Raw genomic sequence first — 221,121 nt, forward strand, 5'->3', positions numbered from 1 at the left:
TTGGCTGGATTTCAGTACCTATCCATTTTCCAGTCTTTATGCTAAGTTAAGATAAACTAACTGTTTAACTGCAATCAGACAGCAAAGAGTTGTATTGGGCCTCTGATCTATCTTTCTGCTACAAAGTGAGTAAGCATATTTGCCCACATTTTGGACCATCTCTTCAAGGGGAAACCTTTAAAAATGATTGGGAACCACTGATTTGGGATACATTTGGGATCACTGTTTTTTGCCATTTAAACAGATTTTGCAATCTACTTTTGAACGCTAATATTATTACCATAAACCAACAAGTCTGGTAGCTTTTGCTGGCCTCTGTCTAGATATACAATGTGGGCCACCAACAGAAAGAAAACAGAAAGAGAGCACAGAAATTCAAAAACAGTGTCATCATTTTCAAACAGCATGTGCAAGTTACCTAATTTCTTTCAAAATGTGAATGCAAATTACTTTTTTGGGATGCTGTTGGATGTTTTTTTGCAAGAATGGGTATCACTTTTATTGAAATGGGAGATAGGTAATAATGTTGTAAAAATGTTTTGTTATGCAGGTGAGCTCGGAGGCGTTGTGGCTGATTTTTTGTCACGCTGCAGTTCAGACAGGAGGAGGGAAGCAGATCTGGGGGAACAGCTGCTGTGTCCTCCCTCACCTGCAATTAGCAAGCTTTTTAGGTCACGGACAGTTAGGGGCTATGGAACAAGCCATGCTTAGAAAGACACACACACACACACACACACACACACACACAGACACACAAAGCAAGAGGGAGAGAGAGCAAGGTTGAGGTCAATTCCATCAAATTACTACATTAATATGAGTTAGCATAATTTACAATTATGGTATAATGGCATAATTTGGTCTTATCGCTATGGGGCACGACTGATTTAAACTGCAAAGGAACATGGGAAAAGGCATGCAGGGAGCCATTACTTAAAAACTAAAAGTGTAAAAGATCAGATACAAAACAAGAGAGAAAGTCACCAGACAGACAAAGAGCTGATCTGCAGGAAAAGTGTGTGTGTGTGTGTGTGTGTGTAGGTGTAAGATATGAGCTGGAACTCTTTACCCTGTGCTCAGGCTGTGTCATGAATACAAACCTCTGTGTTTGTTTGGGTGAGGAGCACTGCAGTGAAATATAGCTGAAATAAAACCCTGATGTCCCAGAGCAGACTCAGACCTTGCACAGATACGGTACGCTAAAGCTAATTGCAGTTGTCGATGTTCTAAAGAGCACAGCGAGCATCATTTGTAAAATCTGCACATATGGCTGCCTGACATTTTGAGGTAATCCGAGTATAAATAAATTAGATTTTATCCCAACATAGTAATTAGCGCTTGAGGTGTTTACTCGACTTTTGGCACTCGTAGCACACAAGATTTTCAATGCAGCAGCTCAGCCTCTGCTTTCAGTCCAATGTATTGAACCACTTTTAATTTATATTAATTGTCTATGAATGTCTACACTCATGAGAACCAGCCTGTCAATACCACATGAATTATAACTTAAGTTAAAAGGCTCTGCAGCTGGTGTCTCCAGATGTTTGCCTAGTCCACAGATGCATAGATGCACCACTCCCAAAATTTACTGCACAAATGGGGACGCAAAATCAAAATCATGTTTTATATTTTGAAGACCAACATTAAGGTGATTAAATCTTTGATTAAATGTTTTGTATTAAACATCAACTCAATCTTATGGAGTAGCCATTTTATGTTATTTTTTTAATGTTGCTAAGAGTTTTCTACATGCTAATCAAATATTTTTTTTAGTCACTTCCTGTTTTATTTTGGTATGTTTTCCCTTATGTGTCTTTGCTGTTTTTACTTCCTGTCTTTGTCTGTTTTCCCGCTCTTTTTGATCACTGATTATTTTCACCTGTTCTTGATTGCCTTTACCTGTTATCCTCCCCTCCCTATTGTATTGAAACCTGAGTGTGTTCGTCCTCATCGGTTTGTCAATATCTCAGTGTTTTCAAATGGATTTTTGCTGTTTTGTGTTTTTTCCCTGCATGGACTCTGCCATCACTTTAAGTTTTTTGTGTTTGGTTTTCTATTAAACCCTGCACTCTGCATTAGAGTCCTTTCTCCTGGTTCTGCTTGACAACTTGTCAAATTCTTAGCTTTGATTTAGAGGGGCTACAGAGTTGACATGTTACGGCTGTGACATGTCTGATAGCAATATTATTTGATGATTTTGTCAAAAAATAGAAAACTTATCCATGCTTGAGCAGCATTCTGTCTGTCAGGTTTTTAGATATACAAACCATGCCGAGTGCACTTCTAAACTTAGTATGTTTGCATTGATATTAAAGGGATATTTCTGTGTTTTAAAGTTAGTTTGAATTCACCAAAGTCACACAGTAACACAAACAAACAGATCCAAGCAGCGGTAGAACCGCAACTCCAATGTTCTGTGAGGTTAAATAGCTGATTTAACCAGTTTAACCAAAATACATTTTGCTGCTGACCCCGTCCACTGCATTATACTGCTCAGCTTCCATGCTGGTACTCCTGTAGGTAATACACCGGCTATCGATAACTACCTCATTCACCCCAACTTCAAATTAACTCCAAACCATCCCTTTAAGAATGCACAATCTTTTAGTTATTCCCTGCTTTAATCCTTTGAGAGCATGACAGCAATATAGTACAGCCTATGCATGATAAAATGCAAGCACTTACAAAATGCTTTAAATAAAAGTACCACCTAATGGTACATGTAAGCATGAATATGTAAGGATTGAACAGTTTTAAAATATTCACTAGTGGTTTGCTGAGTATTGCATAAAGAACATTAATTACTGTGTATCATGAGATAATCTTTAGTTTTACATGGGTGTAATCTGAGGTAACACTCTCCAGTATAAATTTAACTACACTGTGGAGAAAGAAGTGGTTGTGCTCTTTATCAGCAGTCTAAACAGGCATGAAAAGCATCTATTAATTTCACCCTGACCATTTCCTAATCATCCCACTGTATATTGCTATATACACTATATATATACACTATATATACACTATACACACTATATTGCTGTCATGCCAGAAACATCACAAAGCTGACCTGTACCATCTTCTGCAAACCTCTCAGCTTTGAAATGGGAGTGGCTGTGACCACTGCTGCCCTCTCTTGTGGCTGAAAGGTGAACAGCAGTTGTTCCCGCGGTGCTACAGGTCTGCGCCAAGGGAACAAACCTGTTTTGAATACTAATTATTGAGAGTGAATGACTGCGTTTAGCAGGGACAGATGACTGAGCACACTGGGAGTGTATAGAGCCCCTGAAAAACAGGCTTGTCTCAACATTTCTATGATTGCTGACCGACCGCTTCAATATCTGTGGAAATGAAGACGTCTCTCCCAAAGCAATAAGCAGCAGCCCACACTCTATCCTGAGATGTTATTAAATTAAACTCCCAAGACATGATGCTCCATTTTAAATGAATAGGAGACAGACTTTAGGATACTTTTGAAGTGCTTGGACGGACTTTTTTTAGGATGGTCAAGAGCTTGTCTTACAACTGTGTGTGTGTGTGTGTGTGTGTGTGTGTGTACAATGATGGCTCTCCTTTAAGTTAGAGCTCCAGGAAACTACTGCAGTTGCCACACACATTACACACACACACACATTCGTGGGCACAGAGAAAAGGAACAGGTGTATAATCTACATGCTGACACACAAAGCACCCTAATGTGACAGACTGCCGCAATTATTTGGATTTTGTACCCACATGCTTGAAAAAAAAAAAAAGAATAAGACACCAGAAAACACATGCAGACACCTTCATGCACACAAATAGAAATTACAGACAGAAAAACAATGAGGACAGAAAGAAAGAGAAGGAGAAAAATCTTAATTGCTATAATTATGATCACCCACTCAAGGAGTACCAAAACACTGTGCTGCAATAACAATTACAAGGTGTTAAACACGGATTCTGTAAAGAACCTCATTATAAATCAGTTTTAATTTTTTCCGGAAAAGGTTGCCCAGTAAACAGTGGTGGAAGAACTTTACTTTAAGGTACAGCAAGGAGTTTTTAAGTGGTTATGAAACAGTGTCAATTTGTTGCTGAGGCCTCTAGGTGACCTAAACAAGTAAAAAGGACCATCCGTGATAAGTTTGGCTATTTCTGTATCGTTTTTGTAGAGCGTTGAACCAAAAAGGCCTCAAACAATTGGCGTGTCTGTGTAACTGTAATGTTGGCTAAGGCTCGCAGTATGAAGATAAAATTTGGTGGCCACAGTGAGCTACCTGCATGGCATAGTTAGTGGCCACAGAGTAACTTTTTATGGCCATAGTTAATGTCGAACCCTGGAAACACTCCATCCTATTACAAACATTCAAATTCAAAATCACCAAATTTGCATATACATGTTTTTTTTATTATTATTATTATTGGACAGGAAGGGTATGAAAAAAATGTAATCTGAAAAGTAACTGATAACTAAAGCTGTCAGACAAATGTAGTGGAGTAGTGCTTCTGAGATGTAGTAGCTGCATAACATGGAAATACTAAAGTACCTTGAATTTGTAGTTTAGTCCAGTACTTGAGTGATTGTACTTGGTTACATTCCACCACTGTCAATAAGTGACTATAAACACACAATTTGTAAATTTAGCTGCTAGAGGGTCTTTCTTACAATAAAACAATCACAAATTATGTGATTTGGTGACACTGAAGTGGCACAGGATCATGGGAGTTGTTTTCTTCACTTTTAAACACAAAAGTTGATAAAAAAATCTATCTGACATGAATCAGGCAGAAACCATGTTCATGAATTAGGTATTGTATAGTAACGTATCCAATGTATCCAATTTTTCCCATAAGTTATGGCAACTAGCTACCAATGGCTAGCAGGAAATGTACAGGTACCTGGAATAAATTACATATTTGTGTGTGTTTGAACATCGTTGGAAACATTTGGGATAATGTAAGCATAAAAGCCAACAAAATATACAACATAAGTCTAACTTTTTTAGATATTTTAATGTGGAAATGTGACATATAGCTTTAATTATTAGAATAAGACTGTTGTGCTTTTCAAAATGGCTGACATTTCTCAACAAATATCAAAATACCGCTGAAGAGAGCTGAAAGAAAAACTAATCAAAAATCAAATTCAGTGACAGAAATTCTAAGAGGACAGAGGCCGTCTCATGATTATTACACGCTGCAGTCACTTTCGATGTAGCACGTAATGAGATAAAAACCATTGTGTCTGGCTTGAACCAATGCGCCCTCGTTTGAATGGTGGCAGCTGGTCTGAGAGGCAGGGAGAGAACAAGGACACGGCTTTGACCTGGTTTGAATGGGAGACCGCTAATTAGAACGGTGATTACTGGTTGTTAACGCCGCACCGGGGACATGCCTGAAATGATGTGAGAGGGCTGCAGCTGGGGAGTTAACACAACAAGAGAAAGAGGGATAGACAGGGCAGAGGATGAGAGGGCTCAGAAAAAGAAGAGATGGCAAGTAGGAAGGACGAGTTAAAAAAAAAACATAACATGGAAGAACTGATGAAGGCAGAGGGAAAGTGAGACAGACAGAGAAGGACAGAGATGAAGAAAGAAGGCAGATGAGAGAAAGATGAGGCTAAGAACAAAGTGACATTGAGATTATGAGAAAACATAAAAAATGGAAGGGTAGGAGGCAATAAATAAGCATGAGCTTGAACCTTTGTCCCTCCTAAAATCAGGAACAGACATCTCTGCAGATGAGAGGAGGAGAGAAGAGGAGGTACAGACTGCTCTTACCTCCACAATAAGCTGGAATCTTATTGCGGTTTTGATAATGACCCCACCATCTCTATGAAAAGTAAACCCCTCTCTGTGCATAGAACGAGGAGACAAGAGACGACACAGCTAACCCCTGATTATCACAGAAAAACAACTTTTATTCATAATCATATCAAAATATCATCCTCAGGAAGCCATTCTGTGGTACAAAAGAACACAAGGTTTCTTTGAAAAGCCTCACATCCTCACAGGTATTATCCATAAAGCTTATTAAATTCTCTCAATGGAAATCCTGCGTCTATTATCCTGTGAGTGAAAAGTCAGGGTGTGTGTGTGTGTGTGTGACTGGGGACCTGGTCTAGCCAGGACTCAGGTTCTGGATGTTCTCGCGACGTTCTTGGTAGAGAGAGTGGAAGGCCCGGGCTAAACTGAGGAGCGGCGCATCGCAGTTGTCCATCTCCTTCTGCATGAGGAGACAAACATGAACACACAGCGACAGGTGATGTTGTTCTCTGTTCACACATAGATACAACACAACCCAACTGGAGTTTCTTTACATGCAGAGCCAAACAAGAACACAATACAATGGTCATATTGAAATACACTTACAGCTGATGTCTCGTGGTACTCCAAACCCTGGCTCTGGGCCCATTCTTGTGCCACGGAGGCCTGGACCTCCCTTCTAGCTGACAAGTCTGACTTGTTGCCCACTAGGACACCTGAGACACACACAATTACACAAAAGAAAAGTGACACAAAAAGCACAGAATATCATACATGTACTATTTAATGATTGTGTGTAATTTATAAGGCGAGATTTTTCAAAGGCCAAATGTTTAAACATTGCTATTGCATTAATTTTTTTGAGTGATAAACCTTCACATAGCTGATGGTAATTTGATTATATTAATTTCCATCTATTCATCCATTATCTGATGTACAAGAAACAAAATAAACTAGAGAACTCAACTTTCTCTGTCAATATAGCACACACTGAGGAGTTTATCACTTCAATTGATCCTTCCTAAGTCCCACCCCATTTTTGCTATGTGCTTCAACGTTCTCCTTCCCATTTCCTACACCATGCTATGTGCTTGGCTCATCTTTGTTGAAAAGAAAAACAAATTTTTAAGATGGTTAAATGTTGTTACTGTAAAAGCGAGTTATAACTAATAACGCTAACTAGCTAGCTAGCCAATCTTCATCAATCGTTAGCCAGCAAATTAAATCTTAAAGCTTACGTTAACAAAATGCTAGCTAAGTAGCTAGCTAATCTACAACAACTGTTAGCTGCTAGTTAGCTAGTGTTTTGCTAAAATTAGCTGACTTGGGACAAATGAGAAAGGGAAAGTTTGCGGAACTGTTATCGGAACACAGAGCTAAAATTGGTGGCAGTTAGAAAGGGTTGACTACATTTACCATCACCACGAGATCACTATAAAATGTATTTATTCATGTTTAAAAAACAAATATTGGCTGATATTGCTATCTGATATATTTTTTTGCTTACATATCAATATCTTCATATGCAGGTCCAGTATCTGACACGCTCTAGTCTACTGCTATTCCACAGCTGCAGCTCTTTCAACATACCTTCACATAATGTCCCCCAGTGACAAGAATTCAGAGGACTTTCATAATTTAATAATTTTTCTGACAGTCTACCGGTGTTCCACAAATTCTTTAAATGTTCTTCAGATGTTGTTACCTGGAATGTGGAGACCCTGGCAGTGAGCGTGAACTCTCTCCATCCAGTGACTGCAGTTGGCAAACGACTGCTCACTGGTCAGGTCAAAAACTAGGCACAGCAACGAAGGCTCACCCCACTGTGGAAGGGAAGGTGACTGGTGATGATTAGGGCTGGGTATCGGTACTCAATACCTTTATCATTGCTGGGTAGTATCGTAATTTATCCAGTCAAATGATACCTGCGTTCAATCCATTTTGTACTCAGATCTCCAAAAAACGACTCAACTACACTCCTGTGGCATCTGATAAAAAAAATGCATGAAATACTGATACCAAAGGATTATTTATTTCATGAAAAACTGGAATGATGAGCAAAATGTTAAAGCACCCCATCAAGCACAGGGGAATCTTCACGTGGACAGCTGCACCATGTAAAAGTATATCAAACTAAATACTCTGTTGGTATAAGTGTAACTTTAAGGGTACTGGTACTGAAATTGTTTAAAAAATACCCAGCCCTTTTCAGCCCGGTTTCACGTGCAGGGAATGAGGGAGACAAGCAAGTGTCACATCATCTTACTCCTTTCTTCTTCTGTGACAAAATACATAATACTTCAGTAGCTCCCCTGTGTTTGTAGTCTTCGTGAGGATGTGCAGCCCTGGATGGTGACTTTCACTCGTTTCATGCAAATGATAAAAAAGCTAAAGAGAAGCAGTCTCACCATTTTTTCGCAGGCTTCCACTAATGTCTGCTTCCCTGCAGAGTCTATGATGTAGAGCTCCTGGAGGGGAAAGGCGAGAAGAGAAGGGAAGGGAAGAGGTGTTATACATGGAGATTTAGTCAAATTACATGGTTTTAAACTTCCTATTTTCTTTGGCGAGGGCATTAATGTTCTTCCTACAATGCTGCCCTATTGCTTACTGAATACAGATGAGAAACTAACAGTATTAAATGTCTAGGAGAACGTCTTCCACGCTGAGTGATAGATTCTAATTCTCACCACCCACCTGCAGTGATTTAGCGACTTTTAAGACCGAAACCTTACAAGCAAAAAATGAAGAGGAGACAATGGCTGGACTCACCACACTGTCATTGGTCTCTGGGATGTTCACACATTTCATTAGCAGCTCCACACCGGTTGTCTGCCAAACAAACACAACCAAGATGTTAGTTATAATGCCTTTTATATAATGTAAAGCTAAAAGACCTTCATGAAGCATGCAGGCCATGTTTCCCCCTCTGTGACCGTAAAAAAAACATATGCCATTTGATGTTTTTTATATGAAGCATCTTACTGTAGTGAGTGTTTTTTTTTGGTAGAGCTGGGCAATATATAATATATGGATATCCTTATATTGTGATATGGTCTTGTAAAAGTTGCATTAAAGTAAGCTGATGTCATTTTCTGAACTTCCCAGACTGTTCTATATTGCCCTTATCCACTTTAAATTATACTTGTATGAAGCACTTTGTGTTAAATTTGTTTCTATGAAATTGCTATACAAATAAAGTCTCATTGATTGATGTATTCACATTACTGAAAGCACCAACAGTCCCTACAATATTGATAAATATTGATATCGAGGTAATTAGTCAAAAATATTGTGACATTGTGATATTTTTTGGCTACACTTTTTGTGTACATTTTTGTTTTCTTAGCTGCAGTTAGTCAAATCAGATTGCCTCTGATTTTGTCAAAATTAAGGGTGGAAGAAAATATCGAAACAGTTGCATCATATATTATGTTTTGTGGTACTGTAAAAGATTTGTGACAGTGGTTCATTTTGTTCTGGGTTTGAACCCGTAGGCTAAACAGCAATGTTGTTATTTATCTTCACAGTTCTGATTGTATAAAAAAGCAAACTTTTTAAACTCAGATTCACTATTTTCCTAAAATCAGAGAGAAAAATATCACTTTGCTTACAGTGTCATAATATATCGCCATTCAGTGAATCATAACCCAGTATCGTGATACGTATCATATCACCAGATTCTTGTCAATAGAGAGACAAAGTCCCCCCTTCTGGTGGAGAAAAAATATGAACAGCAGTCAATAGCGAGAGACAAATAAAGTTTGTGATCCCATTTAAATTGTGACTACACACCCAGAAGTTGTGTGAATGACATGATGACTTTCTCCCTTCAAAAGCTAACATTAGCCACTGAAGCTACGTTGCCTGAGCGTTTCGTACCGGGACAAAGTCACACGAGCAACAGGTCTTGCTCATTCTTTCTCTTACTGGCTGATAAAAGGACCAGGAGTTGGCAAATAAAACATTTCAGGTAGGATAATATTACAAGGGATAGCGATGTTGGAGATGTATATTATGCGAGACGAGAGATATAGTTCACTGATCGGTTGCACACAAAAGAAAACTAAACTATGACAAACTAATGATAAACTGGATTTTTCCTGACTTATCTACTACTGTTCATATTTTTGCCAAAGTAGTGTCCCGTGGGGCCACTGTGGCTTTTATAGAGAAGAGAAGAGAAGAGAAGAGAAGAGAAGAGAAGAGAAGAGAAGAGAAGAGAAGAGAAGAGAAGAGAAGAGACATTTGGCTGTCACAGAGTTGACACCCATACACAGTAGCACAACAAACTGTCTGGTTTGATTTATTGTTAATGTCTAAACATAAGCAACACTAATTAGCAGCCTGGCTTGGCTTGAAAGCAGCTTCACCGTACTGATGCTCAAATCGTGACCAAACCTTGTCTCCCGTGTCTCCATTCACTCTGAATCTTATTATTCTTAATGTCTCAATAAAGAAAAAAGCCTTTAGGGAGGGGACGACCAGCTCTGTTTAAGTCTAAAAATGATAAAAGCTGGATTTGGGCCTCGCCGTGGCAACAATTAAGAAATAGTGAGAGTCTTAATGGTTAAGATCGAAGAGTGGATGTTTATATTTATACGGGATTGACAGTTACCACAAGCTGTTGGTTTGGCTGTGGTTTGTGAGTCTCCAGTCATTTTGACAGATCACTGGCACTGCATACAAGTTGTTTTCCCTCATATGATTTTGACTGGTAAAACAGTGCAGGCCAGTTGAGAAACAGGGTTTTTTTGACAAGAAAAACTACATAGGATAGACACATACATTGAGTGGTTGGTAATTTTTAGAAATGAATACAGGGCATTAGGAGGAGGGTGACACTGGAGGAAATAGAAAGCAGGTAGAAGAGAGACTTCCTGCAGGATTGTCTTTTCAAACAAGGATGAGTATTGGTTCAAACAATGGCTGAGTTTTAGTACTGATACCTTTTGGGATACATTACTTTAAAAAATATAAACCTGTTTTCTGCCAAACAGTTTCTTCAGGATGAATTGATCTTTTCGTGGCAGTGGAAATAACCTGTAAATACAACATTAGCATATCATCATCTTTTTACATTCATATGGCAAAGTTATCTATTTATGCATCCAGCAGACATGGACCAAAATCAGCATTCATTTGAAGTCGTGTTTGTGTTGACTTGATGAATATAGGTATAAATATTCAATTCTTCCATTTTGCTCTCCACCAGCTCCTGAGAGAAATACGTGGCTCTTTAGCTGCTGAATGTTCCGCTTCATTCACCTGCTAGTCACTACGTTTGTCTGCCATTTGGTGCTGGAAGGAAGCTTACAGCAAGATTTTAGAGTTTTGTTTTTTTCAATAAAAATACATCTATTTGTTGGAATGATATTGGGGCAAGAAAATCAAAACTGTGACTTGACAGACACTATGGTGATCTAAAGCGCAAGTTGAAAGTGCAATGGATTTAATTTATTCAAGGTGTGTTCAAAGCCACCTTTGCCATCTTTGCCAGCAGCGCGCAGCAGGATATCAGCTGTGCAAAACTGCCTCGATTAATTCATAGGTGTGTTTTAGGCTGAAGATGCAATAAACCAATCAGAAAGTCAGCTCTCATCACCTTTAAGAAGCAGGTGCGCCTGGAGCGTAAGCGTTGGCAGCATGACGGGCGGATTTACCAAGAGGAAACGAGAAAAGATTTTCAAGCAAGGAGACAGATCTCCTGGTTTGGGAAGTGAAAGCATGAGAGTGCAATATATGGTCATAGCAGTTTGTTTTACATTAACACCTCCAAAAAGTAATAAAATACATGAAGCGTAAATGTCATGCAGATATGTAACTTGTTATATTTTACACTGAAGCGCCTTGAAATTACATTGTATCTTATCTATTTTACTGTTGTCATCATTATTATGCAGCTCCGCCGGCTGAAGATCCTGAAAAAGGGGCCAGGAGCAGGAGTGAGGAGCAGGGGAGCCGACCCAGACTGCTGCACCTCAATCCAGCTGAACACCCACCTGTGCTGGCTAAAGTGCAACTTCACGGTCGCCCGTTCTCCATCTCCTGCTCCCATCCTCACTCCTCCATCCCGCTAACACCAGTGTGGGTGGAGGAAACAGAATCAGAAAGTGTTTTTGAAGTTTGATAACCAGCGCATAAACTTTGCGCCAACAGGTATATCAAACCAGCATCAGGCTCTGACAGAAGCATGCATACCTTTTTCACCCTGGGTCAGGCGGTCTCATGGTCAGATATAACGTCTTGTTCATTTTGTATGTTATGGATCACAATTGTTCAATCCTTAAACACGCAGACACAAACACTACAGCTGCTCCAGCTGTCATGTGACTGATCTGTTAAATATCTGACAGCTGTGATCCCATCCTGTGCGCATTTTGCAGGTCTACTGAGATATATTAGGCTTTGTAATTATAATAATAATTCCCAATTCATTATTAATGAGAATAATTTTAGACACACATGCAGTCTAACAGAAATGAAAGGTGTTTTGTGTGAGTGTAAAGACGTGTATTGTGTGCAGGTGGACCTACTGCGCCACAGACTTTGCCCAGTTTAAGCCAGTCTAAAGGGGCAAGTGGTTTCAACTCCAATGCACTGTGCACAAAATACCAAATCCGCCTTTTACCTTCACTTTTAGACCTTCCGCCCATCGCCGCACAGATTATGGGCAGGTTCATTTGCTATCTTGCATATGGAGCAAAAGTGGTAACTGCACCCGGTGTAAGTTAGGGCCCTAGTAGAGTTGATTCCTGCAAGGATTAGTCATTACAAGTGACCCCCTTTCTCATACAAGTAGTCATGTGATCCATACACTTTTCCATGGTGAACATATTGATATGAAATATTAAACAAAGGTGCTACAAAATAATACTAATTAATATCTTGTTCCATTTAGTGCAGCAGCACCTTTCCAATGAGCCAGCATGCACACGAGCAGCACAGCACACAGCAGTAGTGCCTACATAAAACGAAAAATAAAATTAGCAAAATTTGTAGGAAGTGTGTTATCAAAGGATAAGTAAAAAAAAAATCTGAATCTGACCAAATATTCAACACAATCTTGACAGTTGTGTGTCCGTTGTGTTGCAGACTTAAATGACCAGAAATGCTGTGTTCTCTTTCGCCTTTTTAAGAAAGAGTAGTTGTTTGAGCTTTGGTGCAGAGTCAGTAGTTGAGATTTTTTTTTTTAAATTAACACAGGGCAAACAGAGGAGGTAGATATAAAAGGAGACAGACTGCAGGCAGTAGAGGGTAAGAGGATATGATAAATATGGTCTTATCACAGATGCACGTTCTTCACAAGCTTGGAGATCTAATGAAGCCCTAAGTGGACTGGATGGTTGCAGGCTGCCTTTCGCCACTATAAATCCGCTGGTATGAGATCAGTGGTGACCTTGAAAAAGCAAGTCGAGGTTTCTTCACATCAGCACCAAACTCTAAATTGATCTGATCTCTTGAGCTCACACTTAACTGAGCGTGTCAAATGCCAGAGACTAAACCGCTGAAAACACACACACACTTTTCACACTCTCTGCCTCTGTGAAACACACACACATGCACAACAGCACTCAGACCGACATTTACCTGATTCATACACAGAAACGCTTCATAAAAAAGATCCGATAGTACACACACTCACACACGGACGAGGCAGCGGTCCCTCTTCGGAGCGGTCTAATGAGCTGGTGTGATGCATAGGAAGCCTCTCGCTGGAATGTCAATGAGGGCCTATTAGTAACAAATAAGCTTGGAATATTGCTAACGGGCCGTCTGACATTTTCAAAGGAGGACGTGAGCAGAATGGCCGACAGCCTCCGCTACCCTTCAAAATCAAAAGTTGAAGAACATGAGGGATGACTTAGGTGTCTGCACAAGGAATAACTCTTCACAGTGCCGGGTTCTTTTTCGCATTAGTCACAATGGAAAGGACACACTGTTCCCTGTTCCCATCTGCAGTGAAATCTCAAAGAGAAAATCCAACCTGATGCATTTATCACAGCTTCAAACTGACATTGGTAATGCATCTCTGAGTCATGAGTGTTAGGTGATGTGTTTATAATAGTTTAATCACTGTGCTGGAGTCCTTTCAGAGCCCCACTGATCTAAGTGAAGCCCGGGGATGAACTGATTATCAGTTTCATGATAAACAGCAACAAAATTCCAGATGAGTGTGATTACCGTGCTTTCAAAATTTCTGTCTCCAAGACGCAAGCACACCATGCAACATGGAGTTTGTTTTGTATTAGTGAAAACATTAACACTGAGATTGCAAAGGACATAATGCCACTTCAAATAGTTGAGAGGTTTTCAAATAAAATCTGCTGAAATTATTTCACTGTATGTATCATTACATTTTGAACATTTTCAGCACATTCTAATAATACCACGATAATACAAAAATGCCAACTGTGATAATTTTTGTCACTATAATCATGATATGAACTTTTCCTACTGTTTCATCTTCAATCTATCAATTGACCGGTATTATCGGCATGATATTGGACTATCACAGCTGTATTGGTCTATATTGATTTCAGCATGTTGCCCAAGACTTTTTTATTCATTAGGTTTATGAGTGGCATTTTATGTATATCTGATTATTTTTCTTAATTCAGGTTTTATATATATTTTGCTCTATTTGCATTTTTTTTTTACTTAAATTTGTTTAAAATTATTAAAAATACTGGTGAGAGCTTCCCATTCCAGTGACCTGATATAATTTTGGACATTAACATTTATTGTTAAACTGTAAAATATCCTGCCTCATTTACATATATTTGTCAGACGGAGGGCTCACTGCAAAATAATGTGTGGTTATGTATATATTTTATATTCTGAATATTTATGTTATATATAAAAAATATAAATAGATACATCAATATCGGATTTTTTCTAATTCCTAATATCAGCATCGGCCCCTAAAATGCAACAGCATTTGATCCCTAGTCCTAAGGGTGACAGTAGAGTAAAGTCAACATTAAAAGGTTTGTCTGTCTGTCTGTCTGGAGTGTTCTCAGTAAATTTCACATCCATTTGTCCAGTTAGACTGTGTTACATTTGGGAATGTAAGGGTTGTCAAACAAGAGATATTGTATCTCAACAGGACAGGAGTTTTGCTCCGGCATTAGAGTGGGACAAAAGGTCAAAAGAAAGATGAAAAGGACCTTGAAATTGTTATGAATATCCGTACTAAACTTCAATGTGAATCTGACAAGTAGGTGTCAAGATATTTTGAAAGCTTTCTAAATCCTCAGGTTGTAATTGAGACGGCAACTGAAGTTTAGAAGATTCAATTTCTTGCTTTTCTACTGGCCGTAGAGGTGTCTGCCTTCTCTTGAATATAACAGAAGTAAATGATACTTTGCTTGTGGTGCTTGAAGCACCTAAGACTACATTTGAAAAAGTCTACATCTCTTTTCATAAATCATGACCCGGTTACTCAAGATAATCCACAGACCTTTTTTTGACCTGTTCATGTAGTACCTTTTTCTAGCATACAAAAAAAGTAGAAGCTGAGCGCTTCCATTATATTCAAGAGAAGGCAGATATCTTCAAAACTCTGCAAGTCACACCAAAACGATCTAGATGGACAAACAGCACTACAAGCCAAAGGAAAAATATGTATTTTTGATTTAGGGGTGAACTGTCCCTTTAACTCCTGGACGAAGCATTCATAGTGAAAAGCTTCAAAATTCTGGAAAGCGGAGATCGTCTTACATGAAGCACTCGGCGCCAAGCGAGCAGTTAGGAGTTAAAAGTTAAAAATATTTCAACTAATACCAAGCAAGCGGCTGGCTTCAAATAGGTGTTTTAACAGTTGCATAGCAACAGCAGAGACCGTGACCAGCGCTCTCCCATGAGCATTTGTTTCAGTGCATCCAGCTAATAAAGTGGTGTCCGGTGGATGCAGGGCCTTGATCCACAGGTACACGCGCTAACCTGCATGCTGCTCCTCTTACTTTCAATGCAACACGATCCATTTTATGGATTTTTTTTTCTTTTTTGCAGTTTCATCTGTATGTTCTGTATTTATTTATTTGTTTGTATCTTTTCATATTATGCAGTAGTACAGATGTGTCATGGCTTGACTGGAGTCCAGCAAGCACTTACAGTATCCCAGGCCAGTGCAAATTAAAAATGCAGCACTATTGCAGAACCTTTCTACTTTTTTTAATAGTCTACCAGTCCAACATGAACACAGCATCATAAACAAGTGTGTATAGGTCTATGCAGTGTGGAGAAACTCAACACTGTTGTTGTACAGTGTGTGTGTGCTTGTTAAGTACCTGTTCTGGTGGCTTTCCAGAACCCTGCTGTATTAATTATCGACGTTCCTGTCACCTCAGAACCCCCAATACTGCTGACAAAGCAAGAGCTGAACAAACACACACACACACACAAGCACACACACATACTTGGCTCCTGTCCAGTATTTTACCCACCAACCTGTTCTGTACCCTAACCACGGACATGGCTTAATAAGAAACTCACAAATGAATAAGTATAGGTTGCGCTAGTGCATATATTCCCCATTATGTTCACAGATGCATGTACTGCGGCTGCATTCTCTTGCATGGGTCATTTAGCCAGTAGCCCTTGAAACTTTGACAGAGGGAATCAGGGAGCAGCCATGACCCCATACATCACAGAGTCAGGTTAATGACACAGTTCCCTCCCTCATGCAGATTAGCATAAATAATGCAGATTAGCCTTCTCTGCATCAGCATTAATTGGTACATTATGCTGTTTTGCACTTCAGTGATTCATGTAGTAGATTTAAGAGACCTCTGCAGGTCCTTGAAAACCTTGCAAGCAGTTCCACTGAAGAAACTACATATGTGACATGATCATGATTATCAGTGACCATAATTAGTATTGATGATTTGCAACTGATACATAATTACTCCTTGGATAAATGCAGTGACCACATGAAAAAATGAATTATACTAAACACTAAATACTAATACTTAACTTGCATTTGTAGATTAAGCAATGAACTGTGTTCACTAACAACTGTTTTCATAAGTGTTCCTGAGCCTATGTAGTAATATCCTTTATACAATCGTGGGTTTTTAATGCAGTGCTGTCGGAGAGATCAAAGGTCACAGGCATTCAATGTTGGTTTTCAGCCTTGCTCCTTATGTGGAGAGATTTCTTCAGATTCTCTGAATCTTATAATGATATTATATATAGCAGATGGTGAAATCCCTAAATTCCCTGCAGCTGTGTGTTAAGAGACATTCTTGAGTGTTGGACGCAGTTTGTCACAAAGTGGTAAACCTCACCCCACTTATGAATGACTGAGCCTTTTGCAGAGACCCCTTTCTAAATCATGATACTATCACCTGCTACAAAAGAACCTGCTTACCTGTGGAATGTTCCAAACAGGTGTTTTATGAGCATTCCACAACTTTCCCAGTCTTTTTTTTCCCCTGGCCCAACTTTGTTTTAATGTGTTGGAGGGATCAAATTCAGAATGAGTGTACATTTACAAAAAAAATGTTTGTCGTTTTGATAATTAAATATCTTGCTTTTCTATTTTATTTAATTGAATACAGGGCGAAAAGGATTTGAAAATCATTGGATGCTGTTTTTATTTATGTTTTACATGGCATCCTGACTTTTTGGGAATTTGGGTTGTACATAAATAAGTATGCAACCCTACTCTAAAGTCTTTTACTGCTACTCAACTGCACTTTCTATAAAGGAGCCTGCTAAGTACTCAGGTATGAGTACTCCTGAGGCTTCCTGTAAAGTTACTCTGAACAAAGACTAGATAAAAGTGTGCCAACCAATACATGCAGACTTTGCTGATTAACCTGCTGGTTAACTGTTGTCAAATCAAGTAGGACTGAACAACTGCATATTCGATAAATATTGCAGCACTTCATAGCACATGGATGAGGTTATTCCCAACATACTGTTGTCTGTTCTGGGCTGGCAATGAGCCAGAATTAAACTTCATGAGCTGCTCTTTCAAAACCTATTCAAAACTTCAGTTACCCTAGCTGAATGTAAAAATATAAGCCTGTGGCTAGTCTCTGACTCAGAGCACAGCCCGATCCCTAAATCCCTAAAACAATTGTTTTACAACTCAATTCCTCTGTTATGATTGTGTGATGTGAATATAATACAGTGGACCCTTATTATTATGAGGAGTGCTCTCCTCATACACTGCAGTGTATGAGGAACAGCATGCCCTTGCATTGGGAAATGTGGCAGTATTACACCAGGGATCAAACCAGCAACCTTTTAATTTCTTTTGTGTTATTCTCTCACCATGCTGTAGTTCTTCTGGAAGAGTGTACCATCACTGTGGAACATATGGCAAAGGGCACTTTTCCCCACTGCAGCATCTCCTGCACACAGACACAAAACGACAGACAGAGAGACAGGATTTCATGATCTGAGTGTGTTTATTGCAATTTCTCTGCTTTTCTGAGTTTATTAAGTAAGTACTATAGATATCTACATGCATCAGCTAATTAAATGTAAGACTTTTAGTTTTAATAAAGTATGTCTTCTTCTTTTTAAGATTTGTCACTGTTTAATAAAATTTATGGACAATTGTGCAATTAAACTAAACATCAAATGTGAAAACATATAGGCATACTTGAGTAAATACATACATTATAAGTTCAAAATTATAACTACAGCAAGATGACAATAACTGGTTGAGTTAACAGACAGTTGTCCAAATATGTTCATTACTGTGAAAAAAAGTATTTGTCATTAAGGATATAAATCACTTCATTTGTCACAACAATTCCCAATTTTTATACTGACAATCATTTAGATCCATGTATTACTATTGTGGTTTTTTCCAGGAAGATGTTAAAACCGAAAAGACTGCCAAAGATTTAATGTACAGGGATTTTGCATTTGGAGTGAATATTGGACAACGTTTACAGCATTCACCAAATAAATATTCAAGTCCTTCCCAAACAGAATTTAAGATTATTTAATGCTTTTAAGGCCTTTAATTAGTAAATATAAATTCAAGACATGTTAAAACTTATTCAGGACCCATACCTACCCTGTGTTATACAGTAAGTGTGTTTATTGAGTGCTTTGTCAATTAAAATAATCATAATCAGGTAGGTAGCCAGATTTACCTGCATTTGTTTGGTGTCAGATATGTACCACAAGAAGTGATTTTGCATGTGATGCAGTTGAATGTCACAACATGTGAGGTTTGTATCAGTGGTACAGCAGAGAGCAGAGCCAGCAAACTGCTGTGCTTTACTCACTTAATCTGATCAGCCCTCACGACACGTAATCAAACATAACTTTTGGAAAGTATAAGACAGAGGAGCATTTACTCATCTCTATTATTTTTAAGCCGAAGCTGAATTGACTACAGCAGATTCATTAGCAGACAGGTTTGCTTTAGCTTTCGTACCGCTAACCTTAAGAAGCAGAAGGACGGACTAAATGTTCAAAACCTTACCGACAAGCAGACATCTCGCCCTCAACTTCACCATCACAGTGGATAACTTTCAGACACTCTAAATAATATATTTTATTTAATTAACGATGCTATATAAACTCTTATTTTTGCTTTTAGCGTTAGCTGTATCAAAGTCTTCTTCCTTGTACCTCGGCAACATGGACACAACGCGTCTCTTAGCAACGGGCCACAGAGGCGTTCCATTGGTTCAGCCATCGAGCACGTACAGAGCGTGACTGGGCTGCCATTGGTTGCTCGTGTCTAGAAGGGACCCCCAGACCGGCGAAAGATATCGCGTGAGGGATCATTTTAATCTAAATCATGAGCTTCCTCTAACCCTAAACAGTTTTTTTTATTTGTCCGTAAACCTACCCATATCTTATCCACAGCGTTGACACCTGATAAAACACAATTTGTTCGTTCAACGTGTACAACGAAGAAAAATCTCGCGAGAGTTCAACAAATGTTGGGTTCCCTTCAAGACACGACCATTGTGTAGGGATATTTGTCCTCGCATAATGTAAATGCTCAAATGTAAAAGTAGTAGTAAATGTATGAATTTGTGTATTAATATAAGACATACACTGCTACTACTACTACTATTACCACTACTAATAGTAGTAATAAAATATATATATTTTAAAGTATTTTCTCTTTTTTATTGATAATATGATTTTCTTTTTATTTTCTTTTATTATTATTGTGTTGTTGTTGTTTTGTATAGTTTCTCTACTTAAGACCACAGTTAAATCCATTGTTCAACAAAGCATTAAAAAAAACTGAGGATGTCTGTCACGCAAGCTTCCTCAACCAGTGCTCAATTACAGCAAAAGTAGTAAACACTGTGTATCGAAGCTCCAACTACACTTTTAGTTGCCTGAAAGACTAATTTATGTTAGAGACTTCACATTTAAAGCAAAGTCCGGTTAAGACCACCAGAGGGCGGACTTTCTTGCCTCAGCAGCATCACAAATCACTTATTTTGATATAGACTTAAATGTTTGTGGCGTTTGTAACGTTATGGTATCTAATTTCTAATCAAATTGTATCAGTGGTTTTCAGAGAGAAATATGTGTCTTATAAGTTATTAACATACATCTAATCTGGGGGGTTTCTGTTATATACAGCTTTATTGAATATCGTTTTCTGGTTGATTAAACTTGCTGTCCTCGTCTCCTTCTCCTGTCTGCTATCTGATGGGGGGGGGGGAAGTCCCTTAAACAAACAGGGAAAGCGCGTGACTCCCTGTAGCGATCATGAGAGCGCAATCGCGCGCCCTCCACAACCACGTGCGCGTGCCCGCTGCCAGTAGATGAGGAGCGCTCGAGCTCCGTCCGAGGCGTGACAACGGAGGCGCGTTCACGTGTTCGCCACCGGCTCCTGCGCTGACAGAGAGGCAGAGCGCATCATCAAAACACACAGCTCCCTCCGCCCGGATATCGAGAGAGGACAACGGGAAATATAGAGGTTAAATTAAAGAACAACAACAAGAGGATAGGAAAAACACCGGGAGGCTGTGCGCCCGGGAGCCGAGGACAGACTAGCATCCATCCGTCCATCCCTGCAGCAGCGGCGGCGGCGGCAGCGGTGATAGTAGTAGCAGGAGCAGATTTGGGGATTTTCCGTGTCGGTCGCCCGGTGCTCCACCACACACCTTGTGCCTTTGAACCAGCAGCGGGGAGGAGGGGAGGACCAGCGAGGAGGCTGTGCAGAGAGGAGGAGGACCATGGAGGGGATGCAGGCATACGGAGCCGGGAAAGCCGGAGGAGCCTTCGACCCCGTCACCTTCTTCCAGCAGCCTCAGACTATTCTCCGCATAGTGTCTTGGGTGAGTGACCGCTCCATTCAAAGAAAGAAAAAATACATTTAAGTTTGTTGAGTGGCTGCACGGGCCACTTCAAAATAATCTTATATGTACAATTAAAACGTGCATTTGAATTACCTTCTTTTTTATTTGTTTATCTAAAAAGGGCCAAGGCAGGCTTCATATCAGTCAGAAATAATAACGATTCCAATAGCAGAGAAGGATGCAATAGAGATCACATCCTTTCTAAGAATTTTATTCTATTTTTTGTACCAAATTATTATTATTAAATACCAATATTAAGTCTACATGTCTTTAATAGTGCCATTGTGTGTTTATGGTACTCAGTATGTTGTTTATCAGACTGACGTAGGCCCAGAGTCCTCATCACTGTTTATAACATTAACTGACCTCTCCTCTTATAATATAGACTTATTAGTCAGCATCTAATGTTTTCTAATTAACATATTGAGAGCACACAGGCACCCTTAAAGGATTTCATAACATAATAATGTTCATATTAACTGCCCACCCTCCCTTCCCCAAGGAGGAGGAGCACTAATGAAAAGGGAAAGCACCAGTAGGAAGCACTTTTAGGAAGGATAGTAAACACATGGCAGCAAAACTTCCTAAAAGTCTCCAAAACTCCTGGTGGCAGCTCCATCCATGATAAGTGATATTTTGCAGGAGTGATAAGATACTGTTGCACAGAGTATGCTAATTATTTTTTTCAGTAATCTTTCGGTTTATGTTTGGATGAGAAATACAGAAATGTATCAAAACGCAGGAGAGACAGACAGAGTAAAAGGCACTAATGGAGAATTCTAACCTTTTTTTTCCATTAACAAGATAAAGCAGAATCTCTGCCACCCCTTTGACTTTCCGCTCTTTAATGTGCTGTACATCTATATTTCTTATGAAATAAATTACTTTGAAATGTCTTTGCCAAAGTATAGATGAAGTCCACCTTGATTTCAGATCTGCTTCTCATATAAAAGTGAGTTTATGGGTGCAAACGTAATCTGTGATGACGTTCATGCAGATGTTGTTCACTAACGTTTTTTGACATTTAGTATTTGTGGATGTGATGTGGAGAATTTTGAAGATATCAGCCATAGAAATGTCTGACTTCTCCCCAATATAGTGGGACTAAATGGCACCAAAACAATATTTGAAAAATTCAAAACCAGTGTCTCTTTCCAAAAACAGTAATCACACAGTCCACAGACCTTGTTGCGAGCAGTTTCATGTGTAAAAACTACTTTCTTTCTGTAGTAGAATCTACCACAACTAAAGTTTAAATAAGTACTAAAAATACCACTGCAGGACAGGGGTAGTATTTTTTATTTTGGGGTGAATACAGAAGTAAATAAAGAGTTTTTATATTTTGAACTGTTGGTTGGACAAAAGAAGCTATGTTCATAGTTTTCTTTGACATTTCATAGACTAAATGAGTAAATGATAAATCAATAATAAAATAGTTGTTAGTTGCAGCCTTAGACAAACAGTCTTTGTTTGTTTTTTTAAAGGTGATTAGATCAAGATTACTGATCATTAACTGTGAGTTGGGTTTCCTGTATCTGATTTCATCAGTTCATCACCTCGTTTACACTTCCTCAGGAGGAATGTGTAAATTTACTCTTTAAGGCAGCTGTTTTTTGTGAAATGCACACACAAAACAAAAAGTGTTACCTCTGCAGCTCTACAACCCTACTAAAAATGCCAAGTAGCACAGCAGTTTATTCTGTGAGGTAAACTGTAAAATATTAAGTGAAGGTAATTTTTCACAATGCCCCCACTTTGCAGCAGACAGTTGGGATAATTTCTTATTTATAGGACTTTGTCTGCACATCCTTAAAGAACGCCAAGAGCCTTTTCAAGTACACTGAAAGGATACAGAGGCAGGTGGAGTCATGTGGATGCACAAATTATGCTTTCCAGTAAAGTCTTGACGACATGCCGGCTGTTGGAAACATGGGGTCACAGAGGGCTGATCTTTATTTTAAAACAACGTGCTTCCTCTTTCAAGACTAATGAGCATTAAAGGGAACAATTGTTTTGGTTTAAATCTACAGAATAGGTCAAACTAAGTTTTTTGTGACCCTGTGTTGGAATGATGGATAGTAGTTTCACTTTGAAACTCTATTAGTCAAGTGTTTGTAGGCACAAAACATTAGAAACGGTGCAAAGGAAATAGATATTGAATGGACATACATGGAGTAGATCATTATGTGCAATATATGCATGTCTCTATACAGTTTCCCATTGACACGCTCTGGTCATATTTCAGCCCCTTGTGACTAAAGCTAGTGTGACTGATAGCAAACATAACGTTCACATAAAACATGATCTCTATCGTTCAAATTTAAATCATATGAACAAAGTGTGAAAATAGGTGTTAACCCTTTATCTCTACATGACTCGTGAAAACAAGTCATGTGTAACTGTTCAATGAACCGTGAAAGATTTCATGTAAGCATCTAGTCTAGTTTTCTTAGCGTCATGAGGTCAACTCACTGGTTGTAGAAAAATACATATACATATTATTATATTAATTAATTACATTAACAGAGTGCTGCAGCAATGTTGGATTTTGTCGATTGGATTTAGGATCAGTGCAGAAAATTAATTCTCTGACAGTAAACTAAATATTGTGGACAAAACAAGACATTTGAGGACGTCATCCTGGGCTTTGGGAAACACCGATCAACATTTTTCACCATTTTCTGACATTTCGTGGACCAAACAGCTAACTGATTAATCGAGAAAATAATCGACAGATTAATCAATGATGAAAATAATCATCAGTTGCAGCCCTGGTCCCTGAAAAACCCTGTCGCCTCATTCAGCCACCTGTTTGCAACCGCCATTTTTAAGACACATAAAACTTCAAACTTTACATACACAGAACAAAACGTGAAAATCTCTTGAGCATGTGGAAACCACACACCTTATTATTAAAATTTTTTTGTTTAATTTGTTTTTAATTTAGCATGAAAAGGCCAGTTGTTTGTAGATGTGTTCTACAGTGTGAACTGAATATCGGATATGAATAGTTTCAAAAACTAAGACAGACATTCTCTTATCATTAGAAGCACTGGTGTTGCAGCTTTTTTAAGAGTTGATTTTTCAAAGTAAAATATATAACTCACTATATGCTTTATTAAAGCTCCTTTAAGAGCCACAACTGCATATTACTGTTCTCTAGGCCAGGAGTTCCCAAACCTTTCACATGACCCCCAGTTTTGTCTTGAGAAATCCCCTCTTAGTTTATTTTATTTTTAGGTTTGACTAGTATAAAATCTTAATAGTCAATCAATGTTCAAACTAGGATCACTATAAATTATAATCAATCAAAACGGTCATCCCTATTTCTTCCCTTTTCGCTCCAACTTTCCCCTGCAGCCCACTCAGTAACCTGTTGTCCTCTGTTGATTCCAGTTTGAACACCACTGCTCTACGTCTACAATGAAATATTGTTTTCAATATTTCTGGATCAACCAAATTTTATGGTATAAAAAGGTGTAATTATTTGTTTTTTAACACCAGAAAATAGTTCACAGCTTTCCACACTACTTTAGACTTTGTGAAATACAGCGCGGTCAGGTGGTTAAAGGACGAACACGCGCACGATCAGGTATGGAATAACTGTACTTCATGGGTCCCCGTGAGACGTCTCGCCCTCTAGGCGTCACCAGCGCAACGGCGTGTATCCATAGTAACAGCCACAGCCTGAGTTGTGATGTTTTGTGTGATGGTGCTAAAACTCAGTTTGCTGTGGATTGTGGGGGAGGAAACTATCAGCACGTATAACATTTGGTGACGGGGGACATCAGATGTGTGTGTGTGTGTTAGAGAAGGTGAGACAAGTGGGAATGAATAGATTTGCGAGGCCAAACAGAGAGAGAGAGAGAGAGAGCAGTTTATGAATGGTGGTTGAGGGTTCTCTGTCCTCCCTCTTCTCTTTCTCCATCACCCACTTCCTCTGACATACGAGGGCTGCATGTGGAGGTGGTAGTAAGTGTTTTTTGTGTGTGATTCAGCTTCAGGGAGTCAGTCCAGTGTGTTTGTGATGATGCACGATGGATGGAGGAGAGAGGACGAGTGAACACAGTCGCAGATGGAGGGAGGGAGAGCACCTTGTGTGTGTGATCATTTTCTAAATGAAAAATAATTGAATTTATTTACTGAATTAAACTAAATGGGATCAACCTTTCTTGGAAAGTTGAGATGGCATCTCTTTGCCTATGGGTCTACTTCTGATCTGTATTTAAAAGAGATTACTCTTTAATCTTGGATCAGTGTTTCTTTTTCGCTTTGAGCATTTCGCAAGTTCTGCTGCTGTTTGAGGATTGGGGTTATCACCAGGGCAATTTGAAACATTTATCAAATCATTATGCACCTAAATACGGCGTTTGGTTATGCTTTGCACTTTATTCCGCTTAAAAAGCATGTTTCAGAAGTCGACATGCCCAAAGCAGAGTTTCTTTTGGCTCGCTGGGTGAATTTGCAGATCAAAGTTCACCATTTAACTCGACACTAATGCAAAAAAGAAAGCGGTATTTGCTGTATGTGTGTTGTTTTCTTATGAACAGAAAGAGGAAACATTTCCTCCCTTTTAGTCTTAAAAGGTTCACGCACATTTGTGATGATAGCAACATTCTCCTGCATCTTACGCTTCATCAAAGTTGCTTTCTCTTCCATGAGATTCTTGCTTTTTAACTGGAACATTTCAAAACGGACCTGAACTGTTATTTACAAGATGATTAACTGTGAGCTGCTGAAGAAAACTCCACTCCTCTTCCCTTTCACTGAAATGCTCCTACATAAATAACGTGGGTTAACATTATAAATTTAGCTATGATGATGACGATTAGCATTTCAGAGGTCAGGAGATTTGCTAATTGGTGAGTAACTATTTGATATTAGCGACACAAATACACAAACACACACACACAGCAGCGCAGCACATTCTGTCAACTCCATGTAAAAACAGGAACACACTCACACACAAACACTCACTGTTTGTTAGGGCCTACATGCCAGACAGTTTGGAAGCTGTTTTAATATGCAAGTTGCATATTTGCATTGTATAAATGGCATTATGTGCTCGCAGTCATCATGGGCGTGAACATGTGTTTGTCTGCAGATCTAAATAAGCCGATTTGTATTTTTGCATGAAACATTTACACATGAGCCCAGAGTAACATACAGCTGTTTGTCAGATAGGATTGTTAATACGTTTTGGTATTTGGCTGGTCAGTGTCAATAAGTCCCTAAACCCTCCACTGATTGGCCAGTCTGCAACAGGGATGGAGATTGCATTTTCTTTTGTGGTAAACCTCACCCAGACAATGCACTTATGTATATATTAAACAAAAGCTGTGATCACATCTGCTGTGGTTTTTCTTCGGCTTAAGTACAGTGGAAGAGGAAGAGACACATAAAATTTTGATTCTAGTAAAGCTGCAACAATTAAGTGATCAATCAGTTTGAATAATGTTTTGAGAAAAAAAAACATGTATATATATATATGTATATATATATATATGTATATATATATATATATATATATATATATATATATATATATATATATATATACATATTTATGATTTTAACCTCTTAAATGTGAATATTTCTGATTTCTTTGCTCCTTTTTGACTGTAAACCAAATATCTGAGTTGTAGGCAAAACAAGACATTTGAGGACATGATCTTGGGCTTTGGAAAACACTGATTGGTATTTTTCAACATATTCTGCCATTTTATAGAACAGATTCACAGAAGATGTATGCATGCAAAATATTAAAATGAGACACGTTACAGGCATCAGAATCTAAGTTTTCAACCACTAGCAGGTAAGGGAATACAGACAACACTGATGTGACTACACCAGTGTGTTTGCAAATTTTATTTCCTTATCTATCATGACCTTCCTGACTATTTTTTAAAAATTTTATTTACCTACCGTTCCAGTTAAGCCGGCGTCATGGTTTTGGGTTTTATGATTAGTCATTTCCTGCTTTATTTTGAAAGAGTCGGTCTTCTCATGTGTTTTCGTTGACTTTATTTTCTGCCTTTACTCTTCTCCTGCCTTTTTTGATCACTGATTAGTTTTATCTGGCCCTAATCAGTTCTTATAAATTTCCCCATTGTGGGACTAACAATGCCATACTTCAGAAGCCAAATAAAGGTCACAACCCCCAACTCAATCGTTAACAATGATAGGAGATGCAACTAATAAAAAAGGTAAGCGGTTATGGACAATGGATGGATGGATGGATAGTTTAGTTTTGTGTGAAACCTTGGATGGGAGGCGAAACGTCTTCAAGAACTCTACCAAGTCCTGTTGCTTACGACAACCTTTGCTACAGACACTTAGTGAACTGCATCAACACCAATCTTATTGTGCTTTGTAACATTACCTTACCTGATGTGTTTTATTCAGCTCCTGGTCCTTTTATCACCTAGAAAGAGAAAGAACAAGTAAGACCCACTGTTGTGTGACTGCATCCCAACATGATAACACACAGGCATTGTAGCTTTAGCAGCTAATGTTTTAAAGCTTTTGAAGGAAGGAAGTCATGTCGTCACTTATGTGACTTCTAGGTGTCTTTCTCATTATGCATCTTCACAGTCTAATATTTAAACAGTTTTATGACAAATTGCAACTTTCTTGACTTGCAGAATTATCTTTTAAATTAACAAACATCACATGTGTAGTTCATGGCACAGTTCAAACACGATCAAAAAAGTTTCCATGGTGGTCCACCAGTAGGGTTGGGACTTAGGCACTATATTGTCAGTTAGTTTCATTTCTATACGGCATGAATGAATTTAATTGCGACACCCAAACACTGAACAAAAGTCTGCATTAATCTTTGTGAAAGCCTCAGTCTTGTAGCAATGCAACTGAAGCAGTAATTGCTTAATCTGTGATAATTATAATGATTATGCAACTTTGACAAACATAGGCTCGATGTTGTGGAAGAAATCAGTCAAAATCCTTTGTGGATGTTTGCTGTAGTGGTCTTACTCACAGTTAGCTCACAGACACAAAGAGTGGGTCGTAGTGGGAAATCTATACCCAGAACAATGGCACAGTAGCACGCTTACACCGTGGGCCAAGAGGTAGTGATCAAACAGTGTGCAGTGCAGTTATAATCAGTGGGTGAGCCACTTCTGTATTCACACAATAGGACTGGCAGAGAGTTTGCAATGATGAAGAGTGATGAAATAAAGGAGTTAAAAGAGGGAAGGGCGGGATATTGTTCCCAGAGGATGTGTCATTATCAGTATGTAAAGAATTGGTTCACTGTGGTTCCAAACCTTTGATCAGCAGGATGTAACAAATAATAGTGTGCTTACTATCAAGTCTACATTGCAGAGATATCCGAGTCCCTGACCAATACCTAAGGATTCATAATGGAGCCTGTCTGGGAAAATTTAATGGATCGGTATCAACTAAAGTAAAGCGGATACTCTAATCCGCTGCATGTTGTCCAAAGGATTTGGACACACCGGTTCAAGCGACTCTTAATTGTGACACCGATGTCGGCAAAATACACAGATTATAATTTGATAAAGGGCCAAAATGAATCTTGTGCCTTTACTTGACTTCTTTTTTTTTTTAAAGATATCTTTTGGGCTTTTTGCCTTTATTGATAGCGAAAGCTGAAGGTATGACACGAAAGGGGGGCGAAGATAGAGGGGACAACACACAGCAAATGAGCCCCAGGCGGGACTCGAACCGGCAGCTGCTGCAGAGGACTAACGGCCTCAATACATGGTGCGCACGCCCTACCGACTGAGCTATAGGGGCACCCCTCTACTTGACTTCTTGAGAGAAGGAGTGTTGTTGTAGATCCAACAACTCCAACAGAATGATTCATCTTCTCAAAGCTGCTCACTTTTCACTTAAGACTTCAAGCTGGCAAAGCTGTTGGACTGTGTGTGCGTATTCTCGGTGATTAACGGTTAATCATTGACATCCCTAGCTAGCAAGTATGGTCCTTTAAGATTAATACAGTATCTAGTGAAATTATCTTAAAGTCAGAGTAAAGAATAAAGGGGAGTTTTTCTTCTAAATACATTATACATATCAGGTTGTTTTTGGGCCGTGGTGGTGTTTGACACACTGAGATAGCAGAGCAGAGCAGAGAACACTGCTCATTTTTTCATGATATTTAGACCTAATTTTATATGCTTAGCGATGTTTTTAGTAATTTAAATTTGGCTGGATGGTTTGTATGGAGTGACAAACTCAGAACACACATTTATTGTTGCTTTTCATGATTTTTCAAGCCTGATGGAGCTGTCATACTGGACACAATCACATGTAGAAGTAACTGAATGACCAGCGGTCCAGATTGCAGCTCTACTCTCCGTTGATTCTGTTACGCTCGGCTTTACGAGATTGAGGAACCGTCTGTTTCCTTGCACAGATACCGACGTGTTTTCTGGGATCATCTGATCACGTTCTCACTGATTGCCTCCCAAAACTCAAATGGTGAGGAGGGCAGTGACGCAACAAGAAAGAGACGGAGGCGTGTTGAGGAGGGCTGTGCGGGTGTGTGAATGACCGAGTGGGTAGAACAGAGTATAAATGTGGCGATATGAGTGTGTCGCCGTGTCCTGGACTTGTGATTATATCTGTCTGTCTCATTGTGTACCCTTGGTGCTGCAGTGGCTCTCCTTGAATTGTACTTTGACAAGGTCTCCTCTCTCCATCACTCTCTCTCTCTCTCTCTCTCATTACATGAGCAGCTGCTGCCATGGTGACAGCAGCAATCAGGTATGCCCAGTCCAGGCCAACACGCCGCAGCAGACAATAAGCCCACACACACACACACCCTCACACACATACTCAGTATAGAATATCCTCCAGCAGCGATCCTGTATTATTCAGCAGTCCAGCTAACTCACTGTTGACTTGTCATGAACATCACTTCTATCTCCTTTTACAAGAAAGTTTATCTAATCACTGCAGTCATTTTCTGGCATCATGTTGTTGTTTGCTTCCGACAGCAGCTCATATATAAACCTCAATTAATCACTACATTTCACTGTAACTCTGTCTTTCATGATGAATGTCTTGACATGGTGAACATTTTTGCATTTAGCCAATGTTTATATCTGGAGTGACGTATAGCGAAGGCAACAAACGTTTCAAATACTCATATCCACGAGTCCCTGACTTTTAAAGACTGAAAGATAACAAAATAATACAAAATAATACCATGCAACTGCATTTTTGTATTGAATAATTTTAATTTTACTCTTAATTATCTGGAAAGAATGCAGAATAATTTGTCCCTCTGGCGTGAACTTGTGTAAATCTCTGGCATAAACCAATATTCATCAGTTTCCTTTTGTTCGTTTAGTTTTTGCCCTTACCGTAGAAGAAAGAAAAAAGAATGAAAAAAAGTGGGAAAATTTGTTAGAAAGCTGGAGCAGTATAAAAGAACTATGATCTTGGGAAGTGTTGTTTTATTTGTATAGCTTGAAATTTCACACACTGTACAGATTGTAAAGCCCCCTGAGGCAAATTGTGATTTGTGATATCATGCTGCACAAATAAAAATTGACTTGACTTGACTAGAATAGAATTAAGAAAAGGTGTGAAGGTTGGCAGGCTAAATGCCACATACTTAATGTGTCAGAATTTTTTATATCTGTAAGGGAACCCTAGAGTTGTACTCTCTTATGACATTTGTACATGCCTTGTGTGGTGCTATAGGCACATTGCAAGTCTCTTACTGCACTAAACCATAAAAAATAGAATTTTTATGACTTATTTATTCATGTATTTATATAATTTTTGTTTGCTTAGTAGCATACTGGCACTACAGCTAACATTTCCTTTTACAACCCTGTATTTTAAAATGAAAAATGAATGAACCTTGTATTATATGACATTTATTCATCCAATTATTTAATTTTTGTTTTGTGAGCAGCATAAAGAGGTTACAACAAGCATTTCATAATATGACCCTGTGTTGTAAAATGATAAAAGCCTATGACTGCTTATGTTTGTCTTTATGAATAGTGTAAGACGATGTAAAGTATTTAGAGTACATGTGTAATGTACTTTAAAATGATTCAGACACAGGCGAAAACAATAAAATGAGTCTTGGCATTATCCTCGAGAGATTGCAATGTGCTTCTAACTCAGTGAGACAAGACAATTTAGAGGTTGCTGTCTCCCAGACCCGAAGAGTTGTGCGAATCTAGGTTCCCCTTCTAGACATGACTGTCAGAACTGAGCTCTGACCAGCAGTTTCTGTAACTTGCCAAACCTGTCAGTTCGACATAAATGCCCGCATTATGCAATGCCTGGACAGGTGTGTGGAGTTGCAAAAGTCAGCAAAGTTTGAACTTTTTGCTGAAGTTCTCTTTTGCATTCTTCACACAACTACTTCTGTCACTCTTTGTGGGTACAAATGAGTGCCACACCAGGCAAATATCTGCCAAAGGGTCAGATCTATACGTGTTGCTAATACCAATAACCAGGTGTGTATTTTTATATACAAATATAGCAGACTGCCTTATTCTGTCTATTGTCTACATACCGATGCTTGTGGGCAATCCCCCTGACAAATACAGCTTCATTAAGAACAAGTTAAATTATCTCTACACAGGACCTGTTCTCTTGTTTCAAAAAGTCTTGAAGGTTGAATCTGAGACTAAGTTCATTTTTGAGACTGATGTTTTCCAAGTGTCACCACAGTTTGGGCTCACGTTGTCAGTGAAAATCTGTGGATTGACTGACCAAGTCACCTTTTTAGTATTTTTTTCCATGGATGTTATTAATTTATTGTTCGATTGTTAACAGGCCGCAGTCACAAAGGCCTGGATAAAATGTAGTGGGGTCACGGTGTAGTGTGTCTCTCAGTGTGTGCATGTGTGTGTGTGTGTGTGTGTAGTTGGAACACAGGATTTTGTGTGAGGTACAGTGTGTGAATACCGGGGTGACATGAGGCCTGGCTCAATTGTCTGGTCTTTACAATGGATCCAAAAGGCCTTTCAGCCAGCACAACAGCAGCTTTAAATCATTCACAACCAGCCAGAGTGGAATGGTATGATTTAGACCTATCCAGTGGCTAAGATGGCTCTGTGGAGTGTGTGTCTGTGTGTGTCTGTGTGTGTTGAAATCTAGTCATCCAGACTTTAGATTTATTTAAATTAGTGCAAAAACAGGAAAAGTAGATAGAGTAGGTAAGGTAGACAGAGAAAGGCAGGATCTGGAGGAAGCACATTTATTCACGCATGCATGAATACAGTTTCACACACAGACACACACACACACACACACACACACACACACACACATTTCTGGCAATTGGCATCCTTAATGTGCAATTTGTAAGTGACCCTCTGATGGTCACAAGATCAGAAACCCACGTGGTGTCCTTCACAGTGCCTGCTTTCATCACCACCAGAAGCCTTGTGATCTGTCTACAGATCAGAGAGGCGAGGGAACCTCCACACACACCCACACACACACCCGCACACTCACACACACACACACACACGCACACACATAGACACACACACACTTAAAGAAGTCATATGCTGGGAGAATCACAGTGAAAAAAGAGTCGGGGGTGGGTGTGAAGGAGTCATATATGAAACCATATCACATGCTCCACTTTTCATGGTTCCTGCACTCTTTGAAAAAGGGTTCCAAAAGGGTTCTCCCCGAAGGGCTGATGTTCTACCCAAACCATTTGCTGGTAGGACCTTTTGTGAATTTTCCCACTGGAACCTTTTCAGGGAGTTCTCCCTAGAACCCAACATAAAAGGTCATACCAAGAACCATTTGTGAGGGGTTAGGGTTCACACAGAATCCTGTATGAGAGAGGTTCTACAGAGAATCCTACTATGATGTAATGGTTCCATCCAGAACCCTATCTAGGGATTCTATCCAGATCATGTCTAAGGGTTTAATCCAAAAATCACCCAGGGGTTCTACTGAGAACCCTTTTACATTTCAAGTATTACACCAAGTCGGGTTGTCTGAGAACTCTTTTGTATTCCAAGGGTTTCATCTAGAACCCAGCCTTTAAATATAAAAGGGTTCTTGATAGAACCCCTTGGGTGGGTTTTAGCTTATGCCCATGGAATATAAAAGGGTTCTCAGTAGAACCCCCTGCATGGGTCCTAGAAAAATCCTTGAAATATGTAAGGGTTTCTGGTTGAACCCCCTGGATGAGTTCTACATATTACCCTTGAACTGTAAAAGGTTTCTCACTAGAACCCCCACGGTGGGTTCTCGTTAGCACCCATAGAATGTGTAAAAATTCTGGATGCAATCCTCAGAGAGTGTTCTGGGTAAAATCATTACACCATAGGATGTTTCTCCTTGAGAACCTCTCTGGGTGAACCCTTTTGTAGATGCTTCGAGATATAACCCTTTATGTTGGATTCTAGGTAGAACCCCCTGAAATGGTGCAGTGGAACCTTTACAAAATGTTCTACCAGGAACCAAAATGGGCTCTCCAATGAGGACAACACGAAGAACCCTTTATGGTTCTAGTAAGCCCTTTATTTCTAAGAGTCTAAGCATGTGAAGAATGTTAAGGTGCAGCGAGTTCAAGTATTCGCCACATTCCATTTGTTTCACATTTTTGTGTGCAGATCAATGTGTTCATTTATGAGGTATACTGAGGTGCATGTATGTATCTTGGTGAAACATTCGCAATAGAAAAATGACCGTTACACCTTGCATTCTGCAGCTGATGTGCATGTGAAGGACGTGCTCCAGCCGGATTCCTCTCAGCAGCCGGGGAAAAAGCTCGGTAATTCAATCTGCCCCCTGCCATGTGACAAGCAAATATAATTGTGACCCTGAAGACGATGTGTGTTTTCAAACCCGTTGAACTAGGTCATGCCAAAACCAATCCTTATTTCGAGTAAGTGTGTTTGGTGTTTGTGTCACTGAAACAGCCAGAGAAAAAGAAAAAGAGCGAGGGAAAATAGAGGCACATAGAGGAAGATAATCCCCTGGTGGTGAGTTTATTTCCCACCGGAGTTTCTCAGGGGAGAATCATAAAACCAAACTGTGTCACACCGCTAAAAACTAGTGGCCCTGCAGGTCCTGCTGTCCTTGTTACAGAAACTGACAAACTCCCAAATAAAAAGCAGTGAGTGGACACAGACGAACATGTTCCGTAGTCACTGTACAGACTGTGAAGTCAGTTCACAATATGAAGCCATCACAATGAATGTGTTTTTTGGAGCCATTTTATGGCTTTATAGCAGCCATTGAGGAGAGATAGATTAACTGGGCATGCTGCAGTTCATGGTCACTGAAATAAAAATTCACTTGCCTCAACCCCTACGACAGACACCCATTTTTCACTGGGATATTTCAGCAAACAACTTTAATTAGTTCCATTCTTTGGAGGAAAGCTGTCCAACACATTCTCATCCCAGACACTGCTTTGTCACGCCCCTCAGTGTCTCATACTGATGCACAAGGTACCCTTTAGCGTCAGTTGTGCCAGAAAGTCTTTTTAACACACAGTTAACGCTGTGCAACGGTCACAATTCAGTTGTGATTCATGTGAGGTCACATGACATAAATAACTTTTGGTTTTACACAGGGCACAAACCCCCGGCCTGCTGGGTGACAGTCCTGTGATTGTCTGTGTTGACAACCTGGGAATGAGAACAGGCTGGGTTATCACATATATTTGCATGTTGTTAAAAAAAAGTACTAAATGAGTGAGTGACTTAAATATAGGTCTTTTTTGTTCGCCAAGTCAACAATGAACGTCCATGCTAAACAAATACAGGATATTTTCAGAATGGTAACTGATTTATAGAAACAAACATATTAAACTGCTGAAAGTTACCTCATCCTAGTGTTAGCAACTTCAAGTGTCTGCTGTGGGCCTCCTTAGCCACTTTTCATATGGATGCACAGTCGGTGTTGATGGTAAATATTGTCAACTGAAGCAATAATTTTCTTTGTGTGCTACATTGACCAAGAAAGTTGAGTTTTTGTGCTTGTGGAGCCATGTAGGCAGTTTCTACATTTATTTGATTTATAGCAGGACAGTGTGCAATGACATTGATCATGTACAAGAAATGAAAACATGGTTGCATCAGATTTAGCAAGATGCTAATTTCCATCTGTACTTTAGACCAGGATGCACTGCATGCAGGCCTTGGACCCCAGGCCCATGTTGCCATGTAACACCAACCTCACCTGTGGCTATTACTTCGTTGGCTAAAACAAAGTGTGACAGCAATACTCAACTAGCATGGCCCCTGGCTATCCAGAGGTGGAACAACCTGTGGTTCTTCCAGCTGCATCACTGTGAAATCAGCTGTAGGAAGAACAACAGATTTTGCAGCAGGAGAAGTCAGATGTTCTTCTGATGAGATCACCATGGACCCAGGATGTGAAGAACTGGAGGTGAACAGGTGGAGGAGGGTTGCAACGATTCCGCACTGAAATGACAGCTGACAACATCAGAGAGGAGAACAGATTTTAAAATTGATGGCAACGACATGATTGGCTGATGGAGGTAGCGGCAACATGTGGTTGGTTAACTGAAAAGTGAACACCCTTAATCAGCTGATTGAGAATGAGCAGGAAAGAGGGTAAAAGAGAGAGATATGAATGAGTGTCATGTAAAAATAGTCTTCCTGATTGAACTTACGCTAAGCTTTATTATTCTGCTATTCTGCTATTATTCTATTCTCTATTCTTAGAACCTCTTTATAATCATTATCATTTAAAATATTAATAATACAAAATAGAGCATCCAGCATTCAGTTTTAGGTAAACCATGTACTGTCATTCATCATTCTGACATGTGTGGGTTTAAACTGGTTTTCTGTGTCTGTTCTGCAAAAAAGAAAAAAAAAATCAGATAAACTGATTTGAAGCAATTTGCTGCTGCCAAATGAATCAATTCAATTGAGTTAGTTACTTGTTTCGTCGCTAAAAATAACAAGAAGGGCCACAAAATGACACATAATGAATAACTTTAAGTCAGCTGGAAGAGAGGGATAGAAAAACCCTGAAGGTCCTGAGACTGAAACATTTTGGGTAACTATGGGTTCTTCACAGGTTTGCATGTGTCTCTGAAATGATTTTGGGTGAGTTCATTATTCCCTATATTGGTTTAGTGACATCTAGAAAGTACCATGGAACTTATGTGGGGAACATCTAAATTATGACATTGTGAAAATATATATAATCCCAGTTACATAACCCTGGTTAGTACACCATGTTAGAAAATGATTTTTACCCAGGGCCACAAATCTGGAATATCTGCGTCTGTGGCAGGCAAGGAAATAAGATGAAGGGAAGAAATATAAGTATTTTCTGTAGAGACAAGAGAAGTAACTAAGTAAAATATATACACAGATCACTTCAGGGCTGTACAATGAACGGGGCAAGTAAAATGCCATGTCAGGCAAGGAAATCTGCTAACTCACTTGTCAGATGGGGCAAGTGTTAAAAAATAATCAAGCTATTAAAGGAGAAATCTGTATATATAAATTTTTGTTTGCTCGTTTCACATTAAATACAGATCAAATTAATGCCAGATGTTTGCAGAATGAGCAAGTGTCTGTTTATGAGTCGTAACAAATCTTTAGCCATCTTTTAAAAGGCGGTAGATCTGCAGCAAAATTGTAGGAGTCCAGCAGAGTAACCTGCCTGTTTTGTACAACAGTCAGGTGGTGAAGAAGGCAAATTCCATCCTGTCTGACTGCACCTATCCTCTTCACCAGGAGGTTCAGCTCCTGCCCTCTGGCACCTGCTTCAGATTCCCCTTGGTTAAGACAAACAGATAAAGGCACTCGTTCATCCCCACGGCCATTACCCTTCTTAATGCAGGAAACAGGAGATAGCTGGATAATCCTGTCCCAGTAGTCATACTGGTGTAATGATATTTGTTTTGCTGTTGCCGGTCTACTTCATTTGGTGATGTTGTGATGTATGCTGGACGTATTTTATACAGCGGGATGACAGCTCGGCCATGTTTTTAATTGTTGTTGCTCTTGACAGTTAAGCTGTTTGTTGATACAGTGCTGAGTCTGTGTTACCTCGTTTTTATTGTTATGTCTTAATTCATGTTTGTTTTCGATGTTGCTCTTATGCTGCAAAATCAATTGTCCATTGGGACAAATAAGGTTGAAATTGAAGATGTTTATAACGGTTAAATTGAGCAGTGAGTGTTTATTTTTAGAGCAGTGGGCTTTTGTTTTAGAATTTCGGGCTTAGCTGTGCATTGACAGACAAACAGCTGATCAAATTACAGTGTCGGACTTGTCCCCACTTGTTTTTGTTACTTACGATGTTGCACTCGTCTTGCGCTCCTGCAGTGTTCCTGCAGCCAGCCTGAGCTTCCTCGAGTCCAACTCTTTTCAAGCATACATCATATATTAAAGAGGATTTTACTCACTATTTGGACTGCAGCACTCATTTCTGCAAATGCAGTTGTTACATATCGCTCCTTTAAATGATTCTGATAATCAATTAATTGTTAAAGTTTGATCTTTCATGCAAAATGACAGAAAATGCTGTTCTCAGCCTCTCAAATGTTTAGATGTCCCAAATTTCTTCATTTATTATTATATTAAACTGAATATCTTTGTGTTTTTAGACGAAATAAGACATTCAAAGACTTCACCTTGGACTTTAAAACACTGGGATGGACATTTTTTGCTTTTTATTGACATTTTATAGACTTTGTAGCCCTAGATTAAACACGACTCGATAAAACAATTTGCACAGTGGCTTGTAAAAATTGGCTTCGGGGGAAAGTTGAACCCTGCACTTTCCTTCTTAGTGTATGTTTAGCATAGGTTTACTAGGTGACTATTCTGAGCAGAGCGTTCTCAACATCATGTGATTGACTGTGTGTGCATGATTCTGTGCTTTCTGACCTGAATCTTAAAGAAGGCCGGGCATGTGAAGCACTGGACAAACTGTGCGTGTGTTTGAGCTGTATATGGTTGTGTGTGTTAATGTGTGTGTTGGAGCACGTTCATTTTTCTCAAGAATGCTCGTGGGCAGAGGCAGGGCCAGTAACAAGGGGAGATGGGAGAAACGAGAAGGAGGGAGGGAGCGATGATGCAGCCTGTCTAAAAATAGCACCGCCTCCATACCCCTTCTGCCCCCAACGCTTCCCTTCGCTCGTCCCCATCTCCTTCCTCCTTCTACTCATCATCTCTCTCCTTAATGAAAAAAGGCTGCAGGTACACGGAGGGGGGGGTTTGAGGTGTTACTCTCCTCCCACACACATCCTTCGTTTCATGGAGGGAGGCGTGCATGAGGCTAAAGGCAGACCAGAGAGCAGAGGGGCAGAAAGGGTGATGGAGGGAGGGCGAGGGAAACAGAAAGGTTGTGCATGCTTGCTAACAAACTGCTCCAGTTTGACATCAAGACTCTAAATACCAGCTCAGGTTTCCTCCTTAGATGAAGTAGAAAGCTATAGATTTCCATTCAGTTTGTCTTTAAAATGGAGATGAGTGATGTTTTTAAAGCTTTGTACCACAGAATGACTGTATAGAGCACAATATGAGTCACTTTTGTTATTGCTGATTAATACAAGGGAGTCAGGCATTGCCTCATCTGATAGTAAGATGTACGGCTGTCATCTTGACACCAAACTCAAACTGGAGTTGCTCAAAAAAGAGACTGGACAGCTACAAAAAAAGCTGATTGCTTTTGGGAAGCATTTCAACCATGGAGGCTAAGAAGATTCAGTTTTTAAGCCAAACATGTAAATGAGAAAAACTGCTGAGGTAGCAGTTTTTTGCATTGTGATACATCATCATAACCTCAAAAGACTTGGAGAAGGTCATTTATTCCCCTGTATGTTTGAATATAAAGTTATTTTGAGGTCTATGTGACTTACTGGCTTGGTCTCCTAAAAATTAGAACTCTATTTTTAAATGCCAAATATTTTGTAGGACATTTGCCTAATTTACAAGAAGGTCTGAATATTGAAGAACATCTTTACCATCAATAAAACATTTTCCTCTTTAGTAGATTTGGTGTAAATGGTTTTCAAATAACTAGCTGCTAAATGTAACCAGGTAAGACACACTTCAAACACGAGTAGCCACCTATTACAACAAGCTGACACTGTTTTTTTTTTTTACAAGCAACGAAACAAGTGAATGTATTGCATTTGATGCCAGTTTAACAAGTAGGCCTTTGCTGTAGCTGTTTCGGAAAGTTTTATTAAGTTTCTCCTCACTAAACAACTCTCAAAATTGCCTAAAGAAGCCTAGGGGATATACTAGTTCAGACAAACAGTTTGTATCTGCTGCTTATCTCAGCACGTAAGGAAGTCCAAACATGCAATTTGCATTACAATGAACCAAATTTAAATCAGAAAGCATCTCTGTGTGTATTTGCAGGATGTCAGCTGAGCAGGCTGTGTCCCAGTGTGTCCCAGGGACGCATTGTGTACACGCTGCTGGAAGAATGTGGTCACCCACCTCCAAATGTGGTCGGAGCGACCGGAGCTCAATGTGTCCTCAATACTTGGATCACCCAAGACACATGTTAATGCCAGGTATAAACAGGGCATGATGCTCACAGCTCTGTGCAGCCGTCTTTAGGCAAAGCTCAACGCAAAGTACAGCAGAGTATGATGGGAACAGGATTAGTTTTGCTGATATTTAGTCATAAATCTAACTGAAATGTGGCCAAATTGAATATTCTTGTTATGATGCCGTTTGATGAAAAGCCAGGGGAGTATAGTTCTTATAATTCACTTTAGCTGAGTTGTTGAGTTACTTGAAAAATTACCTAAGTGTTGGACTGATGCACCAGCCAATATAACATAATAGTTTGTAGTTAGCGAATTGATCCAGATCATGTTGAACCAGGTTTTTCTGTCCTGATATACACAGTACAAATGCAGTAACACACATACTGGTGTTAACTGGGCCAACACTGGGAAAAAGCATGGCCTGGGCAGTAGGGAATTCCCTCAAAGGGTGATACAATATCAAAGCAAGGTGACTTGATCATCAGCTTTTTCTCCCCTCACAGTCAAATGGATTGAATCTCAGTCTCGAAATAATGAAGTCAGTGTCACATAACTTTAACAGACTTACTGTATGTTCTGCTTCAGCTGGCACTTCAGATGCTTAGCGCTCGGCGTCAGCGGTGAAAATGTGGGTCTCCGAGTGTGAAGCAGGCGGTGGAAAGTAAGGCTCGAAAGCAAATAAAGAGAGACAAAGTGAAAGATAGAAAAAACTGTGCTGTAATCCCCGTTGTGACTGACATCCCGGTTTCCTCTCCGGCCTGGTTGTTGGCCTTCATGGTCTGTGCTGTCAGTCTGTTGTGTGCGCTCCCTTTGTATCACTGTCATTTGTCACATAAACAGAGACACAACAGCTGGGTAAACTGTCCAAGCAGCTCACCAACCCAAGGTTCAATTATACACTCAGAAATAAGGGTTCAGAAACAGTTCTTCCTGAAGGACTGGGGTTCTACCCATAACCTTTGCCCCCCCCCATTTTTTTTTTTTTTATAAACAAGGTTTCATTAAGAATCCTTTGCATCCAAAGAACCCTTTTTCAAGTTCTCTTACTTGTGTTGTTGTGTCTTGTTGCTTTTTGCCTCACCTGTAGATGTAGAAGATAATCTTTGCAGAACCCTCAGAAGAGGGTTATTTTTGAAACCCTTATAGCGACAGAGCACCTTTAAGCCCCGCCCACAGTGGAGGGGAAACAATCCATGACTCTCCATTGACTCTTATCACTAAAATCTGCTATGTGCTGGGACCCAGAACTAAGTTTTTAGAGGCTGCTGAACCAAAAAAAACAAGTCTTAAAGACGACAAAAGTGGATACAGACGAGAGGCGTCAGCAGAATGAACGGGGAAACTGCGTGATCCTGACACTCAGTAACGTTTTAACTAGATTACAGTCTTCAATTTGACAAGACAAACTGTAGAACTTTAAGATAACTCAGCTATGAAATGCTTGATTTTGTTCTTTGTTAGGTTAAATGATGATCTTACCTGTTGATGCAATTAAATAGTTGTTCGTATTAAAGTATTTGAGTTTTGAATTTTGAGGATAAGAGCTTTTGAATTTAACTTTTCCTCCCTGGTAGACGCAGGGTGCTAAAACTATGCAGGGACGTGCTGAAATCTAGCAAGTTACAGTCACTTTGTTAGTGTTTCAGCACTGTAACTCTGTTTGTTGGCTTCCAGGTAGAAGCCTCTAAGTGGAATTATAAAGGGTTCTGCCAGGAAACAAATGAGTTCTTCTACGGGACAAGCCCTAGAACCCTACATGATTCTAGTGTGCACCTTTATTTCTAAGAGTGTAGCTTTCTGTCTCTCTTTTACTCTCTCGATCACACACACACACACACACACACAGACACACATTGAGAATCCATCAGTCACCACAGCAGACTCCACACGCAGACTGCAGACAAACATAAACACACTGAGCCTCGGCCTCATCCAGACAGAACTCGCTCCCCGGAGGTTCGGTCTGAGGGTTTGTCAGTTGGATGGAGTTGTCTGATCTGCTGTTATCAACCGAAGTACAAAGTGGACCGCTACACTGCACTGCCGGGTGGAACACTGACGCTGTGGGTGTTTGTGTGTGTGTGTGTGGTCTTATATTTATGGCCTCAGAAAAGGTGTTCCTGTAATGCTGTACTGATTGGAGGAAGAGGAGGAGGAGGAGGAGAGGAGAAGAGAGAGGGATTAGATGGTATCTTAGTAACCTGCTCCTGTTATTGACTCCATTTTGTAGCCCTTTGTGTCTCCGCTCCTCGAGGCAAAGGCAGACAGGAGAAGAGAAGAAAATAAAGAAAAGAGAAAGAGGAGAGAGGCGGAAAGAAGAGGGATGCAGAGGAGCGTAAAGGAGGGAGGGATCAGATTATGTTATAGTAACCTCCTCCCACAGTATGATTGACTCCATTTTGTCGCTATCCTCTTTCTTCGACCACCTCGAACATCGCTGTCGCTATAAAACTTCACCAGCACGTTCTTGCAATTAAGAAAAGCAGCATTACTTTTCCACTTGCCCCCATGCATTTTTTTTAAACTAGACACTCGGTTTTAAAAGGATTTCATGCAGCCAAGAGTCACAAGAGGATCGTGAAATCAACCAGTTGAATGAAACACCGAAACAATAATCGCTAAAATCACATTCACAAGATTTGTTTTGTCAAAAACAATACACAATACCGTGTCTTTGAAATAGTTAATTTTCAAGTGCAGTATGACTTTTCAGCACACGGTAATGCATTAGTGTCACATACAGCAGTGTGTTAACATACGCACACACAGCATGAATACACACCAGGGTTATGTAAAGTCCCTATCTGCTGTATTTAGGTGCATATTTATGATTCTCTTTCATGTTTTTTCCAAGAGGAAATAGACAATCCTGCAAAGAAGAAAGTAAGTTAAGTACAGGAGGTTGAAAATTAGTATTGTGATTCTAATTTTCTGATTTAAATGATTCCTGAATTAATTTTTAAATTCTGGAATCGATAATTATACCTTATTTATATGCTAACACATAATGGGAATTTCCATTAACACAATTATGGTAATGTTACAAACAAAATCTTACTTCACATGCTTAACATAAAACAACATGTGCGCTCATGTGTTCATGCATGTATTTCCTCTGCTCTGTGGAAGTGAACTAATAGTTGCTGACTTAACTCAATCTTCTTCTCTGGTTTCTACAGTCCACACTGACCGGCGACAACATTTTCAGAGGGTCGAAACTCAAACTCAAACTTCCCAAAGGCTCTGATATTTTCTATTTTAGTCTAAGATCTTATTTTATTTATTATCTTAATATAGCGCTGGCATGATGAGTAGGAACAGCTAAGAGTAGCAGTTTGCTTAAAAAACATATTACTTAATACGTTTAAATGCCGTATAGCAATGATGCTGCTAAAATAAAACTCAGAATGGCTTACTGACTGACGTGTGTGTTGTGAATTGTTTTTGGAAACATCAGTCAAGATATTCAGTCTCTACAAGTGTATGATTCAACTTCAACCGATTAGCTAATGTTGAAAAAGCTAACAGAATTTGCAGTAAATCTTAATACTGAATCACAGTGCTTAAAAGAGCTATACATATCAAGTATTGTGATAGTATTGAATTGAATTTAATGCTACAATTAGTGAAATGTTGCTGCACACAAGAGCTTTAAAGCAACCACAGTTGATATTTTTATTATAATAATAATAATGATGCCTCAAATGACAATTTATGAACAATGTAAAAGGGCTCACTTGTAGTGAAGAACCTACAGAGATTTATAGTGTGTTTCAGCTTTTTGTTTACATGTAGCTGCATTCAGCCTCCAACTTTACTGTTGACACAGGCGTCATTTTTGGCCACAAACAGGCAGCTGTTTTCAGCAAAGAGCAACTAAAAACCCACGGTGGACTGCCTGCTGACAGACAGACACTTTTAGTAACCTAGTGGAGCACTTAGTAGCTTAAGAGTCAGACATTTTGCCAAAGAGTTGGTAGAGACCAAAAACAGAGCTAAAAGAGTGAATATTGGACTAACGTGCCAGGTTTGCCAGAAATATGATTCTAAATGAAGAATAATGTTGCTCTGTAAGTGCTGGATGTGTAAACAAGCAACTGTTTGCCAACCTGTTCTCCATATCAATTTACAGTAAAAGTGATGATATCTCGATGTTGTGTTCAGAACTTGTGTCTACTGCCCCCAAGTGGTAAAAAAAAAAACAGTTATTTCAGATTTAAAGTAACTTAACTCAAAGCTTATCCATGAATTTACAGGATCACTTGGTAAAGTGTTTCAGATAAATTCCTTTTCATAAGAAACACACCCACTGTATATCTCTGTCCCCACTGCTCCGAATAGATAATCTGACCCAGGCGTCAGATGCAGGAATTAAAGAAATGATTTAACATTTTTGGAAATACACTTACAAGGTATAACAACAAGTCTGGCTCAGACTAAAGGTGCCTACCAGCGCCTTTAAATATCACTAATTGAGACATTATATCTAATTTGGTGATACATCTGAGAACTGAGGTGTAAAAGAGGATTTTATTACCTGTGAACAGAGCAAAGCTAACCATTCCCTCCTTTCCAGTCTTAATGATACTAAAGCTTAATGCTAAACTAACCCGCTGCTGGCTGTAGCCTTTTCTTGAGTTGACAGTTCAGAGAATGGTATTCATCATTTTCATAGCTCCTGGCAAGGAAGTAAATACACGTATTTCCCAAAATATCAAACAAACAAAACAAGACAAGTTGTTCATGAAGATTGATTTCCACCTGAAGTGCAATTTTGCTTTCAAAGATTCAGGTGAAGTGGAGGAGAAATGCTTGTGTGTTCTTTGCTGTGTTAATTTAACTTCATGTAGACAACCAAGCTTATCTCTTATGATTGCATGCATTTAGCGATATAATAATGTTGCTATGGAAAGCACCTATAGCGTTGTTTAGAGCAAAGAAAACTCAAACAGTGGCATTATTAAAGCTGGCGGTCCTGATGCTCCCTCTAATGGTGCACTGAGGAATTTTAATAATTAATAGTAAATTAATTTAAAACCATGTAAACAAAATACTACAAAATTTCTAATGAAAATGCTTAAATTAAAAGATCAGTGGGATGTAATTTAAAAAAGTTTTGTGAGATTTTTGTTTCAATATAAGCCTACAATCTAGTCATATTTCTGCACTTTTAGCGCATGCGTACGTCATCCATGATTAATTAAAAAAAGCTACTGCTTTACTGTGAATACATTTATTTATTTGTTCATTAAACAGGGACAATAGACAGTCATTGATTGTGCCAGAGTAAGCTTGACAGCCAAATTTCATCAACAGTCCTTGGGCAGGAAAACATTATAAAACATTCATTCATTCATTCATTCATTTTCTGTGACCACTTATTCCGGAAGGGTTGCGGGCGGCTGGAGCCTATCCCAGCTGGCATTGGGTGAGAGGCGGGGTTCACCCTGGACAAGTCACCAGTTCATCGCAGGATGATAAAACATAAAATTAAAAAAAAATTAAAAATCTTCTTATTAGGAATAAACCTGCCCTCCAGTATTTTCTTTTTAGAGCATTAAATGATGCTAAAACATTTTGTGATAACACAAAATGAAAAAGTTGGTGAATTTCTACACAAAAAAAATACCAAAAGGTAACTTAATTTGTCTGAACTGATTGTTTATTTAAGAGAGAGATTTAAGAGAGACCGTGCGCAATTAAAATAATTACTCCACAGTTAGGTAATTTGCATGTACAGTCCCTGGACAGAAATGACAGTCAGTAAGTTCAAGGCAATAATACAACAGAATGTGATCAACTGTAATTTTACAGACATTTGTTCAAACATAATCTGAACAAATGTAGTTATTTGTTACCAAATATGATTAAATCCTATTTTCACACAGCTGATTATTTTCCACATTGTATACAGCCAATGTGTCCTCGTCATGTAACATCTCCCATGAGCAATATATAAGTATTATATTATTCATATCACTGTATGTTCTGTTCTGTAGCTGTCAAACTAAATTGCACACAAGCAGAGAAAGGCTAATTTTTCTCCAGTCAAACTCATATTTGAAGAAAGAAAACCCAGAGGCACTATGAGCGAAACTGTTTGAAAAAGACATGAGGGATTATTCATAAAAACTCCCCTGCAGGGTTGTCGTGACATTATGGGCTGAGAGCGTCACGCTGAACCATTTTCTTATTCATAAATTACCCGGTCATGCTAAATATACCGTCTGAATACAGCAGGTGGTATTCTTTTTGGGGTGTGGAGGGCTTTTGTGAATTGTTACAAAACATGTGACTGGAGAACGGGTTGAGGAGAAGCGATGGTTTGCAAATACAACACTGAGTGGCGAGTTCAGATCAGTGAACGAAAATAAACACCCGTCAGTTCTCTTATCATGTTCAGGAGCAAACAGTGGGATCACAGCAAGCAGATTTCAAACACAGTCTTTGCAAAGGCAAATTAAAACAAGACCAACATTTACTCACTTAAATTGTTGTAAAATATCCTGCTGCCGTAAAGCCAATAAAACTGTAATTAAAATTAAAAACAGGATGAATTCTCAGATAATGTAATAACTTGTATTATAACACATACATAATAGAACTGTTTTGAACTGAAGACATTTTTTTTCAAGTGGTTTTCATCAGAATTTAAATGACAAGTTGACAGTTATTTTTGTTATTTTGCTGCTTCCGGTTAAATTGAATGTCTGCAGGTTTTGCACTTGTTGCTCAGACAAAACAGAGCAATTTGATGATTGGTGTTCAAGAAAATAATCTGTGGATTATTAGATAATAGAAAAAATTGTCAGGCACAGCCCTATTTTATTTTAAGTTAATGCCTTTGTGTATTTTCCAGTGTGACCACATGCCTCAGTCGCCTAAGAATTATTGTTTCATAGATTCAGGTTTACCATAAAACACTCCATGTTCTGTAATTTTGTGTCAATCATCAGGCATGAGTTGACATTGAGAGCACACACTAGATGTGCTGAACAAATTGAGGAAATAGTTAAAGCACAGTAGTCAGTTTGTGCCAAACGGGAAACATGATGCTGAGACATGGGACAGAGGAGTATCCTGACATGTGCGAGGACACCGTTGGTATGTGGGCCATTTTCCCATGTTTCTGTGTCTAAGTCACTAATGGGGACAACGTTTTTTTAAATTGGTCCAGTATTGAGGGAGACTGCTGCAGGTGGATGAAGCGAAACTGAGCTACAACGTAGTCCCTACGGGAAACTGCACAACTACGTCCACTAAAAGTGCTTGTTTTGCCGCTTGCTCAGATCTCTATTCTGACAACAGGGAGAGATTCTGTTCAACAGTTGTGTTATTGCTCTTTCCAGACTAACCAGACTGCCTTTGCAAATCATTTTCTTCTTTCAAACAAAAAAGGAACAAAATAAAACTCACCAGAAACGACTTAGCTTGTCTTTCCACTGCTCCAACAATCACCAACTCTACTTTGGTTAAAATAAACCCTTTAATTCACAGTTTTAGACGTGAATAAAGGGAGGTCAGAGAAGCAGACAAGAGAAACTGTGTACAGCCACAATATTTTCACGTGTAACGCAGTGAATTAAAGGTTTATTTTGATCCAACCGGAGCAGTTTTGCAAAGGGAGTCTGGTTAGCTTGACGACAACAATAAAATAGCTGTTTCTGGTTAAACAAAACTTATTTTACGCTTTAAAAAAAAGGTGTATCTCTGTAGTGACCCTTTCCTGAGCAAAACAAGCACGTTTAATGGATTTACTATGATGGTGCACGTTACTGGCTGCAGCACTCTCCCTCTATACTGGACAAATTTCAAAAATTCTTGTACTCATGAGTCACTTAGACACAAAAACATAGAAAAATAGGGTCTTGGTTGAAAAATGCTAATGTTATCAAGAGGTCTTTTGGCTCACCGTACATCTCCAGTGTGTGCTGCCCTTAAAAATAATGATGTTTATTGATGGTACTTTATCCAAAGGCCCCGACAGCACCATGTGCTTCAAAGGGCTGCCTTTCGTCTTTTCTCACGGTCCCTCACCTTCTTCTCTTCTCCTCTGCAGCTCTTCTCCATCGTGATCTTCGGCTGCATCGCCAACGAGGGCTACATCAACCGTCCCAGCGAAGTGGAGGAGTACTGCATCTTCAACCGCAACCAGAACGCCTGTAATTATGGCGTCTTTATGGGCTCCATGGCCTTCCTGTGCTGCATGGCCTTCCTGGCTCTGGATGTCTACTTCCCTCAGATCAGCAGCGTCAAAGACCGTAAGAAGGCAGTGCTGGCTGATATCGGATTGTCAGGTAAAGTCACTATCTACGCAGACTTCATATACGTCATGTCTTGACAATAAAGATACAACGTAGTGGATAGTTTCTGTGAAGCATCTTGTTTTCCTTTGTTTTTTTTAACACACATTTTTAGACATTTAAAGACTCACACATTTATCCCTGAACCAGTCTACACAAACACAGACTGGGCTGTATTATAACAGCCATGTAAACATCAGCCAAGCACTACAATAAAAGGAATGCCATTTTTTTCTTTTTTCAAAATCCATTTTTAACATATTTTAAATTAAATCTGAACTAATTGAGTGCAACCAAGGGCTGCAATAACGTTTTGTTGCTAAATTTTCCTTCCCACAGACGATTGGTGCTTCTTAAGAGGCAATGTTGACGCAATGGTTTTAACACAGAGACAGATGCATGAACAGGGGTATAAAGACGCCCTGTGCTGCAGAATTGACACAAATGAACCTGGGACAAATAAGTTGCAGTTGAATAGCCCTTTCAAAACAGATTCATAAAGCACTGACAGCTTGTAAGGCAGTAACATTTAAAAGCTAATAAAATAAATTACCACAAAGCAATTACAGAGCACATGTCCCACCAAATGCAGTTTTCTAGCTTGCTGCACTACCCAAAAATTATTACCGCCATGAGTTACAAAAATAGATTTCATGATCGCCAGTGTACCCCAAACCAACCTAATCTGATCAGTCGTTCAATGGCCCAAGGATTTCACATTTTATGGAAATTTGCTCATAAAGTTTTGAGATATACGCCCACCTCCTGGGATACTGCAGTACTATTAGGTTATTAAGTTATTATGGAAAGCATTACAGCACATTCAGGCAGGCACAAAAGAGACTACAAGAGGCTAAAAGTTGTGCAGCACACACTGTGCAGTAGTTGGTTGCTGATTTTCAGTGGATTTGGCACTGCGAGCAACCCTTTTCATATCACACACAGTCATTTGATGCAATGCTAATGGATGGATGAGACAGATAATCTGTGTGAAAATTGTTCCTCAGGAGTTTGAAATTAAAAAAGTCTAAGTGGATTTTGTAACAATAACAACACGATACTGAAAGTAGATCTGGTAAAATTAGGAAGGAACAGATATGTTTCTGCTCAAAATTTGAATCTTATTACTAGGGTTGCATAACATTTAGATTTAATGATTCTGATTCTGCTCATTACAAACGACGAGTTTATAATCGTCATTTGTCATGCAAAAACATTTCATGTTTCCAGGTTCAAAAATATGAGAATTTGCTGTGCTTCCTTTGAATTACTTTAAAAAATATTTGTGTTTAATAGTCTTGAAGTTTGTACTAAGGTTGGGACAATGGTTGATATCATCGTCACTCACCGATGGCTGATAAACATCGACCAGTGAGCTCTCTACCATCGTAACATCGTAATTTAAAAGCCTTCTGTATTTGAGGGCTGGCAGGAGTTTTGTTCTATTTTTGACTTGTAGGAGAAACAGTTGTTGTTGGTTGTTGCGCTAACATTATGTCTCCATGTCCCATTTATAGGGGTGGAAGTAACTAATTAAAAATACTCAAATTCTTGTAATTAAGTAGTTTTTTTTGGGTACTTGTACTTTTCTGAGTAGATTTTTAAAGTCTGTACTTTTATTTGTACTTAAGTATGCATTACACTATGTAATCTACTCAGTCACTTTTAAAATCATAACTGAGTACAATTTGAATACATAACCAAATCTTCCATCTGCACTTTTGTAGCCAATCAGGTGATCTGATACATATACTGTACTGTTACTTTATATTTTTCTAACATCAGTACTTTAATTTGTAACTAAGCAAAGTTTCAATAATGTAACTGTACTTGTACTTGAGTACAGATTTTCAGCACTCTTTTCATCACTGCCCATTTATTATTTTCTTAATAAACCTGCACAGTTAGGTCTGAACAGTGGTAGCAACAGAATTTTTTTTCTGTGTTAGTGTGCGTCTTTCAATGATGCCACTGTTGTTTTCATAGCCTAGCATCCTCACATAGATAGCCGCTTAACTTTAGGGATGTATTTTGGACACTCGCCTGGCAGGAATGTGAGAATTGATCTGTTTGTGTGAGACAGCTGGAGGTTGCCGTCAGAGCGATGGTGAGAATCGATGGTGACTACAGCGGTGAGCTGGGGAGCAAGTTGGCTCTTCTGTTACGGAGCAGCCAACCCTACACTCCCCTACTAAAAAATAATGTCATCATTCTTTGGCGATATTTCATTGTGGACATTGTCATCACCCAACTCTAGTTTGTACTATTGGTTGGAAAAAACAAGCACTGTGAAGGTGTCGGTTTAAATTCTGGTGGTTCTCACTCTTTTCACAATTTTTACATCCCTTCATTTGAAAACAGCACCAGTGAAAGTTGAACAGGAATCAATAAGCAGAACTGAATTAAAAATTTCTTAATGATTCCTTTTGGATTGTAATTTTGGAAGTGGTTCTCGATTTCCAACCTTACTAATTACTGCTGATGACTTACAATAAATAAGAATAATTTGTCAGCAACTGTTTCCAGTGTTAAATCCACTCCAAAGAAACAGTCTAGTTGCCATCTATAGAAATCTGATGCAGAAAAGGTCTACATATTGTGTGTCAGCATTGCTCTCTTGCCGGCTCAGTCATTTCTACTCTTTCACACCAGTTTTGCAGATTGCAATGTATTGGGCTAGGGGGTCAAGGTCTTTTCTTGCAGTTTTATCAGGTTATAAGGATCGGAGAACATTTTTTGTTCTCCTTTCCTTAGACAGATTTTCCAGTGGATCAAAAGCCCCAAAACACCCCACCCTCAGGGAAAATATGAAAACTCCTCTCGGTCGATAAAAAAAATAACATTTCATAGACTGCAGAGATTGGTGGTTAGGTTATCATCACAACAAAAGGAGAGAAGGTGTGAGAGGGATAATAAGTAGCGAAGTACTCTTCTGGCAATAACAAGCCGCTGAGACATTATGCTTTGGTGTCTCGGCCAGTGGCTTCCTCTCCGTCTCTGCTGCACTGCAGTGAACTGAGACATGATGACAAGATAGTCAAGTGTTGAGTCGGTTAATGAGGCCGCTCCTGTCACATACAAGATTCTCCTTCCCCATTCTCATCACTCATACACTTGCTGTCTTCTTCTCTCTGTGATGTAATATAAAATGCTTGGTACCTTACTGAGACAAGGGAACATCTTGTGCATGTGTCCTGATCAGACATGAATGTTTCTGATTGTCTCCCTCACTGCCACACTTTCAGCTGCAGAAAAACGTGTGATAGGAACTAGCCAGCAGGAAAGAACTATATCTCTTCTGAGGGATAATTCCTGACGTTTCTCTTCCAGTTTTACATGTGGTGTTCCACAAGGGTCAGTCCTTGGTCCCTTGTTGTTTTCAATTAACCCATAACGGTTTTCTCATAGACATTTTCCAACCAAAAAAAATGGCAGGTTTTCCTTGGGAACCAAGGTGGGCATGTCATTTTTCACAGGTTGTTGTGCATTGTGTGACATCCTTGATTACAGTGGTTTCACTCAAAACTGATGGAAATACGGGCTGGTTCACATAACAGCACCAAGGCTCCAAGGGTGTCAAACAGAACGAACCAGGGCTAATTTGGTGGAAAAGGGCAGACAGTTTCCTTGATTGTTACGTTGATGATATACAATTTTATTTTGCACTGTATACCTGTGGCCTTTTTCACCTGTCCTTCCCATGTCAGTGTTAAAGAAAAATATTTTATTCATATAGTCCAAAATAAAAATAGAATTGCCACAGAGGGTTTTACAATCTATACAGAGTTCAGCACCATCTATTCTTTGAATGTCAAGTCGCTTAAGGGGAAAACCAAAAAAAAAACAAAATCTCTTTAAAAATCATCCGTTGCTGATTGTCCCTCAAACTAGTAGTTAAAATTTGGATTGGAAACATGCTAATTTACTTTCTTGTCGAGTCTGACTGAGACTGCCGAGATTAGAAAACCGATTCCACTCTTGTGTCTCTACTATAAATATGAAGCAAGAACAAGCAGGCAGTTTACCTAGCTTAGCATTAAGACTGGAAGCAGGTAGAAACAAACAGTCTGGGTTTTACAACTGCTTTCAGTTTTAATGCTAAGCTAAGCTAACCACCTCCTGGCTCAAGCTTAATATGTAGTGTACAGACGTGAGGTATTAATGTTCTCATGTAAGTCTTGGCAAGAAAGCCAACAGGGATATTTCTCAAAAAGTGTAAGTATTCCTTTCCCTTACATCTCTAAAATAATGTCACCCAGTTATAATCTAAGCAGAGATATACATGCTTTCATAAATTTGTCGTTAGTCTGCTTTAACTCCAAAAGGTCAAGACAAAATGTTGTATCTCGGAAGGTTTCATGTCACATTTAACACTCTCTGTGCTTGTGGTTCTTTCCAGCGTTCTGGTCCTTCATGTGGTTTGTGGGTTTCTGTTTCTTGGCGAACCAGTGGCAGGTGACCAAGTTTGACGACAACCCACTGAGAGAGGGAGGGGACGCTGCCCGGGCAGCCATCACCTTCTCCTTCTTCTCCATCTTCACCTGGGTAAGGACCTGCACACATCACTGCTGCACTGTTTAACACAACATGGCACAACACCTGCCATTAGGTGGCGATAGATGGGGTTATTAAGAAGGTTGAATGTACGTATGCCTTGACTACTGTTCCTCCATCTTCTTCTTGGTTTGTGCTTGGAATTAATTGGAGTTATTTTGTATATGCGTGCATGTGAACTGATAAGTGTGTGGATGTTGTTCCAACAGGGTGCTCAGACTCTCTTCTCTATGGAGAAGCTAAAGAATGTGTCGTTTGAAGAGGAATACACCAAGCTGTTCCCCCCTCAGCCCAATCAACCTTTTGTCTGACTCTGCTCTGTCTTCTCCTCATGCTGCCTTTAACCCTCTACAGCTGGTCCCACACACTCCCGTTACTTGACTGTGGCTGCGCTTGTTTAAGGGCGCCTGTTCACATCAAATACTGCTGAAACTGAGTGTTTTTTTGTAATCCAGCAGCAAGAGGAATAATTGTCGCCAGTAAGATGTTGCTTAATGTTTTTTTTGCCAGCCAAAGTTAACTTATTTCCTGATCCAAGCACATTATAATGATAATGTATGTGCAGGTGGGTTGATTCAATTGTTCAATCAATACGTGTGACTCAACAGTTACACCGCCAAATGCTGAGATTTCTGGCCTCAAATGCCCACTTAAACTCCTGTGATCTGTTTTGGAATGAGAGCTCCCTGCCCACTGAAATTTTTAAAAACGCTTCTAACCGAAAAATAATATTACATATTCGTGTAATCTTTTGAAAACTTTGATAGAAAAAGAAGTCAAAAGATAAGAAACACCTGCAAAATGTTTCTTTGGATATTTTGGGTCATTGGTTAATTTTTATGTTTTGGTTTTCAGCAGTTTGATGTGTGACAGCTACTCACAAACCTGGAGCCCTTGAACAAATGCATTCTCGATTTACAGAACAGGCCGCCACTTCTTCTTGCAGTTAACGTAAAGGTTTACAGAGTGTTTGGTGCTTTGTCTTTTCACTAGAGGGTTCAGAATTGTAAAGGTGACAGTTTTATATTAAAGAGTTTTGTTTAAAGTGTGATTTCTCCGATCTTTGTAATGAGTTTTTACACATTTATCAGAGTGCATTACTTTAAACTATAAACATTTTGTATTTCTTTTGTTGTTGTTTTTTTTTTTTTTTTTTCATTAGTCTTCAGACTCCATAACCTAGAAGAATAGTTTAATTTTTGGAAATTCACTTAAAGGGATAGTTCACCCAAAAATGAAAATTCAGTCATTAACTACTCACCCTCATGCCAATTGAGGGTTGAGTTTAGTTTTTTTTTTTTACTTTTGGGAATTGGTCACCATTCACTTCCATTGTTTGGGGGATTCTGCAACTCTGTTTTCCTGTAGCAGTATTTTGTGGACAAAAAAAATTAAACCTGACCTTTAATCAGCATGAGGGTGAGTAGATGATGATTTATTTTTTTTATTTTTGGGTGAACTATCCCTTTAATTGCTTTCTGGACAAGATTTAGATGAGAGGATTGGTAACACTCACACAGCGTAATAAGACACTTGAGCCAGCAGTTGGTAATCTCTTTGTTAAATACTCAATTCTGATTGGTCGATTACAGCGTTCAGTCCGTTCAGCCCAGTTTAGACCAAAGATTCATGACAAGACCAACCGCTTTAGAAAGTTGCAGGGAGACGTTGCAGCATTGTGAACTGAACCATCTCAGCTCGAGGCGACAGCAGGCAGCAGTCTGATATCTGTTTCAACAGCCAATCAGCTCATAGCAAAGTCAGCCAGTCAAGTCAATTGCAAACTGTCAGTCTGTCAAGTTTTGGAAGGACGACTGAGACGATGTGTCTGTCAGCTGTGTCTGTATGACACAAGGTTTTAGGTAACCATCGTGAAACAATCACATATGTTTTATTTCTCTGACCACCGGCTTTCTTGTTACCGGTGCTCTCTCACTATATTCAGTCTGTGCTTTGATTGCCCCACAGCTGTGAGCTCTCTCCCTTCACTTAACCACACTCCCTACGTGCACACATTTTATGTTTTTTCCATTTAATCAATACCAGAAATGCAACTGTAACAAACAACTCACTATGATTGTGTTCATGTGTATTTTAAGATGATACAAATTATATCCAGCTACTTAAAAAAGACCAGTAATTAGAATAAAGGTACATGGAGTCATTGTGATGGAGCCTATACTGTCTCATCTGGTTGCATCAGTATAAAATGGAAAGTTTTAGGAATGTAGCGCATTGTCAGTAGTTGCAAGTTTCAACCCATCTTGTCACAAATCTTTGGTCTGAACTGGGCTTTATGTCTGAGCAGCAGACAATTGCTATGAATGTAGAATCATAGACTCTGGGGGAGCCATAAAATCATTTTTAGATCAATAAAATTGCTTTAAAAACTATATTTTGCGTCAAATTATTGATTCTTTAAAGTAAGTAGCCATGTAATATTCAGGATAATGTACAGTGAGCAGGTCATTATTTCGAAATAAACCCCTTAAGGGTGAATCAAGACCTGCACCGCTCTGTCAGGGTTTATTTTGCATAAAGACTGAAAACAGAGGGAAAAAACCTGCCTGGCTCTATTTGGAGGTAACAAAATCTATCCACCAGCATATCTAAAGCTCACTTGTTAACAAGTTATATCTCATTTGTTTAATTTGTGCAAAAAGCTGTGTGAAAGCATCGTGTTGCAGTGTTGTGGGGGAATATGTGCCAGACAATTTTGTGGCCACGAGCAGTGATATATCCTGTAGTGACAGGACTTCAGGGTCAAGCAAGCAAAGAAATATAACATGTTAATTAATAAGCCTCAGAGGTGCTGCAAGGTGGATTTTGTTGCCATCAGACAGAGCCAGGCTAGATGGTTCCCCTGTTTTTGCTCTTTATCCTTAAGCTAAGCTAATGAGCTGCAGGCTCCAGGTTCATATTGACAGGCATTAAAGTGGTATATATCTTCTCATCTTATCTAAGACTCCCAAAGTGTCAGTCTATTCCTTTAATTTGTCGTGTTTTGTATTTCAAAGTTTTTCCCTGTTAATCTCTATGCATCTTCATACTTTACCCTGTTCAACTTTTTTATTAAGTTTAGTAGGCAGATTAGTTGTTTTGTTTTTTTTTATAGCTTTTTGAGATTGACTTCACAGTTTAAGCAGACAGTTTTAAGACAATTTAATTTAAACTGCTTTATTGCATATTCATAGAATTTTTATGGTGTGTAACTGTGCATGTTATTGGGTCATAAATATTTTTTATTACAGGAATACCATACTAAAATGTGCCATGAGAACAAAAAAATTAAAATTATTCAGGATTCAGTCTGTAAATTGAGTTATTATTTTATCAAAAAGGACTACAATACCTCTTTTTTTTATGAAAATGCATTAACTTGTTTTTCATATTTTGCAATCAACCAGCCCCATTAAATATTTGATGGAGACAGAGTGCTGTATCAGACTGAAAGGTTGGAAATGGACAGATTCGATCTGTCTCCAACGTCTGATCGAGCTGAAATGCATCAGTAAATAAACCCCTCATGAAGCTCCCCAGCACTGAAGGCTTGACTGCGGTTTCCTCTTTCTCTCTGAACGTCTGTGTTTGCTCCATGTGCTCATGGTACCTTTGGCTTTTGTCCACTGTTTTCTTGAAACATCTAATCATCAACAAAAACGAGATTTGTGGTGTTTCACAGTGCAGAGTCTCAGCTGTTTAATAATGCACACACCCACACAGTTTAATTGCTTGGTCTGTATCCCACTGTGGACTGGGGTGGCCTTTTTGCACTGCTGCCTGTAGAACTAACTTGCTCTGACTGACTAAATGACTCACTCATAGTATCTAATAAGCTTCACAAGCTTTCCAAGCCAGCTAATCAATGTTTGCTTCTCTCTCTTTGTTCTCTCCCTTCTCCCGAAACCTCCGCTCTAACACCGCTGCCTCTCTGCTTCCACCCCTGCCCATTTCTCCTCACCTTTCGCCCATCCGTTTGTCCTCCTCTTTGCCTCCCCGTCATCCTCTGCCTGTGATCCCTCTGTCCCCCAAGGCGGGTCAGTCCTTCCTGGCCTTCCAGAGGTACAAGCTGGGGGCCGACTCAGCCCTCTTCTCCCAGGACTACACGGACCCCAGCCAGGACGCAGCCGGAGCCCCTTACACCTCCTTCGGTGGGGACGACCTGGAGAGCCCAGGGGGAGGAGGGGGCCAGGCCAACAGTGACGGGGCCTTTGACGGTACCGGCGGCTACCAGCGTCAGGACTACTGAGATATTAGTGGGAAATAGAGGGGGAGAATCTGAGTGAAGTTGTCCATATTTCCATATATGTAGGCGCCGCGTTTTCCTCTTTGGCCCATTGCTGCAGTACATCAACATCACCACCATATTGGACTGGGCAAGACTGACCTGTGAAGAAGTACATGTTTTTTTGGATAAAAAGCACTATAATGTAACTTTTCTCAACTAATTTCATGTTACACTCAATTGTTTGTGATCTAGACGGAGTAAGAAAAAAGAGGAACATAAAAATGACTACTTGAAATCAGTTGAGGAATGTAAACGTTACAGTTCTTTTTATCCAAAAAGAAAAAAAATAAATAAATAAAAGCCACTCCCACGCTTACTTATATCAGTCTACAGGCCAGTCTTAACTTGTCCAATTTGATGTTGACATTGATGTGCGATCCAAAGGTCAATGCAGCATCTATGGATATATGTTCTATGGTTTCTATCGCACTAAAAATCACTGGGTCAAAATCGAGACAGTTTGGGACACCAAAGCACTGATGCAATACCAGTACCAATAGATAATTTTCACCCAGTTTTAGACACATTAAGCCTAAGTTTTACCTTAAAACTGACACAAACTATTGTTAAGTATGCAAAACAATGTACATATGACATCCAAAATGGCAAAAGATAGCTGGAGTAGATTATAGCCGTTTGCAACCATACCATAATTTAATTTGGGTAAATAACTCAACAATAATATTAAAGGTAACAATAACAGTGTGTTCGAATGACCTTTTTTTTCTGTGCTTTTCTACCAATGAAGACCAGACAACGTTGACACAGTGTTGCATTGGGGCTATGTAATTTTGACCTGGTGATTATTAGTGTGTACATGCAACAATTAATGCATTTAGTTGCGGGGGAGAAGATGGTGGATTTCATACCAGTGACATTTCAGTTACTGGGCTGTTTTCCATCTGTTTACATCGGATAAAAAGCTGAATTTTTCTCTTGGTCAGAAATTGTGGCAACGTTCTAGATTTTGCGAGGCACAGGTAACCTCTAGGGGGCAGGGCAACATGTTAATTGGCTGTTCATAAGCCCTGCCCCTTTCACCCTGTGCTCCAATAACAGTTGAGCGTGTGTGGTACCCAGCAGAACCTCAGCCTGTTTTTTTTCTTTCCTGTTTCCTGTATTCAGACATGCTGTGTTCTACAGTTCGTCTATGTTGAAAAGGGGAAAGCTAGAGAATGTAGAATGTTAGCTAACTAGCCACCTAGTTAGTTAGCGTTTTGCTGACATTAGTTACAATAGCTAACTTTAGATGTGACCATATGGGCCTTTTTGTTTTTCTTTTCAACATAGATAAGCCTAGCAAATGGCATATTTAATTTCGGGAGAGTAGGAAACAAAACAAAACAAAAAAAAATTACAAGAAACAGGGTAGGAAAAAGTTGACCCAGGATCCACCAGCTGTTACTGGAACACAGAGTAAAAAACAACGTAAGGAAGGGTCAATTAAGTGTGAAGGCCCGGTCACACATGCGCAAATTTGTATCCTTTCTTGGCATTGAGTTTAAGTTTGGTGAGAGGGCGGAGTCACAGCCTCAACCTGGCCTGAGTCTGCAGCAGAACAAAATCAAGGGGTTCAGGATATCCATGGGAAGGGGTTTCGGGATGCAGAGAGACACTGGGGTCAGGTGAAGATGTCAGGTACAACTTTGGGGGGGAAGAATTTAGAGGTTAATCTTTTTTTCAGAAACGGTCACCTCGTAGCAGATCAGTGCTTGTGACCACATTGCCTTCATCTTCTGAGGTCTGCTGTCAGCAAAATGACTGCGATCAGTGTTAATTGAAACACACACGCCCACACACAGCAAACACACATACACGCAGCACACATTCACAGCGCATCGATGTTGGGCAGACAACACAAGTTTCTGCTGACGAACCTCCTCAGAGGTGCATTACAGGATCTCAGCATAGACAAACAAGCAACAGTGGCATAACTGGCAACTAATCCCCTCAACTGTAACACGGGAGTGTGTTTGTGTGTGTGCTGAAAGGTCTCTTTTGGGTTTTAATGATGTGCGGATGTGGGACAGTGTGTGTTTTCTTGTTTCCCCTGAAGAACCCGCCTTTTTCTTTCTTCAACTGTTGCCTTAGTGCTGACTGCCAAGCAAAATCCAACGAACACAGGGCAACATACACCCCACACGCACAATATCACACTTCTTTTTTCAGCATCTTTAGAAGGACAGCATAGCTAATTGAATTCCTTAAGTGCGTAAAAACCCAGAACAAAACAACCATTTGTCATTGTAGAGCATCCCAAATGACACCGAAATGACAACTCTTGTTAAAAACTGCAGGTTGTTTATTGTTTTCCACTTCATTTCAACAAATCTACAGATGAGGCAACCATGAACATCCTGAGTATTTATGAACATGCATTGCTCCATTTTCTTAAAGAATAAAGTATATCTATCTCTCTATAAATATATGTAAATCTATAATTCAGTATATTAGAGTGTTTGAAAAAAGATTATGCTTTATTTTAGGGCATTATGCTAGTTCTGTATAAAAAAAGAAAAGACTAAAGAAAGATCTATGTTCTGTTGAGTGTTATTGTGATGATGAGATATATGGTGAGGTCATCCACGCCTCATCCTTTATGTTGCTTTCAGGGTAAGGAGATGTTTTTATTTTGGGATAATAATACTAACTATAAAAATACAGCGACAAAAAATGTGACCAAATTATCAAAGTATATATGCACATATATACTTTATACTATAGAACCGTGTAGACGTAGACATGTGTGATGTTCCTTTGTGAAATCTGTTCAAAAGCAAAGTAAGATTTAAGAAAAAAGATTGTGTACAAATGTATGTTTTTGATGTGTTCGATTTTAACCAATAAAAATAAAGAAAATACTGATAAAGATATGAATGACTGGTCTGGATTTTTTTTTAATTTTAGATGGATTTTCAGTGTTTTTTTTTTTATTATTATTTTTATAACCTGCACAGGGAACATGTTAAAAAAAAGTTTTACCAATAAATCTACTTAACTTTTGAGTTAAGTGAGTGTTAAGTTGAGTGTCTGGATCGCTTTTTACAGGAAATGTGTATGAATGTTTTTCCAAGTGTCCCCCACGCTTTCAAACATAAACTCATTTTAAGTTTTTAGTCCATCAGTGAACAGCTGCAGTGAGACAAAATTTAAGCAAACATCTCCCTCCACTGGCAAGAATTTCACCTGTAGTCACATTCAAGTACAGATTTACAAGGAGAGTTGTTGATTTGGTGAAATAATACTTGTATTTATAAGGGATGCATGTGTGGATTTTTTCAATTTTTCCAGTAACAATAATAATTTAAAAAAAAATTGGTATAATCTGTACTTCAAACACACCTGAGGATAAGACTAAGATGCTGTGAGGGAAAGTAGCTGATTTAAATATTCCATAATGAGGACTGAATCAATCATACACCCCATTTACAATCGGTATTAAAATGTGAAATTATCAATATTGTTGTCTGGATTGTGATAACACCTAAGATCTGAAATAAATAATAATAATATTACTTTCACATTATCAGCTCATAATTTATTGGCCTTAATATTTATTGTGCATCCTTAATATTTGCACGGTAACTCTTAATTATTTTTTCCTACCCTGTTGATCAAAAGTGTGGAGAGTGAAGCTGCTCAGTAGCATCTTTAAAATAATTTAGTTTAGCAGTAGATTAGTAGAATAAGCTACAAAAACAGATCTTTAAATGTTCCTAACATTTATTTGGGTGCATCATCCAAAAATGCACTTGCTAACGAAAATCAATTTAGATTTAGAAGTAAGATTATCGCATACGTTTGACCTGTTATTATTGTACCAAAATATAGACAGTGAGAACTCAAACACAAATTATTACTGGCGGATAAAACTGAAAAAATTGCACCTCTTTGTAGCACTGAATAAACTTCAAATGTCAGGGAGACAAAATAACGTCAGATATGCCATCAAGAACATGTAGTTGCAGGTTGCAATTGTAGTTCATTACATACCCACGAGGTGGCGATGTTGTCAAAGAAATCCAGCAGCGCAATAAGACGGAAGTGGTGTTTATTAGTTTTATCCTCTCCTTTTAATTAATTAATTAAAATAAGAGTTTCACTGTAAACATTTTAGATAGCAACCATACATATATATTATCGAAATAATAAAAAATATCGCAAGTTCCTCAAAATAGCAAGAATGTTGGCTTCAAGTGCTGTCGGAAATTTGGAGGAGCATTATTGATTTGCAAATCTGAATATAAAACACCACACGACATGACGAGGAAAGATATGTACAGGAGAACACAAACACATATGAGTTCCGATGAATTATTATAGTAGCCACGATAAAATTTGACTTTTGCTGTGTTTTAATTTCATTTTATGATAAATTATTCCCTAACTGAATGCAATGACAGGTGGGTTTACCACATCGACACTGGGTTTTCTGACTTTGTGATGAAGCCTGAACGCAACGTTACCGTCCAACATGGCGGCTCAGCGGAGGAATTTGATGCAGAGCGTGAGTGAAAACACGTCTATTTATCACTCTCATTAACCTGTAATGTCAGTGTTGCACTACTCTAAAGCGGGGCTTTGGTCTCATTTTTCTCCCCCGGTGGTCGTCTGTGTTTGTTTTGTGTTTGTGTTTTGTTTCGTGTCGTTCTGTGATGCTACTGCTAGCTACTTTAACTAGAAGAGCTTATTTAGTGGTTTGCTAACAGTTAGCCAGTTTAGCTGAACCAACTTTAATCTCAGAATAATGGGATTTATTAGTGTCTGATTAGCAAGGGCAGTTGAGATTACTAAAAGAGGGAGAGTGTTTATTTTGCAGCGCCCTTCATATCTTTAACACACCTTTAGTGAAGTAGCTGAGGCTCAGAATTGATTAACTGACCTAGCTAACTTGTAGTTAGCAATGATCGTTTAAAGTAACCCTTTACTAATTTTTGCATTTGTAAAAATCGTGCCAAACGTTAACGCCTGTTAGGTTCCTGATGTTACTGACAGCCGCATATCGTTTTATCCTGGACCCTGTGGTCCCAATGACCCCATGCAGAGACGATGTCCGTCTCCAGAGTAGGCGTGGAGAGTTAAAAGTTAATATCGTCATCAGAATCGGCTTTAGTTTGTTCAAATTTTGACACACAGTTCCCAGAGCAATTTACAGGAAGATATAGGTAAACATACAGCAGAAAACAAACAAACAAAGCCTATGCATAAACAAGTAGGTGGGAAACCAGGCGAATAAATATATAACAAGCAGCAATGAATAACAACATTCAATGTGTATTGTAAAGACAACTGTTTACTGTATAGCCTAAACAATCCAAATAGTTTAGCATAATATTTAATGGATTCACATTAAGTTAGCTTATGTATAGTATAAGCATGTATACATGTCTACATAGTCATTTTGGCAATTATTTGAAACTTTCCTGATAATAAATGTTATTACCAGGGCTGCAACTAGCAATTATATTCATTTTTGATTATTGCATCGATTGAGCCATTAGTTGTTTTGTCTCTAAAATTTCAGAAAATAGTGAAAAAATGTCAATCACTGGTTCCCAAAGCCCAAAATGACGTCCATAAATGTCATGCATTTTCAGTTTACTGCCATAAAGGAATAAAGAAACCGGGAAAATGCACATTTAAGAAGAGAATTTTGACTTTTTGTTTCAAAACAACGCTGAGACCAATCAAAATAGTTGATGATTAATAATCGTGTTATATACTATAACACATAATGCCGAAGAACCCTTGAGTTTCCCCTGCTACCCTGTTTGAAGGCTAGTAGTGTCAACCTGTTACACTGGTTCCAGCTACGTAAATGTAAGGATTTGCTGCTTTTTCCTAATCAGTGATGATAGTAGATGAAGGGTCTTTCAGGTAGTTTAACGTATTCATATTCTAGAAAGAGTGAGACATAGACTTTTACTCTCCAGAGTGGTGAATTGATTAAAAGTCTCACTTCTAAAGTTGTTTCTTTTAAAGCAAAATCTGAGATTTTAATGTAAACAAGAGGGGAGCCCCACTTCTAAAATTTAAAACAAGCATATATTTTCAGTTATGATCAAATGAGAAATACTAAAAATGCTGATTTGACATCGCAGCCTCTTCCATTAGGAGTGTTGAGGGTTATTTATGAATGCCCTCCAGGGGAGACTGAAAATGTGTGCTGTTATTCCCCTACTTAAACAATAACCACGCCTCATTTGAAACACCTGCAAATTGTTTTTCCTTCAGAGATAATCGGGCACAAGTGCAAAGGAGATGTTTTCAAGCATAGAGTAAATTAAATTTTAATAATGGATTAATAGCTTCACTCATTTTCCAAGTGAAAATGTCAGTAATTTGCCATTTTCAGCTTCTTAAACATGAGGATTTGCTGCTTGTCATTTATGACAATAGATTTTAGGGTTTTGGACTGTTGGTTGGAATTTGAAGATGTCATTTTGGGCTCTGGTAAATTATGATGAACTTTTTTGACATTTTTTGACATTTTATAGACTTAAGGAATAATGGATTAATTGTAAAAAATAATCGATGATGAAAATAGCATGTAATTGCAGCCCGCTTTAATGTAAAAGAGAACACTCACTCGCCAAATGACAGCAGGTAATCCCTAGAAAAGTTTTCAGTTTTATCATTTCTTTTTTCCCTTCCTGTGGGAATTAATTTCTAGACTGAGATTATTACTTGTTTTGCAAACAAAACTACTTCTCAAATGGTATCTGTGGCATAATTAGGAGTTTTTATTTAGGAGAAATGAAACTCAAAGCAGATTTAAGCAAACAGAACTTTCATGTACCAGGCTAATCTATACTAACACATGCAGCTCACTACTTATGCCTTTTTTTTAAAAAAAAATTTCACTTCTTCTTTTTAACTTGACAGCATCAGAGCTGGACAGATGACCTGCCACTGTGTCAGATGTGCGGGGTCGGCACTGCACCCAACTGCGTGTACGGCCCCGATGGTAAAGGAACTCAGAGCCACACCAACGAGGATGGACACCTCGGGTTCAGGTGAGACACTCTGGAAATGCTGAAACCCTTAAAAAGATCAGGGAATTAAGTAAAAAAGGAAAAACAAACAGAGACAAAAAGCAGTAGTGTCACACTTGCCTGCATCTCAGATGCCACGTTGACTTTTCTCAGGGTCACCTATGCGAATGTCATATAGTAAATAAATACCTCTCACATGTAATATTATAAAACTACCCGCTGTTCAACCGGCTGATGTGTCACGATATTGTCCTGACCTCTGAACCTTTCAATTTACTGAGAATGCATGACAGTCCTTTTTTTTTCAGTTTTTAGGAGTTTCAGATGAAAGATGTTTTGGTTTTCAAAGTCCCGCTGTCTTCCCATACTGAAGTGAAAAGGAAGCCACACGTTTGTTGTCTTTTTTTTCCTCCACCAATCAGAACGGAGGACGGCTGTTTCCTGTATGGGGTTTTTAACGGTTATGATGGCAGCAGAGTGGCCAGTTTTGCCTCCCAGTGTCTGACAGCTGAACTGCTGCTGGGACAGCTCAACTCCAGTCACACAGACAACGACATCCGCAGGATCCTCACACAGGTCTGTGTGTTTATATTACACGTTTATCTGTTAATGATTACTAAACAAGTAGTGTAATGTATTTATTAAGACTGCACCTAACTATTATTTTTAAATGATTAATCTATTGATTATTTTTTTGATTATTCTACATGTTTTTTATTATACTTATTGTTTCCCTAAATTATTATCAAAAACCTGTCTAATTAATATTTTGATATTTTATACTACCTAATCTATTTTTGATGGATGCCTAGTGGAGTTGGATTTTAAAGTTAACAGCAGCAGTGCAGACATCACTTTAAACATGGTGATGAAGAAATGTCTAGAAAATCTCTACTTACAGAAACAAACTTCAAAGTACTGTCACTCCAGAATTAATGGACAGGTCTTTAAATGGACAGAGTAACTGCAGGTAACAACTAAATTCGTGTTACTTAATATTTTCTGAAGCTGTTAGACTTAGTTTCATCAATAATGCATGTAAACACAGAGTTAAAACAAGCATATATTTTCAGTTATGATCAAATGAGAAACACTCAAATGCTAATTTGGCATCTGTATCTCAGAACCTTCAGTTCTGAGTGTTCAGGGCTGTTTATGCTAGAAAAGATTTACTTTCTGTTGTCTGGCCACTTCTGAACGCAGAAGTGTTCACAAATGTTTCAAATGAGTCTTGATAATTGTTTAAGTATGTGAATAATAGTGTGCAGTGTGTATCTTTCCTGGAAGGCAGAAAGAGTGTTGGACACGAGTAAACATAGGAAAAGCTCTGCTTACTTTCTCTCCTCTGCAAATCTACACTATCACTGCATGAAGTTGGCACAAATGTTGGACTGTCAGTTTTAGAGAATTACAGAAGTTGTCAAACAATAAACTGAACATATTTCATTAAAGCAATGAAAGCAGAAGGGTATTACTGTAAATATTTTTTAAAGGGTTATGAAAACAAGCTGAAAGTCTTGTTTCCGCTAACGTCAGTTGAAATTTTCACACCTCATATGGGACATAACATCACACTATGCTGCAGCATGCCGCCTGCACATCTTCTGTGATCTGTATTTGCAGGCCTTGTAGCTTCAGCAGTATGGAGCCAAATTCTGCCTCCAATGTGACGTTACAGTTGGACGGGCCAGGGAGGCCACTTAGTTTATTGTGTTCTCATGGTAGCAGGGGATCATCTCAGAAATCTGTTTCAAACACGGCAGTGAAATTGGCCGAGGACACGTGAAAGCATTTGGGATGTTAACCTTGGACAGAGCATAAGAATCACTGTGTGAGGACCTAATGAGTGTTTGAAATGAAGACAGATTATAAAACTAATCATACTAAGCACAAAGCCTGTTTCATATTTGTTAGCCTCTGCTCAAAATCCTCTGCATTTGGCAGGAGTTGATTTGTCATGCTGGTTCCATAGTTTTGTAAAGTGCTATAAACACAGGAACATGTTCTGAATCAGGGATCACTTCAGAAACCTTTGTCCTTGTCTATAAAGTGCCTCTTACAAAGGTCAGATGTTATATATAATTTGAAGTAGTTGGTTAGAAAGCATATATTTACATATTTTACATATACATGCACAGAGTACGAGCTGCAACGACTGGTTGCCAATTTTTTGGTCATCTGTAAATCATTTTTCAAGCAAATTTAAGGTTTCTGCTTCTTTAAAAAGGAAGTTTTTCCTCACCACTGTCACCTTAGTGTTTGCCTTTGGTGGGAACTACTGGGTCTTTGTAAATAATATTATAAAGAGTACAGTCTTGAGCTGCTCTATATGAAAAGAGCTTGAGATAACTTCTGTGATGATTTGGGGCCATATAAATAAATTTGACTTTACTTAAATGATTTATCAGGAATATAATTGGCAGAGTAATTAATGAAATACTGAAAATAACCATCAGTTGCAGCTTGAGCCTGATTGATATATTGGTAGCCAGTGACAAGTAAGGGGAGACGGCCGTTGTCAAGGATACAAACATTGTTTTGTGCATTCTAAAAACAGTTTGACAGGATGAATGCCAATTTGAAGAATCAAGTAGGATTTCCTAAATTAAGATAAGAGGGCTGGGGATAGGATACAACACAGCCGTGAGTTTAGGAACTGCTCTTATAATGAGAAGATCAGTTTTCCAATCTTTGAAACTAGGGCTGCACAATTAATTGCAAAATTATTGAACTCACAGTCTACCCAAGTGCTGTATCCAAATCGCAGAACCCAAAGCAAATCGCAGTTTTTTGAAAATGTGTGAGAAGACAGCATTATAATGAGGCACTGTAGTGTTGCAGAGGTGCCTTAGCCTAGAAGTGTTGTTCTCTAAATGAAAGAAAACATGCTTGTTTGGTACAAACAACAAATGTCACTTCATCATGATTTTAATAGTTTATTTTTTCAGTCAAAATGAAAATTGTAATGCCAAAATGGTCATTCTCACTAATTTTAGTGCTTATCATAATTGCAATTTCAGGCAAATAATAGCAATATGACTTAGCCTTATTTGAAACTTAAGTGTAGATAAGACAAGCATTTAGGATCATTTTCTGTAATGAGGCCCTGAACACAAGTGCCTTGGAGGCTAACATTGTCCTCATTCAATATATGATATTGTTGTCCTTGGCATTCGTGTACTGCACAACTGACCTGGATAATAGGCAGCATTGTGTCATCCATGTTGTTGTTGTCGCAGGCCTTTGATGTGGTGGAGAAGAGCTACTTCGAGACGATAGACGATGCTCTGGCTGAGAAAGCTCACCTGTCCAACTACCTCGTACCACACAACGAGGTACACACACACACACACACACACACACATGTTCGCACTCTGGAAAGCATATTGACAGATTAAGCTGAAAATTGAGAAGAGGAGTTCTTGGTTGGTTGCCATGGCGACTGCAGATTTGGGCATTAGTGTGAGCTAATGCCCAGCCATTGGAGAATGAGCTTGTTATGTTCTAATTGGGCTCATCAGCCTGTTTCATTAGATAAGCTGGTCTCAGTTTTCCTTCTCTGGATCCAGCTCTCCTCGCTCCTCTGCCTCCGCTTCTCCTCCTCAGTCCATCTTTCTCTCCTCCTGCCACACAGTATCTTTTTTTTTTCAATCTCTACTTTACAAAGTGTTATATTCAGTTCTAATATTGTTGCTGGTGTGGGCGTTTTTGTAAGATGTTAGTCACTTTTTGTTGCTTGAGGTGGTTAATTAAGAACTTTAAGTCATAATCTCCTTTTCTCCATTTTCACACTTTGTCATGTTTGCATATCTGTCACTATCACTCACTATTTTGTGTATTCTTACTCATCTTATCCGTTTTCATCTCACCTCCTGCCTGTTTTCTTTTTTCCTCCTCCATCACTCCTCCCCGTCCTCTTGTTTCCACTTGCCTCTCATCTTGTCTTGTCTTTCTCTTGCTCAATGCTCTTTTATTTCTCACATCCCCTTTTATCATTTGTCTCATTTTCTCTTTTTCTCCTTCAATCTGCCTACTCTTGCTGATTCCTCTTCTTCCCTCCCTCCTCCTCCTCCCACCACATCTTCCTCACTGCTCCCCTCTCCTCCTCTCCTTCTTTGTCTTTACTTCTCGGCTGGTCAGAATGTGTCATTCCACCATTCTTCTCAGAATCAGAAGGTGCAGGAGCGTCTGAAGGAGCTGGAGCAGGAGGTGTCAGGAGGAGCTACGGCCGTGGTGGCACTGATCCTCAACAACAAGCTCTACATCGCCAATGTTGGTATGGACACACACACATGCTCAGGTTTTCTTGATAACAAAACTCTGACTGTGTTTTTTGTTTGACTTAAATTTTCATCATTATGGTAGTGTTTAATAATATGGTTTGTACCACAGACCACAGGAGATGGTCACTTAAGAATCTGCTTTACACCAGTAGATGTCAGGCTTAAACAGGTTTTGGCTTAGGTCTTGCCACTCTTTGAATATCCCAGTCAGAGACTGCCTTGTTGGACTGGTTGTGAATTTATATTGGCCAAGGGTTTTCAAAGTCTGGGACTGTGGGCCTCCCCTCAGACAAAGCTTGGAAAAAGGCACCCTGCCTTTATTTTTGTATTTACCTAGTTTTGCTCAATCCCTGCATATCTATAGAGTCATCAACTTCAGACTGCACCAAATACACGAAAAGGGTCTGTTTAAAGACATTTATTAATTTCTGACTCTGGTAAAGTGGGAAAACAAGTAAAATACCTCAACACTGTATTACACACACATTACACATTAAGGCTGTTCTATGTGGCTATTCTTCCTGTCATTGAGCCTCCCCTGAAGCTGTTTGTACTCTATTAATAATAACACAAGGGTCTGACATTTCCTGATGTTTATTAATGTTAAAAGCAAAGTTATGTTTTATTGCTGCCCTCCCAATTGTGAAACAGAGTGTGTGCAATGATTAGTACTTACATTTTCTATACAATATGGAAAAGTAGGGAATTTGATTTCAGTCATTTCCAGGTCTGGATAAGTTTAGAAAAAAAGAAGAGATAGTATGGAAAAATGTGTGCTTTTCCAAACTATTGCCCCTATTCTTTATTCTTGAATATAAATGAGTTAATAACATAAAATGAGTTACGCAATGTTGTTACAAGAGTAAACATATTATGTTTTCTGCAGAAGGAAACCATATCCTTATGGCAGTGAATAAAGGTTGCACAGACGCTGTGAAAAATTTTGTAATTTAACTTTTTTCAACTAACTTTCATCTCTTATTTGTAAAAGGGAGAATAAAAAAGGAGGGCAGTAATTTAATATTTAGCAAATATGTTTAAAGAAAATATTAATCCAAGTAGCCTATAGGTAGTGCTCTGTCTTTGGGCAGAGATGTTTTTGTCCAACTTTCTGCGTAGGTCCAAACAGCCACATTGGGTAAATGCAGGTTTTCCAGTGACTGGCTCAACAATCCCGAAGATGTGATCTGGTTGGGTGAGGATTCCAAATGGGAAAAGGAAGCAAGGTTTCAAACATGATCTGAAAAATCTATCAAGTAGTGTGGAAATTTGAGTCTTGAAAAGTCTGAAATTTAGAAATGGAAAATGTGTAGGAACCCTAAGGTGATAGCTTCATTGCGGTTACGCTCTGCCATTGGTGGCTTTTCCCTCGTGCGCAAAAGCTCAATCCGTGAGACGCAGACCTCTCTGCATTTGGGACAGGTGAAGCCATGGGCTGGTGATGTCTGAAGGGCAGTACGCTCCTTCCATCTTTTTCTGTTGTCCTCATCGGCTGCTCATATGTCAGCTTCAAACTTACTTAACTGGCTGCATTCATGCAGAGGTGAAGATCGGGGCTCCTTGTTTCATTGCAGTTACGCTTTAATCAAAACAAATTATCACCAAACAGTCAGCAAATAGGGGTGTTCTGTAAGTTTCAGTCTCAGTTTCCACCTCTTTCTTTTTCCTTTTCATTAATTCATTCATCAAATACAATTCGATCAGTGTCACGCAATGCTAAACATGAGCAACAGAATCATTCTACTAAAGAAATTTGTTTGTAGTTAAGAGACCAAACAGTTGCTTAATAAAACAGAAAAAAGTAGCTCTAGAAAAACTCTCAGCAGGCACTAACATTGTGGAAACATACATATAATGCCAGGTCAGCTACCTCAGGACGAGATATGTCATTCTAACTGGCGCTGAAAAGCTCTTAAATCTCCAAATCTCTATATTTTATTTTCTGATACTTGCAGATATAGTGTTTGCCCATTACCTCTAAAGCTACCAACTGGTACATGACATCATCTTGTTCTCATAACAGAGGTGCTGTCAACCCCCAGTTTAAGCCAGGAAAGCCCATGTATGAAGTCATCTATCTCTCTCATGCTCCTCTGCTTCTCTACAAGTGCTATTTTTAGCAGCATGTAAGTTAATGCTGGATGCACAGCATCAGCTACAGGCAGAGTGTGGAAGGGCTGGATTTGGTATCAGCCATCCATAAATCATTTTGTCTTATTTGTTTATTTAATAACGAAATATGGCCAAGTGCAATATCCCAAATCATTCAGCCCAAATTCCTGTACTAACTAAAAGGGCACTAGGAGAAAGCAGACCTCTCTGGCCAAATGTCCGATCATTGTTAACAAAAGTGAAAAATAATTTGTGTATCTGCCCCGTGATTTGGATCCGCTCCAAAATGTAATGGGTTCTTCCATGGCCCATGCTACACTCCTCCAAGTTTAATGAAAATTGCGTCAGTAGTTTGTTCATAATCTGGCCAACGGACAGGCAAACACAAACAGTTGCACCTATAGGTACAGACCTTATCATCCACACAAAGAGCTGAATAATTGACATAACTCATATTAGAGATGCACCAATCCACTTTTTTTTTTTTAGTTCTGGTCCAATTACAATATCTGAATTTGGATATCTGCCGATACAGATAATATCCTGACACCAGCGCTCTTTTTTCTTGATGTTTATCATTATTATTATTATTATAATTATTGTTATTATGATTGCTATTAGTAAGATTACATGAGACTGAAACTTCAGTCTGAAAAGCTTGTGTCATGGCGTCCTTCAACCTTTGGCACTGTAGGATTATGTGCAGCTGATAGGCTGAGAGAAGGCCCTAATTTACATTAATTTCCCATGATGCATTGTGGAGAGTTCAGGTTTGCTATTTTCTGTTCCAAAATGCAAATGTCACTGTTCGTTAGTGTTTGTAATTTACATTGCTACTACCTGTTAGTGTTAATAATGTATATGTCAAGTGTTTATGATGACTTTGTTGTTGGTAATTGTCATTTTTCTGCCGTTTATTGTTTCACCATAAGTGAGGTGGCTAATGCATTTCTTCACTACAACTGTCTTGCCTTGTAGTAATGAGGAATGTTTGTCCTTTACATTACACTCAAATAGGAGTGAAATTATCATTTGCTATCATAGTGTATGAACGTGCTGTTTAGTTTCTAAGTTCATCAGATAGATGGTTAATGTGTCAGGAGTGTCAGAAAATGATGGTAAATGTTCAAAAATGATTGGAGTTTCTTGAAGTTCATGTTAACATCCACAGATGTCTTGTTTTTTCCCAAAGATATTCAGTTTACTTTCAGAGAGGAGTAAAGAAACCGGAAAATATTCATATTTAAAAAGCTGAAATCAGAGAATTTGCACATTTTTTAATTGAAAAAAGACTCAAAATGATCAGTCATTTATCAGAATAGTTGTTGATTAATCCAGTACTGGATTAATAATTGATTAATTGTTGCAGCTCCACAAATGTGGAATAGAAGTAAAAAGCAGTAACCATCTCTGAATTCACACTGCTTTATCATAGTATTTACATGTAGAAAATGTGGTGTTGTGGAATTTGGATCTGAATGCAGATTGTTGTTGCAAGTCTGATACCGATATTGGAGCCAAATTGGTCTCATCTCTAATCAACATTATTTTCATAGAAATTACAAAAATAAATGCTAATTTACCTTAAACCAAAATCAGTAAGCCTCACATAGACGAGATGAAAATGCCCGGCGAGCAAACATGTGCTTAACACACTGTGTTTATTTCTACAAAGATTGTTCCCACAGGTTCTGTTTTCTTTGGCCTTCAGACAGATGTTGGAATCGTATCGACTCTTTTTATTCAAAACACAGCTAAAATGTCGGTGGTCATTGTTTTTGGAATCCCAGGCTCTCGCAGACAACAGCTATAGCAGCAGTAGCATGGTAGTGTGTGTGTGTGTGTGTGTGTGTGTGTGTGTGTGTGTGTGTGTGTGTGTGTGTGTGTGTGTGTGTGTGTGTGTGTGTGTGTGTGTGTACAGATTCCCACCTGACTCCTTAAGCCACAGAACAGAAGAGAAACATTTGTCATTATTATTTTACTACACCAACCAGCAGGCCGTTTTAGATCTTTAACTGTGAGGAAATTCAAATGAGACTGTGGGAGACATTCACACACGGACACACACACACACACACACACACACACACACTCCCCAACCCCGAGGAGCCACAGCCATTCCTTAGAAGTATTTCTCTTTTAGAATCAAAGTTAATCATAAAGTATGAGACCCCAGCTGCTATATATTGTGCTTGTTTCATGTAACCGAACGCTGTGAAAAGTCTTACTTCTGCCTGATTTAATCATTAATCAAGTGTATGAATCTTATTGTAAGGCTACACTAATTCAAAGTAACTCTTTACACTCTATGGGTGTAAATCATTTAAATGTAGCGTTTTAGATATTTCCGTCTTCTGATTCTGCACCAAGCGATGGAAAAGAGCCCCTCACCCTCTCTCTGGGACTTCATTTTCTTTTGTTCCTCAAGGACGTGGCACAGAGCAGAAAATGGTTGGGGCGTAGTAATTAGCAGCGAGTAGGAAGGAGGACCGTCTCCCCACTGGCCCGTTGCGTGAGGGTCAGGAGTTCAAAGTTGACAGAACATGAATCCCAGGGAGGTTTTAACATACGAGTAAGTGTGCTCTAAAAAGCACTTCCAGCTGTGTATTGATGTGAAATATAGTTGACAGTTAAGGTCGTATGACCCATAATTTGATATGCTGAGAGTGGGAGTGTGTGTGGGAGGGCAGTCAAGGGTATATGAACATACAACAGGCTTTGTTGGCCATTGTTTTTCAGATAAGCACCAGTTACTTTGCACATATGAACATGAGGATGATCAAAGAGTATATAGAGTATTTTGTGACCTGCGGACTGTTACACGCTACAAAAGCAGTTTGTCCTGTCAGAGCTACCTGATTAACACACGGGGTTACAGGGGCTGAAGCCCAGGGCCCTACAAAGAGGACAGAGACAGGCACATGAGACTCCAATTTCAGTGGCTGAAATGGATGGCCTTGTCTGCAGGTTAGAGCAGCAGCCACAGCAGGCATTTTCAGAGGCTGAAGGGCTGGTTTGTTTTTTTCTTTTCTTTTTTTTTAAGTGGGGTTGTATGAGGTATTCCTCCATAGTCAGTGTATTACCTACAGCAGATGGTGGTTGGCACAGCCCTCAGTTTAGAGAAGTAGCATTAGTGCCGGTGTAGGAAGGTAAGCAATGTACTGCTGTTGACAGGGTCCTTAAGGTTGAGTGATATGCGATTGGTAATGTCTTTCCTGCCCCACCCATCCCTGACTTACAGACTGAAGCAGCAGTAGACCAATATAACTCCTTATTGTGCAAAGATTACTGCCCAATCTGTGGCACACTCCTTTCAAGCAACTCAAAACATACTCAGACTTCGTGACAGTATCTTGTTTTTCTTCTCATGTTTTTAAAAGGAGAATATCAACTTCTGCTCTCCAGAAGGCCAGTCGGAGTTCAGAGTCCCTCCATTCAAATGCAACAGGCTGAAAATTTCTGTTATACATCAGTCCATCCTGTTGCTAATCCAAAACCCGTATGCTGCCAGTTGAGATCTGTATCCAAATGGTACAATGTGATATGTGCTGCATTTTTTTTATAACTGTTTGTTGTGTTTTTTGTACATTCTGGAAAATTTCTGACAATAATATCATCAGAAAAGTCTGTCTGACTGGGAGGTAAAGCATTGAAGATATTATAGGGTACATTTAAACTGATACTGATTTTCCTTTCTATAGTATCTCATACAGCCTCACTTCAAAAACTCCAAAATATCCCTTTAAAATTTGGGTAGAGGTGATTGCACTACATTAAGCTACTGCTCAGTGGCCCAAAAATGTTGATCTAAAAATTCATTAATGATTGAGCTGTCCCTGGCCAGCTTATGTGTCAGCAACTGGCTTCATCATCCAGTGATTAATATTTAGCTTTGTAAAAGTACCACAGTGTCTTCTTCACTGATTCACTGACGTGGGTTTGGATCTGTGAGTCACCTCAGAGTATCGGCACCGCATTTTTGTCTCCGCATCATTAATGTGTGGAAATATTACAAGGCCAAATGTCTCATCCTCAGATACGGTAGATTGAAATCCTCTTTGTGAATCCTTGTGTCTCTGTCTGGGATTGCAGGTACAAACCGGGCGCTGCTGTGCAAGTCCAGCAGCGATGGCCAGAACCAAGTTCTCCAGATCGGACGACCACACAGCACAGACAATGAAGACGAGCTGCAGAGACTGGCTGTGCTGGGTGAGACACACAGACAGACAGTGACGCACAAAGACGACAGGATACAACACAGTTATATACATACGCTGTTTGATCACGTCTTCATTTGTGGAGTTTTATTTTCCATACTTTCATTATTATTCTGTTCTAATTAGTTAAAAATTATAATTAGTTTAGTTTTTAATTATTTTTTCTGCACTATTGACCTTTCATTTGGTCGTATTTTTTTTGACTCATCACAAATTCTTTTATTTTTTAAATTCTCTTTATTTTATCTTCTTCTTTTTAGACACTGATTTCACTCAAGTTTTAATTAGAGCTCAGTTTGGAAAAAAAAAAAAAAAGTAATTCTGAATTTTGAGTCAGTCACGTCCCAGTACCTACTGAGAAGGATATTTCACATAGTCTGATTAACATCCTGTGTCACCATCGTTATTAGCAATGGTGCTTCCTCCCTTCTGTACCCTGCTCACTTTGCTGTTTCCTTTTTTTTTTTTTTGGTATTAACAAGAATTAATTTCAAAAAAGAAATTAATCTTAACCAAGCCAGAAGTGGTCACTGAATAGTCTGTCAGATAGTTTTGAATTACTTAATTTAATGACAGATTTGTTTTAGCTGTGGGAAAAAAAAAAATCAGTTTTTGTTTACTTAAATATAGATAAATAGACAGTGTTTTGGTTGCGTTGGTGTATAGAAAAATAATATTAGCAGAGTAGCATGTGTACATTCAGACAAATACATTTGGGCTGCCCCCTACTAAAGATTTTCCCAATTGCTTGTTATGCTATTAATGAAATTATTTACATATATATATTTTTGGGGCACAAAGTGAGCCTCCTGTTAAAGCTGGCTTGTGGTGTGTTTCCTGTAGAACAGGCAGCTAGGGAGGGACTTGTTGAAGACACTGATTGCCGTTTACAGTAGCCAGTACAGTGAATAAGTGAATTAACAAAGTCGCTTCTCAGCTGGTGCATCCTGCCTGTCCCCGCCCGAACCTGCTGTGTCTTCATCATTCCCTGAGTTGGTGTCCTGGTTGTTGCCTTTGTCAATAAGTTCAGTACTGTATTCCTGATCGTCACACTGGCCTCCGTTGATCTCGGAAACTGTTTCCAAATCTAATAGGACAGCTGATGGAGCTACTTGGTGCTACACAGCACATAGTGATATAATATGAACTAGACAGGACATTGCTGCTCCACCTTGCTGCCAATTTTCCCTCGTCACCTTTTGTGGTATTGCAGCAGAAAATTCTCCAATAGCCCAGAAAGCACTGACCCCCCTAAACCACCGTAATATAAGAGCCGTAATATAAAATGACACTTTCTACGATGAAATTTTGATCCATTGAAGATTCATACTAATTCAGTAGAGTCGAAAAAAAGCTATTTTAAAATCTGAAGTCATCATGATGCAAAGTCTGTGGTCCAAGTGTGAACTTGCAGGCGAGAGCCAGTGGGGAAAACACAACCAGGAAGTAAACCTGGAAGCTAGAAAGCTTTTTTGGCTCTTGTGCCAGGTGAGCAGCTCACATTGGACTAAATGTGAGCCATCTTTGCAAACCCTATCTAGTTCACTGTAACACATCTATGACTTAGCATCAGTGTGTCAGTGAGTTCAGTGTTACAAGGAAAGAAAATGTTTGTGTTGCAACACTCCCCTAATGTTTTTGCTCCAGGCCTGATGGCAAGGCATCGCTCCCGAATGGAGTTTGAGGTGTTTCTTTTCTGCAGTTAACGGATAAATGAAAACTTGGTCCAGTAAGCCCCTTCTCACTGACTAATGGTGTAGCAGACTATTAAGGGGCAGCCCTACTTTACATTAAATTCATTGCATTCTGTGGCAGACAGAGAGGCAGCCATTAGTGTAGACCAGCTGGCATTGAGGCACACTTGGAGCCACCTATCCATGGTGGACAGCCAAGCTAATGGTGCAGTAATGAGGGTTGTGTATGTAACAGCAAATACATACATTGTGATTATCTTTGCGGAAGAAGCATTAGGTGCAGCCTGGCACCTGTAATGAATATAATGCTGCTTTGTTTCTCAGCATTTCATGCCACAGTATTAGCAGAGGAGGCAGAGCTCTCCGTCTCCTTCTCCCCGTCTCCACTTGGGAGTCACATAATTATTCTGTTGTTGGGGCCCTTCTCTGAATGATTTAAATGAAATGGCAGTCATTCCATTAACCCAGCTGAAGGTGACCTCTCCCCTCATATTTTCATCCACTTCCAAACACACAACCCCCCCTTCCCTCTTCCTCCCACCACCGTCTCCTGCTTCTACTCATTGCTCTTGTCTTATTGCTTTATGCTCTCCTCCGCCGTACAAAATCTCACGCTGCTCTCCCCCGTTCCCTCTGTCTGTCGTTATACTGCAGTCCTTGATCTGATTTCGTCTGTCTTCCCTCACTTTCCTCCTCTCCCGGTTTTTAATGTTTTTTTTTCCTCTCCTCCCTTTTCTACACAGGTGTGGATTCGGCTCGTGTAAGACAGGCTGGGCAGATTGCCGGTCAGAGCAGCACCAGGAGGCTCGGAGACTACAGAGTCAAGTTCAACTACAATGAAATCGACTTGCTCAGGTGAAGTCAGAATACCCAGTCAACATCATGTGCACATATTGTTTACACCATTCATTTTGTTTTCTGTTTATTAGAGATGCACCAGTCATTGTTGCCAAGATGTAAGCATTCTTTGACAAAAAATTGGAGTTGTTGTAACAAGTTATGTTCATTCAGGCAAAGTGGGCAGTTTTTAGTGCCACAGCTTTCCCTGACCTCTTGCTACCTTATGTAAAAATGACTCCAGTGAGTTCCATGCAGTCAGTTTTAATAAGATTTATAATTTAGGGGAAAAAAGAGCACATGAGCCAGATCAGTGCTTGGTATCAGCATATACACTGTGCTGAGGTATTGGAATTGATATCAGAGGAGAATAAGATGAGTAGGTGCATCCCTACCATATAAGTGTGAGTGTAAAAAGAAAAAAGAAAGAAAACCCCCCTGAAGGTCACAGTTTCTTATCACCTAGAATTCTTTTACAAATCAGTGCAAATCTACTTTCCTAAATGTTCCTCTCTCTCTCCGTTTTACCATGAAATGCATGAAAGTTCTGAACAGTAATTCAAAGATGGCGAGACAGTCACGCTCAAAATTCAGCAGTAACAAGGTTAGGTTATAAATTGCAACTTTAATGAAAAACATAGAGAACATTGCTACACCTTTGTGTTTTGATGGGACAGTAAATTCACCTTCAAATCACAATCAAATCATCAATTTATCCTTTTATCTTGCGCTTTTTTTAAGCCTCTGTGCCAGTGACAGCAGTGGCCAGAGGCATTATGATTCTGGGTTGTCTGCCTGTCTGTCCATCTGTCCCATTCTAGTGAATTTGTGTGTGTATCTCAAGAACACCTTTAGGGAATTTCTTCAAACTTGGAACAAATGTCCACGTATGTAGAGTTTGGTGGATAAAGGTTAAAGGTCACTGTGAATTCACAAAACACATATAAGGCCATAACTCAAGAATTCAAGCTCTAATCATGACAACATTTCAGACAAATGTCTAACAGGATAAATTAATGAAGTAATGATTTTTTATATCCCAAAAAGGTCAAAGGTCAACTTCACTGTGACATAATAATGTTCTCTAAAAACACTTGAAGCTCTCTATAGTCAGTGCAGCATGTTTCTTATTAAATTATTCACTGGAATCATGTCAATATAGTGATAACTTCCATTTTACAAAAAAATACACTTAATACCTTAAATTCATTCAGCATCTGGACAGACATGGATATAAAATGAAGGCATACAACCAGGCGGTGGTAATTTTAGTTTAATTTGTGGTTGTTTTTGATAAACTTACATTTGGTGTTTTGCCATTAGGTGAGAAAATCGAGACCACTCTCATATTGAGGTGATAATTATGCTTTAGCATGGAGACAATTAGCTTGGCTTCCCAAAAAGACTGGAAGCAGGGGGTAACAGCTAGCCTGGCATAGTTACATGCTGGAACCATTTCTTGGTCCAGGATGGTGAATTCCTGGAGTCTTGTTGTTACCACAATGCAACAAGCCCAGACTCGTACGTGTTTTTGGATTTCTGTTGGTATACTGATTAGCCTAAACAAACTTGACATAACTTAGACTTTAGAGGTGCTTGTAGGTAGATTTTCTAAACTTTGGACTTGTTTCTAGTCAAATGCACAATATGTAATTTCTCTCAATTAATGCAAAAACAGAGATGTTTATGAGATTGTGAAGTAACATGGCATCATGGCTAGTTGTTGTCTTCATCGTTAGATATCCATCTTTGCAGATATTTTAACAACACTGGTCAAATGATTGATTAGTGGCACATCTCTCTTTTTACCTTTCTTCTTGTCCCATAATCTCATCCCATGAGCGCTGGGTGGTTTGGTTCAACCTTATGTTTACACTTTACAGAGGCAACTTTGGAGACAGAACGTGCATTAAAGAACGTGCATAGAACAGCATTTAATAATGGTGCTTCATCACAAGTGAACAATTCAAACAGTTTAAACAATAGACTGGCTAGCTTGCTAGCTCACCGACTTCCTTCCTCACTCTTTGACAAATCATGTGGTGTTTTCCTGGAAGTTAAAGTAACTACAGGAGCAAAAGGATTCAAATCAGATGATGCACAAATTAAACTTAACGTTTCCTTGTTGGAAATTTGGGATGATGTAAGTAAGTGTAACACATTGAAATTTATAAGACAGTACTGTGCAAAAGTTTTAGGCAGGTGTGAAGAAATGCTGTAAAGTAAGAATGCTTTCAAAAATATAAAATGGAATTGTTTATTTTTATCAATTTACAAAATGCAAAGTGAGCCAACAGAAGAAAAGTCTAAATCAAATCAATATTTGGTGTGACCACCCTTTGCCTTCAAAACAACAGCAATTCTTCTAGGTACACTTAAACTGCCTTCTGTTACAGCCAGATATTTCACATTTCATTTGACTCATCAGTCCAGAGCACCTGCTGCCATTTTTCTGCACCCCAGTTCCTCTGTTTTCATGCATAGTTTAGTCGCTTGTCAGAGGTATGGCTTTTTGGATGCAATTCTTCCATGAAGACCACTTCTGGTCAGACTTCTCCAGACAGTAGATGGGTGTACCTGAGTCCCACTGGTTTCTGCTAGTTCTGAGCTGATGGCGCTGCTGGACATCTTCTGATCTCGATGGGAAGTGAGCATAATGTGTCTTTCATCTGCTGCAAGTTTCCTTGGCCGACCTCTGTGTCTACGGTCCTCGACGTTGCCCGTTTCTTTGTGCTTCTTCAAAAGAGCTTGAGCAGCACATCGTGAAACCCCAGTCTGCCTTGAAATCTTTTCCTGGGAGAGACCTTGCTGATGCAGTATAACTACCTGTCTGGCCTGTGACATGAAACATTGTCTTCCACAACCTCACCTTGGTAGCAGAGTTTAGCTGCTCCTCACCCAGTTTTAAGCCTCCTACACAGCTGTTTCTGTTTCAGTTAATGACTGAGTTTCAACCTACATATGAAATTGATGATCATTAGCACCTGTTTGGTATAATTGGTTAATCAAACACCTGAATATGATCCTCCCTGATTTTGTGCAAGTGTACCTGGAAGAATTGATGCTATTTTGAAGGTAAAGGGTGGTCAAACCAAATATTGATTTGATTTAGATTTTTCTTCTGTTTGCTCACTTTGCAATTTGTAAATCAATAAAAATAAAGTTTTATATTTTTGAAAGCATTCTTACTTTACAGCATTTCTTCACCCCTGCCTAAAACTTGTAGGTCGAGTCATTTTTAGACATTTGAATGCAGAAATGTTACGTAGTAAGGCTTTAAGTTAAGCTAAGCTATTTGTCTGTTAGATCTAGCTTCATATTTTGTATAAGATCCTTTTATTTACCTCCCAGCAAGAATCCTTTGTCAAACTTTTCTATTAAAATGTTTCATCAGCTGCCAGAGTTCCACTCGACTCACAGTTCTTTAAGTAGATTCGATTTCTGGCTTTGCAGCGGTGAGTGTGTGTGAGTGTGTGTGTGTGTGTATATGCTCAGCACTACCTGGACAGTGGAGGCTCTGTCTCCATATTATGGTCTGTATTATCAGATCTGACTCCGTTCCAGCTTCTCTTTTACCCCAGCTGAGCCTCTTGAAATTCCATGATCCAGGGCCCCCTCTCTCACACTTCTCATTTCCTGTTCCTGTCTGCAGTCCAGGCCAGGCAAATCAGGCTCAGATATCTACGACTCATTGCAATTATGATCCTCAATAAAACATACAATAGAATCTCTATAGAATTTTCTTCTTAGAAGAAAGAGAGTGCAGGAAATTTGATGTGGACAAAAGTATAAGTGATTCTTTAGATCTGTGAGATTAGCTGAGGTTATTATATTTAGGTCAGATGCACTTATGTCTCTCTTTTTGTCTCGGTTCCTCCCTCTTTCTCTCTCCCTCCGCTTCCCTCTCCTTGATTGTAATTTGTCTAATAGCGTATCTTATCTGTCCTCCTCCACCATCAGCGCGGCCAAGACGAGGCCAATCATTGCAGAACCAGAGATTCACGGCAGCCAGTCTTTGGACAGTGTGACAGGCTTCTTGCTGCTAATGTCAGAAGGTCTCATCAATGCTCTTGAGTCCGCCCACGGCCCCGAACAGGCCAATCAGGTTAGCAGATTCACCCTGACAGTTTCTTACCACCTCAACCACTTTCTCTCTGTTTCTTTTTCTGGTGTCTTTTTCTTAACCTCTGCATTAATGTTTGTCTTATTCTTTTGCAGACCACCTACTCAAACCCTCTTTTTTTTTATCTAAATCTCTTTATCCTTCCTGTCCTGTTCCGTCCTTCTTCCTTATTCCTCCTCTTTGATTGATGTCATCTCTCTGTTTCTACTTATTGTTATTTCTGTTTCTATTCCTTTTGCCTTCTTGCACTCAAAATCCTGTTTTCTTGACTACTTCTGGGTATCAATTGCTGTTTTCATTCTCTCGCCTACTATACTTTATTGCTTTTTTGTTAGTGGCCTCTTGTTCTCAAGGCTCCTGTGCAGTATGGAAATGTATGAAAAATATGGAATTTCATTTTAGTAAATTCCAGGTTTGGATAAGTATGGAAAAAGAGGAGAGAATGGAAAATATTGTAGTTTTTTACAGCCTATTGTACCTATTCTGTTTTCTAAACTATAAAATTCAGAATTTCTTAACAAAAAAAAGATCATACAATAATAATGTTTTTCATGGTGCAGGAATAAAATTACAACGATAACACAATTAAATGAAAGTCAGTAGAATTAAGTAAAAGGAACACTGAGACACAGAATAATACAAAAGGCTTAAAAGACCAAGGTTATTTAGGTTACTTCCAATTAACAATTAAAGGGTCTTTACTTTCCTCTTAAAAATACCAACAGCTTGCCTTTCTAATGTCCAGAGGAAATAAGTTCTGTAGTTTAGGGGCATAAAAAGAGAAGGCTCTCTCACCAGGACGTTTACTTAAAAGAAAAGAGGTGGAGAACCTCAGTGATCTGCCCGGAACATAAAATGAATGAAGATCCCCTGTGTATGAAGGAGCAACATCATTTGAAGCTTTATAAACAAGTCAAAGAACTTTAAAATCAATTCTAAAAGACACAGGTCACAGGCCAGTGTAGTGTTTTAAGCATTCGGGTCATGTGACTCCCTTTCTTGGTTTTGGTTAAAACTCTGGCCGCTAGCTGTAGTTTCGTTTTCGACTTTTTGGGTAAACCAGTAAAAAGGGAATTGCAGTACTCTAGATGGCTAGTAATTAAAGCATGAGTGAGTATGTCTGCATCTCTCAGAGTTAACAAGGGTCTAACTTTGGCAATACTCTTTAAATTAAAAAAAGGAAGTTTTAATAATGTTAAAATAAGAATTGGAATCTAAAATCAGTCCTAAGTCTGTGATGCTGGTTTTAATCTGTCTGCTCCTTCTGTGTTTGATCCTGTTAAAAGAAGCTCAGTTTTCTCCTTTTTTAGCTTTAAAAAGTTCTTGCTCATCCAAACATTAATGCCAGTGAGACAGACAGTAAGAATGTGCAGTGCTATAAGATCAGCACAGAAATAGTAATGGACATGGTGGTGATTAATGTTTTCAAGTGGGAGTATAGATAGTGAGAACAAAATTGGGCAGAGAATGCTTCCTTGAGGAATACCATATTTGATACCATGAGTCTGGGATACATGCATCAACAGTAATTCAAAGTCATGTACACCTTTCAGTAGAGCTGTCTCTGTGCTGTGGTTTGCCTGATAACCAGATTGGAGCTTTTCTAAAATGCCCTTGTTGGTTAAATGAATAAGAAGTTGATTAAAAACTATTTTCTGTAAAAGTTTTCCATTAGAAATAGAGCTGTAATTGCGTAGCTCTCAGTAATTTAGGTTGGATTTCTTGAGGAAAGGTTTAACTGTTGAATTCTTGAAAGCTGTGCTTGAATTAAGAGAGGAGTTTATTATGCTTGTTGTTACTAGGGAGAGGCTATGGAAGCAGGATTAGCAGTGTAGGTGGGAATTGTGACTGAAAGGTTTGGAAATGTGAGTCGGGAAAATGGAATTTTGAAATGGAAACTGGGTAGGAACACCGCGTTCTTCTGCTGTCTTCTTTTCTCACTTCCTGCTCTTTCTCTTCAACCTCATTGTGTTTTTTTTAGTTCTTAAACTCTAACAACAATCCTTCTGTCTCTGACCTCCCCTCCCCATCCTCTCTGCTGTCCATTGTAGGAAATTGTTGCCATGGTAGCAGCAGAGCTGGCCCAGCAGACCAGTCTGGAGGCAGCGGCTCAGTCGGTGGTGGACCGCGTCAAACGGCTGCACCACGACGTCTACGTGTCCGGCCGTCAGAGGGCGACCTACTGTTCTCGGCACGAGGACATGACCCTGCTCATCCGCACGCTCAACTACCCGCTGGCTGATGGAGCGCTCACGCCCACACAGGGTAGGAAAGGGCATTCTGACTTCCACACTGCCCAAATCGCCAGTGAACACTGGCTTGATGAACAAGAACAGCTAGTTTACTTCAATTCATTTAATTTACTACTTTTATATTTAGTATACAAATGATGTGGCTGAAATGAAACTAACTGAAATATTAACTCATGATACACAGTCACAGAGTACGATTCATCTTTTTCCCATGTTCTAGTGCTCAAAAAGCAAACAAAAATCACAATGAATCAGAATATTGAATCATAATACTTATGAATCATAATGCATATTGATGTAGATGTCAAACTACTCAGTATTTTATAAGGAAATAGAAAAGATGAATCTCCTAAAAATTTAATTTTATAGAGCAGAAATACATTTTTTGGTTTACTTCATTCATTCATCTTAAATGGTCCCAACCCCAAAGTTGGAAATCATTGCTTTATAGATTTAGTTTAAGCTTTTTGTATTTAAATCTTTAGAACTTTTATAGTATTGGACCATATTAGACATTATAATAAAAGAATCATTCTAATTTAAGATCAATCTAAGGAATCAATATTATATAAATAATTTAAGCTTGTCAGTTTTATAGTGTTGAAACAGGACCTTCAGTATTTGGATGAAGTAGCCCAGAAAATAAAATAAGGTGTGCCAGGTTTAGCAGCTCTTATTAAATGTGTCAGATGCACATTTAATCAACGTTTAGGAAAATATAAGTATCAGACTGGAACCAGTGTTAAAGATTAGATTAGATTGGACTTTGTTGTCTGCCTTTAGGAGAAATTTGTCTTGAGCATTCTAGAGAACACAAACAACATAGCAGAGCTCAATCAAACAACAGTTAAAATACAAAATATTGCACAAGACAACACAAAACAGACTTGTTTGAGGGGTAGAAGCTGATAAAGGACTCACATCAGGGCCAAACAACTTGACAGGGGAATCCTTACTTCTCACATTTTAAGACTAATTAAATTATAGCCATACTGGAAAATTTCAAAAGTGTAAAAAGTCTCGTTGGATTTGGATTATATTGAATTTCTAGGGTTGGTTTCTCAGGCAAGGATTAAAACCAGTCCCACACTGAAAACTTATCACCAGTGGAGAGCTTACGCTTCAAAAGAGAAATAATACCAGGTTTATCCACATTTGAGCAGCCAGTCTTTACAAAAAAAAAAATCAAAAGATCTTGAGGGGTGCAGCCAAGAATACCACAAAGAGTCCAAATAACAAAGTCCAGGCAGAAGAAAATCCAATTTAGTCCAGGTTCCCAAGGTGCCCATTTTGTGCTGAGGCTGCACACAAGTTTTACTGTGTTTTTCTTGATAATAGTTCTTGTGAAAAGTGTGAAATACAACACTGGTGTACCTCAGACATTTTCACTCCAAAACAATTGAGCTTAAACTTGTTGCTGGCCTGAGATGAACAGGCCTTAACAATATAATGTGATTTTTAAACTTTTATTCTTTTAAAACCGTGTTTACCTTCTGTTCTTTATTAAGGCGGACGTATCTACCCAGTGTCAGTGCCCTACAACAACAGCCAGAGCACCAGTAAAACCAGCGTCACCCTCTCACTGGTCATGCCCTCCCAGAGTACCCTCACCAATGGAACCAACACTGCCTCCACCCTGGAGGAAGGCACCCCCACACCAGGGTAAGCTTGGTTTGTCTTTTGTCCCTGCTTGCTTTTCACTCCTGGTTCCCTCCTACTCCTTCGTTTGATCTGGGTAAGCTTGATTTTTACTTTGTGTGTTTTTCCCGCTGTGCATGCTCCAAATTAGCTTGATATTTTTTTTGCTTTATGTCACACAGCTGTTTTTTGCTTCATAAACTTTTTTCTCCTTTTCACACCCTCGTAGGGCTGCAACTAACGATTATTTCCGTTATCAATTCATCTGATGGTTATTAGCTGTTTGGTAAATAAAATGGTGAAAATTTCTGTTTTTTATTTTACTGTCATAGAGGACTAAAGAAACCAGAAAATATTCACACTGCAGAAGCTAAAATAAGAAAACATGGATGTTTTCAAGACTCAAAACAAAATCGATTATCAAAATAATTGGCAATTCATTTAATACCCAATTAATAATCGATTGATCGTTGCAGCTCAGTGCTCTACATCCCACTGCTCTTGTCCTCACTCAGTGTGAGCTTCATTCTGACTTCACTCTTCCCTCCCTCCTGTCAAGTTTATTTTTGGGTGTATTTTTAGACAAAGTTTTTAACTCCCTCGTCCTTCGCCTGCTATATTTACTTTAGGTGAGCTTGATTTTCACTCCCCTGCGTCCCTCCACTGCTACGCTTATTTATGTGTAAGCATGGTTTTCACCTCCCCATTGTGCCACCACCAGGTGTTCTGTTGATCGTGCCAGGGCCCCTTTCGCACACTAGAAAGGGAAGACTGATCAAGTGCAGCTGGAAAAGTAGTTTAATATTTGGTCTTTCCCACAAGCAAACCGCGTATGTTATACCTACACTGTAGGGGTAATAAACTTAATTTGTCCAAGTGCCAGAATTTTTCTTACCAGTCACTGTGGGGGGCAGGCTTTCAAATATCAACGTGAATAGACCTAAAAAAACACAGGAAATCCATAAGGTTAACTAAGGAGGCAGTTCACTGAAGACTGATGGTTAAAATCTGTAACTCTGGAAACTTAATTACAAAATACAGTCCGAATTGTCAGGAAATATAAATCAACTTTAACCAGTTTTGCTGCTATTATGCAGTTGTGACATCTGTAATTACTGGTGTTAACAGCAAATATGTGTTAAAACTGCAGGTCACAGAATTCTAGAGGCAACAAAACAAACTCATCTCATCATTTTAATAAAGAATTCAGGCAATAATTTGCCCTTTTCCACCATTCTGTGAGCAACTTCTCTCTATTTATGCTGCACAAGGCATGAATCTGAACAGTGAAGGTGAACGGTTTGGAGTTGGTTACTGGTCTGAGAAGTTGGAGGTGTGCAGCTGGTCGTCTGCAGCTCCTGGCTGCTCCTCACTCTTCCATTACTCCCTGCAATATTTCAAACTGATCCCCTGATGACCCATGCTGAAAATGACCATTGTTCATGCATTTTTGATGAACCGTGGCCAGTTAAGTGCTTTAAATGTGAAGTGCAGCAGTAGGGAATGTTAAGTTTGCATTACCAGCAACTTAATACAGCATTTTTTCGCAGGAATGTCTCCATAGACACATGGTTCAAAATTTGCAATACTTACATCGGTAGCCATTCTGCAAGCTGGATGGGAAGCGTTGGCAGGCTGTATATGCCACTGATATCACAAGAAAAACTTGACACAACATTGACCCTCATGCAAGAACCACTCGTATGAACAGATTTGTTCTTAAGTGGCGCGTACGAGTGATCGAAAAGAACTTATGGCGTTCACCAGTTTTCTCGTATTTTTAATTTTCTTTCAGATACGAACACAATTTGGGCTCGTACGAACGTGGTGTGATACAAAAATGTTCTTTCATGAGGCCCAGTGATGGCATAACATTTTTAATTTTTATAGTCAATAAAACAGTTTTGGACAACACTAAAGACTGTTGACTGACTTGAAGAATCTCAGTCGATGGAGGTTTCTCCGACTGATAATTGGACTATTCAACATTCAGAGACATTCATAACAAACATGGTTCACTGACTGTTTCCATCAGTATGTTTGGAATGAGCCTTTAGTAGTGAGGTTACCTGCTTGAAACCACCTGATTGAGTGAACATGAGTAACAATCACATGGCTGCTGCTTTGGTTTTGCTGGACGTGCGCACTTTCCCTTCTCCGTTTTTGCCTTTTGCTCACCCGTCCACAGGGATTGCTTCTTTTTCTCCCTGTCACTCACCGTCTGACTCACATCTATATTTCTCTTCCTCATTGGCTCCCGACTTGCCGATATCCATCCTGTGTCCTACACTCTGTCCTTGCCTGTCCTTTTTCCGCTCCCTTAGCACGTTCCACCCCGCTACCTGCCAAACTTCCGTCGACATCCTGCAGCCCATTATTGAACTCCCTCTTTCCCCTCTTTACCCCCTCTCTCCTCTCCCTCCTCTCCCACTCTCCACCTCGCTCTTCTCTTTTTCCACCACCCCTCCTCCTCCCCGTCCTCTCCCTCTCTCCACCTCCCTCCTTTGTCTCTCCTCCCCTGACACGGACCCTTTCCTCTCCTCTGTCACCCCCACTTCTTCCTCCTCTGTTCCCACCCTCATACCTGTCTCCTCCTCTTCCTCCACCCTACCCAACCGACCACCTTTCTCCTCCTCCCTCTTCTATTCCTCCGCTCTCCCCAGCAGTCAGAGCCCCACGGCCACCCTCCAGTCCACCAACACCCAGACGCAGAGCTCCAGCTCCAGCTCGGGAGACGGGAGCCTGTTCCGCCAGAGGGGAAGCCAGGCGGCTCAGCCCGACGAGACGGGCAGGGTCCCACCTTACGTGGACTTCAGTCAGTTTTACCGCCTGTGGGGAAGTGACCACAGTGACAGCCAGAGCACCCAGGGAGGGCTGGGACCCCAGTGAGGAGGACAAGGAGGGGTGCTGGGTGGCAGCTGGATAAAGACGGACTGAGGCACACGGATTGAGAAGGGACAAATATTTTATGAGGTGGATGGGATGACAGATGAAATGCTATTAATGTATCATATCTAAAAATAAGTGACCTAAAGGTGCATGGAGACGCATGGAGGACGGACTGGGTTTTTCACAGTCTTGCTATCAAACAGCGGGTGAAGCCAGCGGGCAAAAAAATAACCCCGAAACAGTGAGAAAATGGTGTCAATACACACCGCAAAATCATGTTTGCTCTAATGTAATAGATGCTGGTCATGAGTGATTGTGAATATAACGTAATCTAGACTGTAGCCCTTACTGTCAGATGTTAAAACATGTATCTGCAAACAGGAATCTCACAGACTTGTGGAGTTGAGAATGATGATAAACTGTAAGGCCTTAAAATGGAATGAATGGATGTGTTTGAAATAACTTTTTTTTATTTCTAATGAAAGTATCTTAAAATGAATCAATCTCTGGGCTTCTCTTCATAATAACACTTGCAACACTTTCAGTTCATTTGGCTTGATTTACATCACACAAGACCTGAAGATTGGCTCATTTGTCAGGTGTTGCAACACATAAGATGTATTTTTAGACATATGAATATATATCCAGAGTGTCGTTCTGTGATACAGGTATTTGTGCCTCTGGAAACCTGCCAGCGATTCATCAGAAGAAGAGGAACTCGTCTGTACAGCGCCACTCAGAAACAAACTCGAATGGTTAAAACTTGAAGCACTTCAGTTTTATTTAGAGGATGATTAAGCATTGAGACTCCCTACAAATTTGTGAAAGTTTCAGCTCCCAGTTGGGGGGCTGAGGGGCAAAGTACATGCAAACTAGACAAAATAACACAGGCTTACTATGTGAGGTCAGTTTATTCACCTTGTAAGCCTGATATCAGAAAACTGACCCCACATGTCAGTACATTTTTGGTGGTAGACATATTTTAGTCCATCTTGTCAATTTATTTTAGTACTATTTAGCTTAGGTGAGTAGACATTAATCAAAATATGCTTATTTTCCTTTTCTGACACGTTCTGACAGACGTAACATTCCCACAGAAACGCACCCCCTCAGTCGGACTGAGGGGCAACAAGCCTGCCTAACTAAAACAAATTGTTATCCTAAAAGGTAATTTGACAACAGTGATCCTTAAAACTAACAAAAAAAAAAACAGTGGCAGAGTTTTGCTCAGAGCTTCAGGGAAGTCAGGCCCGGATTTGTCCCCTCCACTGCTCCTCTGGGCAGAATGGGGAGAGTCCGCGGGAGGAGCTGGGTGATTGTTGGAATAAATGAAGCAATCCATCAAAGTCAAACAGACTCATCAGTGATCACTCTTTTCTGTCTTGTGTGCCACCATGATTTCAGAATCAGCTTTGAAATAACCAAAAGCTTTGTACATCCCTGATTCCAAAAAAGTTTGAACACTGTAAGACATAAATAAAAACAGAATACAGTGGTTTGCAAATCCTTTATGGCCTTAAGTAAATCAAATACAGTTCAAAAGCTGATAAAAAGAAATACTGTTTTTTGTAATTATACACTCATTTTGAATTTAATGTCTGCAGCACTTTCCAAAAAAATGGACAGGAGCTTGTTTACCACCGTGATACATCACCTTTTCTTAGTAAGGGTTTGGGAACCGAGGACTCTGATTGTTAACGTTTTGAAAGCAAAAATATTTTCCATTCTTACTAAACACAAAACTTATGTTGCTCAACAGTGCAAGCCCATCTAGTACCTGCACTCTATGAAGCCACATTATTGTAACACATGGAGGATGTGTCTTGGCGTTGTCTTTCTGAAATAAGCAGGGATGCATTCTATGCATTCTATGTGCCTTTTAGCATGGATGGTGTCTTCACAGATGTGCATGTTACTCAGGCCGTGGGCACTAATACACCCCCGTACCATCGCAGATGGTCTGGATGGTACTTTTCCTCTTTAAACCAGAAGACATAACATCCATGACTTCCACTTTCCGTCAGTCCATCTCAGATGAGATGTTGATATATCGATTTTGGCTTTCCATGGTAGAGACAACAGATTTCTGACCTTTTGACTCTTTTTTGCTTGTATTAACTACTTGAAATTTTCAGTCCCCCTAAACAACACCCTCTGTTTATCCTCCACGATCGGACCAGCACTATCAGTTTTTGACGTTTATGAAGTTTTTCACTGTTTCAGAATGACTTTTTTGAAGGAAGAAGAAGAGGGTTTTCCAGTTGAGAAAACACGAGCTTTGACAAGCTGCATGGTGCTCTGGTGTACTGAGGTAACTCTTGGTGAAGATCTGTATTTCTGCCTCTTCAACCATGAAAGGCAGGCAGACATACCAGAGATGTTTCTCCTTATATATGTGATTTGATTGGCCAGCAGGGTGTGCTTTATCCATACTGATCTCTTATCAGGAACATAACCTCCTCTGGAGCAGGTTAGGCACTCAGCGTAAGTTACCCGGATAAGAAGTGAACCGCCGTCGTAGTGCTGAAAGCCCAGAGTTAATCCTGAAAGTTACCTCGATAACCACACATCCTGCTTCTTAGTGTAGGCCCCCGGTACCACCAAAACACCTCTGACCCGACCGCAGCAGATCCTTTTAGTCCTGTAAGTTCTGTGGTGGGGCCTCCTGGATTTGACTTGATCCAGCACATCCCACAGACGCTCGGTCAGATTGAGATCTGGGGAATTTGGAGGCCAGGTCAACACCATTCCACCTTCTTCCATTGCTTCATGGTCCAGTTCTGATGTGCCCTTTGTAGGTACTTTCGTTGCCCATCGGACCAGATGGGCAAGCCTTCATTCCCCATGAGCATCAATGAGCCTTGGGCTCCCATGACCCTATCGCCAGCTCACCAGTGATCCTTCCTTGGACCACTTTTGATTGGTGCTAACCAGTGCAAACCAGTTACAGCCCAGAAGATCTGCATCTCTGTCCTTGCCTTGTGGCTGGCCGTAGTCTGAGTCACTCACATCTTTACGCTCACCTATTTTTCCTGCCTCCAACACATCAACTTTAAGAACAGACTGTTCACTGACTGCCTAATATATCGCACCCCTTGACAGCTGCCATTGCAACAATATGATCAGTGTTATTCACCTGGCAGTGCTTTTTATGTTGTGGCCGAAGGGTGTATTTTAATTTTTGCAGTGATAGGAGGCAACACTACCAGTTCCCAGTGCTATTTCTATACTCTCTCTCTCTTGGAAGTCAGGAGTTAATCTCATTCCCTAAATTAACTTCATACTGTTATGAAACCCTAATTGGCTTAATCAGGGAAGTGATTAGAAACACACATTAAAAAAGTAATAAATGGGAGAGCCCTCAAATCACCAAGTTGGTGCTTCACTGTAATACGGAGTTGTTTAGTATCAAAGCAGACACCGTGTGTGTTACTAATTGCTTATTTTAGGGGTAATTGGTGTTTTCCTCCTGCTCAGGCCATGACCCAATTCTTGAAAAATGGCTTCAATTAACTTTATTGCTCCTTATACACAATGAAGGGAAATGGAACATCAGGTGAATGATGGGAGGCTGTCACCATAACTGCACTCTACTTGTAGTCTGTCTGTCTGTCCGGCTCATAAAATGCGACTCCTGTGTTTGTGAAGGAAATGATTGATCTAGCATCTTGTGTTCTCTGTGTTTGTTCTGTTTGATCTTCACGCTGAGTGATATTAATCAGCTGTGTGGGACGGACACAGTGATGCCTCGCTGATGTATAGTGTATTCTAGAAACACTCTGTGTACATGTGTTGTTGTGATGGATGGCCTCAGAGGGAGCTCGACACAAGCACCGTGGCCCTGGATGTTGACAATCCCGGGCTCCGTTCCAGGGCTGACATATTTAACACTTTATTTTTACATGAATAACAAAACCTCAGTCTGAAGCTGCCAAACAAAGTGACACAAAGAAAAAGGTTATGTATAGCCTCTTATTTCACGTAATACAGGCTCCGTCCAAGTCCAACGTAGAAGAAAACTGATTTGTCTGCCAATTGACAGCAGTCAGTAAGAAAATAGGGATCAAATTAAATGTTGAGAGTTGCATCTATATTTATTCATTTGTCAGATGCTTTTGTCCAAAGCAACATAAGTTGAGGAGGTCAGTATCATTGTTAAGGGCCCAGATTCACAGGGACCTAACAGCAGAATATGGCAGAAATGGAATATAACATAACATATTTTTTCATTACCATATAATCACCTGAAAATTAGAATCATTGTGTTTTCGTTATACGTTACCAAGCCATTTATATGTACAGATGAGGGTGTGGGTCCTCCTCCATGGAGCCCACCATGTTGCACCACCACTTTTCTTAGTAGAACAGACAAAACAAACACTGGCTCAAGATGTGACCTTTCACGATTTGCACAAGTTCCACGGCCACTGTAGGTTCTCCTACACCTGTGGTTCCCAAAGCCCCTTTCAGAAGACGGAAAAAGTTTGCAACCCCCATCCTACAATTTTTATCAGTCATTAACAATAACTGGGGATGGAACTGATAAAAAAAAAATGAAGGTTTTGTTTAAATGAAAGTTGGCAGGAGAGAATCACCAAAATCCTGTTTCCCCTTTGTGGATCATATTCATCTAACTTTGTTTCATTGTTTATTTCTCCCCTGGTCTTCTAATGCTCATCAAAATACACATTTTTTAAAACCATAATTTTTCTGAAGCTTTGATTTAGAAGGGCTACAGAGTTAATATTTTATTGTTTAGACACATCTGATAGCAATATCATTTAATGAATTTGTTGAAAAATAGAAAGTTTGTCACTGCCTGAGCAGTGTTCCTGACTTATTTAAACCAGGAAGTGAGACAGGAGAGCTTAGGGTATAGCAAACCCATTTTATGCCTGATTAAATCATGTTTCTGTGAAAAATCTGAAAGAGCTGATGGAAATCTACAACTGAAAATATTAAATTATTAACCATTATTCAGTTTGACTTTTTTTTTTAAAAAACTTTATATATTTAGGGTAATTTCACTTCTTTTTCAGGAACATCCTGATCACTTTCACACAGTTACACATTCGCACCTCCAGAGCAGCTCCACCAGACCGGTTGGGATTAAGGGCCTCCCTCAAGTGCACCTTAGTGGTGCTGATGTGGGAGGGGCAAGTGCTGCTCTTTCACCTCCCCCACCCAGATTTATCCTGAGAGAAGTCAACTCCAGATGCACCAAATGTTCTTAACCCTCCAAATCTGCAAATTCAGGAGAGCTGAATGATGAATCCCTTTTGATCATAAACCCGAGGGCTGACTGTTTGTTATTAGCATAGCGTAGCATAGCATCTCTTTAACACTGTATAAGGGCGGGTGTTGTGCCGTGTGCAAATACTCTGGCACATACCCAAGAACTGCACAGACACCATGATTAAAGGCTGCAAGAAGAAAAACTATAACAGTAGTAAGATTAATGCATTTAGGTCAGGGGTGTCGACTGTATACTATACTATATATGACTATATAATCACATTATATTGGAGAGAAGGCAGACATCTCTACGGCTGACATCTCCAAAACTCTGCAGCTTGCACCAAATTATCTACATGGATAAATATTTGGGGTGAACTGTCCCTTTAAGAATTTGAGTTGGACTCGATACTCAAATTTGTATTGAAGTAAGTTGCTTTGAAATTTTGCATTTACTCATCTTTTTTTGTTTTTACAGTGAATATATCAGTCAGAGGAACCAAAACTGTTTTATTTTAAAACTTAAACTACATTTTGCTGTTAATAATTATGTACTTTTATGCAGGACTTTCACTTCTAATGAAGTAATTTTAGTACTTAATTTTGTCTAGTAGTATCTTTTTAGCATCTTAGTTTTAGATTTTTTTTTAATTATTATTTCAAAATAATTCCTCTTTGCTTAATTCTGACAGAGAAGCATACACATTGAGCCTGCAGTTTGCTGCCATCCTATCCATTGTTTTGCTGTTTGTCTCAGCCAGCCCATCAGATGGCAATGTGGAGCTAAATTCCCACATCTGTCACAGACCACATTGACAAAGACTATCTTCAAGCAGAAACCTATGCATTAATTTGATTTTGGGCACCCGAGGTTAAATAACAAACCATGCTGTAACCTGAAGCTTGGAGGTTTATTCACCATGACGCCGAGCAGGGCACCGAATGCTTTACATATCACCAGATATGTATTTTTAAAAAAGAGCAAGGAAGACAAGCAAGTTACCATCACTGATTGTGTTTTGACTCCTTTTTTTGGGGATTTTACTTGGCAGCTACTAAATGGACACGCAAATCTGTGGGTGTGTTTACATCCTAAACACATCCAATGAGCATAATCCTGTGTAATTTGTCACCAAGGGGAGTGTGGATTGCTGTGTCTGTTCAGCCCACACTCACCTGATTCTTCTCACCTTAAATGACAGAGCTTGTTAGTGTCACCTGGAAGCAGGAGTGGAGGACACAGCAGGCAGGAGGGTGTGGTGAACCTGGAGCTGGACTGCAGAGGAAAACATGGCCAGAAGAGCATTTGAAAGGTAAACATGCCAGACTTTATCATTTATACTCCCTACTAACTGGAATATCTGCGTGGGCGAGGAGATAGAGCTGTGTGTGTGTATGTGTGTGTGTTTGTGTGCAAACAGATGCAGGCGTGACAGCGTGTCTGCCACTATTCTGTTAGTGAAGAAGAAATCCTATGATCTTTATTCCGTCAAGTGTCTGTAAATTCTCACTGTGAGCGTAATGAACACTGACACACTGTTTCTTAAAGTAAACACTGGCGCTGAAGTTAAAGTTTTTTTCATGAAGCTTGCGTGTTTGGAACTGTCATCGGATTTGTGACTTGGTTTAAAGGCAGTGATGGACATTTGGTTCCTGAGAAGTACTTTTAGGAAGAAATAATCACAGTTTCTTGTGATATTTTGCAGTTACATCAAAAAGAAGATGTTATAAATGCAATTGAGTACCTATCTCTGAATGTACCTGCATGGAAACAGTTTATAAATCAGGGCATTCCTTAGAAAATGTCTTGAAACTTGGTGGTGTTTTGTTTTAACGAATAGTTTACAAAAGAGTATTAGGGCCAGGCATGAGGAAAATTACTGAGCCGAGGCAGCTTTTTTCTTTTAATTTAGCATTTTAAGAATGAAGTCAAAGTGTCTAAAATAAAGTTGAAACATTTAGATTTAAGTGAAAATGTCATGAATAAAGTTAAAAGCTTGGGAACAAATTCGAAATGTTGAGCATAAATTCAAAGTTAAGAAAAAAATCAAAATGTTGAGAATAAAGTGAAAGTTAAGAAAAAAGTCAATGTTGAGAATAAAGATGAAATTTTGAGAAAAATGTTCAGCTGAGTTGTTAAACTGGATGCAGACGAAGCAGATCAACAGTTGAAAGACATTTTATTCACAACAGACAGCTAACATATTCTGATATTAACATGTCATTATATTTTGCCTCTGCTTCTTGGTATTTAGCCCAGCCAGTTAATTCACTTTTAAATTCAATATTTAATCAATAATCAATGTCAGTCCATTGCTATCAGTCTTGCATCAGTCCAGAGTTTTGATCAGTGATGAAATATAACTGAGTATATGTACAATAAGTGCTGTACTTTTTGAGGAACTTGAACGCTACTTGAGAATTTCTGTTTTGTTGAATTTCAGCATCACTACATCCCAGAGCCAAATACTGTGTTTTACTCCACTGTATTTGTTTTAATTGTTGATGTTGGTCATAAAGCTTTCACTTTTTGTGTGTCAGCGCTATATACGGGACACTGTATGTCCACATATTGTCTGTCTGTGCCGTTTGTCTCAGAGAATTAAACCACAGATGCTGCGCCCTTCCTCGACACACACCTCCACGTCTCACTGACCTCGCCTTGAGTTCAGTCAGATGGTCTCAGTCCAACTCCAGATTTCTGTCCCGTCACGCTGGAATTTTATCTGAGGGGAAGTTTGGTGGTCGCAGAGGTGAAATCTGTAGCCAACAGTTTGTCTGGACTCGGATGAAAGTCCTCCATAACCTTCGTATCTCCGGTGTCATCTGAGACGGCTCTCTGCTGAATATTTTACATTCTGCTTTTGGAGGTCTGTGTGTGCAGTGCACACTTATACGTCTAGGAAAATGAGATCCATGTTGAAAATTGGCGGAGTTTCCCATTTTCTCCTAATCTTGGGCTTTTTGAGCAGTTACGGTTTCATATGTGGAAATGGAGGCTGGCCGATTTGATCCAGTCTTACATAACAGTTTCAAGTCTGACTTTTAATTGTAGCATTAAGTTTTCATAGGTTGAATTTTCTTCTGTCAGTGTTTACTCTTGCCAGGGTGGCGTTCTTTTGTTGAGTAGGGATACGCCCGAATCTGTTATTCGGGAAAGCATAAATAATGTGATGAAAACATCTGGATTAGCCCATTGTTGTTTGGAAAAAGTCAGTGCCGTGATTATCTCTGCATAGTTAAAAATGCTTGCCTCTACCTTAATCAATCACTGATTAAAAGCACCAAAACTATTTCCTGTTCCCCAAAGCTAAAAATATAAAGAGAGCAAGAGAAAGATAAAAAAAAAAAAAAAGGATGTGGAACTTGCATAGAGGTTTGTGTGTTTGCTTGTCCCACCAATCCTCCAGTCCCCTCCAAACCTGCCGCAATAATGTTCAGGGGGGCCGCTCTTTGCTTATACGACAGCGTGTATGTTTGTTATCTGGGTTATTTACAGGGGCAGTTTTAGTGCTTTGGAGGCCCCAGGCAAAAACCAGTATGAGGCCCCTCTCTGTTTTGCTTCACGCAGTCTCAGGTACTGAACAAAAGCAGGTAACTCTTTTCATTTAACAAAGCCGCAGAACTAAAGGGCCCAAACTTTGAGCTGCTGTCTGATCTCATCTACTAAACTATTTAACTCATTAGTGTTCACCAGTGGAGTAATGTAAATAAGTATATTTACTGAAAAACAACGAGGTACTTGTACTTGGCTATTTTTCAGTTTCTGCTACGTTATACTTCTTTATACATATCATCAGGGACTCTGGAAGTCAGTTACAGTTGAGACAGATGTCATCCTAAAAAATACTTACCTATCACAAAATAATGATTTAGTATCTCTAATTATTTGAGTGTTTCAAAATCATAATTTAGTGTCTTAAAATAATTATTTACTATCTCAAAATAACTTAGTGTTTTGAAATAGTGATTTAGTGTTTTAAAATTTCGAGTTAGTATCTCAAAATAGTGTTTTTACATTTGAATATAATGAATTATTTCTTCCTGTAAGTCATTATAATGTGAATCTTTGTCAAAATAATGATTTAGTATCTCAAAATAGTGACTTATATTAATAAGTTATTATTGTGAGAAAATGTTTTTTAGTGTTTTGAGATATTAACTCAATATTTTTAAATACTTAATCATTATTATGAGATGATAAGTCCTTATGTAGGATTTAGGATCTTCTTTTTTTCCCATCACATTGTCAGAAATGGTCCTCTGTAGTTCAGATGTAAGGAGACGAGATGAGAGCGCAGCTCTGTCTGTTTGTTTCTAACAGAGACTCCTGCAGTGAAGTTTATACACTTCTCTGATACACCACAGAATAATAGATAATCATCAGACTTTATCATCAAAGAAAGTCTCTCTCTCTCTCTGCTGTGAAAAGTAAATTCCTGCGTCCATGAATCTGTTTTGGTGTCTCCTCCAGACGCACAGCGCGTGATGTGTGTGTTTGTAGCAACAGATTCACGAGGCCCCAGGCTATTGCCTACCTTTGCCATGTTGTAAATCCGCCTATGGTTATTTATCATTCATTCATTTTTAATGTTAAATAAATAATCTGCAGTTTTACTTTTTACTTTCTGATGCTTTATTTTGGAAACCAGATATTTATTCTGAAATCCAGAACTACTGGGAATCAGGGAACTATTTTCTTTTTCCACTGTACCACAATCAGAAGAAATAGCTACACTTTAATTTGCACCACACAAGCTTAATCTTCTTGAACATTATATTGTTCCAGACACAAACAGTAATTTGACCTCGCACATGTCGGTATCGATTTATGTGTACGCTATATTTTGAATATTTTTGCCACTTTTCTTTGCCTTCAGACAGCTTCATCCAGGCGCCGTCTGTGCCAGTTCACCATCTGTAACTCAAACGTAGGGGTATAGTGTCCAAACACTTTTAATTGGTCTTTTATAGACTGGAGCCCATTTCGAGAAAGTTACTCAAAATTACAGATGCCAGAAAAATTCATGTAAACAAATAAAGGCTTCATTTACTTCATGATTTTTTTTGTAATCATTTGGTAAAATCAGTATTCGATTTCTGATGAGCAGAGAAACATCCAAAATGCCAGATTTCTTGTGTTGCTCTTCTTCAGTCTTGTAACGGCTCCTTGGCTGAGAAAAAAATCAAGAACCTCAGGTTTAAATGATGCTGATGTATAAACTTGGTGACTTTGCTTGGTATCTTGGCTCGTGTTACTTTATCTAACACAGCAGGTTAGAGCAGAGATACAGCTGAAAGAATTTACACAGAAGCACACGAGTTAATGATTGTAGTGTTCACTGAAGGTTATACAGCCTGTGTGTCTCATGAAGCAGGATTATTGTGTTATCTTTGTGATTTTGGACATTGTTCTAGCCAGGTTATATTTGATTTTGGTAAAGTTCCGTATTTAACATGTATAGATTCAACAATTTGATATATTTTGTGAAAATTTTATTTTCCCCAGACTTAAGTGTCACAGCCATAGCTTTTATTTATACATTTCTCATGGCCAAATTTAAGTAGTGAGTATTAAAAAATGTTGGAATAAATCTGTAAAATATAGAGCTGCAATGATTATTCAATTAGACGATCGAAAGGAAGTTAGTTGGCAACTATTTTGATAACTGAGTAATGGTTTCAGTCATTTTTTCAGCAAAATTGGATTCACTTTATCATGTTTTGTCCACTGGAGGGGCACTTTATCATTTGTCTTGGACACTGGGTCACTCTAGAGGGCAGTTTATCATGTTTTAATCACTTTTTTTATACTTTTGTTACATTGGTAAAAGAAAAGTCTTTGGGTTTAGGACTGCTGGTTGAACAAAAGAGGCAACATGAAGCCCCTGCTTTTGGCTCTTGGCGGTCGTAATGAGCATTTTTCACAATTCTTTTAACATTTTATAGACTAAACACTAAGAGGTCAGGTTAGGAATGATTAGTGGATACAAATTAAACACCCCCAAGGTTGCTAAAAACTTTCAACTTTCCAGACAGAAATGCAGAGTAAAACCTGAAAGAGGCTTTTCATCTCAAACCGTGTTCCAGATTTGCTGCGTCTCCAGGTATTACTCCACTAAAGTCTTAACCCCGCTTTATGAAACAGTCCCCCTCTGTCATGCTGGATGTGCTTGACAGGCTGATCAATATTTGATAAAAAGGCAGAGGCGGCCTGATATGTGGGTCTGTGAGCCTCCCTGCAGCGGCTGCACGCTGCTCAGAGGGAGAACAAATGGAGGCTGCGAGGTCGAAGAGCTCGGGCTGATACGAGGGATGTTGCTCTCCTGGAGGCCGAACATCCAGCTGTATTTACTGTATGTCTAACAAGCTATGGTGCCTGTGACTTTGCTGACTTACTGCAAGAACACAGACACTCGTTAAAAAGGAAGTATAGTCACAGGCCGTTGTGTGTCTGAACTGTACTGCTGCCAAATAATGAGCACCTGGATGTCTTGTTCACGTAAGTGAGCAGCTGCTTCCAGGCCCGAGTCTGACGAAAAGTGACCAAACTGTAACCTTGTACTAGGCCTGACACGGTTAGTCACAAGAAATGAGAGCAATATTTGCCAAAAAATCCTAGTTTTGACAATCGGGTAACAAAATTGTACACCACAGAAAGTCAGTAGGCCAAACTCCTCATGATCATCACCTGATACTCCACTGAAAGAAGAACAAGATAAATAGAAAAAGGTCGAGTTTATTTGCAGAATGAGTCACGTTGTGAAACAAATGAAAGGTAGCAATTACAGCTAGAATCAATACTGCACAAATTATAACAAACATACACTGGGAGACATTGGCAAACATGAGTTTGTCTCCTCAAACTGTCAAAACCTGGAAAACTTCCCAGACGTGTGCATCTGAGTCTCCAAGGCCTCCTATAATGATCCGGCTCACAGACGAGGCTGTGAGCTAAAACTGAACATATTCATGCAATGGCTCAGTAAACGTGTTTTTTTTCTTTTTTGGTGCCTGATTTTTAAGTTTCTGTTGGTTCTGAGCGTTTTATCTGCGCTCAGGGGGCTCGTCTCTGTGGATGGCAGTGTCAGTCGGTCAGTTCGGCGCTTGGATTCAGACTGAAGTAGCTCAGCTAATACTGGATGGCTTACCATGAAATTTTGTACTGACATTCCTGTTCCACAGAGGATGAATTCAACCGACTCTGATCTTCTTACTTTTCCTCTACTGTAAACAACAATATCTTTTTTATTCTCCTTATTATTGCATTGGCACAAAAATTTTAGTACAGATATTCATAGTTCCCAGAGGATGACATCTCCTGACTTTGGTAATCCCCTGACTTTACCTCTAGTGCCATCAACTTGGCATTTGTGGTTTTGAGTGAAATACCTCTCTAAGACTGTATGATGAAACAGACATTTATGTTCCCCTCGAGATGAATTGCATCAGCCTGACTTGACTTTTTACTGAGCACCATCAGTAAAAAATTCTTCACAAATATGTTGGTTTGACCAAATATCTGCAAAGTAATGACATTTCCATCAGTGCTGTACTTTACTTCAAAAAATGTCTTTATTATTTTAAGCAGTATAGAAAAAACACAATAACAATGCCAAAAACATGGACGTTATAATCGTGTCCTTTATAATCCCCATCCACCCTTCTTTGTGTGACAGTATACTGTATAGAATCCACAAAGAAAATAATAATAATAGACATGATGTAAAAAAAAAGTTACATTAGAGTTAAATTAGATTATCAACTACATAGATTGCACATGCATTGAGATTGCATAGGTGGCATAAAGTCCTTGGGTGACAATTGTAGAGAGGACAATATACTTGTATGCATACACATTTATTCATATCACAGCCAAATAGGCAAAATAGTGATTAAAGACATGCAAAGGTATTGTAGGTTAAAGAGCTGAGTAGGTGATTACAGGTTTAAAGAAAAAAATATGTATGTAAAAGAAATAAAATGTATATAAACATTTAAAAATGGAAAAGCAAAGATTAAAAGGAAGGAGGAAAGAAAAAAGAATATAAAAAAGAAAAGATTGCTAACCTGCTGTATCATGCATTTATGAATCATGAAACTGTCCTGCATGTTGAAACCAGCGATAAAATAATCAGGTTACTGTGAGAATGAAATATCAACAAGTGCCAATACAAAGAGTAGCTGCGTTTCCAAAAACTTCTTTTTTTTTTTTTTTCAAAAGGCGGTGCACTCCGAACCAAAAGTATAGTATGAAAGTGGAATTAATCACTTGAGTAGTTTAAAATAACTTGTTTCTTGAGGCTTTAGCTCTGCTGAAATCAAACAGTTAGACACTGCTGTATTGATGTTTGTAATATTTCAAACACTTGAAATGTTCCAATAATTGTGCCAATACAGTGCCAGAGTTTCAATAACAACACCAAAATGATACTTTCTGCGATAACATGCTTTTTTACAAATCACCTTTTTATGTAATAAAAGAACTTGTATACAATACAGAATTATGCAGCCTAAATCAGGAACTATCTAATCAATGAGTTAGTAAAATTAAATTAATTTGATCGGACCGTGAAGCTTGTTATCAGCACTTGAAAGTTTTTGATCTGGAGATGTGGGTTGGGAGTGGAAAGTTTGAACACCAAGCCCAAGTTGCAACATGCAAACAGACTGTCAAAGCACAATTTACTTAAGCAATCATTTTAAGGTGTGTGTGTGTGTGTGTGTGTGTGTGTGTGTGTGTGTGTGTGTGTGTGTGTGTGTGTGTGTGTGTGTGTGTGTGTGTGTGTGTGTGTGTGTGTGTTTGTCCGTAACAGCTCATTCCAAGTGTGTATTGCATGTGTTTTTGTGATAACCTGAGGGTATAATGTGTGTTGGTCATTTGAGCTCTGATGCTTGATTTAAAAAGAAACCATTAGAGGTTAAACTATTCACTGTGGGGGATGGGAACAATTTGACTTCCAAAGAAATTTCCATTACAGCAAATGCAATTAGTAATGCAGTTTATTCTTGCAAAATTTGATGGATATCTGTGATTGATCTGTAGTTGTTGTCACTGCTTGACCGGTAATGTCCCTGAGAACATACCAGTGTTGAATTACACAAATCAACAAAGTTCTTACAGAGTAATGGATCAACCATTAAAGGAAATATTCTGATCCTGAGTTTACTTTTGATACTTTCACCACCAAACCTTTGATCATGCAGGACTTTTACTGCAGTAATTATACTTAAAGGCATACAATGCAATATTTTCCCTAAAAAAAAAAAATCACTGTATAGATGTATACAGAGACCCCCTAGAAGTTTGTGGTGGAGTTTGTATCTGCAGAGACTCTATCATCTGCCTGTTCTTTCTCATATTTTGCTGTGTTCATTGCGTTTCTGGGTTTCAGTCTGGCACTGGTGTGTCATCCCAGCACACAGGTTTTGAGGTCGGGACTTTAGAAAACGTAGCGACCAGTGGTTTCTCTGCTCTCTGTCTGTGAGAGCTGCATAAGGAGTTTTACACACATGAACAGGCAGAACAGACTGTGGATTGCTTTGGCTTTATTGACACATAATTAAGTTTCATGTGGACGTGTTTATTTGTCAGAAAATGACAGATGAGCGGCCTGGGCTCTTTGAGTGGTGCATTTATAAACAGTACTGCATATTCTACCTGTTAAATATTTGAGTATTTCCACCACTGACATGGCAGTTGAGCTGACGTGTCAGTGGTGCAGGCAGGGGTGCATCCGGCAAGTCTGTCATTTCTGGAGTGAGTAAACTCAACAGTTGAGGTTGAACCCAGTTTGGTTTTGAGCTGGACTCTGTACTTACCACTGTGTTAGACTCGGTTTCCCCCTCTCTAATCATCTGTAATGGAAAATGAAAGCAACAAACAACGTATTATCCACTTAACCAGTGTCAGACTTTCCTTTTCATTTTACGTAGACCACGATTACATTGCTTATCTTCTGGTTTTGTTTTGTTTTACTGACTACTGTGTAACTTAAGGACCTGCATACATGGCACAGAATGATGAAACGGTTGCCACAATATTCTGTTTTTTTCTTTTTTTGTTTGTTTGTTTTTTGTAGTAGTATTTCTTTGAAGTTGAGTTGGTAGATTCTACTGCAGACAGACAGTAGTTACTACATGAAGCTGCTCATAAGAGGGTTGTGATTTTTGGAAAGAGACACTGGTTTTGAATTTTTCAAATACATTTTTAGGGCTTTGAGCACCACAAGCTGAGTGCCCTTTAGTCCTATTATATTGGAGAGAAGGCAGACATCTCAATGGCTGATATCTCTAAAACTCTGTTACTCACACCAACAAAAATCTAGATGGATAAACAGCACTACAGGCCAGGAGGAAATGTGTATTTTTAATTTTGGGGTGAACTGTCCCTTTAAAAGTTGTAAGCTACACAACATTATGTGTGTCACGTGAGTTTTGTCTTGCGAGTCGTTTCAGCAACGTCATGTGACATACGTACAGATAAGGGCGAAATTCTGAGCTCCCCTATGAAATTTTCTTTTTTTTTGGTAAGTATTTCCCAAGTACTGTTAAACAGAGCAAGGAATTTTTTAACACAGCTTTTCCAGACATCCTTCTTTTATTCTGGATGCTTACATTTTTTTACTTTGCACACAGAAACAAAACCAAAAACTACCAGGGTCAAAATTATTAGCTCCCCTGATGCTAATAGTCAATTGTGTATCCTTTTTGCTGGATAACAGCCTGCAGTTGTTTGTTGTCATTTTCGACAAGTCTCAGACACGTCTCCTGAGGAATCCCGGACCGTTCTTCTTTGGCAAATCTCTCAAGCTCCTCCATATTTGATGCTCTTCTGGCATGGACCTTGGTCTTCAGTTCACCCCGCAGATTTTCAATGCAATTCAAGTCGGGGCTTTGTGCAGGCCAGTCAGTAACATTCACTTTGGTCTTCTGGAGGTAGTTCTTTACCAGGAGCGACGTATGTTTTGGGTCGTTGTCGTGTTGGAAGACAAAGCGATTCCCAGTTCCAGACTCACTGAAGCATCCCTACAACATAATACGCCCACCACTGTGTTTCACTGTGGGGACGGTTTTCTTTGGGTTATACGCCTCTCCCTTCTTTCTCCAAACGTAAGCAGCATCTCTTTGGCCAAAGAGCTCTAGTTTCGTCTCATCTGACTGAAGGATATGTTTCCAGTATGCACAATCTTTCTCCAGGTTGTCCTTGGCATACTTCAGTCTGGCTTGAAGGTGTTTCTTCTACAGAAGTGGAGTTTTTCTTGGTCTGTGCAGGGCTCTAGTGATTGTCTTCGAGACTACAATTCCCGACTTGGCTAAGTCATTCACTAGTGTCTTGGCAGTTGTCCTGCGGTCTTTAGACACATCTCTCACTAGTTTTCTTTCCGGAGTCTTTGAACTGTTTCGCTTCCTACCTCTGCCAGGCTTGTTCTGTACCGCGTGGTTCTCTTTGAATTTCTTGATGATATGTCTCACTTCGGTTCTTGACACTTTGAAATGATGTGATAACTTTGTATATCCTTCTCCTGCGTTGTGAGCATCAGCAGTTCTTTATAATCAAGTCTAAACTGATTTCTTTTGTTTTTGTCATGATGCTTTCTCAAGTGACAGCTCAAACCCTTGCTGAAGTTTTTATACTGTGTGTAAATTGGAAGATAACCCTGAGTTTTCACTTGATTTTACAAGCTTTGAGCATTACAAAGTTAAAGCACATCATTGCACAACAGTGGTTTGTGCTGTGGCTCAATAAAAAGGTCAGTTCTTAAGGGGGCTACTAATATCGACCCTGATAATTTTTTTTTTTTCTGAAATAATTCTGTTATTGACAAATTATCAGTATGTGATCAGGTGGGATGTGACCAGGTTTGCATTAACTGATTTTGGTAGCCTCAACCATTAGTGTCAATATTTGACAACCTGAGAATGAGACTGAACATCAGCTCTCTTTCTGACCTGTGATTGGTCAAAGACCTCTTGAATTACAATATGCTGAAATGTCATTAAATATTTTTTGCCCTATAACTCTTTAATTATTTAAGTTCCTACATGAGTGTTTCTCTGGCACCACTCTCAGTCCAAACTTCACACTCTGTGACCAAATAGGGTCGTCTCCAAATAGCATTGTTGTAATGGTGACCACTTCAAAACCTTACCATGCTGTCCAGCATCAACCAAGTTAGCAACAGACTCCCAGACTAAGGTGACCAATTTTCTGAAATGAAAACTGGGAGCATTTCCAGTTTAGCAGTCAATATATCATTAAAATATTATCTATGACGCAAAAAGGGGGTGCAAGCCGACTGATAGACTTGGACACTAACTAACTTTATCAATCAGTGTGCGAAGAAAAGAGGAGAACCATGTAGTTTGACCCTTTTCTTTTTCCTCTTTCTTCCTCTTTCTCTTTATTTCTACATCACTTTTACACTCTCTTGCTTTAACGTTTAGTTTTTCCTTCTCTCTCTTTTCCCTCCTCTTCAGTCCTTATAATAAACAGCACACTATTAGATAAAATACTGTGAACAGATCGGTATTGCTTGCCACTTTTTGGAATTTTTATCAAAAAACTTATTTGCAGCAATAAATTTGCAGCTCTGTAGTCATCTTTACTCTTTCTCCTCTATCTGGCTTGAAAAGACATTTGTGGTGATGTTGGTGATTCACTTGTCACTTTCTAGCTTCTTGAAGAGTTTTCCAGCAGTTTTGTCTTAAACTGGCGTGAGCAAGTACAACGTTAGCTGAAAGAGGAAGAGTGACATAAGGATGCAATGGTGAACTCCTCCTTCAGTTCAAAAAATAACACAAAGCGATTAAGATGTCAACCGGTTGGCTCTTCTGCCTGGTCTTTCTTGCCACATGGCACATTATTTCACTTTGATGTCTGTTTTTAACCGGGACTGTCCACAGAAAACAGGGACATCCAGTCACCCTATCCCAGACACAGGCACAGCACCAACACGGGTTTGTTTTGCATTAAAGAAAACATCAGGAAGAACATGATGTTATTTATGATCACTGACTTTTTCCGCATACACTTGGTGAAATTAATTCAGTGTGTAGCAGTGCTTTTTGAACATTTTTATCAATAAAGAGTTAATACTGATAACTGATGATATTGGTCACTATAATGGCCAGGGGTGGCTGTCGGTGGGGTCCCTGGCCACCCCTGAAATCTGACTGATAGTTGGATGTCCAGTGAGAGCCGAGCTGTCTTTTGTATGTAGCCCACTTTTTATTTTTCACAAAGTTAATTTACTTTAATAACAAATCATAAAAATAAAAGTATTTTTCATGATGGATTGTGGAGGATGAATTTAGGAGGCTCACAGTTTGTGGAAAGATGTACAACAGAGGTACAATTTCTTTTTGAGGAGTTAAAGAATTGAGTTGCGAAGCTTTCCATTTGTGCTGCGTCACTCTGTTCTGTTGTGATTAGAGAGACTACTTATTTTTTAAATAACAGGAATGTAAGAAATTGTAAGATACCAATTAAAGTAGATATGTGCATGCTTACATGCATACATGCCACCCCTGTGGAAGTCAGTGCCACACTTGAGCCACCTTTAGTCAAAAGATTCTTTAAATGTCCCTGATATTCTTGACATGACATTTCATATAGTTTACTTTCTAGTCGTGTCTCCATATTTTATCCATGCAATATAAATTTTCTGATATGTAATGTGCATTGCAGCCTCATGGGGGCTCTGGTGTGATCACACTTTCAGTCATGTTTTTCAGTTCTGCAGAACTTGTATTGGGTTGGATAAATTTAGGATACAGGAGACTCCAAGTATCACAGCACAAGTGGCAGCAGCAATAATAATAACAGCAGTTCTGCTTCTGCAGACGCTCACTAGCCCGTCTCCTATCCTCCTCCTCCGCGTACACCCCCCACCACACCTCTGCGCACCCCCCTCTCATATTTCCTCCGTTATATCTCCCTCCTCTCCTACATGATGGGCCCCCCCCCTCGTCCTCCGCTGATAAGCAGCATAACGGGGAGGAGCTCTCTTCTCGCGGGGCTCCTCCTTCGCTGCCTTCGTTTTCTTTCACTTGCCCCCCACACACACACACACTCGTCTCCACCTCCCCCTCCTTCTTGCAGCCTGTCTGATCGAGAGGGAGAGAGGGCAGATGATGAAAAAGAAGTAAAAGAGAAGAGAGCGGGTGGGGATCTTATTTTCCTACGAGCGGAAAACGCGTCACAGCGAGCGCAGAGCGCAGCGCGGAGGACGGAAGAGAGGGAGACGCATCACGGAGGGGGAGATAGAAAAGACGGAGGGAGGGAGGAGGCGACAGCGGCTCGTAAACACGACAGAAAACGGCGAATAGGACGGCAGACAGCGGCGATCACCCCCCACCGCCAACCCCGTGTCCCTCCTCATCTCTTCATCTCCATCCTCTTCTGCACCGTGCGGCTCATCCCTTGGCGCACCAGAGGCTGCAGCTCGGTTTTCTGCCTTTTATTTTAATTTGCTCCGGAAAAACCGCTCGTTTATTAAACATCAGAGACAGGAGAGGAGGCTGTGCCATCACTACGACCGACAGGATCCATTGGAAGTCCTGCTCGGGACAATCATCAGCGCCACCGATCCGGTAGATCAAACCGGAGGAGGGGGGGTGCACACACTGCGAGATGACTGAAGAGTAACCCGGCTGCAGCACAGAGAGAGACCCCGGTCATCACCACCGAGACTCCAGCATCACCAATGCGATGGCATAGCGGCTCCTGCAGCAAAACTACCAGACTCGAATCAGATCAGCAGGGCTCTCATCCACCATGAACCTCTGAAAGACATCCGACACTGGCACAGATGGGTAAGACGAGATGCTCTGCTTTTATTTTTATTCTGTTTTATTTTATTATTTATTTTATTCTGGGATATGGAGGTTGGGCAGTGGGGGGTGGTGGTGGTGGAAGGGGAGCATGGGAGTACTTGTGACGTGAAGACCCCTGTCACTGCACGTACAGTAGACCTGTAATGTAGAGGAGGGTGTGTATTTGTGCGTGAGTGTGTGTGTGTGTGTGTGAGGTTGGTGAAGTTGCTTCATGACGAAATTAGGAAGTGGATGGGTGGAAATGAACAGATGGCCTTGCTACTGGTTAGACTGGAGTAGCGCTGATGCCAGCTCATTTGGTTCTATTGTGTTATGGTCTGGGGGGGGGGGGGCGGGGGGTCCTGGATATGAGAGATTTAGTTGTAATGAAGGAGGACCAACGGGTGGATCAGCAGACAGGCCTACAGGACACAGGCCCAGGAGCCAGAGGGGTCAAGGGATGAAATCTCACTGTAAGAGACACAAAATGATCACTTAGGCTGCGTTCACACTGCAAGCCTCAAGGCTCATTTATGCCCCCTTTACATCTGTTTCAAGTCAACTGCCAACACACTTTCACGTGTCCTTTACATGCAGCGTTTATGGTTTTGATTTTAGTTGGTGCAGTGGAACTCAGCCACTTAGGGAGCAGATGATAACAAGGATGAGGATGATGGCTTTCTTTGGAGCAGCCACTGCTAATTTTGTGCAGAGTTGTGTTTTGATGCATAATAAGACTCGTTTATGTCCTTTACGTACAAATCGGTGTCACTGCCCACATACTTCCATGCATCCTTTATGTTGGTGTGGATGTTTAGTTATACAGATGGCGCTGCCTGGAGTCAAAAGTAACCTCGAAGAAGAAGAAAAGTCAAAAGTTTGACAACAACAAACATGGCAACACCAGAGGAGGTTGAAATAATGTCCATCTTGAGAAAAGTGGAGGTTATGGACGGTGGTGGTCTGTGCAGCCATTAAATGCTTTGTGTTATGTGGATGGAGAATTATTAACACTAACTAATTAACAGCCTTTCCAATACTTTGGGATTTTTAAAACATCTTCGTCGTGTCCTGCGGTCCCGTCTCGGTTGAAATATAGGTTACGCTGCTCCATTTCATCCTCATCTGTAAGCTTTCAGATGACCTGCACAAATACAGACAAGCTGAAACTTGAAATATTTTATTCAGATTTCTCATTGTATACAATGAAGACTTTGCACAATAACAAGACAAAGACACACAATCTTAATGACAAAACAAAACATAAGTCATCAGATTCCAGTGTGTACAGGTCACGGTCCTGAACTGACCCGCACACACAAAAGAACAATAACAAAGACCTGAAGACACTGAAGTCAGCATTTATGGTTTGATTTTTAAATTAATGCGCAGTTGAAGCCAACAGATTTTTTTTTAGCAGATGATGATGAGGATGAGGAGACAGAGCCAATTTTTAATTACGGGTTTTTGTGGAATAATGGCTGCTACTTCTCTACAGAGGTGTGTGTGTGTGTGTGTGTGTGTGTGTGTGTGTGTGTGTGTGTGTGTGTGTGTGTGAGAGAGACTGCAGAATCGGAGTCAGGAGTGGTGGGATTGTGATGTGAGTGGCTTTACAGAGGCAGGCTTCATCCATAATTTCAAGATGTTAAGGGCGACATTTACCCACATCTGTCAGCGCCTCTCCTCATGTTCACGTTACAGGCAAAAGCCAAATAGTCACAGAAAACAACTACAACAACTTCCGTCCAGCCAGGTGGGAAATAATTTTGAGCCAGGTTGAGAGAGGTGGTGCGAACCTTTGATAATCCATTTAATAGGAAAATAACTACATGAACGCTTATTCAGATTGTTTCTCTCTAGTTGGAATAAATATTTTCTTTCTGCGCATGTTTGGCCTTGGGGAGGGGGGGGCAAAACAGGACCGGTCAGCAGAGGATCCACCCTATAGAAACCTTAACAGATTTAAAGATGCTAATATTGTTCCCAGGATACGATGTGGGGCCATCTTAGAAATCCAACACCAGTTCTTCTTCTTTTCTTTTATTTTTGTCAGATTAGATCACAGCTGGCAGTTTGTGTGTGTCAAAAGTTATGTGTCGTTCTATTTGGCGTCCATGTAAAGTTTTTTTTTTCCAGTCAGAATGATTTCACTTGCACTGAAGTAATACTGTCCATGTAAACAGAGCTAATGACACACAAAGCGACTACAAAAAGGAGACAAAATTATATTTTTGCAAAGATGAAAAATGACCACTAATAGATGCAAAACAACTATGTGGGTGTAGGAGGACTGGGGGCCTTTTACATGTCTGTGTCCATTGTCTCATAATTCATCCACTTCAGGCCAAGCTTCTAACATTCAAAACACTTTTGTGTTAAAGTTTTCAAATCACTGTCAGTCCTTAGTGGCTCAGTGGATTAATGTTGCGGTAACGCTGCCAGGATTTATGTTTTGAATCCTATTTTGGCTGCCCATCCTTGAACAACTCCATGCTCTTATATGGTACTTTAATGTAGCCATGTTCCACGGGTCCATTCTTCATTTTCACACCGTCACACAAACACCTGAACTGATGGCGGCGCTCAGACTTGTCGCAGCTACATCTTCCAGCCCAGAGGAAATCCCTGCTATACGTCACCCCGCCACTTCTGAATCACCCTGCCCCAGGCGGTTGTCTTCTGCATGCAGCACCGACTGCGAGCCTCGCTGACAGAAACCATTTTCATCTCCTATCCAGTCAAACCAAAACCCACCATCGCCATCGCATCACCTGCTGAATCCATTTCTAATTTCCCACGAGAGCGGGCCTAGCTCCCTGGTCGCCACTTAGAGGTCAGGTATTGATTCGGGGTCTCAGATGGGTTTGAGTATATGAGTGCTTTAGTAAGCTGATCCCTGATTGGCAGTTAAGTGCAAATTTAGTGCAAGTGAATGAGGGGAGGTGGAGGCAGCCTGGAGGTTATAGTGAAGCAGATGAAGATTGCGAATGTGGAGAAACGCTGGAAAAACTCTGGTTTGTAAACATGAACCGTGATGTTGATAGGTGTGCGTCCTCTGTCTCTGGTGCATTAAAATCTGAAAGGACACAGTAAAACCTCCACTAATGCTTCCAGGGGATGCACCCTGTTCTTTACTTGATAATGGCTCAGCAGTAAAGATTGCAAACTTGCCTGAGGCAAGTAAAATGCCATTTTGGGCCAGTAAATCTAGCAACTTGCTTGCGTGACCTGGGAATTGAGCTATTTTGATCAAGCTTTTAAGTAATTTTTCATGCAAAATTGTCAAAATTGCTGTTTTCAGCCTCTCAAATATGGACATTTCCCACTTTTCTTAATTTAGTGTCATATTAAATTGAATATCTTTGGATTGGACTGTAAAAATGAGACATTTTGAAGACATCAGCTTAAACTTTTTAGCCCTATATTAAACATACCTTTTCATTTTAGCCTTTGCTATTAAATAACCACTAATAAAACAATGCATACAGGGGGAAGCAAAAGACTTTGGGCAAATACATTTGTGACCCACTTACCCAATCGGGCAAGTGCAAAAAAACATGAATGCTGACTCTTGTTTGGTGATACAGCAGATGACCGTATCGTCATATTCAAGTTTTCAGTGTTTTACCTGGTTGCTGCTTAGGGGTATTTACAGTAAAACCAGGCAAACTCCAGAATGCTCAGTTAAAATGTTATTTTGCTCAGCCATAAAGTATGTAGATTAGCTCTGGTTGCATATCAAAACTGTGTTATGTTTGCTGCCACAGAAAAGAAATAAAAAGTCTCTTTATGTAGCATTACAACAGCGTCTCTGTGTACTCTTCACAGCAGAGCTGGTCCAGTTACCGTGAAAAGCTAATGTGAGTAGCTAGTTAGCCGCTATGAGTCAAGCTAAAGACAGTTAAAGTGTCCTAAACCCAAAGGTCTCCTTGGTGAGTTGTGGAGCTTTAACCCAGATGATTGATCATTTCTGCTTGTTTTTATTTTTTTTCCCTGCCATGGCAAAAAAAAAATCACACTGAAATCTTACTAAGGTGAAATTATGAAAAGGTACTTAAAGTGTCAGAATTAAGTGTAGCATTACTCACTGTGCAGTAAAACTTTCCCTGTCAGAGTTTTACTATTATACTGGATGTTTTTGGATTAATATTACGGCTGTGTTAATGTGTGCGCTGCATTTTACTGCTGTTGATTAAGATTTTTAAATGCACAAATATAACCATATAAGATGAAACACAGTCTTACTACAGTTTGTCAAAAAACACATTTTATTGGGGACCTGCCTATCAAAAACATCACTGCATGAACTTCTTTCTTTTTCCCTGGAGATGTTGACCTTGAGTGAGGCAATTCATCAGCAGTGATTCTATTAGAGCGGCTCAGTGGTGCAACAGTCACAGGCTGTAGTTGTACCTGGCTGCTCCCAGGTGTGAGTGTGCGATGCTCAGTGTGTTCCCTCAAGATGAGTCCAGGTTTTTAAAGATGCACGTCACGTAGAGGTAATTATTTGAGAATCTAAGGATGTTCCGAGGGAGATTCGTCTACGTCTGTTTTGCGTAGAAGACGTACCACTCTTGATTTGGTCCGGTTGATGCCAGAAGCGGCTTTTTGACGAAATGGCGGCCTGATTTGTTTTGACTTGTTTGGACAGCGAATTGGTCCTGGATCTGTACCTGCCAGGCTGTAAAGAGAGCAGAGCAGGAAAGAATTTTGAGCCTGTGGAAAGCACGAAGTATATACTTCTATGTTTTCAGCAGCATTAGCAGAGGCAGAGGCCTGCGACTACCACTGCCAGTGTGCTTCTCTGTGGTTATCTCACCGCGGCTTCAAATGGCCGACAGTGCCCCAACCAACATCCCAGATCCCCACGTTTCAAAACAACAACATCAACAAAGACCACGTCTCACGGGGATGCTGGCCTTTTCACTTCACAGTGATGCTGATGCTGACAGACAGGGCAGAGTGTGTGTGTGTCTGTGTCTGTGTATTTGTGTGTCTGTGTAGGGAAGGTGTGGAGTTGCAAAAAAGGAGAGGGGAGTGAGAAGAATAGGAACGGTTTCTAAGGGATCTGTGGGGTTTTGGATGCCACAGCTGAGGACTGAACACAGTGTTCATACCTGAGTATGGTGTGTGTGTACGGGCAGAAATATGTGTGCATCAGATTCAAAATGGTCATCTAAAAGGAGTGAATGGATGATGTATAGAAGGACTGAGGAGTAAAAAAAGGAAAGCATAGCAGAGGGAGTGAGCGGGCTGGAGGGAACGATGGGCGGATGTTAATCCAGTCGTGCGTCTGAAAGAGTGTGTGTGTGGACTCCGGAGATCCACCTGAGCCCCACAGCTGAAGCCCGCTTCTTTTGCCAGATTTGATTAAGAACACACCCCTGTGATTTCTCCCTCTCCCTCGTTCACACTCGCTCAGTTTCACTTTCAATCTGCTGTACTGGTGTGATGCGATGTAAATTTGTGTATCCGTACAGTAAGAACATATAAATAGAGTGGATTGAGGAGGCAAAAACAAGAAAAGGTGCTGATAATAAAAAAAAAAATGGTCATAACAAAAGGATTATGAGCAGTGAACATTAAAGAAATTCATAGTATACAGCTCCATATAAGCTTCTTCATCACACATATTTTTGTGTGCAGCACATCTGGGCACTTTGCCCTTGCATAGCGCCCCTGCCCCCTTTTTGGGTGAAAGCAGCCCCTCTAATTTGACTGGTGGTAAATTCAAATTCTGATGTTTTTCATAATTTAATACCACAAAATAACTATTGCTTTTTAGCTATCAGGAGCTCAAATCCTGTGGCTAGTCAGGCAAACAATGAAGTAATGTTGGTGTTGATGAATGACCAGCATTATATGGATAAAACATAAAGAAATAGGGATGTGCCTCCATCACAGTAGACGAGCCTGACATGTACTACTACCTTACTGAATCTCCACTTGATGTGTTTCAGACATCTGTCACTTTTTCTGTCATTTATACACTTTATCTGTTTTGGTGACCTGTCCATTGGAAACTAATTATATCTGTGCCAAAGTAGAACCACTGTCTCTATTCTAATAGACGTTTGTGCTTATTACAGCAACCTCTTATTGCAACCTCTTATTACACTGTTAATTATTAAAAGGTAGGCCAGCTCAATTTATGTGAATTATTAACGATAAAATACCCTGTATTCTTGGTGGTCTTTTGAGTGTACATGCTGTTAGACCAAACTCCATTCTAAAAGCAGGTGTTTTATGGTAGGTGCATACTTTTTCACAGTAAAAACTTTAGTTAAACTATCACTCAGACTCTTTCCTGGTTCATTTTGATCTTCAAGCACAATCGGCACACGTGTTATTTGCTCAGGACCATCATTAATTAACTTGCGATGAAGCGTTTGCCACAGATGTACAGGTAGTGACTGGCCCGGTCACACAGTTTCATTTTCATCCTTTCTGCAGATGGACTGAAACCACTGATCTCTTCTTTTACAGTCAAAGTAAAGAAAATCATAAACTGTTTTTTTTTTTGTTTTTTTTTAACTGCTTGATGTGCAAAACATGAACCAGCATCTTTATGGTGACACCACTTTTTTCCAGTTGCCACTGGCACTCTTATAACATTTGGGGGGGGGGGGTCGTTTTGAAGACAGGGACGTGACGTACAGCTGCTCTCATGATTATATGTCATTTAAAGAAATAGTTTAGCATTTTGAAAAACATGCTTATGGGCGTCTTGATGCCAGTTGTATGTCTGTGCAGTTAATACAAATATGTTCAATAGCAAAAAGACTAAACAGGGGGGACACTGTGTTAGCTTGCCACATCCTAAAGCTCACTTATTAACATGCTATATTGCATTTCTTCAATCTGTTCAAAAACCAGTGAAAAAGTGACAGTTTGGCATTAATTGGAGGGTTATGTGGTGGACAGTTTCTTGGCTGGGACCATTAACTTCCTGGAGTCTCAGCCAAGACATTAATCCAGTAAGTCCCCCTCCTAAAATGGTGAATTGTTGTTTTTACGCTTCAGTCTCAATAACTTTTGGCAAGCAAGCAAACAACCGCGCTTCCCAAAATGTCGAACTATTCCTTTAAGGCAGTTGGAGAGATGACAAATAATCTGTCAAGCTGCATCTGTCTTGCTTTTGCTGCAACAGATAACAAACTCGGCTTCTGGCCCCGCAGGGTTTCTGTCTTTCCCCAAAAAGAGAAAAGAAAGCTTTGGTCTGGAATAGCGAGGCTCTTTGAAAACTCTGATCATATTTAGCTCAAATATTTGTATGTTTTGGACGTGTGCAGGGGGAAATTCGGATGCCTAAGTAGCAGCGGTTACTCTCTGGCTCTCACCTTTTCAAGCACAGTGAGATGACAGATACCTTTACGCACCAACGCCGTTGTCAACACATCTAACGATAATACGAATTCATGTTTAAAAAAAGAAAAAACGATTAGTGGTAAAATGGTCAATATATTTCTCCATACCTTACTTTTTGTCTCATTAAACTGTCATATGCAGTTTTACACCTTTTTCTATTTGTTTTATCACATCTCATCCATCCTTTTTTCCTTGGTTTCTCTCATGCGGCAATTTCATTACGCTGCTCCCCCCTTTTTGCTGCCTGCGACTTAAGTTGCAAGGCCGAAACAAATGGCTTTGCTGGCGCGCAGAGAGGCTGTCCGATAATGTTGCGAGAGGTGATGTGGGTACACAGAGATCAGCAACCTCTTCCTCTTTCACAGCATCCTGTTTTGCAGGCTTTCTCAATAAGAAATCAGATGTTAGCTGTGAGTCAACCAGAAGTCTCGGATCGAGATTGTTTCTAATGTTTAAAACTGTTACTGGAGAGTTTGTCTTTTACTCTGGTTTAGGTGAAAATAGTGCTGTTTGAAATCCAAACTGACGCCTCGGTCTTTTCCAAGTTAAACGTATTGCATTTTGTGAGAAGTGAGAATGGAAGTCTGCAGGAAATGACCACAAACCAGGCTTGTTGTTGTTAGCAGATGGATGCAGACATCTGATATCCTGCAGTGTGTGAACACCAGTGAAGGACAGCAAAGAGCAGCGAAAACAGCGTCGCATAGGAAGAGTAGATTTGTGCTCAAATGAAGGAAACTACCTGTAAATTGATGACTTTTGTTTACAAACCTCTGTTTGTTGGGGCAGAGTGGATGTAAATTGGCCAAATGCAAAATGTAAATGGTTCCTTCATGGTTAAATGGCATCATTTAGATTAACTTCCTTCCTTTGCTTATTGTTACTCCACTTGGATGGTTGAGCTCGACTGTGCAGGATAATGTCTGTGCAGAGTTTGACACTGAGGCTGTTTTCACATTCAGCTGCTGAAGGATGAAATTTTCTCAGTGCTCACCTTAAATCTCAGTTTAATATGTATAAGTACGAGCAGGATTTTGTGCCATCACAGCTAATTTGGAAGACGATCATGGTTCAGTGTGCATCATGTACAAGTGTGATGAAGATTGGTGGATTGGATCTTGTCAGACCACTATTTCATACAGAGAAAAGCGCTTCTTAATCTCTTATTTTCAGAGGCGGGAGGGTCATATGTAGGCCTAATGCATTTTATCTTTGAAAGTGTTTACTAGGTTTGAACAAAACCCATTACATATTTAACAAATATTTGTGATTATGTTATGGGTCACTATTTTAGTGGGTTTTTGCATTTCATTTTTACTCAGAGTAAAACTTAAAAATGATGTGATTTTTGCTGGGATCTGTACCAAACTTGCATGTTTGATTTGGATATCGCACAAGGAGGTGTTGTGGTTTTGATAATATTTTGATTAATTGCTCAGCCCCACCATTTACTGAGCATTTACTTGGCTCTCGACTAATTGGCACCGTTCCCCAGCCTCAGAGGTCAGAAGAAAGTGGATAAAAAATTTTTATGACATCATGTGTGTGAATTTTTACTCTGTCGAACTTCTTTCTTAATGTTGGAATGTTCCTAATATGACTGGGGCAATGTTGGACTAATGTTTTAATGAATTCTGGTTACTGTTTTTCATGTGTTGTTTTTTTTTTTTGTGAAAGTTAGAACTGCAGTGTGGTTTTGTTTTGTGATCCTCGCCTGTGTGTGCAAATTTGTGTTGCTGTTGTGTTGTTAATGTGCTTGATCGACACATCCTGAAGATAACAATATATCTACTTTAGAAAAGAAATGGTCAAACTGCAGCAATAAATTTGCTTGACAATGTTGTGTAACTTTGATTAGCATTTAAAGTTAAGTTCATCTAGAAATGACGTGGATTTTTTTCCCCCTGTGGACAAATTGATTGGTCGCAGAGCAGATAGAATTTCAGTTAACCAATATTTTGTTTGGTTGACTAACAGCTTGCATGTGGAAACTTGACACCTCTGGAGCACAGACACTGGACTTTCTGGGGAAATAGGAAATATTTTAGTCCAGAAAAAATATTTGCATATTAGATTCTGTATTTTTCAGTGAGGTAGAAGACATGGGTGTAGTCTACTTTTTTGTTTAGATGTTTTAACTAAGTAATTGAACTTTGTGGAAAAAAAAGAAAATGTAGGGCTGCACAATTAATTGAGATATTATTGAAACTGCAATATAGTCGGGTGCAATATCCAAATCATAGAAGCTGAAGTTCTTTAATGAAAAAGAGACCCTTTCACAATGTCTGTTAAAATAATTGCAATATGGGTTTATAACCAAATCGTACATAATTATTAATTATATTTTATCATTATTCAGATTTATCCTGTTATGTTAAAAGATAGTGGCCTCAAGCAGCAGCTGTAGATGAACATACTTTTTTAGATGTCATTGTTCTGCTTTAAACTGAAGCAGCAGAACAACATTCAAGTAAATGTAAGGTTTGGACGAGTCGCAGTCACCTTTATTCTAGATATCTCCGTAATAAAAAGTGCTGGGTAGAGAAATTAGAGCAAAGGTTGAGTAACACTGAATGATGCAGGAGGCCATATTTGTCCCAGCAGCTAGTGTTGCTTCCTGCCCAGGGAGGTCTTCGGCATTAATATGCTTTTTATTCCACTAGAAGTCAGTGGAACAAAGGGATGTTTTTAGCTCTGAGACACAGAGGCGAAAACCCCGGTGAGCGCTAAAGTCATTACCAGACATAGCTCAGTGGAGAGTGAAAAAAGGAACATGCAATGACATGAGCGTTGGCTGTTGTCCTTCCGTTGACCTGGATCATACAGTAGAACGGTCTTTGTGTGCATCATTACCACTGCATGTGTGTGTGTGTGTGTGTGTGTGTGTGTGTGTGTGTGTGTGTGTGTGTGTGTGTGTGTATAATCTCTGCGGGTCCGGTGGGGTCGTCCCAGGCTCCAGGATGTCCAAACGGCGCCATGTTAACCCAACCAACAGGTTACGTACGGCCGAGCACAGCCTGCTGCTGCTGCTGCTGGGGGAATTAAGCTGTGTCCCACCTCTGATCTGGCATCTGTAGACACACACACACACACACACACACACACACACACACACACACACACACACACACACACACAGTGGTATAGGCTCCTGGCTGTGCTCACACTATTCCTGGAGAGAGAATCAGACACAGACATAGATCCTTCCTTTTTTTGACATCTCTTTCTGCACACTTCTACACACCCATGCAGAGTGTTGTAGAATTTCATTTGAGTCAGGCTTCCAGTAAAGTTCACCATCTCTCTTTGTTTCTGCCTACACACCTCGTATACACACATACATTGTACGCATACCTGCATTGTGACCACCGCTCTGCCCACGCGTGCTAATCCTGTGTTGTGTTTTAAAGACAGAAAGAGGAGGATGGAGGCGAAAAAAAAAAAGGGAGGAAAACAATACTGTATAAAAGACGTGAACGTAGCCTCCAGGCCTGAAAAGCGAAGCCAAGGTTGCAGTGACTAATGGGGCGTTCAATTTACCTCTGAGGTTGGAAGTCAGAGCTGGGAGTGTCGTCACACCCAAGTTGACCATGTTCCAGAACAAAAACTCAGAGAAAAAACTTTTTGTGCCTGAAGACATCTTAATATGTTGTTTTTTGTGCACACAGACACCATAGCAACATGTCCATAGATGGAACTAATACTGTTTTTACACCAAAATTAGCATTAAGTGTGGCTAAACCTGCTTAAAATAGGCCCTTTTCTCATTGCAAGTAGATGAGTTTGCTTTTTTTTCTGATGTGAGCTGGAAAGCAGAGACTTGTGACATGTCAACATGTGCATGCAGGAGAGCAGAGAGAGAAAGACCTTTTGAAAAGTCTGTGTGTTGAGCTCTTAAACTTTGTAGCTTCTAACTGAATCTCTGTGGTTCGAAGTGTAGTTTCTATACTGCATCGCTGTTTTTACTTAATGTTTCGTGTTTCAGCTGATTGGAGTTGTTTCCTGATCGCGCTTCTTCATGATAACAGCTTTTAGATAACAAAATAATGGAGAACATTTAATGTGTAGAATTTAGAGGAAATTAGATGTTTATCCACCATTCAGAGGCTTGATTAAAGATGAGATTGTATCAGTTAAATACACACCTTCAAGCAGGTCCAAACTCCTCTCCTGGGCTGACGCACAAAGTCAAGCTGAGTCAAGCCAAGCAGTACATGTGTATGAAAAGAGTCTCAATAGTTACAGAGGCAACCAGCTTTCATTGCTCTCCCCTTTAAGACAAAAACCAGATGTTAGTGGGGTTTTTGTCCACTGTAAAAGTGCACTGTGTGTACGACTGATTTAATGAGACACAAAAGACAGAAGTGCTAATAAACAGATGTTGTTGCTGTTGATGCACGGGGCAGCCATCTTGAATTTTGAGGTCGGGGTTGGTGAGGTCCCGCTGACTTTCCGAGTTGGAAATCCGACTCCAGGTGGCGTTCCAGTTCCCAGTTCATATGGACCACACCATTAAACCTGCATTCTTTCTATTGGCTTGAGGCGATAACTGCACTGGTTGCACAAAGAAGTCAGACTGTATTGAAGTCTTTGAGAAAATGACCCTTTCCTCTTCTCTAACTCCACCCTCTTGTCCAAATAGGGTCACTTCTGGCTCAAAATAACCAAGATGGCGACAACCAAACTGCCAAACGTGAGGCTTCAAATCAAACCAATGGGTGATGTCACCATGGCTACATCCACTTCTTTTATACAGTCGATGAGGGGAAAAAAAGGTGGAAAATGCACATTTCCTGTTTTGCCACCCCCTGCTGCCTTTAGATTCAGCGTTCAGAGCCCTCACCAGTCAGTTGGAGGGGGTTTGATGGCTTGACGCACGAACGGCTCAAAGTTTTCCCCGTCACTAACCTCCTGTCATCCAACAAACTACAGAGGAAAAAATATCATCCCGGCGTTCGGCACATGAAAGGCAGCACTCCGGTGTTCTACTTTGACTCTGAAAGCTCACGTTTCTGCACACTGTGAAGCTGGTATTTCGGGTGCACAAGCAGCCAACGGTTTTCTATCCAAGGTGTTCCCTTTGGCGATGGATTTAATGCAGACAATGTAAGAAGTGTCAGAAGTGTGTCTTGACAGTCATAAATGGTGACAACACTTCCAGTGGTTTGGCAGCAGCACTTTATTTAGTCAAACCAGATTCTGAAGAAGGAAATGCAAATCATTAATTTCACTTTTGGATGATGACATGACGGCAGGCTGAGCTGATGAAAGAGATTTTGATGCATGATGACACACTGAGCCTCTGCAGCTGTGATGGAACAGGGCAGTGTATTGATATTTATAGGCTGTCATCTATTATTGTAAGAAGTTAAGATAAATTGGTGTCTAAATCAATAATAAAATGCAAAAAAAACTGATTTCTTTCTCAAAAATTTCTAAAATAAATAGACAGGTCCACTTTATATCAGTTGTGTGAGTGTAAAAGTTCATTCTTGATGAAAAAGGTCTTACTGCCTTCTTCTTTTAGACACTGCTACTAGACAAACTATATTTAAACTCAAGGTCCACTAACTAGATTGTTTTTTCAGAACTACATCTATCAGTCTTACTTTAATAAGCAGACCTAAATGGAGTGATGTATAGTACACTGATTATTGGAACGCTTGAAAAATCATGCAGGAATTTAATGTTCTATTTAAAAAAAAATAAATAAATAAAAATATATATATGATGATAACGGTGTATTTGTGAATATTACATCTCAACTTGTATTTTGAAATTCCGTCAACTTAAAATTTTAAGGCAGGCCAGATGGAAACTAGCTTTTCCCAAAGCTTTCAACAGCATCTATGCATGTTGAACTACTATTTCCGAGCCCAATATGAGCCTTCACGCTCAATATTTAAGTCTTTTCACACAGAATTAATTTGCATCTGTCAGTCATTATTATTCTAATATTATAACTTATGTCAAGCTGAGAAGATTCGGTGTGGTCGTGTGGCCTCTGATTGTGTTGACTCACACTGTCAGTTGGCATATCGTAGCTCGTTCTATTAAGAATTCTGTGCTATTTCATAAATGTTTTGTATTTTCCTTTTCTGTCAGATTTCTTAGCCCCAAATGACAGGGTTCTCTCAGAGTGCTTTGCAAGCTGCACAGCGTATGACAACCTGTATCCTTACACCCTAATTATCATAATAATGAGGCTTTCATCATAAGAAGCGATTCCTTCGTTGGATTCGTCTGACATTTGTGTCTGTCAGGAGTTGTTCGGCTGGGTCAACCCCTGTCACGGTGTGTGCTCTTCACTCTATTTTCATGTTTTTACAGCAGCATTTGGCATTCAGTGTCCTAACCGTCACCTTGCTTAAGTGTCATCTTCCAGCCTGTAAAGATTACTATCAGAGAAAGGTTTAACAGTGATCCCTTAAAGGACCTCTGCAGACACCTCTAGGCCTCATCATATCTCTCGTTTAATGTGCTTGAAAAAAACAATATCGCAACAGCAGCCAGCGGTCGTATACTGCAGCATACAGACCCTATTGCACACTGTTAAAGGTGTAGTCTTATTTCAGTGCATCAGTTAGGTTTCTCTCAGTATTCTGTCTGATGTCATGACATCCACGTCTTTTCCAGATGTTCCCCCTTGCAGTTGAGCTGCCATTTTCTCTTGGTGACTCAGAGAAATAAGGTTAAATAAAATGCAAAAATTAACATGTGTTAGGGACTTTAAGTCAGGATAACATTAGCAATTATATGAGTAATTTTTAGCAAACTGAAATAACACACTAAGGTTACTGTAGAGACTAAATTTCCTGAAACTATTAGAGCCGTATTTTACTTGTGAGTAAAGCAAAGAATTGAGTTGTAAATTGGAAACTTTTAAGTTGGCCTGCCTTAAATCTCTAGACCCCTGAGCGCCTGTTTATTTCTTTTTTTTCAATTTGATTTAAAATCATCCCCAGTGTGTTAAAATATGGGGAAAAAAGTCCTGAGCTTTGTGATGTAGATACTTTAAGTTGCCATCAATAACCGTGACATAGAGTCGGTAGGGAGAACTGACCTGGTCACGACTTTTTCCACATATAAATTGAGCAATATTTCTTCATGTACATGATGAAACACACAGCCTACTGCCACATTTCTCATGTTTGTTCTCCTAACATAGTTTTGTGAGGTAATTCAGTGACTTTCATTTTTCTTTATTTGCTAAAAATACTACCTACAACACCATCACCGAAACCAACAAGGATATTGTGAGGGTTTTTTTTGTTTGAGCTCATCACATAATCACCATAAGTGAACAGCAGGACCTGCTCGACTCTACTTGCCGAGACCGAGGCTGTTTACCAGGGGTGAGGGCGACGAAGAGTCAGTAGGGAGAACTCACCGGCTCGTGACTTTTCCACGTATACATTTAGAAATATTTCTCATATAAACGGCCAAAAACACGACACAATGCCATGTTACTGTTGTTTATTCTTATAACGTAGTCGTGTGGGGTAAAGTGTAGGACATTTGCCTTTTATTTTGATAGCCCAGCGTTATCCAGCGAAGGATCTGCTGTTGTCAGACTCTGAATGTTGACCCAGAAAGGTCAAGTTTTAGCCTCAAGTTTCAGGCAGACTGAGATTCATTCCATCGCGGTTATTTACGGCAGTTTTAGTGCTACTTGTTGTTTTTTCTGTTTTTCTTTAGAAATATGTTGAATCAAATTTAGTCTAAAAAGCTACAAATGCTACTTATTTGGTATATTTGTCAATTTCTTCTTGGTTTTGTGATAGAGGTTGAGTAGGACAATTCTCATTTAAGTGAGTATTCTTAGAGAACTGCAGCAACACTTGAAATTCTGCTGAGGTCTAGGGGATTAAATTTAGGTTGCAATCAGATTATTAAGTACATCTGACTTAAAGCAGATGTGTTCATCTGACTTGCTATATTGATTTGAAAAAATGTAATTCATTTGTGTGTTACCAATTCTCTTTTTTCAGTTGAGTCTACATAAAGCACCGACTTACAACGCTGTTAGTCCCACTCAATAACCCCTTCATAGTCTCACACACATCCACAAACACGCACGGTTTCTCAGGCAGGGTCTTGAGGGGCCAGCGGTTGTGATGATGAAGTATGGATTTCTGCTCTGGCGGGTCAAACTGAGCATGGCTGGGCTTTATGTGGGGGTGGACGGAGAGCTCTCCACGCACCACTGTTGTTTGTCAAAGACGGGGCCGTCGGTGCAGTAGCGGCATCGCAAGCTTTTCCTTCCCTCACCCGTTCCCCTCTCTCGTTTCTCTCCCCCTCCTCTCGCTGTTTGGAGGGTGCTCCCCTTTTCTAAATAAGGCAGTTTCTCCCGCCGTGACCTCAGCCCCCCCCTCCCTCCCCCTCCGCTCTCACACGCCGCCACTGTGTCGTGCTCTTGTCAGACAGCCAAGCCGAGTTTACCACCGGGCCAAAATAGAAGTTGTCTGTCCTTGAGGATGTCTCTCTTTCCCTTTCTCTCCATGCCCTGCTTTCCCTCTTTTTTTTTTTTTTTTTCCTTCCCCCTCTTGGTCACCTCAGTGTCACCTTACACTCGTGTCCCGTCATGCAGACCTCAGGAGACCCACCTAGCGGGGAAAGAAAATGGTGCTGACCTGTGCTCGACCCAGCGTGTGTGTTTATTGAGGCTACACTGCTGGAGGAGCATACAGTTGCTGCATTATTTATGTGGGGGGGGCTGCCAGTTGGAAATGAAGCACAAGTCATGGTTGGGTCAAAGATGAATATGCAGATATTTCTTTGTGTGTTTGGTTGGTGTTGGAAACCAGATGGTTTGGGTTTGTGTAACACTGGACAAAACACTTAAAGAAAAGAAAGTTGAAAGATTGAGTGTATGTTAAATACAGTTTTGCTGATTTGCAGGTCAAAAAATGTTTGGACATCAAGGTCAAAAATGGGCATAATTTAGCTGAAATTTACACTTTACTGGGTACTTTACATGCAGGAATGTTTCACAGTATTTATAGGTTACAAACCAGTATACAGACATCATACACATACCAGTGAAATCAATGAACATCGAAGAAACTGTTACTACAAGAAAAAAGATGATCTACTAAGGACAAATGTGCATATAAAAGTGCAGGTACTGCCTGATAGAATCCAAATTTTTCTGCACCTGTGTTGTTACTGTGGCTGAAACAATTCCTCGAAACCTTCCTTGAGTAAGTCGATTACTAAAAGTCACTGATGCGTGTGGTTTCCATCAAAGCTTTGTTTAATCCATAAAACTATATACAGCACACTGTGTTTCGAATGGATGACTAAAAAATTGCAAAATGGAGGAAGAGAGAGAAAATAGTGAGAGGCTAAAATGAAAAATTGTCCAAAGTTTGGGATCATTTCAAACTGAAATAAAGCAAAAAAAAAAAATTGATACAGTTAGCGTCTCTTGTAAAACTGGAGTAGCCTTCCACAATAACAAATGTCAAAAAGCATCGGCCTACAGATTAGCCCACGTAGCATTTAACATAAATCAATATGATTGCTAATTGGGATGAAGACTAGTGAAGAATTATGCTACTTATGGCTGTAGATGCACCCCAAACCCCGTTTGTGCACCCCAAACAGCCAATGTACCAACTTTACTGTTAGCTGTAAGATAGCTAGCAAGATATGCAAAGGCTGAGTGCACCTGCATATGTTTTGTGTTCTTTCTGTGACTCTTCTCCAGTCTCACTCATTTTTCCTACATTCATAAATCCCTGAGAGAAACACAATTGTTTTTTTTTTTTCTCTCAATCTGAAACAGTTTCAGCTCTCACGGATCTCTTTTTTTGTTAGTTTGGCTAAAAATCTTGCATATTTTGGCATCTATTTCTCTTTCCATTGCTTTTATCTGCAGTTTGCTTTGTGTTTTAACATGTTATGACAGTAAGTCCTATCAGAAAGGTTTGTATAGACACTGATATTCTCTTCTGTCTATTCATATTGATATTTTGATATAGGCTATGCTATGTAATGAAAACCTTTAGACATACAAACAAAGCCTACAGATTGCAAACAAATTGTTTTGCATAAAACTGTCTCAGGACATGCATACAATATTTCTGAGCATCCTAACTTCTGAAAATACTAATGCAGCACACAGCTAACACATCTTTGACGCTAAAATGTCTTTTGACCTGAAAATACTGACTGGATGTGATGACAACCTTGGTAACACTATCTGTCCTCGTGCTGCAAATCTAAACCTTCAAGTGGGTTTCAGCAAACACTGAGAATAATTTTCAAATGCCGCTCAAGTCCAATCTGATTATGCTGTTAAGTGAATTTATAGACCAAACAAGAAAAGAAAAGACAGTGGGGGAGAGGGCAACCGCTGAGAAGGTCATTTCCCTTTGTGCTGCGTTTTTAAATGTGAACCGTTGTTGGCTTGAAGGTCATCTCTGTGCACTTTTGACACACTTGTGTTTTATTGCCTCCTGTGAGCCTGCAGCGAATCCTTAAACGACTCTGAAAAAGTGCCTTAAAATAGCAGACGATGGCTGCACCTTTTCCCATAGCACAAAAATGAAGATTCACTGTTTTTAACTCGTCGAATCCCGCTGTGTTAAGAACAATAAAGCCTTTTTTTTTTTTTTTTTTCTAGAAAGCACTAGCATATGGCGTCAGTGCTGGACAGGGGGAGGGTTTGTTAGAGGGATTCTTGTCATTTCAGCAGCATTAAGTCGTTCATAACAAGCGCTCGAGTGTGTGCTAGAGAAGGAGGGGTGAATAGAAAAAAGAGAAAAAGAAACATCAATGGTGACCAAGGTAAAAGCTACAGACAGCAGACTGAAGGAGGAGGCTGGGGGCGTCAGTGCTTATGATTCATTTTAAACAACAGCAAAAGCCTCTCAGCCTTTTGAAAAATGACAATGACGCAGTCATCGCATTACTTTTCTTTGTGGCAGAGAGATACCAACGTCAATTGAGAGTCTGTCACTCGTAGTGCGAGGGAGGTGAGATGTGGGAGAGGAAGAGAGAGGGCGACCAGCCAACTGCTTGTCTGTGGATGGCCGGTCGGTCTGATGGACGGATGGACGGATGGAGAGAGCGAGAGAGAGGGGAAGAGGAAAGACACTTTCATCAGGATTATCCTGCAGCAGAGAATCTCATCTGGGAAAGTGGCCCAGTGCTTACTGAACGCACACATACACACAAACACACACACACACACACACACACACACACACACACACACACACACACACACACACACACACACACACACATACACACTGCCTCAGGAGGCTGCAAAAACTGGAAAAGCTGTGCTTCACCTCAGTTTGCCCAGGAAAGCCCCTCTTTTAGGCTTCGTGCTACACTGTGGTCCCTGCAGAAAGCCTCTGCCGCTGGATCTTAATATATACAATTCTGTGAATTCGTGTGTCTGCGTGTGTGTGGTCCATCCGTCTGTTCTCCTTGTTGAATCTCCGTGGAGTTCCACCCACTTGATTACACTTTTATTCGCCGTGCGTCCCCCAAACTCCTGCCCACCAGCCAGCAGGCTGCAGCCAGGAGGAAAGCCTTGATGGCAGCGAGGTGCTTTGTATTCAAGTGCTGTTTTTTACACATGGAGACGTCAGGCCAGATGCAGAAAACTCTGTGATGGTTCGACATGAACACAATACGCGCAATGGACGAAGAAAGGACTGTGATTCACCCATTCCTCAGACAACCAATCCGCTAATTGATTCTTTATTTGGCAAAAATGCCAAACAGTTTTTTTCTTTCTTTTTTGGCCTCATTTGTTCAGGAGAGATTCAATGTTCTCTTTTTCAGGTACAGCCTGATCACGTTCACAGTTACACTCATTTGCTGTGCAGTAAACCACAGTCTCATCTGATAATGAAGGAGGGGCAAGCGCTGTTTTTCAATTTTATCCTGTGGGTCTGGGGGATTGAACTGGCAGCCTACCAGTAACAAACTCACTTCTTTAGTCTTTAGGCCATCACTGTCCCCAAATGTGAGGTTTTACTTTGTATTATATTTGGGGGAGGTGGGACAGTGTACAGTAGCGTATTGGTTCTCAACCTTTTTGAGACACAAACCCCCCCATCCCCCCAGATTAAGAGCTGCTGCAGTAACCAGAGAAGTATATTAGGACAGTCCCAGAGGAAAATTTTGTTTCTCACAATCATCTTTTTTTTCCAGATCTTTTTCTGAGCTCATAGTTGTCTCAGTGGTTTCTCCTCAGCGACCGTATGAAGCAACAAGACATAAATTTGACCACTATGACAAATTTAAGGACTCATTTAAGACCACAAAGTTTCCTTTTATATCTCACTGTTACATCAAGAGCTGATTATTAAAGACGTTTAAAATGAGCGCAGTGAGACAAAAAAAATAGAACATTTTAAGATCTTCAATTGGGCACAAATTAGTCTCGGGCTGAGACGAGACAAGGGCTCATTCTCAAGAGCCGGATTTCACAAGTATGAGAAAACGGTCAAAGTTTCATACTGGTCTTAAGTTGAGCTCATTTTGTGTCGAGGAGGCACAGGCTAGACAAAGACGAAATCTTATTTCCTTTCCTCTGGGGTGTCTTAGCCACTACGACGCCCCATCATAGACTGTAAATCAGACTTGGAGCTTGTCAGCAGCTAATCTATCATGTTACTGGACCGAGCAGCCTAGAAGTTTTTGTGCACATTTATGATTGTGTGCTCAAGGATCTTACATGGTTGCAGTGATTCAGAATTTTTGAATAACCTGTATAAAACCTATGCTGACTCCTCCTCCTGGTGGTGATCTACACTCTGCTGCTACACTGAGTGACCCCTCTAATTGTGCCAGATTTTTAAATCCATATGTAGTCATACTGTTCTCATAACATCCCCGAATCAGCCACAAAGGAATGCAGGCACACCCAACTGTGTGTGCGTATGAATACCTCCCATCACTATCCTTTCTACCTGTCAGTGAAAAGGATAGCAAAGAGGAAGCGATGTCCTCACATGACCATTATGCACAGCTGACGCTGTATTTATAGCACCAGCAGTGTCATTACCTTACAATCACACATGCTGCTGTAAATGATCTCAGCCGTCATAAAGGTAATCAGCAGAGATCGTTTCTCTCAGCTGGGTCTCTGTGTATCTGTACGCAGCCAGTGATCTGACACAAAGCCTTTTTCGATACAATCTGATTCTGCTGCAGTCAGGGTTTTCACTTGCTAATAAAAGTGTGACAAAAATAAATCACTTTTCTTAATTTTTAATTGCAAACACTGAATCAGACATGCTTTCAAAAAATCTCTTTCCTGCCAAAACAGACTAGTCCCTAAGGAGGCTGAACGTTTTAATGAAATGTTGCTGACTGACTGTTGTTTACCTCAGTTCTTGTGTCAAAGTCATCCTTCTGAATTTAGTATTTCCAGTAACGCCGTACAGATTCATTTTAACGTAAATTAAACGGCACGTGACAGTTGGAAGAACGCTAGAGTTACTCGCCGTTTGTCGCCTGCTACTTTTGGGCTTGTTCCTAAAGTCTCCACTATCTCCACTAATAAGTTATTTACAGCATGGTAGTTGGGCCTGTTGCAGTGTCTGTCCACAACCCCGTTCCCTCCGTCCCTCCTCCGTTCGGCAGTTAGACATTTCAAATAAAAATCCAGCTTTTGATAGAGCGTCTTACGCTACTTCATTAACAACGCCAGGGACTAACTTGGCGAAATACAGAAGAAAATTCAACAAAGATTGGGAGCGAATTAAAAAAACTGGATTCAACTTCAAGTGGGGGCGATTCAAAGGCAGCGTGCAGATTCCTTAAGTGTGAAATATGTGCACATCATGCCAGCACTGATAAACATAAAAGAAACACAGCACCATTCTCATCAATGAGGCGTACGGCCAACAAGATATCTTTGTTTTGGCTTCAGTGATAGAATTAATTGGCTAGCATTATGTGCAACTTCTTTACTTTCACTTTCATTCATTCATTTTTTCCTTTTTTTTTTGGCCAGTTGGTTCTGCTCAACTTCTTTAGAGTTTTTTTTGAGAGAGAGAGAAGGAGATATTTTTAACTATTGTTTTTTCCAAATTTCATGCAGAATTTCAGTCAGGTTTGTGTATTTAATTTCGTACTCGTGTGTATCTGTTAATCTTTGCAGTACAGATGAAACAAGATTAAGATGACCAATCAAAATGTTTGATTTGAACATTGAAATGCAGGGGTGTCATAACAGACATGGAGAACGTACTGTGCTGTTGCTAACTAACTAATGAACCTTAGCTCTGTGCCGCCAAAAGTTGAAGATTGACTGGTGGGCGGATGTTGGTTCAAGCCTATGCAAGCACACATCATCTTATTTTACAGGATGAAAAGATGAATGGATTTTGATATAAGAATACAAAGATTTTTTGGGAATATATTGTTGATTAAATGGACAACAAGACCTAGGATGTGATCTGAAAGTGTTAAAAAAATTGCCTTTTTTCATTTCTTCTCAACGTTAAGGAGCAGGGATACGCAATTAATCAGAAATATTATCAAAAGTGTGATGCGTTTGTTTGGTAAAGACCCCGATGAGTGACTCATCATGATTTTTTCGGCAAAAAAGAGAATTGTGATGCAAAAAAGATCATTCCAATCGATCATGAAGCATATTAATTGCAATATCTTTCAAAATTAGGGCCGCAAGTAACAACTATTTTCATTCTCGATTAATGTGCTCATTATTTTCACGATTAATTGATTAATTCTTGTTTATAATATGTCCAGAAATGCTCATCATGCCTTTTAAATTGCTTGTTTTGTCCAACTTACAATCCAAAACCCTTCAGACTCTTCATTTACTTTCCTAAATGACAAAGAAAAGCAATAAATCCTCACATTTAAGAAACTGGAACCAGCAGATGTTTGACGTTTTCACTTGGCTGAAATTGATGATCAGTTATCAACTTTAGCCGACACGACTACAGCAGGATTTGTTTCTTACCATGTCGCGCGGCCCTACTCATGAGTTTATCATTAGATTAACGCTCGGAACCAGTGAGACGAGCTCATCATGTAGGCAGACTCGAGCTGAGACCCACTGTTGTTGTGATTCACACTCTTCCCCACACGTTAATGCTCTTATTTCGAGTGACCTATAGCTGTAGGATAGTGGGTTAATCTGAAATTCTTTCATCGGCGGTCGTACAAGCAGCCAGCAGCAGTAAAGATTAAAACCCACTGAGCCTGTGGTTTTCCTGGAGTCGAGTATGAGTCGTCAAGGGCGACACGACGCTCTGACGGCACGATGAGTCAGTTGACATTGAGCCGCCTTTAAAAATCTGTTTTGCGTTTTTTTTTTTTTTTTGTAAAGGTTGAGTTTCAGTGCCACATTCAGCTGCCTCCACTTAGAAACGCCGAGACTGTGCAGAGAGACTTTGTTAACACATTAACACTTCTCCTGTGGCATGCTGGGAAGGGGTTGAGTGTTGTCTGTTACGGTCGAACTGGAGGACTGGTATCGATTCAGACATTATTCATACTTGTTCTGTTATAGATTTTTAATTTGTAGCATTAGTAATGTTATTAAATGTTTTATGTCTTCTTCAGTGGCTGATTTCTATCACATGGTCCATAATTACGGTTAAATGCACTGCGAGTGTTAAACCCTGCGGTGGCTGAAAGATTATGATGCTTTTTTTTCAAACTATTTGTTCTTCCTATTAAAATGAAACATCTCTTAAAGGTGCAGAATTTCATTTAGTGCTTGATCCATAAAGATTTTGCCCAAAACCACGAATTGATTTTGTGATATTTTAGTGCTCGTATTATTTCACATTATCACCTGAGCTTGTGAAAGTGTTACATTTTGGTCCCCTCCTCCCATTTGTTGTAATCACCTGAGGCTTGGATTTGATTTAGTGTATAAGCCAAGAGCGTGTGTGTGTGTGTGTGTGTGTGTGTGTGTGTGTGTGTGTGTGTGTGTGTGTGAGAGAAAGAGAGAGAGAGATTGAGAGAGAGAGGAGGGAGTGAATGAATGATGCATTTTAATGAGGATGGTGGGATGTGGGAATATTCATCATATCACACCTCTCTGTCTCCTCATGGCATCATCCCGTTTCCAACATACTTTCATATCATTAGTTGTTGGTGTGTCTGCTTGTGTGAGAGAGTGCGTTACACTGCCGAGGTGTGTGTTAAACGAATAGCGTTATGGTGGTTTAACATAACGTCCTGCTCCTGATGGGATTAGACCCGCTGCAGTGAAGCAACTTGTCTGTGACTTTTGACCTCAGCTGAAACATGTGCGTCTGAATCTCAGAGTGATAACAACATCTCAACATCACATCAATAAAAATATTTATTTAATTATTATTTATTTTATTTTATAAGAGTATTGCAACAAACTGCTGCATCATTTTTGTTATATTTGTATATTTTAAAATGGACCCTGACCGATACTGACCAGCTGATATCATCAGCCCAGTGTTGACCTGTCACAGCTACATCAATCTGTATTGGTATCGATGTATATATCATCCGATATCTGCCAATATGAAAACTTTTTTTGACAGAAAGTAATGCAGATTATTTTTATTCATTAACTTTATTGGGAGCATGTTTTGTGCGGTTGGAGCAGTCACCTGATTATCTGTCAGTAACCTAATCCTAAGTATCACAATATTAATGTAATGTAACTTGATCACTTTTAGTTTGAATGACCTCAAAACCAAAAAGTGAATTTTTCTATGATCATTGATACATTTATTGTTTCTCCAGATATTCCTACCTTTGTTATGCACAAATTCAGACATTAAGGCATCTGTTTTTACCCACGTGCCATCCCGGTCACCAGCATTACCGCCTGCAGTCCCAAAACTGTGTTTCAGTAGTAGCAGCACTAATAGTTGATGTGTCAGCTGTAATTGCTTTGTTAGCGGTCGATCCTTCCTGTAAATGTTCCTTTAAATTAGATGTTGAGTTCTTCAGTTGTTTCACAGCTGAAGGCTGAACTGTCACTGCACCGTGTACTATGTTCTATGTTGTTCCTCTTTCTGATCCAGTGACAAGACAGTTTTGAAATTTCCACCAAGTGATGCTTTTTTTTTTTTTTTTTCATCAGGGGCCCTGAGAATGACTTGACTTGAACATTAGCTGGTTTCACTCAGACCACAGACCACAGTGTTGTGAGACTCATGAAGTGTTGTAATGTGCGCGCACTGGCAGCATATCGTCCTTTATTTTAAAATGTATTTTACAATTGTAAGCCTGTCAAATAATCCCCATTCTTTCTAAACGTATTTGTAATCAGTTTATAATGGATTTCAGTTACCCTTTTTGGTTTATTATTGAACTGCCTCTATTACATATTTTTGTCAACATCATTGGACCAAAAAAATCAAGTATCAGTCAGGCTGTAATTCAAACAATCTTCAGACAGGTCATGCCAATTTTTTGCATGTTTTGGTCACGACTGGCGAGCTTTATTTTCTTAAAGAAGGAAAGCAGAATCCTTTTTTTTTAAATACTGCAATAAATATCATATTAGACTTTTATCTGGATATTATTGTACCTTGGGTTCTTAGTGTTGTTACATCCCTACAAAGTGATATACAAAAAGACAAATTGCTAAATCTCACTGCGTAAAAATGAAAGTTAAAATACTCTCAAATTTGGGTCAGCATTGCCTCTTTGTTGTTTACTTGACAAGACTCCACTTATTACTACTGTTTTTATTTATTTATTTATTTTTCTTAGAGCTTTAAGCCACATTTAATTGTTTTCTCACTGGAAGACAGTAACTCTGTGTTTGTTCTAAGATAGTTTGTTTCTTGCATTTCAGAGAAACCTGAAAATGGTTAAATGTGAAATTGATTCTTTGCATGCTTATGTTCTTAGGAAAAGAAATTAAGTTGAAAGAAGATAAATATGATACAGTGTTCTGGGATCAATATCACAATATACTTGAATTTGTTTGGGATCTGGAACTTTATACCTAATAGACATAAATCCTCTTAGTAACATGATATATTTCCTCCAAATGTACTTACATTTTCTAACGCTCTGTGACTCATGTGGTAATGAAACCTACGACTCTCTCTGCCATTAAACTCCCTCGCAAGTTCATGAATGCTTCTTACATTCTGGTTTTCTTAAGAAATGCAAAAAAAAAGAGGAGACTCAGGAAATTCAGATTCAGTAAAATGTGCAGAACTCCTGTTGCGTTCTTTGGCATAAGATTTATTGACTTAAAATTAAGGCGTACAGCTCGATTTTATCATATCCAAACATATCCAAGGAATTTGGACAAATTTGGACCCGATTCTGTAGTCGGTTAACCTGTGATTTCACTAAGTAAATAAGTCTGTCAGTGAAATGAGGTCTATATAAGAGCAGCAAACCTTCCTGCCCTCCCTGCCTCACAGTGAAATACTGAACTCAGTGTTTCTGCTTGGCGTTTCACTCCACTGATGCTTTATTGTTCTCTAAAGGTTCTTGTAAAGGTTGTGTAAGCAGACACCTCTCCCATTGGCCCTGTATCTCTGGCGTAGATACCTGGTAGACAATGGAGAGGTGAATAGGTGTGACTGAGCCACGGGTATTATCTGGAAGAGGACAGATTGTAAGGAAAGGTCATGTGAGAGATCAGGTGTGTTTGGGAATTTGTGCGTTTCTGTAGGATCTGGGTCACACACTACGTACACGAGCCAGCTCACATTGAACAGATGTGTGAGATAACAGGTCAGAGTTACACACCTTCATTATGCATTTTCTGTAACCTAAGATACTCTTTCAGACTATAAACAATGTGTGCAGGTCATATTGTATGAGCTTTAACAAAGACTTTGATGTGGGTGACTATTGTTTGTCCGTCTTACTTCACCGACAAGTATTTAAGGCGCCAATCAAATTGCTAGATTATGTCACATGGGACATGTCATTTGATTCTTTTTTGTGGATATTAAAATGTGTCACTGGGTCATTTCATGAATACGTGAAAAATAAAATACATGGAACAGTCAAAAAGTAAGCATACCTGTATGATTTTTATTTTACAGTATATTTTCCAAAGGCTGCATGGAGGGAACCTGAAGAAATTACATAAGAAGAGCTTCACTTAAATGGGTAGTACAACCGAGTACTAATAGATCAATCTGCACCAAATTTTGGTAGCTGCAAGAACATCTGGTGGAGAGAGTAACCCGCCATTTCCAACAGGTGCGGCTGCGTTGCGTTATGGCCGTGCCGCAGCACCAGAGTAATCCACGGCACGAGAGGGAGGGAGAATCTGGTTAATTTTCAAAATAATAGACCCTGTGCAGACTCATAAAGACAGACAGAAAAGAAACTATTTAATCATGTATCTTGCTTATCTATGGTAGAAGCACAAAGAGCAAGGAAAGAGGACGAACTCAACAAAGTCTGAGCAAGTGAACATAATCAAGAAAACTGCTGAAACGCTTCTAAAACGCTGTTGGTGGGGCCTGCAGCCAGGCGAAGGACGAATCATAACTGCGGCGCAGACATGCCGTGCTCGGTGGAATCGACCGGTAATAGAGAGAACAGAGAAAAAGAGAGAGAGAGCACGAGACTGATGTTACTCCTGCATCTTGCTAATATCTCCCTCCTGAGAAGCAATGGAGTGGAAGCATAAAGTAAATGGAAGTAATCAGTGAAGTATTTTTCAAGTACATGGCCTTCAAATAAATGTAGTATTTATTTTCCATTTTTTACACTGCATTCTCACAATCTAACCCTGATTAGACAATTCTTCCCCCCCCCCCCCCCCGGTACAATTGTGCATGAATGCTGCACTTTAATCTAGATTACCACACACTGCATTGAAAGGCAGTAATAAACACAATAATGCCAAGAAATCTAAGTGGGTGCGAGCAAATCCATTTGAGTGGGCTGCCAAAATATAGTCAGTATATTAAAAAAAAAAGCTGCCTACTCTGACAATTGACAAGTACTTATTATATCCTACAGCTCAATCTTGAAATAAGTATGTTGGCTTTTTGGGTTTCAACCTTTTGTAAACTCCTGTTTCCTTGTGATTATCAGTCAAGTGTTGAGTGGTGTGTTGACTTAACCTTTTCGTCATGAAAGCCTTCTTTATGAAAAGCCTGGCTCTACTTGTCACCTTACAGCACATCCAACATGTAACATTATACTAGAAAATAATGTAGCCATATATCATGTTGTCACAGGGGATTACAGCTATAACGCTGCAGCTCGACATGTTTTCATATCTATATATTGCATTTTTAATAAATGAAATTGTGTATTTATGTATTGTTATCCATCACTGATGAGCTTTAAGGAGCATTAGGTTGCCCTGCGTGAGTTTTATGTGATGAAAGCATGTCGCGCTGCACTGGCGTTGCATGATAAAAGTCTGCAGTTATTATAATTCACAGGCTGACATGCCATCCCGACGTCACATTTACTCGTGATGGTATTACATCAACGTGATGACAATTCAAAGATGGATTTATTGGGGATTATGTGAGTGTTGACGTGTGTGTGTGTGTGTGTGTGTGTGTGTGTGTGTGTGTGTGCGTGTGTGTGCGCGTGTGTGTGCGCGTGTGTGTGCGTGTGTGTGTGCGTGTGTGTGTGCGTGCGTGTGTGCGTGCGTGTGTGCGTGTGTGCGTGTGTGTGCGTGTGTGTGCGTGTGTGTGTGTGTGTGTGCGTGTGTGTGTGTTAGACTCTTAGACACCGACACACATGCCCCACTCCCCATCAGGAGCTGTGATACAGCACTATTCCAGAGACAGGAGGTGGCTCCAGAGTTGAATGGGCTTCATTGTGTTCCAACAGGACTATCTTGGAGACAGAGTGGCTAGCCAACACACACACACACACACAAACACACGGACACGCACGGACACACACACAGACACATATACAATATTCTGTGCCCGGGCCTATGCTTGACCCCACAATGCTCTCTCTCATTTCTCTCCTCTCTCTCTCTCACACACACACACATAATGAGAAGCACTGTACTGGAATCAACAGCAGTCTTGTTCTCTAATAAGCGCTGCATATTAACACACATTCATTTGAGCTCTTCTCCAAAACTCCACATACATCTGACTCATTTAAACATACGATGGACTCCGGTCGTTATATCTTTTGTTGCAGCCGTATTGGGAAATTCTGGCATATAGACAACGCTTCTACAGTTTCCATATGAGTATCTTATATCGTCCGCACCATTTCCAGAGCAAATTCTTAATCATGTGAGAAAAGAAGCCCACAAATAACCCCTATGAACAGATATCCACATTAGAGGAGTCAATTTCACTATTCCTCATGGGACTGGGATGGGACAGGAAAAAAATGTCAGTGAATCATAATAATAAGTCAGTTTTTTTTCTATCTAAATACATGTTTGGGCAGATGTTTGACGGGAATGGGATGGGACGGGATTCTTCCAGGATCAACACAGGACAGGAAATTTTTTTACTCTGTCATGGGATTGGGATGGGAGTATTTTTGTGGGCGTGGGACGAGACAAGAGTGACAATGCACTCCTATGTCACCCTGTAAGTCACATGTGAATTTGGAATCTGGAGGCAAGGCACAATAGTACGGTGCTGGAAGTGTTTTGGTTGCTATTTGTAGTCTGAGTAGTATTGACCAATTATGTCTAAGCAGGCTTTGGTTGCACGCAGCTAAGCAGTCCGTGTGAAAAGCAAAATGGGTGGAGCCCTTGGCCAAAAAGGCAACAATTTTGCCTTTTATTAGCTTTTAAAATGTATCCACATTCATATGGAGATATCTAAGAGAGTAGCCAAGATCAACTCCAACGCTATTCTCGTAACATGGATTCTCGGATTTCAAGTTGCTAATTGGACTGTGAACAATGGCCAGTGCACAGAAGAGGAAGTCTTGGCCCAGATGTCATTTATCCAGATGTCCACTGGCTATATTGGAAGCCCCGAAACATCAGCTGTTGCCCCCAGAGGCTAAATTGTCCTCAGACAATAGCCATTTGGTTCTGAGATTGGCCCACACGCCTCTTGCCATGCTGGCTTCATCCCTTGCCATCATTGTTCCAGGGTTTGCAGTTCCTCTTCCCTTGGCTGTCTGAAACTTTACAGCTTCAGTTCCGTCCTGGAATAGTCTCCTCAGCTCTAGAGAGGATCTTCTTAGTTTCTGATTGATGCGGATGTGGTCTATCTTGGTCTCTGTTGTGGTCAGGTAACATAAATATGGCATTGTGCAGTCTCTTTTGAAACACTCCTGCCAATGACAAGGCGATTAAGGGCACTGAAGGTACTGAACTGCTTTCTGTTCTCGTTCATAGCTCCCAGACCTTGCTTTCCCATCACATGTTTCTTGCTGATGTTGTCAGAACCAGCCTTGGCACTGAAATTTTATGTCAAGATGTCTCTCAGTGTTTAAGGTTTTCATAGAAACTGTCCTTCACCTTTTGCTTTGCCTCGCTTGTTGGTGCATAGCAGTGAATGACTGCTACCTTTTGGTATTTTATGTAGCATCATGATTCTGTCGCTGACTCCTGACTGCTTTCCCATTCCATCAGAGACCTAGCTGCCTTTTTTTTTGGAGAGCATACTCCTACTTTATGGGGGCCATCCTAATGGATGTGGCCAGAATACAGTACAGTTTCCATGCTTGCAAGTTGTTTTCCCTGCTAGTGTTCACCTTGTTTCATTAAGCCCTTGGACTGGCAGTGTGTAGTTTTCCATCTCCACTGCTATCTGTGTGACTTTCCCAATCTTGTACATTGTTCTAACATCCCAGTTCTTATACTGGGGGGAACTTGGGTGTGAAAAAGGGCATTAGACCTCAGGCCCTGGCATTGTCGTATTTAGCAGGGGATTGGCCCACCCAGCTTCACCAGAGCCTCGTTAGTCAGTGTGTTCCGCGGTTGTTCCGTAACAGGCCCTCATGGCAACTGTAGTCGTCATAAATACATTGTCCTTATACGGAGTTGAGAGTCACACATTTGAGGAATTGAAACCTGTCTGACAACGACTGATAAAAGACTTCACTTTTATTAAGCTGAATATCTGCATTTTGCTAGGCAGCCCAATAGACCCAAAGCACAGGACATCTATCGTGGAGGGGCTAGTCCAAAAATAATCTAATTTTAATTCAAGGATTATGTTGTCAATATGTAAGAAGAGAACAGCAGTATGCAGAGTTATATAAGAAGCACCTTAAACGGATGTGTTAATAGGCTATGAGAAATGGTGTGATCCTCCTGAAGGGGAGTCGGGGCAAAAAGCTTGCTTGATTTTCACCTCTGTAACTTGGAATTTGCTTGAGACGTCAAGGTTAAGACTTAAGACATGCTTGTGACTTGCATATTGATGACTTACTCCCACCTGTGCTGCTGAGTCCAACTAGGGTTTGGGCTTTGGGAGACTCAGCTTTAGGCCTACTAGCTATAAAATGGCTTTGCACACGTGAGCCAACAGAAACAGACAATTATTGATGTGATGCAAGGTTGCAACTTCAATTTGGTTGATGTGTAGGTGTGCAGGTTGTCATAGTATAGCATACTCTTATGCTATAACGATGTTGGTCAGTCGTTTGGTTGGTCCTTCAAGTCTCAAGCAAGTTCCAAGTTACAGTGGTTCGGATCAAGCAAGTCAAGTCGAGTCCCTGCTATAAATCAAATTAGTCAAGTCAGTGCTCAGGTCAAGCAAGTCAAAAGTTGTTGTGGCAATCAATAACAAACCTCACAAATGATCAACAATGGAGAGTGGAGCTCTGAAATAATATAGATTCTAATACAGCCCTAAAGTGAAAACAGAAGTACGACACACATCTTAAACGATGGTTTAGCCTCCTGACCTTGCTCCCCTTCAGGATGGATACGCCCTTTCTCCTTGGCCTAGTTTTACTCAAGCAAGTCCTCAAAGTTGGGTCTTAAATGTGACTTAAAGTCCCCCACCTCCGCTGCCTTTAGCTCAAAGTTTTGCACATATGTTGTTATTGAATGGTTAATCAGTAGTCATACATCTTCTTGTTTTTGCTGGTTAGCTTGGTCTTATCTCTTCTGTTTTATCAGCTGTGTTTGGAATTAACCTGCAGTCATGGGCTACTGTTATGTTTATGTATTTAGTAGCCTACATGTCATAGTCATTTGGTACAGGGTGTTTGGTTTGGTATCCTATGAACAAAAATTACTGCCAGCACAGCCATTTTTGCATATGTAGAATATAGCGTCAGCTCTACCTGCAAGTCTTTGGCAGTGTGATAGTTGAGGATTGTAGCCACGGTGTAGCCTAGCTTGTATCATAGCGAATGCATACAAGACGGCAGCACTTTAAACACCCTTCTATGTCATTGAAATCTTGTGTTTGGGAGTATCATGGTTTCTTCTTTTTGCAGTTGACCATGTTCAAGCTAAAGGATGACTGACATTTTGTCTCCAGAAAGAGCTACGTAAGACTTGCTGACTTCAGTTAAAACAGACTGAGGTGAATTCTTGGAACAGATTTAGATAGCAAGCAAAAGCAAAAACGAAAGCCATGGGACCGTTGGTCCCCGCATATCTGCAACCACACAAGAGTTTAGCACGCTATAATGTTCTTTGCATACAGATGGTTTTAAGATTTATTTACCACATGCAAATGTTTGACAGCCTTAATTGTGTTTCTTTATTTTTGAAAAATTTGTGTAATTAAAAGGAAAGGAATATTGTAAAGCCGTGACCCCAAAACTGAGCTCTGAATTTAGACTGTTACAACCTTATTGCTAACATAAAGATCAGTTTATTATGTTAAATTCAACAGAGCGAAGCTGATCTTAGTTCTCAGATTTAACAACAAGTGAAAACATAAAGCTGACGTTTAATGATCATGAGCAGGAGCGACAGGCGTATCGAGCTTTTCAGAGGTGCTCTGATGGCAAAAGAGGAAGTAGAGATGTGATAAAAATCACACTGAGAGCTGGGACGTGCACACACATGCACACACTCTTTTGGCTGTCTCTCGTGTACACACATGCTGTTAGATCTGTCTTCTCTCTCACACGCACATATGCTCTGACACTTCTATATCTGTGTCGCACAAAAACACAAGCTCCTCTCTTTGCTCTCGTTCTGCTCTCACACTGTACGGCACAATCAGTGGGTAGGTGACACACAGCAAAACCCGACTTGAATATAGATCAGCCAGCAGGCGGTAAAGGCCTGCAGACAGGTAGACGTGTTCATGCAGACTATAGAAACACAAATAAATGACACATAATCATCCTGCGCACAGTGGGGTTTATGTGGGAGATGCAGCCATTGAACATCACAGAAACCAGGCAACAGAAAAATATATTGCATGATAAGTTTTAACTATTTTTAATAAAGTGCTCTCGTCCTTCTTCCTTGCAACACTTCTGCCCAACTTTTCCTCAGAAGACATTTCTTCAAATCCTTGTTTAATAACCATCACCCAAATGTCAGACTGAGCATGCAGAATCAAAGCAAGATGCTTCTGTGTATATCAGGGATGAGAAAAAAAAGCAATTCTTTTAAGTATCGTGATTAATGCATAATCCATAATGCATTTGCACTGAATTCACAAACATGATAATGGAAATTAGCATTGCAATCCAAACAGATCCATTTTACTTCACGTGCTGAACATAAAACTATTTGCGGGCATATATTTCCTCTGCTCCGTGGAAACAAACTAATAACTTCTGACTTCACATTGCTAATTCAATCTGCTACTCTGGTTTCAACACTCCACACTAACCATCTACAGCAACCTCAAAAATATGTTTTAAAAGTAAAATACAGCCAGTTGCTCTATTAACTGTGGCCTAAAATCTTGTTTTATTCATTATTTTCATTACTTATGGTGCCAGCTGGAAAAGCAAAAGCAGTTTAATTAAAGGAGCAATATGTGGCAATTGTTGAGTTGGAGCCATATATCATATATTAATAGGCTGAATCCCAATTTAATATACAGTCGAGTTGGAGCGAGTTGTTTGCCCTCATCCCCCCCAGATGTGAGGAAGCTTAGGCAGGCTGCAGGAACACCGCAGGAGTGCAAGACGAGTCCAACTTTGTAAACTGACACTAACATGTGACGACGAGTCCTACATTGTAAGTCCATCAGCTGTTTCTAACTGTCAGGCATCTGTCAGTGAAACGCTAAGCCTGTTATTCTGAAAACAAAAGCTCACTGCTCTGAAAATACACAGTGGAGTTGAGTGACTGTTTTACTGCATTAACATATTGTTCAGTATAGCCGTTATAAACATCTACTCCTTTTACACGATAGCTAATGATTTCTTAATAAACAGATAAACAGACACTTACTCAGTTGGTGAACATTCAGCTTTAATATGAGCTGTAATTAATGTGAAATGGAAAAACACTCCAGGCCAGGTTAGCCATTTCAGCATGTTTAATTAATTTCTGATGGCTTATCATGGTCATTTTATGATAAATTATAGAAAATTAATTACAGAGAGAATCACAGTGTTTATCGAATTGGCACCCAAGTATCAAAATAATATGGAACTGGGACATAAGCTTTAGTCCCAGCCTCAAATAACCTTTGGATAATGCACAAAATGGAGCTGCAAGAAAGACGGGTAGATCATCTGAGCTTGCCCAATTTTAATGCGGCTGTCAGGTTGTAGACACTGGTGGGTTAGCGACTCATGCAAAATTTGAAATTCTTTTGTCATTTTCATTTAAAAAATTGTTTTACAACTCCCAACTGTGGATTCACACGATTAAAGAGATTCAGCCTTGCTCCAGTTTCTTTTTTTTTTTTTTTGTTGGCCAGCAAAACTTCACTCCGAAAATCTAAAGCGAAATACTTCCCAGTACTACACACACAGTGCAGTATGATTGATGGGAAATAACTGGGAATTGTATTTCAAAAACACCACAGCAAGATGTCGCCCTAAAAGAATATCACAGGCAAGCTGTTTAAACTTTGAACGCCTACCTCTTGTTTGGGGCCACTAACACGCACAAGTTTGTCGTGATGTTTTAATTTTTATGCAGTTTTACACATGAAAGCGTCCCAGTGTGACCACAAGCATCAGCTGGTCGACACAGAGACGCTTATGCTGTTAAGTGCCTTGCTCAGGGGCAACTTGATTGTGGCTACAAAAGGGGATAAACTATTTTCCCCCCTTCCTAAGTTGGCAAGGTGGTTATCATCACAAGGTCACTTGTCAGATGTGTAGTTTATTGTCTTATTATAACACACACACACACACACAGTTTCCTCCATCCGCTCTTATGTTCTCATTTCATGTCACCCCCTGCCTTCCTCTACCTATTTTTGTCTCCTCCTCCTCCTCCTCCTCGTCCTCCTCCTCCTCCTCTCAGACTGACTCTGGGACTGTGTCACGCTGCCTCTCTGCAGGTCTCCTGCCATTACTGCTGATCTGCCATCACTGTGTTTTTCATCGCAGTGTTGGATTTTGATGGAAGGCTGTTGAAAGAAAGTTCTATTATTATACAAGTGAGAAAATCAGGTTCTGTCAAGATTTTAGATGACAGTGGGCAATAAACATGTAATGTGCTTTTATTGTGTTGTGTGTCAAAATGGCAAAATCTGAAGTTGTTTTTTTTTTTACTTAATTTAAATGGAAGAAAGGTTAAAGCATGTAAATATATTTCTGGATGGTAATGCAAATGTCCTCCCTTATTTTTCCCTCAGTGCCACAGTGAAACCAAGAGAAATGTCAAACCTCTATCATCAAATTATCTTAAAATGTACAGAATATATTCCCACATCCCACATGAGGGTTCTTATTAGGGCTGCAACTATTTTTCATCAACGATTAATCGCTTTCTCTGTAAATGGTAAAAAAAAAACAAAAAAATGTTCCCGAAGCCTATAGGTGACGTCCTCAAATTGTTTTGTCCACAACCAAAAGATACTCAGTTTACTGTCAAAAAAGATGCTGAAAATTCTGATGCTGAAATTACTAATCGATTGATCAACTAATGATTGCTGCTCTAGAATCCTGGAGCTTTCCCTCTATCTAACCGCAACCTTAAGCTTTAACAAACGCTTAACATTTCTGTTATATTAAGAGGACTGTAAAGAAAAGCACAGGCACCAGTGTGTCATTCATTGCATCGATCACTGTCATATTGTGGGGTGTAATGAACATTGCAGCCTCAACAAGCCTCAAGTGGTGCTACAGACTTTTAGCCTTGTTTTCCCAGCAAGAACAACAAATGCACTTAATTGCAGTTGTTGTTTCTGTCATTTCACTAAAAGCAGCATTTCTGTCATTGCTTCTGTTACAAAAAACAACTTGAGAGCTTGCTAGAAAAAATATGGATTTGTGTTCCATGTGTTCTATCTGTCAAATTATCACTGTGTGAATTATTATAAACATATTTCATAGTCATAATCAAAATCTTATTTGCCATGCCCATCTTTCTATTTGCCTTCTGGCCAAAACATCATTCATCATGTCATAAGGTTTGCTCACAAAAAAAAGAAAAGACCTGATGAGCAGACTAACAGCCCAGCTGACAAAAGCTCGACATCTGAGGAACGCCTGGCCAGGGAAAATGTGCAAGCATGTTGCAGCATAAAATATGATCTGCACCCTAAATGTCTTCTCTTCCCTCCTCTTTTTAGCATCACTTGAAACAAAAGCACCCTACATACTGCATAGGCCAAAAATCCTGTCAACTTTTCAAAGACACGCTAAGGCTGTTTGGGGGTCCTTAGCAGTTTAGGAACCTCTGTTCTATACAAAAGTTTAGGGTTTATGGTTAGCCTGAAATGAACCACATCAGCTAACATAATTTTTTTTTAAAAGTTGAACTTTATTGTCCTAAATAAAGCAGCCTCCAGGGGAGAAGACACACCGAGTCCTGCAGCCGTGCATTTAGAGTATGGCTGATGTTTAGGCCATTAAATTTATCACAGGATCGGTGCATCGGGATCTGTGTGGCTTACCACCTCTGCTAAACAATTTTCAGGGGAAAGAAAATCTTGTTAACAATCCCTAAAGAAGATTTACATAAAATTAAGCGTTTCAATTTATTTGTTCTCTCTCAAAAAGCACAGGCCGCCAGTGTCTTTGATGCTGTTGTTTTGGTAGAAGGATTTAGAGACGTGTTTTTAGTAGCTTTGGCTTGAAATGAGCTGCATGGTGATACAGACGGGCTGTATGAATGAATGAATGAACAATGCTTGGTTTCAATTCACTTTCGAGAAGCAAGACTTGGTGTGAAGCAGGAAATGCATGTGTTTGTTTGTTCATGCTGATGGGTGTGCACATTTGAGTGTCCATATTTCGCTCCTAAAGACTCATTGACAAGGCGAGCGGTTAGAGAAAAGCCCCCCCCTCCCTCCCCCGACTGTTCTGTGCCCCTCACTGTTTCGGGGACATAATGCAGCATTTTCTCAGAAAATAGAGGGGCTGTTTGTGCGTCTAAATGATCCAATTTATCTGTTTGAGCATACAGCTCCGTTTGTGTTCAAATCGCACCACAGCTTAACCAGAGGGGCCGCGTCACCATCGTCAGCTTAATTCTGGAATTTGTTTTTCTGTTGTGGGTTCAGGCTTTCTTTGTCCTTAATGGGAAACTTAATTTACGGCAAGTCAGAGAATACAATGCACACTGGCACAAGAACTTACACATGAATGGGACACATTAGAATTAACAATGGTGTGAGGATGACCTCCTCACCTGTTTCAGAGTGAGAGTCTCAGTTAGCTGGAAACTCATCAGGTTAAGAATAACCTCACGTCGCCCCACTGAATCACATCCTGTCTCCTACATCGTCCCCCTCTGCTCGCACTAATTACTCTCATTAAAAAAGTCTACCCTCTTCCTCTCTCCTTACTTCTAAGTCCTCCTCTCCGCCATGATCCTTTTCTAAGGCCAGAAGAATTTTGTTTTCCTTTTCTGTCGCTGAAGAGCAAGATCCTTTCCTGTCTGCTTTTTCTTTTCCTTTTTTTTTGGTTTTGTTTTTTTGCAGCTGGTTGATTGAAATAGAGGTGATCCAGGAAATTAAGCTTATTCTCCTCCTGGTGCCAAAAAATGTAAAATGTAAGCAATGCAAAGAGCAGGAAATTGAATGAGTGGTGAAGTGGTGGGGCTGCTGGAGCATTTTAGTGGTGAAACTTTATAGCGAGGTTGGTGTCTGTCAGGAGAGTCTCTGTGGGTTAGAGGCGCCACTCACAGCCCTTCTTGTTTTTTTACTCTTTGTCAGAGGTTTCAGTCCCTGACTAAGAGCAGAGCAACGACAGAAGGTATTTCCTTTTTTCTGGCTAATTACTTGGTAGGACTGGGCAATGTGGCTTATAGATAATATCTTGATTTTTTGGCTGTTTTGCGATATGCAGTATCAATGTAAGCTACACATTTTCTTTATACTAACATACCGTAAATTTTCAAACAATTCAAAGATATGATGATTTTATAGAATATGACACATTGCTGTTGATGAACGTTCTAGGGCTGGGCGATATGGACTGAATCAAATAACACTATCTTTGACCAAATACCTCTATCGATATTGTGACTACTGGTGCTTTCAGAAAATATTAACATGATGAGACTTTTGGTAAACAGTCATCAGTAATGTTGGTTGTTAAATGCAAATTATAGAATCTAATATATCTAGTCTCATATCACAGTATTGATATGCTCAGCTGTACTAGTTAGCTAACAATTGATGTAGATTAGCTAGCTAGTTAGCCAACATTTTGCTAACACTAGCTATCAGATGTAACTGGGTAGCTAATGATTGATGCAGATTAGCTAGCTAGTTAGCTTATGTTTTGCTAACATCATCTGTCTTTAGATGTGAGTATTTATGTTGGTTTTACTGGTCCCCCAGCAACATATTTTAGCATATTCAAACTTTGTATTTTTTTTTCTCTACAGCTTAGCACATATCTAATGTTGGAATTTCTGAGTTCCCATTTGGAAATTTCAGCCGAAACGCTCCCTGAAGTCGAATGTCCGACTCAGGAAGTCTAAGTGAAAGCTGTACTAATATGCAGTTTATTATCACTTTTTGTCTCGTTAAATCGGTCATACACATAGAACTTTCCAACTTCTGGACGTGTTTTTTCCGACTAGTACACAAACATGAGAGGAAAGTGGTGCGACTTAGGAAAGGACAGTTGTTGGTCAGATTTATGCATGCATTTCCTCCTTTCTCACAACCTTTCCGTTGATCTTTTGACACCTTCCCAATGTTTGGAGCTGCTGGGTCAGGGCCCAGTTTTCCAGGAAGTTTTTATTTTAGTTTTTCTGGCTTCATGCTCTGTTTTTATTTTATACTGAAGATGCTGAAAGTAGCCTCTCTTTGTGAGGAAAAACCTCCAGGCATATAAAGTAGCTTTGAAACAGATGGGATACAGATGGCAAAGGAAAAAAGAGAGAAATATATCTCAATATTAAAATGTCTAAGAATAGTTCTAGACTCAGAAGCAGGTGTTTGATTCGTAGAGAACAGGTAGCTCAAGCTAATGGTTGGCTTCTCTGTATAAAAAACCAACAGAATTCAAATCCAGGAGCACATTCACCTAAAACATCGATTTTTAAGTTTTAATCAGAATTCACTTCATTGCCCAGGACAACAAATGTGCTGAAAATTGTTTTGGCGGCGTCGGTGCAGAGACACTTTACCCACGGCATTGATTTAGACCGTGCAATATGATTTTTAAATGTCTGCACTGAGAGGAAAGGTTGAAAAATCCCCTCTCTGCAGCGCGCATTGACACCTGAATTATGAATTGCATCTAACTGAACTTTACTGTTCACTCTGTCCAAAACTGCATGTCACTGTGGTTGAACAGAAACCCCTGCCCCCAAAAAAGTTAAGTTTTTTTCATTTTTAGACAGATTTCAGTGTGTGAGCTGATGATTTCACCCAATATCCAGCACTGTTTCTTAAAGTTTTCTGTTTTGATAGCAAAATATTAAAACTACCCCTAGATATCTTTTATTTACAGGATGGAATAAGGGTTTGAAGCAGTTTTTCAAGCATCTTTAAAGTATCTTTTGAAATCTACCAACACTAACGTAATTGCTTCAGGGTTATCAGCATTTAAATAGCAGGTTTACTATCTGAACCTGATCTGTTGTGGAGTAAATAACAGATTTACATTACTTTTAAATGAATTATACACTGTAAAAGCACCAGAGCTTTTGCAGAAATTCTCAGTTCTCTGAAAACAATACGAATCTTCGTGGTCCGGTCCCAGCTGCACACCCATATGCAAAACAGCACTCGGAGGTAGGGCAACGCATGCAAATCTACCACTGCATTTTAGTCATCTCATCCTGCCATCACGAGAAGGAAGGCTCAACCTCGCTAATAGGCCCTCTGTAATTGTGGTGTGTGTGTGTGTGTGTGTGTTCGGCTGATTGAAAGCTGAAGAGTCAAGATGAGGAGGAGCAGACAGATGTTGCAGAATTGCTAGGAACTCAATTGGATCATGTTGCAGAAAGGGGATTTATGCAGTGTTGTGTAAGTATGCCTGAACCTATGGGCGCATATATAAGGTTATGAGTTTTCTATAGTCTAAAGAAGCCGGGCTGTGTCTGTATTTGTGTATATTTTTGCTGCTTGTTTGTCTTTGTGTATGCTGTATGTCCCTGTGCCTGTGCCTGTGTGTGTGTGTGTGTGTGTGTGTGTCTTTCTGTCATGCTGTAACATCTAATAGCAGGGGTGAGGTGCTAGCTGAGTGTCGCACTCGCCCACCGCTCGCATCATTAACAAGGTTGTCTTCCAGGGTTTAATGAGCTGCCAGTCCTGCCTCTCCCTCCTCTCACATTCCCCTCCAGAAACAGCCGGAGCGTCCTGATGGGACAGGTGCTCATTTTCTAATTTTTCGATTTTTGCTTAGAGGGGAGAAAAAAAAAAGTCTTATTTGTCTAGGTGCCAGTCAGGTTAATGCCCATGTGACTAGGTGCACGTTCCAGGCGAGGCCTTTATTTACCTCAACAAAAAGATGGCAGGTATTCATTACAGATGGGTCATTATTTGTACTAGCAGGTCTGCAGAGGAATGTGGTGCTTAAAATGAATTCAGTTCAGTGGCAGCCTGAAGTGTGTAGATTTATAGAAAACTTGATTTTCTTTAGGTAACTTATAATGGATAGTGATGCCAAGAATGATTTAACACAGAGCTCTTGGTTGAATTATCCATGACCACTCTTTTTTTTGATTTTGTTCAAAGTCTGTTGAACAGTGCAGGACGGCTCTTGAGTTGAGGTGTTTCCTGTTTTTTTTTTTTTCACATTTTTTGCGGCAGTTACATTTTGGTACATTTCAGAGGCCAGCATCTGTGTTGAGACCCAGTTGCATCAAAAAAGTGTCAACATTAACGAACTTCATCCATGCGTCTTGTGACAAACGTGGTTCAAGAACCTTGGTGACGTAGTGACTATTTGCAGGGATAGTTGGTGAACCACTGAGGCTCACAAGCTACATGTTAGCTAGCTGGCAACATGCTAGTGCTAGTCCCAATAGCTCCAAGAGCCTCTTTTTTTCTGTACTGGGATGTTTGTTGGCTTTAAGTTGAGCTTATAAGCTTATGGTTATGACATGGGAAGTTTGAATGTGGTTTGATGGGTGTTTAAGTGGTTAAGTTGTGAGAACAGTGTTGCTTAGCAGTGGCAACATGGATGCCAAAACTGTCAGCATCACAAGGTCAGTGTGGCTGTAGCATAATGCAGGAAATGCAAAGGCATGAGGAAGAGATGAGGCTGTCAGGAAAACCAACAAACCAACCAACTCACCATCCACTGAAAAATGAACTTAACTTTAGCAGTAAAATTTCACCATTTTAAAAGATGTTGTAACTGGGCCTTTATATAAGTAAAGGTATATGTTGCTGAGAAACCTTCTAAAGTTCAGGCAAAGGCTATTTGTAACTCTCCTATTAATGCTATAACTTGGATCAAAAAGTAAAATAGTTAATGTTATTGTTTTCAAAAGTGACTTCCTATGTGAACATAATGGTGAGAAAAGTTCAAATTAGATCAAACATTTTAGTCTTATTGAAGGTTATCAATAGTCAACAGAAAATTAGAAAATTAGGCCTGAATATCTTTTGGTTTGTACGCTTCTTCTTCCCTAACAATTTATCAGTTATTTGGCATGATTAATTCAATTAAATAACCATAATAAAAATAAGAATAGTTCTGGAGACGATTAATACGCAGTTCAGTAACTGCTGACTGAAGTTTTTACAGTCACGTGCATCCTCTCTCTCTCTTTGCATTTGCATGCAAAGTTGGGGGACGTCCCGTTGTGACCCGGGCTGTTTGGATAGATATTCGCTGTGGTTCTGCACCATTAGCGGATGAAACGACCAACTAACGATGAAGCATTTTCATGCTGGGCTGGAGCTGTATCAGCAGCATTTGCCTGTGGTGTCGCTTTCACAAGTGGCACATGCAAAGTTAAAGTTTGGTGGTGCAGGTGAATATAAACAAACAGTTGGAGCACATCTGTATATTCCCCCGAGCCACATATAGGTCACTGCATGATTTTAAAACCCCTGTAGTTTGCCTATATTAGCAGGGTTTCATTTTCAAGCGGCTGTTTTCACTGAGAAGCGTCGACTCTCTGAGCGAGGTTGTGCACATTAGTGAATTTAACTGCTGTGTAATGTGACTGTAATGAAAACCTGCATATTTACATGTCACAGTGTTGAAACAGTGTTGAAACAAATAACACGAAATTCAATATTACAAACAATCGCGTACAATGTCCTTAGTTGGCAGATCTAATTTGTGGGTGTCTATTTGTCTTTCCCCAATACTAACATTTACATTTCCCCTGAGAGGACATTAATAGGGGATGCTTTTGCAGCTACTTTCTGTGCTGCAGTTTGGGGGAGAAGCTTTAGAGAAGACATTTAAGTGTCTGTGGTTTCATCCAAAGATGCATCATGTTTGTTTGGATGAACACCCCTCCACCCCCCACCTCTCTGCTCTTCCAATCACTCCATTAAAGCAGAAAATGCAATGGGAATGAAGTCATTATTTACATTTTTCAAATGTTCCATTTGCCTCCAATCAACCAAAGTGCAGGAGAAGCCTCAAGTGGCTCATCAAACCGCTGTGACCCATCTGCTGGAGTTTAATTTTGGAGAATCAACAAAAAAAAAAACTTGCAGCAGAGATGATATATCGCTCTGTGTATTTTTTTTTTTTTTTTTTTTTTTTTTTATCAAGAAAGGGGCTCTGTGAAATGTGCCATAATGAGGAAAAGTCAAATATGCAAAAAAAGAAATCTGAAAAGGCCTTGCAGGTAATGCAGATGGGATAACAGTTTCATTCACCACATTCTGCCAGTAGTGGATCAAGCTTGATGCAAACCCTCTGGGGAGGAGGTCAGGTGAGAGTCTTGATCATGCAAAGCGTGTGACTTTGACATTAACAGTGACTGTTTAGGGCGAGGGTCATAAACAGTGTTTTCAGTTTCTTTTAACCATGAAGTTGAGTAGTATTTGGAACTACCCCAGTGTCTCCAGACTAATTTGCAATACAAACTAGCCTGGAACCTCTCGGTTCATTTTCATTTTCCAAGCATGCAGCTGGATGGAACTACAACCACTCAGAGCGACAGAACGTGCAGTGTGGCGTTTTGTGGTCCATTTCCAAGCGGGGCACAAAATGGCAGCAGACTGGTTGCTATCTTTGTCATATTACAGCTAAACAGTACAATAAGATACATTTCTGAAAACATTTCAGGTAAAAAATAGGCAAAGTAGTTACAGAATCTTGATCCACATTTGATCTGCTCTGCCTAGCTCCACAGTTCGGCACAACTGGACAGACATCAAGGATCAAGGATTTTTATTGTCATTTTCACTGTGCATTTACATACACAAGAGAACAAAATTTTGTTTCTCGATCAGTGACTGCAGTGCAATGATAAAATAGTAAATATAATAAAGTATAGCATCATAATAGACAATAAATAAGAATAAAATCAGATAAAAACAGTCCATGCAACCAATCAGAGCAACCAAACGCTCCTCTTTTAATAATCGTATGAAAGCTGGAATTGGTCGATACACTTATCTTCCAATGCAATACTTTGATGATACACTATTGTGATTCTTCAAGTATTAAGAGAACTGATTTTTTTTCTCCCACCTAGAAACTGCTCCATATTAAATCAACATTTGTAAATGGACCAATCAAATCCAAGGCTGGTGGAATAAATGGACATTGCTACTAAATGTACTAAATGTGTCTCAAAATCTTGTTGTTCCAAGATCACAAATAGCACTTAAAATCCAGCATTAGAGTCAACATGGATGGAAAGTCCTTGAAATGCTCAGAAAAAAAACAACTTTTAAGATCAACAATCCCTTGTCAACTGGGCAAACTCAGTCTATTCATGAAAATAATGTGATAGAATTATAAACTCTAGAGGAGCTACTAATGGAACTTTGTTTGTTGTTTTTTTCTCATGCAATTTTATTATTTTGGTTTGAAGAAATATCCAAATCACAGAATCCTGCTGTTTGATAAAGGAAAAATATGTGACAAACAGCATCATAATGAAGTTTTGTAGTGCTGCAGAGATGCCCTGGCCTGAAAATCATGTCCTCCAGATAGAAAAAACACAAACAAACAAATGTTACATCATCATGATTTTAATTATTTTTTCAGTAAAAATGAAAATTGTAATCCAAAAATGATCATATCCCAGTTTTAGTCAGAACAACCACAATATGATTTTTTTTTTTTACCATCTCATGCAGCCCTGTCTTGGCATGAGGACCTGTAAGTCCTCCACACAGCAAAACTGCTGCTGTAAGTCGGGGCTAGTTAAGAAGAGCACAACAAATTTATTTCGGATCGTCATGGCACTTTTTATAGACTGCTGTGTAAACTCATACCATGAATAGCAGATGCCCCGAGGCTCCACGGCTGCTTGTTTACCCACGGGCTGAACTCAGCTGCTGATGCACAGCTTGGATTTACATTTGACAGAAACCAGTTTGTCTGACCAGAATTTGTCTGCTGTTGATGACTAAACTAGTCTGTGTTAAGTTTTTTTTTCCCTCTTATAAATATTCAGGTACTTCCAGGTTCATTTCGAGGTCTTGTAAAATTAGAGTAAAAGTGGAAAGGTAACAAATGGATCTCTGCAGGGACTGATTTATAACTCTGTAGCTACTTGCTCATTTGACACAGCAAACCGATCTGTTGCACGGTGTCAAGTTCATTACTGAACTATGTGAATATAATTTAGTTCCCTCATTTAATCATTAGTCTGTGTCACTGTGTTAATACAAACAATGCAGTAGTGGTAATCATACCTTCGAGCTACTCCAAACTGCCTAAATGAATCCCTATCATGCTTTACTGCCTGAAACCATTTGTAGTTTCTTATCATGTTGTCCTCTGGTGATTTCTCATAATAATAATAATAATGAATAATGCGTCATGTTGATGTGTTATAATGCTTTGCAAGGAGCTCTTGCAGTTGCCCATGCAGAAAGGGAGCACCTTGTGCAATCTGAATTAGTGAGAGCTTTAATGTCAGCAAACTTTCTGACTTTCTCTCTTTTTTTTTTTTTAGGCCCAAGATGACAAGGGGAAAAAAGTAGTCAAATCTTATTTTCTGTTTTTAAAAGCCCAGAGCAGAGAGGAAGACGGAGACAGAGAGACAGGAGTAAGGAATGACAATGAGGTGTCAGCGAGGGGAAGGTTGCAAATGTTGACAATAGATGTTATGTGAGTGTACGTGCGCACCTGAGCGTGCACGTCTGTGTGAAGATTAGCATGAGCGCTAGCAGAGAGAGGAAGCGCAGCAAACAGCCCAGGGTTATTTACCCAGCTCTCGCAGGGATCGGACATGCTAGCATGTCGCCTCTTCTCTCTAACACGCTTCCTGCTGACAAGTAGCTCAGGGTGCCTGACATTTTCCTTTTTGCACCCCCACCCCCTCCACCACCACCACCCTGTTCTCTCTTTCCTCTACATTCTCGACCTTTCCAGTAGGGCCCCGAGTGCAGGTGAGGCCTGCGCTGTCGAAAGGGAAAGAAGGGTCAGTGGAGATAAGGGCACTTGAGATGCTAGTCGGTCAGCTGGGCTGCCAAACGTTTAAGGTGGACACTAGTGGCAGAGAGACATGAGCTGAATGTGGAGCTACGGTGATTGTTGTCATGCTTGAGCAGCCACTGACAAATCATCCAAACACAAACACAAGTGATTCACACATATTGTACACTATTTGGTTATTACAAGCTCTGTTCACCCAGCTGTGGCACACCTATTGCAGTCTCTAGTCTCTGGTGTTTGGCCACAATTTGTTTTGATTTCATTTGCACAGGCTTTGAGATATTTGTTTGAGATTACTGCCTCCATTCAAATACAATGGAAACAGAAAGAGGTGGTGAACAGTAGTACAACATTTGTGGTGCTCGCGTAACACCAACACGGGCTGTGAACCGTCAGGATTTTGTTCCTAGAGAGCTTTTTCATCTTTTAAAGCTGCACCAATTAACACTTTTGCATTAGCAATGGATCAAAACACTGTATAGTGCGAAAGGGGTGGCTTGTATTTAGCCGCTAAAGAGGCGGATTTTTCCCTCGAGAATTGGTAGAGACCAAAATAGAGCAAAAAGAATGAATTTGGAACTCAACAGTTTGCCATAAAGAACATGACTTTAGGTAAATGCTAATGTTTCAAATAAGAGTTAGCTGGATGTTCAAATTAGCAATGCTGTGACAACTTTTTTTGCAACATGTTGTGTTAAGTGCAGCTTTAAATGTAATCTTTAAAGGTGCAGAAGCCCGTTCTGGAGAAAGATAGTTGATTGTTGAGTTTCAAATACTGATGTTTTGGCAGTGAGACTTAATTAATTATTGTATTGACTTGTGATTGGCCAAAAGGTCCCATTACAGGCTAGATTTTCTAAAGCCTTAAAAGGGAGCCAAGAGGAGGAGCAGAAGTTTCATTTTATCTCAGGCTACTTAAATTACATTATGCTTTAAGGTTATTATGGAATGTTTGCCAAAATAAATTCCCTACCCTCGCTTTAATTCAAATTTCTATTGCGTTGACGTAGCAGCAGACATCTTAAAGATGGACGTCTCAAAACATGGTCAAAAAGAACCCAAAAGGACAGTATTTGCATGTGTAGATACGACTAGATACCGCAGCAAGAGAGAAAATCCTTTTTTTTATGTGACTTGGGCGAACCTTTGACATGAGGGATGGCGGAGGGTCGGGAATAGAGGAAATCTCCCTGATACTCTAATTGAAGCATTTCCAGACTGCAGTCTCTGAGCTGGCAGCTGAAAACCTTTAAAAAGTGTATCAGTCAAGTCTGTCTCTTCCACTCTCCTTCAGTGGTCTTATTGCTCTAATGTCACTATCTCAGACTGAAGGAGCTCCGGCTCTGACAGTGACTGGTGCCGACGCGGCAGACTGCAGCCACCGTGACCTCTCTGTCGGCCGAGAGAATAATAGACTTTCTCTGGTCGTTTCTGAGATGTGTAGCTCTCTGCCTGCCTGCAGTGCGCCATGTTTTATATTTTTTATCTCCATCTTTCTGTGCCTTAACACATTTTTTATATACGCTCAATAAAAAATAATACTTTTGCTTTTGCTCCCGTTTTTCATGAGTTAAAGTAAAAGATCGACTATTTCTGTGAACACAAAAGGTGTATTTCACTCAAAATATGTTCACTAATTTGTTAAAATCCATCTTAGTGAGTGCTTAGTAATAAAGGTGCTAACTAGAACCACAAAGGGTTCTTCACCTTGCCCCCCATACAAGAAACCCTTTTGGTTCCTGGTAGAATATTTTTGTAAAGGTTTCACTTCGAACCCTTTCAGAGAGGTCTACCTAGAACCCGGCATAAAGGGGTACACCTTCTATACAACAATTTGTGACAGCTTTCACCCAGAACCTCCTATGATGGGTTCTACAGAGAACCCTTCTATCATGTAATGGTTCCTCCCAGAACCCACCAAGGGGATTCTACCAATAACCCTTTTATATTTTGTTATCTATGCTGTTGCCTGTCTTGACCAGGACGCTCTTGAAAAAGAGACCTTCTGAGAGGGTACTACTGAGAACCCTTTTATATTATGACACAAAAGGACGCTTGACGAAAGAGTTGTTGAAATCTTTAAAGAACTTTTCTTCCAAAAAGAGTTCTTAATGTCAGTATTACAAACAAACCCTATCTTCAAAAAAGTCTTCTTCAGAGGCAAATGGTTCTAGGTAGAACCTCAGCCCCTTTGGAACTCTTATTTCTAAGAGTGCAACCCCACCCAAGCACTCCTCATCCTTAACCAATCCAGCAAAGGCAATGAATATCAGCCAATCATAGGCAGAGGAGGGCAGTTCATGACTTTGCCTTCCTGAGAAAACAATTTATTTGTAGCTCAATGTAGTTCAGTGCTTAATAAATATATTCTTTCAAGAACAAACTGCACATTTTAGAGTTGTCTTATATTCCGTGCAGCCTGAGGAACCACACCTGTCAGGTGGATGGATTATCTTGGCCAAAAAGCGCTCATAAACAGATTTTAAGAAATTTGTGAACAAAATGTGTAAGAAATGAACCTTTAGTGAGAGCAGACTTTCTTTACTTCAGCTCGTGAAAAATGGACACGTTCATAGCTTTGTTGAGCCCCTGTCATCTCGTCTTGCTTTACATATTTTTGCGCCTTTTGCTCATTTATCATCCTGTTTTTTTTCAGTACAGAATCAGTTTAAGCAAAGCAGTGCACAAAATGTACAGTTTTATCTCTGTGCTTGGAGAAAAGCAGCCCATTTAAAGCACTGACAGCGTATTCAACTGATTATTTAGTCTAAAAGAGCTTGTACTATTCAGTTACAGTAATTATCCGCCTCCCTCTATCACACCCCCTCTCTCTGCAGCATTTTGGGTTATTATATAACAGCGCTGAGGTCAAGGACAGCAGCATTCATTTTTTTTCCTCAGTGCACTTTTGCAATTAACAAGCTCTTCACGCAGAGTAGCCCCATCCGGCAGTGACTGTAAAACACTGAACCGGTCATTTAGAGCTCGGCACAGCTCTTCACCAGGACCGGCTGTTCTCCACCAGGTGAGATTGAGTGAAACCTGCGAAGCCCAGATTTGACTAAATGGAAGTACGTCACTGGCTTTTTTTTTTTTTTTTTTTTTGAATGTGAAGCTTCTATGGCAACACTGCGGGAAGCAGATCTGAAACATCATCATAAGCACCACTTGAATTGCACCAGCGCCGTGGGAAATGTTGCAAGATCTTTTTCAGTGTTTCACAAACTCTTCTGTGCTCTTGGACGTAAAAATCCTTTTGTCACACACAGGATTACTGGGTGCTGTGGATTTATGTTCTTATAGTTATCATATCTGTATATAACTTATAACAGAATCTATTTTTTCTTTATGTCTCATGCAGACCATCTAATCTGACATTTGCGTATTAATTACCAGAGGTGCACGGATCCAGTCTCCTAAATGTGAATATTTTCTGGTTTCTTTACTCTTTTATGTCAGTAAACTTAACATTTTTGTGTTTTCGGGCAAAACAAGACATTTGAGGATGTCACCTTAGGCTTTGGGAAACACTGGTTAACATTTTATAGACCAAACAAATAATTGATTAATTGGGAAAATAATCAACAGATTAATCAAACAATGAAAGCCAGACAGCTGCTTATGTGTTAGAGGGCTGCAACTGTGTCAATAATAAAATATCCCCAAACTAAGGAGGACATGTTGAGGACTGTTGCTGCCTCACTCTTTCTCACACTTTCTGCTCCGTTTAAAACTCTTAGAGACACAAAAAAGGGTGGGAAAAGGGGATATTGGACAACTTTATATCTTTGTATAACCATTTAATTACATTTGTGGAAAGGTATGTGGATCAGTGAAGTCACTCCAATACATTAATTACGTCAGCACCCAATATTGATGTTAGATTGGATTGGTCCCAACTCTTTTGAATGAATATAAAGTCATGAAACTGAGTGCTTTGCTATTTTTCCCCTGATAACGGCCCGCTCAAAGGAGCGTTAAGTGACCGAGCTTCAACCACAGGTGTTTTCCCCATGCACATTCGTTTTCTGTCTCCACTGTTTCAGTCACGAGGCAGCCTGAGGAACACCGAGCTTCGCTGCTGCATCTCATCTTGTTGGCTCGTTTTTGGCAGTTTGTCATAAGCTTTGAGGACGCTACATTGTTCATTGAGAGAAAATTCCTCTTTTTTTTCTCTAGTCATTATTTCTGTTCCTCAGTGAGGAAGAGAGAGGAGGCTGGCCTGTGTGGGCACTGCAGCGGCACGTGTCCACTCGCTGTCCGAGACAAGAGACATGGAGTACAGTGCAGAAAAAGGATTACTGAAAGGATTTCAACTATTCACTATCGATATTGATCAGTATATCGATATTGTTGACAATGCTACTGTATATTTCCACATGTTGTCATGTATGAAAACACACAAATTGAACCCTGTATGCAAACTACTTTATTATAAGCAAATTATTTAAACAGCATTTGTATAGGAATGATTCTGTCAAGGGTCACAAACCGTGCATTTTCTGTAATTATCTATTAATAATTAATGAGATACAAAACGCAAATCTTCATCTCATTTTATGTTTTATTTAAACAATTTTAGTGGCACATTAGTGGTGTGAAACCATTTATGAAGCACAAACGAACAAAATATTAAAACGATAAGGCTTTTCTAGATTAACCCAACCATGAGACGATGTATAAGCTCTGGACGAATGTTACTCAAAACATTATTGGTTAATGCATTTTTAATTAGTTTAATTCTTAACAGGGACTAATTGATAAATGATTAATCATTAACATCCTTAATTCTGTCCGAAGCTTTTTGCAGGGTTTGTACGCATGCTGGAAATCCTTGAAAATCTTTGAGTTTTAAGGTTGCGTTTTCAAGGTTTGAAAAGTATTTAACATCACTCTCTGATTGATATTAATCTGGTTTAGCCAAGTTGTAGAGGTCTTACAAAAAAGTGTCACATTTTGACACATGAAACTTTCTTGTGCTTTCCTTTAATTGAGCCCCGTTACGTATAATGCTACCAGGAAACACAAATTTGATTGTTTACAGCACAAAAACATCTGATTTCATGTAATAAAGTAGTAAAATAAACTTTTCCAGGATCTTGGTGGTAAATTACATATTTATAAATGTGCATATATTGAAAAAGATTGACTTTGGAAAAGGTGCAGGAACCTTGTTTTAGATGCACATAAGCAGTTGATTACTGTAAATGATCTATATAAGCGGTTTCCACCACCTACACATCTTGGACATACTGATTAAAAGCACTCAGGAAGTTTATTTGACTCAAAATAGGCCAGCGGTCAGCGCGCATCCAGGAACCTGGCAAATCTTTTTAGATCCACTGTTGATTCTCCAAAATTAAGAACAGAGCAGACGCCTCGTAGTGTTTCGTGTTGCTGTTGGAAGAAAAACAAATTTATGTTCCCAAGCAGATGTCTTTAAAACGACACATCCTTTTTTTATTCTCAGGCGGGTCAGTCAGAGGTTAGAGGAGAATGTGAAGCCACAGGGGAGTCGTGGATCATGGAAAAGGGAGTGAAGCTCGGTTTTAAGAAGTTATATTTCCTGGCATTTTTATTCTGGGGATGTATAACTTTATTTGCGGACTTGCTTTCCATTTGCTCTGCCCCCCCCCCCCCCTTCTGTTCCGTTGCTAAAATTAACTTTCAAAATGTCAAGTCTGAACGTGAGAGAGGTTGTGGTGTGGAGGCTTACTGTGTTGTGGTGATAACAGCAACACACACAAAGAGTCCGTTTCAACAGACATGTATTCACTTGAATATAAAGGCACATGCACTATTCTCTTTTCAAACACACACACACTTGCTACTTCAGAAATACACACAGCCAGAGCCAGCAACTCTGAATTCCCAGCGTGCACGGCGCCTCCTGAACTGTGCCTGAAACAGATAAAGTGAGCCGTGGAGTGCAGAGACAGGCCTTGTGATCGCACTTGGCACCGGACTCGTCACAAGTCTGGACAACACCGCGGCCGCAGAAATCTGCCAAACCCGATCGGACACCGTCGCTCTCACACGTGCAACAGCAACTGCTGATCAATCTGTCACACGGCTTGAAAAGTCTTGCTCAGACGGGAAAAGAGCCGTGAGCAGCATGAGGGGCGGGAAACAGAGGAAGTTTTTGTGACTGTGTGTGTGTATGTGTGCATGTGTTTGTGTGTGTCACTAATGCAGGTCTGAACGTGCTTTTCGGGGTTGTGTGAGGAGAGAGGTTCGTGGTTGTGGTATGAGTCAACAAATGGGTCTTGGAGTCAGCTGGCACAGTGCAGCCTGTACAGTATGAATGCAGCCTTACAGCTGAAACTAACCGCTCGTATTTCAGTAATGTGTGTCGCATACGTGAGTCGACAACTTAATAGGAACATCGCAAGAAAATAGGCCTTAACTTTAAAGTAATTAATCACAATTACAAAGGCACTTTAATTGGAAACTTATTAAGATTATGTAGATGAACGCTAATTGGCAGCATGTGTCAACCTTTTGAAGAGGGTCCTTTAATAAATACTTTTATATGAGTTTTCAAAGCTGCAACAACTAAAAAGCTTTCAAAGAAATCAGCAGCTAAATTACAGGTGCCGTGCAGAGCCAAAAAGGGAAAATAAGTTGAAAATCATTAGAAAACGTGGCTGAAAGGAAAAAAAATTAGACACTAACAGGACTGTTTCTTAACACTGCAAACTTATTGAAACTGAGTTTAAGCTCTCCGGCAGTTAGGGCCCGACTGATACTGGATTTTGGGGGGGCCGATAATGATACTTAAAAAATCAGATATCAGTCAATATCACAGTCACAGGATCAAATTAACGCTAAACAATTTTGACAAAAATTGCAATTTTTTTATCGATATTGCAATAGCAGTATGATTTGCTATGTTAGAGGGAATGATAATTTTTATGTCATTATGCTTAATATGATGTGTAGGCCAGGACATGAAGACAGTATGACAATATTTAGTTTAAAATGGTACTTTGAAACGTACTTTGCCTTTAACAAATGCTGCAATTTGAAAATTGCACTGAACCATATTCAGTCTTGGATCAAGTATACATAAAATGCTGCCTATAAAACTAAAAGATAATAATCTGCATTATTGTTTAAACATAAAAAGTTTTAATACTGGCACATATCTGACCACATATACCACCATAGGCCGATACAGCAGTGATGGGCCAATATCGGTTGACATACACATCTGTCTGGCTCCAGTGGAAAAGGTTTACAGATACAGCATGTAGAAAGAACCTGAAGAAAAATGTGTAAAAAGACGGACAGATTCTCCCCTTTTCGACACACTGATAGATCTGCAGCGGTTTGTTCAGCAATCTTATGACCAGTCTTCACTCCATTCATTGCAAGTCCGACTCATCCGAGTTATGCCACTTATCAGATGTTTTCCAGCTCACAGTACAGAGGAGACGTCTTTTCTTTAACACACCATGAACTGCAGCTCCATCTTTACGCTTTATTTTCAGACTTGCTTACAATAAATCATAGCAGCATAACTCGTTCCCTGATTTCATCCTTCCGTCTGTTGCTGAGTTTTGTTTCTTTGCATTTTATTGGTACAGATCAGTATCTGTTGTCTAAGCAGTTTTCACCTTTGACCTCTAAGGTTGCCGGTGCTGTTGCTGATTGTAATAATTGAGATTACAAGCCAAATATGACACTGTCCAAACAAACCAGAATTTTCCTTGGCAGAACACAGGATTTTCTAATCCACCACTGCCTCAATTGGTTCATTTGTATTGTTGCACGACTGCTTCCAGCTTCCTACGTCGGTACTGTTGCTGCTTCTCCAAACTGGGGGCATCTTGACCACCATCTACTATGGATAAATACTGCACACAACTTTATGCAAATAATCTGAATTAGCCCTTTATGCCTTTTCCTCTGTCGCAGATATCCCAGATTGTGATGCAGACAGAGCTGGAGCTAAAAGCTAAAATGCACATGCAGTATGTACATATTTGCATGTAAACAAACACACTGACTCCTGCCAGCCAAGTCAAGCAACACATATTGAAAACTTCACACCTTTCACTTCCGTCAGCAAACTCGGTTTCCCTCGGTTGACACCCAGCTGCACTTCTTGTTTCCTCTTTAATAGAACTGAAACACTTCAGTGTTTATCTGCCACTGAGACCCGGCCATCTGCAAATTACTAATTAAACAAAATAAGCCTTCAGAGAAGACAGAGAAGTAAAATATGGTATGGTGGTGATGCAGTGAAATACATGCTAGTCCAGACTCAGTTTGCAAATATTCAGCTTTTCTTTTTTTTTTTTTTTTTTTTTTTTAAGAGACTACCTTTGATGTTGTCAGGATTTCTTGGTGACTGTAAATGAGAGATCCTTCTGTTTTGTGTTCATAAGACATTCTGGCTTTATTTCTACACACCCAGAGGTGATGTGTTATGGCATATATTCTAAAATGGAGCCTTAAGCTTTAAGATAATTCAAATCTGTGACTCTTTCATTACCGTTTATATCCTCTGGTGCTAAACACTCGGTACGTTCGGCCTCTCTGTCAATGAACGTTGAGGTGTTTGTTCCATAATGGCTGTTGTTGGTGCCCATGCTGCTTCTGTTTATTTCAAATAAGCCTTAGACAAAGAAGAAAATCTACCAAACTCCAAAACTTTGCATGAAGTCAAAATTAGTTTTTTATTACACACATGTTGTGATATGTCACTTATTCACCAATATCTGTCCCAGTAGTTTTGTGGATATTTGTGGGTGTTTGGTGGTATTTCAGAGTTTGGATTTTCCTGGAAAATGATTAAAAACAGCTGATGATTCATCCAGCACTCAGGGACCTTACTGAATTTGCATCCAATAAAATGCTTTCTCGCTTAAAATTCACTGGAACAAGGAGAGGACATTCATTCACTGGAACTGTGTGGAGTGTTTCAGGGGGATCACTGTGCAAAAGCACAATTTTATAACTTTTTTTCACTGATTTGGGTTAAACTTGATCGTATTTTACAGAGAGAAGACTTATGATGTTTTGTGAAGGATGTATTCTTCTTGCTAAAGTAGCTAACCGTGACTGTTAGCTGCCTTTAGCGGGCAACAGAAGCAGGCTCGGCAGCCTCCCAACAAATGCACCCTTCGTGACTGACGGGGAAGATGGTGCCGAGGTTCTTTACAGAGTTTCCTGATAGCTTAACTTGTTGCTAAAATAAGTAAGCTTGCTGCTAACTGATGTTAGCTAGGTTAGCCATGAGTCAGCCAAGCCAAACCTGCCAAGAAAAAAAAAAACACCTCAGCAGTGTATCCTGTTCCCTGGCATCAAACTGGCCTCTGCTGGTCTCCGAGGCTGTTTTGGTCCACATTCACTGGGAGCTCTCAGTCCAGGAAGAGACAGCTTATATCACCACTGTCCTTCAACCCTGGACAGCCTTAGCTGCATAAAGGGGGGTTAACAGACATTCAGCACTATTCGCTATTATGAACAATCAACGTCTGCAATAAATTAATCCCCAGCTGCCTGTTTTTACAGGAAACATAAGCAGTATGCACTCAACTAGACGTTTCATGGAAAAAGCTAGTGGAGCAGAAATCTGTAAATATGTTTACTGTAATAAATCAGAAAATTATCACTTTATACCTTCAGAGATTAAGGAAACATGCTACGTTGAAATACAACAATGCCACACTGTCCACTTTTTGAAATTTCTGCTCTGGCTTGTAACTTATGTTTTTGTTTGCCCGTTTTCACTTTAATTAGAATTCACATTAATGCTGAATGGTCGCCAAGTCAGTGTCTGTTTATGAGTTGTAAGAAATCATTAAGAATCTTGTAGAAGGAGTTGACGTCTATAACGGGAAAATTGAGCAATTTGTTAATGGCATCTGGCTGGCAGAAGGCAGGCGGTCACCGAACTTAAACTCCAGAGTGTGTATTTTCAGAAAAGTGGGATTTCGTTTTCAGGATAGCGGGTTTACAAACATTTGACGGTTATGAAAAAGTTATAGAAAAAAAGTTACGGTGTAGGGCTTGTCCTCACTTGTTGGACGTTGTGCTCGTCTTGCACCCCTGCAGTGTTCCTGCAGCAGGCCTGAGCCTGATTCAACCCATTTAATATACTGTCTATAGCTCCAATTCACTATTTGGACTGCTGTACTAAATTTTCGATGTGCAGTTGTTTCATACTTCTCCTTTAAGAAAAGGAGTTTCCAAATAGAAAGTTACAAAAAATGTTGCAGATTGTTACCTTCTCTGTTGCACCATTTATCTCACTTTTCTCACACTCCTTGTCTTTCTTTTTTTTTAAGAAAGCACAGATCCAGTGAACTTTTTGTCTGGAGCGGTCATCTGAGGCAAAGGAAGGGACTAGCGGTGTGTGCCAAGTGCTTTCAGGCTTTCCTCTGGTCGTCTTTTCAGTAAGTGAAGAGCAGATGACAGCAGAGGCAGGAAGCGCAGGGCTGATAGCAGTTTTACACCGGCTCTCTCAGCTTTTTCAAGATCACACGGCTGACAGGAATCACCCGATTCTTTCATCTTGCTTTGTGGGCATCCGTTTCTCTCTCTTTCTACTTTCACTTTCCAAATGTGCCTCTCTGCCTCCTCCACCCTTCCCCTCACCACCCTCCGTCTTTTTTATTCTCTGTCGCTCACTGTGTTTACATGAACTCTAATAATTTGATTAGAGCCAGTAGGGTAATATTGCAACTGTCAGATAAACCCCTTTAGAGTTATCTTACTCGCATTAAGGTTGTAATCGCAGAAGCAGAACTCGATTAACCCAGCTGGATTACTCAAATTCCTCTTGGCACCAATACAGCTTAGTGATTTTTCTTCTCTGAAAAAAGAAAAAATAACATCGCTCGGAGCCGTGTCAAAGAAGTGGCAGATTTTTTGGTGGGTGACAGCAAAACAGCTTTAATGTTAGAACTTAACACGGTAAGTAAGCAGGAGCTTCTGCTGAGGTTCTATTTCATGAACAAGAAAGAACAGCACAATATCATTCATTCATTCAACCTTAATTTATACTCAAAAGAACATTAATTGGTGACCCTCATTTACAATGACATCGCAAACACAGAAAAGGAAAAAAAACGTGCTAATAGAAAAAAGACAGTACCACAGTAAGCTGATGAAACACTAAAACTTTCTGTATAGGGAAGATAATTTGATAAGGTAATTAAATAATTATGTTATGTAGATAATTTGATAGATAGATGAAAATGATTAAAATGCTGTAAAACAATTTCATGTAGAGGATGGGAGGTTTAAGATCAACTTTCCAAAATGTTCAAAAGGTATAAGAGCATTATGTTTAAGGGGCTGCTGACTCCAGGAGTCATGATGCACAGAGACCACCACCCAACCTTTCGTATAATATACAGGGATGTCTGATAATACAAGGGAAGGGAAAAAAAAAAAAGGGAAAAAGGGAAATACTAGTCTTGTGCATCAATACAAATATTTGGTAAGGAGAATGTACAATGAGGTCATAATGGTCAATGGCAGGGGGGATTCAGGACCCTGATGAAAAGCAGGACCATCAATAATTTGACACAGGATAAAAAAGATTTTAAAAATGACTTTATTGCCTTTGTTAAGTCCTCCAGAATCTATCATCAGAGCTGCATCCACAGCAGTGATTTGTTATTCATAGCAGCGGCCTCTTATTCAGAAATAACCGACCGTAAAATGCTGCGGTAGCTGCTTTCAGAATCTGAATTTGATTTTGAAGGTGATGCCTTCAAATGTCTTTCTTTTTGTTGTTGTTGCTGTTGTTTTCTCGGCCCAATGCCACTAAATCCTCACATCTGAACAACTAAAATGATCACATTTAACATATTTAGCTTAAAAAATGACTTTCAGCTGTACTTAGGGGCTATTTTGCTTCATGCTCAACTCCACCCACTGCATTATTTAGAAAAATGCAAAAAGGAAAGTGGGACACGGGCTGAGAGGAGGTGGTATTTAAAACGGTAAATGGCGTGTTGAGTCATTTTTCAACCTATGAAATGCTGATTTTTATGCATTTGGTAAGAAATGTTAATATTAACACCGGCGATAATGTGTCTCATGACGGCACAGTTTACAGTTCAAAGAACACGTTTAAATGTGCAGTGCCTCTTTAATGAAAAATTTATGAGACCTTTATAATACAGGCCTACATACATCACACACTACTTGGTTATATTTACTCTAGATCTGTATCACAGGCAGGTATCACACCTTCATTTATATGTTTGTGTCGTATTTCTCTCGTCTTAACTAGAGCTGTCATGATACAGGGATTTTAAACTTTGATACAATCCTACTATAAAAATACAATACATATTTCGCTACCACTGCAAGGAGAAAAAATTAAAGATTTATGTTTTTATTTATTTATTTTTTTTTATTAATCTGCACACAATGCTGGTACAGAAGAAGTTGCTGAACTCTGGCTGTTTGGTTTTGCTGCACGCTTCAGTACATTCAGTACTGCAATTAACGGATACGGTATCGTTTTAATCAGGTGGTATCGAAAAAGTATTGAAGTATCACTACATTTGACAACCTTAGTCTCTACTTAAATGCTTTAGTTGTGTCTGTCAGGTTGCTGTGAATCCTGATGTTTCCTTAATCAAACTATCATCTTCTATCTGTGAATCTGCAGGAGTGAAGTTGTTTATGTGCATTTGAACGCATCAAATGTTTCATCTCTCCCTGTTGAACTTGCTGTTGTACATCCTCTCCCTTTCCAGCTCTCCTCCACACTGTGATCTCGTCTACAGTCTTGATCACACACACACACACACACACACACACACACACACAGCTTCTGGCTCTTTCTTTATTTGGAGCTTCCACTGCATCCCTCCCCCACATCTCTCTCTTTCTCAACTTCTATTTCTCTCTCTCCCTCCTTCCTACCCTCACTCACGACCACAGCCACATCCTCCTGTTGCACCAACCCTCTGCTTTCCTCACACTCGAGCTTCCCCTTTAAGACTGCCCTGTCGTACCCCCTTTTTCTCCCTCAAGCCATTTCTTTTTTTTTTTGATTTTGGCTCCCTACGTTCCTCTCTCTAATCACTGTCTCTTCACTCACCCGCTCCGCTCTCTCTGATCACGCTCTCTCCTCGAGTGCCTCAATCGACCTGTAATTAAAAACAGTTGCCGAGGCCGAACGAGCTGCGTTCAGGTGTAACCCCTGACTCCCGTCCTCCTCTTGTTTCTCGGTGTGGAGCCGAGTTTCTGCTGCTGCAGAGCACATTACATTAGCAGCAGCAAAATGCATGCTTACTTTGTCGCGTGAGAGAAGACTTAAACTGAGGGAGAATTCGATATATGGTTCACTGTGAAAATAAACCTTTTTTTAAACATTAAGTTGGCTTCCAGGCTGCCTTAAATTTTAAGTAAGCTGAATTTGAGAAGACCAGTTTAGCTAATTTTGCTATGTTTCAAAACAAATAAACTCTTCTCGTCAAATAAATAGGGCCTTACCGATACTGGATTGTTGAGTAAAAAATTCCTATATCAATATATTGTCCAATATTCCTTACAGAGAATAAAATATACAGAATGTGTACAGGAACACACAATTTTTGCAACGTTCACTCAAATGTGGTATCAAACACTTGTGATAAATGTGTGAAATGGATGCAGGATATTTTTACACTTAAACAATCAACTTTAATGTCTAAAATGGACTTAATTAAATGAGTTACTTCAACTTTCTGCATCGCTTTCATTAAACTCATCATTTCAAGTTAAAAGTCTTCAGGTCAAAATAACTATTGACCGATAAAGCTGAGTTATCCTACAGCAAAATCTGTTGTCACCTAACGCCACGTTTTGAGCAACAAATGTAGCATTAGTCTAGGCTAGTGTTTATACAGCAGTGGGAGTCACAAGCTTGCCCACAATGCATCCTGGTACATGTAGGCACTGCTGCACAGCTGTGAGATGGAAAACTCAGCGTTTTGGTCAACATGGCTTCATTTGACTACATTTACTATCAGCGCTGACATCCACATGGAAAAAGTGCTGAAATTTCCCTTTAGCTTGAATTAGTAAAACTTAACTTTACATAAAAATGCAATAAAATGACAAAACAGTTGAGTCCATTAAATGCCTGCATCATCTTTTACAATGCTGTCGATGTCATGACTGTGGGTTGCTTTAAACTGGCGTGGCCACTTCTCAGCCTTCAGTATTGTGTTATGCATAACACAGCAACAATACTGGACACAAAGACGCCATTCTCTGGGTCCATCAGGCCAGATTCTGTTCGTTCAGCAATTACTGGCTGGACGGTAGACTAATGCAAAGTCCATAAGGCTTAACCAGAGCCAAAATGGAACCTTTCTAATAGCTTCCATCTTCCTGTTTCCGTAATAACAATGGTAGCCACACAGACAATAGAAGTGTGTCAGCAAATCCTGCAGCCCACTGTTTTTTGGGTGTTGACCTACTTAAACTAATCCCAGGCTTGTGTGTGTTTGCCTGCATGTTGTTAAATCAGGCACAATTTACAAGTAAGCTGTGTTGATTGCAGTGTCAATGACAGCAGCGGACTGGTGTCTTGACCTTGCCGATTGAGCAGCTCGTTAGCCGGAACGCCTGATTTCATGAAACGTGACGCAGACTGCTTTCAACTCAAAAAGAATACGGCGGATTGAAGGGGGCAACAAAAACAGATGAAAGGATGCCACGAGTACAAGCAGGTGCGCTTTGCACAAAGGCTGGCTCACGCTGGCATTCGTGTTCACATGGGTAAACAAATGCACGCGGAGAATCGGTGGTAAAAACTCTCTGGTGTCCACTGCCATCTCATTTTCTCCACCACGGATGCACACAGCGAGGCCTGTATGTTCAACACTGGGAAATATAAGGGTTCCAAAAGTGTTCGTCCTGAAGGACTAAGGCACTCGGAACCATTTGCCTCTGAAGAACTCTTTTTTTGATGAAAGGGTTTGTCAAGGGTCCTTTGTAAGATTAGGGGACCCTTTTTGGAAGAACGACAGATCTCTTTAATCAAGGCATCTTTGTACCACAATATAAAAGGTTACTCGGTAGAACCCCCTGGGTGGGTTCCAAATAAAAACCCTTAGTATATAAAAAGGTTCTTGGCAGAACCTTCTGAGTGGGTTCTAGATTAAACCCTTGGAATATAAAAGGATTTGCGGTAGAACTACCTGAGCGGGTTCTTGTTAGCACCCTTAGAAGATGGAAAGATTCTATATAGAATCCCTAGAGAGGAGGGTTCTGAGTGGAACCATTGCTCCAGAAGGGGTTCTCCTTAAGAGGAACCCATATGAGGACTCAGAGTGAAATCCTTCAACAGATGGTTTTGGGTACAGCCCCTTGTCTTGGGTTCTAGTTAGAGCCCTCTAAGGGCCCTTTTCCATCAAATAAGCTCTAGTTCTTGGACCTGTTCCATTCCAGATCTTTGGAACCTTGGAGCTATGTAGCAAACCACCACTTATTTCCACCAGTTTTAAGTGGAACCATTGTAACTGAGGATGTCACCAACAGATGGCGCTGCACAGTGCACAACAACCAGCAGAATATGACACGCCCACTTTGGTTCCACAGGAAAACCTGGTATTTTTTTGTTTCTAGCTGGGAACCAGTATTGCAGTTCATTTTTAGGTGGAAATGCTCAGAATGATTTAGAATTGGGTTCTTGAACTGGATCAGAGCTGTGAAAAGGGTCCTGAAAGGCTTCCAAGTGGAACAGTTATAAACATTTTTACTATGGCAAAGCTGAAGAACCCTTTATGGTTCTAGTTAGCACCTTTAATTCTATGAGTGTGGCGCTCACACCTGTATAGATCCATCACAGGGGCCACTGTCCCACTTCTTACTCTCTCTTATACTCACATACACAAGCAAAACTAATGACGTCAATACTTCTGGCACAAATTGTAGCGGTAGTCCTCGCAGCAAACAATCCTCAGTTCAGCTGGCCTCTGAGAGGAAGAGAAGGAGGACAGGAAGGTGGAGGAGAAAACGAGAGAGAATTGGTGTTTTCATCCTGTCTCGAAAATAATGACACACCTGGGGAAAGCGTTGCAACACGGAGAGCATGTTTGTTTACTGTCGAGATGATCCGCACAGCCCTGTCATTACCGCTCATGTTACACAAACGCTAGCGTGAGTCAGCTAAGTCGGCCGCACAATCACAATGCAGAGTGGCAACGAGCTAACGGTAGCCGGGGTGTAGCAGTTGGCCTTTTAGCTCCTAATCGAGTAGAAGTGGGTGGGCGTGGCAAAGAGATCAGGATGGATGCTGCGGATGACTGAAGGAGTGAATCACTGCAGCGAAGATTGCTTTTTAAGAGAGCTGTGTTCATTAGCAGAGCTGCGCGGTGATGTACGACGGTGCAGGGGATTGTAGGAAACTGGGAAGATGGACGTTAAAGGCTTTGAGTGGAGGCGAGTTTTCCCGTAGGCCACAGATGTATAATTGGCTCACCTTTTTAATTTGGTGTTCAGTCAACAGGACTGGAGACTGTGGCAGCTGAACCGTCATTAGGGGGCTGCAGGGAGCTTTTTCATACCCCACTCTTGGAACTAAAAGTCCTAACTGGAACCATAAGGAGTTCTTCAACTTTTCCCCATAGGAGAAACCTTTTTTAGATCTTTGTAGAATCTTTTATAATAGTTCTACTTGGGACTCTTTTAGAGAGTTCTATCCAGAACTCAACATAAAGGCTCACACTTAAAAACCATCTGTGAAAGGTTTCAGCCAGAACCCCCTATCAGACATTCTAAAGGAGAACCCCTCTGTGGTGTAATGGTTCCACCCAAAACCCTCTCTGGGAGTTCTGTCCAGAAATATTCCACCGTCTAAGAGTGATAACATGACACCATCCAGTGCGTTCAACCAAGAACTGTTAAATGCTCCATTAATGCTCAGGATTATATGGAGAACCTTTTTATACTCCAAGGGTTCTATCTAGAACCCACCCAGGGGGTTCTACTGTGAACTTTTTTATACTATGGTAAAAAGAACCCTTCACCAAATAGTTATTTAAAGATTTCAACAATCCTCTTCTTCCTCTTCCTTCCAAAAATGGTTCTAAATGCAACCTCTAGTCTTAAAAAGAAAGACAAAGCCTTTCTTTAAAAGGGGTTCTTCAGTAGCAAATGAGTCTGGGCCATTCAAGAAGAACGCTTTTGGAACCCTTCATTCTATCTAGAGAATTTTATGGAGATTGAAGGAGGGAAACTAATGTTGAATACATACCTACATATGCGTGGTGCAGCTTACAATAATGCTCAGGGTTGTTCAGTGAGACTCAGACTTCGTTGCTGTTTTATCTTCACAAGGTCTTTTGCTGACGCTCTTTATCCCGGAAAAATAACATTCCAGGGCTCGGCTTTTCAATCACGGCCGCCTTCATCAAAAATGTAACACATCTTATATAAGACATCCAACGTTAGCTGACAAGGCTGCACAAGTGAATAACTGCATGGGAAGAGCTGTACAATGTTACTCTCCATTTCAAATTCATAACAGAGAAACTGAGCCTTTTTTTTAAACTTTAGAAATGATGGAGAAGTCTCATTGAAGTCATTCAAGTTTTTGAAACCTTTGATCGTGAATTGGTAGTTTGAGAAAGTAATTTTCACACAAGGTCCAGCTTTCAACTGCATCTCACAGTCCTCACAAGCAGATAGTGTTCTGTCTAAGCTGAAAAGCAGGAGGTTGTTGATGTTAAGTTAAGGTTATTGAAGTCATAAAAATTGTGGCTGTGTAGGTTTGTGTAAATCTATAGGTATGAACAAAATAAGTTATATTTCCTGGCTGTTTTAGTCCTCTGTGACAGTAAAGTAAATATCTTTTCATTGTGGGTAAATCAAGAGATTTGAGGAGGTCATCTTGGGCTTTGAGAAACATGTTTTGACATTTTTCTGACATTTTATGGACCAAACAACCAAATAATTAATGAAGAAAATATTCAACAGACTTTGTTCAGACTTTGTACATTTCTGAGCACCTCCAGGACTTCTCACTTGTGTTGACTTAGGGTGTACACTAAGTACACTAAGTTATCATTAAGCACAGTACCACAAAACAAACACTAACACAAAAAGGAGAAAGGAGGACACAGAATGTTAAACTGACATTTGGTTCGCTGACTTTATAAAGACTCAGCTGGAAAAAAAAAACTGACGCTTTTCAATTATTTTCCACTAGGATGAGAGAGGAATTGACCCGAACTGACAGCATGCTGACATCAGACGCACGCCCTTCTACAAACCAATCAATTGCAAGAATAGGGAGACGCAGCTCATGAATGTGATCTGATGACGACAAGATGTAGGTATGTAATGTATAGTTTTTTTAGTTCACTCGCACCCTAAAGAAAAGCACGCTTAAAGCTGAACAATGCACCAAATCCTGCATGGACCCACATACTGAAACATCACCTGGACAACACAGCATCAACACTGCCTGAAGTGCAATTAGTAGCACAGTTACAGAACTACCATTACTGTTGTTAAAATAGCAGGGATAATAATAAATCATATAATTGACAGCTTTGAGAAGACCGCATGACGCTTCAGTGAGCATCAGTGAAATTATAGCTGTCTACGGGAACATGTGACATTTAAATTGAAGCGACTGAGGGGAAGACGGGAGGACAGTGTGCCGTTACGTTCAGAGCCTCCTTTTCTAGAACGAGACACTGCAGAGACAGAGGGGGACAAAAAAAAAAGACAAAACTAATAACAGAGGAAATGGTACAGTGTTGCTGAGGCAGGATCAGGAACCGAACATGTCTTCACTGCCTCTGTAAAGTGCTGGTGTCAGAGCATAAGAGAAAGTTGGAATGAAAGGAAGGAAGGAAGTGAAGAAAGGGAACGGCTGAATAAGCCCCGATAGAGGAAAAGAGAGGGAGTTCAGCTGAGCGAGGCTTTATTGTCCCTGAGGTACAATGACTGTGCAGCTTTTACAGTTACAAACTAAAATTATACAAGTACATAAAAACCAAAACACAGAGCATTACAACTCCTGCAGCAGAGTCTACTTCAGGTACTATTAAAACTGCTTGACATTCTTCTACCAATAGTGCTGTTGCTGCTGTTACTATTATTAGCAATTTGCTGTTGATGAGAACATATTTAATAGTTATTATATTTGTGTTGTAGTAATGTTGTAGTAGTGAGTAGGGATTTTTTCTTGTGAAAGGAGCAGTCTACCTATTTTGCATGTCAAAGTCAATTAACTACTCGTTGTAGTCAACCTGTGAAAACTGCTGTTTTGCATTTTTTGTTGCATAGATTTGTATTTGTTTTGCTGTTGTATCTTCTAGGGTAGGGCTGTAATTAAGGCTCCAATGATTATATTCAGTTTCATTGATTATTCTATTATTTTCTCCATGAACTGATTAGTTGTTTGGTCTGTAAAATGTCAGAAAATGGTGAAAAGTGTTGATCAGCCGTCTTCAAACATCTTGTTTTGCCCACTGCTCCTAATTCTAGAAACAAGACGTGTTGAATGCAGAGAATCTCACTGTACGTTGTACTCTGTATAATTGTACATGTTCACAATAGAAGATTATGCTTACCTTTAACTTTATTATGGCTTCTGCAGCTTTGGAGATAAACCTCAGGTTTTGGGTTGGGTACCATTTATATTTGAACATGGAATTTGAGTGATAACAGAGTTTAAAAAGTTTTAAACAACTCATCAAATTAGCTAATTAATTGCCTGAAGATATCAATGAAGTTGTCGTTAACTCGCTTAAAGTTTCATCATCTGCGTCTCGCTGGCTGCAGGCGTGCTAACATTAGCCGCAGCTCATTTTCATGCTATCACTCTAACATTTGGTGCACTCTTAATCTTTTTGGCCATTTTTCTTTGTGGTGTGTAAAATGCTGTAAATAGATAATAAAATATTCAGAATAACTAATGATGTAGACACTGAGGTGTTTTGGTTATTATATGATGATAAGGTATGGAGAAAAGGTACCTTTGGTTACTCACTTCTGGGTATCGGTGCCATACCAGTTAAAATGTAAACAGTACCTTAGCCTAAGTATACTCTCATGCCAGTACGCTCTCAGGTGCCAAAATTGGGCGCAGAATGATTTAACATTAAACGGTGCTCAGTAATACTGATATAATTCAATTACTACGCTTAAAAGTACCAAGTTCGGTACCCAAACATACTCAGGTTGGACCTGAGACTATAATTTCTAATAAAAACATGTATTATAAACTAGGGGCAAAGAGCTTGAAAGATGTGAGCATTTTCAGGCAGCAAGAGTCTTAAAAACAGATGCTATGGAATTGCATTATGGGAGTAAGGATCCTTGGTTTTTGGAGCTTGACTGTATTCTAGGGACTAAAAGCTTTAATATCTCTGCCTCTGTTTTGGCTTTTATTCCATCTGAGCCCCCCACATTTATGTATATATGTTGCTTATGTCTGTTATCTATGTATAAAATGTGCATTATTTGCTTTTGGTAAAATCCAATCAATGTTTTGTGTGATAGAGGGATGAATGGAGGAAAAGATCCTGGTTGGGCAAGAATCGAAGCTTAGTCATCATGGCAAGGCAAGTGGAGCTTAATTATATAACAGATTTTCATACACAAACACTTTACATAACACATGAGAAATGCAGCAAACTGTAAGATAGTTAAACACAAATGAAGGTATAGACATTTTGAAAGATTTGAAAAAGAAAAACTGAAGGTGCTTCACAATATAAGCTCAATGATGGTGGATAAGGATGATTGCTGTAGGCTTAGTCGAGCACAATGGAGAACATGTAACTACATGTCTAACCTGCAGTACATCTTATATCTCCCCTCTGAGAACATTTCTGTATGTTCAGAACATCTTCATTCAGTGAGATTCGCTGGGTTGCTGCTCACAGCTGCTCGGGCCTCTGGAGAGGTAGCGGTAGATGGGGATGGATAGATGGGGAGAGACGGTGAAATGTACCGTGGAACACTTGTCTCCACCTTCAGTACAGAGAGCGAATGAGGGGGGGGACGAGAGAAAGACCTCACGGACCGCTACAGAGCTGAATTATAGATGAGGTCGGAGGAATGGAGGCACTCCACCGGCTTTTCCCATCCTCCCACCTCAATCCACACACACACACACACACATACACACACACACACACACACACACACACACACACACACACACACACACACACACACACACACACACACTAAATCAAACCCGCTACACCCAAACAATATTCTTCACACGCACCGAGTCTCTCAGAAGCAGCACACATTCACGCTGCAGCTCCAGCCCTCCACTTCCAAATATTCATGTACACCTAAACCCTGGTTCTATCTTAGCTTACACACAGTCTCACACATGCACACACACATGCACACACACACACACTTTGTGAGGCCCTCACCGTGCCTGCATTATTGAAACCCACTTAGCACGCTGGCTTTCTCTTGACATCTGACTCACAGAACCGGTGACCCATAAGCCCAGAGAAGAAGAGCTGAATTTCCTGATTCTGCTGCAAAAGAGACGAGAGAAGAATATACTCTGATATTCTAGTGTTAGAGCAGGACAAGACAGGAAGAGCTGGTCTCTCTGTGGTGCTTCGGTTAGAAAGAAAAGAGCGGAGGAACTGCTTTTCATGTTCAGGAATAAGAGCTAGTATTCAAATCTATTATTTGTGTTTTAAGGCCTTACAAACAACACAATGCCAAATTACTTGACTTTTTACATTTGACATTTATGCTCACTTTTGTTTGTTGAATCAAGACGAGGTCAAACGCAGCTTGTAGGATTTAGTGGCGCCTAGTGCCTCGCTTCAACCTACGAGAACCTACAGTAGCTGCAAAACTTGGCTCCTCGTAGTGCAAAATGATGGCCTCCATGGATGAGGACCTCTGTAGATATAAACAGTTCAATCTAAAGCATCCTACAGACTGTGAGACTTAAGTAAACTTATGAACTGACCCAAAAATAATCAGAGGATTTTGTTAAAAAATAAGCACACACAATAAAAGTTACCCCAAGCAGGGCTGAAAGAAATATTACGTTGATTTTAGAAACTTTAAATTTGAATTGTTTGTCCCATCACCAATGGTTTAAAACAAAATTTGAACAGTTGTTGAGAAAAGAAACCGCATAAAATGTGTGACATGTACTTAAACCATGCGTACGTGCATTTTAAGCACAAATCTGCAAACAAATTTAGACCCACTTTAGATGCATACGGACAAATGATGACAGCCCAGCCCACACACTTTTTAAATAAATGCACAGCATCTCAAAACCACATTAATTAAAAAAAGACTTGAGGCTAAGAGAAGTCTTGGAAATGTTAGTCATGTTTTCAGGAGTCTGTCATAAATGTCATGATTTTGTTTTTATGATATTTATTGATAATAATAATAAAATGTGGTAGATAATAATAATCTAGCACAGTAAATTCATAAAATGCAACACAAAGTGCTTATTATTGTTATTACTGGGTGGAAATCCTTGCTGGATGAGATCACTTTCACCTTCATTTCTTATCACACTGATGGATATTTTAGAATAAGTGTACTGAATCTCTTATCTTAGGCTGACAGATCAGGTGCTTCCTTGTTTTTCTTCTAGGCTGTTCGTCTGGGGCATCCCAAACATGCACAGTGTGTACCCTGCTTAAGGTAACAAAAACACAGTTCCTATTATACAGTAATGAAAACTTCTGAATATTGTATTACACTCTACAAATCTTGCACACTGGACCTTTTAAAAGGCACAAATCAAGCATATAGCCAGTCAGCTAAGTGGATTTAGGGAACGACACTAATGCACTGGTATTATGAGCATTAAAGTAGGAAGTGATAAAAACCTTTTTTGGCATATGTGCTAAGTGAATATTGGCATGAATAGGCTGCCATATTTGAATACCTTATTCTGTATAAGAACACCCATGGGAACAGCTTCATAATGAAAAATGCTAAAATGCATACTAAAGTCAGTTTATGGTTGTGATATTCATGGATGCTGTTATCCAACAAATCAATCACAGCAGAGAGAAAAAAAAGGTGCTAACAGGCATCTAGTTAGTGTGGTGGCCAAAGCCTTTTTAGGCATGTGATGCACTCAGGCCCAGAAACAGTGCGTGGCATTTATCCAAAAGCATCACATATATTCAAAAACAGCTTAACACAACTAGAACCAACAGGTCCGGCATGACTCAAAAGCCACAAATCAAGCATGGCAATCAGCCAGACAGATCCAGGAAAAGACTCTAATGAACGTGCATTACGGGCACAGAACCCAAACAGTCTTTTTTGTCAGCATACAGGATACACCGAGCGAACAGCTATTGTACCACACAGGAGCTAAAAGAATAACTTTATATCATTGCTAGCTCTCTGTGAGGTTACTCTGAAATACCCAGAAGCTACCCAGACCAGCAGTTTGATTAGCGTCTGTCATTGTGCACATGAATCATAACCTGTTGGCAGTTTTTCAACATGCATTTTTTTTTTTGGTGGGACTATTACAGTGCACTGTTTAACGTCCGCGTGCAAAGTTCCTCTTTTAGTGAAATTTAGCTTAACTTGAGGGACAAAACAGTAACAGAGCACCAGTGATGTCTCTCCTTAGAGCCAGCAAGTGTACAAGACAGAGTGAAGAGTACTTTTGGTTTATTAATGTAAATATGCATTGTAAAAAAAATCAAGCAAGAAGCTGGTTGAATCAACTAATCTTTTCTCATTAAAATAAACATAAATATACAGTTTTTATTCAGTCAAATTATTTAAACTTAAACTGAAATTAAATTTCAAGTATTTATTTTGAAATGCTTCAGAACTTAAAAACAGGAGTTCTTCTAACTTGAGGTCTTTTATTTTGAAATGATGAGTTGAATGACTGTGCTGTACACAGTCCAATCAACTCATCAAACTGAGTTTCTACAGAAAAATGATCAGCATGTTAGCAGACTTCCCAGCAGTTATCGGTTTAACTTAATATCTTAACCCATCAGTGACTATATTTTGTGTGTTAAGGAAAAACCCCACAGTATTTTTTTTCTGTTAGAGGAGGAAAACACAAAATTTGCTGTGGAAACTCTCAAGACATGTTGCTACACGTGACAAAATCAACATGTTTGATTTCACATATTTATCATGCTTTAATTCTCTCAAAAATTCTCAAAAAGTTCACAATCATTCATTCGATAGGCTTAATATCAAATTTACACTGGATCTAAGTTGTTTTAAATTCACTGGTAACATTTTATAAGCATTTTATATAAGTCTTTATACTGTAGTTTTTGAGATATGGGCATTTCTTTATCCTACATTTATACTATATTCAGTTGTTGCTCTCATGAGGCTACTCATCTTATAATTCTCATTGCAAAAGCCCTAGTGCAAGTTCCCATGTTCCCCTGCTTACAAAAAAAGCCTCATAATTTGACCAATTTTAAACATTTCAATGGATTTGTACTTAGCTCAGCTAGGACCTGAAGTGCTGTAAAAGAAATGATAAGATTAAACCATGGACATTAATGGGTCAAGCTTATTGAAAATCCTTTCTTTAGTACAACTGAATTAATATTGAATCATTTCAAAATTACCTCAACCTGTCTTTTCAGATTCAATCAGCTTAAGATATGAAGGCAGCTAACTTTTAAAATAAATACTTGACAGACAAGACTTGACAGGAAACTTCAGACGAGTTTCCTGAACTAATGAGCAACGTATAAAGTACGCTTATGTGTCACGTTTAGGGGAGGAAAGGGGGGAAACGTGACTGAGGAAATGCAGTAAATCTACTCAGAGTGCGAGTGGTGAAGTGACGAATAATTTGCTCCAAATCATTCCAGTGACCCATGCTTGTTTGCTAATGGAGGAAACCACCTATAAGACAGCTGGGCATTAAGAGCAGAACAAGAGTGGGAAGCTGCAGTCAGCGGTGCATGATGAGAGATTTACTCTTAACACTCTGGCAGTGGAAGGCTCGGGCCAATAAAACTTAATGGCTGAAGCATTTTCCTGTGAAACTCATCCATCTTGGGATGGCCTGACGCTCAAGATTTAATGTAAGGAAAGTAACTTTTTTCTTCCATTTTCAGTTCAATTTCATGCCGGTGCTTGTTTATCAGATTGGGAAATTACACTTTAAATAGATTTTGTAACAAAACAACGTCTGTATGAAAGGGATTTTTGGTTTTAGCCTGTGTGAAATTAAATACTTATGGCTGCAGCTGATGATTATCTTGTTTATGGATGAAACAATTATTTCTCTAATTAACTGATTAGTCTTCTTGCAAAGTCAAAAATAAAGACAAATGCCCCCAAATGTATTATTTTGACTGAGTAAGAGTCAAGAGGACTAAAGCATGTTTACCTCTCAGAAATGATCTGGGTGCAGGACTGAGAAATGCTGCATTACTGATATTAGATGAATACATACTGAGATGCTTCCATAATGGCTACCATTATATGCATGTATGCATTATCTGCTCAGCAGCAGAGTTTTCCATTTATTATACCTAATCGGTTTTTCCTGAGATCAGCTGGAGGAGATGGACATTAAATTGTGTTAAACTGTGGGCTCATCTGCCCGACACCTGACACCTTATATACCGTCCGTTTTTGATTACAGAGCGTGCTATTCTGTTTCTGACCTTCAACATGCAAAGGGGTATGACATTACAGGCTGTGGGTGTGAATGTATACTCCCCCTTTTGTGTCCACATCAATGCACGTATCATCCCACAAGCTCCCACCTGACGCTGATACTCTTCTGTTGTCTTTGTTAACAAAAAAACCCACTAAGACAATGGGTTTTTATGCCCCCGCGTCAGTGACAGCTGTTGCTAGAGGCAACGGGTTGCCCGTTCATCTCAGGGACGCTTGGAGAGAATTCCTTAAAATTTGGGATAAATTACCTAGATTAAAGTCGGTGCAACCTCATGTCTGTCCCGTTCTTGTGAACTTGATATCTCAGGAAGGCTTTGAGGGAATTTCCTCAAACTTAAGGCACAAATTTCCACTTGGACTCCACGATGATTAGATTCTGGAGGCCAAAATTAGAGGTCACAGTCAGCTCACGAGACATGTTTTTGGCCGTAACTCAAGCAATTATGAGGTCAAAGGTCACGCTGGAAGTTATTGACTCAATATTGTGATAACTTCCATTGCACCAAAAAGTCTTTACTACATATAAACCTTTCTTGGTCCAACTTAAAGATTACGGGTGTTGGCTGGAGACGAGCTGCAGAGTAGTAGTTCTCCTAACCAAGCTAAAATCATCTTTGTCTCAGCTGGCTCAGAATTGAAGTTTTATCATGAACCAGCTGCTACTGCCAATGTCGAGAAAAATGAAGACAACTATGATTAAACTGGATACAGCAAAATAAACTCACAAAATGTCAAAGGGAATACTGTCACACACATTTCCAGAAAAATACAACTGATCATCTTCTGAATTCAAGTGCCTCTCTTTTACTAAACTAAGCTGAGCTTTAATTGCCTCGTTAACTTTGTAAAACACACTTAAACTCTCACTTGTCCTCCTGGCTCAGCGCACCGTAGGCCGGCCAACAGTATTGTCTAAAGCCGGAGCAGCGCATGTCGCTCTGCAGACTATAACATGAGCAAAATGCCTCCACCTAAGCTCTGCATACATAAAAACATCATTGTGTTTACCAACAGAAAAGCGGCCTATATATGTGACTGGACAGGCATAGGTTGGCAGATATAACCCTGCCCTTCTGCATTTTAAAATTAGTTGATGTCTCACTGTCTCTCACAAACAAAAGGTGGTCTGGTAAAGTTGGTGTCTCATTTTAAGTTAGAGTCGTCTGGTTGAACACAGTGCAATTATGGGTTTGTTTCTTTTGTTTCTGGGCCCCAACTAAGGGCACTTTGATTGGGCCGTGTGATGGTCTGGTTGGATGTCGGCCTCACTAAATGCTGCACCCAAGGTGCTTTGTTTTGTTTCGATATCCCCCCTGGGTGCTTGTTAGGTGAGGTCAACAGACTGGTCAGAGGCTGTGGGTGGTGCTGAATAAGCCGAGAGGCGCTTTGTAGTTCAGATGAGACGATACCAAAGGCTTTCCCATGTGGAAAGATGTTTGTGAGTTTTCTTTGTGCTGAAAAAGAAGAAAAAGGGGATTTAGTCGAGACGGCTTCGCTTCTCATGGAGCATCGTCACACACACACACACACATGCACCCACAAAAACACACTCGCAGAGCACAGCTTTACTGCCTTGAGTTCTTATAAAACAAAGGCCTTTAAGCACTTTGGAGAACCAGTGCATCGTTTGTCATTCCACCTATGAAAGAGTTTAGCTGACGTGGCAAAATTTTTAAAGCCACCGACCGCCAAGTGTGAGATTGTGTGTGCTGAAGTGTGTCTGCCTCTGTGTGTGTGTAAACGCTTGTGTATCTGCACTTACTGTTGTTGTGCACTTTTGCTGTAGTCGGGTCCAGCACTGAATATTGAATCAGTCCCATCCGCTGCCTTCTGACGGTTATATTTATGTAATGGGGTGCGGATCGTGTGTGATTCCACCTGCCATGTGTCCACTGGTGTAGGTTTAGCGGCTCCTCACCCAGCAGGTAAATGCTGCCGGGAGCTAAATTGGCCAGTTCACAAGAGAAATGCCTGAGGTAACGGTGAACATGTCCTCAGCTTGAACATGTGACTCATTGAAATGTTACTACAAATGAATATAATACACTTCATAATGCTAAACTGGTTATATAATATGAAACACAGCACTTGGCAGCCTGGCTAGCTAGCTGGTGTGCTAATTACTTTTTTTAGCGTGCTTTATCTGAGCCAACCGTGGTGAGCCAACTGTATGACTGTTCCTGTCCAGACAATAGATGACAGCACAGAAATAGACACAGGCCTCTCCTTTCACTCATCATTCCTCCACACAACACAACACAGCACAGAGTACAAGGGTTGCTCATTAACTGGCTGGTTTCTGTGGCGTCTGGCTGAGCTCAGTTACAGTAACTTACATCTATAACGCCGCCATCTAAAAATATGGGGGGGTTTTTTCGTTCTTTTTAAGGGATTGTTTGGATTGGTTGATGTGGTCTTTTTTGAGGAACATACCGGTCAGTCGGTGTATTTGCCACACCCCCAGTTTGGAAAAACAGAGAGGGGCCGCAGCACGTAAGCAGAACAATAAACTGCTGTGCGCAGGGTCAGCAATAAAAGGTATTTTAGCCACTTGAAAAAGATCCACCCTAAAAAGATCTATCAGTTTAAGTTGACGCTATATTTACAATATTTTCACCGCTTTCCTTTGGCGTCGGACAGCCTTTTTCCGATGGGAAACTGCTGTTACGTAAGCCAAATATTGCTCTCTCCAAACCAACCAAACTCCACAGGAGAAATCAGTCATTTTACCTTGCAGAACACATGAGTTGCTGCCTCGATCTGATAGCTTATTCGTGTTATCCTGTGACTTTGGTGTTTTAAAACGATGGTTCAGATTAACCAATATCACACAACAAGACAAACAAACTAACAGATCGAGGCAGCAGTAGGGCAGTAATTCCTGTGTTCTGGAAGTTAAAATGACTGATTTCACCTATGAAGTCTGGTTGGTTAAACTGATAAAGATGTTTTTTTTTAAGATGTTCCTTTTTAAGTGGCTAAAATAAATTTTGCTCCTGATTCTGTTCATTACAGTTCATAGCTTAGCTTCCATGCTGGTACTCCTCTCTGCTTCTCCTATCTGGGGGCATACGGACTAACATCTGTGTTAACACACCAACAATAAATACCTCATACAGCTCCACAACAAATAGGGCCTGTGTGGTTCTAAATTATATTCACCCAGTTTTTATACTGATCATGGTAATTTACAGTAAATGAGATCCTTATTTGACATTGACAGCTCATCAAACATGCTCTCAGCTGCAGAGGGATGAGAAAAATGGGTAGGAGATGCAAATAAGATGCTAATTAGGTTTGGATTTATACTGTAACCGTACACAGTGTTTGCCCTACAAATCTTTTTTGTTTGCATGGTTTGGTTTTGTTTTTTCTCAATTTTTTGCCTTTTTTTTTCTAATCAGAATGGTGCATGCATATTTTGTTTGTTCATTTAAAGAATATAAGATAAGACTGATATTTTTTTATAAAATATAAAAATAGAATACATGTATATAATAGATTAAAGAAAATCAAAAAAACAGCCATACATGCACTATATTACACTTTTCACTTGTACAGATATATGAATAATTGTACACAATAATTGCACATATGTTGTAATACACACATGGTGTGTAGCAATATACTGAGAGAAAATTATAAAGAAAATATAGAAATATTGCCTTTTAAAATGGATAATTGCACAGGCAAAAATAAGAAATGAAAGCCATACATAGAGCAGTTTAGCCCTCATTAAGCAATGGCACTCCCTCCCAATCCCACTGTAGCCATGACAACAGACAGACCCCCTCCCCTTCCCTCTTTTGTTTGCCATCCCCAAATTCAAGGACTAATCAAGTTCAATGTGAAACTGGTTCAACAGGTCAACAGTGGCAGCACAGACACACACACACAGACAGACACACAGACACACACAGAGACAGACACACAGACAGATGAAATTAGGAGCAGTTAAATGGGTGAACTTCGGGCATGTACTCTCTCCCTCTCCTTCTCCCTCTCCCTCTCTCTCTCTGTGGTTGTTTATCACTCTAATGCCTCTGCATCTCCAAACCAAATGTTTGGTCTGCATTCATCAACCAGTGGTCTGGGCTTTTCTAAACTCTCTTGGGGTGCATGTGCAGTCCCAAAAACTTTCCAAAAGAAAAAAAAAAAAAAAATGCCACCAAGGCAGATTTAGGGGGTGGGGAAAGATAGAAAGCAAGTGAGAGAAGGGAGTTTTTGTTTTGGAGCAGGGGTGTAATTTGAAATCTACAAGTAAGACCACAGTGATAAGATAAACAGCGAGCTATCTGCAGACTCTCCGCCTCCTCTGATATCAGACTGTCCTCAAATAAAAGCTTTCAGTTGTATAAACACAGGAACTCGAGCCGGCCCGAAATCAAAACACACAAAAAGTAGTTTTCTGAAAAATTTCCTCTTCCCTCAATTCAATGCATTCCAGACCCTGAACACATGCCCAGTTTTGATTGGCTGGCTTATGAAGCGTAGAGACGGGTGCTGGGTGTTGCCCTCGTCGTTGGTTGGCAAGATTTTAAACAGCTTTTTGTCCTGAAGTGTTTTTTTTTTTGTTTTTTTTTTTTTACTGCAGAGAGGAATTAAAGATTAAAATGAAGATAGAAAAGGGGAGAGGCGTTAAGATATGGAGGCCATGGGGGCATTTTGGTGTCTGTGTGAATTTTTGTCCCTTTTTATCAGCATGTTTAGATGTGTTAGCATAGAGTGATAATACTGCAGTAGCTGTCAAAACCACAATTTAACTTCTACTCTAATCTGTACTGTCTAATATAACACAATACAACAATCAAATTAAGCAAAATATATATAGAGAAATTAATTCAACATACAGAGTGTGTTGTGGTTGAGTTGAAACAAATCGGTGATTGATAGAAAATTACTGATCCATTTTTCATTCATTCAACCTTTATTTTACCTTGGAATTAAATTGAGATGATCTCATTTACAGTATAGCTGAGTAAAACAACAAACAAACAGCTTCTGGACACAAAGAAACATAAAAAAGAAACAAAAGAGGCAATAAAAAGTAAAAAACAAGTCAAATTAGTAAAATAATAAAACCTGAAGAATCAATAAGCAATTATAATTCAGTGATCCTCAGAATTACTTCACAGGGGCTGCCAAATCAAAGGAGTTTCTTTGTTTGTTTGTTAGTTTTTATCGTTTTTAAAAATTTAAATTAAAGGGACAGTTCACCCCAAAATCTAAAATACACATTTTTGGAGATATTGGTAGTACAGTTTTCTACCCTCTCTATGATATAATGGGACTAATTTGGCTTTTGTTGCTCATCAAACCTTGTTTTGAGCAGTTTCGTGGCAGGACCCTGCCTGTGTGTATTATCGTTGGACTTAGTGTTATTGTGTGACTTCGGTAAATCTGAACTCGCCTTTTAAAACGCCAAACGAATCAAGGCACCAACAAACGGATCGAAGCAGCGGTAGGCCAGCAACTCTCCCCCGTTCTGCGAGGTAAAATCGCTGAATTTGCCTGTGGAGTTTGGTTGATTCGGGAATGGCGACGTGTGGCTTGTGTAACGGCAAGCTATTGCTACTATTTGCTTATGTTTATTTACCGTGCTGCTAATTTTACAACTTAATATGTTTAATATTAACAGGGGAGGCCAGCTGTGTCCATGAATGTCCTTCTATGGACAACCAGTGGAAATGAAATTAACTACATCACAATATGAGAGGGTTAAAACGCTGTAATTGTGTGATCACTCTGCTGATGACGGATCCAAGTCATCACTGCTGCACTTGCTTTTTTTCAGTATAATGTCATGATATCTTTAATTTCTGGTATAATAGCAGTGCACAGTAGATGTGAGCACATATCTAATGAGACTGACAAACAAACATCATCCCTGCAAGATCTAATCTGAAGCGTTTCATTAACTCGGCATTTGGAGAACATTTCTGCTACCCCTTTGTCTTTCTGCCATTTTCTCCTCTGCTTACAAAACTTTTAAGTCTATTAAAAGTCCTCCTCCTGACTCGTGACACTGTTTCACCTTAGGAGCTCTCTTACAGCTAATTTATCAGCATCTACTCTTAATTCCAAGGGGAAATTCTCAGAAAATATCATAATTCAAATAATTTTCTTAGAATTTAATACAGGAGCAGCTCTTTATGAGGTTCACAGCTTCTCTGCTGCTCTTCTTAGTCTAGTCCTTGAGTTGGGTGTTTGATATTTTATGGACCAAACAATGATTCAGCCAGCTAACAAAGGATGATAAAAACAAGGAAACATAATGCAAATTTGAAAGTTAATCTCTTTAACAGCTCTGTGTCGACACTCACTGTTATTTGACTTTTAAAACTCCACCCTGTGCATTATCTGACAGGCAGCATCGCAGAGGAGCGGGAGGTTGCAACACGTAGAGTGGCAACGCCTGGTGACATGACAACATTGGAATTATGTCTACAATCATGTCTGGGCTTAGAGCTACCTGGGCATCCCTGAATATGCAGAAAACGCCCACTCGATGCCAGCAGTTACTCTGTTTGTAAGTGCTTTTGTGAATGGAATTGGTGATGGGTTGTGTGGATTGGTAGTTTGGTAGATTCTGTGGTAAATTTTCTCCCTTTTGCCCTTTCTGTGATGTCTCTATTTTTAAATTCAAAATGTTTTCAGTTGTAAATGAAATTTATCTTAACTCCTTTAAACCATTGATCCAATTATTTCCCAGTTTGGCGCATAACTGTCCTGAACTCCTGAGTGTGTTGCATGCAATTTCTCTGCTTTTATACAGTTAACATCACAGTCATTCAAGCCGGTACAAAGGTTGTTTTATAGCCATATGCTTTTCAAACATATATTCCCACAAGCTGTCTCGTTCAGCTAGAGTTTTTGCCCACTCCAACTCTCACTCTGCTCTTCAATGCTCGCTTTTTTAAAATTCCTTAAAATGTTTATGTTTTAGAGATCTTTTCAGGGACCACAAAAGAGAGAAAATTCTACTGACTCTGCTCACTAAAAATAATTAATTTGAGAATTCAATTTTAGGCCGTGGTGGAGAGAAAAATAAATAGTCAGAGGACTGCCAATTCTGCCTTTTGATTCTTGAAATTAGAAGGTCATTTTGGTCGATTTAATATTGAAATTGTGACGCCCCTCTCTTGCAAACAGAGTGGTGTCGCTCTTCTCATTTAACTCTCAGCGAGTAACCTACACACATTTTTTTTAAACCTTTGGGTTTCTCTACTTACCTGTCACAATTCTGCTCAGTGTTCCTAATATTTGATTTTGCTATCTGGGGAAAAAAAATTAAGCCCTGGCTGGCATGAAAACACCATTTATCATTCCCACATGAAACAGACTGATTCAGCTTTAATTCCATATATGCCCTCCAGGAGTTTGAGAACCACTGACCTAAATCTTTGTTTCGCGATGGCAGCCAATTGGAGGTGTTAAACTGTCGTGGCTTCGCGCCATTTGCTTTTAAAAAATACATATGTTTTTGTGTACTAATTTATGACTCCTCACCAAGTCATCCCCGAAATCTGACTTGCAGCATATGTGGATTTTTGCTGCAGAAGAAAGAAAAAACCCCTTTTGTTTCTCCTCTCTGTCACCGTTTCTTCCAATTTCTCTGTGTATTGATGGAGAAAGAGAGATGAGTCTTTTTATTCACCCCTCGTTTCCGCCTGTCTTTTATGGCGGGCTGTGTGGGAGACAGAGAAGAGTGGAGTGAAGGAGAGAGCGAATGTGAGGGGGAATTGAAGATGACAGATAATAGTGGGGAATTGAAAGACTTGCAGAGCGGATGTGGCAGTGGAAGATGAGGTGGCGCGGTGCTTCAGTAATAACACCAAACAACACCACCAGCTTCCACCTCATCTCCTCTTTTCTTTTCACTACTTTTTTTTCTTTTCTCCCTTCTGCTCCCATCACCTCCACTCGCTTATCCTCTCTTCCCCTCCATGTACGATATTGTTCATGTCGGCCGAGGAATTATGTATGCGTCGTTTATATTTTGAAAAAGCAGCACAGCATCTCGGTGAGAGGATGGAGGAGTAGCAAACAAAAAAACATCTCTATCTGTAGATGGTTGCATATTTATGCCAGAGCTGCAGTATTAGGGCTTGTTGAGCGTGGGACAGATTTCCTTCCCACAACATGATCTGAAAAGAGCATCAGCATCTCATTTTAGACTGCTTACATTTTCTTTTTTTTTTTTTTTTAATCCTACAGACTCTTCAAATATTTGAAAATAAAAACAACATTCGGGGAAAAAGTGGATTTTTGGAGATGACTGGTGCAGGGTTGATGAGGTGATAGATTTCAACTTACTTACCAAACCTTTCATGTCAAACTCCAAGCAGTTATGATTATACTTTTATTATGTCTACATTTAATATGATTTGACATTACCTTTTTTCCTGTGTGTGTGTGTTAGTTATCAGGATCTCTCTACAACTTGTGTCAGTGCCGAGAATGGAATGATTAGTGTGTTTTCATTAGTGTGTAATCACCTGAAAATAAGAATCATTGTGTTTTCGTTACCTTAGAAGGAGCCGTTCATATCTACGGAGGGCGCAGGTCCTCTTAGATGGAAGAGCGTCCTATAGGTCAGGGTTAGGCGAGGGTTACCTAACCTTAACTGTATAGGTTGACTATTCCCTCATGCTGAATCATACCTTCTTTGATGCAGAGATGAGCTTGTGATTGTTAAAGGAAATGTAGAAATTAGCAGAGACCTGTGTGAATTTGATGTACATGACTTGCGACTTGGCTTCAGACTCGAATAAAATTTTCAAATGCAAAGTTAATAATTTGATTTGACCTTCACTTGCGGTTTTATTTGAGACTTCTTGGCCAAGATTTACTTGTGACTTGTGACTTTGTCCAACCTCAGATAATTCATTTTCAAAATGTAGGACTTATGCTGCTGAATTTCCCACTTGAAGCTTCTGATCTTAAAGCGCTCTAGGAGCATGATGCCAAAAGTAAACAACAAAATACTTGTCTGACCCTGACCAGTTGAGTTTCTTTAGCCCCTTTTACTCTGGACAAAAAACCCCCACTAACACCCGCTTACATCTGGCTTTTTTCATCGGTGGGAAAAGGTACAATCAGCATTCACTCCCAGGTCAAATGACTCTGCAGCAGACGCTGATATTTATCGTCTCCCACTCCAATTGGCAGTAATGCAAACACAACACCCAGGTGAACGTGCTTTTCACCCCTTTTTTGGCAGAGACAGTGAAAGCTTATCACCTCTTTTGCTCCTTTTTCATTCACATGTGCTGCTTGACTCGGTTTGACTCGGCGCTGCAGCCCAGCACAGTTTGCAGCCACTTGAAGATGTGTGTTTAATGAAGAAGCGCTCGTATTTAGAACCATATGCATTCTTCAGAATAGAAGTATGTTTTAAAATATATTTTGTAATCTACACGCTTTTATTATGAAGCTACAATATTAGGAAATATTCTAGGCAACTCCTCTGCAGCAGTGACACAGGAGAGAAATTAAACTTAAGTCAATTTACATGAAGGTTCTACTATATGATAATATGTATTATTTAAGGATAATCAGGGTTGATGGATTTGCCCTGAGTGCACCAGTGGCAACTTTGAGTGGCGTTACATTGTACTTTTTCTAGTAGGAGGTTGGAAATGTTCAGTTCCAAGTTGTCTGGAACGCGGCGTTAGATGAGGCTGCAGACTGATGTGATTACACTCACAGCTAAGATCTTAATGTATTTGTGTTAAGCTGTTAACACAAACCTTTTTGAGCCTGTGGTTTAGTTTCACAATGTTCTGCCAATGCAGCACATGAATGTAAAATGTTTCACCCCCACAGAGCGCTCTCACTCTCACTCTCCCTCCCCTCTTCTCATCTCTGCCCTGACATTCGCTCCCACTCATGCCTCATTCATTCCTCTCCTCCCTCCACTGGACCACATCTCTCCATACCAGCACCTCCCATCCTCTCCTCTCCTCCTCTTCCCTCTTTGTCCTCCCCCATCCTCAGCTGGACCTCACTCCTCCCCTGCCCTTCTTCTCACTCCTCTTCCCTCTCCTCTTCTTCGTTTCGTATCCAGTAGTCGAGACCCTTCGGGGGGGTGGGGGGTGGGAGGGGTTGTGCTGAACAAGCTACTTCGGATTCATGCGATGCATAACTGGGAGGTCACTGGCAGAGTTGGCTCTTTTTTCCCCCTTACCTCAGTGTTTTGTTTTTCATCTCCCCCTGCACATTGTAGGCTTAATGTGTTCAGATGTCCAACATTTTTTGAAGATGGATTAGAGTGCAATAATAAATCTTGCTGCGTAAGCATCGAGTGTCCCCGTTCTTTTGACCGTACTGCCTGTGCCTGGCTAAAAAGGAAATCCCACTCCGAAGCCAAGACAGACACTCACATTCAGATGCTTTGAGTCCACTTTTATGCTCTATTAAAGTGTCTTTTTTTATTGTAAGAGAGATAAAATGTAGGTGAAATGGATCAGGCAGATGTGTACAAACAGGACTAGATAAGGATTATCTGTAATTGGTCTGTGTCATCCCTTTATAAGGAGTAAATTTTCTTCTCATCTGTCTCTTCATCTCCAATCTCATCCACATTTAGCTAGTCGTCCATTGGAGACTAAAAGTCTGTATAAATAATGATGCAATGACAGTTTTTCTCTTTTTTGACTTCACTCTTCTTCTGTCCTTAATTGTCCTTAATAAAAAGCTAGGCTATGGAAAATAAATCAAATCATTTAATCAGCATGATTATCAGCATAAATTATACGCAGCTCACTGGACAGAGTCGGGCCATCGCACTGCCACAAACCAGCCTTTGATTATCAGTGTGGCTTGTTATTGCCTGTTATTTATAACCATGTCAGATGAAGTAATCCTGCACTTTTACAGGTTTGAATGTGAACCTAATTTGGCAGATTTGGCCATTTGGGAGAACCTTTTATGACTGTACCCTGAGTTTCAGCTGCAGACAGCGAGCTCACTACCTTAACTTCACCAAGTGCATTCACAAAACTCATAAAATGTCAAGATGGGAAATATTCTTACACCTAATTTCCATATGAGACAGAAAATACAACCCTACAAACCTCTGAATCCAAATTTCTCTGTTGGATTGTTCAAAAATAAGCCCGACTGTGAAAGACTCTGCCAGACAACGATAGCTGATGTGTTAAGTAGAAACACAACATTAACATATTATCACTCTTTAAAGTTGACATGGCAAACAGACAGTTGCAAACTTACCAGAGGATACAGAACAAAATAATAATTAAAAAAAATAGAGCATTGTTTCTATCTATGTGATGAAAGCTAAGCTCAATATTCATTCTCCTTTTAGCTCTTTTTTGGTCTCCACCATCCACTGAGGGAGTGTGCCATTTGATGCTGGGCAGGTAGCATACTGTGGATTTATCACCTGCATCTGGAAATTACGCTGATGAGAGCATAAAGGACGAGTGAAAGAATATACTGTAAAAGCAAAACAATGAGATGAAATGGCGACTGTGACATGACAAACAGTTTATCAAACACAAATTTAGCATTTATGTGATGAAGTTAACTCTCAGTTTAGCTCTGTTTTGGTGTCTACCAAATACTCAGGGAGATGTTTGGCTCTTTAACTCCTGCAGCAAATGCTCTGCTGTGTTCACCAGGAAGGAAGCACAGTGGGTTTGTTGCATTTGACCGGAAATTACTATGATAAGGGTGGCGAGATAAGAGTGAAACAAAATAGTGAAGTTGCAGGCTGTAAAAACAAAACAATGAAATGAAATGGTGAATGTGGCGTGACAAACTTGTTAGCAAACAGTTGCTTACTTAAACGTCCAGCAGAGACAGAAGACAATTAGCATCTATTTTGAGTCATGTTTCTTTTCATCTGATGAAGCGTCAGTCCAGTATTCACTTTCCTTTTATCTCCGTTTTGGTCTCCACCAGCTATTGAGGGAAATATTATATTATGTTATTAATACGATAAGATGACAGACAGTAAAAAGTAATGTTAGACCTATACTAACAGTATAGCTGAGGGGAACTGTAATCTGAACATTGTTAATATATAAACCATACTTGTTTTACTATTTGAAATGTCTAAGTTTTTCTCCAGCTTTATTGACATGAAAATCCAGATCGTTTCAGATCATTCACAATCAAATCAAGCTAACTCTGTTATGTTTGCAAAAAAAACAAAAAAAAACAAGCATGATCTCCAGGGTCCTTTGCATCTAAAAATCAATTAAAAACTTTATAGTCACAAACTTTTTTCTTTTTTTTTAACACATTTTTTATGTCTGCCCAGGTACTTTCCTGTAATTACACGAGAAAGCAACAGACTGAGTGGAAAATCAGTGAATATTGTTGCACCCGTATTAGCCTGGAGGGTAAAAAACAGGTTCATGGCTCCGTACACTTGAGGCTAACACTTTACATCTCTTATTTAGACTGTTGCTCTTACCAAAGCCAAGAGATGGTGATTGATTTTTTTTTTTTGTGTCCTTTTTAACAACCCCTGAGGCCATTGTTTTTAAGTTAATTATGGTTCACCCGCAGAGGTGTAGATAGGAATAAAGAGATTATTCCAAAATGGAAATTGTTTTCTGATGTTATTAGCCGGACTCAAGTTCTTCATTTCCTCTCGTTCCAGGATGAAAATGCGGCGGCACAGGGTGTTCTTGCTGTGCACAGTGGGCCTGTGTGTCATCTCCTTCCTCCACTACTACAAGGCCCTCCACTACGTCTCCCTGCTGCGTGAGCTCTCCGCGCCGTACCCCAACATCAAGTCCTTCATCATGGTCACCGGTTTCTTCTGGAGGGAGAAGGGCGTGGCCACCACCCCGCTCAGCCCAGCCTCCCCCGAAGAGGCCCCTCCCCTACCGGTTCTCCGTCAGCCGGACAGCAAAGCTAGAGCTGTGGCGGGTGCTGTGGGGGGAGGTGGAGGAGGAGGAGGAGGGGGTGGTGGCGGAGGAGGAGGAGGAGGAGGAGTCGGCGTCGGAGTAGGAGTAGGAGTAGGAGGAGGAGGAGGAGGAGGAATGAGCCTGGGGATTGGGGGAGTCATGGTTGGAGGTGCTGGGATTGTTGGCAGCGCAGGACTGGAGATGAGGTTGAGGGAGGAGCCGGCGCCCCCTCACCCTTGGGAGAAACCAGAGGAGAATCAGCGGGGAGATACACCGAACGAGGTGAGATTAGTCAACCTTTACTACATCGTTATTTATATTAAAAAAGAGCAATACAGCAACACTGCAATGAATACTACTATTTTTTCATTGTGACTGCTGTCTTTAGTTATTATGTTGACTAATATTGTATAATGTTAAAGCTGTGTGTTGTGGTGCTGTTGCAAAATATCTATTTATTTTTTTTTATATTACAAAGATTACAAAGCTTCAAGCCCAAATTGGTCTTTCTGTCAGGCCCTGAGGATTCAGTCAGCACCTGATGCTCCTGTACTGTTGAACAAAGACTCCTTTGAAAAACCAGTTTGGACTCAAAACATTGTAAATTTTGTTTTTCCCGGTGTAATAAAGAAAGCAATTTTGCGTGTAGTATTCTGCAGTGTTGGGAGTTTCTCCTTGGAAGGCAGAAATCACAATTATCTGGTGGTTTTCAGCATCTGGACAAGAAACATGTTTGTTTTGTGCACGGATTGGTTGTATAATTCTTTGCATATACAATGGAAAATATTCATCCATAACAGGTGCATCATTTTTTCTGATTAGGCAGGCATTATGTTTTCAGGTCATCCCATGCTTGTGAGCATGATATCTCAAGAACTACTTGTGGGAATGTCTTCAAACTGACCACTTGAAGTCAAAGATGAACTGATTAGACTTTGGTGGTCAAAGGTCAAGGTCATTGTTCATATGCTAGTTATGACAAAATTACACACAAATATCTAATCAGATAAAATGATGAGATTTTACATCCAAAAGGTCAAAGGTCAACTTCACTGTGACATCCTAATGATCAGGTCTCCCAGTCCTCTGTCCTCCTCTGTAAAAATAGTCTCTAAATGAGGACAGCGCGTTTCTCACCAAAAATTATTCACTGGAATCACACACATATAGTAGGAACTTCTTTTCTGCCCAGAAATACACGTAATACCTTTAATTAAATTCCCATCAACGTTACAGGTCAATAGAGTGCTTAGTTTCATATAAATTCCTTCAGTATCTTCACAACATACATCACATGAGTCTGGACAGGCATGGATGTTAACTGCACTTGTCGTTATGGGAACAATGTGGGAACAACTGGTTGCATCTGGCGGATGTGGTGGCATTGCAGGAGGTGCTTCACCACCTTGAGATTGACAAAATATTACCATTCAACACATCAAACGATAGTGTCAATATTGTATTAATAATATACATTTCACAATGTTAGTTCTTGCAACCAGACTGATTTGTTGTTTTGAACTGCAAAGCACGGAGGGTTTCTATTTGTCACTCACTGATTAAACTTAAGCTGGAATGAAGGGGTATCCATCTCACTGGTTTTGTTCAAACTGCAGGCAAATCATATCTTAAAGAGCGAACTGTTATTTGAAAGTGGTCAAATCAGATTTGTGTGTCCAGACATCACCAATCTGCATGTGTTGCTGTGGTAACGACATAGGTCTCAGTAACTATGTACGCTGGTGATGTGACTTTCCAACACAGACACACAGTAATGGAGAGTAATGGAAATGGACAGATACTGAACAGAAGAAGCCTGCCTCCAAAGTTCCAGCAGACAATTTATTTTAGCGTCTATCCGTGGACCGTTATTCTCTGTGTTGTCCTCTGTTATGCTCTGCTGGTAGCAGCATTCATTCTGCTCAGACGCTGGATGTATTTCTGGATTTGACTTTATGTTGTTGTGTGTCACTTTGCGAGTGGTGCAGAAGTCACTTTGAAATCCAGTCTGAGTGGCCAGAACATCCAGACTGAGACAAATCTGCAGAAATTCAATTGGAATCACATTTCAAACCACCTCCAAATGTAGCTTGGATCCGATGTGCAAAAATCATAATTAATGTAGTTTTTTTTTGCTGTCCAGTAGGGATATAAATGATTAATCAGTAATCGATGTATCAGCATTAAGAATTTAACCAATAATTAATTCAGTAAGTTAGAAACGTTACTAATTGCACCTCATTTAACATTGTCTTAGAGCCATTTGTTGAATAAGGAAACTTAAAAGTGAAATGTTTTGTATCCTATAAATGAAAGGATAATGATAAAGAAAAATGCACAGAATTTGCAGCCCTATTTTCCAGACTTCCTAAAATAAATCTGGACATGATCTTGATATGCCGAAAAAGCAGATTGGGGCTGGAAGTGTGAACAAGGCCTATCAAGTCTGTAAAGGCTTTTTAAAAAAAACAAAACAATATAGCAGGACTGGATAACAAGTAGCTTATTTCATTTACTGAATCCAGAATTTAAGAAAAAAAATACATGTGCAATTCTTTTTGTAGACTTGCATAGAAATAATTAGAAAAACGATTAATATTATGATAATATGATCAGATGAAATCTTATGCAGTGTGGAGATTGTTTTTATCTCCACGAAGCTCAAGAATCTGGGTTGGAGCAGTGCCATGCAACAGATATTATGATTTAGAGGAGGCCTGTGTAAGTTCTGCATAAACATGGAGGAACAGAAAACACCCTAAACACCATTCATGTGCATATCAAGGATCATTTTCCCTCTGTTTCAAGAATCCATTTGCTGCACCTGAAACCTCTGAAATATGAAGACTATCTCTCAGAGTTAGATAAATGATCACTGTATGTATGAAGTTTTTTTTTTTTTAGTTATTTCATTGTGCACATGCTGAGTTTTTATATTGATATCCACATGCAAACAATATTGTCCCCAGGATGTACAGAATAACGCCACTCTCTCGGGTCTTTGTGATCATCAGGTCTAAGCTTGCCTCTCACTGTTACTCATCTGCCACCCGCAGGAAGAAAATGATCCTTCAGAAATATGTTACTTCATAAACTGTGTGATTTTTATTTAAGGAATCTTTATTTGCTGGGGGAAAAAACAACTTCAAATTGAAACAAAGTGGGTGAAAACAACAACAACAGACGTAGTTTCACAAGTGTACATTTTAGAATGACAGGAGAAATTTTAACAAGAAATAGAGAGTAATAAATGGCGTGAGGCAAGATATGCTCAGAGCCCTCTTGAGGTAATCCTCATGTAATATTGCCTCACGCATTATTGAAAGCATTTCTTCTTTCATCTTGTCCTGTCATAAGTCTGTTCTATCACTGTATGTTTCCATCACACTGCTCCCTTTTTGTTTTATCACTTTGCAAATAATTTCCGACATTCAGCAAGTTCCCATGTCCGCGCTCATGGAGCCTTTGAGATGGAGAAGACTGCTCTGAAATCACTCATCAGAGGCCGTATTGTGATGAAACGTCTCCAATCAACACAAAAACTGAGTGAATGCTTTCATGCTAAAGTTATAATGATAAGGTATCATTATTCTGCTGTGATTGCAGCAGCTGCATTTTTTGATGTGTGTTTCCAAACATTAACTGGAGACTGTTTGCCCTCATTTCATTCCCTCACATTTGATCTTGTTTGATGATACTCACATGATTACCTAGTAACCTGTTTACACAATGGATGCATTAAGGAGACCTGGATACAGTAATGGAGGCTGGCTCTGTTCATCCCTTTGAGAGCTGCTCAGTGGGGCATGAAGACTTCTGCCAGCCTCCTAACTTCCAGTTCCTCCCTCCTCTTACTTGAATGAGGATAAAATAATTTAATTGTGCAGCTCTTCTAGACTTTCCAAATGTTAGCGGGCTGAATGGATCAAAGTATAGTGAGTGTATAGTGATAGTGAGATGAGCATTTCCCTGCAGTTGTGATGCCCAAGAAAATGTATCCTACATTTTACCGATTACAATATAAGCTTACAGGGGGGAAAAAGTATTTTTGTGCTGCTGTGCATCACTTGAGTTATAATTACATAGTTTGGCCAATGTGCCAGATTGGCATCAAAGCCTGGCACACTTCGTGAGGGTTTGGTTTGCACAATAAGGCAGACAAGGGCAGGAATTACATGACGGTCATGGTCACTGTGCCCCCTTAATTTGGTCTTTTTCCGCTCAAAAAACTACCTGCCCTGCAGCTGCAGTGGCCTTGATGCCCCGCCTGCATTGCCTCAGGCGATTTCGCAGTTTAATCTTTTTTCCTCTTTCCTGTCAAGACTGCTTTTAGAGACCAGTATCCTTTGTTTTGGTTCTACAAACTATGCACATATAATGTGTTAGATCTTGAGCCTGGTATGAACAGGAGACAGAGCACTCAGGACGAGCACGGGAAAGGCAGTGTGCCAATAAAGTCGTAGGTGTTGATATGATATAACTTTCTTTGACCATGAAGTCTGATGTGGCTCTACAATTCTGTGATTTACACTGCAGACTGAAGACTCTGTTAACACTGGCAAACAGCTGGATCCATGTTACATCTGCTCATCCTTTTTTATTAATTGTTTTTTTTTTTTTTTTTTTTTATGCACTGCCGTCCATTCACTGTCTCTGTCAATGGAAGCCCATAGATCCTAGGAGTCATTCTCAAAATTATGACTTATTATCTCAAAACCGTGAGACACTTTATCAATATTAAACAATTACTTCAATTTTGAGGTTTCTCATTATTTTGAGATATTAATTCATTATATATTGCACACTATTTAGAATGATGTCATTATATAGACTGATTATGACTGACTTTCGGTGTCCCCATACTTGACATTAACAAATTAGGGGAAAAAATACTATAAATAAAATTATCCTAAAAGCTTGAGTAAAATGCATTAATTCTTAAAATCAGCATTTTATTTGATGGCCTTGCTGCCCTGGCAATTGGCCTTTGTGCCCTCAAAAGTTTGACAACACCAAAGGTTGAGTGGCCTTGCCCCTGAAATGATGAGATTTCAGGCCTGATGAAGACAAATGTACTTCCTGCAGTTTTAAAGAGACAGTAAAACTAACAATCTTACCTGTTTCTCAAAGGTCCAGTGTCCAATGATCCTAGTGAGAGTGATCATTTTAATCCAAATCCTTCCCCTATCTTAACCAAGTGTTTTTTTTTTTTGTCCCTAAGCTGACCCAGATCTTAAAGAAAGCAGTGTCACATTATAAAACACAATTAGTTTGTACAATTTGCACAATGGAAAAACAAAACTGAATCTCAGCTCAGTCAAACTAAGCAGAGTTGATCAGAAATGATTCAATATTCTGTTACTGCATTGCCTCTTTCTTGCCTAAAATGTCGAAAACAGACACAGGGAAGATGTGCATGAACAAATGCACATGTGCACAGGCTGCCGTCCTGGCTTAACAGAGAAGACTGAATAACATACCAAATAGTTATTTGCTGACATCTAATGAGGCTGAGTGTTAGATTTAACACCTTCAAGTGCTCTTCTGTTGTTTTGTTGAAAGTGGCTCTGGTGTTTTAATGATGTGATTTGGTGAAGAGCTCCATCCTGTAATGGCTCCGTAAACTTGAATTCACTTGTCAGAATGGACAAATTTGGTATAAACCAGATAAACAGATAAATGAGTACAGTCCCCAGCCTTTGTCTGTTTATTACAAAAATACCCACTAAACTAGAGTTTTGTCTTTGCTTTTCATCAATTTTCCATCTCCTTCCAAGGTGCCGAGAGCACGTCTCACAGTTTCATATCAAGGTGTACAAAACAAAACAGCATCATAAAAACTTTTATTGAATGAAATGTTTTATGAACCATTGGAAATCATCACGAAACGCAGTTTAAACGTGTCAACTGATATGTAGGTGTTATTTGAAATAGTGGACATTTGTACAAAGGACTACCTCCATTAAAAATGCACTGGGTGTTAGTATGACTATGAATTCTACTCTATTTAGATTTCAAAATTTGTATAGCTCAACAGCCCAAATTTCTGTCTTAGTGCACAGTTAATCAATGACAATGAAATGTGTGGGCTGCAGCTATTTATTTTAGATTGAGGTTGCTTTAATCTCCTTTTTTCTACTGTGGTTTTCTTTCCAGGAAAGAGCTGAAGACCTTTTGAAGCCACGGATCCCCAGCCACCCAGCAGAGCCTGCTGGGCCCGACCTCCCAGAGGTCCCGTTGGTAGCAAAAGAGCACCTGGTGGTGCGCCAGGAAAAATCGCCTGACCCCTTAGAATCTATGGGAGACCTGCACACCCGCACTCACCAGCTTCAAGACGACAAAACCTCGTACTTTGTCCGAACCAAAGCTGGAGCCCTTTGCTTCAGGCAGGGAACGGAGGTGGCTACCCCAAAGGAGTACTCTGGGAAAACAGGGGGGTCTGTGGCCAATGGTGCAGGGGAAGGTGCTCGAGCAGGGGCTGCTGGGCAACGGAAACCTCTGCAGGTCCAGCAGCAGCCGTCCACAGCTCCAAAAGCCAAGGCCAGGGCAAGGGGCAACGGGAAGCGGCTGGTCAAGTGTGTGTGTCGGCCGGGGTGGCATGGACCTTACTGTGGGGTTCCCACCATGGTGTACCACTCCAATCTGCCCACCAAGGAGCGGCTGACGCCCAGAGAGACCCCGCGGAGGGTCATCAACGCCATCAACGTTAACCACGAATTTGACCTGCTGCATGTGCGCTTTCGTGAGCTCGCCCAAGCCGTTGATCTGTTCCTCATATGTGAATCCAACTTTACTGCCTATGGAGAGAAACGGCCTCTGAAGTAAGAAACCATTTTTTATACTTTTTATTAAAAGAATTTCAAAAATCAGCCCAGACCAGGGCTACTCAACCTCAACAGCAAGTGGGCCAACTGGGAAAATCACAGGCTGTAAGTGAGCCTCACAGAATATTTTGTCAATTAATGGCTCCAAATAACACTTACAGTATATATACAGTATATAAAAGCCTCAGGAAAACTAACAGAAAACTAACCAGAACTTGACTTGTTGTGCCTCTCAAATAATACAAAAGATAAAAGAAGGAAATAGAAGAAAATGGGCAAGGAGATATTTGAAACTACTGCTTTGAAACGACTGCTGTGTGTGTGGAGATTATATAAACCACGCCCTTAAGGTGAGGATGTGTTTAAGCAACATGTGTAATCCTCATCCAAGCTGCTGTGTGGCCATCAGTAGATGACTGGTGCCTGACAGCATAGCATTGTAAAATGGCATGCATGCTCGGCAAACTTCAAACTGGATTAAAGAGGTAAAAGAGACATGATGACACAGTACAGTCACGAGAATCCTATATATAAAACTCTGGTCATGTCAGCAAGTCTCAGTTTGGATAAATTGATTTATTTGAGCCCCTATTTATAGTCTGTTTTCATTCATCAGTATAAATTTAAAAGTTGCACAAAACCCCAGGTTTTTATCAAGTTGTGACACTGCTGGTGCGTTGAATAGTTACTGTTTACAGTTTACGGTCTTTGTGTACAGCCAGCCTTCATGCTTCTTGAGTATCAGTGTGCTGAATAAAAATTATAGTGAAGTTCCTTTGGCAACAACATGAAATGCCTCAGGAGCAATTTTACAGCAGATTATGACAAGAGCGACATGATTGACTCTGCATGCAGCCTTGGAGGGAGAGATTGGTGTGTTCAATCATAGAATGTGACACCGCATGAAAGCGGCTACATTCAGTGAACAATCTCTTTTGCTATGCATTTCAACAGGTTAATTGAGTTGTTCCTCCAGTCGGTTCGGTGTATGGACAGTGGGTTTTCTCACTGAAAGGCATCATTTGTCAAACAAGGACCTTTGCTACCGGTTGTTTTTTGTCTGTGCTGCAACACTTTGCCAATCATAATGTACTGTCCACAGTTTAGATGTATTTTTCTTATGGTTTCAGGCAGCGTTGGTTTCCACTCTGTTCTGTACAGTATGAAAATCTATAAGCAGGTAGTGCAGGTAATGCAGTTTACAGGTACCATGTGGAGCTTAAGAAATACAGTTACATTTACTGTGTGTTACATCAAAATGCATTGTGTGCATGCTTGATAGGTGTGGGCAATACCAAGGTATTATGCTCTATTCAGAGGGTATGGTTTTCAATACTGTTGAATACTGAGCTGAGAAACATGGTGTCTGGGGTATAAAGTTACAGGATTAACAAAGAAATATGCCTCTGCCCTGGGAGTATTTTGGACTTAGTGCCAGTGACAAATGTGAACCATCAAACACTGAAGATCAGCGAAGCGTAGTGAGTGTGTAACAGTTGAGCGAGCATGAGAAAGGTCGAGTGACAGGCTGATTAATGTCTGTAGTGGCAGAGAGTGATGGTGAACGTGCGTTGAGCGGAGGAAAAGGGTGAGCGGTGAAGTTGTCGGTCTGGCAGTGAATGTACAGTGTAGGTTTGAGTTTGTCAGTAAATAAAAGCTGCGGCTTCACAAGACCATCTGTGGAAATAGTGTCACTATCAGCTCTGCCTCGTTGAGGGAGTGCTATCTGCAGTGGAGTACAGTCGAGCTGAGTCATGCAAGTTTGACACGATTATTGTCAGAAAATGTCAGGAAGGTATGAAAAAATAGAGACCTCCCAAGCTGAATTCTTAAAGTTCAAGAAGTAAGTTTATTTCCATTTTCTGAAGACTGTTCAAAACTTTTTTTTTAAGTTTTGAAACACTCATGTCTTAAAGTCTTCTTTACCCCTTTTTGCTGGTCCAATGGTACATTTTTTTTTTACAATCTCAGACTGATGCTCAGCACAAATGTGGATCCCCATGCATGTGCTAGCAAAGCATGAGATGCAAACAAAATGGGGACACACACTTGAAAATATTGCTCATTAGTGCCAAAAACTCCACAAGGTACCTTTTTAAAACATTTTTAATATTTGGCACCATGTTACTAAGGAATAGTGATCTAAGCTTGATTAAAATATGTTTAATGTACACTGTGATGGAATACGTTACATTTGAGCATGTTTTGAGACAAACAAATATATGTATTCCATAAGGACAGAATGGAAATCAATGGTTACCTAAAATGGTAGGAAAATAAATCCAAAGACCTAAACACGACAATATTGTAAAAGCTGTGATGTGATGTGTCACTATAGAACAACACACAAATTCATGGCACTGTTACGTTTCTTTGGATTAAAAATATACACTAAATGACATTTGTGATGTCTGTAATTTCCCCAGTTTCCTGCGGCTCCTCCTCAACGGTACGTATGACTACGTGCGTCACAAGATCCTGTACGTGTTCCTCGACCACTTCCCGGAGGGCGGTCGACAAGACGGCTGGATCGCCGATGACTACTTGCGTACCTTTCTGACGCACAATGGCATGTCCAGGGTGGTGGGCGCAAGATCAGACGATGTCTTCGTCATCAATGACGCTGATGAAATTCCAGCACATGAGGGCCTCCTTTTCCTCAAGCTGTTTGATGGATGGACAGAGCCCTTCGCCATCCACATGCGCAAGGTAAGAGCAAGATGTCATCTTGGTGTGTGATTGGTCAGACAGTTTTCACCTAGAAGATTGTGGCATGGGTGTGTCATGCATGTAATTGATCTATGCAGCTTTCTTCACTTGTTTGTCTCTGCTTATTTTAAAGGTTTTAGCATGGGTGTCGACTCATGTCGCATCACTTGGACTGGAGTCAGACTCAAGTCACAAATTTGTTGACGTATGACTCAACAAAATCAAAAAAGGCTCAACTTGAACTTAAACACCGACATTGTGGCTTCACTTGGACTTTAGCCTGTTGACTTGGAAAAAAGTCTTAGAAAGTTGGAAAAAATGGCACCAAAGATAATTTTGTTCACGTACAAAAACATGGCGGTCAGTAGAAAAGGAATTACAGTAGGGCTGCAACTTTTATAGATGAATCTTTTAGTCATTTTCTCGATTAATAGTTGTGAAATGTTAGAAAATGGTGAAAAATATTGATCAGTGTTTCCCAAAGCCCAAAGTGTTATCCTCAAATGTCTTGTTTTGTCCACAACCCAAATTCATATTACTGTCATAGAGGCGTCAAGAAACCAGAAATTATCCACATTTGAGAAGCTGAAATCAGAGAATTTGGACATTTCTCTTAAATAAAGGACTGTTTATTAAAATAGTTGATGGTTCATTTAATAGTTGACAACTAGTTAACATTAACTGGCTAATTGCAGATCTAAAATTACAGTATGCAAAGCATACAGGTTGAAAATTACAGTCAGAGATGCAACATCTTCCAAGTTCATTCAGCATTTGACATTGCAAACAGAACAGTGCATTGAGGCTCCGTTATTAAAATTGCATTACATTGGGTGAGAAGCACATTATGACCTGTTTGGGACTTGAAAATAATAGGATTTGAATTGAGACTTTATCGGGGACCTGACTGTCTTGACTTCAGACTTGAATGCAAAGACTTGAGACTTTTTTTTTGCAAACCAATGACTTGGTCCCACCTTTGGGTTTTGGAAAGAACAAATGCAACAAATAAGCCATATTTCATGCTATCTGTTTATAATTCTAGTTTCTTCTCTTGTCTCCCCACATCCAGTCACTGTATGGGTTTTTCTGGAAGCAGTTTGGCTCTCTAGAGGTGGTGTCAGGCTGCACGGTGGGGATGCTCCGCGACGTCTACGATGGCGACGGCATCAAGCTCCGCCGTCGAGAATACTACACCATGCCAGGCTTCCGTAAGTACGAGAACGATACGGGCCACATCCTGGTGCAGTGGTCGGTGGGCAGCCCCTTCCACTTTGCTGGGTGGCACTGCTCCTGGTGCTTCACGCCCGAGGGGATCTACTTCAAGCTGGTGTCGGCGCAGAACGGAGACTTCCCGCGGTGGGGCGACTATGAGGACAAGCGTGACCTCAACTACATCCGTGATCTGATCAGGACCGGGGGCTGGTTCGATGGCTCCCTGCAGGAATATCCACCTGTGGACCCCAAAGAGCACATGTACGCCCCCAAGTACATGCTGGAGCACTATGACAGGTACCGCTACCTCCTGGAGAACCCTTACAGCAAAGTGTCCAGACTGAGCGAGGGCTAGGAGTCCAGCTAAGAAAAGATAAGTAAAATAACTAGTAGGGCCTGAGTGAGGCCACAGCACTGAGTTTTGGGGGGCGCAACGGTACTGATGAACTACATCTTTCATTGGAGCGATACTACATGTATCTCCACCAGGCAGCACTGATGTTGCAGGGATTTAAAATCTCTTAAAAATCATTATTTTGGGGTCAAAAAAGGGAACACTGAATCACATCCATCATGGATTTACGGAGCGCTCATTGAGAGGATACAACCACTGGATAAACAAAAATCATAGATTTCCTCATTTCTTCATTTTTGGGGGAGGAGCCAAGCTATCTCTCTTTTTGTCACCCTGCCCCTGTCCTCCTTTTCTTCACCCGAGCCGATATGCCTGCTGAGAGCAAGGGGCCGCTTCGAAGTAAAGAGAGGGATGTTTTACCTCTGCGTGAAACCCGTGGAGACGAGAAACTTGGAAATGAATGATCTTTTTTTGTTGTTTCTGTCTGTGTTTACTAAAGTTTACGGACTGATGTTCCCGCCTCACTATCCACCTTCAGATGTCTTCCTGTCATATTTGGTGACCTCCTTCCAGAAACAGACACACCTACAGATATTATGTTATTGTTGGGTCTCGGTAGAAAATTATGAATCCTATTTAAAACCCGCTGGAGTACCCACTGCCAAATGAAAAGGAATGACTCGATGGAGATGTTTCAGCTCATTTCATGTAGTCACACTCACCTACATGCACCTTAGACCCGTATGTGTGTTCGTACAAAAAAAAAGTGTGTCTGCTCTGTCTTTGTGTCATATAGTGAGGTTTTGGGCTGTGAAGAGGGGACAGGATCAGTAAGGAAACAAGAAAGAATCATCCAGGGGGGAATGGGGAAGAAAGACAGCGAGATGGGAAAACAGAGTGAGACAGAAGGCAGGAAATAAGGGAGAATAATGAGGGAGGAAGAGAGTGATGATGAAAAGGAAAGGAAAGAAAAGGAGGCTGTTTCGACGTTCCTTTTCCCAGAGCGTCTGCTGATGCTCGAGTGTTGCAGGGATGAGTGTGCAGGATATGTGTGTGTGTGTGTGTGTCCCTCAGCGCTCACAGACAGCTCTGAATAAATCATGCTCTGTCGATGGCATCCGAGACGGATGAAACTCGCTGTCATTGTTTGTCCGATGAGAACAATCGAGACCAGTTGGGGGAAAAGCTCGCCCTTCAGTTTTGTCTACCCAGCAGCTGAGATGACTTTGTTTCCTTGGAAACTAAAGTATGTGGAAAAGGAGACGGGATGGGTGTTGTAAAAATGAGTGGGTGGGTTCACTTCAGGCGAGGAGCTGCAGTGATCAGACGAGGTCAACGCCGACTGTAGGTCCCCCCTCGGTTAAATATTCCTCTTTCTCTGCAGCTGTCAGTCACCCACTCTCTGAAAATGACTCTTCTGTGCTTTTTCTGTCTGCCGCCTGTCCTCTTTCTTTGCTGCTAAGTAGGCCTGTGACGATAACCTTGTTATCACAATACCACAGTCATGTGATGTCTGCTGCTGGGGTACTGCCATCGCTGCAAATTTTATTTTGAAGGGTCAGTCTCATGTTGTTCCATTGCGCAATGTATTTGAAATCAGAGCTATACACGCAAACATTCAGGAACACAGCCTCTGATTGGTCAACACTCAGCCCAAGGCATCATGGGACTACCATAGATGTAATACTGTATATGAACATATGAATATGGCATTGCCACCCAGCCTTGCTTCCAGTTTTTCCAGTGGCCACTTGTGGTACTGCAGCGAAAAATTCCCAAAAAGGTCTGTAACACTGTTGACAAGACACCTCAAATGTAACTCTTTCCTGAGTGAATTTTATATCCATGGAGGTTTTATTATTTGTAAAACTTCCTAGAGCTGAGAAGAACTTAAAAACTTGTGACATCATCACAATGTAAAGTGGGCGGGGCCAGTAGGGAAAAAAACATTACTAAGCATATTTATGCTATGGGCAGCAACGTCACTATCAGCTGACCGCTTGCTCTCCCTCACTGGCACGCTGCACACATGTTACTCACTGTCTTATTCCTTTAAGGAACAATGCTATGCTTACAACAGTATTCTTCAGCAGAGAGCTAAAGAACATAAATTCTCAGGCAGGTGCAGTAAATCGCCATCCTGCGGGAATACGCTGCTTTTTCACCATGGCCACAAAAAATTCACTGTCACAGTCTCACTGCTGAGTGAAACTGGTTTCCTCTTAATCCTCATCAACAAAGTGTATTTTTTTCTCTCTTCAGTTCAGTAATATTCTCTTTCTCTACATGTTCCCTTCTGTCAAAAACCTTAAAATCCCCAACTCTCCCTCTAACTTTCCATCACCCAACCCCCCCCCCCCACACACACACACACGCACACTGGCTCGTCACACTCCATTTTGGGTGTGTATCTGTTTCCCCTTAATCCTCACAAGAATGCCCCGTTTCAGTAATCAAGGTATATTTATCTTCTCTATGTGCCTCATTTCTCTCCCCCTGTCTCTACAGGACAGGACAGGGCAGCTGTTACCATGGCGATGCCTTCCCTGTGCCCACAGATCACTATTATCTGAACATTTAGGCATGAGCGCTCATGCCTCCTGCCTTCTCCCCAGCCGTAGACGGCTGTCCGTGTGGCTACATGCCTAAATCCCCACCCGACATCGTTTGGCAGAAGTCGGATGATGTTGTGGACAGTTTGGGGAGTGTGTTTTTCCCCGTGGGTGTGTGTCATGTGGGCTGAGGTCGGCGGGGAGGGGAGGGGCCGGCTTACGTTATTGTATGAGAAAGGGAATCATAGCAGCAATGTTAAGGACCAGTCGAGGAAAGAATTAAGCCAAACATGCAGACAAACATGCAAACATGCAGCAGTCGAGCACCAATCAAAAACAGTAAACTCATTGATGTTTCTCTTAATTTTAGATTGACTGCATCCACCATCTGCTCCTTCAACGCCTGTCTGGGCTTTACAGATACTGTTTACCTCGGCTTCAGGCTAGATGCTCTTTCATTGTGAACAGCTCCTCAAGAGGAATGAAAAGTTTTGGGGAGTAAACTTGATATGTTGCTGAGGGGTGAGGGAAGGACTGAGAATAATTTTAAAAGCTGACGGCTCGATGTTGTAGCTTTATTTTCATTTGGAGGCGAGAGACAGACACAACGTCTCAGTCAGAATGCCTGGAATGCTGTTCTTTTCCACCTGTTTCACCTCTCTAAAAGCGTCCTTGAGTTAGACGTTATGCTACAACCTCCTCACTTATCATTAGTCACTTTGTAGTCTAGGCGTTTTACCCAGAAGTGTGGGTCACACATTGCAACATAAACAAACTCAATGTGTTCTGAATGAGAGAGAAAAAGGTCTTAAGGAATCATATGAAGGGAACGTTTTGAAAATCGCCTCAACATGATCATACCGACAATTCCTTTTTAGCACAGGCATTCTGTGAGAAAAAAGGGATCATCAATAGTTACTCCTCAAAAAAGAAATCAATAATTTACCACAAAATATTGGTTTAAAATGTTTTTAGAGTTCATCCATAGCAATAGGCTTTTTTTCAATGCAGTGTAAATGGCACTAGTCCATATAAACATTAAAACTGATTAACACATTTAAAACAAAATGATATAAATATCACCAAAAATAGCACTTTTATATCATTTCCAAAATATTTGTGACTGCCAAATTGGCAGTAATCAATATAAATGTAAATTTATTTAAATTCAAACATACATTTGTGAACCACTCATGCATCTAAGGGTTAAGAATTTACTTTCGCACATTCACTGTACTGCATGAACTCCATGTCTCATGTTAAACAGTTTCTTGTTCATTGTGAACAGCACTGAACCCTTTGTGTGGACATCAGACATTTTTTTAAGCATGGGTGGCAATGGGAAACAGCCATTTCATTATTTTTCAATACTTTCCCCCACTAGGATTCCTTAAGACTTTTAATGTGTTATAAATGACACATTTGTGAGACTAGAACAGTTTCTGTTGCAGTTTGTGTGGGGTCATGTTGCCTGTACTATTGGACGGCATTGTCAGGGAATACCCTAAACCGTATAGTGAAAGCCTCAGGTTGAAACTGGTGCGAGTGTTTCCGTCTCCACGCTGGCTCCTCATGGCTGTGAGCTCATGGTGGGAAAAGCAGATTAGCCAACAGGCCGCCGACAGTTGCGTTGGGTCTGTGCTGCTGCCTCGATGGCAGCGCGGTCTGCAGCGGCAGCTGTTAGGGGGTTGGTGTCGGTGTTGAGAGCCAAACTCCCATCCAACCCCAGAGGGGCTGCAGAGAAACGAGCTTTAAATAGGACCTGACATTAGACGACGGAGGAGACGATGACAGTGCTGGATGTGACGCTTTTTGTTCCTAAATTAGATTTTCTGCCTTTTGAAAAGGTAATGATTAGTAATGATTGATGGGACAAAAAGAAACAGATGATGAAATTTAAAGGGATGGCAGCGTGAGTGCTTGGTTAACATTTTGACAGGGTGGATTTTTTATTATTTAGAGGTGTTAAATCATTGAATTCAGGCAGTTGTCTGAACTGTGGTTGCTGGTTTTGTGGCATGTGTCCAAGACATCGAATTAAAAGAAAATATTTTTATCACATCCACTATATACTGAATTAATGTTAAAAAGAAACACTTTATGAGGTTTTCTAACAAAATAACATTAATAGCTGTTTTCTGGTGTGAGCAGTTAACATGAAACTGACCAAAATATCTAATAGTACAAAAACTGCACCACTTTACAAGACTACCCTTATAAATGGTTTATAATTAGATTGTATACTGTTTATAAATCCTGAAAGGGGCAACATTGACCTGTTATCTGTACTGTGACGCCCCACATTTTCAATCTCTGACTTTGCATTTAACCAACATCAGCATATCTTAATAGTGAAAAAGTTTCATTTGGCAAATTAACATATCAAATTACCAGATCCATACACTAAGGCTTTGGATACTTTTTTTTAACTTTTTCTCCCTTTTGCCTGTTATAAATGGTATTAGCTCCTTAGTAAGACTAATTAGTAGGGAGCAGTAACTGCATCTTGCTAAATAGTGAGCTCACATTGATGTATGAAAACTTTTATACCATGATCTTGAATACTCAATTCTGACCGACTGCAGGGTGTTCATTCATTCCTGATAATGGACACCCACCAAGCAGTTCCACTGAAAATGTTTGTTCAAATGAATGCGCTGGAATAAGTAACCATAGCAACAGCGATGCAGTCAAAGCCTTCGTTTAGCCTACAGCATGTTGCAATGCCCGGAGAATTAAGTGTCTCATCTGCTGATCACCACAGGATGGTGACTGTGACGCACAGGCTGCAGGCGAACTTACTGATACTTTGCATCACATAAGCGATCAGCTTGCGACTTCAGGCTGCAGCTAGACTTGCATAGCCACACCTGTCTCCAAAGTTCATTTCAGAGATGGCTGTGGACAGCAGGAAACATAACTGATCGTTTGTAAGAGAAAATCCTGATATTGTTTTAGGGACGATGACATGGCTGAAAAGCTTAGTCCTGTGATTAAACACACTGTCAAATTATATTTACTGTTTGTCAACCATAGGCAATGTTATTGACTCTGAGTCTTGCTACTGTAACGTTAGCTTTCGGGCTAATAGCCAAGCTAAAGACAGAAATATCCCCCATTGCCAAATTATAATATCAGTCCTATTCACTGGCATAATGAACAATGTTTCTATCGCAGAAAAACCTAATGGGTTGGTAATGGTTATTCCAGGTATTAGACAAACTCTCAGACGTTACCAGGGAAATTTTGATTGGAAAATGCATGAAAATATAAAGTACTGGTCTAAAACCGTTCATGCCTCCACATCATCCATTAAGTCCGGATAATGGATACCTCATCAGTATTAATCGATCATTGATTGAGCATTATCATCCCTACCTTTTATAAATCATTTATAAGGGTAGTCTTATCGTAAAGTGGTACCCAAAATACAAAAAACCTCACCTCCTTTCCTCTGACTTCAAGGCCTTAACCATGTGCAGACTCACTCTGTCTGTCTGTCTGCTGAAAAATATGTTCATCCTCTCATTTACACGCTGCCATATGCACAAAAAAAACCAAACAAAAAAACAAAAAACAAGTGTGTGTTTCATAAGTAACCATCATCTTGTGACCACGGGGGTCTCTGTTCAATCCCATCTGAGGTTGGGGTGTGTGTTTAAGCTCTGCCAAGAGGCATTTAACCAGAGTTCACTCCCAACTCTCAGCCTGCTGCAATCAGCCTGCACATCTGGTGAACGCTGTGTGTGTGTAAGTGTGTGTGTGTGTGTGTGTGTGTGTGTGTGTGTGTGTATGTATGCTATGCACTTTTCACATCATTTCTGTGTGCGTGCACGCACGACAGACAGAGTGACTCATGCCAGATAAGGGTGTCTGGCCTGCTGAAAGACAGGCCAGGGTTACTTCACTCGGCCTGTTGCCTCGTTATCGCCATGGCAACGATCCTCTTGATGAATTCCTGAGATCCCTAACAGCCTGAGGTCATCAGCCAAGATAGTGGACCAATAGGAAAAGAGGTGAGGGAGAGCAGAGGGAGGATGATGGGAGAAATCGCAGAACTGTTTTCTACTTCATTCTACTTACACAACCTGACCTGAGCATAAAAATGCAAAACCTCTCGGCGCTCAGTCGCTTTCAGTAAATGTCACAGCACTGCAGAGCTCAGAATAGTGATACAGGCATGCGGTGTACACCGTTAACCAGCACGTACCTCTGTTCGTTATTATTTTTCATTGATTTGACTGACTCATGGCAACAAGTGTATATTTTGCAAGAGGAGCAGAAAACAGATTTTTCTTTTTTTTTTTTTTTTTTCAAATTGTGAGCCAGGAATAAAACATGAATGGGTAATATTTTATTTGGCCTGAGCAAAGGCAGGAAAACAAGAAAAAAGGGAGAGTCCCGTTTCAAACAGAGCCAAGGCTTGATGAATGGAGACTCAAATCCAAAAAGAGACATTTCGGAAATAATCCTTCCGCCGCTGTTCCCAGTGACAGTCTTATTGGATGAAGCGTGGTTATGACACGCAGAGAGGAGGGAGGTAATAAGCTTGACCGAACGGCTTTGATTTTTCACTTTGATGGGGAAAAAGTCATCGCGGCGATGAAATGAAAACCGTCCAAATGAAAGGAGCAGCTCATCATCCCCGTTAAAGAAAATCTATAAACTGGTGACAGTTAAAGTGAAAATGAGGCTGTGATGTTGAAGCGGGGTGCTCGCCGCCTCACTGGCCTCATAATGGATTTAAAGTGTTTGATATCCAAAGAGGAGGGACTGGGTCGTGCTCAAGGACACTTTGGCAGATTGTGGCCTCTCAGCAGACGTTACAGCACTTAAAGGGATAGTACGGATTGTTTGATGTGGGTTTGTCTGAGGTACTTGTTGATTATCAATTACCTACAGTAGTTGAAGAAAGGGGCACGCGCATGGAAGCTATTTTAGCCACTTCAAAAAGGTCTTGAAAAAAAAAAAATCAGTTTAAGTGTACGCTATATTTAGAATATTATAATAATTTTACCTTGCTGTCAGACACCTTCTTCAGATGGAAAACCACCATAATACAAGCCAAATATAACTCTCTTCAAACCAACCAAACTCCATAGGTGAAACCTGTAATTTTACCATGAAGAACACAGTTGTTGCTGGAGCACCGCTGCAGCGGTAGAGTAGCAACTCCTGTGTTCTGTGAGGTAAAATTACTGATTTTGCCTATTGAGTTTGGTTGGTTTGGAGAGAACAATATTTGGCTTGTATAACAGTGTTTTTTTTTTTTTTTTTAGGTTCATGCTGGTGCCCCTCTCTGCTTCTCCAAACTGGGGACTTGTTGCCCGGCATCTACTATAGCTAATACGACTGTTAAGTACCTTGTACAACCCCACTTCAAATACTCCAAACTACCCCTTTAAACAAACCTGTGACATTTACATTACTGGACAATCTGGCTAATCGCAGCACTGGCCTAGTGCCTGCTGTCAAGCAATAACGTATGGGACAGGAAATAGCTGCGGCCTGTAACAACAACAACAACGTTCCAAGGATGTTATAGCTTATTTACAGAATTTTTAAACATTTTTACAGGAGTCAAACATTTTACCAAAGATACAAGCTCTGATTTTAATTTGATCAGGTTTTCTCGTCTCTCTGCTGACAAATCATCTGCAATAAACCTGACTGCTTGCCTCAGGTGATTGAAACAGAGGGAGTAAATTAACAGTAAAACGCATAACTGTAAACGAGATGGAGCAATTCCGCTGCAGACGTGTTTGGAGTCACGTTTCTAAGAAACAGCTTGGTGCCATCTACTGTATTTCCTTTCAGTCATTGATACTAGCGACGGGAAACAAACATGCACCCATTTAGGAGGTTAATGTTTGGCTCAGGAGTGGTCTAAACTGAGGATGTAAGTGCTGTCAGGAAGCGCTTGCTAAAGAAATATTTACAGAGTTCTCTGTGCAAGTTGTCTGCAGCAGTATACTTCAGTACATCACTGTCAGTACGTATTCAACTGCTGCAGCCAGGCAGTTTTTTCTAGACGTTTCCTTAATGCAATATATCTTATTTAAAATGATCAATTTATTGAGTTGTTCAGGTTTATTCCTGCACATGATTTATGTACTTAAAGCCTTAAAAGGGCACTGTATTGATTTAGTATTGCGCTTTTATGAAATATAGGGACTTGTGAGACAAATATTAGAATCAGAATGATCAAAACTGCTGCAGCAGAGGCCAAGATATCCTTCAGAAAGATCTTGATCTCACATTCCCTACAATAAAAACTCAATAGCAGCTTTTTTGCTACACCTTCCCTGCCTGCTAAATGTTCACATCTGTCGAACTACATGCCAGTTTATAACACTGCCTCCAAACCCAAGCTGAGATGACAATAAGAACGGGAGATTTAATTTTCTAACAGGCCACCATCAGTCCACCAAACGATGATTGACAACATATTCTCGTGGGTGTGTCCCGTATATTCACTACAGCCAATAAATAGGCAAAATAATCTCAGAAATTGTCAAGTCAGGAATTATGCTGCATTTGAGACCGTGCCGGATGTGGGAATTTCCCTGCTGAAATTTCCAACTTCTGACCTCAAAACATTCCAGATGCACATTGCCAAAAGTAAACAAAAAACATGTCCAGCCCTGACAAATCAGTGAGTTTCATTGGCAAATATATTCACTATTGTACCCTCAGTACAATGACACAGAGGAGGAAGATTTATATTTATTTTATGACACACTGGCAACATATTTTGACATCAGTTTACATCAAGAACAGATTTTACTGTATAACAGAATGTATAATTTTACAATTTAATGGGTGCTGCCATTCCTCGTGAAGTTCACAAATGGGAACTCTGACTTTTAGTGGCGTGTCATTGTACTTTTTCTAGTAGGAGGCTGGAAATTTTTGAGTTCCTGGAACACGGCATAATTCTTACACCTATTTCCTTATTAAATGGAAAAATACGACCGCACACCTCCTCAATCCAAGTTACTCTATTTTTTACCAAACTAAAATGAGTTTAACAGCTTTATTAACTCATCGTAAAACACAATTTGATTTAATAACAACAGCAGAAAAACAAAATAAAACTTGCCAAAACCATCTTGATTAGTCTTTCCACTGTTCTTACGACCACAGACTCTGGTTTGGTTGAAATAAACCCTAAATTCACAGAGTTAGGTATGAAAATATTCTGGCTCTACCGGCTGTTTCCCTCCCACTCGTTCTTCGGCTCAGTGGGTGTGCACTGTGAGTCTTTTCCTGAGCAGCAACTCTAGGCTTGTTCTTTGGAGGCAGGCCATTAAATTGGCAAACTAAAGAGACAAAAAAAATCACCCAAAAAGATTTCCCGTCCATCGCCATGACATCATCAGAGTTATTTTCTCAAACTCGATGAAGCTCCTCCAGAGGCACAGACAACATTATACAAAAGTTTTCTCAGGCTGACTGCGACTTGTCAACTGACATGCATGCTTAAAATTGGTGAAGTGCCCCTTTAATATATCCCAAGAGTAGACAGCTTTAAGATATCGTCACAAAAATCAGAAATGTCTGTCTTAAATGATCACTACGCAGCCTTCAGAACACCCATTGTCAGCCCAACCCTTGTTTCAGCACACACACACACACACACACACTAACCATCAACACATGTTTTGTAGTATTCAGCACGTGTGTGTGTGTGTGTGTGTGTGTATCCCTGCACAGATGTGTGTCTCCGGGGCTGCGTTGCCCTACCACCACCACCACCACCACCCCAATCACCCTCCCATCTGTTGTTGTGCTTGCGGAGCGGCTGGCTGCCTTTCTATAGGGCTTTACATGCCTTCACGGCTCTGGCCCCCCGCCAGCCCTGTGGCTTCCACCGATTGATCTTTTCCAAGAAACATTAGCGGCAGGCAGGCCGGAAATCAAGGAGGAGGGTGTGGGGGTGCAGAGAAAAGAGGGTCATTTTACTGGAGTCGCTTTTTGACTTCTTGTTGAAATCTTTTCTTTCTTTCTCTTTCCTTCTGTGGCTCCTACACGGGTCTGGAATTTGTGGAGACCTTTAGGAAAGTACAAAAAAAGTGCCAAGTGGATTGTCTTGGTATAGAAAAGAACTTTTTCCCCTAGTTTTGACTCCTTGTCTTATATATTCAGACGTTTATACCTGTGAAGAACAGTATTCATTGATGTAGCATTGCAGCTGAATCACGCTTCAAATTAGATCAAGAAATTAAAGGGACAGTTCACCCCTGAAATCAAAAATGGCTATTTTCCCTCTTACCTGTAGTGCTATTTATCCATCTAGATTGTTTTGGTGTGAGTTGCAGAGTTTTGGAGATATCAGCCATAGAGTTTTCTGCCTTCTCTTGAATACAATGGACTTAGATGGCACTCGGATTGTGGTGATCAAAGTGCCAGACCTTGTTGTGAGCAGTTTCATGGAGGAACTACTTCCTTTTTGGTAGAAAGAAAGTAGCTCTGGTCAATTCTTATACAGAAAGAAAATAGTTCTGGTAGATTCTTCTAGATAACATTTGGCTTGTGGTACCCAGTGTGCATACAAAGTGGCTCTTTCCAGAATTTATGACCTGGTTACTCAAGATAATTCACAGACCTTGTTGTGAGCAGTTTCATGTAGGAACTACTTTCTTTCTATGGCAGAATCTAACGGAGTCAGACAGAAAGTAGCTCCAGACAGACTTTCTTTCTTTCTACCAGAAAGAAAGTATTACCAGCGAAAAGGGAGACCTCTCTACGACCAGTATCTCCAAAACTCGGCAACCCACGCTAAAACAATCCAGATGGATAAATAGCACCACAGGTAAGATGAAAAATATGTGTTTTTGATTTGCCATCTTGGCTGTAAACATGTTGTTGTTCTCTCTGCGCAAGTGACGGAAAGCATTCGCATTCCACAAGCTGTGCGATCACATTAACTCCGACAGCTGCAACGATGTGTCACCACTGATTGGAAAGTACTTGGAGTTACTAACCACAAACATTGCAGAAAGCAAGTGCAACTCTTTAACCTCCTTTTGTGAGCTTAGTTGGACTTGAGGGCTGAATTTGTTAGCATTAGACTGAAATGTACAAATAGTATTACCGGGGTCAGTTCACCCAATTTGTGAAACCCTTTAGTGCCACCCCTAAACAATAGAGGTCAATAGAATTTCATTTATGGTCCTACAGTGTTGAAAATCTACTCTCTTTCCAGTTTTCCTCGGAAATTCTCTCTACCAAAGAACTAGCCCCTGTGAAAACTCCTGAGTGTATTCTGTGAAGTAACAGAGACTGTTCCTGGAAAGAGATGTTGACATTGCAAAAACCACAAAAGAGATTCTTTTCACTTCCATTGTATGGAGTGGAGGCAATTATCCCAAAAAACTGGCCAAACCAAACCAAAACTATCTTCATGGCTAGATACCACTAGAGGTAAGTGAGAACATTTGGGTGAACTAACCACTAAAGACATAAAAAGAAATATTGGTGAAAGAATAGAAAGCCTCGCAGTGTTGGATTCCTCCACTGAGAACTAAATCCTTTTGTTCATGGGTCTCTTTTAATGAGCAAATCAATTGGGTGCGGTCCAGTTCTGTTCAGTGAAGCAGCCAAGTCGCGTAAAAGTTGCATGGAATATAATTTGCCCTATCACACATTGAAGTGGGCTCCAATTCAGCGAAGAAACAGATCAAATTAAGCAGCAGTTTAGACGCAGCGTTGAATATGAAACAGCGTAATAATGATGACTGGGAGACTCGTCCTCAGTAAACATGTCACGTTTTGTCAGATGAATGTGTCTGGTGTTTATAACAGCAAAACAGGAGGTGTGTGTGTGTGTGTGTGTGTGTGTGTGTGTGTGTGTGTGTGTGTGTGTGTGTGTGTGTGTGTGTGTGTCAGGATGCATAACAAATCTGAGTGTGTTCCAGGACAGATTGTTGGCTTTGGGGTGCAGGACGAGACCGGTCCAGGAGTCCATATGTTGTGACACCGCAGATCAAAAAGATGAAAGTCAGCATGGCGCTGCAGAGACAGATGGACACAGTGACACATACGTGCATGAAGACTCGAGCAGGCCGACACCTGGCTGCAGATCAAATGCCATCAGAAACTGGAGGGAAGGGATGAGTGTTGATGTGCGTCTCTTTTTGTGCGCGAGAAGCTGCACTGTACGGCCAAATGTATGTGGACAGCACTGTCAACATACTTGTGTGTAGTTTGGGTTTAGTGTCGATTCTCATGGTTAAGGCGAGCTCTGTTTAGCCTGGGAACCAGACGAATCTGCAGGCTCATTTTTCATTTGCCTTGGCAGATGCGTCCTGCCAGTCTCCTGTTTAGACAGATTTCCACTCATCCTGGCTCTTGTCAGGCCAATCACAACCGTTTCGTTAATATGGGGTTGGTTTGATACGATCACTGACAGACCATCGTCACCTGCCCAGATTTTTGAGAAAGCGCACGTCAGATGTTTTGAGCGCAGCGTACCAGGCTCACCGAACTCAGATCAAACTGTCACACAGTGCTGATCAAATATGAATCAACATTCTCTTACTGTAATGCCTATTTCTCACATCATGTTTTCAGAAACACACTTTAGTGTACTGTTAATTGCAATCTAAGAAGGTTTGTCACCAGGCCACCATTTTTTCCTGCTTGAAAACAGACTCTGATTGGTTGTAAGTCTATCCAGTTGCGTCCAGAAACATTCTGGTCAACACCTGTTGATACCTTGGAAAGCAAAAATGAACTGTGATATTCCAGGCTAATTTGCATTTGCGATGTATTAATACCACAGTATTAAAAGCCTTGCAGTGCAGTGCGCTTACACAACAGGGTGTTCAATGCGCCTCAGTTTCTGTCAAATATGTTTTGCTGTGTTTTGTCAGGGCCAAATGTGGCTCAGATTCTGAACCAGTTGTTTCTAAATCCTGATTGGTGCACGGATGTCAGTGACATGACTTTTTTTTTTTTTAATTGAATCCCGCCCACTTCAAACCAGCGAAAGAGCACAGAAAACGCAGAAATCTCATACGTGAAATAACCAAAACCGGTCACATTTTGGCAGAAAATAGTGCAGGATCTCATCACTCATAACAAGAGGTTGATTGCGAACACATGTCTTCAAGGCCTTTAAGGCTGCAGCATATAGTTATATTTTAGACCGCTTCGAACTTTGTGGTAACAGTTTTGGAAGGGCCGTTTCCTTTTTCAACATGACAATGCCCTTGTGGCCAAAATAAGGTCCATAAAGAGATGGTTTTCATAGTTTGGTGTGGAAGAACTTGACTGGGCCCCGACCTCACCCCCATCCGACACCTCTGGGATGAATTAATTAATGTTCTTCGGGCTGAACGTGAGACAGCCAGGTTCCAAAATCTTGTGGAAAGACTTCCCAGAAGAGCGGAGTCTGTTAGCAGCAGATTAATGCCCGTGGTTTTGGAAAGACGTGCACTCACATATGGGTGTAATTTTCAGGTGTCCACATACTCTTGACCATGTAGTCCTTTTTGTGTGTGTGTGTGTGTGCGATCTACTTTGTAACTCAAGCCTACCTGCAACGCTCGGAAACTTGCTGTCCCCTAGCGGCCCGACCTGAACCGAGACAGAGTGTGTTTGTGCGTGTGTGTGTTTGTGACTGGGTCACAAATGAAGTGAAGGGAAGCGTGCGGGAAAGCGAGGGTGAGCCTCCAGAGGGGGTTTTAATTCCCCGCAATCAGAAACTGAGACGGAGATGGAAAGAGGGAGCGACTGATCCTTACAATCACATACTTTACGCATTTACAGTCACTGCCTTTTTTTTTCTTCCCTTTTTTGGTTTTGTTTTGCACTTATTCTTTTGTGTGAAGTCAATCAATGTGTCTTCCCTTCCGTTCTGAAAGTTTTAATACTCTTTTTGGTGGAAGTCTGAGAAACAGAGCAGGAAGGGTGATGATTTTTTTTGGCCCTCTGTTTTTCTATTTAACTTTGTTTTTGTACTTTTTTTGTAACTTCATCCACTTGGCAGCTTGATATTTAATGTCTTTTTAAGGCGGTGTGTGTGTGTGAGAGAGAGAATGAATGTGTGTGTATGTGTGTGAGCTCATAAGCACTGTCTCAGCCTACTGCTAGACCCATCCGGGTACTGTTGCTCCTACGTCATGCCCCTACCCCTTTTTGGGTGAAAACGACCACTCTGACTTGACTGGGGGTCGATACAAATTCCAAGGTCTGTGCCAGTATAAACTCACACATTAAGAAAACCCTACAGCTGTTTCTTTAGTTATGAACGAACCTTACATATACAGCTACTTTACTGAATCTTCAGGTGACGCATTTCTGTATCTGCCACCTTTTATATTGTTAAGACACTTTATTTTGCTGTTTTGGTACTGTTGAACCAAACTCCATTTAAAAAGCGGGTGTTTTTTTGTAGGGCCATATTTTCCCACAGTGAAAACTTTACTTACACCATCAGTACAACTCTTTTCTGAATCACTTTGTTCTATAGACACGTTCGGCACATGTCATTTACTCCGTAATAATAATACGTGCTTTTACAGTGCTTGTTTTCACCCAAACAGGTGTGTGGCTGTGGGACGTATGGCTGCTCTCATCCATAGACTTCCACTCAACCTCACAGCTCTTTTACCTCCTTTTACCTCCTTTGATGCTGTAAATGGGACTTCATACTGTAGCGGCCATCTTATTTTCTTATTTTTCCTTGTGACCTTAACAGCATGACATAACCACTTGATTAATGAGTTACTCATTTGAATAATTTATTGGTTGGTTTTGAGGATTTTTATCCATTAACTAATTTTTTTACCATCACGCATGGCATCGCATGTGTAGATAATCCAGAACACACACATGCGTACGTACATGCAAACAAAGACACACACACACACACACACACACACACACACACACACACACACACACACACACACACACACACACACACACACACACACAGTACAGCCTCTGTTTTTGACTGTGGTCTGATTGTGGCTGTGTCCTCTGCTGGTCAAACAGTCAGACTACTGTAGCCGCTCTGTTTGTGCCCTCACTGTTATGTGATCGCCATGAAGGCTCGCCATTGTGTGACCAAAAAACCATTTTTGTCATCGCTCAGCCACTCAGAACCGGTTTGGGCCAGAGTCCCGACCTGAGAGCAACCCAGCGTACAGGGAGAAAAAAAAAACTGCCATTATTGCCCTGATCTTTTGTTTAATGTTCTGTGTCTGTCTGACAGCAAACTGGTGCTGGTTTGATGCTTTTTATGTTCTGTTTTTTTTTCCTCTTTTATCACTGATATCCTCTGTTTTTTTCCTCCAAATAGACAAAGATGTCAAAAAAAAAGAAAAAAGAAAGAGGTGATTTATCTCTTCTGGAAAAAGCTTTTTTTGAGTTGCATGCTGAAATGCAGATAATACTTCTGCCTGTAAAACTATGAATTGCACCTTATTGGAGGGATGTGGTTTTGTTTTTGTTTTTTTTTTGTTTTTTTTTTGAGTACATAAATATATATATGGGGGATGTATCTGTTTATTTGTTTATTTTTTAATGTTGATAAAAGATGTAACTGTTAGCTAGTCAGGCTATGTAATGTATCTTAAACAGGGTTGATTTTGTTTATTAATGCCAGGTTTCATCAGAACTGATTCAGTCACTGTTGTTTGTTGTGGGACGGCTTCATTAAGCAGCATCACAGGATAAAGACGGGGACTGTTGAACATGCAGAAAGTACAACAGATTTCCTTTTTTTTTTTTTTTTTTTGTTAAATTCAATTTTCAATGTCAATCTGTGTTTCCCCAAAGCTCAAGGCAATGTCTTCAAATGTCAGATAAACTACTGTAATAGAGGAGCAAAGAAGCCAGAAAATATTTACATTCAACAAGCTGAAATTAGATAATTTTTACTTTTTTCCTCAAAATTGTCAAAAAGTTGATGATGCATTTAGTTGCCAATAAATCGATTAATTGTTGCAGCTCTATAACTTTTCATTATGGAACTTTTGAGGTCTAGGTTTTGGGTCATAAATTTGTCCAAAAAATTAGATACCTGCTACTGGGGATGTTAATCATTGCTGCAAATAATTTAATTGATTAAAATTGTTTTATCTGGCTGAGGCATTTGCTTAAGGTAACTTAAAATGAGAAATGGGGGTGGGGGGGGGACATGCATTTTGCATCCTTTTAATTATTAATGTTAATCAATTTTAGCATTTTCAACTATCTGTTGAGAAAAATGCACAAAATTTGCAACCCTGCCTGTTACCTTAAACCTTACAGAGTAGTAATCCAAGAAGTTTCACAGAAAAACCACAAAAAACATGTTTTGCTATGGACTTGGAGACGAAACATGTTTATTTCTGTGGTCCAGAATTAACAATTAAGACAAGCGTCCCTGTCTGGTTGATCCTTGCTGCTTAGTGAAGCCTTGTCCACAGATACACAAACGCACACACACACACACTCACACTGGCCTGTTCTCAGTGACCACTAGGAGGCGTCCTGCTTTATCCTCTCACATATCACACAAACACTCCTCTGCCTTCCGTCCATCTTGTCCTTGAAATGACTGACAACAAAAAAGCACCATGTTGCTTATACACACATTTTCACACAGACACACACACATCAACAATACGGCCTTGGCAGATGACTGGCACCAGGCATGGTGCTGCCACCCGGTCCCATGTCCCCGGGGCAGAGTGCTGTCTGCAGCCAATTAACCAACAGGGCCGCTTGCCAGGTCCATATCCATCTAATCCTCTCCACCCTCCCGCTACGTTGCCAGATTTGGCTCTCCGCTCTTTACACAGCCTTTTGTTGTGTTAAAAAAAATAAAATAAGGTTTACAATGTGCGAGGGATAATGAAAGTGGGTTAGATGACTCCGTTTGGGTGTGTTTTTATTGGACGGGATCCTGGTGAAAGCAAGCGGGTTGCAGCACTTTGTTCGATGATATGAATGAGATTGGAGAGTTTAGTAGAAGGTGGCAACGCCTGCGATTCTGGTCCCTCTTTGTCCACCAGTGCAAACACTTAACAAACTGAAAGGGCCCTACCTGAGCGGTTTACAGAAACGTTCTTATGAAGCCAACAAGACACAAAGCAGTCGGCCCTGTTCGAATGTTTGTTTGCAGAAGCTGTCAGGAGGGGACAAATCAAGGAAATCTTTTTTTATTTTTGACACAATGGCTACATATGAGCGCACCCTATTACATATTGTGATGTGTACAATAACACAACCTGACTCCCCTGCCTCCCTCTGTCCCCATGCACTGATAATGATTGTATATGGTCATATAGTTTTATTTTTTATATCATTGTTGGGGCATCGGTTTGTTTCTTGGGTCATTTTATTACTTTGTGCTTTTATTTTAAAATGGTTTGATCGGCCTCTGTAATCAGTGTGGGAGTGTGTTTGCGCGAGAGACTGTGTGTGTGTGTGTGTGAACTGTAGCTTACCGAATGTGTGTGTGAGGACGAGAAAAAGATTTGGGTGTTTGTTGTTTTGTGGCTCGGTGTTCAGCTCCCAATGCACATCAGCCCCTTTGCCTGTGTTCATCATTGTGCCAGTGTGTTCAGGTGTTCCCTTGCCTCTACATCCATTCATCCAAATGAAAAGCGAGAGAAAGAACGGGAGATGAAGAAGAGGAGGAGGAGGAGGCAGAGGGCCTTTTTCCTTCAGGGGGAAGAAAAAAACACAAATGAGAAAAGATACTTTTGAAAAAAGGATATTTTTCTCGTCTGCGGGGTCACAAAGAAGAGTGTAAATTTCTAAGTTAATTGAAAATGAATAAAAAGACTCATTTGTTCTCTATATGAATGGCTGTATGTTAACCATGAACATAAAG

The 221,121-nt window shown here is 40.0% G+C and overlaps 4 protein-coding genes across 7 annotated transcripts; 3 read left to right on the plus strand and 1 right to left on the minus strand.

Annotated features, from left to right (window-relative positions):
- Positions 1 to 5,875: 5,875 nt before the first annotated feature.
- ift27 (intraflagellar transport 27 homolog (Chlamydomonas)) lies at positions 5,876 to 19,366 on the minus strand. Its single transcript, XM_084712278.1, has 7 exons — positions 19,195 to 19,366; positions 18,024 to 18,103; positions 8,511 to 8,570; positions 8,150 to 8,209; positions 7,447 to 7,564; positions 6,348 to 6,457; positions 5,876 to 6,201 (listed from the first exon to the last, which is right to left on the minus strand). The coding sequence occupies exons 1-7, from the start codon at positions 19,226 to 19,228 to the stop codon at positions 6,097 to 6,099; spliced, it is 567 nt and encodes a 188-aa protein (XP_084568404.1). The 5' UTR covers positions 19,229 to 19,366; the 3' UTR covers positions 5,876 to 6,096.
- Positions 19,367 to 20,546: 1,180 nt separating this feature from the next.
- On the plus strand, positions 20,547 to 56,928 carry syngr1b (synaptogyrin 1b). 2 transcript variants are annotated; one of them, XM_084714809.1, is made up of 4 exons: positions 20,547 to 21,022; positions 47,590 to 47,827; positions 52,233 to 52,378; positions 56,421 to 56,928. In XM_084714809.1, exons 1-4 carry the CDS (start codon positions 20,921 to 20,923, stop codon positions 56,634 to 56,636), a joined length of 702 nt encoding a protein of 233 aa, XP_084570935.1. In that variant the 5' UTR covers positions 20,547 to 20,920; the 3' UTR covers positions 56,637 to 56,928. The 2 variants fall into 2 exon arrangements, with proteins under 2 accessions (XP_084570935.1, XP_084570936.1); XM_084714810.1 differs by lacking the exon at positions 56,421 to 56,928 and adding an exon at positions 52,597 to 53,438.
- A 4,141-nt stretch (positions 56,929 to 61,069) lies between these two features.
- On the plus strand, positions 61,070 to 88,214 carry tab1 (TGF-beta activated kinase 1/MAP3K7 binding protein 1). Of its 3 annotated transcripts, none has more exons than XM_084714811.1 (11): positions 61,070 to 61,182; positions 63,561 to 63,691; positions 64,093 to 64,246; positions 66,910 to 67,005; positions 67,811 to 67,946; positions 74,158 to 74,274; positions 76,720 to 76,831; positions 80,774 to 80,918; positions 82,988 to 83,201; positions 84,697 to 84,850; positions 87,490 to 88,214. In XM_084714811.1, the coding sequence occupies exons 1-11, from the start codon at positions 61,150 to 61,152 to the stop codon at positions 87,713 to 87,715; spliced, it is 1,518 nt and encodes a 505-aa protein (XP_084570937.1). In that variant the 5' UTR covers positions 61,070 to 61,149; the 3' UTR covers positions 87,716 to 88,214. The 3 variants fall into 3 exon arrangements, with proteins under 3 accessions (XP_084570937.1, XP_084570938.1, XP_084570939.1); XM_084714812.1 differs by having other exon boundaries at positions 87,493 to 88,214; XM_084714813.1 differs by having other exon boundaries at positions 67,838 to 67,946.
- Positions 88,215 to 94,163: 5,949 nt separating this feature from the next.
- mgat3b (beta-1,4-mannosyl-glycoprotein 4-beta-N-acetylglucosaminyltransferase b) lies at positions 94,164 to 203,252 on the plus strand. Its single transcript, XM_084714815.1, has 7 exons — positions 94,164 to 94,263; positions 185,115 to 185,276; positions 191,382 to 191,689; positions 191,759 to 191,913; positions 197,788 to 198,452; positions 200,882 to 201,164; positions 202,237 to 203,252. The coding sequence occupies exons 2-7, from the start codon at positions 185,188 to 185,190 to the stop codon at positions 202,732 to 202,734; spliced, it is 1,998 nt and encodes a 665-aa protein (XP_084570941.1). The 5' UTR covers positions 94,164 to 94,263; positions 185,115 to 185,187; the 3' UTR covers positions 202,735 to 203,252.
- Positions 203,253 to 221,121: the final 17,869 nt, after the last annotated feature.

The sequence above is a fragment of the Lutjanus erythropterus genome, chromosome 3 (assembly GCF_056507025.1).
Source record: "Lutjanus erythropterus isolate fLutEry1 chromosome 3, fLutEry1.hap2, whole genome shotgun sequence".
NCBI classification, from domain to species: domain Eukaryota; kingdom Metazoa; phylum Chordata; class Actinopteri; order Lutjaniformes; family Lutjanidae; genus Lutjanus; species Lutjanus erythropterus.

Coding starts and splice junctions, on each gene's coding strand:
- ift27 (XM_084712278.1), bottom strand. CDS start 19,228: ATGGTGAAGTTGAGGGCGAGATGTCTGCTTGTCG. Junction 8,210..8,510: donor CAGAGACCAATGACAGTGTG/GTGAGTCCAGCC, acceptor TTTCCCCTCCAG/GAGCTCTACATCATAGACTC. Junction 6,202..6,347: donor AGTACCACGAGACATCAGCT/GTAAGTGTATTT, acceptor CTCCTCATGCAG/AAGGAGATGGACAACTGCGA.
- syngr1b (XM_084714809.1), top strand. CDS start 20,921: ATGGAGGGGATGCAGGCATACGGAGCCGGGAAAGCCGGAGGAGCCTTC. Junction 21,023..47,589: donor TTCTCCGCATAGTGTCTTGG/GTGAGTGACCGC, acceptor TCTCCTCTGCAG/CTCTTCTCCATCGTGATCTT. Junction 52,379..56,420: donor TCTTCTCCATCTTCACCTGG/GTAAGGACCTGC, acceptor CTGTCCCCCAAG/GCGGGTCAGTCCTTCCTGGC.
- tab1 (XM_084714811.1), top strand. CDS start 61,150: ATGGCGGCTCAGCGGAGGAATTTGATGCAGAGC. Junction 61,183..63,560: donor GGAGGAATTTGATGCAGAGC/GTGAGTGAAAAC, acceptor TTAACTTGACAG/CATCAGAGCTGGACAGATGA. Junction 64,247..66,909: donor TCCGCAGGATCCTCACACAG/GTCTGTGTGTTT, acceptor TTGTTGTCGCAG/GCCTTTGATGTGGTGGAGAA.
- mgat3b (XM_084714815.1), top strand. CDS start 185,188: ATGTCTACAATCATGTCTGGGCTTAGAGCTACCTGGGCATCCCTGAAT. Junction 191,690..191,758: donor TGGAGGAGGAGGAGGAGGGG/GTGGTGGCGGAG, acceptor GAGGAGGAGGAG/GAGGAGGAATGAGCCTGGGG. Junction 198,453..200,881: donor GGAGAGAAACGGCCTCTGAA/GTAAGAAACCAT, acceptor TAATTTCCCCAG/TTTCCTGCGGCTCCTCCTCA.